The following is a 285034-nucleotide window of genomic DNA, read 5'->3' as shown; positions in this document are numbered from 1 at the left end:
ATTGTTACTGATTATTGTATTACTAGAGGCCTGGTGCATGACATCGCGCACAGGGGGAGGGTGTTCCCAGCCTGGCCTATGCCTTTTCGCAGTCTGAGAGCCCTCAGGGGTTGTCCGACTAACGGCTTAGGCCTGCTCCCCCCCAGGCCTGAGCTGTCAGTATGACATCCTTAGTACTGCCACGGAGGCAGGAGAGGCTCCTGCCACTGCCACTGCGCTCACCAGCCGTGAGTCTGGCTTCTGGCCGAGCGGCACTCCCCATGTTAGTGCAGTGACCACCAGAGGGCAGCGCCTGCATTGAGCGTCTGCTCCCTGATGGTCAATGCATGTCATAGCAGCTGGTCGTTCTGAAGTTTAGTCTATTTGCATTTTAGCCTTTTATTATATAGGATTTTCCATAGGAACAACTGTAAACCAGCGTTTGCCCCAACCTGTATAAGAGGACGTTTTGTGACCACGAACTTGGGTAAGTTGCATCTCTCAAAACCTTAAAGAAAAAGTCATCTTGGATGCAGGTCCAAGAAAATCTCAGCCAGTTCCCCGGGCATGGGCCCTCCACCTGTCCTCAGTGTGCTGGTCAGTTTCTTTCCAGCATCTCAAACACTGATCGTAAGTCCATTCTGGAATAGGATGGACACGTCTCTATTGAGCTCTCTCTACCTAAAACAGCACTCAGGAGCATTATTATTTGTTGAGACTTTGTGATGCAGCAGGGAGTACACTTTACCTAAATTATGGTATTTAATCCTCCCAACAATCCCCGGGAGGAGGTTTTAATAGCCCCTGCTAACAAATGAGACTCTCTTGCCGAAACCGGTTTGGCTCAGTGGTAGAGCATTGGTCTGCGGACTGAAAGGTCCCAGGTTTGATTCCGGTCAAGGGCATGTACATTGGTTGCGGGCACATCCCCGGTAGGGGGTATGCAAGAGGCAGCTGATCGATGATTCTCTCTCATCGGTGTTTCTAACTCTGTATCTCTCTCCCTTCCTCTCTGTAAAAAATCAATAAAATATATTTTAAAAAAACAAACAAACAAGTGAGACTCTGAGAGGTCACGTTGCTTGTCGAAGGTCACACACTGGTTTAGTGACAGGTCTGGGTTTCAGACCTCCGTCTGGCTGTCCTCAAAACCTGTGGGCTCAAAACTTCTGCTACTCAGCCTCCAGATGGTTCGGCCAGGCAAATATAAAATCCCCAGCCTCTTTCACTTCCTGACTTGCAGAGACCACAGCACGAAACTCTCACGAGGGGCAGGTGTGGCAGTCAGCGGAGTGGCAGCTTCCTCTTTGGACGGGATTATTAGGTGGAAACGGTGATGCTGGTACATGTTTCTCAGGGAGGCGCCCTTAACTGCAGCTCTGATTTGTTTCCAATCCCCATGTAAGTCTCCTTGATAGTATTTAATCACCGTTTCCTGTAAATCATTTTTGTGCCTTTAATATCTCTGCTTCCTGGATATAGCCTCAGGGCCTGGCACATAGAAGGTACTCTTTTAAGAGTAACAGCCCTAGCCAGTTAGCTCAGTGGGTAGAGCATTGGTCTGTGGACTGAAGGGTCCCAGGTTCTATTTTGGCCAAGAGCACAAGCCCGGGTTGTACAGGGGGTGTGCAGGAGGCAGCTGATCAATGATTCTCTCTCATCATTGATTTTTCTCCCTCTCTCTCTCTCTCTCTCTCTCTCTCTCCCTTCCTCTCTGAAATCAATAAAAATATACTAAAAAATAAATAAAACCTCTTTAAAAAATAGAGTGAGTAACAGAACTGGGGCTCAGTTGAACACAATTCCAGATGCCCCAAACAGCTCAGCCCCTCGCTAAATGTGTACCAAGCTAATCGTGGCATGTGACTCCTGGTTAAGAGACCTCAGCATCTTCTGAAAGTGTGACTTCATGGTCATGTCTCTCTCTGCAGGTGGGACTTTACGGTCACACGTCTTTCCCGGGCCCTGAAAGTAACATGTGTCAAACCACATCACCACATGAGGAGTCACAGCCTCTTTCTCTCTGCTGGGGGGGGGGGGGGGGGCAAAGAGCAGCAAGGTGGGTGGGTGGACATGGGGAAGGCAGGAGAGGAGGGGAAGCTCATGGTGCGTTTGAAGAAAGGAGCGAGCTTAGGGGCCGCTGCTGTTCGGAATATGCGCTGTCTGAAGAGAGAGGTGGAGAAAAGGGATTTTAAAACTCTTTTTAAATATATTTTTTATTGATTTTGTACAGAAAGGAAGGGAGAGAGATAGAAACATCAATGAGAGAGAGTCATCGATCAGCTGCCTCTTGCACACCCCCTACTGGGGATATGCCCGCAACCAAGGTACATGCCCTTGACCGGAATCGAACCCGGGACCCTTCAGTCCCCAAGCCGACGCTCTATCCATTGAGTCAAACCGGTTTCGGCAGGATTTTAAAACTTTTTTGCTTGATATTAGGACTGGAATCCCTTTTGGCATTTTTCTCTCCAAGAGTCTAAAGATGTTCAGTGGTTTGAAACAAATGTTGCTTTGCATGTTAGTTTTTTTGCTGTTGTTTTAATGCAATGCTGGAGAGAGGCAGGACCGAATCAAGAACTAGAAGGCCCGTTTTGACATGGAACCGGTGTTTAAGACTTTATAGGTAACACGCACGGAAATCCAAACTGCCTTAAGCAAAAAAAAAAAAAAAAAAAAAAAAAAAAAAAAAAGCATTGGGCAGTCTCACCAGATTGGAAAATTCAAGGGAGTGTGTGGCTATGAACCGACTCCAGCAGAAAAAGATTCTGATTGGCTTGCCTTGGGTCACATGCTATCCCTTGAACCAATCAGAGTGGTCAGGGAGATTGGGATACTCTGATTGGTCAGCCTGGGTAGTATGCCCTCCCCAGAGGTTGCAGGTGTGAACAGAGCACCCTGATTGACAGCCCCTCCAAACACAGGAGCAGAAAAAGGGTGGCTCCACAGAGGTTGGGTGCCATTGAGACAAAGAGCACACACCCACGATGAGGTTCCCCCTGAGGACCCTCAGGTCATCCTCAGCGACTCCCCATTCTGAAGGCCTCCCTCTCCCGCATCCTGGGAAGAGGGGCCCCCAGATGCTGCTGGTCTTCCAGGGATGAGCTCTCACTGTCCTGTGGGGCTACGGTTCTGTTTCTGCACAATTCCAGGTGGAAATACTCCCCTTAAATGAACATACCTTCCCCCAACTTCCCTCAGGCACTTAGCTCTTCCTTTCGGGCCTCGGAACAAAACAAGGCCTTCCTCTCCACGGGAACCTTTCCAATGTCAAGGTTTCTGGGGGCCTCTTTTCGGAAGGAGTAGGGTGACAACCAGCTTCGTGGGGATAAACGCCCCGGTCTGGAAGTTGAGAGGCCCGAGCTCCAGCCTTCACCCTGCTTTGCATGCACAACAGAGACCACCCTGGGGATAGGTGTGCCCTGTTCCCGTTGAACAGATGAGGATGCACTGACCCCCCCATGTTTGTAGGTTGAAATCCTCACTCCCAAAGGGATGGTGAGAAGGCTAAAAGGTTCATTCCAATGTAACCCTGATATTTTTTTTGGGGGGTGGGGGGGGGCAGGTGGCACTAGCAATCTGAATCGGTGCCAGCAATCTAATGTACATTCTTGATAGCCTGTAATTGAGTCATTGCCCCTTTCTCCACAAACTGATCTTGCAAGACCTGTTACCTAAAGGCTCACATTTGACAGAGGCCATAAGCCCTGACACAGCCCCCGAAGAGAGTGGGAGGGGGAGGGGAGTATCAGTATTGGCGCCAGGCCAGGCCCTGAGGTATGTTCTCAAGACCCCCAACACCTGGGGCTTTTTGCAAAGCCTCCGAAAGGTGCGGAAGTATAGTCCACATTTGGGGGACAAACACACCAAAAGGGGATGAAAGAGGGGCTTCCACCATATTGGTTTGCTCAGAGTTTGGAGGTGACGCCTCTGAGACCGCCGGTGTAATAAAGCTGTGTGACTCCATTTCTCTAGGCGTCACTCGGGTTTATTCAGTCTTCTACACAAAAGGTATTTTGAGGTGGGCCTTTGAGGGTAATGAGGTCATGAGGGTGGACTCTCGTGAATGGGATCAGTGCCCCTAAACATGAGAGATCATTTTTCTTTCGGGTCTGTGGGGAAACAAGAGGACGCCTGTAGTTTGCAAACCAGGAAGAGGGCTTTCAGCAGGAAAGAGTCAGCTGACACCTAGATCTTAGCCTTTCCAACCTCCAGACATAAGTGACCTTAAGACACAAATGAGTCACCCAGTCTATGATATTCCAGCCTGCACCAATATAGATCCAGACGCCAAGGGACATGCCCAAGGCCACGCAATTGGAAATGGGAGACCTGGAGTTTGCATGCAGGACCACGTAGTTACAGAGTTCATTCTTCGCCAGCTGTGGCCTGCCTCTGGGCCTCAGTTTCCTCACCTGTAATCTGGGAACTTTAGTTTGCATTAGTCACCTGGAGGGGTCTCAAACACACATGCTGGGGCTCGTCAGAGTCCCGACGTCAGTGTGTCAGGGGTGAGGTCTGAGGATTTACATTTTAACAAGTTCCCTCATGCTGGCAGTCTGGTGGCCACACTTTGAGAACCAGGTAGTAGTCGGTTGTAGCTCTAACATTATCTTTCCATGTCGCTTGGCCTCAGGCCTCTAGTGTGTGTCCCGGGCCAGTGTGTCAGTGGTTGGAGTGTTGTCCCACCAAACGTTGGTGGTTTGATTCCTGGTCAGAGTACATACCCAGGTTTTGGGTTTCATCCCCAGTTGGGGAAAGTGGGGGAGGCAACCAACCAATGTTTCTCTTTCTCTCTCTCTCCTTCCCTCTCTCTAAAATCAATTTAAAAAAAATTAAAAGATCTACATACTAAAAAATAACAAATGGTGTGTGTGTTTGTGTGTGCGTGTGTGTGTGCGCGCGCATATGTGTGTGTGTGTGTGTGTGTGTGTGTGAGAGAGAGAGAGAGAGAGAGAGAGAGAGAGAGAGAGAGTGTAGTTTGCTCCACAGTAAAGTTAATGCAAGGGAAATTCAGAATGCAGGGAGACAGTGGGGATAATGAGGAGTAATGGATGTCCAGTCAGATTTGAAGGGAACCGAAGGGAACAGGCTGAGAATTAACCGTTTCCTAATTGTAAACCATCTACTATCGAGCACCTGCTATGTGCTAACCGCTTTCGCTATTTTATCTAATTGTTACAGCCGTTCTCTAAGGTAAGTATCGACACTAATGCTTTGCCAATGGGAAGAGAGGTTAAGAAATGGAGCTACTGTGGTGCACCTGCTTTAGAAAACTGGCAGTTCCTAAAATAAAATATAAAATAAAATAAAATAAAATAAAATAAACATCAAGTTACCACATGACCCAGCAAGTCCACTCCTAGGAATGTACCCAAGAGAACAGAAAACATGTCCACTCGAAAACTGTACTTGAATGCTCCTTGCAGCGTTCTTCATAACAGTTACAAAGAGCAGAAGCAGCTCAATTTTTATCCGCCGTTGAACGGATAAACAAAATGTGGCACGCCCACAGCAGTGAAAGGAGCGAAGTACTGCACCTGCTACAACATGGGTGGACTTTGAGAACATCATGTCAAGGGAGAGAAGCCAGCCACAGAAGACCACACATTGCATGCGCATCCATGGACATGAAGTGCGTGTGGCTGCCGGGGGCTGGGGCAGGGAAGAGAACGGAGCCTGCCTGTGCCTGGGCAGGGGTTCTTGTCCAGGTGACGAAAACGGTCTGGAAGTGGAGCGTGATGGTGGCTGCATGACTTTGTGAATACATTAAACATTGTTCACTTCCGAAGACCGATGGTAAGTAGTTATATCTCCAGGAAGGAGCTTATTAGGAAATCCCTAAGGGCACAAAGGGAGAGGGGAGAGGGGAGCTGGGATTTGAACCTGGGGCAGAGCATCTCTTTCTGGTGATGATGATGATGACCTCCTTCCCTCCAGGCTTCAGCCTCCCTGGGCCCAGACATGTGGGGAGGGTTCCCAGGGTGGCGCTGCCCTCAGGATAGGGGTCGGGGAGCCTGGGAGAGCAGACAGTGGGAGGAGGGGCGGGGCACCTGCCCTCCGGGTAAGAACAGCCCGGCTCTTCCAAACCTGCCTTTGTCTGCTCCTTTCAGGCCTGGGAAGGCCCCCAGGCACCTGACAGCGGTTCCCAGGTGTGTGCTGGCGCAGGACAGACGCCTCTGCCGAGGCCCAGAGCCTGGGCCCGGGCCAGGAGGCCCACAGGCTACTTTGGGGAAAGGGCGAACCTGAGACCTGAGTCTCTGCGAGGGTCTCCGGTCCTGTCTGCCTGTCCTTGACCTTGTGGGCCTGTGTGCTACTTCCTCCTGGGGGCACCTCCTTCCCTGCCTCCCGCCCACCCCTCTTTCCCTTTCTTTAAAAAAAATATTTAAATATCAATTTATTGGTTTCAGAGAAGAAGGGAGGAGAGAGAGATAGAAACATCAATGATGAGAGGGAATCATTGATTGGCTGCCTCTTGCATGCCCCAGACTGGGGAATCGAGCCTGCAACCCAGGCATGTGCCCTTGGTGGGAATCGAACCTGGGACCCTTCAGTCCGCATGCCGATGCTCTATCCACTCAGCCAAACCGGCTAGGCCACCCTCTTTCTTTTTATTATTTTCCTTTGTAATAATTAGCACAGACTCACCATCCTTCCCCTCCCCCCCATTCTTTCTCCCGCCCACCCCACTGGTAGCGGTTATCTGTTTTGGGGCGCCCCCTGCCGGGACTCTGAAATGCCTGGGTAAGGCGTGGTGTCCAGACTCCCCCCTAGGATGCACACAGGTTCCCTCCAGTGGACAAATCCTCAACTCACAAGTTCCTCTCTGAACTGTTCCAAGAGGAGGCTCTGGCAGCTCACAGTAGGCGGAGGGCGAGCACCAAATGGAGGGGACTTTGTTATTTTTCCTTTATGAATAAACCTGTAGAGAAGTAAAATGTGCTCGGTATAGGAAGTGTAGAAAATTATTAAAAAATAAAAGTAAAACATAATTCTACTCCCCAAAGACTGGCTGCCATTTGTGTCTATGTTTGATAGAGGTGTACATAGACAGTATTTTTAAAAAGATATTTTATTTTATTGTTAATCTTCATCCAAGGACATTTTCCCACGGATTTTTAGAGAGAGTGGAAGGGCAGGGGAAAGACACACCAATTGGCTGCCTCCTGCACAGCTGGGGATAGAGCTGCAACCGAGGTACGTGCCCTTGATCAGAATCGAACCCGGGACCCTTCAGTCAGAGGGCTGACACTCTATCCACTAAGCCAAACGGGCTAGGGCATAGGGAATATTTTCATATGCATTTTTGTACTAAATTTTCACTTCGCATTGTATCATGAACATGTCATTTAAAGCCTTTTTTTTGAAATCTCTATTTAAAAAAATAACTTTATTGTTGCAAGTACTGTATATGTCCCCCTTTTTCTCCCACTGACCCCCTCCAGCACGTCCCCCGCCCCCTCGCCCCAGGCCCTGGCCTCCCTGTTGTCTGTCCAAGGGCCCTGCGTATATACGCATGCAGGATCCTCCGTTGATTAACTCCCACCCACCCACCCTCCCCCTCAATTTTCTGAAAGGATCAGCATGGCCCTCACCCACCGGGACACACTCAGGGGTCTCAGGCATGGAAGGCCCGGCTGGGAGGGACTCCTCTGGGCTGTGTGTGTGTGTGTGTGTGTGTGTGTGTGTGTGTGTGTGTGTGTGTGTGTGTCAGGGTCCCCAGGCACCACCTAAAGCCCACACCCTCCCTCCAAGGTCCTTAGACCGTCAGCTGCATTTCATAAGAGTGAACACCAGAGGGCACCACACACCAAAGGAAAGAGCCCATGACTGAGACCTGGCATCGGAGCCAGACCTGTATTTCCCGCCACTGGCCACTCGCAGGCAGAGAGAAGAGCTCTCTCTTGGCTCCCCTCAGTCTTCCTTCCCGGACCTCCTGCAGCCTCCTGGCTCTATCAGAGCAGGAAAGGGACGGAGGTGGGTTTTACTAACCCCGCTGTGCAGAGGGGACACAAGGAAGGCCCACGCCCAGGCTCTGGTCACCGGGGCCCCGTCTCCGCAGCCTCAGGCCCGGGTGAGTCACCTGCCCGCAGACCTCATTCACCCTCAGAATCGGGCACTTCATTTGGCGTCTGCTGAGCACCTGTGAGCTCCCAGGCACCCTGCCCAGCGCTGGGCTAGAGGGAGACGGAGGAGGACCCCACACTGAGCTTCAAGGCCCCCCCCCCCACCGGGCGAGACAGCCAGTGCTGGTCAGGAGGCTAATGTCCAGGTGCCTGTCTGAACCCTCGGAGCCACAGCTTCACTGAGATCCTTGCCCTTATTAGAAGGTCCATCTGGGATCCATCTACCTTCCCCCACAGCCAATGTCTAACATGGGCCACTCCTCAGGCTCCATAGCCCTTTCCTGGCCAAATATCACCTCTTTCCTGTCTCCCCCAGGACTCCCCCCCAAACATATAAACACAGACACACACAGTCACTGCTGCTCAGAATAGGGCAACCTCGTGGGAAGGCCCCGGAAGCACTTTCTTTCTTCCTTCCTCCCTCCCTCCCTCCCTCCCTCCCTCTCTCTCTCTCTCTCTCTCTCTCTTTCTTTCTTTCTTTTCTTTTTTTTTTTTTTTTAAATATTTTATTGATTTTTTTTACAGAGAGGAAAGGAGAGAGATAGAAAGCTAGAAACATCCATGAGAGAAACATCGATCAACTACCTCTTGCACGCCCCCTACTGGGGATGTGCCAGCAACCAAGTTACATGCCCTTGACGGGAATCGAACCTGGGACCTTTCAGCCTGCAGGCCGAGGCTCTTCTATCCATTGAGCCAAATCAGTTTTGGCAGCACTTCCTTTCTTCCCCCCCCCCTCCTGGGCCACTGCCCACCACCCCATCCACGGACCCCTCCCTTAATCCCCCTCTTGGCCTGGCATCCAAGGCCTGAGAATATCTGTCCCCAACCATTAGCACCCTTCCACTCTCCAGGTGCTGCCCCGGGTTTGCGCCCAGGAGGTGCCGGGACTTATTGCCCCACAAACCACAGCGTGCCTTTATCTACCCCCCCCCCCCCCACTCCGAACATGAAATCAGCCATCTCTGGCATGCGTGTGCTACGCAGAATGCCCGCAGGAGGACCTCAGCTGTCACCGTGAGCAAACAGGAAAAAGAAAACGAAAAGCAGGCTGCTCCTCAGGGCCCCGGTGCCCCAGCCACAGTGCCACCCCTGGCGGCACGGGGTCAGCCGCGCACGGGCTCAGGAATGCCACATGAGTCAGTGAGGTGGGTAGTGGTTGCTATTGAGGTTGATGGAAATAATCTCTTTTTTTTCCTTCTTCACAGCAAAAGCAGTACACATTAGCCGGGGAGAAACGAGGCGCTGGGACTTTTTAGACATAACCAACGGCAAGGTGTGCCTGCCGCCGACCCCCAGACACCACGGGGAAGCCTGGGAGGGTGCACAGGCCACGCACCTGTCTTTCCTCTTGTACAGAATGAGCTCGGGCTGTACCTGCGGCTCAGAACCTGCCTTATGTATTTATTTATTTATTTATTTTTAATCCTCATCCAAGGATAGGTGCCCCCTCTCTCCCCGATTGATTCTAGAGACAGAGGAAGGAGAAGGAGAGAGAGAAACACGGATGTAAGAGGAAAGCATTCATTGGTCGCCTCAGGCATGTGACCTGACCAGGAACCTAACCCACAACCCTTCAGTGCATGGGATGGCGTTCTAACCACTGAACACCCCTGGCCAGGGTGCCTTTTTTTTTTTTATTTCCCCCTGTATTTTTATTGACTAATAGACAAATAACATTATTTTCATACTAAAGAACATACATAGTTAATGCCCTTCAATTTTTTTAAACGAACAGTAGACTGTAGTTTTGAACTTTGACTCCCATATTTCATTAATTATTTTAAGTCATATATTTATTTTCAAGATTTAGGGGATATCAGTGCATTAAAAATTCCATTTTATACAGGTAAATAATTTAATATTTGGTACTGACACTTATAAGAAAATTTCACTGAGTTTATTTTATATAGAATTGTGGTTTAAAAATAACTGAAGAACTAACATTACTATATAGACATATCTTGAAAAATCTCATCTTTGATAAAAGAACACAGTTGATTAAATTTATTTAAGTCGTTGGTCAAGGGTGCCTTTTTTTATTGGACAATATGTTGGGAGCAAAAGTATCTCATGCTTATGGAGACTTGCTCCGTGCCAGGCACTGTACTGAGCAGGTTGCATGCAGGAGCTCATGTAATCAACCGCCTGGGGTTGGCTATTTACTGTCCCCGTTTTACAGACGAGAAAACCAAAGGCCGAGGGCTCTGGTGATCCTCAGAGGCGGTCAGAGACAGGCAGCGCTCTGGCCCGGAATGCAGGGGGCTGGGCTCCAGCTCTCCTCCCCCACCCGGGGACTCAGTCTTCCCTGTCTGTGAAATGGGAGCGTGGGGGGCTGGGCCAGAGGACCTTTTCCATCGAAGAGGCCCTCGCCCCGCTCACAGAGGCTGCCTCCTCCGAGGCCTCCCTTCACCCCCGTTCTCAGGCTGACTCTTATAACTAACGCTCAGCCAGGCTGCTCTAAGCTCTTCATTCAACCCTCCCCAAACCCTGACAAGGTGCGGGTATTTCTATCCCTCCTTACAAGTAAGGAAACTGAGGCACAGGCAGCTAAAGTAACCTACCCGATGTCACTTCAGCAGTAAGAGGCAGAGTCAAGATCCAAGCCCAGACCCATCCAGTCCCACGGCCTGTGCTATGACCAGCGGCTTTCCAATGCTCCCTACCCACAGCAAGAGATGCACTCCACTCAGCAAGCACGCATCCTACATAATAAATCCCCCAAATGCACATCAATCAAACAGCGGAACCACTGGTCGCTATGGCATGCTCTGACCACCAGGGGGCAGACGCTCAGTGCAGGAGCTGCCCCTTGTGGCCAGTGTGCTCCCACAGGGGCCTCACCGCTCAGCCAGAAGCCAGGCTCATGGCTGAGTGCAATGGCGGGCGGTGGTCTCTGCAGGAGGGCGGTAAGGAGCGAGGGGTAGAGGGGACCTGGACTGTGAGAGGGCACAGGCCAGGCTGAGGGACCCTTTCCTCACCGCCCACCCCCACCGGTGCATGAAATTGCATGCCCTGGGCCTCTAGCATGTCAATAATGAACTGGAATAAAGACTGTCGTGAGCTAAAAACCTACCCACACTACCTGGGAAGCTCTGTGCTATAGCTTCCTCTAGTCCATTGTGTACGATTCCTGCTTTCAAGCCTCTGGACGGACGGGGACCTGCAGTTGGAATTTCCTTGCTCATGCTGTTCCCTCCCTCTCTGCCCCAGGGAATCCCTTCTAAGTGGACTCAGTTTTTCTCCTTTGAGCTCAGAAGCAGCCAGCACAGCCCTGGGACCCCCACTTCCGAGGGGAGGGAACTGAGGACCAGCGCGGGACAGGCCAGGTCCCGCTGGGTCACCCAGAGGGCACTGGGGGCAAGGTCTGGAGATGGGCTGAGGGCAGACCCTGCATGGCTGGCCTTCGGCACTGAGGGGATTTCAGCCTCCCAGCACCTCCATCGAGCACCTGCTCTTTGCAGGGCGTCTTACAGCACCAGGTTTGGGCCAGTTCATCTCCGCAGCAACCCAGGCATTGGGGTGGGGGCGCCCCTCGTTACCGCGGAGGCAGCCGGACTCAGAGGCCTGTCGCTTGGCCAAGGCCACAGGGCCTGTCACACCGGGTCTGGTTTGGGTCCCGGATGTGTTCGCAGAGGCCTGACATAACAGATGCTCAGTGCACACGCGGTCCGGCGACCCAGAGGCCCCCCTCGGCCCTGGCTCCGGGCTCCTCACCAGCCCCCTGGCAGGGCAGCAGAAACTGAACTCCGGGACAGTTCCGGGCTTGCTGGGGTTGTGCCCCAGGCCAGGGTCCCCGGGGGTGAGCACTCCCTGCTGAGTTTCGGTTCCAGGTCCGTGCACGCTCACCAGGCCCTGCCCTGTCAGCTGAGAGAGAGAGAGGGAGGGAGGGAGGGATCCAGGCCGGTCCCCTGGGCTGGGTGGAGGAGCCTGGCCGGCGCCTGTGCTCAGCGGCCTCTCCCACCCCTGCCGCTCCCCGCTCCCCGCTCCCCATCCCCCGCTCCCCGTCCCCGCTCCCCGTCCCCGCTCCGCTCTCTGGGTGCTGGGCCTCCTGTGGGGCCAGAGAACTCAGGGCCTCCCTCCAGCCTGAACCCAATTCCCACTCTTGGGTCTTCCTTCCTCAGCTCCGGCCTTTCCCCTGAGCGAGTGTTTGGCTGAGAGGCTGAGCCTCAGTCTGACCCCGGCTGAGGTCACGCTGCCCCTGGTGGGGAGGAGAGAGAGCCTAGCAGTCCGTTCCTCTCAGGCTGTGTGTTAAGGCCGAGGGGACCCTGCGGTCCTAAGCGAGGGCCCCTTCCTTGAACAGAAAGGGATCCTGCACCCCCAGAAGGAAGAAAAGAGCTGACTCAGGAGACGGTTCTGGAGCTGGGAGGGGAGGAGGGGCAGAGGGAGGGTTGCACGCCAGGGCAGAGAGCCAACAGCTGGCTTTGACAGGGTGATGCATGGCTTGGCAGGTGCCAAATGTTCCAGGGGTGTGGCGTTTTCACCTCCACCCTCTTCCCTGCCCACCGGGGCCCCACCCCTCCTAAAGAGGTGGCTCAACACTCCCTTCCTCCAGGAAGCCTTCCTGGGTTTGACCCGCCCTCCACTGTCCGGCATCACTTTTCATTCTCTGTGAGGAAAGGGGGTGAGACCAAGTCCAAGCCTGGTGCACGCTCAGCTGCGAGCTCACACGGGAGAGAAGTGAGGGTACACATCGCAAGAGGCTTGGTCCTCCCCCCAACCCACAGTGAAATGCTGGGTCCCCCTGGCCTGGCCCTCAGAACCAGATTCCAGGTGAAGCACACACACACACACACACACACACACACATACACACACACACACACACACACACACACACACACACACCATCACTCGATCACCCAATCTTGTTCGGGGTCAGGAACAGTAGATGTTTCCAAAGTGAATTCTGAATGCCGCCCATCAACATGCACCACGTGGCTCTCCCACCAGATCCAGAGAGGCCTGTTGTCAAACAGATTGGGGCCATGGAGTTTCGGAGTTAAACATTGCTAATGCAATGTCTGCATTGCAGGGCTTCTCAGATCCTTGACTAGTGAGTACACATTATGAATCTCCGAGCATCTGCATGTTCCCAAATTTACGTGACCTCACAATTTTTATTTATTTATTTTTTTTATAGTGAAGCATCTCATGAGCCTAGCGTGTCTCTGAGCACCTTTGGACGATGCTGGGATGCAGAATATACTAGAAAAGGACAGGCCCATCTGCGCAATGACTTCCGACAGCACAACATATGGGCAGGGGCTGCCATGGAGGAACAGCTCATTGCAATGACTTAGAACAAGACAATACGCGTTCAGCCAATCAGAACTTAACAAGAGACTGTTCCTTCAGAGGCAGGGGCATGGACGGACAGGGGCATGGACGGATGGGGGTTCAGCCAGAGAGCCGGGGGCGGCCCCGCTGTGCCACCACGCTCTCTGGACAAGTCACTTTCCCGCTCTGGCCATTCCCACCTGTCCGATGAGGGGGCTGGAGGATGTGATTGAGGAGGCCGGGAGGGATGTCCCACAGCTTTTAGCCCCCCCCCATTGTTTGGCTCTTCCCAATTCCTTCCTCTTAATCAAGCCCCTCAACCAATACCCTCTCTCTTAATCAGCCCAGACCCTGCTCCGCTCCCTTCTTCACCACTTTCCTTCTGTGCAAACACTTCCTGAGCTGCAAGATCTGGCTTCTCCTCCGTGAAGGCTAAAGCCCCCTTTTAGGCTGCCCCCGCCCCTCAGCATCCCCCTCTCTCAGGTGGCCCCCACATGCACAGCCACAGCCTCTGAACTTCTGTCAGATTTCTGGAAAGATAATCTGTCTATGTGACAGGCATTGGGGTAAACATGTACGCATGCCAATTTATTTGATTCCCTCAACAACTCTGCTCTTTTCCCAACTAACAGATGGGGAAAGTGAGTCCAGAATGGTTAGGTAACCTGCCTACAGACACACAGCCGATGTATTGGAGCTGGGATTCGAAGCCAGGCAGTGTGGCTGTAAGCTGTGCTGTCCAATAGAGTAGCCTCCAGCCACATGCACACTGGAAATATGGTTTGTCTGAACCGATGTGTGCTGTGAGTATTTAATGCACACCAGCTTTTGAAGACTTGGAATGACAAAAAGAATGTAAAACATCACAATGCAAAATATTCTTTGCATTGTTTACATGGTGAAATGACATTTTAGATGTATTTTGAGTTAAATAAATAAAATACATTATTAAAGTTATTTCACGTTTTCCTTTTACTTGTTGATGTGGCTACTACCTGAGTTGTGTATGTCTCACGTTATATTATATCTCAATTGGACACTGCTGCTCCAAAACCTGTGCTCACACTATGGAATGGCATGCCTTTTGGGGTCAGGAAAGTGGTGGTGGGGTGACAAGAGTAGTGGTGGTTGTGGAAGTGGTGAAGGGATGAGGATTGTGGTGGTGGTGATGATGATGATGATGGTGGTGCTGCCTGTGGTGGTGGAAGTGGTGAAGATGGTGCTGATGGTGGTGGTGGAAGTAGTGAAGATGGTGGTGATGGTGGTGGTGCTGAAAGTGGTGAAGATGATGGTGATGGTAGTGGTGGTGGGGTTAAGGGTGGTGGTGGAAGTGGTGAAGATGGTGTGAGGTGGTAGTGATGGTAGTGGTGAAGATGGTGGTGGTGGTGCTGGTAGCAGTGAAGGTGGTGGTGGTGGTGGTGATACTGGTGAAGATGGTGGTGAAGGTGGTGGTGAAGATGGTTATGGTGTTGAGGGTGGTGGTAGAAGTGGTGAAGATGGTGGTGAAGAGGGGATGGTGGTGGTGATGCTGGTGAAGGTGGTGGTGAAGGTGGTGGTGATGAGGGTGGTGGTGGAAGTGGTGAAAATGGTGATGAAGGTGGTGGTGAAGGTGGTGGTGGTGGTGATACTGGTGAAGATGGTGGTGAAGGTGGTGGTGATGAGGGTGGTGGTGGAAGTGGTGAAGATGGTGGTGAAGGTGGTGGTGAAGAGGGGATGGTGGTGGTGATGCTGGTGAAAATGGTGGTACTGATATTGATGGCAGTGGGGGAGGTAATGACAGTGGGAGGGTGGTGATAGTGGGAGGTGATAGACAAAGTCTTATCATTTATAGTATCTAATATTTTAAAAGAAACATCTGTTTTTCTCAAAAAATACACATTCATTGTAAAATATTTAAATAGTACAGAGAAAGTGGAAACTCTCTCTTTATTCTTTTGCTTCAGAGATGGCTATAGTTTGGTGATGTGCGATCGCTCTCTGAATTGCAGCTCTCCCACTCGTACTCCACACACCGCACTCTCTCGGGCTTCCAATCCTTCTGCACTGTCTGCAGAAAATCTCCTTTACCGTGTTTTCCTTCTGCACCTATTGCTAAGCCTTCCACCGGCCTCTGTGATTCTTAGCAAGAAGGGAGTCCCAGACAATAGCAGAGTGTAAGGCCCTAGATCTCACATGGCCGACATTCTACAAGGAATGACAATGAATCCACCCAACATGTTCAGAATATATGTTTGATAACATAATTGTTTTAAAATAAAGGAAAAAAGGGGCAGAGTGGATTGAGCATGGTGGTCAGAGAGGGACTCTGAAGGGATGGCACCTGAGCTGAGACATGAATGGCAGGAGACAGGGAGCCCTGGGAAGTTAGGGGGAGAACATCCCGGGGAGAGGAGATAGTAATGCAGGAGGCACAAGGTGGCAGGCCCCGAGGCCTGCGGCACAGGAGCAGGGGTAGTGGTGGAGGCCGATGGAGAAGGAGAGGTGGGCAGAGACCAGACGGGACTGGATCTTGAGGTCATGGTGAGAGAAGCGTGGCTTTTATTCCTAACGTGATAGGAAGTCAGCGAGAAGCTCCGTGCAGGGAGGCCTACAATCTGATTTACATTCTTAAAATACCTCCCTGGCACCATGTGGAGGAGCACTGTGGAAGGGCTGGGCGGACAGAATAGCAGGTTAGAAGTGACTGGGGACTTGGACCAGGTTGACCAGGGTGGCGAGAAGCAGTCAGATGTGGAACACATACACTGAGTGGCCAGACACTTATGACCACCTGAAATTAGCCGTACACCGCATCGTATGGGACACGGAAGCCGAAGGCCTGTTCGAACACCTTTGCTGTCTGCAGTTACCAAGATAAAACGTCTCCAATTCGCAGGAACACAAGGATTGGACTGTCGAGCGTTGGACACAAGTCATATGGTCCGATGAATCACGGTTCCAGGTGCATCATGCAGATGGCAGAGTGAGAATTTCGAGGAAACAGCCTGAAAGCATGCACCCCACATGCATGACTACAACCCTTCAAGCTGGTGTGGGCAGTGTTATGGTTTGGGGCATGTTTTCCTGGTATGATTTGGGGCATGTTTTCCTGGTATGACTTGGGGCATGTTTTCCTGGTATGATTTCCTTTAATTCATGTGGAACAACGTCTGAATAGCATGACATACCTAAGTATCGTTGCTGATCAAGTTCATCCTGTCATGTTGATGGCGTATCCCAATGGAGATGGCTTCTTCCAACTAGACAATGCGCCATGCCACGGTGCTCGTATTGTGCAGGAGTGGTTTCAGGAACATGAGGGAGACTTTACCTTGCTTAGGTGGCCCCCACCATCACCAGATCTCAACCCAATGGATCATTTGTGGGAGGAAGTTAAAAGAGCCATCAGGCAGCTGGTTCCACAACCATCCAATCTCACAGAACAGGACAGGGCTATTCACCAGGCATGGTGTCAGATTCCCCCATCACCTTCCAACATCTCGTGAAGTCATATATAATATATATATATATATATATATATATATATATATATATATATATATATATATTATATATGACTGATTTCAAGGAAGGAAGGAAAGGGAGAGAGATAGAAACATCAATGATGAAAGAGAATCATTGTTGATCAGTTGCCTCCTGAACACCCCCTACTTGGGGATTGAGCCCTCAACTTGGGCATGTGCCCTGACTGGGAACTGAACCATCACCTCATAGTTCATAGGCCGTGCTCAATCACTGAGCCACACCGGCTGAGCAGATGTGGGATCTATTTTGACAGTAGACTCACAGGTGCTGGTGGATAGGAGGTGGGGCCTGACGGAAGAAGGGGAATCCAAGAGGACTCCTGGGTTTCAGACTTGAGATCTTTCACTGGGCTGGGAGCTCGGGGAATAAGCAGGGAGAGGGGTGATGGTCAGAGTCTGGCTTGGGGACATGTTAACCTGGAGATTTCACAAGACATCCCGGTGGCCTGGCAGAGGGGTCAGGGGGCATGTGAATCCAGCCCGGGGCGGGGGACTGGGACGCACCCCGTTGGAAACCGTCAGCATAGAGATGGGACTGGGCAGTCATCCGCCTTCTCCGCCCAGCCCAGCGCTCTCCCAGGGAAGGGGGGCCTCTGGGGGGTGATGCAGAGCCCTGCCCTCCTCTTCCCCCCCTGCCTGGGCCCTCGTTCCCTGGGCAAACAGCCCCGGGCCTGCCAGGCCGCTGTTTCAGAAGAGCGTTCCAGTTTGGCAAAGCAAATACAGCCACGCAGAAAGGCAACACCTTGCAGAACAGCACCAGGCCCCCCAAAGGGGACGTTTCTTGGTCTTTTCTTTAACTTTCTCAACTGGCCTCGGGCCAAGAATGTGTCCCGTGTTTTCCCCTGAGGGCCTCCGCCCCACCGCCCTCCCAGTCCCTGGTGTCTGGGATTCCCAGAGCGTTAAGCTCCCACTGCAGGAGGGAAACCTCAGACTGGGCCCAGAGGCGCACAGCCGTCCCCGGCCCTCCTCCACCCGCCCACGGAGCCCGGGCTCCCAGGGTGACGGTGGGAACGAGTGAGAGCGCTGGAGCGGGGCTGCCTGCATGGGCAGGTCCCTTCCCTCTCTGGGCCTCAGTCTCCCAATCTGCAAAATGGGGGGATAGCACTGCTGTGTCATGAAGAGGGAGTTCACCTACGTGAAGCTTAGGCTGGTGCCTGGTGAGTAGTTAGTGCTCCCTCCACAAGTGGTAGCAGTTATTATGGTTTCCCTGGGCTCGGTCCAGACAGAGAACGTCACCCCTGGGGGCCTCGGCCTCTCGTCGGTAGCAGAAGCTGCCTACCAGGCTGTGGGGCGCACGGGGGCGATCCAGGTGAAGCAGAGTCCCCCCTGAGTGCTGCGTGGAGGGGGTGGCAAGCAGGGGGGCTCCTAGCCCGGGCCTCTGGAGCCGGCGGGCCTCTGACCCCGCAGCCCAGGCAGAGACCCGCTCCCTGGCACACTTCCCTGCCCAGATGCCTCCTGAGGAAGCCTGGAGCCCCACCATCATCGCTTCACTTCCTTGGCGTAGCACCAGCCTTTGTTAAAACACAGATGGCCCAGGGAAGAGTCACCATCCCGTCTCCTATCGTGCACCCCGCGGTGTGAGGGCGGTTATGACTGTTTGAGGAATCCGGGAAGGGAAAGCCTGCTCTCCCACACGCCCCTGCCCCGGGCTGGCCTGCCCCTCACCTGCCCGCAGGCACCATCCTCCCCGGCCTCTTCCCAGTCCCACACAGGACTGTGACCGCCCCCTCCCAGCAGCCTGCACGCCGACAGAAGCCCCACCAGGCTCGCCGGGGACTCAGTGCTCCTCTGGCTGGGGCCTCTGCACTGGCCACGTTGCCCTCCCGAGCAGGGGTGGGTGAGAGGGGGGGGACTCGCCTGACTCCCCACCTAACACTCCCCCCCAACCCCCCAGTTTCCCTTTATCCCACTTCATGTTCTCCACAGCCGTTATCGTGATCAGAAACTATGCTCTTTATTTATCCACAAGGTGCCTATTAATAGTCTTCCCCAACCAGAATGGCTAGCTTCCTGGGAGAGGGACCGGCCTGCCCTCAGCCCCTCGTCAGGCCAAAGGCACCGGCGCCCTGATGCCCAGTGAGCACGGGAAGCAGGCCGGAAAGTGTTGTCTGTCTTTAACACGCAGCATGCCCTCACCTTCGCCCACACAGAAGCCAGGGTCCTTGCCCCTGAGCCTCCAGAGTCTGCGTCTCTTCCTCTCTTCCGTGGCCAGTGACTTCCTTCTTTGAGGACCATGGTCCGTCTTCCAGGACCTGCTGTGAGCTCCTGGGGTGGGGGTGTGGGGCAGGGACCAGGGCTCGCTGATGTCTGTATCCTCCCCAGAGCAGGGTACAAAGGAGGTTCTTAAAAAACCCAGATGGGGCCCTGACCGGTTTGGCTCAGCAGATAGAGTGTCGGCCTGTGGACTGAAGGGTCCCAGGTTCGATTCCAGGCAAGGGCATGTACCTTGGTTGCAGGCACATCCCCAGTGGGGGGTGTGCAGGAGGAGGCTGGTTGATGATTCTCTCTTTGATGTTTCTAACTCTCTATCCTTTTCCCTTCCTCTCTGTAAAAAAATCAATAATATATATATATATTTAAAAAATATATTTTATTGATTTTTCACAGAGAGGAAGAGAGAGGGATAGAGAGTTAGAAACATCGATGAGAGAGAATCATCGATCAGCTGCCTCTGCACACCCCCCACTGGGGATGTGCCCGCAACCAAGGTACATGCCCTTGACCGGAATCGAACCTGGGACCTTTCAGTCTGCGGGCCGACGCTCAATCCACTGAGACAAACCGGTCCTGGCTAAAATATATTTTTAAAAAGACATAAAAAAAACACCCAGATGGGGACAGTGGGGAGGGATAAGAAGGGCCCTGTGACTTACTGGTTGTCTTAGGGGCTGAGGGACAAATCCATCTCCCTACGCAGCAGGTCAGAGATGGCTGCCAACCCTTTGGTTGCCCCTGGCCTTGAACCCTGGTGGGCCTGTGACTGCTTTGACCGACAGAACAGAGCAGAAGCGGTGCCCTTCCGGGTCCCAGCTCGGTTTGTACCCACGGGCACGCTAATCCCTGAGCTGCACGTGGGCAGGTCTCACCTCCTTGGCTGGTGACGTCACAGAGAGGCCCCAAGACCCCATTGAGAGGGAGAGCGGCCGGCTGCACCCGGCTCACAGTAGCCCTGGCCCAGCCGCCAGGACTGCGGGGGAAGCCGATGGACCCTTCACACCAGCCCGGCTGCCATGGGCACCAAGCAGCCTCAGCAACGCCACGCGGAGCCAGTGGCTGCCCGCCGACCCCTGCCTGAATTCCTGACCCATGAGCCCAGCAGGTGGAACTGAGTGCTTGTGGGAAACCACCAACTCTGCAATAGGTCATTGGGACACATGTCAGCTCTACGTGTTGCAAGTGGCTGCCTAGGACTCGGCCTTGAGCAGGAGGCCAGCGCTGTGGCTGGGCCTGGAGTGGGGGGTTCTGTGATCTGCTAGTGATGTCTGCCACGGGTGCAGGGAGGGAGGCTGGCAGTTCCCTGTGCTGTGCTTCTCATGTTCCCGGGAATTATATGCTGCATACGGGACAACTAGATTTCCTTTAGTCCTTGCAGGGAGGGCTTGTCATCCCATTTTATAGGAGAGAAGACTGAGGAACGGAGTTATATATACAATTTGCCCAAGGTCACTCAGCCAACAGGGGGCAGAGTAGGTTCTGTGGCTCCAAAGTGCACTTTCCCCCACGCACCCAGGTGAGAGCCCGGCCATTTCCCCAGAGGCAGGTGCCCTCAGCACGGCCTCCAAAAGCGCCCTCCGTTCTGACGGATGGGTCACCCCTCATCCTGCCTTCTGCTTGCCAGCCCTCGGGCCTCACAGCTCGGCCCGGCTCTCCTCCGGGGCTGGGGACAGCTGGCCCCGGGCCAGCGTCGCCAGGGCCCCAGCACTGCCGGGTTTCCCCTCCTGTCATGGGAGGCTGGCGCTTAGGTATCTCTCAAGGGTGGAACCACGTACCTTTGTGAAGAGCTTAGTGCAATTACCCCTTTCATGGCTCCCACAGGCAGGCAACGTCAAGTGCTCGGTGCAAGGTCCTCAGAGAGCAGCGGCCCAGCGTTCTTAGGGGAGTGGGAAGCCCTGGGGGGGGGGGGGGGATGGAGGGGGAGGGAGGAGTGGGGCAGGGAGGGGGTAGCAGGTGGGAGGGGGGCAGTTAGAACTCGGGCCCTGCTCCACCCCATCCTGGAGGTGTGATCTTGAACTAGTGACTTCTTCATTCTGACTCAGTGTTTCCACCTGTCAAGTGCGGATTATTAGACTTGCCTTGCATGGTAATGCTGAAGTTAAAAGGACTGAATGTAACTGAATTTAGAACAATGCCTGGCACACATTGGTGCTTATTAAATATTTCTTGATGGATGGATGGATGAATGAATGAATGAATGGCTGGATAAAGACCTTACCACGTGAGGTGTGTACTCAGGTCTGGACCCCATGCTGGCGGGCTGACTGCACCCACGGTGCCTGGCCCAGAGCAGGCACCTAGTACACATTTGACAAACTCATTCTTCTCAGTCCAACCCATGGAAGTCGTTTCCAGTCGCAATAAAAAAATCGCACGACACATTCCAGAGCAGACAGGGTTTGTTCAGGTGATGGCGTTACCTGTGCCCGTCAGACCCCGTATCAGGCAGCCGCATCTGGGAACCAGGAAGTGAGGAGAGAAGACTCTGAATGCACGAAACCAGCGGAATAAAGGTCGTGCACTGGTCCCTGTGGCTTTTCTCCCATGAGCACCCTCTGGCCTCATTGTTAGCCTGGTCACCCGTGGTTTGCAAGCGAATCCAAAGAGGAGGATCTGATGGTTTGTAGCCCACCTCAGACGAGAAGGAGCGATCTGGGGGTGGAGAGGAAGGGGGCGCCAGGCCGTCTCCATCCTGTTCCAGGATGGCCTCCATCCCTGTCTCAGGGTCTGAGGGAGCTGTTCTCCGGGAAGAGGGGTCACCGGCCCGAGTGGCTTCCTAGGCCGGTCGGGGATCGGGAAGACAGGACTTCAGAAGGCAGGCCTCCCACAGGCCCCGGGCCTCTGCTTCCCTCTGGGCCTCGCGCTCTGTGATCTGGACCTGGTGGGGCCTGGTGCTCTAGCTGGCGGGGGGCGGAGAGGGGACTGTGCACACGGAGTGGACAGAAGCTGGGCATTTGCTGAGGTTGCTGAGCCCAAAGCTGGGGGCGGGGATGGCATGTGACACCGAGAGCTTAGCCGTGTGTCGTCCTTCCCTCATACCCCCTCTGGCTTTAAAGCATCTTGGTCAAAGGGTCCCAGCGGTGCTTGGCGAGGGAAGAAGAGAACTCCAAGGCCACGCGGGACCCAGATCATTGGAGGGACGGGCGTCCCTCCCCCAGACAGCGGGGTCAGCCGGAGGGTGACTGACACGGAAGGACACGGAGCCTTGGAGCAGGAGGTTGGGCCAGCGGATTCCTTATAAAGCCGCGCCCCCCCCCCCCCCCCCCCCCCCGAGGTTAGAAGCTGATTCAGATCTGGAGCTGGGGGATCTGGGGAGACTCCGAGACCATTTTTCCGGCTTCCATTAGGATGGCTCCACACGCTGGTCACAGCCTGGGTGACCACGCTGAACCGCTCACTGGGTACGGGGGGCACAGACCCTGCCCCTGCAGGGCAGCTGCTCTCCCACAGTCAGGGCTTCTACCCGAACTGTTCAATGAGGAAAGTAGAAACGTTGGTAAGCACGGACCTTTTGTTGATGTGAATGAACTCACTCGCTATACAGGGTGTCCCAAAAAGTGTATACACGTTTGGGATAATTATTGATCCCAATGGAAAGAAACATCCATTGGGCTCTCAAAAACGTCCGTGTACACATTTTGGGGGGACACCCTGTATGTGCTGGGCACATATGTGTGATCGCTGCAGTAACAGACACAGCAGTGACCAGAGCAGAGGAGACCCCTGGCCTCACGCAGATGACACCCTAGTGAGAGAAACAGACAACAATGGGAAGAAAGTAAGTCGGAGAGCGTGCTCACATGGCAGTGTGAAGGAGGAACGTGCAGGGGACAAGAATAACCTATCATTCCTTTTTGATCTTGTGTGCATGTCTGCCTGTTAATACACTGAACAAATAAAAAAGCTAAATATATGCTTAGTTTTAAAAATGTATATTTTTTACATCTGTAATACTGTCAACAATAAAAAATATATATCATATATATTTTTTGCTGAGTTTTGCATTTTCCTCTTATATTTAAAGGCAATTCTTAAACACATCACAAAATCCCATTTGTATTTTGAAAAGATGTTTCATGTAAGTTAGGGGTGTCGAACTCAATCAGAGAAGGGGCCAAAATCTAAAATCCAGCCTAAATCGCGGGCCGAATGGTTTACTGAACAGTCATAAACTGACAATGTCATAAACTGACAGTGGAGTGCAGTGATGACAGCGCGGTGCGGGCCACATTGCAAGGCCTGGCGGGCTGGATTTGGCCCGCGGGCCTTGTGTTTGACACATGTGATGTAAGTAAAAACCACCTAAGTTCTTTTATGGAATGCAATAGGTAAAAGATAATTGTATTATAAATACAAAGTAGAATCTACACTAATAAAAGAGAGAGATGCAAATTGACTGTACCTTTGCAACACCCACCAGCCAATCAGGAGTGAGTATGCAAATTAACCCAACAAAGCTGGTGGGTTAATTTGCATATGCAGGAGCTGCGAAAGCAGGGGTGGGGCAGGATGCTTGCACCACCTCAGCTGCTCCAGGCCTCTGGGCAGAGTGGGAAGGCAGAAAAGTGACTCTGGGTCAGAGTGAAGGCAGAAAGGTGGCTCTGGCCAGAGCGAATGTGATGCTGGCAGCCAGGGGAAGGAAGGCCCATTGTTGCATGAATCTTTGTGCATCAGGCCTCTAGCACATTGATAAAGTGGCATACCTGCTTTCCTGCAACATGATTCTTGAGGGCGTTCCCAGAGTGTAAGGGATGCTGAACAGGGTGCAGGTGCTCGCAAGTAGCTAGGGACACTGCTCTGCACCCTGACTGCCAGCTACTGCCCATTCCCACTGTCACCACGGGCAGGTGTCTTCCCCGGAGGCTCCGTTTTCTCATCTATAATTATGCCAATGTTAGTGCAGGAAACAGAAGCCAGTCAGGTATTCAAACAGGAGGATTCAACACAGGGAACTCGGGGCTTACCCAGTCATTGGAAAGGCTGAGTGAGAACGGTCTAGGAGGGGCTTCTGGGGTGTGTCCAGAACTGACCCACCAGGGTCACTGTCAACCACGGGGTGGGAAGGCAGGTTTTGAAGCCATTGTCACTGCCTCTGGGAACCTAAGAGGCACTGGACTCTTCGGCAGAAAAACCTCATATTTCCCCAAACGCTGCTGACTGGCAGAAGCAGCTAAAAGGAGAGGAAAGGGGCCTTGCCTCTCTGCCACCTACTAACATTCCAGGATTTAATCGGCAGACTCTAATTCATAGCCTGAGCCCTATATGCAAGACAGTCTGGGAAATGTAGCTTTAGCTTCCCAACCTTCTCACAAAAGGTGAGAGAGTCTGGGTCCTCTGAGAAGGAGATGCTAAGCAACAATTCAGCAGGCCAGGGGAATGCCTGAAAAAGAGAAAATGGGGAGGGAGCCGGCTGAGGCCGGGAGAGCTGTCAGATTACAAAGCGAGTTGACTCCACATGAAGGAGAGACAGAGAGAAGCCTGGGCAGCACATCTAAGAAAGTTTCAGCAAGGCCATCGGAGAATCCCAGACCCTAAACTGGCCAACCTGGGCATGCGCTCTTGACCAGAATCGAACCCGGGACCCTTTAGTCCACAGGCTGACGCTCTATCCACTGAGCCAAACTGGCGAGGGCCCACTCTTAAAAACTATTCAGGGGTTTGATGGGTTGTATCTATGGCTGATGCTCATTTTTGAAATTGAACCTGAGAAATGTCAGTAATCTACACCTATTCATTCATTCATTCATTCAGAGCAGTGCTTCTCCAATGGGGGTGACTTGGCATTCCAGGGGACGCTCAGCAGTGTCTGGGACACTTTTGTTTGGCATAGCTGGGGCTTGGGAGGAGCTACTGGCATCTGGTGGGCAGAGGCCAGCAATGCTGCCACTTCCTACACAGCCCAGGGCAGCCCCCATGGCAGAGAATTACCTGGCCTGGAATGCCAGGAGTGCCACAGTTGAGAAACCCTGACTTAAAGTAAGGATAATAAACTCATCACATGCTGACATTAAAAGAAAAAAAATCTATATATATAAAAGGCTAATAGACAAAGTGTCCCCTTGGGAGTTCCACCAGGAGACTGGGAGTTCGACACCAGGGGGCAGTGTGGAATGAAGGAAGGCCCCGGCAGGGCTGGTCATCAGCCAGGCCTAGGATCCCTACCTGTGCATGAATTTCATGCACCGGGCCTCTGGTGTTATATATATATATATATATATATATATATATATATATATATATATATATAAATAGCAATATTTCCGAAATAAAACAAACAAAACAAAACACTGAGAAGAGCGGCATCATTTTCGATTTTTGCAGACTCTTCAATGCCTGGTTTCACAGGGGACAGCGAGAGCTTGTGTCCACCACTTCACCCGGTCTTGGCAATATCATCCTGTGTCATGTCGCTCCCGGAACACTCCAGAGAAAGAGGGTGAACACGCCAGCAGCATCTCCATACGATGATGAAAACAGTTTTGACCCGACGGAGCCCCTCCAGGGGTCTCTGGGACCCCAAGCTCCCCACAGGCCGCCTTGGGGGAACTGCTGCTGGAGGAAGACACTCCCAGACTATTTCTAGAAACAACCACTGTGTTTTGGGTGTGGACACACCTGGCCCCGCTGTCCCAGGGGGAGGGCCGCGTGGGAAGAAATTGGTGAAAAGCCCAATGCGCCTGCAGGATGCCCGCAGCCCAGCCCCCCAGCCCCCCTCGGGCGGAATGTCCGTCAGCTGCTAGACAATGGAGGTGATTTCTGATGACAGATCTCACGTTTCACCGGAGTGAGACAACAACAGGCCAGAGGAGTGGGAATGAAAGGAAAGAGGAGAAGGGGGTGGGGGAGTGTCCCTGGCGGCTCTGGGAGGGGGCAGGGTGCTCTGGGGTCCCGGCGGGTGTGGGTGTGTGGAGGGCCCACGCCTGGCCTTGCCCATGGCCCTGCCCTGGGAGCAGCAGCCCTCGGGAGGCCCGCCTGCCTCTGAGTCACCCACCCGAGTTTCGCAGGACGTGATAGGCTAATTTCTGGCAGGGAGCGAGGGAGCCCCAGCCGCAGAGGCCCTGAGGGGGGAGCCGGGCGGGCGGGTGTCTCCCCTTCTCTCAGAAGGAGCCCGGGAATCCAGGTCAGGAAGCCTGCACCGGGGAGGCCTGGCTCCCTCGGCCCCCTCTGGGCCGCACCCTTTCTGGTCCCCACGCCCCTGAGGGGGTGGAGGGTTCCAGCTGCCATCCTCCGGGGGCTGAGGAACCAGGAGCATTTATGGAGCGCCTGCTGTGTGCAGCGGGCTCTGAGCTGACTGGTCCCAGTGTGTGGGGCATTGGACCCGCCAGGCGGCCCGCCCTGCGGGAATGGTTATTCCCCCTTTTACCCACGAGCCCAAGGGCCGAGGAAATCACCTGTCCACAGCCTAGCCTGGAGCCTGGAGCTGGGACTAGATCCGTGACCCCTCCCCTAAAGGTTGGGCTAAGAGTCAGGCATTTACCAACATAGCAGACTCCGGAGGGGCCACTCTGAACCCTGTGCTAGATGCCCGAGATGCAGGCGGATAAAACATGCTCCCTCTGCCCTAGCCGGTGTGGCTGAGTGGATAGAGCGTCAGCCTGTGAACTGCAAGGTCCCAGGTTTGATTCCTGGTCAGGGCACACGCCTGGGTTGTGGGTACGATCCCCAGTGCAGGGTGTGCAGGAGGCAGCCGATCCATGATTCTTTCTCATCATGGATGTTTCTCACCCCTTCTCCCTTCCTCCCTGAAATAAATAATAATAATAATAATAATAATAATAATAATAATAAAAACATGCTCCCTCCCCTTCTCCCAGTTCTGGGTCTACTTGGTGGTGAGCTGTGGGGTGGGGTGGGGGGAGTATAGAGTTGAGCAAGCAAATGGGCAATGACAACTGACGGTGCCAGGTGCTTTGATGGGGTGAGCAGGGTTCGGGAAAAGCCAGAGAGGGGTTCTCTGACTCAGACTCGGGAGAAGGTAGGCAAGGAGTGCTTCCTGGAGGAGGTGATGTAAGCCAGAATCAAGTCAGGGTGCCCCAAGCAAGGAGGAGGCTGAGCATCCCAGCTGGAGAAATAGCAACTTAGGGGGACACACCCAATGCCCTCCTCTCCCTTTTGACTGCTTCCAGGTCGGGAGGAGTTCCAGGATTTCTATGAAAGCCCACCTTCCCCCCCACTCCCCACGCACACTCTGTTTCTGGGGTTAGAATCAGGTAGGATGCCAGCTGGGCCAATGACAGCAGCCCTTTCCCTCTATGGAAGCAGGGGCAGTGGTGGCAGAATGGGTCTCGGGTGGCCTTCAGGCGCCCGTGGGCGGGAAGAAGTGGCTTTTAGGAACAGATATTTGCACGCTGAGCCGTCTGTGTATGCCGGCGCTGACCCCGGCCCTGGACGTAAAGTGTCTCACTGGAATTCTGTGATCCTGTGAGATTCGGGATGCAATTGTTTCATGTGAGAATCCTCTCGCTGAAGACCATCCATGGTTCCGAGCCCACGTGGTACAAGGCGCAGCCTGACAGAGGGTTACGATCGCGTGGCTGTGGCTGAAGACGGCGCCATTCGCTTGCCTGGCCTGCGGGGAGTTAGTGGGTTTGATAAGTTTCTCGCTTGGCGAGGGGGACCGTGTACTCTCTCATGTTCCGTGTGACGTTTCGTTAGCATGTCTCTGTTACCACGTGGCCTCCTTCTGGTGTCATCACTGTGCCATTTTGCAGACGAGGAGACTGAGGCCTGGCGAGGCTAAGGAGGCAGCCTGGGGCACACAGGGGGTCTGGAACTGGAGCTCGGCAGCCTGGGCAGCCTGGTGTCAGAGCCGCCCTTCCCTCTGTGCTGGCTTGTCCCCGAGCCTGTGCACCCCCTCCCTCCAGGCCATCCCCTCCCTCCGGCCGCCTGAGCCACTCTCCCCGGAGCGTGCACCACGGGAGGAAGTGCGGCGTCCAGAGCGTGTGTGTAAGGTTCCCCCAGTGACTCAGCGGCTGGGCCCCAAAGGAAAGTCAGCCTAGCATGCCCGGGCAAGCCCCCCCCCCATCTCCATTCCCCCTCCCCCCCAAACCAGGCGATGGGTGTGGGGCCACTTGGGGAGAGCGGGGCTGTGGGGTGGGGGTCAGTGGGGGTAGAATAAAAAGATCTTGAAACTGATCCACAGGGGGGAGTGATTTCTTAGTGCTCTACCATACTGTCTCTCTTTTCCAAAAGGAGTAAAGACAATGTAGGAACCCCTGATAAACCCACTGGGCAACCCCACAACCCCATCACTCCGGCATAAACTGCTCGCTTTTCGGGTGTGGTTCCTTCCGGTCTGCGTATCTCCCCATGCACATTTACACGTATCATAATAAATGTTCTCCTAATAACATTGTATTATTGCCAGACGAACACAGTTCACCGGAGAGCAGAAATGAACAGAAGAAGGTAGGGAGACATGGTCATCTCAGGCGCTGTGACTGTGCAGGTTTTACCCATTTTTCTTGTGAATTGTGTCCCGGTGAAAAGACGCCCAGTGTTCCTATAATCCCCCGAGGAATGCCGATCAAACCTGCAAGCTGCCCCTCACCCCTGTAGGATGGCTGTTGTCAAGAAGACAGAAGAAAAAAGTTTTGGCAAGGATGTGCTAGCCGTGGATACTGCTGATGGGAATGTAAGTTGGTATGGACATGATGAAAAAGTATGGGAATTGCCTTAAAAATTAAAAATAGATGCCCAGCTGGTGTTGCTCAGTGGTGGAGTGTTGACCTATGAACCAGGAGGATTCCAGGTCAGAGAACATGCCAGGGTTGAGGGCTCGATCCCCAGTGTGGGGCATACAGCAGGCAGCCGATCAATGATTCCCTCTCATCATTGATGCTTCTATCTCTTTTCCCTCTCCTTTCCTCTCTGAAACCAATAAAGATATATTTTTTAAAATTAAAAATAGAACCACCCTATGATCCAGCAATCCCTCTTCTGGGTATATGCCCACGGGAAATGACAGCAGCACCTTGAAGAGAAATCTGTATTCCCAAGTTCATTGCAGCATTTTTCACAACAGCCACAATAGGGAAACACCTTAAGTATGGGTCAGCAGGTAACAGATGGAGAAATTGCGAGAAATTGTTCATATATATATATAATGGAATGACGTATATAAATGGAATATCAATTCCATTGTAAGTAACTTTTATATAATGGAATAATAATTGGCCTTAAAAAAAAGAAAACATCCTGCCATTTATCACCTTACGGATAAATCTGGAGGACATTACGCTAAGTGAAACAAGGCAGGTACGTAAAGAAAATTACTGTATAACCTCACTTATATGTAAATTTAAAGAAGTCAAACGCATAGAAGCAGAGAGTGGAAAGGTGGCTTCCAGGGGCGGGAGATGGGGGAACGGGGCAAGGCTGGTCAAAGGCACAACCCTGCAGCCAGGGAGGATGGTGAGGACTGGAAACCAGGGTGCAGTGCCGTGTCTGTGGGTGACAGCACACGGCTGTGTCCTGGCATTGCTGAGGGAGATCTCAGGTGCTCTTGCCACACGCACAGACATGGCAACTATGTGAGGAGACGTATATATGTTAATGAGCTGGACTAGCAGTATTTCACTATGTACATTTAAAAAATCATGTTGTACACCTTAAATATACACAAGTCTTATTTAAAAAAAAAAAAAAAAAGACCCCCCTCCCAAAAAAAAAGTCAGACCGAGTTTTAAGTCTGGGCTCTGTAATTTACTAACTATAGGACTATGTCTGGTTTCAGTTTCTTCCACCGTATATAATAATTATCATCAACCTGACAGGTAAACACATTAGTCTCCAAATTGTTTGTTTGTTAATACTGGGGAAATTGATCCACCCAAAAGGGAGACTCATTCCTAGGACTTCTGACTCTAGATCCAACCCTTTTTCTCTAAATTACTCAATATCTCCCTTGTTCAATCACACCCCCCCCGCCCCCACGCTTCTCTCTCCCTCCCCCCCCTCACACACACACATACAAACACACACACACACACACACACACACACTCTTTTTTTTTTTTTTTTTTTTTTTAATAAGCTAAATTGTAGTTCTGTAACTGGGTTTTTTGTTTGTTTGTTTGTTTTGCCTGGTCCATTAGAGTCGCCCAAGGAGGAAGAGGCAGCACCGGGTCCTGACCCGGGTCTGCTGAGTTCTGGAGCCCTCATGGAGACCAGGGAGCTAGGGCCTCACTGAGAAGCTGTTCGGTAACCATGACGACGGATGGGGATGGCTTGTGCAGTTGAGACAGTCGGCAGCCAGTGTGGTGTGGGATAAGTCACCAGGCTTCCTCAACCCCACCGGCGCCCGAAAGGGGTCTTTTCCTAGTCAAACCCTTTCGTGGGGCCAGCCCATCTCTGCCAGCCTACCACGGCCCCCGAGGGGGCGGGGGGCACGGTGCTGTGCTGAGCCCACATAGAGGCACCTTGTCTGCTGACTAGATGATGCCAAGAACCCACGGGCCACAGCCCTGGTTGTGAAACCGCTCCTGGTTCCAGCGGGGAAAATTCCTTCCTGCCCACCTTGGGAGGGTCGGGCTGGGCTGCCCGAGGGCCAGGCACCTTCCTGGGACTGAGGGGTTACAGGAACAGAGGCAGGCGTGGTGGGTGGTCCTGGCATTTTCCAGCTCCTCCCCCTTCCTGGTCTTGGGACTGTCTCCACAGCCATGCTCTGCGTAGGAGTTCATAAACATGCGTTCACATACATGAGCCCATTCGCGAGCCTTTGCAGGTAGGCGTGGGCGGGGGCAGCTTGGCCTGGGGACAGAAGCCAGGTCGTCAGATGTTACTCAGGTCCCGGCTCCACCGCTTCCTAGTTTTGTGACTTCGGGAAATTTCCTAAACCTCTCTGAACCCGACTTCCTCTGCAGTCCCTGCGCCAGAGGCAGTGGTGGGAATTCGATGGTGTGGGTCACAGGTGGAAGCACTAAAAAAACTGAGCATTAAACAAATTAGGGCCGAAACCGGTTTGGCTCAGTGGATAGAGCATCGGCCTGCAGACTGAAAGGTCCCAGGTTTGATTCCCGTCAAGGGCATGTACCTTGGTTGCAGGCAGCTGATCGATGATTCTCTCTCATCGATGTTTCTAACTCTCTATCCCTCTCTCTTCCTCTCTGTAAAAAAATCAATTATATATATATATAAAATTAGGTATGGCCTTACCAAATGATGATCTAGTCTGTTGCCCATTGGACGTGTGACTTACCCAAGGTCACTCAGTTCTCCTGGCCCTGGTCCAGGGACGGTACTCATAGGTGCTTATTCTATAGTTCAGCCAGCCTGACTGGGATTGGAGGAGGGATTCGAGCTTTCCTTAGCCTCCCTGGGTTCTCCCGGTGCTTCTCAGGGATTAGAACGAGCATCCAGCTGGGGAGGAGGCCAGGGCTCGGAGCAGCGTTGTGGGAGCCAAGTGGGATGGGAGGAATTGGCAGCCCTGGGGACCAGCCCTGCATCCTTCCAGCCCCCCTGCCCACGGTCCCCTCCCTGCCAGGGTTCTGCCTGTTGCTGTAACTTTCCAGTCTCCTGGTGATTTCTCAAGATGAAGGTACCACACCTCAGACTGTTTGCTTCCATGGTAGGATGCTCTTGGTCCATCCAACGACTGAATATTTATGACTCTGCACGGCAGGCAGCCCTGTAATCAGGGCTGGAGGCGGAGGTGCCGGACGGAAGGTCTGGGCCCGCAGGGAGCTTCTGACGTGGCAGTGGGCCCGGGAGTAGCCCTGGGTGGATGCATTTCTGTCCCCTCCCCCTACTGCACACGCACGGAGGCTCTTTTTAAATCCGTGTCAGTCCCTCCGTTGAGCTCTGCACACAGTGGGTGGAGCTCGGCTCCTGTTAGTCCCCACGGCTGTCTGGCCGGTGGGTTCAGAGAGAGCCAAGGGCAGACAGCTACTTCACCTTCCCCGGAAGAGGCAGGAGTGAATCACAGATTATTGGGAAAGGAGCGCCCAGTGGCCCCGTCTCTAATCAACACCCAGCAATGGCCTCTTTTTGCTGTTGTTAATCCTCACCCAAGGATATTTTCCCACTGATCTTTAGGGAGAGTGGAAGAGAGGGAAAGGTAGAAAAAAATACCGATGTGAGAGAAACACAGGGACTGGTTGCCTCCTGCATGAGCCCCAGCCGGGGCCCAGAGCTGGGGAGGAGCCTGCAACTGAGGTACGTGCCTTTGACCGGAATCCTTTGGTCCACAGGCTGACGCGCTATCCACTGAGCCAAACCAGTTCTCTTCTTGGAGAAGAGAACAGGGCAGCCTCCACACCCCTGGCTCTCGGGCCCTACCAGAGGGGCCTGCCGTCTGGGGGCCAAGACATCCAGTACAAGGTGGGATGCTCAGCCTCCTACTGAAGTCTTTTCCGTAAGCCCGAGTCTCCTCCGTCCCCCGCTATCACCTCAATAGGATGTGACGTTGAGAAGATGTTCATTTCCAGGCCTCTTGAGCACACTTTTTTTCTTCTTTCTTTTCCCCTTAAAAAGAAACAAGACTTATTTTATTATTCAAAAGCTAATAGATACCTAACCCATTTGGGAAAGGGGAAATGTAGAAAGAATTTTTGAAACCATATTTAGACCTCCCCCTCAAATTCAGCAACATGCTTTGGCGTACTTTATCTGATTCCTTTCTACAGTGTAAACAATACTGCGACATTATGCCGAGGGAAATAAGCCGAGGACAAAATGACAGGCGTTGCATGATTGCACTCACACGAGGTATCTCAGGTAATCAAGCTGGTGGAAACAGAAAGTAGACCGTGGCTGCCAGGGGCTGGCAGGAGGGAGAAATGGGGAGTTGTCCAATGAGTTATAGAGTTTCAGTTGTGCAAGAGGAGAAGGTTCCGGAGACCTGTGGTACAGTAATGCTCACAGAGTTAACCATTCTGTACTGTACCCTCCACAGAGGGCACATCTATGCTATGTGTTTTTTAGCCACAATAAAAAATACTTGTTTTCTGTGTTTGATTTTTTTATAAGACTGCTCAACCATAAATGTAATTTTGTATACGGCCTATTCACTTACCAATGTAAAATATTAAAGCTAATCCAAATTCTTTATTACCATCATCATCATTATTATTTTAAAAATATATTTTATTAATTTTTTACAGAGAGGAAGGGAGAAGGATAGAGAGCTAGAAATATCAATGAGAGAGAAACATCGATCAGCTGCCTCCTGCACACTCCCTACTGGGAATGTGCCTGAAACCAAGGTACATGCCCTTGACTGGAATTGAACCTGGGACTCTTCAGTCCATAGACCGATGCTCCTATCCACTGAGCCAAACTGGCTAGGGCCAACATCATTATTATTATTAATGCTTTGGATTTACAGTGAGGAGTCAAGTCAAGAGAACCTGGTCCTTTTGTCAATTTTCTCACCCAAAAACATGCTCAGATAGAGGAAAGGAGAGAGAGAGAGAGAAAGGGAAAGAGAGAGAGAGGGAGGGAGAGAGAGAGGAGAGACAAACCTCAGTTGTCTGCCTTCTATCTGCTCCCTAACTTGTGATCAAATCGGAAACTCAGACGTATGCCCTGATCGGGAATCGAACCCACAACCTTTCTGTGCATGGGACGACACTCAACCAACTGAGCCACTCTTGCCGGGCTACCATTATTTTTAATGCTCCCTAATGTTTACTAGGTGGAGATACCGTAAGTTACTTAACATCCCCCCTTTGCATGTTTAGGTTGTTACTTTATTGAATAAACAAAGATGCAGTTGAGCATCTTATACATAAAAATGGTCTCTATGGAGATTCCCCGGGGCCCAGGCCTGGGCTAAGGAGAAGACGGGGATCAAAGGATGGAAACACAGCGAGGCTTTTGATGTACATTGCCAATGGTTTCCAAAGGGCTGCACCACTTCCACTCCCACCAGCGATGAATGAGAGCGCCTGTTCACCACACCCTCGGCCCTGGGTGTTGTCATTTTCTCAAATCTGGGCTGATTTGGTAGGCAAGCATTTGCATCTTATTTTCATGTTCATTCCTTGGATATCTAATGAGAAAGAACGTCTTTCCATGTGTTCGTGACGTGTTCGTTCCTGTCTTCTCACCATTCCTTTCCTTCATCCCTTTAGCTCTTAGAGTCTTTGCAGTTTTTCTTATGGAGTTGCACCAATCTCCCAGCCATATATATATATATATATATATATATATATATATATATATATATATGTGTGTGTGTGTGTGTGTGTGTGTGTGTGTGTGTGTGTGTGTGTGTATGTGTGTATATGTATATATGTATATATATGTGTATATATGTATATATGTACATATATAGTTTTATTGATTTTTAGAGAGAGAGGAAGGGAGAGGGACAGAGAGAAACATCGACGTGAGAACGGACATTGATCAGCTGCCTCCTGCACAAGATTAGAACCTGCAACTCTTGTGGCTGGAGCTGGAATCGAACCAGCAACCCCCTGGTGCATAGGACGACGCCCAGGGCAGGACCGAGCTTTTTTTTTTTTTAATATATATTTTATTGATTTTTTTACAGAGAGGAAGAGTGAGGGATAGAGTTAGAAACATCAATGAGAGAGAATCATCGATCAGCCGCCTCTTGCATACTCCCTACTGGGGATATGTCTGCAACCAAGGTACATGCCCTTGACCGGAATCGAACCTGGGGCCTTTCAGTCCGCAGGCTGACACTCTATCCACTGAGCCAAACCAGTTTCAGCAAGGACCGAGCTTTTGATACATCACATAACTCCATCCCCAGCCCTTTGCCGCCTCAGAGTGGCCTCTCTCGATTGCACACCCTTCAAGACCCAGTTAAGGCTCTGCTCCCTCTCCATGGCCCACCCTCCTAGCCCTGGTTTCTTTCCCCTCTTCCTTTCCACTTCATTCAGCACAGCCAGGCAGCTCATAATTTGGTTATGTTCTCAGAACCATCTGGGTGCATTTCTAATGTTCTGCTGTGTCTCACCTCCCCAGGGAGCGTGGGTCTCCCCTGTATAGTGCAGTAATACGAGGCTCGTTGAAACTGTGCACAGGAATGCTCATGGAATGGACGTGGCAGAGACCCGCCAGCTCCAGAACTCCCAGACTTCCTCAGGCCTCGCCTGGGCCACAGCAGGCCCGGCTTTCCTCTGGGACAGCATCGTGGTGTGGTGACGAGTGGGCGTGGGTTCCAATCCCAGCTCCTCCACTGGCTTCACGTGACTAAATTACGTTCACTTGCTGGGTCTCTGGTCTCTCAGCCGGTCAATGGGACGGTGGTTTTCACCTCCCTCGGGGATACGAGGGTTGAACGAGATCATTTGAAACAAGGGTTTTGAACACGACTTCGTACCAAACAAACACTTTTTATTTATTTATTTAATTTTATTTTAAAAAATATATTTTATTGATTTTTTTACAGAGAGGAAAGAAGAGGGATAGAGAGTTAGAAACATTGATGAGAGAGAGAATCATCGATCAACTGCCTCTTGCAGACCCCCTACTGGGGATGTGCCCGCAACCCAGGTACATGCCCTTGACCAGAATCGAACCCGGGACCTTTTAGTCCCCAGGCTGACGCTCTACCCACTGAGCCAAACCAGTTTCGGCCAAAAAACACTTTTTAAGAAAAGCTAGTTATTGTGTCTTCACCACTAATTCATGCCGCTTTCCTCGTCCAGCACAGAGCCTTGTTTTGAGGTCTCCTTGTCTCCCAAGTGCATCCTTCCAGCCTCTACCTCCCTCCCGGGCCCACAAGACCATCTTCCATCTCAAGGCCCTTGATGTAATCACACCCGCCACGTCCTTTTTGCCAGGGAAGGTAACACCTTCACAAGTTCTGGACACTTTGGCGGCCATTGTCCAGCCCTTCATACCAGGTGTGCCTCCTGGATTGCCCCCCCCCCCCCACCTCCACCCCGTGCCCTTGGCCATGTTTCATTCCTCCAGGAGGAGATTAGGAAGGAAAATGAGTGGTTAGGGAGCGGGCCCTGTGGCAGGTGCCCTGATTCACCGGGGGACAGAGCCCCTTACACTTGCCCAAGGAAACCAAGGCTCAGAGAGGCTTAGTGCTGGCCACCCAGCGAGCACCGGGCAGAGCCAGCGTGCGGGTCCTCCAGGGCTGCCTGACTCCAGGGCCCAGGCCCAACGTGGCCTCTGGTTTGAGGTTGCTCTCAATTAACTTAGAATCCGTTCAACAAGCAAGTCTGGAGTGCGTGTCTTAGCCAGATACCCCCGTTTCCTGTAATTTTATGTAAAAGTCACTGGACTTTCCCAACCTTTGCTTCCTCGTGTGGGAAAGGAGGCGGGACCCACGGGAAACAGGGAGCGAGGAGCAAGCTTTGGTGGAGGAGGAAACCCAAGTGGCAGGAAGTGCATGGGAAGAGCCTTACCCTCATTACCCATCCGGGAAACCAAGTGTCAGCCGTGAGCCCTCCACAGCGCTCTCTGCCTCACCCAGGAGAGCTCCCCCTTGAGACGGTGTGGGCTCTGGGCTGCCCGTTCCTGATGGAATCTGTATCCTGAACCCGAAGTGTGTTCCCAACTCTGTTCTCTCAAAATCCCTGAGAGTCGATAATGCAAATTCATTTATACCAATACCTTCGACATGGATCGAGGGGGTAGAAGGATGAAGTGTTGATAAGGAAATGAAGCCATCCCTGGCGAATTCCCCCTCTGTCCTCAGGAAACCTTGTTCTGAAGATAGGGACCCTGTCCCTAACAGAACTGCTTTAAAATAAATAAATATATATATACAATATATACTATATATATATATATATATATATATATATATATATATATTCAGAATGAAGCATGCATTCGTTCAATTCGACAGATATCTCTTGATGAGGTACCTGGCAATATGGTGACTATGGCAAACAAGGTCACGGAGGTCCCTGGGCTCAGAAATTGTAAATGGATAAGTGATAAATGCGTGAACAGGTAAATAAAGAAGGCAGTTCTGCCCTAGCTGGTTTGGCTCAGTGGATAGAGTGTCGGCCTGCAGACTGAAGGGTCCCAGGTTCGATTCCAGTCAAGGGCATGTACCTTGGTTGCAGGCACATCCCCAGTAGGGGGCATGCAGGAGGAAGCTGATTGATGCTTCTCTCTCAAAAAAAAAAAAAAAAATCAATAATATATATATATATTTGTCCTGCATTCCCCGGCATTTTAAAAAATTCCTGATTTTTGGAAAACATTGGGACTTTTTTAAAACACCGCAGGACAAATTGTTAAAAATCAGGACTGTCCCCCCAAAAGCGGGACGTCTGGTCACCTTATGCCACCCACGTTCCCTTCCCCATGGGGCTGCACGCACCCCTCCAGCTCCACCAGCGTAGGCCCAGACTCGCCCCCACTCCAATGCCTTCCACAGCTCACGCCTTCCACCAGAAGGCCTTCCGCCACCCGACCACAGCCCTTCTCCACAGCCTTCTCGGGCCCACACTGCGGCCCAGCGGGGCGAGGCTGGCCATGGGTTGCACTCTGCCCTGTGTGGCCCGCACTGGACGCTGCTCCTCTCGTGGCCTCGGTGTTGTTACCTGTGAGATGATGGGTTTGGAGTAAAATAAGCCTCACGTTTCAGAAATGGTGTGATTCTCAGATTGCTCTCCACGCATACTGTTCTCTTTCCCACTTCATGCTTTCACCCACACTGTGCTGTCTGTCCGGGGAGGCTGTCTGTCCGGGGAGTCCCTGGTGACCACCTGTAGTCACGTGTGAAGACATTCCATTTACATTTGCTTCCTTCAAGGTGGAGCTCAAATATCACTCTGTCCAAGAAAGCTGAAGAGGTCCATTCTCTCAGTTCCCAGAATAATATGCTTGGACCTTCATAAGGGTATCGATTACCTCCTTTTATTTATTTATTTTTTAAAATATATTTTATTGATTTTTCACAGAGAGGAAAGGAGAGGAATAGAGAGCTAGAAACATCGATGAGAGAGATACATTGACCAGCTGCCTCTTGCCCACCCCCCACCAGGGATGTGCCTGCAACCAACGTACATGCCCTTGACCGGAATCGAACCTGCGACCTCTCAGTCCACAGACCGGCACTCTACCACTGAGCCAAACCGGTTTAGGCCAATTACCTTCTTTGATGCAAAGCTACAGAGAGACACTCCAGCCTAGAGTTTGAGTGTGAGCTCCGAAGTAAAACAAACCAGGGCTCAAACCCCAGCGTTGCTGTCAAACCTTCACAAGTCACTTAACTCTCTGAGCCTCGGTTTTCTCATCTGTGAAATGGGGATCATACACCGTCCCTCACCATGTTGTACAAACTAAGTGTGAAAGTAAACAGAAAGCATTTCGCAGTGTCTGCTAAACAGTGAGGGCTAAAGACATGTCCATCTCCACTGCTGGGCTCTAAGTCCCTTTATGACAGGAAGAGACACCTGTACCATCACCCCCAAGGACTCAAAGAAGGAAAGGGAAATGAAATAACCTATGATTACACATCTACTATGTGCCAGCATCGGACTATAGACACACATTTCCTTTAATCCTCACAACGACTGGATAAAGCAGGCATTACAATGATCTCCGTCTTACAGAGGAGGGGACCGAGGCTCCGAGGAGTACAGGGACTTACCCAAGGCCACGAAGAGAACCCGTGGCAGCGTGGGGTCTGAGCCCAGGCTGTGCCGTTAGAGGCCAAACTGGTTCTGACCAATCCGAGCAGAGTTGTTTAGCTCAGCGTAGGAGCTCCCCTGGAAGCGCTCTCAAAGTGGGTGGCCATTGTCAGTCTACTTCTGCGCCCTGGTTAGACGGTAGATCTTTGAGAGCAGGGTCTGTGCCTTAATTTCCCTCCTATCTCTAATACTCCCAAATGTCTACAGGTGTGCCTTGAATGAGCAGGTAGGTGGATAGACGGATGAATAAATGGGTGAATGGATGGATGAATAAATGGGTGAATGGATGGATGAATAAATGGGTGAATGGATGGATGAATAAGTGGGTGAATGGATGGATGGATGGATGGATGGATGGATGGACAGATGGATGGATGGACAGATGGATGGATGGACGGATAGGCAGATGAACCAGAGTGGATGAATATAAAAGTCCCCAGATGAAGTTCTTGCATGCCCACAATTCCTCTTTAAGAGCTCTCCTTCCTCCCCTTCCCCATGGACAGCCTAGGACAGTGGTCGGCAAATTGCGGCTCTCGAGCCACATGCAGCTCTTTAGCCCCTTGAATGTGGCTCTTCCACAAAATACCACGGCCTGGGCGAGTCTGTTTTGAAGAAGTGGCGTTAGAAGAAGTTTAAGTTCAAAACATTTGGCTCTCCAGCCGAAGCCGGTTTGGCTCAGTGGTAGAGCATCGGCCTGCGGACTGGAAGGTCCCGGGTTCGATTCCGGCCAAGGGCATGTACGTTGGTTGCGGGCACACCCCCGGTAGGGGGTGTGCAAGAGGCAGCTGGTTGATGTTTCTCTCTCATTGACGTTTCTAGCTCTCTATCTCTCCCCTTCCTCTCTGTAAAAAATCAATAAAATATATAAAAAAAAAAACCAAAAAAAAAAAACATTTGGCTCTCCAAAGAAATGTCAATCGTTGTCCTGTTGAGATTTGGCTCTGTGGACGAATGAGTTTGCCGACCACTGGCCTAGGACTAGGCTCAGAGTGGAATGGACTATGGGAGACAAGAGGGGGAGAAACACACCCCGCGTGACCACCAAGCCTCCCTCAAAGCGCCATTGTGGCGGGTGCCACAGCGGCCAGATTCCAGCCACAACAGTCATGCCAGCCTCCTGGATGCCACCACCGTGGGGCCCATCTCCCGGGCGCTCGTTAAGCATGGGGCCAGGGCCTGATTCTCTCCACCTTCTCTCCCTCCAGCAGCACACCCCACCCCACCCCGACTCTTGACCACAAGGGTAGAGGCCACGGGTCCGATTTTGCCACCAGAAGCACCAAACCCCCAGAGAGGGCGAGGTCCGAGGCTGGCGTTGGCCCAGGAAGTGGGTCAAAAGAGACCGCCTCATTATTGAAATAGTAGCGAAGGCCCGAGATGCTTAATCACCGGGCCGAGCTGATAGCATCTCTGCCTCCCCAGATAGATAACCCGGGAGGAAGGGAGGGGACCGGGGCGATGTGACTGTCTCCAGCCCACACTCACTGGGGAGGGATACAGGACATGGTGCCCTCAAAGCGCCTGGCACAGGGCCAGGCCCACGGTAGGCGCTCGACACAGGAGTGACGCAATCATGTGCGTTATCAGTTCTCACGGAAGATATTAACTGCTACTGCGGGGCCCTGCACTCCGGCTGCATCTGGAGAGGATGTGGAGCATGTGGTTTCGAACCTGAGTCCATGTCACACCCCAGGTGGTGAAAACAAAGATTTAAAAAAAAAAAAGGGGGGGGGAGACCAGGTTTGGTGCCAAGCAATCCACAAAGCAGAGTCCCAGGCAGCGAGGAAAACCACGCGTGGCGCCGTATGTGTCGCCCGTGTTTTGGCTGCAGCCCTTCAGCGTCAGGTGTGCAGTCGGGGGACCTGGGAGCCTTTGTGAGTCGCTGACATGTCAGAGCCTCATTTCCCCACTCTGTGAAGCAGCGGTACCCAGTCCCACCCGCGGACTGGGGAGTGATGACCGTGTGCTGGTGTCCCCAGTCCGGACACGGGAATGACTCCCGGGAATAAAGATGCAAATACAAATTCCGGCATGCCCAGCAAGCCCCTCCCACAGCTCACACGCAGTCCGCCGCAGACCTGCTCCGGGGAGCCGTGCGGTTACCGTGTGCCGAGGAGCTCGGCCCTGTTCTTGGCATGAGGGAGTGCTCAGCGGAGACCTGCTGCTGAAGCCACAGCCTCTGGGCTATCCGTGAACTCCCGATTCCTCACCTCCGCTGCTTTACTTCAACACGAAGTCTAAGTCCATCCAGGGCTCTCCGTGTCCACTGCTCCCACACCTGTGTGTGCCACCTGGAGTTCTGCATGGGTGTCTGGAACCCACCAAGCAGCCACAGTGATCTGATTTTCCAAATGGCTAAGTCAGCTCATGACACTCACAACAAAACCCAAACCTTCCCCGTGATTTGCAAGACCCAGCTCCTGCCTGTCTCTCCAGCTGTGGTTTGATCTCTCACTCAACTCCAGTCACCCTCGCCTTACTGCCTTACTGCCGCTCCTAAAATAGACCAAGCTTGTTCTCACCGCAGGCCCTTTGCACTTGCTGTGTCCGCTGCCTGGATCTGGTCCAAGACTGACCTCAGCTCCAATGTCACCTCCTCAACGAAGGCTTTTATGATCACCCCTTTCAAATGTTGCCTTCAACATAGTGCATTTCTTTCTTTCTCTCTTTTTTTTCTCTCTTTCTTTCTTTTAATCCTCACCAGAGGATATTTTTCCATTGATTTTTAGAGAAAGTGGAAGAGAGAGGGAAAGACAGAGAGAAATATCGATGTGAGAGAAACACATCAATTGGTTGCCGCCTGCATGTGCCCTGACCAGGATCAGGGCTGAGGAGGAGCCTGCAACTGAGGTACATGCTCTTGTTCAGCATCCAACCCGGGACCCTTTGGTCCACAGGCCGGCGCTCTATCCACTGAGCAAACCGGCCAGGGCAGTGCATTGCTTTCTTCACAAACCAGCTGAAATGAACATTTTAATTTATTTTATTTTTAGTGGTTTATGGCCTGATAACTCTAGTGAGGGGGAGACCTTTTCTATTTTGTTCATTTCTATATTCTCAATGCCTAGAAAATATTTATGGGTATCATATTTTGCTGAATGAATGAAGTTATTAAAACTATTGTTATTGTTAATGTCTACAGTAGAGTATGTTTCTACAGAGCATGTCACATTTGTTCTTCCTTTTCTAAAATTTTGTTTCCAAAAACATAAACACACACACATACACTCACACACTACATACCCAAATGTACCAGGTATATATCAAAGTCTACAAGGGGATACAACAACAAGTTGAATTCTTTGTTTGTGGTCAAGAAACACTTATTTTAAATTCAGAAATAATTTATAAAACAATTTCTATTTTGAAAACAACCTTGTTATAAACCCGTTTTTAATCTTCCTGAGGTTATGTTTGATTTTAAAGAGAGCGAAAGACAGAAAGAGAGAGAGAGAGAAAGAGAGAGAGAGAGAGAGGAGAGAGAGAGAGAGAGAGAGAAACATCAATTGGTTGCCTCCCACACACACTCCCCTATAGGATCAGACCTATAACCTAGGTATGTGCTCTGACTGTGACTCGAACCTGCAGCCTTTTGATGTACAAGACAACACTCCAACCAACTGAGCGGCTGGCCAGGAGCAACCCTTTTCTTCAACAAAGGAAACAACACAAAGAGGAAGAGGCTTGTTATCCCTACAACCTGGGCTTAGGCCAACGAACGTCACATTTCATTTCATTTCAAATCTATGACACCCAGGGGGTGCTGACCACCCCCAGGACAGCGTGCGTGCTGGTCCCGTGAGACACATTCTCTCCCATGTTCAGCTCTGAGTGGGACGGGACCTAGGAACCCGGAGATAAGGCCATTGTGCAACCGGGTGAGTGACATCCTCGGCGTTGCCAATTCAGTGATGCATTCTTCAGCGGCTGTTTGTCACACCCACCCTGCATAAAAGCCGAGGCACAACCTCAACTCATAGCCCAGCAAAGACATGTTTGCATGTGGCAAAATTAAAGTCCCTTGGGTGCATTACCCAACTTACAGCACCTCAGGCACTCTGACAATGCCGCGGTGTGGCGGGCTGTGTTCACGTACCTGAACTGCTGTCACCCTGCTGGTTCCCTGTGAGAGAGACACTGTTATACTGCTGCCATCACCCCATTTTACTGAAAAGCTCAGCAACGTACTTGTTTGTAGAGATGGTAAATGGTAAGCTCAAGGTCGTATAGCTGGTAAGTGGTAAGCTCAAGGTCATACAGCTGGTAAGACAAGTAAACTCAAGGTCATATGGCTGGTAAGTGGTAAGCTGAAATTGGAACACTCACAACAGTTGGATCTGGTGCCCTGTGCTCTTTACCCCTAAACAATACTGTCCCCAAAGAACTAAAGGCCTGTGGGGGCAGTTATACAACTTTATATATATATACATATATATTTATATAATTGATTTTTTTACAGAGAGGAAGGGAGAAGGATAGAGTTAGAAACATCGATGAGAGAGAAACATCAATCAGCTGCCTCCTGCACACCTCCTACTGGGGATGTGCCCTTGACTGGAATTGAACCTGAGACCCTTCAGTCCCCAGGTCGATGCTCTATCCACTGAGCCAAACCGGTTAGGGCTACACAACTTTTTGACTCGTTTTTTTTCTCTTCCTGCCCGCTCAGATCCTCTCCTGCTCGGCTGCTGTAATCAGTCCACCCAGGTATAAGCCATACGGTACTGCTCTTTACCTGAGCATGGCTGCAGGTGGCGGGCACAGTGGGGTGAGTGATCGGAGTGTGGGTTTGGGGGACAGGCTGCCTCAGGCTTGAACCCCAGCTCTAGCACTTTCAGCTGCAGAACAGGTTACCTGACTGCTCTGAGCCTCAGTTTCCTCCTTTAGGAAATGGGAGAACTCTTACTGGAGATTAAATGAGATCATCACTGTCCCAATCCTCGGCTCCATGGAGAAGGCACTTGGTGAAAATTAGTTCTTCTCTGGAATCCCAGGCCAGCAGCCATTTATTCATTCATTCATTCATTCAGCTTCCTCTGCTGTAAAATGGAAAACAATCATAATGCCTACTCCGTAGGGTCATTCTAGTAATCTGATATAATAATGTAAACATGTACAATGCTTCGTATGGTACCTGGCACACCGTCGGTACTTAATAAATGTTAGGTGCTGGCGTAACAAGGCAGGCGATAGCAGGGACTTTCCAGAGTCACCCCACCCTGACATCTGGGGCATGTTACTTCACCTCTCTGGCCTCGGTTTCTTCATCTGAGAAACGGGATAATAATAGCGCCCAGTGTAACAGCGTGAGCAATGCTCTGACACACCGCCTCGCAACGCAGCCCTCGGCTACTGTCCTCTCTAATGTGTGTTTACCGAGCACCCACTTGGTCCTGAGCACCCGCCCCTCTGGGGCAAGGGTTGGGTTGGTTCTCCATCGGAGGGTCCTTGGCTTGGAGACCCCCTGGCCCGTGGCGGCTACCCACTCACAATAGAACGGCCGCTGCCCCCAGGACGCCGGCCGGGGCCTGGCCGAGGGGCGGGTGGCAGAGGAGCTGGCTTCCGCTCGGGGATGAGCACATCGCGGTGAGCGGTGCTTGGCAGACGCCTCTGGAGAGCGGAGGCCCACCTCCAGGGCTGGTCCTGGCCCGAGGCCCGGAGGAAGCCCTTGGTCTTGCCGGTGCCCTGGGTACACGCCGGCTTTGAGCCTGGACAGAGCTTCCTTTGTGTGGTGACGGGGAAGGCAATGCTCCTGGGTGGCGAGTCACTCACCAAAGGGCAGTCATCGATGTGGTAACCGGCGGGCTGCTGGGCTGAGCCGCTGGGCCGCGGGGCTGTGTCTGTCTCGGGGCGCAGGAACCACGGTGGCGGCTGGAGTGGTTGGGGAGGGGACAGAGGACCCGAGAAGAGGGTAACATAAAGGGCAGAGGAAGCAGGATAAATGATGAGTTATTATCGTCCGGTCATTGAAGCACATTGGAAACAATGCACATCTTTTAAAAATCCATTTTACTAAATTATAAATTGAATTAAAATTCTTATTTACCTTAATTAAATGTGATTGCTTTAATGTATTCAGTTAAAGGTATTGACTTAAATCGAATTTTAATTCAATTTCATTCTTTATAATTAAATTGAAAATGAAATAGAAACTTTTTATGTAGGCTTACAGTGATCAAGAAATTGGTGACAAATAAAGAACTGTGTGCCAAAGTGCCCTTGAGGCTAGCAAGGAGACTACAAGGATCCTATCCTATATAACAGGGGTCCTCAAACTTTTTAAAGTGGGGGCCAGATCACGGTCCCTCAGAGAGCTGGAGGGCCGGACTATATGAACTACTAATTCCTACTGTAACACCTCGGCTGCGCTCACTGCCCAAAAAACCTGGCGGGCTGGATCAGACTCCTCTGCGGGCCGCATGTGGCCCGCGGGCCATAGTTTGAAGACCCCTGCTATATAATAAAAGCCTATTCTGCAAATTGGCCAAACAGCCGAATGACCGGTCAGAGGGGGCAGGGCCAGCCAAGGCAGGTGCCAGCAGGCAAGGGAGGGAACAGCAATGGATGATGGTGCAGGGGCATTTGGGGAGTGGGGTGATGGGGGGCGGGGCTGGCCACTCGCCAGCTGGCACTATCCCCCGATTGGCCTGCAGGTCACCTGCAGAGGGAGGCCAGACTGTGGCTAAACCGTCCCGAGGGCTCCTGGTCTGCGAGAGGGTGCAGGCTGGGCTGAGGGACCCTCCCCTCACCCCCCCATCCCCCCGCCTCCAGTGCACGAATATTCGTGTACCGGGCCTCTAGTGTGTACTTACGAGGGCTGGCAATTTGAGTCCTTACGAGATTGTACCTAAGTGCACTGTGCCACTGTGACATTCTGGGGAGGTAATAAAGCTATTCCATTGTAATAGTCATAATCTGTATGTCTTTTCAAAATTTTCAAAATGCACAACTGGAAACCTCCTTTTGCCCAACCCCCTGTACAACACAGAAAAGAGCAATAAGCGTTACAGAAAAGCGTGCCAATCACGAATCTTTCCCGGCTGGGCAATCCCATCAGCACCAGGTGAAGGCGAGAAACTTCCCGGGGACTCAGACCCCGACCTGCCCCACGTCCTGACCCCGTGCCGATGGCTGATCTCATCGCGTGAACGTGGTGCTTTTGTTCTTTAGCTACGTGAAAGCACACGCCGGGAGTTCTGTCCGGCACAGTATCCTTTCATGCCACATTATGTTTGTGTCCAGCAAGTGTGTTCTTCAACATTTATTTGAAAATTTTTCAACGTGCAGCCAAGTTGGAAGAATTTTGCAGCGTGCTCCCACAAACCCGCCACCTCGATCCCACCCTGAACGTGTCATGGCACCTGCTTTTCTTTCCTGTAAGCCATTCCTCCAGCCATTAATATGTCTATTTTACTGGGTGTTTGAATTGTAGACATCGGTGTACTTCCCCTAAATATTTCAGCGTGCCTGTCATTGAAGAGTTTAATATGTGTTCACAGTTTTTGTCCTCTTTTTAAAAACACGTCTTTATTGATTTTAGAGAGAGTGAAAGGGAGAGGGAGGGAGAAAGAGAGAAACATTGATGTGAGAGAGAAACATCGACCGGTTGCCTCCCATACCCGCCCAACTAGGGATCGAACCTGAAGCCTGGGCATGTGCCTTGACTGGGAATTGAACCGGAAGCCTTTTGGGGCACAAAACAACACGCCTCCAGCGTAGTGACCCCGGCCAGGGCAATGGCTGTCCTCCTGATGTAAAATGGCTGTGTGACGAAATGCACAGATCGAAGCACACGGGTGAGCGTTGGTGAGTAACCGAGGCCTAGCGAGGTGCAGAACCCTCCCAGCACCCTGGGAAGTTCCTTCATGCCCCTTGCAAGTCAACACTTGTGCTCACCTTTTTCCACCCTCTCACCTCACCCCTGAGCAGCCGCTGCGTCCATGTGTGTCTATGACAGACGGCGCTCCCACTCCAGACGTTCGTAGAAGTGAGATCGTCCAGCGAGTACTCTTTGGTGTAATGATTTTCAGAACAGCTCCAGGGCCCTTTGCCGCCTCAGCTCTGGGCAGAGACGGGAGCGTGGATGAGATCGCGCTCCTGCAGCCGGACTGGCCCTGCGGAGCCTCTCCCCAGAGGTCCCTGCGCCACGGGCGAGGCAGACATGGATCCACTGGCCATGGACTCACTGGGTGAAAGGGGAATGGCAGCGATGGCCTCTGCAGCGCACGCCTAGCTCTCCGGTGCTCAGCGGGTAGGGTGTTACTGGGGACGGGCGAGTGCCTTGGCCTGGCTACCATGGAGGCCCCAGTCAGAGTCCTCCTGCCTCTGTGTGTGTGTGAGGGGGTGGGTGGGGCATGGAGAACGCCATGTCGGGGTTCCTCAAAAAACATCGCCTTCTCCGCCCAGGAGGTCAAGCTGTGGTTGACACCGGGACGGGGGACAGCTTCCTGGGCTTTCCATAAACGTGGAGCCAGCCGAAACCGGTTTGGCTCAGTGGATAGAGCGTCAGCCTGCAGACTGAGGGGCCCCGGGTTCGATTCCGGTCAAGGGCATGTACCTTGGTTGCCGGCACATCCCCAGTAGGGGATGGTCAATGTTTCTCTCTCATCGATGTATCTAGCTTTCTATCCCTCTCTCTTCTTCTCTGTAAAAACTCAATAAAATATATATATATTTTTTAAAAAAAAACATGGAGCCAGTCCCAGGGAGCAGCCTCCCTCACACGGGCCTCCATCAGGAGGCCGCCCGCCGTCTGCCTGCCTGCTCCCCGCGCACCCGGGCACACCGGTGTTTTCCGGACCCGCTGGAGCTCAGCGTTCAGCAGGGCACATCCCCGGATCCGCCGAACCCAGATGGCAGGAGCCTGCGTTGGCTGGGGCGGCCGCGTCGCTGCTTCCTCCCGGGGGAGGGCCTTGGTGCTCCTTCGCTCACAGACACATCTGGCCGCTTGGCGCTGTGACTCACTGCGGCCGAGGCGATCAGATGGGACGGCGTCCAGGGAGGAGCCGGCCGGGGACCGGGGTGTGTGTGTGTGTGTGTGTGTGTGTGTGTGTGAGTGTATGTGTGTGTGTGTGTGTGTGTGTGTGAGTGTGTGTGTGTGTGTGTGTGTGTGTGTGTGTGTGTGTGTGTGAGTGTGTGTGTGTGTGTGTGTGTGTGTGTGAGCCCCGGAGTCACCTCTCCGGGAACCTCGGCAGCAGGACTCTCCTCCCGCTTCCCATCCATCCGCACGCTCTCTCCTGGGTGACGGCTGTCCTCCCGGAAGCCTCCTGAGCCCGGGGCACCGTGAACGCTTTCCGAAGGGGATGGGACTGGTCTCCTGGAGGGGAGGCGACTCAGGAGGAGCCTCGGGAAAACCCACGTGCTCAGGACGCATCGGTGGGACCCTGGGCTCCTTACATAAGCCCCTCGAGCCTCGGTTTCCTCGTCTGCAAAGTTCGGAGCTCCCTCTGGGGGTGCTGCGAGGCTCAGGGAGGTGGCCTGGGGCATGGGGGTGCTGCCAGGCCTCTGCACCTGCTGTGCCCGCCCCCTGAGCCACCGTCCTCCTCCCCCCACCGCTGCCCACCCCCTCCACCGGCTCCACCCCAACCATCCTTCTGGCTGTTGCTTACACGTTATTCGTTCAGAGAACCCTTCAGCCTACTCCAGGCGCCCAGTAAGGAGCACCCCGGTTCTGGTTCCTCATACTCTGCCTCCTCACACTCCTCACAGCTGTGATTCAGCGGCTCTTTGTTGTCTCACCCCCACCCCCTCGGCCCCAGGGAGCCGGGAGCTGAGCTGCAGGGGAGGGCCCGGCCCACGCCCAGCTCCCCGCGCACCCTGACCCCTCGTTGGCACTCACGGAGCCCCAGCGTCCCTCACGGAACCGTGGCCCGTGGATCTGAAACCTCCAGCACCCACGGCGCTGGGATCCCGTGGGATAGAGTCTGGGCCAGGGCCAGGGAGACGGTGGCAGAAGCCTCGGGGTTCAGGCTGGGGTGCCTTGTGGCTCGGGGCCCCAGGATGAGCTCCCTAAGACTTGGGGTTCAGTGGGTTCCCTGATGCTGTGGTCAGATTAGGGATGGGCAGGCCCAGGCAGGCCACTGGGGCAGGCAAACCCTGAGCCTCACCCACGCCGCCTTGTACCCGGCACGCACTCAGGCTGCTACACGCCCAGCGAAACCCTGGGGCAGCTCCCCCCCCCCCCCACACACACACAGGGACACCCCGTCTCCATTTTGGGAGAAAGGGAAGCCCCGATGCAGAGGGTGGTTCCCTCAGGCTCCTGCGCTGAAGGGGAAACACACAGACACACACGTTCATCAACTCACATATGGCCTCTCACACACTCCCCTCTGAGACAAGTTCTAGGCAAAAGCCCCGTCAGCCAGCCCTTTGCCGTGGTTTCGCGGGGGCCCAAGGAGTCCTGGCTCTTGAGTATGAGCTGACCCAGCGCCCCAGGGACCTGGTTGTCAGTGTGCCCGGGGAGCTCCTGAGAATGAGATCCATGCCAACAGCACCCATGTGGCGGAAGCTGCCTTTTAGCAGACTCACTCTGCTCCAGGACACGGCGTGAGCAAGCGGCCAGGGGCCAGCTCTGGAGCAGCGACGGCTGGGGAAGCCAGATGATAAGTGAGATGAAATGAGCAGCTCACAGAGCAGGGTAGATGGTGACCAGTGCCTCGGAGGGAAATAAAAATGAGAAGATCATGATTCCAAGCGGCGTATCAGGAAAAGCCTCCCCAAAGCCCGGCATTGTCCCGTGCACCTGCCGGACAAGCTCCTTTTTAAAAAAATATATTTTATTGACTTTTTACAGAGAGGGAGAGAGAGTTAGAAACATCAATGAGAGAGAAACATCGATCAGCTGCCTCCTGCACACCCTGCACTGGGGATGTGCTTGCAACCAAGGTACATGCCCTTGACCAGAATGGAGCCTGGGACCCTTGAGTCTGCAGGCCAACGCTCTATCCACTGAGCCAAACCAGCCAGGGCATGGACAAGCTCTTAAAGTTATTGCGAGGACGGTCCCATTTGATGGATGAGGGAACTGAGGCTCACGGGAGAATGAACTTGCTCAAGGACTCTCGGCCTGTGAGGGCACCCAGTGGGACTGGAACCCAGGCCTCCCTGATGCCAACGCGCTGACCTGCCCAGCGATGCTGCCTCCTGGCCCCTGGGCCCCGGCCTGCAGGACCGGAGCTGTGTTCGGAAATCCACCCGCCGGTGACCTGAGCGGGCAGCTCCCCAGGGCCTGGCATTCCTGCTGGGCATGTGGCTCCACGTCAGACCTGTTTGGGCCGGACAGCCTGGCCCCTGCAAAAGCTCTTTTGTGCTTTCTCAAAGGGCCTCACCGGAGGGTTAAACGCCCTCACATTAGCGCTAATTTCGGGCTGACTTTCCCATTCAGCCCGGGACAAAGCCGGGTGTTTGCACAAGGGCCTGAGGAATGGGACCACACGCGCTGCCCGGGAGCCAGGCTCCGAGCGCGGCCTGCCCGCCCAGGCACCTGTTCCCTCACACGGAAGTGGAGCTCCCGGGAGGGCCCTGTCCCGGTCCTCCCTCCGCCCCACGTCTGAGCGAAGCTTCGTCCCGGGCTCTCCCGGCGACGGCCCTTCGGAAGGAAGGAGCCTTGATACAGTTAGGAAGCCCCGCGGAGTGGAAACCTTAGGGACTCGGAGGGAACTGAGCTTCTCACACCAAACCTCCCCCAGCACCAAGGAGAAGGCAATGAGCGTGGGAAGAGGAGACACACTGTTGTGCCTGTCACCAGTGCTCGCTTAATAAACACGTGGGATCTCGTATTACTAATATTTTTCAGTTCCACCGGGTGCGTCTAAACTTCCTAAATGGCACAAATACATCTTTTTTTTTTTTCTCATCCTAATAAAACTATGAATAAATAGGCTGAGAGAATAATTGCATTAACTTTTCAATTGTGGAACCTCTGACATAAAGAAGGCAGGCGTGACTAGTTAGTACTCAACCCGTCTTTGTGGAAAGAGGCAGGAAAAGGAAAGAAGGAAGTGGATGCTGGACCAAGCGACCAAGTGAGCCAGCCCGTGAATGGACCCCTCGTGGTCCCCGCCTCCGCCCCCCGCCCGCCCGGAGGGGAGGCTGAAAGGCGTGGGCGGGTGTGTAACAGGCACTAGCCTAACAGGCATTATTGCTACGTGACTGGCTCTGTGATGTGCCCTGTGAGTGTGTTAACGAATTTAATCCTCACGCCAAGCCTAGGAGCTGAGTGTCACTGCCCCCACCTTACAGGTGAGCAAACTGAGGCCCCGGAGAAGCAAAGGAACTCGTCCAAGGTCAGAGGGTGCGTTAGCAGAGCAGCTGGACCCGGATCCACACAACTGGCTCCAGAAGCTGCCCTCCCTGCCATGCCGAGATGCCGCTCCTCTGGGCTATGACGCCTCTGAGGGGCACTCCAGGAGGCGGGCACCCCACTGGGGGGTGGGAATACCAGGGTGGGCTTATGCCTTGCAGAGGACATTTTTTTGCCCAAATCACTAGGCCCGGATGCCTTTGCTTGCCTCTTTCCCATTTCTCCTCAGTCTGTTCCAGCTGAACTTTCCAGTCTCATCTCCTTCCTCTTCCTTTTCGGCACCCACTGCTACGCCCCAGCCCGGCCCAGTTGTTCCTGTTTCCTGGTTACCCCGTGCGTTCCTCTCGGCCTTTCCCGAGGCTCTTCCTTCCTCGGCCCAGAATGTGTTCTCCAACCCTCTCACCCTCCCCACCAATCGTCGATGCCACCATGCCCCAGAAGCCCGCCCTGGTTGTCCGATAGAGCGCGTCACACCTGGTCCGCCGTGGGCTTCAATGGCTGACTCTGGATTGCCCCTGACTCCGACCTCCCACCCCCACATCCCACCCGAGAAATTCTCACTGAGCAGCAGCCAGGGCTCCTTTGCCTCTTTGAGCTGCAGTTCTCACGCTGTAAAAAGGGGGTAATGGTAGTTCTCACCTCATAGGCCTGGAAAAGTGAATGCACACAGCAACTTTTCCACCCCACACGGCGGTTGGGAGGATTAAATCAGATCATAATAAACATGTGCCCAGCCCAGAGCCTGGCATATGGTAAGAGTGCAATTGACAGGAGCTGTTATTTAATACTAGAGGCCCGGTGCATGAAACTCGTGCATGACCGAATTCGTGCCCTGGCCAGCCATCAGGGCAGATTAGGTTCCCCACCTTCTCACCTCTTCCTTTCCCTCAGCACCCCCGCGGACTCCCCTGGTTGCCCGCCATGTTCCGCACCGCCCCCTGGTGGTCTGCACACATCATAGCAAACAATGGAACTCCCAGTCTCATGGTGGAACTCCTGAGGAGACACTTTGCATATTAGCCTTTTATCATACAGACTAGAGGCCTGGTGCACGAAATTCGTGCACAGGGCTAGTGTCCCTCAGCCCAGCCTGATCCTCTCCAATCTGGGAACCCCTTGAAGGATGTCCGAATGCCCATTTGGATAGGATGACTTAGTGCAAATTCAGCAGATTACACATGAGCCCTTGGAGAGAAAAACACACAAAACAGAACCCGGCAGAAACTCCAGGGCTTTCAATCTCACTTCGTAATCTCCTGGGAAAGGGGCAGCGGCGGTGGGGGCCCCACGGTGAGGTCCTGGGCGTGCCCTGTTGCCTGACTCAGAGAGCAGTGCCCGCCCGCCTGCTCCCCACCCATCTCCTGTGCCACCTTGTGTCTGCCTGTCCATTCCATTATCAGCCCTGACCCTGGAGAACCGTGAAGATCCCATCACTGCCCCCGGGCGTCTCATCGAAATTGTGAGGATTAAATTCGTTAACACACTTACAGGGCACATCACAGAGCCAGTCACGTAGCCAGTCACGATGTGAGGAGCATCGCTTTCTGGTGTTCCTCTGGAGGCTCTGCCTGGGCTCCCCAGCCCCACCCGCCTGAGAGCCCCCAGAGGCTGGCACTCCTGGCCCAGGGACTGGCGACTGACACGTGTGCCAAGTGCTTCATGTGAAGCATCTCCTTGAATCCTCACAAGGGCTTTATTTCCCCCATTTTACAGCTGAGGAAACTGAGACTCGGGGAGGCCAAGTGACTCACCCCAGAGTCAGAGACACAGAAGGCTCCAACGACTTTCTGGCTCCATAGCCCTGGATCTTCACCTCCATCCCAGTTTACATCCCAAATGATACCAACATCTGAACTGTGGTCCCACAGTCAGGAACCGAGACTCTGGAGCTCAGCAGCCCTGGGTGTGAGTCCTGTCTCTGATGCCGTGAGGTCCTGGACAAGCACAGGCCCTCTCCGAGCCTGGGTGTCTCCCCCGGTTTTCGGGGAAGACCAGGTGAGAAAACACATGTGTCCACATGTGCCTGGGGCGGGGGAGGGCTCGGTAAGGGCCAGGTGTCCATCGGGGACCGTTGTTGCCATGGGTGGGCTTTAGTCCGGAAATCACATCCCCGCAGACGCGATCATCAGGGCATTGGCCGTGCCACCTGGGACATCTCCAGCTTCGTCCCGATCCCGAGTCATGAACACGTGGGCTGAGTCATGGGGTTTCCATGTTGCTTGTAGGAAGCCGTCCAACTGTGGGAGCGATAGTAGACAGCAGGTCTCTCAGGGGAAGCGAAGGAAGCTGGTCCCCGGGTTGCTGTGTGAGTGGAATTCAGTCAACGATAAGGTGACCAGGCGTCCCGCCAAAAGCGGGACGCCTGTTCCCGGGACTGTCCCGATTTTAATCGGGACTGTCCCGCCAAAAGCGGGACGCCTGTTCCCGGGACTGTCCCGCCAAAATCGGGACTGTCCCGCCAAAAGCGGGACGCCTGGTCACCTATCAATGAAGCTTCTGTTCCCGGGTCTCAGTTGAACGCGTTGACCTTTTGCCGGCGCGCAGAGCCCAGAGCTCCGGAGGGAAAGGGCGTTAGGAGCCAGGGAGCCCGTCTGTGTTCCCCGCCTGTCCCCCATTTCCTGTGATAAAGGACCAGGAGGGGACGATGTGCCACTGGGAGCGGGGAAAGCAGGGGGGTGTTATTTACTGATCTGGGAGCACCCCCCCAAGCACGAGTCCTCATCATCTCGGTGACCCACTTCTCTCTGCGGCCCAGAGCAAGTATCACCCTGGTTCGGGGTGACTCGGCCATGACCATCTCTCTCACACTTACTCACCGTCCCGGGGAGGCAGGCAGGCAGGAAGGAAGCGCCGTGCTCGGCGTTGTGCAACCCCGAGGACCAGGCGGGTTCCGTGAACCCCAGGAAGGAGCCTGGGCTCCGTCCGCCGGGCCCCACCCTCCCCCATGCCCGCGCTTCGTGGGTAATTTATGAGCTTCTCCACGTTGCCTGTTATTATGCTCCCTCCCGTTAATGAGCACGCTCAGGAGGTTCAGGACTTCCCTAATTAGCGTTTCCTTCTTCCTGAGCCTTCTGTCTCGGGGGTTTTATAGGCCATTTACGACCTTGCAAAGTGTGACGTTGTACCAGGCCACTTGGTTCCTTCCCTGGAGAGGACCAGGGGGAGCGGGGGCGAAGGACAGCAATGCCGGCTCATGCCAGTGGACAGAGGAGCCAACGCAGCTCAGAGCAAGGGAGGGGAGGCTCTTTCTCACCAAGGGCCACGGGGCCCCCCATTTCCTGGCCCCGGAGGCAAACACAACACCCATCCCTCTGATGGAATGAGGAGATTTTGAATGTGCATTTCTCTGTCTGTTTGGAGGCCGAGATCCTGGTCTCCACACACAGCAGAGTCCAACCTACCTGCTGGTTCAGGGGCAGGTCTGTGCTTCCCCCAAGGGCTCACCCTGCAGCCCCCAGCTGTTGGGCTGAGGTGGGCGGGGAGGGGTGAGAGGGGAGGGGCACAGTCCTGGTCCACAAGAAAGCTCTCCTTTCATTCCGAGGTGTGGACGCACCGCACGCTTAATAAAACAGGTGGCGGGCAGGGCTCGCGAAGTGCTGACTCAGCCAGGCCCCTCTCCTTTCATCTGGGCCTTGGCGGTTTAACAGCCGGGCTTTGGGCTTTGCAAGGAGGGACGGAGGAGTTTCTCTCCTTAACGAGCCACCCGGAGGTGGCTGTGCTTCACCGTGCTCCCCTCCCAGGAGGCGGGGGACCACTCTGGTTATGTAAATGATTTACCTGGGGTGCCTCACAACTATCGATGTGGCCATTTCAAAAAAAAAAAAAAAACAACAAAGGAAAACCATCGAGACGGTTTTATTATTTTTGAAATTTTTGTGGGAAAAGCCATTTATGGACAGAAAAAATGGTTTGGAAGGTTTAACATAGCAGTAACGAAGACTTACTGTGATGATCACATCACATCACATCACATCACAGGGAATGATAAACGTGGAATCACTATGCTGTACCCCTGACACCTATAACATTGTATGCCAACTATACATCAATAAAACGTTGTGGAATTAGCATTGAACTGTGGAATAAAGCAGTTTTAAATTTTGTCGTTATTTAGACGCCTTTGACAATTTTGAAAAACTTTCTCCACAGATACACATTACACTTGAGACTTTAAAAACAGTAAACCCATAAACCCTAGGATACTCCTGGTAAATCAAACCCAAACTTAGCGGAAGCTGTCTCTTAGGTTCAGGCCAAAGCAAAAGTCTGTTTGTTTATTTTTGGTCAGTTCAGGCCCACCTCCCCCCAAACGCAGGGAGCTGAAGCTGAAGAGAGCGATCGCCATCATTTGTGTTTGACTCCGCAGCACTTTATTTGTATTTTATTTTTTTTGCGGTCCTGGCTTCCTCCCATCAGGAGAGCTGTCACAGAAGTAAGTACAGGAGCGGGAGCGGTGCCTCTCCACAGCCCTCAGATGTGTGTCCCCCCATCCTTTGCTTTATCCTGAAAGGCGGGGGATTCGAATTGCTGTTCAGTTCTCAGACCGGGTTGGATTATAAAAACGTGTTGGCTGAACTTGGGCTGAGGCGACCAGAACCTGAGGGTGGACCCAGCCTTCTCTCTCTGGGGCTGCGTCCTCAGCAGGACCCGGGGACAAGCGAGGCCGGAGAGAATCTTCTGCTCCGAAATCTCTTCAGCTGCCTCCGAATGGCCTGACCCCTCCTCACCTGAAGTTAAAACGGCAAAGTCTTGGTATAATTCCACTTTTAAGAAAATTTATGGATTGCAGAGAGGAAGGGGGAAAGAGAGAGAGAAACATCAATGTTGAGAATCACACTGATCAGCTGCCTCCTGCACGCCCCCTACCTGGGGATCAAGCCTGCATGAACAACGCTCAAGTCAACGCTCAATCACTGAGCCACATCGGCAGGGCATTCCACTGTTGGAAGGAGAGAGGTTTGTAAGAAAGATCTAGAAGATCTGGAAGATGACAATGGGTCGCTTGGGAGTAAAACAGCATTTTTGGCTGATGAAGCTTAAAAACTGGTTTTGAAAGCCCAGATGGTAGTTTCCCAGGGGATGGGGAAAAGACCCAGCTTCCCAGCAGGAGTCAGCTGACGGCTGGCCATCGCTCTCCGGAGTTTGTGAGGCCTCCAGGAGGGCTGCTGACTGCCCAGTGCCGAATGCGTCTTAGAAGCGGTAAAGATGTGGGTCTGGACTCACATCCCCGAGCTGCCACAAGAGCTGTGGCCTGGAGCAGAGACCAGAAGGCCCGCTGCAGAGGGCTGTGCAGGGGTCTGAGTCAGAAAGCCCATGTGGGGTGCAGAACAGGGGCCTGGGGAAAAGCTTAAAACATTGTGGGCAGCAGGAGGGCATCTAGGGAGTGACAGGCTCTTCTGCACCTTGTCTGTGGTACAGGACACACCACACCATCATCTGTCAAAACCTACGGCACTATACTCCACACAGAAACTGTACTTTATGGGAATTTTTGAAAATTGCTTGTCAGTGCCTTCAGACTTTGACAATCTCTGGTTTTCCTCACCTGTAGAGTGGATGGGAAGGGTTGATAAAATTGATGTGATTTTGCATCATGGTGGGGAGAAAAGGGGTGTGTATACTCTTGTAGCTTCCTTCACTCACCCCCATGTCCGAGTCCCAATCTGCCTCCTGTCCTTCAGGATTTGCCCGGGGAGAGGCCAAGGGTGGCCAGTCAGGACCTCCTTTGGTCGCCTGGAGCAGCGATACCTCAGAGCTGCAGTGTCTGATACAGTAGTCACTGGTCACGGGTGCTCCTGAGATTTGAACTGGGGTTGGCGTGACTGAGAACTGAATTTTTTTAAAAATATATATTTTATTGATTTTTTACAGAGAGGAAGGGAGAGAGATAGAGAGCTAGAAACATCGATGGGAGAAACATTGACCAGCTGCCTCTTGCACACCCCCTATTGGGGATGTGCCCGCAACCAATGTACATGCCCTTGACTGGAATCGAACCTGGGACCTTTCAGTCCTCAGACCGACGCTCTACCACTGAGCCAAACCGGCTTCGGCAAAACTGAATTTTTAAAAAAATTATTGTAAATTTTATTGGGGTGACATTAGTCAAAATGAACATATAGATTACACGTGTGGATTACTAACTTACAAAATCTGTATGTGGGACCATGTCCCCACCACCCAGTCAAATCTTCCCCTGTCACCTCATTTTAGGACCCCTTTCTCCCCCACCCACTTCACCCCCCGCAATCACCACACTGCTGTTTGTGTACATAAGTTTCAGTTTTATATTCCACATAAGTTAAATCATATAGTTCTTAGCTTTCTTTATTTCACTTTACATAATGTTGAGAACTGAATTTTAAGTTTTCTTAATCTTAGCTAATGTAGGAATACATTTTATTTTTAATATATTTTATCATTAATTTTATTGATATAATTCATATATCATTAAATTTACCACTTTAACGTATACAATTCGGTGGCTGTTAGTATATTCACAATGTTATGCAGCCACCGCCACTAATTCCAGGACATTTCGTCACTCCAAAAAGAAACCCCATGCCTGTTCGCAGTCACTCCATTCCACCACCCCCACCCCAGTCCCTGGCTACCATAACCTACTCCCTGTCTCTATGCATTTGCTTATCTAGACATTTTCCCATAAATGGATACATTCAATGTATGGTCTTGTGTGTTTTGGCTTCTTTCACTCGGCATGTTTTCAGGGTTTCCTACATGCTGCCCGTTATCTTCCTGCAGCGGGAGAATATTCCATTGCACGGACATACCACTCTGGTTTAGCTATTCATCCGCTGATGGGCGTGTGGGTTGCTCCCACTCTTTGGCTGGAGCCCCTGAAAACGTAGCATTCTAATGAGATGTGTTGCAGGTGTAAAATACACACCAGATTTCAAAGACTTGTACAAAAAAATAACATAAAATAGCTCATGAATAGTTTATATTGATTACATGTTGAAATAGCTTTTATAAATTGGGTTAAAGATATATATATATATATATATATATATATATATATATATATATTTTTTTTAAAAAAGGTTAGCATTAGCTGAAACCAGTTTGTCTCAGTGGTAGAGCCTCGGTCTGCGGACTGGGAAGTCCCAGGTTCGATTCCGGTCAGGGGCATGTACGTTGGTTGCGGGCACATCCCCAGTAGGGGGTGTGCAGGAGGCAGCTGGTCGATGTTTCTCTCTCATCGACGTTTCTAGCTCCCTATCTCCCTCCCTTCCTCTCTGTGAAAAATCAATAAAACATATTTTAAAAAAATAAAATAAAAAGGTTAGCATTAAAGCAAGGCAAGGAGAAGGGGACTGGGGCGAGGGGAGGGAGAGGGACCTCTGCTCCCAGGAGCCTACCCTTCTGCTCGCCCCGCCCAGTGGGGTGAGGAGCAGGGTCAGGTCCAGCCAGGGGAGCGGCCACTTCTGGAGCCACCCTGCCTTGGCACCGAGGGAGCCGTGGAGAGGGCAGGTCCAGGCCTGAGTTGGTACAAGGCATCCTCCTGGGAGGAGACCGGGGCCTGGGGTTATTGGACAAGAGGAGCCGCCAGAGCGGCCAATGACAAAAATGGCTTCCCGGGGCGGCCGGCCTGTGCTGGGCCGTGGGGTTGCTCAAGTCCCCGTGTGTCCCCGGGCTCCTCTCCCGGCCCCGGAGCCAGGGCAGCGACCTGAGCGGCTTCCTTACCTCTGGGCACAGGCGGCTGCCGCAGTGAATCCTCAATAAATGTTACAAGGGGAGGAAGGCAGAACCCCGGATTGTTAAAATGCCTCTGGTGGGAACACCATAAAGCTCCCCTAATAAAAGATGGGGACACCGAGCCCAAAAGGATGGAATGACGTGTCCTGAGCCACTGCCAAAATGGTGACTGCGCGAAACCCGAGCTCAGGCAGATCTCCCGGCAGATAAGTGGCCCCAACCCAGGCTGATCTCAGAGCCTATCACTGGGCTGATTAATATGTGAGCATCATCCAGGCAGTGCTCTGGCAATGCCTCTGCCTTGCTCCGCGCTGGGCCTTGAACTTCACCCGGCTCCAGTCTTAGCTGTGAGGTGTGCACTGGAGGAGAACTGGCTGTCCAGGTTCTTGTTAGTAAAAGTCCCTTTGGCTTCTGAGACTCGGTTGGGATATTTCTTGAGTGTTTTCCACGGGCAGAGCATGCACCAGGCATGGGAGCTACACAGACATGGAGGAGCTGCATCCGTGTCCTGCCCTCTGGGAGGTCCCGGTTGAATCAGACAGACGGAAGACATTCCCTTGCTCAAGAATAATTGCTTAAAGATGGACACGGTGATAAGAGCCCGTGCTGGTGAGGCGCAGGGAAGAGTCACTCTCCTGCCTGGCTGGTGGGAAAGGCACCCGGCAGGACCTTCCGGAGGGCAGTCTGGTAACAGGATCAAGTCATAAAATTGCACATACCCTGAAAACCCTGCAATCTGTCCCCTGAAACTGGCCCTAAGGAAATAATTATGGCTGGGCACAAACATTCAGCCTGAGTCAGGTCCATGCAAGCTTTGCTTATAACAATGAGACGCTGGGGATAGGCTCAGTGCCCGTCAACGGGGACTGGTCACTGAGCCAGGTCACTATAGGGTAGGGGTGTCGAACTCAATCAGAGAAGGGGCCAAAATCTAAAATCCAGCCTAAATCGCGGGCCGAATGGTTTACTGAACAGTCATAAACTGACAATGTCATAAACTGACAGCGGAGTGCAGTGATGACAGCGCGGTGCGGGCCACATTGCAAGGCCTGGCGGGCTGGATTTGGCCCGCGGGCCTTGTGTTTGACACACGTGCTATAGGGTATTTAATGCCGGCGAGAGATCACATTGTTGTCTCATATTAGGGGGAAAGGCGGATTACAAACAGTGTCTATGGTGTGATGGCATTTTCTTGGGGTAAGAATGTATATTTGCCATAGTAAGAACTAATATTTGTTAAGTCACTTTTAGGCATTATTTCAACCCAACCTCATAGGTACTCTTTTTTGTTCTCATTGTACAAGTGAGAAAATCAGGCTCCAATCATTTATGAATCTGGCCCAAGAGGTGTAGCTAGGACGAGAGTCCTGCTGGAAGAGCCTGTGCTTTTAATCTCCTGGTGATGGCCTTCCTCTAATCCAGTGGTTCTCCACCTTTCTAATGTCTCCACCCTTTCATACAGCTCCTCCTGTGTGCTAACGCCCAACCATAAAATTATTTCTGTTGCTACTTCATAGCTGTAATGTTGCTGCTGTTATGAATCGTAATGTAAATATCTGTGTTTTCCGATGGTCTTAGGTGACCCTGCTGGTGGTTCTCAACTTGTGGGCATGGGTTGCTCCTGTACTAATAAGAAAATCATTATTTTATTTCAAACAACACTTGCCTACTGAACTCTCCAACTTCAAAGAACAAAGCTTCGCCTGTGGAGAGGGCTCCCTGGCAAGGCCTCCACCGACAGGCTGTTCCAGGCAGGAAACGCTCGGCTCTGGTCCTCAGGACTACAATGGGGGCCTCATCCGCAGCCAGCCCCTCAGGCAGAATCCCGAAGGGCCGGTTCCGGCTAGCACGTTCCCATCCTCCCATCACCCCCTGAATTCCCAGGCCTGACTTCACCTGCAGATCAAAGGAGCCACAGTGGCCCCATTCATCACGCTGTAAGGCTTCCAACCGCCTCACTGCAGAATCAGTTAGACAGGGAGAACCCCAAACAGGTGGCAAAGATTCTTTAAAGAGCAAGGAAAGACGCCACCCCCCAAATCATCTAGGGATCCCCTAGAGCAGGGGTCTTCAAACTACGGCCCGCGGGCCACATGCGGCCCACAGAGGAGTCTGATCCGGCCCGCCAGGTTTTTTGGGCAGTGAGCGCAGCCGAGGTGTTACAGTAGGAATTAGTAGTTCATATAGTCCGGCCCTCCAGCTCTCTGAGGGACCGTGATCTGGCCCCCACTTTAAAAAGTTTGAGGACCCCTGCTAGAGCTGTGGTCGCCAGACCTCAGGGACCACAGGGGTCCACAGACCACCGGTTGGTAACTGCTGCCCTAGAGTGAGCATGTCAAACTCAAAGACTAACAAGAGCCAAATAAACAAGGTTTAAGGTATGTGGGCCGCAAAAAAAACAAAAGCTTCCATTTTAATAGAAACGAAGGTTTATTTCGATAGATATGCTGAACACAAAGGGCTGAGATAAATGAGTCATCGTTCATTAGTATTCGTGGTTGGCCGCCTGCGACCCGTGGGCTGCAAGCTGGACATGCTTGCCCTGGAGTCACCGCCCACCAGGGAGTCAGCCGACTCCTTCTCCCACTCCCCGGGCTGACTGGGTGCTGGGGTCAGTGTTCCAGATGAAATTATTTGTCACAACTGCTCTGGAGGACCAGGTCTCGGGTTTCTACCCTCTGAGGAAAGGGAGGATTGGGAGCAGGCCCAAGAACGGCTGGGAGCGGGGAGGGCGGGAAGGAGGACACTGGCAGGGAGCTGTAATCATGGTAAAAACAGTGAGGTAATAATAACAAACTCAGCATTGACTGAGAACCGGCATGCGCTGCGAGGTTCACCTGCGTGATCTCACAGAATCCTCCCTTAAAAAGCCACGAGGCAGGCACTGTTGTTACACCCATCTTGAAGGTGGGAGAACCCAGGCTGGGTGATGTTGAATAACTTGCCCAAGGTCATACCTGGCAGCTGATACACAGTACAGTTGGGATTATAAACCCCGTCCTCCTCTTCCTGGAGCCGGGGAAGCCCTACCCAGCCTTTACTCTTTACTCTTCTCAGAGAATGCACACACACACACACACACACACACACACACACACACAATTTTTTGTTCCCAGGGGAACTGCTGTTTTTGAGTCTCTTGGCCAGAAAGGTCTCACATTGCTTCTGGATTTATGGGATGCCACTGTGGAGGCATCCAGTTTCTGACTCTGAGGCCAGCAGTCCTGGGTTTGCATCCTATTTCCAGCACCACGTGTATCTGTGACATGGGCTTCAGTATTCTCAATGTAAAACGGAGATTAAGAATAATACATATATACACACGCGTACACAATCACACAGTGACCATAAAGTTTGGAAACAGAGACACTATTATTTTACCTGTATCATAATGTAATAGCTAAACCATTCACATTTATTATGCATATTTGCCCATTTTCACACTTAATGTCTATTTTGTGTTTATCTTATGGGAGATACACACACACACAGAGTGGCCAGATTATTATGATCTCTGAATGCATAATAATCTGTCCACTCAATGTATATCCTATATAATAAAAGGCTAATATGCAAATTGTCCCCTTGACCAGCAGTTCGACCAACAAGCAGGCCAGCCAACCACCCACGTCCCCTCCCCTGGGCCAGGCTGGCCGGACCTCACCCATGCACGAATTCATGCACTGGGCCTCTAACATATATATATATATACACACACACACACACACACACACACACACTGACTGGCAGATTATTATGCATTCAGAGATAATAATAATCTGACCACTCAGTGTATGTGTGTATATACATATCTATATATGTACAGGGTATCCACAAAATGTACAGAGTGTCCCAAAAATGTTTACACACTTGGAATAACTATTAATTCCAATGGCTTAAATCTGAAAAAAACATATCAATTGAGCTCTCAGCTGTTAAAGTGTGTATATATTTTGGGGACACCAGTATATATTTGTATTTATAAACACATGCATTTATGTAATTAAATATTTGTGTAAGGAACTTAGCATACAGCCTGCCACACCATGGTTACTTAAGACATGATAGCTTCTGTTCTTCACTTTATGAATCTGGCCGCACTCAGTCTCACATTGTTACGTGCTTGCTATGTGAGGGCTGGAGGGGCGCTCGTGTGGGGTGGGGGGATCGATGTGACATGACGATCACCACAGAAGGCGCCTGTGGTGAGTGGTGAGCTGCCAGTGCAGACCGAGTGTTTCCAAGAGGAACGGACACAGGAGTGAATTCTTGCCAGGGAGATCTACATGTTAAGATTTTGACTTTTAGATTCAATTTACAATACAGAGAAATGCACAGGTCTTAAATGTACAATTCAATGAATTTTTTAAAAATAAATCCTAATTTGAGGTATGTTTATTCATTTTAGAGAGAGGGGAAGGGAGAGAGAGAGAGAAAGAGAGAAACATCGCTCGGTTGCCTCTCAGAGGCGCCCCGACCAAGGATCGAACCTGTAACCCAGGTATGTGCCCTGGAACCTGCAAACTTTTTGGTGTACATGACGACACTCAACCAACTGAGCCATTTCGCCAGGACCCATTCAAGGAATTCTGACAAATGTATGCATGCGTAGCCACCCCTGGAATCAAGATAAAGAGTGTTTCCCCCAAAGCCCCTTTGTGCCTCTTCCAGGCAATGCCTCCTCCCCAAAGGCAACCACAGCTCTGATTGTTTTTTCTGTAATAGATTAGTTTTGCCTGTTCTTCACCCTCACAATGTCTTTTTTGTGTCTGACTTCTTTCATTTAACATGGGTGGTAGATTCTGAGCTGAGACTCAAAGCATTGCTAGGAATGAATAAATAACAGTCGGAGCAGGAGAGGGGCATGAGGTCAAGAGAATCGCTGGAGAAAGGCATAATGGGAGAAAGACAAACGAAGCGCATTTGGGAATGGGGATGTGTGACTACAATAGGGGTGCCCAACAAAGAACAGCGAGAAAGGAAGGAAGGAAAGGAAGACTAGAGTTTTGTTTTGCAAGGTTCTAAATGCCAGGTCAAGGCATGTGAATGCTATCGAGAAGGCAGTGGGCAGCCACCTAGGATTCCTGAGCAGAAGAGTAGCTGATGAACTCTGGGTGTGCAGAAGATATTCCTATGCCCCCACAGCAGGTGGCATGAAATGGAAGAATCTGGAGGTCAGGGGACCCGTTGATCATTCATTCATTCAATCAGTCAGTCTCCCAGCATGCTTTTTTTAAATAACTTTTTTTTTATTTAATCCTCACCAGAGGACATTTTTCCCATTGATTTTTAGAAAGAGTGGAAGGGAGAGGAAGAGAGAAATACTGATGTGAGAGAGACAATCGATTGGTTGTCTTCTGCATGCCCCTGACCAGGGTGCAACCGAGGTACCTGCCCCTGATCTGGGAATCACACCTGGGACCCTTCAATCCATAGACCGATGTTCTATCCACAGAGTCAAACCGGCTAGGGCTCCCAACTTTTGACCAAATAGTCTGCTCATTAATTCATTCACACAGAAAGTATTTCCCTCATACTGGGTTTCAATTTCTACTCCCCCTTCCCAAGTTCTTTTCTAATAGCACCCTCATTAAATCTTGTTAAAATCATTATCCCCATTGAGTGTGTCTTTTTTTCCCCCCTCTTTTTAAAAAAAAATATATTTTATTGATTTTTTACAGAGAGGAAGAGAGAGGGATAGAGGGTTAGAAACATCAATGAGAGAGAAACATCGGTCAGCTACCTTTTGCACACCCCCTACTGAGGATATGCCCGCAACCAGAGTACATTCCCTTGATTGAACCTGGGACCTTTCAGTCCGCAGGCTGACGCTCTATCCACTGAGCCAAACCGATTTCGGCAAGTATGTCTTTCTTAAAGACCCTAATGAGCAGACTTCACCTTAGCTTATTCGTATGGGAGATTAGCCCAGGGAAACAGGAAGGGTTTAAATCAACGAAGGTCAACACCGTACTCTGGAAGAGGGCTGGGGCCAGCGTTTCCCAAAGCGTGTTCCGTAGTGTACCCCTGACCCTGTGGGTTGCTGTGGTATTTGGTGAGGATGTGGGAAATGATTTCCTGGTCATCTCAGTATGGGAAACTCTGTGTTAACAACACAAACAAAACAGGTTTCCTGACTGCAGGATCTTCCATAGACTGGACTTGATGGCTTTGCATCGTTAACTTCTAAGAAGAGGGCCTGGTTTGAAGCTTTTCCCAAATGTTTTGATCCCAGAACCTTTTCCATTGGGAACATTCTTGGGCATTCTCCGGTCACCCAGAATGCATTTGTGGGATTCCCTGAGGTTTGGAAATGGTTTGGATCCAGGAGAATTATGGAGCAGACTGCCCAGGAGGGTTGAACCAAAGCAAGGAGAGCATGAAGCTGTGAAGAAGGAGCTACTTCCTCAGGAAGAAACAGGGGAAGGAGGAAGGAATGGGCTTCAGTTGAGCCCAGCAGTTGCAAGAAAGTAGGAAAAGGAAAGAAATTCCAAGCTGAGAATGGAACTGGCTCAGGGATGGACTGGGACCTAAAAGGATATCCATATTGCAGAATTCCTACAGAAACTGTCTTCAACACTGGCTGCAGCTAGACCCTGCCATTGCTGGACAGAAGGAAGAGGAGGGAAAGCTCATGTTACTGGCCATCGGGCACACAATGATTGCGAATCAGGATCCCCCACCACAATTCTGCCCCTAAGCTGGCTTCTTTCCTAAGCCAGAGGCATGAAGACCATTGGGCTCTGCCCTTCTTGTGACTCAGACAAGTCACCTGCCCTCACTGCGCTTCAGTTCCCCAGATGTCAAAGGGCTGGAGGGTGATCAGTTGGGGCTTCCAGAAAGCAGAGGCTAAGCTCTCATGAAAGGTGGGCAGATCTGTGTCACTTCCCAGTCTGGGCAGAGCTTCACCAACAAGGCTTCAGTCAAGTCTGTACATGAAGCCCTGGCTGGTTGTGCTCAGTGGTTAGAGTGCTGGCCTGTGTACCAGTCACGGGTTCAGTTCCTGGTCAAGGCCATGTACCTGGGTTGTGGGTTCTATCCCTGGTCCCAGTCGGTGAGGGAAGGTAGGCGCCAGCCAGTTGATGTGTCTCTCTCACATCCGTGTTTCTCTCTCTCTCTCTTCCCCCCTCCCTTCTACTCTTACTAAAAATCAATGGAAAAATATCCTCAGTGAGGATTAACAACAACGACAAAAGTTTATACATGAAGTCATGGCTGCAGCGATGTCCCGGAATAAAATGGGTTCTAGATTCAAATCCTCCCACTTTGAACAAATCACTGTAATTCTCTGGGCCTGTTTCCCACCTTAAAAAAAAAAAAAAAAAAAAATCTCATTTTCCCCCCATGGTGAAACCAATACTTTTTTAAAATAGTAAGTTAATGGGTATAAACTATTTGGTATAGTTTGGACACTAAGGGCTTCATAAAAGATGCCCGTGTTTATTGGTTACCACCAATAAATTCCTCCAAAGACCACTATCTCTGTAAAGGGAAATGCATTGCGTTAAAATGGTTAAGTGGTGTTTTATTGTAGGGGGGTAAAAACTGGTAAAACTAGTTGAAACCAATTCCTTATTTTCTCTAAGTTCCACCTATGTTATCCCCCTCTGAGTTGAAAGTGGCACTCTGCCCAAACGGAGACTCTTATGGGGAAGGGTTACGGGAGGACACCTCCTCCATTCCCGGCACTGGCGTCCTGCTGGGGGTCACTCAGACTGTGTGGTGGGCTGTGAAAGGGGTGGTCAGAGGTCACTAGGTTAAAAAAGAAGAAAATGTCCTATTTACCTGGCGGGCCTGTTTACAACAGATCAGAACATCCTCAGGCTCCAGGAGAAACATCCCTCGCCCGCCATAAACTAATCCATTCTGGGAAGTGAAAGGTGACGCTTGCCCAAGGCACTGCGGGGCGGGTTGGGATTGGCCGGGTCAGGGTTCATTGTGATGCAGGCTTGCTTTCCAGCCTCACGCCTTCCCTGGGGCCTCACCGTGGCTCCAGAAAGCCTCCGGGGGTCTCGCAAACAGTCTGTGTGGTTGAGAAGGGTCTGCCTAGAAGCCCCGGGATGGTGGCCTCAGGCCCTGGGATTTGTGAAACATGATCGTGGCAGACAAAAGCATCCAGTACTAATTCTTTTTTCCTTCTGTTTTCTTTCCTTCAAAGTCATAGATCTTAGATAGCGGGAAAGAGCCTGAGTAACCTTCAAACCCAAACCTTTCATTTCACAGAAGAAACACTAGCTCAGAGAAGGGAGTTAACCTGCCTAAGGTCAGCACAGCCAATGAGAGGCAGAGCTGACATGAACCCTGATCTCTTGACTCTGGGTCCAGTGCCCTCTCTCCCATTGCATCACAATAGTACTGATTACAGCTACGTGCTAGGCACTGTATTAAGTGCTTCACCTGCATTAAATCCCCACAGCCTAGGAAGGAAATACTATTATCCCCATTTTACAGATGGGAAACAGAAAAACAAATGATCAAGTTCAGGGTCTTAGCAAACAAGCTGAGTCAGGTGTCAAACCTAGGTCTGTCTAGAAACCTGAAACTTGTAACACTGAATTGTCTATGGTACATTAAGCTTTTGAGGGCCTTAACTTTCAACTCCCCCAGATCTCCTCAGAGGCTTTAAGGAGCCCCCAGGGACTGGAGAGTGAGAGGGAAACAAAAGACTCCCAGACCAGATGGGGCTGGGGCTGTCACTCAGTCCACGGGCAGCCACATGAAATACTGTGACCCACTATCGGGTCATCCGTCAATCCAGAGGCCTCTCATTGTCTTTGAAATATGGCCAAAGAGCCAAAGCCACCTGCTAGAGAGCCAAGTCCCTGTCAGCTGCCTATCAAGACTCAAGGTTCTTGGAGGTTTCCTCCAGGCCCTTCCATGGGGAATACTAGGTGCCTGCATGTGACCTCAATATGCAAGAACCGATGACTGAGCTTATTGTGAAAGGGGAGAGGGCTGAGGCTCACGGAAGCACCTCTTTAGGGAGAGCTGTGGAGGCATGACTCAGCCTTCGAAGGAGCCTGGGCAGAGAGGAACACTCACGCTCACCTCCCCTCTGAAGCCGAGGGACCTGGTGACTAACCTCCAGCCTGGCACACCTGCCCTGGGCTGAGTGCCCTGGGCAGCACGGGAAGAGACCGGAACTCGCTGTTTCACTGGGGAGGCAAGGCATGCCCATCCCTGATGATAACAACAAGAGCTGACACTATCTGGACTTCCAGAGCAAGAGAAGTGCTAGATGCTCAGCATGTGTTACCTCATTTAATCTTTGCAAAAACCCTGCAAGGTAAGAGTTAAAGATGAATAAACTGAGGTTCAAAAAGATCAAAAGGCTTGTCCAAGGTCATACAAGAAGAGCCAAGATTTGAACTCAAGTAGTTGGGTCCAGAATCCAAACTCTCAACTACAAGCATGTGTGTGTGTGTGTGTGTGTGTGTGTGTGTGTGTGTGTGTTGGGGCAGGTGCTTTGCAGTACAAATTCTTGCATCACCTGGAAGGTGAGACTGGAGAACTCTCATGGAGTCTTCCAAAACGAGAATCTGTGAAATTCGATAATGAAACGAATTTTGCAGAAATCCAGTTGTAGCTAGAGGAGGAAAGGTTTTCCAGAACGAAGGGGTTTTTAAGGTTCCCACCAGGCTGCCTTGTGGAAAGAAACATACCTTACTCACTTCTCTGCGCAGCCTGTGCTAGAGGCTTGGCCAGAGCAGGCCCTGTTTACTGAGCAGGTGCCTGTGAGGAAGCAGAAAGCGGCGGTTCTGGACAAATCCCAGCTTGACCTGATCAAGTTCTCAAAGTCTAGCCTCTCTAAGTCTCAGTTTCTATTTTCTTTCTTTCTTTTCTTTTCTTTTTTTTTTTTTTTTAAATATATTTTATTGATTTTTTACAGAGAGGAAGAGAGATAGAGAAACATTGATGTGAGAGAGACATAAATCAACTGCTTCCTACACACCCCTTACTGGGGATGAGCCCGCAACCAAGGTACATACATGCCCTTGACCGGAATCGAACCAGGGACCTTTCAGTCCGCAGGCCAATGCTCTATCCACTGAGCCAAACCGGTCTCAGCATCAGTTTCTATTTTCTATCAGTAAAACAGAGGTGGTGACTGTCTCTAAATCCTTGGGTAATTTTAAGGATTGAGGGAAACAGGGTAGGTCAAGTGCTTGGCACAGAGTCTGGCACACAGTTAAATGCTCAAAAAATGAGAGCTACCATTATAATTTTTTAAAATATATTTTATTGATTTTTTTTTACAGAGAGGAAGGGAGAGAGATAGGGAGCTAGAAACGTCGATGAGAGAGAAACATCGACCAGCTGCCTCTTGCACATCCCCTACCAGGGAAGTGCCCACAACCAATGCACATGCCCTTGACCAGAATCGAACCCAGGACCTTTCAGTCCACAGACTGACACTCTACCACTGAGCCAAACTGGTTTTGGCCCATTATAATTTTTAATGCTTAAACAAATCTATATTTGTTGAATAAGTGAATAATGCACATATAGATAGCTGGGCCTTGAGGTGGAGGAAATCCCAGAACAACTGGAGAATGAAACATGGGGGTGATACAGATAAATGAACCCCATCTGGGAGGGAAAGCTGACCACGGCATAGAGCACAGTCTGAAAGGGTGAGCAGGCGCAAGGAAGGGGAGGCAGGGGGTGGGGGTTAAATTGATGGGGATTTTTGAGTGGCTGCCTTCTTGAGGGACAGCCAAAGGGGCCCCCTCTTGATTCTTCCAGGCCAGTTTCTAAGTCCCTCCCCTTCTGTTCAACCACCTGCTCCCAACCTTATGGCCTTAAAAATCTTTCTGGCAGGCCAGCCTCGGATTTAGCGAAACCCACCCCTGAATGTCCAAGGTCCAAGGTTGAGCACTTAACCTCTTCACAGGGCCTCTGCCTTCCTAAGGTGTGGGGTCCAGAGGCCCTAGCAAATCTCTCCCTCTCCTCGCCCTCCAGTGGGACCTAAACTAACACCAGGGGCAGCCTTTAGGGTACAGGAAGGGGCCTAATTGAACCTCTCTGAGCCCAGGAGCAGACCCTGCCCAGTCCTGCCCTACCCACTCCACCCTCCCCATCGCACTCTCACCAAGGCAGCTCTGACCCCAGACATGCCTCCCTCCTTCTGTTCAGCACTGGGCCCAGGGCCCCAGAACCCTCTGTCCAAGCCAGGCATCGGGCATTTTCCCTCTATAGTTCCTCAAGGAAACCCTCATTCGAACCCCCAAGTCCCCAGTTTGACCCCTAGAGATAGACGGAAGAAGGGAGAAATACGTTTTTAGTGTTATCTGCCATTGTGGTGGTGGGGGTAGCAGGTTTTTCTCAGCGAAGCCCTCTTATATTTGGAAGTGAACAGTATCTTATCTACTGGCCCTTTTAAAATGCAGAGTGGTGATGGCTTGCAACAGTGAGTGAGCTGCTAGGTCCCAGGCCAGGGCCTGGGAAGAGTGAGCCTGTGGGGCTGAGCCAGCTGGATTCTGTTCTTTCCAGCGAGCCCCAATTTTTATGATATTGGTATATTTTTTTCCTGTGCCTTCCCTACTCACATAAATGGGTTTTAAAAATAAGAATGGACCAATTTACTAACAGTTAGTGAAATACTTAAAGGGCCCTCACTGGTTTGACTCCATGGATAGAGTGTTGACCCTAACCAGGCTGAAGGGTCCTGGGTTCAATTCTGGTCAAGGGCTCATACCTTGGTTGCAGGTTCGAATGGGGCACATGCAGGAGGCAACCACTCAATGTATCTCTCTTACAATGATGTCTCTCTCTCTTTCTGTGTCTTTTCCTCTCCCTTTAATGGAAAAATATCTTCGGGCGAGACCCAGCTCAGAAACTTCCTGGAAATAACCTTGGGTCCACTGTTTCATTTCTGGATCTCATCTTTTTCATTTGTGAGTTAGGATAATAGTACTTCCTTACAGAGTCATTGTGAGTATTGAATGAGATTTAAATACTGAGCCCAGTGCCTCACACATAGTAAGGACTCATAAGTGCTACCAATTGTGCTGTGAGCTCAGGAAGTAACTTCCATGGTGCTAAGGGGCCTTCTGTAGCATCCTTTTACCCTGTGGCTCAGTGTGCAACTATATTCAAGCTTCATAACTTATCTCACTGATCCTCTGCTGAAGGGCATTTATATTAATTCCAATTCTTCAGGATTATAAACAGGGCTCTGATGCATATCCTTGCAGATAACTCTTTGCACACAGAGGCTATTTGCTTAGACTGAATTCCTGCGAGTGAAATTGCTAGAACAAAGGGTGATCTAAGCTCTGGCTGGTTTGACTCAGTGGATAGATAATTAGCCTATGTACTGAAGGTTCCCAGGTTCAATTCCCATCAAAGGCACATACCTGAGTTGCTGGCTTGACCCCCCATGGTGGGGGGGAGGTCGCTGGAGGCAGCCAATGGATGATTCTCTCTCATCATTGATGTTTCTAACCCTTTTTCCCTCTCCCTTCCTCTCTGAAATCAATAAATATATATATATATATATATATATATATATATATATATATATATATATATATTTATATTTTAAAAGTTGAGCTAAAATCTGAGGCTAAAGTTTGGGCTGATTCACACTCACTCCAGCAAGGAGAGAGAGAGAGGTTTCCCCTGTGCCAGAACTGGGGTTTAGCATTTTCTTCCATCCTTATCATCTTTTTTTTTTTTTTTTTTAAGCTGCTTGTTTGTTTCCAGGTTATTGGGAGACTCTTTTTTTTTTATTTTTTTATTTTTTTTAAGGGAGCTTTTAGGACAACTTTAGACCCCATAACAATTCCTCACGTCCAGGGATCCTCTGGGAGGAATGTAGGTGATGCTATTGGCAGACTGTGATAAAAACCTACAGTACAGAACGTAAAAGGGCCTAGAGGCTGCCCACTCCTCGTCCTGACCCTCCACAAGCACAACTTCCTGGCTTCCTTAGGGCCATATTCTCCATGTAGGGTGTGTGGCCTCTCCCTCCCCTTAAGTCCAGAGACAGAGTAGAGAGTACGATGAAATACTGACAGAGCTTTAGGTGTGCAGCTAGCACAGTACTGCTGGGACCTATCAGGATCTATAATGATATCTAGGGTGATACTTCATCCAAAATCTGAGGTCCCGGTCCAAACTCCTTTGCTTAAATAGGGGTGCTTTCTCTAACCCTGCTTATCTATCAAATGGGGCCAATAATATCTGCTCTCAGAGGAGATAGAGCATGGAAAACACTTTGTAAACCGAAAAGAGCTTTGCACAGGGAAGGGGCTGTGTTTTAGGGGAGAGCCGGTGATGAGTGCTGGGTATTGAGGCTGGAAACAGGTGATGGCTGAGGACCCCTAGGCGTGGCGCTCACCTATAACCCCAGCTATGTTCTATTGGGTTCCTACTACTTGCCACTGGCTTTCCATTGAGATGTTATTTAATTTAGTCCTCAGGCCAACCCACTGAGGGATGACGGGAAGCATATGGAAACTTACAGAACTGTGCCACTGGGCCAAACGTAGATACTAATTAGAGGGAGCGTAGGAATTCAAACTACTAGTAGGAGGTCTTCTCTGGGGCGTGGGGTTAGAACAGCTGATTTGCCTAGAATGTCAATTATCTTGTGTAAATTATATGCATTCCTCCATTTTTTCATTTATTCAACATACACTTATTGAGCATTTATTACATTGAGACCTGGGACAAGTGCCACGTGACATTTATTTTTCCTTGTGCAGTGTCTGCAGTCCAGAGCTTACAAATCCTTCCTACCTTATAAAACCTACCAACAACCTATCTACTTTCCTTCTTTCCATTCTTCCTTCTCTCTTTCCTCCTACCCACCCATCCATCCTAGGCTTTGTTCCAAAAAGGAATTCAGGAGACTTAAAGCACTATTGTCATGGTTTGTGGTAAGGCACACCTCAGTTTGATTCTATCTCTGTCACTAAGCACATAGCCAAGGGACCAGTTACCTCGCCTCTCTGAGTCTGTTCCTCTTCTATAGATTGAAGATAATGACAACTTCTTCATAAGATGCAAGAGAATTCCATGATCTATACATAAAGCCCCTATAACTGTGCTTACCACATACTAAGGACATTGTGTTATCTCCTGTAATCCTCATAACAATCATTTCACAAAGGAGGATCTCAGGTACCAAGGAAGTGAAGTTGCTTGTCCACGGTCTTAGACAGTCAACTCCAGAGTTTACCCCCTTTAGTAACTTGGCCAATACTCCAGGAGTCAAGTCTGTCTCCCAGGTGGATAATGCGACCCTATTTTACAGGGGAGAATGAGATGAAGTGTCTGAAGCAAGTACCATAGAGTAAGTGCTCAATAAATGGTAATTTTAATTAAGTCAAGATCAGGTCTGATTCCTGCACTCCCTGCTTAGAGCCTGTAGGGTGGGCGGCCTCCATTCTCCAGTTATGTGCTTCCCAGGGAAGCTCTGAGCCAGGTTTCTGGATTTTTACTATCTCATCCACACTTCTCTTCCAGGAAAAATAGGAACACACTGACCATTTAGTCAATGAACATTTGTTTTGGTTTAATGACATTTAAACTGGGGTTTTGCATAGAATTTAATGATAAAAGCAATGCAAGGTTAATGTAGACAACTTGGTGGAGGAGGGGGATAGGAAAACATTTACATTCTGTTACTTTGGTGCCCACAGAGAAGCACCATTGACATTTGGGCATTTTTCCTTTTATTTATTTATTTTATTTTTATTTATTTTTTAAAGATGTTTTTATTGGTTTCAAAGAGAGGAAGAGAGAGAGAGAAAGAGGGAGAGACAGAAATATCAATGATGAGAGCGAATCATTGATCAGCTGCCTCCTGCATGCCAGCCCAGTCATGTGCCCTGACCTGGATGGAACTGTGATCTCCTGGTTCATAGGTCAATGCTCAACCACTGAGCCAGCCGGGCCATTTCTCTTTTAAGTCATTTCATATAGGTGAATGGCTTCTCATCACATCTTAGATAACTATAAAGTCTTAAAGTGTTAGAAAAGGAAGGGCTATTAGCACGGCCATCACAATAATGCAAGTCCCGTCTTATAAATGGCCTGTGACTGCGGTGTACAGCCTTCGCAGACTGTAAACTCTTACCACTTACCTTAGTGGTCCTGACCTTTACTCCTCCCCATATGGCAGGAGGATCACACGCTTCTCAAACAGTGGCGCATGGGCAGTCATAGTCCTGGAATGGACAGGGAGGGAGGAAGGGCTGTGCCATCCTTTAGGGGAGCAGATCATAAAGCCTGGAGGAAGAACGTTTCTTTGCCATAAGTGATCTAGAAAAGAAACCTAGGCGATTTAATATGCACTCTGCCCTGATGGCGCATCACTAATCTTGTCTTGTGTTATGTAGAGGGAACTGAGGCTCAGAGAGAAGACATTTACCCAGTCACACAGCTATAAGGGGCCAGTGGTCAGGCGGAACTTGACCACAGGACAATCCCTAACATAGGCTAGTCCTAAAGAATGGAGGCAGAAAGATGTGGGTTCAAGTCTCAACTCTTTCACTTATTATTTTTACTTTTAACAAACAACTTAATCCCTCCGGGTACCCGTTTCTTCATCTGTAAAAGAGGTAACAGCTTCCTTATTAGGTTTAAATGAGAAGAAAAAACTTTCCTAAAAATTATTAAGTGCTCTGTGTCAGGTACTGCACAAGGCAACTCATATACATTATCTCATTTAATCTCCACAATAATCCTATGAGGGGGATACTAGTTTTATATCCATTTTTACAGGTGAGAAAACTGAGGCTCAAAAAGATGTATCTGCCTAGGATCACACAGCAGTTGAGCTGGGATTTAAACCCAGGTCTGTCAGTTTTGGAGCAATACAATCAGGTAACATGGTAACTTTTCAGCACAGTGCTTATAACATGCAAACACAAACCAACGAGAGCCATCACTGTTTACTGTTATTACTGTGAATGTAATTATTATGTCACATGCGATTGGCTCGCCTCTGCTTTCAATCTCTTTAGCCACGAATCCAGGAACTGGGCCGACCCACGAAGTAGAAGAGATGCCAGCCCAGCCCAGCCCTATCCCAGACCACTAGTCCCTCCATCCTGTCGGGGGGCCTTCTGGAGCATTCCCGCATGTGGAGACACAGAAACCCTCTGCTCCGTGATCTGGGCCTCTGCTGATCTCTGCAGATGGGAGCAGGCGATTAAAGGGGCGAGATTCAGAAGGAGAGGGAGAGGACCCATTTAAAAAGCCCAGCGAGCACAGACACGCCACCTGAATCCCAGTCTCCACCTGAGCCCAGCCAGTATGAGTCACCCCCAGAGCCCTTTACTTGTGAATTGCAACACGCTGACAGAAACTCCGCAGCCTCCCAGGTGGGCAGACAGGTAAACAGACAAGTGTGCCATCCCCTGAGCTGCAGTGAGCGCTGCACTTACTGTTAGGGCCAAAGATCACCTCTACGAAGCAGGTGGACACCCAGGCTTTGCTCTCAGATCACTAGCTCTACCATCTCCAGGCTCATCTCGAGTAACTTATAATCACTTGGTGCTTCATTTTCCTCATTTCTAAAACAAGGACAATAAAAGTGCCTATCTCAAAAGGGTGTTGTAAGGATGAAATGAGACAACAGAGGAGGCTCAGCACAATAGGGTATATTGAGCACCTACTGTATACCAGACAGTGCTGTAGGCCCTGGAGATTCAACAGTGGACAAGACAGACAAGGTGCTTGCTCGTGTGGAGGGCAATTCCAGAAGAGAAAAGACAATAAACACTCAGAAAACTATCAAAACGTCCTGTGGGCTTTGCAGAGAGCCAGAGTAAAGTGAAGAGATACGGTGACTAAATGTCTACGTTAATCAGGGTGGGTGGAGAGGCCTGCTCTGAGGAGGTGGCTTTATTAGCAATGGTAATTACTATTTACTATATTTGTCAGTTCCCTAAGGCTGCCCCCAGCACAGCCTCCAGTGAGGAACCCACCTCGGACAGTTTTCAAATCTGGGACCCCCTCTCCAGAGACCCGACCCCACCCCATGAGGGCTCCTTTGGACTCTGACTTTACCCTGAGCACCTCCATCAAATTGGCAGGAGTGACTGAAACCTCGCCTTTCCCCGAGAGAAAGGAGTGGGCCAAGGTAAAGCTCTCAGGAAGGCCAAGCAAAGAAATGATTTGCCAACAGGGAAGGGGGGTGGGGGAGCCAGAAGGAGAGAAAAGGGGGGAAAAGATGCCAAGATCTTTGGCTTACATTTAATTTCCAATTAATCCCGGTGTAAGCTCTGAAAAAAGCTCTAGCATTCTCCTGTGTGTGTTTGTGGATCTTCCGGGTTTACCAACCTTGTTCTTTACGGAGACAGCTCACGGTGATTATCCCCCAGCTACTCAGTCTAACAGGAGTCTGATTTCTCCTGTTTCCCGTGCGGAAAGCAGCGCTTATTAGAATTTGTGACATGACCAGCTTGCTAAGGCTTTGGAGGTGGCTGACTTCAACTTTTCCATCCCTTCTGTGCCCGCCAGAGGTATGTGGTTTGCTTACATCTCATTCAGATCTGTATCACAGCAAATAAAAGGTTGCTACCCACCCTACTCCCCCACCCCATGCCACCCACACATATACACACCCCAGATTGTAAACTCAGAGCACTCATCCTGTCTTTTTAGCTTGTCTCTCCCCGGACCCAGAGTAGGGCATGGTACACAGCAGGTACTCAGTGAATGTCTGTTAAATGGAGGCCCCTGGGTGAAGCTCAAAGGCACAGCCAGACTTGGAGTAAGGTGCCTGATTCAGATCTGGGCTCTGACAACTCACTAGCCCAGTGGTCGGCAAACTGTGGCTCTCGAGCCACATGTGGCCGAGCCAAGCCACAGTTTGCCGCTCTGTTGACTAATGAGTTTGCTGACCACTGCCTTAGGGAAAAACACTTAAAAAAAAACAAAACATTTTAATAACGTACTAATGTCTTTAACCTAAAATCAAAACTTCTCGTTAAGGGTAATGCCTTACCAAGTGGTCAGCAAACTCGTTAGTCAACAAAGAGGCAAACCGCGGCTCCAGAGGCACGGGTGGCTCGAGAGCCGCAGTTTGCCGACCACTGCACTAGCCCGTGCCCTTGAGCAAACCACTTCACCTCTCTGGCCTCCATTTCCTCACTTATAAAGGTGACAATAATGGGGGCGGGGGGGGGGGGGATTTACACAGAGACCCACCAGGTAGAAGATCTCTCTCCTTTGAGAATTCCCCTCGGGTTGTGAAGTATGAAGCTGGGGAAGAGGAGGGGGCAAGAGAATTTGGGGGAGATGTTCCTGTCCTGGGTATCTAGAATACAAACTGAGAAACAGGAACTGAAATTTCCTTCAGCCAAGTATCTGTTTGTCACTGTACTTTTCCTCTAGCTATCTTCTTTCCAACATTTTTCCCCTCCCTCTCTCCTCCCCCATCTCCACTCCCACCCCCTCACCAAGGAAGGAATTGGCCGGCTCCACCCGGCCGGCCCCCAGGCTCCGCCCCCAGCTCGGCAGGCCAAGAGTTAACAGCTGCACCTGTTGAGGTATACCTGCTGTCCCGGCACCTGTGCCTGTAGCCAATCAGCACCGGCGCTGCCAGGAACCTACCTGTCAGCAAAATCCCGACACTCCAACCTCAACATAAATCAAACACTTCCCTCGACAGGGAATGTCTGTGTCAGGCCAGGAATAGAGTCAAGAGCAGCCAGCGGAGTCTCGGGTGCCGGTGCCTGTCGTTGGAGCCTGGGAGCAGGAAGATGTCGAATGAACTTGAGTGAGTAAACACCGGGGGATGCCTGGCGCTCTCCGAGCGTGGAGGCTGGATGGGATTTCCAGAAGGGGAGCGGGCAGGGAGGCCGCCGGCGCCAGGATTCACAGAGCAATTTGTAAGCGTAAATGAATGGGCTGAGGATCTCACGTTGGCGTGTAGAGGCAAGCACCGTCTCGAGTGAGAGCTGAGTGTTTCCCTGGGAAAATAGTTTTGTGTTGTTCTCTCTCTCTCTCTCCCTCCCTCTCTCTCTCTCTCTCTCTCTCTCTCTCTCTCTCTCTCTCTCTCTCTCTCTCTCTCTCTCTCTCCTGAGCAGTTTCGAACCAGGTAGGGAAACACACGACTGAAACCGACGGCTTTCAGCACCACTTTCTGATACTCTGAAGGGGCCCTGGAAATCAGAGCTAGCCCCGGTTCCTCCTCCGCTTTCTATCTTCTTGCCAAAAGAAACTTCTCTGAGGAGGTTCTCCGAGCTGTCTTAGGCAGAGCTGGGTTTCTCCAAAGGGACTTGTTTGTTGGGTTGGAACAGTCTCAAGTGGGAAGGTTACAGTGTGATGGTTCAGCATACCCACTCTGTAGTCTGCTTGACCCATGTTCGAATCCACGGTCTGCTCCTCATGGGTTGTGTGATCTTGGACAAGTCATTTAACTTATCCGAGCTTCATTTTCCTCATCTGAAAAAATGGGTACAATAATGCTTCGTTGGGTTCTTAAGAGAGTTAAGTGGGCTAGAGGCTGTAAAATGCTTAGTAAAGAACCGAGGTCTGAAGATGCACTTGATAAAATGCGGTTGATTTTATTCGGAGGCAGTTCTAAGGCTGAGGGAGCTGCGATGTGGTTTTCGGTGAAGTCATCTCTATTAACCGGCGGGATTCTGGTGCCTTCCTGCCCACATCTGGGATTTAAAGCCCCACTGGCTGATGCTGACCGTCAGATACCCTGCTTGGTGTCTGGACCTCAGAGAAGGTGGGATGAGGCTGGGATTCTGGGCTGCTTTTTAGCTTGGCTTAAGGGAGCTTCCAGAAGCCAGGCTTCTAGAACACACCTCTTCCTGCCACCCTCAGAGGTGAGTGGGCAGAGACAAGGTCTGAACAATCTTTTTTTCTAGCTACTCCTCAATAGATTGTTTTTAAAGCGTGAAGACCTGAGGGCAGGCAGAGCAGTTTGTGGGCCCCGACTGTAGAGTGTTCTGCGATACCGGCTAGCTCTTAGGTTAGCCAACCACGTTCGTACTACAATCGCTTGGCATCAGATTTCTCTTGAATGAGTACCCTGGAGTTGACAATGTGTTGACAACTGGGATTAGAGCAGGGGCACTGGAACCAGTATCTGGGTTCAAGTCCCAGCTCTGCCACTACTTAGCTGTGGGGCAAATCACTTCTCACTCTCGGTTCTCTCAACTGTCAATTTTGGCCACAGGGGTAACCACCTCAGGGAATTGTTGGGAGAATCCAACAACTTTTAAAAAGTGCTCTTTAGAACCTGGTAAAGAGCAAGCTAATAATACGCTTGATACCTCATATACAAATACCCTATCAACGAACACTTCTGAACCTCTTGCTTCCTGTTTAAAAAAGAAAAAGGAAAAAAAAAAAAAGTGCTGTGTCTCTAGTGCACTTAGATCCGGGGCTTAAAACTGCAGAGGTGCCTTCCTGCCCACATCTGGGGTTTAGATTCTACAGAATCTATTCACTGATGCTCCTTAGGGGGTAAGTGTCCTGAAGCTGGGTTGCTCCAACAGAAAGGTTTCCTGTTTTTCTCCTCCTTAATCGTTTGAGTTTGAAGTCAGATCCGCTGACAGCTGAGGCTTCTCCACTTGGGGTGGGGTGAGGGGACCTGTGCCTGTGGAGTAATTGCAGACCGACTCTGAAGCCACTATTTAAGATTACAATGACAGAGCCTCAGTGCCTGGGGGCTCAGCTGTCCTTACGGTGTGTGTGTAGGGGGAGGGGGGGGAGCAGGGGGAGGGGTTCAGGGCATCAAGTGCTTGGTTTGCAGGTTTTGAGTGGCTGCTGCTGGTGCTGATTTGGCCATATTCTTGCTGCCTCTTTCCCCTAAAAAGTGCCCAGTGAAAGATTCTGGGCCTGGAGTCCATCCTGAGCCCCGATGGAAAGCAGGATTTGCATATGACTCTAAATTCTGTCACTTACCAACTGCAGGATCCTGGTGAATGTCTTTCTCCTTACTGACCCTCCGTTTCCACCTCGGTCCAGTAGGGACTATACACACCTACCTGGCAGGGGGACAATGGGCTCCGTGCGTGGGCCACTCAGTCCAGAGCAGGAGCGCCATAAACGCGAGCCTGATTACTAGGCCTCAGGTGGAAGGCCCACTGCCAAGGCCCGGTCTTGAGGAGCACGGAGGCCAGGGCGGTGCAGTGAGAACTCCGCTGCAGGCGGCAGGCAGGTGGAGCGCAGGGGCCGGCCCGCTGGGGAGCGTGGGCCAGCCTCCAGCCCTCCGCCAGCGCAGGCACTGCCTCCAGCCCGTGGCCTTGGGCAGCCCGGGGGCTAGAGCGGGTCGCAAGGGATCTTGGGGCGGCGGGGCACCGGAAGTCGCTGCCTGAAGTCTTCCCCTTGCAGCGGGCGCCTGCGCACTGGCCGCTGTCGGGGCTACCCGGGGGCTACGGGCCTGGTAGCCATCGCCTGGGCCTGAGCCAGGGCGCCGCGGGGCCCGACCGGATCCTCCGAGTTCCGTGTGTAGTGGTGCCGAGGGCATACTGTGTGCCAGGCACACTTGTGCTATTTTCCTCTTGCCCCTCGAGGAAATGAGAGTTCTGAGAGGAAGGGACGAGCACATAGTAGGTCCACCGAATGGAGAGGGAAGTGAGCGAGGCCCAGCCGAATTCCCCTCTGCCACCTCGCCGCCACAGTCCGAGCCCCCACAGGGACCGGAATCTTCTCTTTCCCCAAAGCAGCGACCCGGGGCAGGGAGGGGACCAGAGCCTCCCGCCAGCGGCCCGGGCCTCCCGGGCGTGGCGGGGCGGGAAGACTCCATCTGATTTCCAGGAGCGCCGGCTCCAGACGGCCCCGAGCGCTGAAAGAGTTAACCAGGAACGCCTCCCCGCTGTGGTTTTGTGGTCGAAACCATGATTGCCAGGAGCAAATTTTTGTCGTGCACAAGGTGTGTTATTAAAAGTCGGAGTTACGCTGGTGGTGAATGAAAAGTTAAAAGCCCTCATTAAGCCCGGGCTGTAAAACAGGCGGACTGGGCGGAGAGAAAGGCCGAGACAACCCTAACGGCGCTGGCGACCCTGGGCACGGGCCGGGGACACACGCCCGAGGCTTCTGCCACTCTCATTGAGGGGCCCTGTGGGGAGCCTGGAGCCAAAAGGGTCTCGGGAGCCACACGGAGGAAGGAGGGGGAGGAAGGGCCGCAGGGCTGAAGCACAATTAGCATAGTCGGAGCTCTTCCTTGGTGAAAACAAAAAATAACAGTCCCCGTTTATTGAGCGGGGAATCCACCGCAGACAGTGTCCAGGGCTTGATAAATAACATCCTTTCCTTTAACTCTCAATAACCCAATGGGAGGTGGGGAGTATAAGCGCACTTTTGCAAAGAAGGGGGTTTAGGCTTGCCTCAAGCTTGCCCAGGATTTCACGGAACAGCTGGGATCTTAATCCAGGGGGCTTCAGGATGCTGCCACCCTGCTTGTAACAGATGAATTGGAAAAAGGAGATGTGCCACACTGTTAACTGTGATTATCTCCGAGTGGAGGAAAACAGGTGAATTCTATCTGCTTCCAATTCTTTTTATACGTTGTGTTTTACAAACCTATGTTACTTTTGAAATGGGAAGGGGAGAAGAGGAAGTAATTTTTAAAAGAGAAAATTCTTGGTGTACCTGAAAACAGTTTTCTTAAAGTGTGGTTCCTGGACCATGGTCGCCGTCGTCGTCGTCGTCATCATCATCATCATCATCATTTCCCTGGGAACTTGTTAGAAATGCAAATTATCAGCCCCACCCTAGACCAACTGAATCAGAACCTGGGGAGGGGGGGCAGCGGGGGTAGGACTCAGCAATGTGTGTTTTAACAGGCCCTCCAGGTGATTCTGATGGGTGTTAAGTGTAAGAACCATTGGCCTAGCCCTACATGAAGACCTGGCAGAGAATTGGGAGGCAGGATATTCCCAGGTCCTCCGCTGACCTGCAGTGTAGTTGCTGAGTCAGCAGGCTGAGAACTTGGCTAGTGTTTGAGCTCGGCTCTGCCACGTAGAGACTGGGTGGCATTTGGATGAGCGCCTTAACCTCTACAAGTGTCAGTTTCTGTGTTTATAAAATGACGGTAACAACACCCACCTCCCATGGGCATGTATGAGAATGAAAGGCGCAGGGCCTGACCCTATTAAATAACTTTGTTCCTTTCCCTCCCCTTCTCTTCCCTCTCCTTTCTGGAAGCCAGCTTTCGGATTTGTAAAATGGAACAAATAATCTTGGCTGGCTGCCTCCCTCTCTCTATTCCTTTTGCCTCCTAAAAGGGTCAGGGCAAATGATCTAGTGAAGGTTCTGAAGGAAAATTATCTCACCAATAGTTGGTGTCTTCTCACTGGACCTTGCTAGGAGGTCAGCAAGAACTGGGAACTTTTGAGGGCAGAGACTGGTATATAACTTTGTGTCCCAGTACCCAGCACAGGGCCTGTTACAGTGAATGTTTGTGGAATGAATCAGTGAGTGAATGAATGAAAAGATGTGGCACCCTGGGTTTAGAAGTAGATTAATTTCTTTCACAACTTTATTGGACAATAGCAAAAAATAAAAATAAAAAAATAGAGAAATTAGACAGGAAACCAAAAGGAGAATAGTACACAAAAGAAAAATTCCCACAGAAGAATTTTTTTCAAAGGGAAAGTGAGTTTCTGATATAATTAGAAAATGGCATATAATTAATCTGCGTGCAGCTCAAAGCGTTGTCTGGAGCCTGACAGCCCTCAGCTTGCCCACCTTGATCCAAATGATGAAGCTGGCAGTGTTTGTCCCTCTTATCAGGGAATCTCCAAGCATCAGGTCTTCTTCTATCACTAGGGAGAGATGATCCCATTCGCAGGAAGAGATGATCCCATTCACAGGTGGGAGAAAGCGAGGCTAGGGGTTGCAGTGCAATATGCTGGGGGCTACCCCACCAAGTATTAGTAATAATAATAATAATAATAATAATAATAATAATAATAGTTCACATTACTGTGTGCTGGCACTATGCTGATTACTTTACCTGCATTATCTCATTGCATTTTCCAACAGTGACATCTCAGAGAGTTGTTGTCAAGATTAAATAAAACAATGTCTAGAAATTGTTGTGTCAGCACCTGGCCCTTGGTAAGCCCTCAGTGAACAGTAGCTATCCTCGTAATTCTGTGCGTTTAGTACTCTCCCCTCCCCCCATTTTACAGATTCAAAAAAACCCCAAGGCACAGAGAGGTCAAGTTGCACAAAGTCACACAGCTAGTAAGTAGCAGAGCTGGAACCCAGGTCTGTGTAGCTCTGGGGCCCATCCCAAAACATGAACTGATACTGTCTCCATTGAAACTAGAATCACTGCAGAGCCATGCCTTATGCCTGGAGCACTGCTGTCACGCTCAGGGAACACCTTGCATGGGGTTAACTGAAAAATGATTCTTCCGTGAGCAGCTGTGCCAGGGCCTCCCTCTGGGTAATTAGTGAGTGTGATTGATCACCGCTGATGAGACTGGGTGGCTCACAACAAGGTTTGGCAAGCCATTGTGTGTATCTGGGTGTCAACACCCAGCTCAGGCGGCTCATGGGACTCTTCCTCCTCAGGTTGGAGGGCGGAGGGGTCCAACGTGCTGGAATTGTCCTGTGCCAGGACCTCCTTGGGTGGGGCTTGAGGCCACCCCCTTGGTAATGACTTTTCTTCCCCCTTCTGAAAAAATTGAGTAAGAGTCCTTATTTTCCCATCTCTGAATCACTGAGATGCCTCTGAGATAGGGCAGTGACTGAGCTAAGGACTGGATGGGAAGCTAGGAGACTTGAGTCCCAGTCCTGTTATATCCTCAGGCAAGTCACACTTTCTCTCTGGAATGAGTTTTCTAAGGTCTCTTTGCACCTTACATTGCTAGGATTCTAACAAAGGGGGGGGGGGGGGGGAGCCAAAAGTCTTCAACTAGTGGCTGAGATACATTCATTTAGCCCAACTGGGAGTTTTAAGTGGCTCAGCCAGAGAGCCCTGGGACTTTAGAATCATTCCAACAAGTCCCACCTTACCCCCGAGGCTCCCTCTGGTTCCTAGAATGATGCATTTTGGAGTTGAAGGCTCAGAATCTGTCTGGGCATGGCGTAGCCATTACCTCACCCCTCCCCTGCTGTGGGTCCAGAGAGAACTTCTGGGGAGGGGTCCCATCCCCATCAGAGCCCCTGCTTGTGCAGTTTGCACCTTCTCACAAGCGAGGGTCAGGAGGATATATGTCCAAGCTCCACTCTCTTTTTATTTTATACCCAACACTTTCTCAGAAGAGAAGCCAGACCAGAGGCACTCTGAGGAAACAGCCTTGTGAAGGTTCTTGATGCTGGAAGCCAGAGACCTCTGCTCTGTGCTTGATGCCATGAGGTACCAGCCCGTGGCCTTAGACAAGCCAGTGGCCTCTGTGTGGCTCAGTTTTTCCTGCTATCAAGTGGGGATCGTCCTACCTTCCCTCCTTATCTCCTAGGGGTGTTGCAGGATCAGAGGTGATGACAAATGTATGAGAAGCATGTGGAAAAATATAACACACTATGCAAATGTGAGGGATTATCAAATCTCAGACCTGAGTTTCCTCCTCCGTGGGCTGGCCTTCCTTGTAACAAGGAAACGTATGCAAAGGACCTGGCTCACACCTGACACATAATAGGGGAAGACGCTCTGGGAGCTGTCCCAGGCGTGTGCCTTTGATCTTGCCTTTCCTCTCCTCTGGGAGGTCTAAAGTCTTCCCCATCACCTCCACGCTCACTCTTCCCCTCGAGCCTTTTTCTCAACCCACATCCAGTCACTCCCCAGAGTTCAAGGAGCCAGACATGCCCCCGCTTCTTTTCCTTCGTCACTCTCTTCACCTATCTGACTTTAGCTGTCTGTGTTTGTGGTCATGTCTGTCTTGCTGCCACTAAAATGCAACCTCTTCAAAAGCGGGGATGACCTTATTGTCTTGCTTAGGGCAAGACCTGGAACATAGTAGTCACTTGATGAATTTTTGTTAGTTAAACTGAGGGGTGGATGGTTAGATAGATGCCTCACAGGATTTTGTATTTTCCCCCCCCCCCTCTCTCTACATCCCTTCTTGGAAACTAGTGGTTTGATGGAAAGGTGTCTAGTGTTGAGTCAGTTCCCAGGCCAGATCTCAGGAGGCTCGGCTTTGTAACTCCTTGGCCAGTCCCCTGGAACAGGTCACCTGCTATCTGTATTTCCTGGTCTGTAAAATAGAGATAATAACACATCAAGCATGCTGAGAGGCTCCACGAAATAATGAATGTGAAAGTCAAGGCAAGGGGTTATTACATGTCTCTTTTGTTTTTCACACAGAAGCTGGTTCACAGGAGGCTTGAGGAAGATGTTAATTTAAGAACCTCAGGCGGAGTCTCCCCTTTACTCTCATTTGGGGGTTCTGAAATGATGATGGTCATGATGATGATGATGATGATGGCGGTGACATAGCTATTATTTACGGAGCGATTACTCTCTGGCAGGCTCTAGGCTGAGCACATTTCTTATGTTAATGCATTTAATTCTCCTAACAACCCCGGAGATTAGCCCCACTCTGAAGTAGCCAGCCCTGGTGACTCCATCACTGACTGTGTTCTCATTTTCTTCACAGCACTTATCACTGGCTAAAATTAACTTATTTACCTACTTGTCATGGACTGTCTTCCCAATTAGACTGTCAGTTTCGTGGGAGCAGAGCCTTATCTGTCTTGTTCTTGGCTGATCCCCAGGGCCTAGAAGAATCCCTGACTGGCCCACAGAAGGCATTCAATAGGCCCATTTAACAGATGGGTCTGTCAGGCTGTGGCTCTAGTGTCACTTCCTTCCATGGTGCTACGGGTTCTTCTGTGCTGTGCCCTGGCGGAGATCTGATGCCAAGAAGGTTGCCCAGAGCCAAGTCCTCGCCCTATCCCCTCCACCCCACCTCCAGTTTACCTTCTGATAGTTGAGGAGTTCTGCCTTGGACAAGGACACCAACAGAGAGTTTGTGGAGGCTCTGAGGAAGGTGACCCCATAGGATGAGAGTCACCTGGTTTCCCCTCTTAGTTCTGGCTCTGTCACCCATGAGTAGGGCTCATAACTTCTTGGAACCCTTTTATGGCTCTTACCCACTGGGCCCACAAGCTTTAATTCCAACCTTCAAGAGGATAGGATATTGGATTTCAGGATTTGGCACATAAGGAATGTTAACCTTATCCATAGTCAGAACTTTTCTAGAAGCCAGTGATCAGTCTTGGAACATAAAGTTGATTGGTAGCTTGAGCAGGTATTGGGACCCGGACACTACAGCTCCTGGCTCCTGGCCAGACACTCTTCCAGTCACCTCACTTTCTCACTTAGTCCCTCCAGCTTCCTATGGGTGGGAAATCCCTTTTTGTCTTGCAGCGGAGCATTGTTTCGGTATATTCCAGAGGAGGGGAATTTCCACGATGGGAAAGGCATCTGGAAGGGAGACTAGTGTGGGATTGAGAGCTTCATCTTGAAGTCCAAGAGATTCAGGTTCAAGTTAGCTTCCACCACTTACTAGCTGAGTGACCTTGAGCAAGTAACATCACCTGATTGGATCTCTGTTTCCCGAATAGCTATCTCTCAGGGCTATTGTGCAGAGTAGAAGAGATGCACAGAAAAACAGTTGGCACACTGTCTGTATATGGTAAATGCTTAAGGCAGGGCAGCTGCTGTGTATCAAGGAATCTACTGGGTGGATTGGTGACCCTTATAGGCCAAAAAAGCCTCCCAGGTGACCAACCAACATTGTCAGTTCTTTTGTTTCTGATGTGACTTCTAAAATTTAATTTTTAAATGGGATAAGATAACTGAATGCTCATCAAAGCTATCATATCATTCCACTGGAGTCAACAAATTGGGGCTCTTGGCCCAGCTCTGCCACTGACTTACAGAGTGCCCAGGTCTTATGTCGCTTTGCAGCACCTTTATGTCTGCCTCCAAGCTGAGCCCAGAGCAGGGGTCCTCAAACTTTTTAAAGTGGGGGCCAGATCACGGTCCCTCAGAGAGCTGGAGGGCCGGACTATATGAACTACTAATTCCTACTGTAACACCTCGGTTGCGCTCACTGCCCAAAAAACCTGGCGGGCCGGATCAGACTCCTCTGCGGGCCGCATGTGGCCTGCGGGCCATAGTTTGAAGACCCCTGGCCCAGAGCATGATAATGGCTCAAATGTAGTAAGCACTTGTTAAGTGCCAGAAAATGTTCTGAGCATTTTTCACATGGAAGTACACTCAATCCTCATAATTCTACACAGTAGGTGCTTTTATTAGACTCATTTTACACACAAGGAACAGCACTGGGGGTCCCAGTTGACCATGAGTGTGGGCTCTACAAGGCCTTTCCCAGTTCTCCCATGGCCCTTTGATTTGGGAGTTCCCTTCAGCCTGGGGCCGGGAGAGGAGGTGGCAGCCATCCTGGGCTTGCTCTAGAAGTTCCTCTAACCCCAGGCCCAGGAGGCAGCTAGGAGGGGCCTCTTCTCAACTCCCCCTCTTGAGGCCCTTGATTTATAGCAGCAGAAACTCGGGGTGTGCCTCCCTCTCCGCACCCCTGGAGCAGGAAGGTTTCTGTCATTTCTCTTTTTTGTGTGACAGCTCCCTCTCCCTCCCTGCCTCTCAAAGCCCAGGGCCCCACACCCTGGGGCCCCGTGGGATGGGAGACACTGCCCTGGATGAAACCTGTGAGAGAGCTGCTGCCCACGGCCTGCCTGGGTGTGGCCTGCCTGCTGCTCCCACTCTGTGTCTAAGAATGTAGGCCTGAGCTTCAGGGCAGCAGGAAGGCACTTCCTGTGGCAGGATTTGCCCACCTACCCTCCACCACAGCGCCTGAAATTCCACCACTACAGTGGTTTCCTGGTGTGGTGAGATTGCCCTCTTGCATTACGGTAAAGCAGTGTGGCTTAGTGGACAGTACGTGGCTTTGGTGGACAGTATATGGCTTTGGTGCTAGACAAGCCTAGGATTAAATCCAGGTCGTGTCATGGACTAGCAGAGTGAACTTGGGCAATTCCTTATCCTTTCCAAGTCTCTGGCTTCTTCATCTATAAAATGAAGCGAATGGTGCTTACCTTGTAGTGTTCTTATAAGGAACAGCGTTAGTGAGTGGAGCGTGTTTGTTCATTTATATTCAGTAAATAGCAGCTGATATAGTTCCCATGAGTAAGTCTATCAGGCTCACCCAGAAAGGGGGCACTGAGGACTACTTCATTTTGGGGGCTCTTTTTCCTGGCCTGGCTGTCCCCATCTTTCCGCCACTGTCCTGTACATACTCTTCGCTCTAAAACAAACACATAGAGAACTGGCCCATCTCTATGCCTTGGCTCACAAATAAGAGCATGTTCCTTATCAGTGATTCTCGGGAAGTATGGCTCCCAGCTCCCAGCATCAGCTTTCAGGGACTTTGTTAGAAAAGCAAATTCTCAGACACCCCAGACATACTGAATCAGAAGCTCCTGTGTGGGACCCAGAAATCTGTGGGTGGTTTTTTTTTGTTGTTAGTCTTCACCCAAGGATATTTTTCCATTGACTGTTTTTTTAGAGGGAGTGGATGGGACAGGGAGATACAGAGAGAAACACTGATGAGAGACACATTGATTGATTGCCTCCCACACATGCCTTGACCAGGGCCAGGGATCGAGCCTGCAACTGAGGTACATGAACGTGCCCTTGACTGGAAATGAACCAGAGACCCTTCTGCTGACCTAGCCACTGAGCAAAACCAGCTAGGGTGTAGAAATCTGTGTTTTAACAAGCCTTCTAGGTCATTATGATGCAGCTCAAGTTCAAGATCAGTATTCTGTATTAGAGCATCAGAATGCTTAAGCTGACTTCCCTCTGGGCTTGGGGAACTCCCTTAACTTCTCTGAGCTTCCGTTTCCTCGCCTATAAAATAAGAATCATCATAGTACCTGCTTTACAGGGTTGTTGTGGGAACTAAATGAGAGGATCCATGGAGAGAGTTTAGCTCAGTGCCTAAAACATGGCCAATGCTCAAAAAAGGTTATGTATAATTTTTATCATCATCATTATGATTCTGTCTATCCCTATTTCCCTCCCCCTACATTTCTGAGTGGCATAATCCCCAGTGCTGGGTGTCCCAACTAAAATGTCTGCCTGCTTTAAAGAGCCTTTTCTCATCTATTTCCTTCCAGCCCATGTGACTTGACTCCTGGGCCACATGCCTTGAATTTGTCCAAGTTCTTAGCACAGTGGCCCGGCTCTGCTTGCCTTGGTGTACCACACAGTATTCCTGGCATCTGAGCATCTGCTTGGACAATCTACAATACATGTTGGTCTGAAATGCCATTTCCCAAGGCCAGACTCCTTCTATGGGCCTCCTCGCTCTGATTGTCTGTCTCTCTCCATGACGAGGAATGATCTTCTGCCTTCTGGACCTACGGTTTTGAAGAGAATTTCTTTAGAAGAGCTCTTGCTGAGTAATCTGGAAATGTTATTTTTTGCAGCTTGACATTGTCAGTTCCCATCTTTGTTACACTGATTCTCCTTGAATAAATATCTACTAAGGAAGCATTTATTGAATCCTCTCTGAAGGCTTGCAAGGTTGGAATTATGGTCTTCAAGTTGTAGATGAGGGAACTGAGGCCCCAGGTCTACAGCTTCTGCATGGAAACAGTTGTTATTGACCCCAAGCATCTAGCTCTAGAGTTCATCCTCCTGCCGCCAAACTGCCTAAGGTGGTAGAGAAAGGAGTTTCACATTCTCAAGGCTGATTGCTGTTCTTTGAATGCCTGAGGCTGACCCTTCATGGACCATCTTCTGGGGCAGCCTTCATTTGACCCTCCTGACTTGCCTTCCAGTTTCAGGTCTGTGCGGCTGCTAAAGAACGACCCAGTCAACTTCCAGAAGTTCCCCTACACTAACGAAGACGAGGCCTGGAAGACCTACCTGGAAAACCCCTTAACGGCCGCCACCAAGGCCATGATGAGAGTCAATGGGGATGATGACAGCGTTGCAGCCCTGAGCTTCCTCTATGATTACTACATGGTACGTTAGCCACCTGGGAATGCCTTGCTCTGATTGAATGTGCAGCTCCACTCTCAGGCCTCATGGCTCAACAGCCTGTGACCACTCACAGCGCGTCACCATGTTCTCTCTCACCTGTCAGCCTTTGTACATGCTAGTCTCTCTTTCTGGCACCCTCCCTTTCCCTCTGGCTAAACCCTCTTCTCTGCTTTGGGTCTCAGCTTCAATGTCTCCTCATTCATTCATTAAAATGGGGGAGTCTTTCTTGGGTCTCCCATTCTGAACCTTCCTCTGGGCACCTTTAGCAACTACTGTCATCATCCTTGACTCTGGTTTTGAAACTTGCTATTTGTGCATTTATTTCTTCATCTCCCCCATCAGACTGAGCTCTTGGAGGTCAGGAACTATGTTGTGATCATTATTGAATCTTCAGTGCTCCATACTGCCTGCCACACAGTATTCAATACATATTGATTGAATGGTTCAAGGCCTCAGCCATACTCCAACATCCCCAACCTGCCTCTTCTTTCTGCCCCTGTCCCCTTAGGTCATCCCAGTTGCCCTGTCAGTCTCACCTGCCTGTTTGAACCCCACCACCTAGAGCATGCTTTGTGCTCTTGAACCCATTCTCTTGTTTCAGGGCCCTTCCCCAGACCCCCCTTCTCTTGGAAGCCAACCTGCTATATCACCTCCCTCTCCTGTCTTACTGTCCTTCATACCCTTGCCATTGTATGTGTTGCCATGCCTTCTGACAGACTGTCTTTTCTTATTCTCTAACAGTTTCCAGGGCCTTGGCCCGGACTCTGGGAAACTGTCAGTTACTGAGAACAGGAATTAGACCCTCCCAATTCTGATAAGTGAGCTCGAACCAGTTAGCCATCACAAATATATAAAACATATGACATCACCCCCACCCCCAGTCCACCGCCTGTTCCAGACATTGCTGGAGGATTACAGGCTGCATTCTCACTGAAGGTACATGAGGCCACAGAATCTTTTTAAACTCAGGCAGCCCCTACACAGTTATCTGAATTGTCACATGACAGCGAACTTGCTGGCTATTCGATTGCTCCACGAGACTTGCCCAAATTTGAGGATGGGAGTCACAAAAAGCTAGTTGTTGAGATAACTAGCTCTGAGTTAGAAGATTGAAAGCCATCTTGTAAATAAGTCCTCCAGGTCACTGGCCAAGCAGTATTTTATCTACCCTGCCACAAGAAGGAAGGCCAATTAAAAAGTTAGATGTCAAGGGGAGAAATGGCCCCAGATATGAGAAGGCTCCAAATGATCTCTCTGGCTTTGGTTCTCATCCTGGAGGGGAGTGGTTACCCTACCTTACCTTCTCCCCAGCATTTATCCCAGGCTGAAGGAAAAGAAATTGGACTTGGCTGCCTCAGCTTAGGGACGTGATAGGAGCCAAAATTCTAGGTCTGGGTTTACCCTCCAGCATAGTATTTACAGCTTAAGGTTAAACCATAAAATAAAATCCAGCCCCACTTCCCCTGGTTAATAGGCCATTCCCAGGGCCAGAATGGTGGGGACAGGCTGTGAAGGGACACGTGGAGTGGTACATTGAAATAGAGTGTCCTGTGAGACATTGCCTTCCCCCGTCACAGAGCACGCTGGATTCGGAGCAGCCCTGCGGACAGTCTGATAGTGTGGGAAGAGCACCAAGTTGGGGATTTGAGATCTAGTTCTGCCACAAACTGGCAACGAGGCTTTGAGCCGTGTGGTCCACTTACCGTTTCTTACTGGCTGCCAGGCACTGTGCCAGGCGCCTTCCCTCCTACTCTCCATGGGCTGTGATTAAGAGTCCAGGTGTCGAGTAACTAGCCTGGGTTGGAGACCTGGCTGCTTTGTTAGCCTTAGGGAGAAGTGACCTGGATGCTCTAAGATACAACAATATTATAATTATAATCGTGAAAGGTAATATTTATGTAGTACTCTCCATGTGCTAGGTGCTGTTCTAAGCACTCACATCAATCTCTGAGGTTGGTATTACGGTTATTATCCCTGTTTTTCTAAGGACAGTGCATTACAGAGAGGTTAAGGGCCTTTCCCAAGGTCATACGGCCAGTATGGGGCAGATCTGGGAATCGAACCCAAGAAATCTGGATTGGGAGTCCATGTAGGTGATATCATTCCCCATCTGACAAATGAAGAAACTGAGTCTCAGAAAGTGCCATCATTTATCCAAAGCGCTTTAAAGTGGTAAAGCTAGGACTTGAGCCAAACCTACCTGACTCCATCATTCCGAGATTTCCAAGTGCTAATCTTGCGGTCTTTCTCCCACTCTCTAACTTGGGCTCAGACTAAACAATGGTTAGAGCTCCTGCCAACTCGAAGTCCTGGCAGTGTTCTACCAGTGACCAAGGTTGCTCCCCTGCCTGGCCTAGTGCGCAGGAGCGGGTTGAGGCTCTTAATAGCTGGATCTTACCCAGCAGTCAGGCATAAATCCTTCCTCTCCTCTCCTCTCAGGGTCCCAAGGAGAAGCGGATACTGTCCTCCACCAACGGGGGCCGGAACGACCAAGGAAAGAGGTGAGCTCACCCACCACCAGCTCTGCCTGTCCACCCTTCCCGCCTCCACCTCCATCTCTGGCGCTGGCAGCACCCTGCATGCCTCTCTCCAGGTTTTCTCTCCTGCCAGCATATAGGCCCTCTGCTGGGAAACGTGGGTTCCTCTCTGTCTTGGCTGGCACAGGGTTCCTCCCCTGCTAGGAACAGTGGGTTTTGGTGCATGGGACTTTTCTCAAAATGAGCTTTAAAAAAATGTTGTTAGCTTTTCTGATTATAAAAGTAATACTTACTTGTTGTAAAAGATTTAACCTCTATAGAAATGTGAAAAGTACAAAGTAAAAGATTCCTGTAGTCCCGCTCCTCTGCCTCCCTTAAGGTTTGTGGTCTGTCCTTCCACACCTTTTTTATCAACATCAATGAACTGCACTCATAGATGCTCACTCCCACACACTCCCGTGGGATGACAGGAGCAGTTGTTTTAAAGTGGGGACATTTAACTCTGGCTGAGAAATAAATGAACGCTCAGCTTTTAAGTTACCAAACACTGTAATGGACAAAGCAGCCCTGAGCCTGCGCTTGGTCCCAGTGTTGAGCCCCTTCTCCCTGCTCCTCCCTGTGACACATTGGCCTGCTCCATGTCTTGTTTCATGCGAGGGCCTGACCATCAAGTGGATTAAAGAAGGCCAGTGTGCCAGTGTGAGGATCCCTCTCCAACCCCACTCCTCGGAGAGAAGAGGCACACTCAGCCCTCCTCTCTCTCCCCAGGTACTACCATGGCATGGACTATGAGATGGACCTCACCCCCCTAGAAAGTCCCACGCACCTCATGAAGTTCCTGACAGAGAACGTGTCGGGAACGCCAGAGTACCCAGACGTGCTCAAGAAGAATAACCTGATGAGCTTGGAGGTGGCCATGCCCTCCCCGGGCAAGGCAGCTGCCCTCCCCGCAGGCCCCAGCAAGCTGGAAGCTGGCGCTGTGGACAGCTACCTGCTGCCCACCAGTGATGTGTACGATAATGGCTCCCTCAACTCCTTGTTCGACAGCATCCATGGGGTGCCACCCGCACAGCGCTGGCAGCCAGACAGTACCTTCAAGGATGACCCGCAGGAGGTGAGGGTATCCCCGTGCCCCTCACAGTGTCTCCGGAAGTATGCACGCAGGTGCAGAAGGAGAGGACACAGTGAGGAGGCCAGAGCTCTAGACACGGGTTTGCCGTGACCTGCACCCCTGCACAGCTACGCGCAGCAGCCTAGGCTGAGGCCCAGCAGCCCAAACCTACTAACTTATTCCCTTTCATTGTGTTCCTCTGCAGTCGCTGCTCTTCCCAGATATCCTGAAAACGTCCCCGGAGCCTCCATGTCCAGAGGACTACCCTAGCCCCAAGAGGTAATTCAGTCCCTGTGAACCCTTGGCCACCTGCTCAGGGGCAAGGTGCTGCAGACAGAGTCTCACACTGCCCTCTGAGCGGTGGATGAAAATTGGGGAGTGAAGCTAAATGAAAGAAAAGACATAAAGAGAATGATTTCTGCATCCCCCCCCCGGGCTCAGGGCTCAGCGCCCTGTCAGAAAACCAGGGCTCTGCTGCTCCTCGTGTCCCCCGTGGCTTTGTCACTCCTCAGCGGTCTCTCTGGTTTCCACTGCTCACTATTCAGCAGGGCTGGGGCTCAGCGAAGCCATTACACAGGGTTCCAAACATTGAGGAGACTGCGGCCCAGGGAAGTAGAGTGACCCACCAAGTCTGCGGCAAAGCTCAGGCTTCCCCCTCTGCCCTCGGGAGCACCCCTGCCCCAGAGCCCAGTCTCACCGTCGTCCCCCCCCCTCCTCCTCACAGTGACTTCGAGTACACCCTGGGCTCCCCCAAAGCCATCCACATCAAGTCAGGCGAGTCGCCCATGGCCTACCTCAACAAGGGCCAGTTCTACCCCATCACCCTGCGGACCCCCGCCGGCGGCAAGGGCCTCGCCTTGTCCTCCAACAAAGTCAAGGTGCGTTGGCCCTGAAGCATTGTGGGAAGGGGTGGGATGGTCAGGTCACCCCTGCCTGCCTGGGGCCCAGGGAAAGGGTGCTGCTGGGTAACTGCCCATTGCCATGGAGTGGGGGAAGCGAAGGCCAAAGGTCAGGACCACTGGAGCCAGGCTCAGGGAACAGAGCCACTCAGTGGGGGCCTTTCCCACGGCGGGGATCACAGTGACCACTGTGCTTGCAGAGCGTGGTGATGGTTGTCTTTGACAACGAGAAGGTCCCGGTAGAGCAGCTGCGGTTCTGGAAGCACTGGCATTCCCGGCAGCCCACAGCCAAGCAGCGGGTCATCGACGTGGGTGAGAGCCGTCCCAAGCCCCCTCCCAGTCTGTCTCTTACTGTCTCTCACACACATACACACACACACCTAATCAGGCCTTTCTTGCTGTGTCTCGTTCCCCCAGTCCCCTCTGACCTCTAAAGGACTTAGTTGCAACCCCAGCTGCCTGCCTGCCCCCACACCCTCTCCCAGGTCAAAATCTGTGGAGTTTGCAGGGATTTGCATCTGTTGTCTGGAAGCAGTGGCCTCTTTTCTGAGTTGCTTTGGGATAAACAGGCCTTGGGATTCCAGCTGTGTCAGATAAATGGCCCCCTGGGATGCGGGCGGCTTGTCTCCATCAGGGGCCTTAGAGGACTGAGACTCCAATGATTAGATAACAGTCTAGGCTGCTGGTGATTTGGGAGGCTCCATGCCCAGCTGGCCAGTTCTGCTTTGGGTGCTGGGATCAGGCTTTGCCAGAGGGTAGGGGGCAGGAGGCAGGCCCCGTGTCCATGCCACCTTGTCCCTGTCCCGGGCCCCAGGATGGTGGGAGACACAGGCCATGCTCAGATCTCCAGGTTCTGGCTCGATCACTCTCTTCCTGGTGTGTGGCCTGTGTTACAGCTCCTTCTGGGCTTCATTTCTTCAACTGTCAGCTGGAACAAGGCTGGCTGCCCCGCCGGCCACAGGGCTGTTCCTGCCTGGGACACAGCATGCTGAGACAACAGGGACGATTCAGTGACTTCCTGAGAGGCTAGAGAGCAGAGAGGTTGGGAGCCTGGGTTCAGGAGCCAGACAAAGCTGAGCTCTGCTCCTTGCTCTGCCTTTTATTACCGTGTGACCCTGGGCAAGTGACTAAACTTCTCTGAGCTTCATTTTCCTCATGTGAAAGCTGAATATTCATAGTGCCGCTGTTTGTGAGGATTAACTAAGGCCTTGCCATATTGTACGTGTTCTTAAGTGATACTACCATTTATTCACTATTAGTTCAATAGTTCAGTATTAGTAGTACTGATACCACTGCGATTACAACCACTATTACTATTACGGTTATTAGTGCTTTATCTGAGAGATCTCCTGAATCATAATCTCAAAGAAAGTATAATCTTTACCCCAAAAAAACAAAAGCTTTGGCCTTGTTGGCAAAGATAAGGATTCCCTTCAGGGTTTGGGCAAATCTGCTCTCCAGGCTGGACCTCAGTTTCCCCATCTGTAACCAGTTTCCTCACTGCACTGAAACATGGTTCTTGGGAGAGAGGATACAAGTCCTTGCCAAGAATGGGGCCCAGCTCCTCAATGCCTCCCTCCCATGGTGTCCCCAAACCCCTTCCCTCCTGACTCTTCTTCCGGTTTCCTGTGGTTTCAGCGGACTGCAAAGAGAACTTCAACACTGTGCAGCACATTGAGGAGGTGGCCTACAATGCACTGTCCTTCGTGTGGAATGTCAACGAGGAGGCCAAGGTCAGTGCCGGAGCATGGCCAGGTCAGGGCCGGGCCGCCCACAGTCCCCATTCTGGGGACAGGGCTTGCCTGCACCTAGGACTGTGGCAGCCACTCCTATGAGGGCATCAGTGGAGGAGGCAGGATAGAGAGCGGTGGAGAAGCACAGGCTCTCAAGCCAGAAAGGCTGGGCCTGCATCCCAGCCCTGTGGGCTCAGGCCAGTGTTATAGCTTTAAAATTGGAAGGCAATCATAGCACCAGCCGTTTGGCTGACGTGAGGATCACGTGAGATAAGTAAAAGGTAGAGCACAGTCTGGCACATAAGTGGTGGCTGTTGGTATTAATCCAGTCCTCCCATTCACCAGATAGGAAAGCTGAGGCTCGTGCAAGGTCACAAGCTGCTGCTGGGCCAGGTTTCCTGACTGGCAGGCCAGTGCAGTGTTGCAGGGAGATGCTCTGGAGTCCGGTGGATGAGGCCTGGAATCCCAGGTGCCTCCTTTCTTGAGCCATAGGAAGGAAACGGTAATCCGCCTCTGGGGCGAAGATTCCACCAGATCATGCACGTCTGGGACGGGCACAAAGCCAAACCCACCAGGGAGGCCGGAGAAATGGAGCCTCTGGTGATTTTTTTGTACCGGCAATTAAGCTACTGAATGCTTACGGCCAGCCTTGAGTGCTGCTGGGCCCCTGTGTCTTGGTTTTCTGTTGGGAGAGGCCACCAGTGGAAAGGCCACCAGTCTGAGAGCCAGGGGCTGGGTGACCTTGCCTCTGTCCCTTCCCCTCCCTGGCAGGATTGGGTTCAGTTCAAGGCAGGGACATTTCTGGCCTTGGCCAGGCTGGGAGCTAATCCCTGTCTCCCCGCCTGACCAGGGGGCCTGAGAAAACAGAGTGAGGGGCTCTGAAAACACAAAGGGAGGCCCAAAGGCAGGGATTATTATTATTCAAACAGGTGCCAGGAACAGGAGGGGGAGCGGGGCCTGGTGCAGAGAGGTGGGGACAGTTTCGTGGGAAGGGAGCGGAGGGTTTCGGTTGGGGTTTTCTCACAGCTTCTTAAGCCCCCAGGCGCGGGTCTTTCTCGGGCGTGAGCTGGGTGGGGGCTCCATTAGGGCTGAGCTGGCGGAGGGGGAGGTATGTCTGGCATGTGCCCAGGACCCGCCTCCCCCACGGCGTGGGAAGGAAGGGGGTCTGCTCAGCACCACCCCCACCCCTGCTGTTCGGGTCAGGGTCATTTCCAAGGGCGTGGGGTCTGGCCCTGGCACCCCACGGAAGAGTGAGCTTGCCAGGGACTGCCCTGCTGAGACTGCCCCAGGCCACCCTCAGTCAGGCCTAAGCTTTGGGTGAGACTCCAGCTAACCCACTAACAACAGCTACACATGTCCGACAGCCACTACATGCCAAGGCCACTAGTGACCCACAGCCCAGCAGCTGAGGAAACCGCTCCATGTGGTTAAAGCACTGTCCACAGGGGAGTGAGTGGCAGAGCCCAGCTTCCCACCCCATTGTGGGGGCCCCATGTCCAGGCTCATCCCACTCTGCCACCCTGCCTGACTCCCTGCTCAGAGGCTCACTTCCTCAGCTGTGAATGGGGGTGACCGGTCTGGTGTGGCTGGAGCTGGTGTTTGGGGTGCAGAGGGGCAGTGTTTCACTCTCTGTGGCCCAGGCCCCGGAGGACGGTGGTCTGAAGCTGGGGGCCTGGGTGGAATCTGGCCCTTCTCCACCTCCTCGCTCCGAGTTGTAGAAAAACGAGGCTCTTGATTTTAAGCCCCTAAGGGACCATTAACCTCCCTCTCAGGGCCTTGATCCTTTGGGCTGCCATGTCACTGTCTACTAGTAACTACTTGGGCTCAAACCCCGGCTCCCCCACACCCTCCCTGTGTCACCCTGGGGCAGCTGTCCCGCTCTCTGAGCATCAGCCCCCCTTTTTGTGACAGAAAGGTGGTGTTTGCTTCCAGAGCGTGTGGAATCGGGGCTCAGCAGGCACGCAGTGGGCTCCATAACGGGGATTGGTGGGACCGCAGAGCTGGGGACCCGGGCAGGCTGTTTGGTCAGCTCCCCCGTCTGTCTCCAGGTGTTCATCGGCGTCAACTGCCTCAGCACAGACTTCTCGTCGCAGAAGGGGGTAAAGGGTGTCCCCCTGAACCTGCAGATTGACACCTATGACTGTGGCTCCGCCACCGAGCGCTTGGTGCACCGCGCCGTCTGCCAGATCAAGATCTTCTGTGACAAGGTAACCAGAGCGACAGGCGCTCTGCTGGGCCCAGGGAGGGAGACTGGCTGCCCCTCCTGCATCTTACCAGCCGCCCTGGGCGTGTCTGTCTCTCTCTGCACCTGCTCTCTGAATTTCTCTCTGTGTCTCTGTGCTTGTCAATGTCTGTCCTGGCCCCTCTAGTATATTTTCCCCTGTCTGCATTCCTATCTCATCTATCTTATTTTATTTATTTTTATTGACATCAGAGAGGAAGGGAGAGGGAGAGAGAGATAGAAACATCAATGATGAGAGAGAATCACTGATCAGCTGCCTTCTGTACACCGCACACTGGGGATGGATCCCGCAATCCGGGCATGTGCCCTGACTGGGAATTAAACGGTGACCTCCTGGTTCATAGGTCGACGCTCAACCACTGAGCAACACTGGCCAGGCCCTTTCTCATCTCTTTCGGGAGATGTCTTTCCAGAGCTCTAGAAATGTCTTTCTTTTTCACATTTCTCTCCTCATTTTTCTCTCTCTCATCCTCAACCCCTCCCTCCCTCCCTCTATACTTTCCTACTTCCTGGTCTCACACTGGGAAGCAAGCAGCATCAGAAGGCTGGCCATGTTCAAGATGCAAAGCAGCCAGCCCCTCCCAAGACACTTAATGACCCCCTTTCTGTTCCCCCCTCACAGGGGGCCGAGAGGAAGATGCGGGATGATGAGCGGAAGCAGTTCCGGAGGAAAGTCAAGTGTCCGGACTCCAGCAACAACGGTCAGTGGAGATGAGTCAGAGACTGGTCTGAGCTGGGTTGGGGTGAAGGGGTCAAGGAGACTAGAGGGCAGAGGTTGGGGGCATGGATGGAGGGACCTCAGGTCACCATGCCTCCCTTTTCCCACCAGGCATCAAGGGCTGTCTGCTGTCCGGCTTCCGGGGCAATGAGATCACCTACCTGCGGCCCGAAGCTGACCTGGAGACCCCGCCAGTGCTGTTCATCCCCAACGTGCACTTCTCCGGCCTGCAGCGTCCCGGAGCGGTGAGCGCCATGGGCTGGGAGAGGGTCTTAGCACCTTAGCACAGACCCGTGGGGAGCAACCTGCCACTCAGCCAACCCAGGTCCATTTAGATGTTTATGTGTCCTAATATTTTTTACATCAAAATGAAAGTACCTTCATTGAATCCCAGGAAATTTGTAAAAAAATATATATATATTCGATCACATAGGTTGTGACCTTTTCTACTCCAGAGAAGAATGCTAATGAGGAAACGGACGTTATAGCCATCAGAGTGTGTATGCTTGGAGCACACCCAGAGGAGCTTTCCAATATCTGAGCCCCAGACCTGATGGTGGCCTCCTCAAAGCTCGCGGGTGTGCTCATCTCAGAGACGCCATGAGCAGGCTCAGTGCTTCCCCCGTCACCTCCTCTGACCTCCACGGCATCCCTGTGAAGTGGATTGTACCATTCTCCCCTGATCTGTGGGGTGGAAACTGAGGCACAGAGTCCTCCCAGGATTACACAGGAGTGGCCGAGCCCGAGCCAGGCTGCCTGCCTTCAGAAACGGTGCCCTGCTCCACTGGCTTCACCCCCTCTCGAGGCAGAGGCAGCCACGGAGCACCTTGGGCATCTGTCTCGTCTCCCCTCTCGGCTGTCCTGTGAGGCAGAGACTGGTCATTCCATTTGCAGACAAGGACCACAAGTCAGCAGCAGAGCCAAGGTCCCACAGCCTGTCGGCTAGATAGACATTTGGACAGTTTTCTTCCTTTGAGGTCAGAGCTCCCCGCTGCTGAGGAGGGGATGTGTGCAGAAACAGGCTTTGGTGTACCAGATGGATTATGGAGCTGGAAGCGCAGCCAGTCCTGGTGCCGTCCGTGGCCTCGTTTAAATCCTTTTCTATGTCCGCCCTCTTCCCTTCACTGCCCCAGAATCGGAGCTATGGCCTCCAGCAAGAACTCACTCTCTCCCCAACCAGAGGCCAAGTGGGAAGATGACTGACCACTGGCGATTAAGGCCCCTGTGGCCAGGTTACAGCCGATCTGTGGGGAAAGACAGAGGGACGAGTCTTTGCACAGGGGGCCTGAGACGGGGCACCCAGGAAGCAGAAAGAGTGGAGAACTGGACTGCCTGCTGCTGGGCATTACCCCAGGGCTCCCTGCCCTCTCTGGGCCACAGTGTTTCCTGCTGGGACTGGCGATGACTGCACCAGGCAGCAGTGCCAGGCCCACAGGAGGGGCAAAGGGCGTGCTCCCTCCTCCCGCCTCTGCCTCAGCTCCCACACTAGTCACCTGCTGCGGGACAGTGTGGGCGTGCTGGGCTCAGGTGGGACTCCATGACCCTGCCAACACTCCAGCGCCTCCTGTGTCAGAGGCCCTGACTCATCCCACGTGGGGGAGAGGCTTCCTCTCAGTTCCAGATCTCAGCTCATGAAAGGGCTGTGATCCGAGCAGAATGGGCTGGAGAGGCACCAAGACTGCATCTTCTTCTCCCCCAGCCAAAGACTGTCCCCCCAGAAAGCCTGCAGCAGCTGGGGGCTCCACTCAGCATGTGAACGAAATGTCTTTTCTCTCTATTGCAGGCAGTGCCCTCGGCAGGACAGGGCGGCTCCAACAGGTACGGAGACCAGCAGCGCAGGGCCTCACCGCCCTCTACCTGTGCCCCTTCACTGCTCTCCCTGCCCCCACCCGCCTCCCAAGCTGAGGGCTGGGCCCGGAGGAAGCAGCCACGGGTCTGCCCCAACCTCCAAGCTCCTAGACTCCTGCTCCTTTCTCGCTGAAACTGCCTGGGTTTTTATGGGTTCGTTTTATGTGAAAAGCTGGCGAATCTCTGGCGAGACATCTGCTTGTAAAAAGGGAAAGAAAAAGCCTCAGATACGGGGGTCAGATGTGGAGGGTGGGGAGGGGAAGCTGTGGTGGAGGACTCGGGGGCTCAGAGCCCTCCTCCCCTGGGCCCTTCAGTCTAGGAAGGGCCTCCACCTTCTGTCTGTCAGCCACAGTCCCTTCACTCCGCTCAGCCTCAGCCTGGGAATCTGTCAGATGAGAAACTGACCTCCTGGGGACTCACATCCATCCAACCTGATCTTTCAAAAAATAATGTGGGTAATAAAACAGCAGCACACGCTTTTTGAGGCCCTCCTGGGGGTCACACACTGAGACAGCAGTGTGCATCATCTCCTCCAGCCTCACAACCTTCTGGGACAGTGCTGGTTTGTTGTCACCCCATTTCACAGATGGGAGCCCTGGGAGGCTGACTTACCCCTCGCCACCAGCCAGTGAGCAGCAGGGCTGGGAGTTGAACCCAGGCAGTCCAGCTCCAGAACATGCTCCCCTAACCGCTGCTCCCCTGCTTTGCCTGCCTTCATGGGGTCTCCTTCACCTCCGAGGCCCCGCGGGATCAGCGGGGTCCTTTGGCCTCGGGCCCTGCTAAATTTCTGATGAGCCCCTCTCTGCCGCCCCACAGGCTGCCTCTGAAGCGTGCCGGCTTGCCCTTCGCTGAGGAGCTGGAGCCGCTGCCCTCCAAACAGGCCAAGGAAGACGACCTGCAGAGAGGTAGCCTCACTCCCACCCCCTTTGCTGGTGGAGCCCAGCTCCCCGCAGCTCCCTGTGAGGCCTTCCCCGAAGCCTCAGTCTCTGATCCTGGCCCAGGCAGAAAGGGTGCGAGGGGCTGCTCCACGCCTCAGAGCTGGGGCTGGGCCAAGGCTTGAAGAAGGGGGAGGAATAAGGGGGCACCCACGGTGCTTAGAGAGACAGTCATGGAGCTGGAGGGCCCCGCCGCCTCTGACGTGTTGGACACGGGCGTCCTGGGGCGCTGGTCAAGGTGGCAGGCTGGTTATGTTGGACAAATCGCCCTCCCTGTAGGGGACGTGGGAGCAGGGTGGATTCCTGTAGCTGGCTCTCTGGCTTGGACACTCTGTGACTTCCTGGGAGAGAGGCCATGCCTGGGCCTCTGGGGCTGTAGCTGACCAGCAGGAAGACACCAGCCAGCAGCCAAGAGCCAAAGCTTCCCCCAACCTTGACTTGGGCCTTGCCCTGCACTGGGTGTTTCCGAGAAGTATTAATCCCCACAGCAGCTCTGTGAGAGAGGGCCAGTTCCACCCCATTTCCATTGGGTAAAATGAGACTCGGTGACGTTAAAATAACCTCCGGGTCACATGGCTGGCAGGTGGAAGCGTGGGGATTCACACTCGCCAAGATCAGTAGGGTCTGAACAAGTGCCTGGGACCCGCAGAGCCCGGGGGTCCCAGCTGGGTACAGACCCTCAGCAAGGGCTGGCTTTTTCTGCCGAAATACATCTTACCGTTAGGAAAGGAAGTGCTGTTTTTTAAGATTTCCCCACCCCCCGAGGTATCCCGGGCTCATTCATCCTCCTCACAGCACTAAAAGCCTCCCCTTTGCTTCTCAGTCCTGTTGTACGTGCGGAGGGAGACCGAGGAGGTGTTTGACGCCCTCATGCTGAAGACCCCGGACCTGAAGGGGCTGAGGAACGCGGTAAGAGGCCTGACCCCCTCTCGTGCTCCCATGAACATACTTCTTCCCTCTGACACACAGTCTGGCCTCCCAAGGCGGGCTCCGGAAGGAGTGCACTGGGGCCTCGGTGCTGTGGTGGCCCACCTGTCCCACCCACTTGGGAGGGCCCGCTCGCCCCGCTGTGTGTGTGTGTGTGTGTGTGTGTGTGTGGCGGGGGTGGGTGAGGGGAGTTTAAGCCTCAGTGATGTTATCTTGCAGCCAGAACCCTGGCTCCACCCTGGGAGTCGCACACACCATAAATCCTCCTTAATCTGATGGCTGCTGTTTGACAAGCCAGAGCTTTTTGTTGGCTTTGCAAACTTGTTTCTATTTTAATGGGAATGAAACCCCAAAAGGCCAGACCCCAGAGACACTTCTTTCCTTCCCAGGGGGTCTCATTCCCGCAGCCTGTGGTTGGCTGAGAGGCTCGGGGGGAGGCTGGAGTGCTGGCCAGGGAAGCTGAAGGTGTGTCTGGGCAAGACCTTCCTCTACCCCTACCCCCAAACCACCAGCGAGCAGGTGACACAGCCCCAGACAAAGCCCACAGCAGCTCTGTGGCTCAGCTGACAACTGCGCAAGCAGCCTCCCCAGGGCCAGCTGTGCTTGAAGGTGGCCCACTCAGAAAAGCCACGTGGTTCCAAGATCTTGGGCTGTGGAGGGAAGAATGAATTAAACCATGACATTGTCACCCTTTTGAAGACCCACTGTGTGCCAGGCACCCTGCATTTGCCAGCTCACCGTCTTCTTTTAACAACCCTCAAAAGTGGGTGCTATTCTTATCGCCTCATTTCCCGTGAGGAAACAGCCCCCCAGCAGGAGGCCAGGTAACTTGCCCAGGTTGCTTGCAGTGACAGAGCTGGGTTCGCCCAGGCTCTCCTGTTCTCCTCACATAGCACCAGCCCTGCTTGCACCGGCCCCAGGAGGTTGGGCTCCCAAAAGGCCAGCAAACGCCATTTGAACGGAGGCTCAATCTTTGGGTTGGACAGAACCTTAAAGGGTCAGCTCCCCATCTAGTGCTTGAGCTCTCCCGCCAGTAACTGCCAAGTGGGTGCCCAGTCTTGACTGGTGTACTTAAGGGCTGGAGAGCTTATTCCCTAAGGAGCAGCCTGTGTCGTCTTTGTACAACTTACGGTAGAAAAATCCCTAAGTTCTCGCTTGCATTACTCGAGGCACTGCGGGAGCTTCCAGTCACGCCGCCATTAGGATAAATAGTCTAGGACTTTTTCTGGCTGGAGGGATCCCTGACACAGCAGAGAATAATGAGGAGCCGAACCGATCCTCATCCTAAAAGGCCCAGGGAGGACAACCTCCGCCCGAAGCCCTGGGCCTGAGGCTCCCTGTGCGCCAAGGCCGTCAGTAACACTAACCTGAGGGCTGACCGAGACCACACAGGCCCCTTTACAGCATCGTCTCAGCTCACGTGCAGAACAACCGCTGTGTACCCCCCTTGTCCCACCCATTTCACAAACAGGGAAACGGGGGCTCAGAGTTCTGTAGCTCCGGTGGTGGAGCTGGGACCAGTGCATCTGCCCAGAGTTCTGAGAGAAATGGCTGAATGCTGGCTGAGTGCAGACTTGTGCTCACCAGCCTCTGAGCTGCAGTCTCCTCATCTGTAGAACAAGCTTCAGTGCTCTGGGGTGTGATGGGGAGGAAACATGGGTTCCAGGCTAGGCCTTGGGCACAGGCCTTAACTTCTTCCAGCTCAGCATCCACACCCATCAAATGGGATTCGTAATTCTGCTTGAAGGGGGCCATGTCTGGGTTACCCTCCCCACACAACAGGGTAAGAGCATCCCTATTGGTCCGCTTCTAAAAGAATGGCAGTGGCCAGTTACTGGCATTGGCCATTTATTGGGCACACACCAGGAGCTGTCCTGTGTGTTGTATGTGGGCCAGTTCATTTAGTTCTTCCCGCCGTCTTATGAGCTGGGCTCTGTGATGAGGAGTTTGCACACTGGTGGCGGGGAGCCCTCAGCATCGGGACCATCTGTATCGGGACGTCCGGCAGGGGTTGGGGGGAGTGGTGATGCCCTTTGGGATATTTTGCAGCCACTCACCATGCTGTCTGTCAGGAGTTTGTGGTGATTTGGGAAGGCTTATCCTATGCAAGGATAAGCAAAACTACCTATGTGGGATATAAAAATATCTATCTTCATGGCCTGATGGGAAGGAGTATACCCAGATGTTAATGGTGTTTATCTCTGGGAAATAGGATTATGGGTAATTGTAATTTTCTTCTTTGTATCTTTCCACAATCTGGATATATATTACTTTTTAAAAAAATTCTCACCTAAGGATGTATGTGTTGTGTTTTTTTATTGATTGACTTGAGAGAGAGAGGAGCATCCATCGGTTGCCTGCTGCTTATGCCACAGCCAGAGATCAACCTAGACATGTGCCCTGACTGGAACTTGAATCCTCAGCCTTTCAGTGTATGGGACTGAGCCACACCAGCCAGGGCTGGACGTACAACTTTTATAATTAGGAAATTAAAAGTCTTGGTATAAAACAATGGGATACATCCACTTTGGGCAGCAGACAATGAATCCCCTGCTGCTCTCTTCCAGATCTCTGAGAAGTATGGGCTTCCTGAAGAGAACATTTACAAAGTCTACAAGAAGTGCAAGCGGGGGTAAGTGCCCAGGCCAGCTCTCCCTCCCGTCTCCGCACCGCCCCTTTCCTTCCAACATGGCAACTCCCGGAGCTCTCAACAGGTCCACTGTGACCAGCTACTCCGTGCTGCGTGGTGTTTGTGCTTGGCTTTGTGGAGAGGACTAGGGGATATGGACTTGGGTAGAAAGCCCCCACTCAGGCCAAGGCCACCACAGAGACCAGACGGTGAGGGCTATTGGGAAGGACAGGAGTGGGAGATTGTGGGAAGTGCAGGGCCATGTGTCAGAAAACTCAAGTTCAAGTCCCAAGTCACTTGATTGCAGTGATGATAATAGTGACTGCCATTCACTTGATTACCTACTTTGTGTCAGATAGTGTGCTAAGCCTATCTCATTTAACCCTCACAGTCACCCTGGGAGGTAGATGTCATTACTCACACTTCACAGATAGGGAAACTGAGGCTCAGAAGTGATACGCAGTGTCTGGGGCAGGAGCAGCGGAGTAAAGTTTCCGAGGAAGAAGGGCCCAGCAGCGGTGCCACCTGCTGAGTCAGTGCCCAGAGGGAGGGGCTGGCCCTGCGTTAGGAAAGGGAACCGTGTTGGGCGTGGTTTGAGGGAGCCCCACCAGGGATGGTGCTCAGGCCTCCTCCACCTTCAGGTCAGCAGGAAGCATCGGGGAGTAGCGATTTACCCTCCAGGGGTCAGCGCCTGCCCCCTCCCCTGGGCTCCTGGGATTCGTGCTGGGGACCACAGCCCCCTTTGTTCTCTTCCCGGGAGATCCTCGGTGTGGGATCCACGTGGTCACTGCTCCCAGGCTTCAGTCCCCTGGGCAGAGTCCGTGAGCTGGGCTGCAGCCTTTGTTAATGGGTCGCTTCACCAGCCCAGCCGAGCCCCCGCCCCCGGCAGAGAAAATCGCCACTGCCGTTCCCGCCCAGAGGACCCAGGACCAGGCTCTGGGAAACACTCCCTGCCCCACTGCCCACACCTCCCACCAGACCCTCCCGCCCTGCGCAGTCCCACTCCGGCCCCTGGAGGTGTGCAGGCATCGTCTCCTGTACAGTCTGTGGCCTGTCCCTTCCAGAAAGCTGCCGAGTGAGGCAGGCTTGGGTCTCAGGCTGAGGCCCCATCCAGTCAGGCCCAGGGTGGCCTCCTCCTCACAGGCCCAGCCCTGCCTCCCCTCCCTCCTCCGTTCCCACCCAGCTTCCCAGAGCAGGGCGGGGTGGGGGAAGGTGTGCGGCTCGAGGCCGCTGGGAAAGGATCCGTTTGGTTTTGGTTGTATGAGTGTCTAGGGTTTTTTTTTTTCTGTCAAGTTTCGGTTTCAAATTGGGGCTCACGGCAGAGGGCAGGCTCTGCTTTGCCCGGACAAGCCCAGCCCCACTTCCCCTTTCAGTGCCAGTGCCCACACCCCCTGGCTGCAGCCCCACCTGCGGCCAGCTCCCTCCCGACCCCCCCAGAGCAGGGCTGCGCGGCCGGGAGTGCCCTGGTGTGTGATTTGGGGTGTGGGGTGATACATGTAAGGTTGCCCCAACCCCAGCCCCACTGGCTGAGCTGCAGGTCTTTCCCTCAAGCCCGGGCAGCCAGTTAAGCCGTAATTGTAACAACTCCCATTCGTGGCACACGTTGCACATGCCAGGTGCTGGGCTAGATCACTCCGAGGGGTCCTCTCATTGGCCTTTGAGCTTGGGTGATCATTTCTGTTTCCACAGAGGAGGAGCCTGAGGTTCTGAGTGGTCCCAGGATCACGGTTAATAAAGGGCAGAAGGAATCCTGGCCTGTCTAAAGGCTGTGCACACACCCCTCCTTGATCTCGCCTCCTGCTTTTTCCTCTAACCGCTAAGCAATGAGCAAAGATAGGCTGTGGCCAGGCCAGCCCCATAGCCCAGGGCACTCAGCAGCCCTTCAGAGGCACCCCACACCCATACACACCGCCCACCATGGACACCTCAGGCCTAGGGTTGCCTCTGATGCCCAGTGAGAAGAGCCCCCCAAAAAGCCTCTTGGGAGAGGCCAGGCTCGTTCGTCACCTCCCTAAGAGCCGGGCGCTTCTCATCCGAGGAGCAGGAAATTCTAATCGGCGGCCTAGTTTATTCTCACAGAACCCTCCCTAAAGTCCTCTGGACAAAGGAGATGCAATCAGCCTTACAAGCACCGCTGAGTGCTTGAAAGACGAACACATTGTTGTTGCTGGCAGCTGGCCAGGGGTTTCATGCAAACCAGGACAAAAGACAGCTAGCACTCGCAGTGACAAGAGGCCCAGCTCTGGGACACGGTCCCTGACACCCCGCCTCTAGGGCCCAGGGGTCACTGACCTCCGAGGGGAAGGGCCCTTGGGGCTGTCTGGGCTCCTCGTGCACAGGTGTGCGCCGGCCCCCGGAGGCCCTGCCTGGGCGCGGGAGGGAGGCATCTCAGTGTGTGCGCCCAGGCACTTAGCACCTGGCACCCGACACACACTGTAAGTGCCACTGTGTGACACAGCCCCGCACTGACAGAGTGCCACCCCTCTGCCCTCCCCCCATCCCCGCTGCCCCCAGAGACCCCTCTGTGAAGCGAAGGAGCTACAGCTGACCTGAGCAAGCGGGAGCCTGTGGTTAGACACTGGCCCCAGCCTGAGCCCAGACCGCCTTCCCCAAAGCAGCAGCTGCTTGATGGCTAAACACGGCCTCCGCTCACCGCAGTCTCCATGGTCCCTCCGCCCTGGGGAGTGGGGACAAGGAACTGCCTCCCCGGGGTCCTCCCGGGTGACCATGCCAGGAGCATGGTCACCGCCCTCATCTGAACTCTCATTTGATCTCTCCCCAGTCCTGAATTTTGCCTGCTTTCTATATGCCACTTTCTAATTTGTATTTACGGGTGTGTGTGTGTGTGTGTGTGTGTGTGTGTGTCTTTCTAAAAAAAAAAAAAAAAAGATGCAGTGAAGAGAGACAAAAGTCTGGATTCAAGTCCCAGCTGGGCAATCTATTGTCTGTGTGGCCTGAGGCAAATGACTTCACTCCTCTGAGCCTCAGTTTCCCCATCATGAGCTAGAGTCATAGGGTACCAAGATATTGTTCTCCGGGGCCATGCTAGATCCTAAACCCCCGGAGAACAGGCTCTAGGGTCTCTGTGTGACCCTTGTTTTTGTCCGGAGCAAGGCCCTGCATGGTGGGATGGGCTGACCGATGGATGAGTGGACGGGCAAAAATTCACTTCCGTTCCTGACAGGATCAGGTTGGGTCACCTCTTCCTGGGTCCTTCCCCAGGGAAGCAGCTCCGAGCGGGCGCCCTCTGCCCTATGCTCTGGCTTTGACCCCTGCAGAGGCCCCGCCACGGGGCGTTCTCCTCCTCAGGTCGGCCCAGGTCCTTGCCTGAAGCCTGTGGGGAGAGAAGGCCAAGCGCCCCGAGTCTGTTGTGCGGCCCTGAGACGCCAGCTTCCCGGGGACGGGCCTCAGACTGGGCTCGTGTGGCCCTCGCCTCGGGCTCAGGCACATCCGAATGACAGGTCGCTGTCTCCACTGTCCACCCACCACACCTCCTGCACTTGGACTCACACTGAGCTGGAGTCCTCAGCCCGGCTGGTGACTGAGGGGCACTGAGTCTTCCCCAAGTCTACCTTTAGCTGCTCAAAAGTGCCCACGCTCATATGTACTGAGAGAGGCACCCTGGCACAGTCGGGGGCATGGTAACTGGCAGGCCTGGTTTGAGTTGTGGCTCGGCCACGTGGGCATTGTGCCCTCCACTGAAAGTCGTTATGAGGGTCAGAGAGAAAGTGTGAGACGCTTGAAATCTTGGGGGTCCCTGTTGTGTAGTGACCATCCCTGTCCTCCTTGTCACCAGAGGCCTTGAAAGCAAGGGGCCTCCCCCAGTCTAGCCACCTCTCTTCTCTTCCAGAATCTTGGTCAACATGGACAACAACATCATCCAGCACTACAGCAACCACGTCGCCTTCCTGCTGGACATGGGGGAGCACGATGGCAAGATCCAGATCACCCTGAAGGAGCTGTGAGGGCGGGCGCGCTCCAGGCCAGGAGCCGCCGCCAGGGCCCACGCCGCACACAACCTCTCCGCACGCCTCAGCGCCGTTACTTGAACACCTTCCCAGAGGGAAGGGGCCCGAGCCACCGCCGCCAGGGCCAGGATGGGACCGGGAGGAGTCCTGACCCCGAGCCCCACTCATGCTTGAATCCACTCTGAGCGCCTGCCTCAGCCGGACAGCGCCGTCCTGGTTAACGCCCGGCAGACGGTGTCCTCCTCCGGGCCGCTCTGCGGGCCGCCGGCCCATCCCAGTGCAGGCCTCTCCCCAAGCCGACCTGGCCGCTGTCCGCTCCCATCCCTGGCCGTCCCATCGACCTCAGACCACGGATCTCTCACCCTGGGGCCACGTCACTTGGACACTCTTGATTTTCAGTGCAAAGGACTTTGAAAAGACACTGTGGTGGACACGCCCTCTCTCTCATGGACTTCCTCCGTGCCCGATGTAAATAACAGAGCCGATCGGCCAGAACAAGTGGCTGCTCCATACACGACCGACCACCCTGCTCGCTGTTGTACACATTTCTCACTTACCGTTCACATTTATGTTATAAATATATTAAGTATATATTGTGTATATATGCAACATTTTATATTTTCACGGATACATTTTTATCATTTCAAAAAATGTGTATTGCACATTTCTTGGACTTATTTTTTTAGCTGTTATTCAATTATGCATTTTGTATACTCATATAGTATTTAGTAATAAAAGTCTGCCTATGTATTACTTCAAACGCCACACTTGTTCCTCTTGTGAAAGTCTGCCAGGAGGAGAGGGGGAGCGTAAACACGGCCTGGCAGCTCCTGGCTGGGGCATTTGCCCCAACTCGAAGGGCAGCACTGAGCTGGGCACTAGGGAAGCCGGAGTCCCGCCCGGAGGCGTCCGGCCCAGCTCTCTGTCCTGCGTGGTCCCACAGCTGAATGCTATGGCCTGGGGATCACGGACTGGACGTGGAGAAGTCCTGGAAGGGTCAGGATGACCTTGCTGAGGACCTCGTAGCTGGGGTCAGTGGGCAGAGCCCAAGGCTAGGAGTTCTCGTGCCAACTCTGCCCTGCACTCTAGGCTGTCATGTTCCCTGGAGCCTGCTCCTGCCAGCCCAATGGCCCTCTCAGCTCCCACAGGTCAGAGGGGCCTGAGAACCAAGGCCTTGGGGTCTGGCCTCATTGTAAAAAGTACAGCTCTAAGCCTCACTTTGAAAGCATCTTCCAGAACCCCAACTTCCAACGGACAACGGATGGTTTGCAGAAGAGTGTCCTTTGGCCTAAACAAAAAACTTGACATTGAAACACGGTTGCAAACACCTCAAATCAAGACATTGCACATTTTAACTATTTCCCAGGTTCTGTTGAGAGGCCTGCAGATCTGGCAACAGTTTCCTGGACCCGAGTTGGATGCCCCTTTAGGTAGGCAGCAGTCTCTGCTCCCAGACCCCTGGCCCCATCCCTGTATCACCTGTTGTGCTCCATGCATTGCCCACCCAGCCCTGGAAGTGCTTGATCAGAGGCCTGCAAATTCTGATCCAACTCTTCAAGGAGAAGGGCCTGCGGGGATGGGAGCACCAGGCTGCCTCAGATCCAGACTCCGTGCTCCCACACCGAGCTCCCGCCACCTCCAACGTGTCCCAAAGCAATGGGCGCTTGCAGGAATCAGAGGTCACACAGAGGCCAGCTTTGGTGAGATGCAAGATTTCAATTTAATTGGTGTTATTCCATCCTTCCGAGCCCTCCCTAAGTGGAGAGCCAATCAGCAGCCAGTTTTGACATGGAGGCCCAGGATGTAGCATTTCCAGAGCAAAGTCAAAGGAGGGGGGAAAGGGAAGTGAGAGCCTTTGTCCTCACGGTGGGGAGGGCAGGCTGCCTGGGAGAGTTCCACTTAACGAAACTAAAAGAGAATGCCGGCATTTGGGGAGGGAGGCGTGTGTGGCTACTTCTGCCTTCTCCTGGTTCTTTGGGAACCTTCTCCTCTTGCCGAGGGGAAATGACAGGCCAGAAGAGATGCATTAAGGATGTGTCCAACCTGAGTGGGGGGTTGGGAGCCCAGCCCAGGACGAGGAAAGGCCGGGTGAGAGTGAGAACCTGCTCAGGGAGTTGGTGGCTCCCGTGCCCCCCGGAACCCGGGCTCTGGCTCCAGCAGGGCCCCGCCCCCGTGCTGTTGAACGGAGAACCGGGGAAGCACGCACGGCCTCTCCTGGGGGTGGGTGCTGAGCACGGGGCACCAGGTGACTGGCTGCCACGCTCTTCCTGAAGGTGAGATCCAAGGGCTTAGGGTGGGGACAAGGAGCCCAGGCAACCCCTGCGTGTCTGTTACAAGCGCCTCTGAGCCTTCAGCTCTGGGACACCGGGAGGGTCTGGAAGCCGAGGCCGAGGCTGTGCTGTCTCCCTGCACATGCACGAGGGCCCCAGAGCCCTGGTCAGCGCCAGGCTGCTCGGCAGGGCAGCTGCCCTCCTCTATCTTCTCCCTGGAGCCTGAGCGTCAGGAGCCCCTTGCGTCTGAGGGCAGGGGGCAGACAGCAGCCTGACAGGTGCCTGGCGAAGGAACCGGGGGCTCTGTCCTCTCCTCTTCTTCTCAGGAAGCCATGGGGTCAGAGGGGTGGGGCCCAATCTCCAGGAGGCAGCTCGAGACCAGGACAAATGCCACAACAACAGAGCCAGGCGGCAGAGCGGCCCCCGCCAGCCCTGTCTGCTCCTTGTCTGCGTGGGGCGGCTGGGGGCGGGCTCTCCCGCGCCCGGTGAGGTCGCTACAGCACCGGGATCCACCTGTTGCCCTCGTTGTAGAGGAAGGACTGCTTCCCGAGGAGCTCCGGCTTGTAGGTGGCTGTGAGGAGAGAGAAGCAGCGTGAAGACGGAGGAGGCCAGTTGTGGGAGTCTCTTTCGTTCTGCGTCAGAGCTGGCCAGGCCAGGGGAGCCCTGTCCCAGCCCCTGCACCATCCATGCGGGGAGGCGGACAGAGGAGGGGACAGCTCGAGGTTATCTGGTTCCTAACTGGCGGAGGCGGGACTCGAACTCTGGTTTCCCACCTTCTTTAGCCCCCTTTCACTTCTTTGACAAAGCAAAACTTACAGCTAGTCTTTCTATGAAATTTGGGAGGGAAAAGACCGAGTAAAGCGATACTCTCAAAGAAACAAGGTGTCAGCTTGGTAGGGTTTTGTTTTGATTGATTTCAGAAATTTCCAGAAAAGCGAAAGCCATGACCCTGCAGGTTCTTCAGGAAACCAGCAGCCAGAACCACAGGGCTTGGGAACGAGCCCGGGGGGATGGGAAACTCCCACGGACACTGATGGGGCTAACTAGGGGCCTCTGTCGGTTGCCTGGGAAGCTGCCGATGGGGGCACATGGCAGTCCAGGCGCATCTGCACTCCTGGGGCCATGGAGGCAGATGTCTGCATGTGCTCACGCCCAGGAGGTACCGTCCGGCCCGTGTGCCAGGTGTCTCCCACCATGCACGGCGAAGAGAAGACACGGACACACAGCTCTTAGGGGTCCGGGCCCAGCAGGGTCAGACAGGTGTCTCCCCTGGCCCCCGGGCCTCCTGAGACCGCCCAGGGGAGCTCAGCACTTACAGAAGCACCAGCACAACCAGAGTGACCTCTGCCTGGACTGACGACCTGAAGGTCAAACCTCTGCCATCTTGTTGGCTTGATTGCATCTCCAAGGCCAAGGCTATGCGAATGCCTTCCTCCCTGTCCTGTCTGCCTTCCATTCTACTCACGCCTGAGTTTGGAGGGGGAAGGTGTCTCCCCACCAGACCCTTTGCTGCCCCAGGGTGGGAGCAGCATCCGTGCCCCTTGAAAGACTGGATTTAACCGGCCTGGCAGCCGCGTCAGCCCCGCCCTCCTCCGCCACCCTACCTGCACACCAGCACACCTGTCCGTGCACACCTGTCCGTGCACACCTGACCCGTGCAAAGGTTTGTCAACGTCAGGGGGAGGTAAACAGCTAAGGGGCTCTATGAACAGCTCCAAATAGGTTCCAGGTAGATACCCGAGGTCACAGGGTATCACTGATTGGCTCACCAGCGAAGGGAATGGAACTAGATGGCTTAACAGAGCCGCCCAGTGAACAGTCCCCGGTCCGTGCCTGACAAACCAGGCAGCGGGGATGCACCTGGAGCGGGGGTGCTCCGGCTGCCCCTCTCTCCCGAGACCTGCGGGCACCTCACTCACCCAGCTCCCCGTCCATGAAGTGACTCCACCAAGCGAGGCCAGTGCTTAAAACATTTGTGAGAACGTGAACTTGTTGGCCACCTGACAGAAGCTATGGCCCCTTCGCCGGGAAGAGAATGTTCTGCAGACAAGGTCAGAGTCCCAGACCCCTGGAGCCTGTCTCTGAGCCTCTCGGTGGTCATGGTCCTTGGTTATGAATCCGTGGCCTGGATCAGCTCTGAGAGCCCTTTTACTTACACACACACACACACACACACACACACACACACACACACTCGCTCTCGCACACGCACACACACACTCTCTCTCTCACACACACATATACATACACACACCCCCACACACACATACACACACACACACACACACACACACACAACCCCCACAACTTTCATACTCAGAAAGTGTGAGCTAAAAAGTCTTATAAGTCCACTCTAACCCCTATAACCTGTTTGGCAAACAACCTACAAATCAGTGGCATTTGATGGCCCAGGGGTGACAGACGATTCCGGGTTTGGTTTGCACAGTCATTCCAAACAGGCCTCTCACCTGGGCCAGGCAGGGCTGGTTGAGTCGCCACTGTCCACCGCTTGGTGTTGGACACGAACGATGCGCTGGAGATTAAGTTCTTGGGGGGCCCCGCGTAGTCCACAATCTCATACTGCCCGGGGCCCGGGAGCGTCGGCTTCAGGGGCAGAGACAGAGGCTGGGTGGAGAAGTTCAGGACGGGGTGTTTCCTTCAGAAAAGACCAAATGGGAAGATGTCACCAGCACAGTCTATGGGGGAAATGGTCGTTTTTAGACATGGCCAAGACCTGCCCAGCACCACGCCGTCTGCAGAGGGACCGGGCATGGCACCAGGAGACCTATTGCTTCTTGTGGACCCACTGCTGTGAGCTGGGGGCCCGAGGCCTCGGTTTCCCCATCTGCACGACGGCGATCATAATAGTTCCCACAGCGCAGGCCTGTTGTCAGGGCTCAGTGAGATGGTACAGGAAACACAGCCCAGCACCACGGGAGCGCTCCGTACACACTGCTGTTGTAATGGTGTCACTGAGCTCATCAGGAGTGGCAGACAGCATTGACCTCATCGTCAGCCCTGCTCGATTGGCAATGCCTGGCTGGAGCTCAGTGTAAAGCACAGGCTTTGCATTGGCTCTATGAAGAAAGAGCATTGTGATCTGCTTGTGATGTCTGCCAGGGCCAGGGAAAGAAAACAGGCATCCCGGTTTCCAGGGATTTGCCATCCCAAGACTAGTAGGCTCCCCAGAGCCCTACCACGTATCTTCCTATTGAGGCAGGACAAGGGAGTAGAAAAATGCTGGCCTGAGAATTAAGGGACCCCTTCCGTTGCCTTGGTCTGTTTTCAGGTCTATCTCCCCCTCCTTCGGAGAGGGGAGCCTTCCGTCTTTCACGCCTGGTGCTGAGAGAATGAATGAAAGAGACGTGGAGCCTGTACATATGCTCTCGCTCTGACACAAATTCACTCTGTGCCTCTGTCTCCCCATCTGCAAAACGAGGGAGGTGGGAGATGATGACCTCTGAGGTCCCTTCCAGCTGTGACATTCCATCAACCCTTGATTCAAAGAGGGTCCGCTGGGCTGCCCAGGGAATTCTGGGATTGTTATAGGAATCCCACTCCTCTCCCAGCCATTCAGTAGAAGGGCTGCCACTCCCACCTCACACCGGAGGCTTCTCCCCGGTCTCTCACCGACAGGGAAGAGGAGTCCTCCGAGCACTGAGCAGCCGCAGGGCTCACCCAGCCTGAAGCCAGGCCAGCGGGACAGAGGAGGGCCCTGGGATCCCGGCCACGGAGACGCTGCCGCCCTGTGGCCAGCACCTTCTGGATAGAACAGGGGCGTTCTTAAACTCAGAGCGCAGGTGGGGACCTGGAGCGGCTTAGCCAACCTCCTCACTTTGCTAAAGAAATCGGTGCCCAGAGAAAACTAATCCCCCAGAGAGCAAAGCACGTCAGGGATAATGCGGGCCCAGGACCCAAGCCCCCGGGGCCCAATAATCGGGGAAGGCATCGGGAATTTTTGAGTGGAGAGTCACACAGACCTGAGTGTCTCCCTGGCAGAGAGATTCAGACGAGTCCCCTCGCCTGTCCCCCTGTGGCCAGGTGCAGCAGCACCCACTCTTTCTGCGGGATGCGGTGAGTGGAGAAAAGGCATGTAAGGCACCTGACGCGGTGCCAGCACACAGTAAGTGCTCAGTGAAACGAGTCGTTGCTATTGCTGTGCCTCCTCCCGCCCTCTGCCCAGCCGCTTGGTCTCAGAGGAGCAGCCGGGCCTCCGGGAAGGGGGGCCTCCCTCCCAGAGTCACCAGAGGGCGGACGCTCCCACTGCAGGGGGAGGGGGTGGTCATGAAAAACCACAGCCAATCGTCCTGAGGCTCCCACAGCTGGCTTTCATGCTTATGTTTAGAACAAAGGTGCCATAGGAAAGCGGAGAATTGGGTATAGTGTGCGGTCAGCCACCTCTCCCCTTATACACAGAAGCTGGCTGCTCCGGGTTCCGGTTTGGGTCACCTCTTCAAAGAACTCCCAGAAACTAGACGAGTGTGTGATTGGCACAGCTGAGAAGCAGGCTGATTCTCTCCTCCTGCAGGGGGATTGGCAGGCCGCAGCCTCTCTCCTCCGGGCCACGCTTCTCCCACCACCGAGGGGGATGGGCCGGGGGGGGAGGGCGGGGGGGGGGGGTGAACCTAGATTCTCACCCTGCTCCAGCACCTCGGTGAGCCTGCACTTGGCCTGTTGGAAGCATGGCCCCAGATAACATCAGTGTAGCCGGCCCCTCCACACATTCTAGCCATTCCTTTCTCTGCACACATCTCGCTGTTCCTATGCCCCTCGCTGGACTACCTCTTAAGGGAGAAGGTTGTGTCTGACTCATCTTTGGGGCCCTGTCCCTATTTCTGAGCAGCAGAGAAAAGCAGAGGGGTTGGAGCGAGTGGGGGAGCCAGGACATCAGGACCCCACCTCACTCTCCCCTCCCCCCGATAAGTTCATCGGCCAGGGCTGCTCCCTCGGTGTGGCTGCCGGGCTGGGCCCATCACAAGGGTCAGGCTGGATCAGACCCGGGGCAGCCCGCAGAGCTTAGGGACGGGCTTTTATGAGCCTCATGGCTCAGTTATAAAAGCCTCCCTGGCCCTGCCCCGTGGAAAGAAAACATCTATCAAAGCTCTGGGTTGGCCACAGCGGGATTAAGTGTGTTTGCAGCTTCCAGGGTGAGCTGTTTGCAAGTCGCTGAGAAGAATGAGTGTGTCAGCGGGCTCAGCAGGTCACCGGGGGCCGGGGCGGCGGCAGGGAGACCCCGGGGACACTCCCAGCACAGACTCTGCCTCGGGGGTTCCCAGGGTCTGGAGGGATAAAGGGGCAATTTCTCTCCTCATTACAGGGCAGCCGTGGCCCCGGGCTGGAATGCAGTGTCTGCTTGGCAGGCAGCAGGTGACAGATTACAGCGTTTGGGAAGAAGCAGCCCCATATCTAATTGAAAACCCCAGGGGAACTGTAGGTGGGTCCCTCCTGATCGCCCACATTGAAGGGGAGCTGGGGGCTTGATTCTCAGGACCCAGCTGTGACAGGGCAGCATGTCTCTGCAAAACCAGTGGCTTGGGGCTCCCAGAGGTAGACCCAGAGTCAGAGAGATATCAGAGGAAGTTCCACCTCCCGGCGGGCGAGCAGGCGTTGAAAAGATTTGTCTCCCACTTTGAAGGCTGAGCTGGGAGAAACGGTTTGTCTCACACGCTGAGTCACACGGTGACCAGAGCTCAGGACCTGGAGGTGGGGAGCGGGCAGGCCCTTCGCTCTGCAGCGCTCGGGAGCGGGTGAGGCCGCGGAGCTGCGGAGTCAGCACAGCGGCCAGAGCAGAGGCCCCCCGCGGCCTTTCCTCAACAAGGAGCCCCAAACTGGCCGCAAACAACCCACCGGCCCTTGCACAGCATCCGCCCTACAGGCGCCACTCAGGACACGGAGTCCAGCCCGGCCGGTGCGGCTCAGTGGCTGAGTGGCAGCCTATGACCCAGGAGGACTCAGTTCGATTCCCGGTCAGGGCACACCTTAGGGTTTCTGACTGGATGACCGGTGAGCCTGAGTTTAAGAGACATTGGGCTTAATGGGTGCCTTTGTGCAAGCCTTCTCAGAGCCCTTAATAAGCCCCGCTCCCTGCAGAGGGTTTGTAAGCAGTGTGTCCGAGGCTTATTAACCAGGGATCCATTGTTCACAAAGCATCACGGAGAGCCAGTGCACCCCAGACACCCCGGGACGAGCCAGCACCACTGCACTGCCCCGCTGGCGAGGCCGGCTGTGGCCACCGACCCGACAGTCATTCGGCCGCCTGCGCCCCTGCCTGGCCCTGCGTTGCCCCAGGTGAGCCTGGCGGGGGGTGTACGGTGCTCTGTTCATCTGCGCAGCTCCACAGCCTCCAGGGAGGACCAGAAGCCTCCAGGGCCTGTGGACTGGCAGATGCAAAGGCCATTTCGTGAGATTATTTCAAACTGCGCATCTCGATTTTAGCCCAGCCAAGGGACACTTCACCGATCAGCACAACGCTACACGGGCTCCCCTGCTTCGCGTGCCTGCCGCCCGGCGGAGGTGTCTCCTGTGGAACAGGATAGTCAGTTCCGGAGGGCACAGCGTCGTGGGGAACACGGAAAGAGCCGGGCAGTCCGGGCCTGGTTCCCAGCAGCACCTGGCGCGCCTGTGGACTTGGGCAAATCTCTGTCTCCCTGAAGCCCAGCTCCTCCTCCAGGAAGAGTCATTACAACAGGATTGCTATGATAATCGGGCACGATGTGAAGTTCCTGGTACCGAGTGGTTGCTCAATACGTAGTAGGCACGCAACACACACTTATTGAGCACCTACTATGAGTCAGCAAGGACCGCGACCTGCCACAGCGTCCTGACAAGCAGTGGCACCCCTCCCTTTTCTACTCATGTTTGGGTCCTTCCCAGAACCGCCTTTCAAAAGAAAGTTCAGGCCCTAACTGGTCTGGCTCAGTGGGTAGAGCGTTGGCCTGCGAACTGAAGGGTCCCAGGTTCGATTCTGGTCAAGGGCATGTATCTTGGTTGTGGACACATCCCCAATAGGGGATGGGATGTGCAGGAGGCAGCTGATCGATGTTTCTCTCTCATCTATGTTTCTAACTATCTATCCCTCTCTCTTCCTCTCTATAAAAAAGCAATTATATATATATATATATATATATATATATATATATATATTTTTTTTAAAGAAAGTTCAGGATCAGCAGGACTCACGTGATAAGTGCCTTTTTCGGAATTTTGATGTGATCATGTGGGTTGTAATAACCGGGCCCCGGGACGGTTGATGTCAGTTTTAATCCACGTTCAGTTTTTGACTTAAAACAGGACGCTAGAGTCGTCGGCGACTGCTTCACAAGGGCATCGTTGATATCATAATGCCCTAAACAGAAAGACATTTTTAAACAGAATAAGAAACACTTCTCAAATAAAGAGCCATCCCTCCCGCCTGAGAATACATTAGTGACTGTGAGGCGATATCCCTCCGAGACGGCCCAATGCAAGCAGGGCTGCCTGAAGGGGCTGAAAACACTGCTCACCTCTCAGCGAGCACGGGCCACATACTTAGCTCAGGTCATCCTCCCGCGGCCCTCCACGCTGAACACGAAGACCCTGAGGCTCAGAGATAGTAAGCCACTTGCCCGAAGACATCCATCCCACCAGGGACTGACTAAGCCTGGCTGCCCCCTCCTCGATAAAGTGAGGAGAATTCTTCCGACAATGGAGTGGTTGTAGGAGTGGAATAACATATTGGGTTCCTGGCACAGAGTAGTTGTTTTGTAACGACTCTGCAGTTAACAAATACGCATTGAACACCTACTATGTGGGCCCAGGCCAGCTGTTTCCAAAGCCCCTGCTTTCCCACCATGCCCTGTCTCAAGAAACGGTGACAGAACAAAGTCACGTGACTGTGCACAAAGCTGCGAGGAAGAGCAGGATGCTCCGAGCTGGGGGAGCAGGAAGCAGTCTCACCCCTGGCTTGCGGGGGCCCTGGCGGTGGGTGCAGGCGTGGGGAGTGCCAGCGGCAGTGCTAGGCAAAAGCGCTGAGGATGTCTGCACACCCGGGCTCCCCTGTACTCCGAACTTAAGAAAATGATTCAACAGATGGAAAAGCCCTGAGCATACGATGTACATCCCAACAGTCACCTGGCCATGTTTCCCAAAATGAAGGTGAGAGAATAAGAGCGAAGCCTGGAAGTCTGTGCCCTGTGATGGCATCCAGGTACAAATGGATAAGTCTGAATACAAAGAGGCGGGGCCTCAGACAATACAAATATATGAGGGGTGGCATTCCGGGTGGGAAAAATAGTCCACATTTCCGAAACATTGCAGAGTTGGCTTTGTTTCGAGAAAATGTACTTTTCCGTTGCAAAAGTACTGAAAACATTATTACTCGATTGGCAAGGTTTTCCTTAAACAGTCGTGCCCGGTGACAGCCAGGGCAAGGTGCCTCGTGACCCCTGAGCTGAAGGGCAATTCGATCACAAGTGGCGAAAACCTTAACTATTTACATGCCTCTGGCTTGGCGAGTTCCCTTTCAGCAATTTACACGAGGGAACAATCTTGAATGCACACAAGTTGCGAACTACAAGTGTGCTGGCCTCACTGTGTTTACATTAGCGATCAGCTCAAAACCACCTCCATTTCCAGGAGGAGGGCATCTGTCCCTTCACGCCTGGTACCACCACACCATGGCCTACTCTCCGAGATCTGCTTAAAAACGAGGCTCTGGGAGGGATTTTAATAACCTGAAGAGTGTTCCCAGCACAGGGTTACATTTTTTCTTTAAGGGCAATGTCCAGCTGGCAGCCTGTGCCATATCGGTCTATATCTCTCGTTGTCTTTCTGTTTCCTTCTCTCTCTCATTTACTGCTACCAGAGAGGGCTGGAGCGATGCCTGGTGATCAGATGCTGAGAAGCAGAAGTAAAGAGAAAGGCATGCGGGTTCCCGTGGCCCCGGAGCCCGGGAGCACTGGTTCCCGGGCGCAGCCGGCTCTGCTGTGCCAGGCGGGACGCCCGGGCAGACCCGATCTGTGACCCATGTTTGCAAGTGGCACTTTGACACCGGCCTTTCCCCGTCTCTAAAAGACAAGGGAGAATAGAGGTGGACGTGGTGATGTGGTTGGTACATCTAAGCTGCAGGAAATCCAACCAGCAAACAGGTCACGGCGAGCATTTTGCCTGGCGCTGGCAGAGGGGCACGCACAGCAGCAGACGCCAATCACGGATCCGCATCTGGTGTTCTCCCACAGAGGTGGAAGTGAAACTTCCTCCTCCGAGAGGTGAGAGGTCAAAGCAGAGGGCCCAGGCCCCTGGCAAGTGGAGGGGGGAGGTGTCTGAGGCACCAGCCAGGCATCCAACCCAGTAGGCCTGGGTTAAAACCCAAGGGGACCCTGGGCTAGTCACCTGCTTTCTAAAGTATCATTCCCCTCTGCAAAACGGGCGAGATAATAATATTAGCTGACACCTCTTTGTGGAAAGCCAGGGGCACGCAGTAGGAGTTGAACCGACTCTGGTGCCCCTCCCCATCCTGTTCTCCGCGATAAGACCTTCCTGAGGGAGTGGCCCATGTGGCTGCAGGGTGCCCGCATCCCAGGCTCGCTGGCGGGGCCTCTGGCCAAACCCCAGGGATGCCAGCTTTGTTCTCTGAATAAACAAACAAGGCGAATGATGCAAGGCCGGGAGCTTTCGCCGCGGCTTAGCCTCCTCATTAGGGCTGATTTTGTTATTCAGTTTCAAATTAATCTCAACTTTAATCTGCATTTGCTGAAATCTGACAGCGCACTGCAATTTTACCCACACCCCCTCCCGGAGGCAAACCTTGCTCCTCCTCCGGCGGCCGCGCTCCCTGGGGTCTTCAGATCCCGGAGGGAAGGTCTGATGGAGGGAGAGCTCCCTGCAAACGGTTAGGGGGCAGGAGGTCCGGCCCAGAGTGTCCAGCCCTGCGGGGAGAACACTCACAGGCCAGCCCTATGTGTTCCTGACTCCCGGCCAGTTCAGAAGTCACGAAGGATGACCCGGCAACAGTCTCCTGTCAGGCACCTCGGCCCTGGGCTTGCCCGCCCTGTGACACCGGGGAGGTCACTCCCACTGCGAGCCTCTGTGCGGACAGATGTGTGAGGGCTGCCTGCGATCCCTCTGTGTGCTGTGTGCCCCGCGGCCTGGGGGGCACACGGGGTGGGAACGAACGCCCTTCTGGTGAGAAGCCACTTCCCCACCAGCGGGGCTGCTGTGGGGGCTTTTCCAGAACCAGCCGTTCTTCCGGAAAGGAGGACAGCCCGTCCGTCTGTTCCTCACGCTTCTCCCCTTTGTTCCACGCCGGCCCCCACCCCCGACTCCCCAAAGCCTCGCTCCTTCCAGAGACGCCGGCGGAGGCCTGGGCGCCCTCAGACCCGATCCGGACACCACCCCTCAGGCCGAGGCCAGGCAAGGCGGCTGCCTACCTGGTGCAGGTCCTGTTCTAGGGATGGTGAACACTCCTCTCTCGGTTTTGGACTGAAACTCGGCTCGGGCACAGACGTTGTTACTCTGCTTGCAGAAAGAGACGGAGGTCTGGGGGGAGAGAGAGAGTGCGCTGTGCCCAGGGCCTGCCTTCTCTGTCTTTGTCATTGTGCCTGGATGAGGGTCACCCTGTCCTCCTCAGAAAATGAATGGTGTGAGTGAACAAGATCACATCACCCAGCTGGACAGGCTGTGAGCTGGGGGTCACCAGCAAGTGTCTGCACAGGGCAGGTGATCCACACAGGGCAAGTGATCCCACACAAGGCAGGTGATCCTACACAAGGAAGGTGATCCACTCAGGGCAGGTGATCCACACAGGGCAAGTGATCCCACTCAGGGCAGGTGATCCCACACAGGACAGGTGATCCCATATGGGACAGGTGATCCCACACAGGGAAGGTGATCCCACACAGGACAGGTGATCCCATATGGGACAGGTGATCCCACACAGGACAGGTGATCCCACACAGGACAGGTGATCCCACACAGGACAGGTGATCCCACCCAGGGCAGGCGATCCCACACAGGGCAGGCGATCCCACACAGGGCAGGCGATCCCACATGGGGCAGGTGACCCCATACGGGGCAGGTGATCTGCACATGTGGCTTCATTTCTCTGAACTTGAGTTTTCTCATCAGCAAGGCGGCTCAGATTACCCTGCTCCCCTGGCCCAGTGCTGTTGGGTGGGGCCAATGGAAATCATCTATACAAAGTGTCTTTTAAAAACCACGTCACTCTACACATGCAGATCATTTCCATTCTTCCCAGGGTTTTATTCTCTTCAGAACACCCAGTCCTATACCTCCCACCTGATTCATCACTGCGCGGATAGTCCCGCTGTGAACGCAGGGCTTGGGCCATGCTAGGAGATCGGGCACTTTAAGGTTATAATCAGGTGTGTAAGCGCTCTCTCACCTGGATTTTTCTGGACTGACCAGAAGTCAATGATTTTGGTTGACACACACAGAGTACACGTCTGAGAGTGCCCCGTGTGCCTCTCAGAGTCACAGAGAAGGAAGCAGGGCCCTGAGATCACGCTCATGCGACACGGGCATCGTACATACTTTAAATGCCAGGTGCAGCCCGGCTCCTGTATTCCCTCGATAAAAGATGCCATAAAAACTGTCCGTGCGAAGGCCGGGAATATTTACCGAGTGACTGAAAATGTTTGCCGGGGCCAGGACCGTTTGATTTTCTGTGATACTCCTTTGTGGGAGAAATGTTTCTCAAGAAACACAGATGGCATTTTGATTTTGTGTTGACAAAGGCGGGGGAATTCAGCTTTTCCCAGGGTCCTCACGGCTAGGCTGCCTGCTGAGACGGCAAACAGAGAGATCAGATGGAGCGGGCTAATTGCTGGCCCAGGGCGAGGAGCCAGACTGCCGGAGAGGGAGCACACAGGGCATCGAGGGAAAGGCTCCGGGTGAGGAGCGGGCCCTGGTGAGCCGAGGCGAGGCGAGGAACGGCCTGCGCAGACCCCGGCGCGCAGTGTGACTAACGGGATTATCGCATTCTCTCCTCGCCAGTTGGCTCGGCCATTGTTCTCCGGGTCTGGAAAAAGCCACCTGCAGACAAAACACCACCGCGGCTCCATTCCTCGCCCAGACAGAAAGGCGGCTGAGAAGAGGGCCTTTCCGTGCCCGATGAATGTGTGCCCCCGGAAGAGTTCACTGTTACACGAGGAGGATAGCAGCTCCACGGGCGGGTCAAAGAGAATGGAGCTGATTTATCCTATGGCACAGGGTGGGCAGGGTGGGGGGTAGGAACCTAAGATGTAGTCAAGGAGAAAATGCACGTGTACTGTGCACAGCGCAATCCTAGCACCAGAGGGGAGGGGCTCCGGGAGGCAGAGAACGGGAGAGAAACCGCAGCTGGTTTCTGACGGCGGTCTGCTTAGGGCAGCCGAATTTTCAGGGATTTCCACTTTCTAGCTCCTGGGTCGGTATAATGCCTTGTGTATCCACATTCGCTGCCTTGTTGGCGTCTTAGAATAACCCTCTAGGGCAAGTGTAATTAATTTCATTTTACAACTGAGGCTCAAGAGGTTGTGTGTCTCCCTACAGACTGTGGAGTCCTCTGCCAGGGGCTGTGCTAAGATTACCTCGTTTAATATTTGCATTAACACTATGAACTAGGTTAGATGTGTACCCCCGTTTTACAGATGAATAAACTGCGTCCTGGGAGGTGGAGATACAAGGCCCCATATTTGACTCCATTTCTTAACCATGAATTCTGCCTCTTTGAAGTGATCTGTGAAGTGATCAGAATTGGCAAAGCACTACTCTTAAAAAACAAAAACAAAAACAAAAAAAAACACACCATTTTCTGATATGAAAAGACAGAAGTGTATTTTCCTTATAAGAACCTAAAAATTAAATTAGTAGTACCTGCAGATTAAATGGCAAATAATATACACTGAGTGGCCAGATTATTATGATCTCTGAACGCATAATAATCTGGCCACTTGGTATATATCCTATATAATAAAAGGCTAATATGCAAATTGTCCCCTCAACCAGGAGTTTGAACAGCAGGCAGGCCTGCCAACTGCCCATGTCCCCTCCCCCTGGCTAGGCTACCCATGCACCAGGCCTCTAATACACACACACACACACACACACACACACACTCCAGAGGCTTGGTGCACAAAATTCATGCACGGGGAGGAAGGGTGTCCCTTAGCCCAGCCTGCACTCTCTCCAATCTGGGACTCCTCAAGGGATGTCCGACTGCCCGTTTAGGCCCGATCCCACTAAACAGGCAGTCAGACATCCCTCTCACAATCCAGGACTGCTGACTCCCAACTGCTCGCCTGTCTGCCTTCCTGATTGCCCCTAACCTCTCTGTCTGCCAGCCTGATCATCCCCTAATCACTCCTCTGCCAGACTGATTTATGCTTAACTGCTCCCCTACCAGCCTGATTGCCCCTAACTGCCCTCCCCTGCAGGCCTGGTCACCCCTAAATGCCCTCCCCTGAAGGCCTGGGTCCCCCCTAACTGCCCTTCCCTGAAAGCTTGATCGCCCCCAACTTTCCTCCTCTGCCAGCCTGGTCACCCCTAATTGCCCTCCCCTGCTGGCCATCTTGTGGCAGCCATCTTGTGTCCACATGGGGGCAGCCATCTTGTGTGTTGGAGTGATGGTCAATTTGCATATTGTTCTTTTATTAGATAGGATACACACACACACACACAAACACACACACACACACACACTGAGTGGCCAGATTATTATGCGTTCAGAAATCAGAATAATCTGGCCATTCAGTGTGCACTCATTGTTAGAGATGAGAACACCGTCCCGGAAAGCTTACATGATAGGAGTGGCTACGGTTAAGCATTTTCCAGGGCGATGGTATTCCCACTGCTCGCGCTGGCCTCCGTGTAGCCCCCATTTTCCTCTGTTTCCTGCGAATTCCCTGTAAGAGTCTTGCACAGCCTCCTGTACCCATGGGGTACCCAACAAATGCTAACTGGCTTACCAGCTGCATTAGAGTCCTATTTCCCACAGTGCCCCCTTCCTTCCTCTTATTTTTGTAAACCATCCACTCAGTATGTATTTAGTAAGCACGTGCAGTGTTCTTACATTGTATTGGTTTGGTGCAGGAGTTTCCAGTTTGAGGCCTTTTCCAAAGCTGGGTATCTGGAACATGCTGGAGCAGGTGTGACTGAAGTCTTTCTTCGAAAGGAAGCATGACGGCAGAGTGTACGCATTGGCTGCGGGATACTTAGAGATGATGGGGCTCATTCGGTCGCGCTGTGAGGAGAAAGCCAAAGGAATCAGCATTGTCACGTGATCTGTGGCTCCCCGGGATGATGTCAGAGAGATGGCGCCCCAAGTGGGTCTAAACGCATCTTATAAAAGGTGCCGCTCTGGCAGGAAACAATAATAAACTGACCGTGGGCTTTGAGGATTCGCTCTTTGAAAGCACAAGTCCCGACCCGTGTTCACTTCTGTAAACTCAAATTACTCATCTGCTGTTTGGGACTTGGCATCAATAATTCTGCCAGAAATGCATTTTCACCCAATCCTGTGTCAAGCCACCTGACTCACCCTCAGCTGTTGGGTTGTTTATATGATGGAAGCTTTAGGCTTTTTTCCTCCAACCCAGGCTTGCCTTCTACTTACACATCTTATTTCTAAGGTTAAATAATCTGAATTGCCTACATAACAAGTTTGCTTCCAACGTCTTCTACATATATCTCCTACCCCCCCACCAACCCACTCATTACTGATTTCATAAAACCCTACAATATTTTTGTGTTTCAACAGAACTAATTCTGCTTCTTTCAGGAAGCCATGATAAACTATTTTTAGTGTGTGTGTGTGTGTGTGTGTGTGTGTGTGTGTGTGTGTTTTAAAAGAAAACAAACAGAATCAGTGTTTGCCAAATGAAAAGGGTCAAAAGCCACAGAAACTAAGTGATAACATCGCTTTACCCCAGGAGAGTATGGCAAGTATTGGACTCCGATAAAACCACATATTTCTCAGTGTTTTGCGGTTAAATGCCTGGGAACATTGCCCTAGGTTTCCTCAGCGTGATAGGGATCAATAACTACAGAAGGTGGGGGGAGCGGTGGGACGGCATCAGCGCCTCCCCCATCTCCTCTGTCTACGCTGGGTGGCCAATGGCTCTCAACCCCTGGCTTATGGGCCACCGTGGTCCGAGGTGGATGTGCCACCAGGAGCAGAGCCCCAGCTGTTCAGAGTCTAAGCCGGGTCAGAGCCCCACCTCTGCCTTCCCCATCCTGTGCTCACTTTGCCTTTGCGTTTGGGGCAATGGTTAACCGAGCATGTCTCGTGGGTTTTTGCATTTAATCCTCCCGGCAACCCTGGGTAGTGGGTCCTGCGATGATCCTCCCTTACACATGAGGAAACTGAGCTTCCTCCGCCGGTCCCGTAGGGGAGCCAGCATTCGCACCCAGGCTGTGTGCCTCCGCTGCATGAGAGAGACCGGACACCCGGTTCTGAAGAGGAGCGGGTCCAGAGGAGGAACGGCAGTAACAAGAGGAGCAGCGGCCGAGCGGCCGTGGGAGGTTTTAGTTCAGGAAGGATCACGACCTCTGTCTCCTCTGCCTGGTGGGTCGGCACTCCTTTGCTCTCTCTTCTTAACCTCCACGGAAGGAGGGTGGCGAGGTCAAGCCTTCCTCGGTGGTGCCAATCGAGCCACCTGTCCGAGTGGGCAGGCATGTTTTTCTGAAGCCGTTTCCCAATGTGTGTTCCTTGGCACACCAGTTCTCTAAGATAAGGCCGCGCTGGTGGTGACAGCAGCTGGGAGAGAGCCTCGGAGTCAAATGCATTTGAGAAGTCTCCTACCATGTCCCCATTTCGAAGAGTCATAATACCCTTCGGCAGAGGAAATGCTCTGAGACTAAGATAACGAAACCTGCCCAGACTTTCTTAAATTCACTGGGTCATAGAGCCTTTTTGGCCAAGAAAGCCTATTTGTGTACATTTTGGGGGGAAACTGTCTAAAAGTTTCCAATTTGAGGCAGTGTTTCATAACAGAAGCATCCTAATGGGATTGATCTCAGAGGATAGCCGAAGTGACACTGACTCACCCAGCCTCCCTACCCCTCGGCCGCCTTTTAATTGCCAGGCCTGTGGTCTCCCATCTGGCCGCACGCTGGCAGTTACGAACCTCTCTCCAGCACACACTAACTCTTCCCGAACCCCTGCTGACACGGGGCGGATGGGGAAAGGCCGTCCGCGCCTCCTCCCGCCTGCCTCATCCGCTGTGAATAATGCCGGAACAAAGACTTGGACGGCTCTGATGAAGCTCTTATATAATTTGGACTTAGAGAGATGACAGGTCCTCTCAAAAGGCTGGGTGTAGCCGTGCCCATAGTCATCAGGAAGTTTCTCAAACGTGCACACCCACGGAGCCTGCTGGCCGGCCTCACCCACAGCCACCTCCTCCTGGCCACCCCTCTGAAGAGGGCCACCTTGACCTCCCTCGGCACCTTCAGCCCGGAAATGGAGGGGTGCTAACGGTGGAAGCTGAGGTGAAGGGGTAGGATTCGCATCCAGTTCCGAAGGAAACCAAGGAAGATGTGGGCAATTTGGATATGTGGACACACATCCATCAACTACTGAAGACCCCTCCCCAATAACATAGGAATTGACTGTTTATAAATGTAAATATAAATCCTCACATCCATCAAGGAGAGGAGAGGGAGCCTGAACAACATCGTCTGCCTAGCTTTGGGTTTGGCCTGAATTTTTTAAAAGATTTGAGAGGCCTGACTCGCTTCCGTAACCCTCAGATCTTCGCTCGGCCCCTTCTCCTCCAGACAGCACAGCCTGGTCCTCGGGGAAGTGACTGCACGTAGATCCTCGCACGGAACCCACCGACCGATCTCGAGTGGCATGCCCTGTTCCAGCCCCTTCCCTCCGTGGCACCGAGTAAGGATGGGCAGTACCACGATCTGGCGAGGAAGCCGGCGGCCGAGAGAAAACCGAGGTGCTGCAGGAAGTCTGTGTGTGACTCAGGTGGTAGCAACCATAACATTTCACCTGTTGACTGGGCTCCGCAGTTTCAAAGGGTTTCTCGCTGGTTGCCACGGCCCCGTGCCCAGCGCCCCGGGCAGTCTCCGCCTTATGAGCAGCCGGAGCCCGGGAGGGTGACGTGCTCCAGGTCACATCGGGAACCGAGGCTGAGTCAGGATTAGGTTTGAAGTCTCGCTGCCTGTGCCAGGGCATTGTGAGGCAAGGCAAGGCGCTTCTTCTGCCCATTGGGTCTCTCGCACTCGCAGGGCTTGGGGCGGAAAGAGAGGCAGAGGCGTGGCTGCTCCCTGAACTCACTGGAGGCCCGGCCGCCGCCCCTCTTTGCTGCCGGGTCGCCCCTGGAGGACCTGAATTTGGTTGCTCTGCCAAACTTGAATTCCATTAGTCGGCCGTGCTCAGGCTGTCTTAAATGGCCTCTTTGTGTGATTCGTTTGAAAATCAGTTCCAACAGCAGGCATCGTAATACGTTTTTGCAAGGGATCATTATAACTTTTAAAGGGACAGGCGGCATATGTGTTTTGTTGATACCAGAGTTTGGGTTTGCTCTCTTTTTTACTCTCTTACCTCAGCCTTACCCTAGCTTGGCCCTTTGCTCTTGCTACATCTACTTTTTTTTTTTTTTCTGGCCGATTTATAAATATTCAAATAAAAATGATCTTCACCCAAGCCCGGTCAGGGACATTTGCACTTCATATACAGGGTGTCCCAATATATATATATATATATATATATATATATATATATATATATATATATACACTTTGAATAATTATTAATTCCAATAGGTTAAATCTGAAAAGAAAGAAACATCCACTGAGCTATGGAAAAAATGTCTGGGTAGACATTGTGGGAGACACCCTATATATCTGACTGTCAAAGATCAAGATCCACAAAGATCAAGAGCCACGTCTTACAAGGGCGGGGGTGGGAGGGGGAGGGGTTGCTAAATTCCAGGCCTGCTCTCACTTTGGCCCCATCAGCTTTCTCAATAATGGCCACAGCGTGAGATGCAGGATAATTTTTTCCTGGTGTGCCTAAAAATCTCACTCAGGAAGACATTTGCTTAGTCTACTCCATGATGACAAAATTGGTCCTGGGTGGCCGAAACCGGTTTGGCTCAGTGGTAGAGCGTCGTTCTGCGGACTGAAAGGTCCCAGGTTCGATTCCGGTCAAGGGCATGAACCTTGCTTGTGGGCACATCCCCAGTAGGGGGTGTGCAAGAGGCAGCTGGTCGATGTTTCTCTCTCATCGACGTTTCTAGCTCTCTATCTCTCTTCCTTCCTCTCTGTAAAAAATCAATAAAATATATATATTTTTAAAATTGGTCCTGGGTGATGAGGCTCTGACTATGAATCCTCTGGCTTCTCTCTCCATTCTGGAAATGTGTAGCCATGGGGGAGGGGAGGGGGGTGTTTTAAAGACACAGACTCCAATTCACCTGCATGAACTTCGAGGAGGCAGCTCGTCTCCTAATTAGTACCACGGGCCTTTGGAGAGAAGGGACCGGACGTCCGATACGTGATTGTGCACCGGGTGGAGGAACCGATGGATCAGTGAGTGCTCACACCCAAGGGAAGGGGCTCTTACCCGCGAGGGAAAGGCGCACGTCCCTCGCGTGGACAGCGAGGCGCTGTGGAACACCGGAGACTGGTGCGTGACGTTGTAGGACCCGGGCCCCGGGCTGCTGTCCTGAAAGGGAAGAGCGTGTGGCGTCACCGGGACGGACCCCGTTCCACCGGGCTTTTCCAGGCGCCTCACACCCGCGAACACGGAGCCTCACCGTGACCCGCCGGGACAGGCCCCGCCGCCACTTCACGGACGGCAGCCCGGCTGTGCCACCTCCTGCCCTGCCCAGTCACCACCTCAGTGACCCAGGGCTGGGGCTGGGACCCCCACAGCCCTTGCTCTCCCTGCTCGCTCCTGCGGAAGAGCGAGCGCTGCTGTTTTCCACGCTATTAGAGAAAAGGGCATAACAGGGGACAGTGAGCGTGGCTGATGGGCAAACCGGGGTCCATGAGCTGGGTAAGCCCGGCCCACGGGGAGGGAAGGGCGACCGATGGCATGCTAGCCACACCCCGCCTGACTCAGCTTCCTCCTCGGCCTCTCAGAAGAGAAACCAGGGAGTGTTTCTGTGTACAGAGCAAAATGAAACAAAAACAGCCTTCGCCCCAAACAAGCGAGACCGTTTCTGCCTGCCTGTCAGGTGCACGGGGCACAGGTGCTCAGGGATGCAGGCATGTGAGAGAGGAGCGAGCACGAGTTTGACTTCTGAGTTTCTTTCTGCTGGAGCTGCTCACTGGGCGTTCTTCTCACGTCCCATGCTGGTTACCCGGGCACGTGCGTGTGGACAGGAGCTGGCCAAGCATGTGGCATGAGATGCCTTACTGGATGCCCACTCGGGGCCAGGAGCTTTCCAGAGCCTGTAGCTTTAGTCCACCGCTGTGAGTGGCAGTCCCCGAATTTGGGGCTAAGCACGTGGTGCACACCAGTCCTTGGCAATGGGGTATTGTCAGGTCCCTTTAAGGAAAGGGAGGCCCAGAGACAGTGAGCCCACAGATACTCAACGATGGCTCCAGAGCGGGCTCTCTCCGCCTCTGCCCCAGGCTCATCGGTCTCCACCGTCCCCACCACCTTCCTCGGGGGAGGGAGAAAGCTGGCGGCACCATCGGGCCTTGAAGGACTTTCCACTTGGGCCGGAGCAGTGTGTGATTTTTAAAAAATATATATTTTGATTTTTTTACAGAGAGGAAGGGAGAGGGATAGAGAGAAACATCGATGAGAGAGAAACACCGATCAGCTGGGGATGTGCCCGCAACCAAGGTACATGCCCTTGACCGGAATCGAACCTGGGACCCTTCAGTCTGCAGGCTGACGCTCTATCCACTGAGCCACACTGGTCAGGGCACAGTGTGCGATTGTGGTTTAATGTAAAGGCTGGGTCTCCAGTGCTATTAACAGGTTCTTCTGTGCAGATTTCAGGTGCAGTGGTGGGTGGGGGGGGTCGGGGGGGGGAGGAGCTAATTCCTGCTTCGGGGTGGTGATGGCTGGTGGACGAGGAGGCGCTGACAGCTGAGGAGCGTGAGGCTGGCCGTGCAGGTGCATGAGCACCAGGCCACGGTCAGGAGAACACTGGCGTGTGGGCGCAGGTTCCAGGGGCTGCAGGGAAATAAGGAAGAGCTTTTTCTTCCTGTTAATTCCCACCCGAGGCTATTTTTTCCATTGATTTTTTTTTCCCTTTTTCTTTTTTAGAGAGTGGAAGGGGGAGAGAGAGAGAGAGGAAACATTGATTGGTTGCCTCCCACAAGTGCCCTGATTGGCCTGGGGATCAAGCCTGCAACTGAAATGCGTGCCCTGGACCAGGAATCAAATCTGCTTACCCTTTGGGGGTGCAGCCTGAGGCGCTAACCATCGAGCAACACCGCCAGGGCAGAAGAGCTTTTTCTAGGGGCTGTGAGGGGTCGCTGTTTGCCGGCCACTGTTCTGAGTTTTTTACATACACTCAGTCACTTACTCCCCGTTTGGAAGATGAGAAGACAGGGCCAAGGTCACAGAGCCAGAACTGGAACCCTAGAGTCTACTTTTCACCACTAAGTATGTAGGATAAAATAATAATAATAATAATGCCCCTGGGTTGTGAATCAGGAATTCTTGTTCCCATTGCTCCTACTAGGAGCAGCCACCTCCCTGGACCTAAATTTCCTCATTTGTAAAGCAAAGATGTTGGACGAAATGTCTTCCAGGGCCTTTTGGCTTTCAAAGTCCCTAAACCGAGGGGAAGCTGAGGCAGGAAATTACCTGTGCCTCTCCTAGCTTTAAGAGTGCGCAGTGAAGCCGGGACCGGTTTGGCTCAATGGATAGAGCGTCGGCTTGGGGACTGAAGGGTCCTGGGTTCGATTCCGGTCAAGGGCATGTACCTTGGTTGCGGGCATATCCCCAGTAGGGGGTGTGCAAGAGGCAGCTGATCGATGACTCTCTCTCATCGATGTTTCTGACTCTCTATCTCTCTCCCTTCCTCTCTGTACAAAATCAATAAAATATATTTTTTTAAAAAAAGAGTGCGCAGTGAAGACATGCTTCTACGTCCCAGCATACCCCACGCTCTCCACACAGCCACCAGCTCACGAGAATTTCCTGGGCACAGTATGTGTCTGAGGAGCTGGCTGCCAGAGAAAGCACCAGCCCTGCAAGGCTGCCAGTTAAAGAATGTCAGGGAGCGCTAGCTGGCTTGGCTCAGTGGATAGAGCGTTGGACCGCAGACTGGAAGGTCTCAGGTTCGATTCCGGTCAAGGGCACAGGCTCGGGTTGTGGGATCAATCCCCAGTAGGGGGCGTGCAAGAGGCAACTGATCAATGATTCTCTCTCATCATTGATGTTTCTATCTCTCTCTCCCTCTTTCTTCCTCTCTGAAATCAATAAGTACATATTTTTTTTTAAATGTCAGGTAAACAGCAAAAGCTATGTTAGTAGGAGTATGTCCCCATGCCCTGTTTGAGGCATACTTACATTAAAATAGTTGCCTGTTATTTATTTGAAGTTCTATGTTAACTAGGAAGCTTATACGTTTATTTGCTAGATCTGGCAACCCTCCTGGACCTTAATCATGCCTGGATCCAGGTCGGTTGGAACAGGAGTGTCCCCTTTAGCCTGGAGGGGAACGTGTGGCCTGTTGGCCCTCAATCACTGTCCAAGAGGAGCCCTCCAGGCGGCGGCATGCTGGGAGGGCGACTGCTAACAATTCAGAAATGGGAGTATTTACACCACAGGAAGTGGCGAGCGCTACACACCAGAGCTTTTCTAGGTGGAGGGGAGAGCGGTTGGCCAGCCCACGGAGCTCCCTGAAGGGCAACGTCCAGCTGCGGAGAGTTCGCGCCTTCTCCTGCAGCTGCTGGAGGTGGTGGGCGGCTGGCCGGGAGGGCAGCAGAAATCCGGACCTTTCACCCCTGGGACGCCAGCTCGTGTGACTAACGTCGCGTGACTCTGGTGAGTTGAGGCCTCTCCGAGCACAACACAGAGAACAAGAATTCAACTCGCCACTGGTGCGAACTTAGCCACCCCGAGTTTGCTGGCCAAGATCAGCCCAGAGGTTAAAACCAAATGAGCAAACGAAACAAGGATGGGTGTGGGGAGGGAGCCGGGAGGACTGTTCCTCTGAGCAATGCTGAGTGTCCCGCGGGAAGCACAGTGCCAGGAGCCGTTCCTGTTGTCTCCGGTGCCGGCCTCCCGGTGTGACAATCCGTGAGTCAACGCGTGTGGGGAGGTGACAGCCCTGCCGGCCTGAGCAGCCATTGTCATCCTCTTCACTGCCCTCCGCACTGCCCGGCAGGGTCAAGGGCCATACGACCTGCTATGGGAGCCCAGAGGAGGGTGTGCTTGCTTGCGCCCAGGGGAGAGGCTGGGATATGGTGCCTGGGAACCAGGGGCTGCTGCCTGGGTTCGTCCTCACAGGGCCTGACCCTGGCTGCTCAGGTTACTTACCCCTCTTTGTGTCTCAGGGTCATTGCCTGAAAAGTGGGACTAATGATGGGACTTAGTTCCCAGGCTATTGTGGGGGTTACGTGGGTTAATGAATGCACGGTCTCCGAGGGGCGCCTGGCACCCTGTCAGTGCCAGCCGGTGCCAGTGCTGCTATCCAGGCCTAGGTCCTGCAGACCCGCCGGGAGGGGCGCTGGTGACCGATGCAGAGAAGCCCGGCCTCCAGAGCAGGGGGGGAGGGGCAGAGGGTTCAAACATGCAGTTGACTGCACCCTTTGGGGCAATTATGCCCTTGAACGTGGGGGTCTATGCACACTGAGCTTCTTTTCATTGAGGCATCCCTGCGTGGAAAATACCCCTGGCCCAGTGCCTTCTCGGGTTAATAAGTGAACAGCGTCAACTTCGCCACAAATTAAACACTGGCCTGCTACCCCTGAGAGGTCAGGTCTGCTGTCAGGCCATGTCTGAAGGGGCATCGTGTTGTTAAATTGTGCCCAATGGAGCCTGTGGTGCCCGCATCCTGCCACTCTTCATTTATTTGCGCCTGGAGGGATCAGTCAGGTTAAAACCATAGAGCAGCCCTGGCCGGTTTGGCTCAGTGGATAGAACGTTGGTCTGTGGACAGAAGTGTCCCAGGTTCGATTCCAGTCAAGGGCATATACTTGGGTTGTGTGCACATCCCAGTAGGAGGTGTGCAGGAGGCAGCTGATAGGTGTTTCTTTTTTTTTTTTTTTTTTAATATTTTATTGATTTTGTACAGAGAGAAAGGGATAGAGATAGTTAGAAACATCGATGAGAGAGAGTCATCTATCAGCTGCCTCTTGCACACCCCCTACCGGGGATATGCCCACAACCAAGGTACATGCCCTTGACCGGAATTGAACCCGGGACCTTTCAGTCCCCAAGCCGACGCTCTATCCATTGAGCCAAACCGGTTTCGGCTGATCGGTGTTTCTTTCTCATCGATGTTTCTAACTCTCTATCCCTCTCCCTTCCTCTCTGTAAAAAAATCAATAAAATATATATATTTTAAAAAACAAACCATAGAGCAGAAAAAGTGATTGTAAAAGATCCCATTAAAAAATAGAAATAAAACTATTAAATATTTAAGGATCAACTGTCAAGAGATGAGCAAGACCAATATGGGAAAAAATTATACAACTGTATTGATGAAACACATTAAAGAAGACCTAAGTACATGGAGAGGTTTTCTTTATTTTGGGACAAAAAGAAATGTTATAAATGTGTCAGTTCTTTTCAAGTTAACCTGTAAATTTAATGTATGTTCAATTAATATTTCAATACGATGTGCTAAGTGGGTCAGAGAATTCATCTGAGGCCACAACCACGTTGTGAGATCAGGCACAGGGCGTGTGCGAGGAATGTTTGCAGAAGGGCGGTGAGACACTGGGGTTCTAAATCTGGTTTTAATTCGTATTGCCTCACTAAATTATTGGGTGATGCTACATGAGATCCTTAACTTCTCAATGCCCACTTCCCTCAGGACAAATGAGAACAATGAGCACGGAACCAGACCTCCTTTCTGCTTTTAGAGCTTGAAGAACCATATGCAATTATGTAATCCAAATTTTATGTTTCAGATTAAAAAAAACTGAAGCCCAGGAAAGTCAAGGAACTCAAGGCACACAGTAGTCACAGAGCAGAACTTGGGGGACCTACTGACGGATTCCTCGCCCTTTCCACAAAGGTCCATACTCATTCCCCAAATGCTTTCAAATATTAGGTGAAAGTTTTCACATTGTCTAGCCCAGTGGTCGGCAAACGCATTAGTCAACAGAGCCAACGATCAACAGTACAACGATTGAAATCTCTTTTGAGAGCCAATTTTTTTAACTTAAACTTCTTCTAACGCCACTTCTTCAAAATAAGACTGGCCCAGGCCGTGGTATTTTGTGGAAGAGCCACACTCCAGGGGACAAAGAGCCGCATGTGGCTCGTGAGCCACGGTTTGCCGACCACGGGTCTAACCAATGCGACCACAGAGTCAAATTTCTGAGCAATTTCTCTCTCTGGCGCTGCCTATAGCTCTGGCTGCATCTTGGTTCCTTCAGCAGAGAATTTTCTGACAGCCGACAGTAACTTAAGATCCATTTCTGTATATGCACTGCCATCGGCTCCAGGTCACGGAGAGCGGAGCCTTGCACACAACACTTGGCGTCGTCCCCGTGGCCGGAGCTTGGTCCGTTCGGCTAAGCCCTTTCAGAAACACGCTCTCTGACTTTCGGAGATCAAACGGGTGGCTTTGCGGGCCACAAAGGGAGGCGTGGTGCGGTGTGGGGAAAGAGCGTGAGGCTTTGGAGTGAGCGAGACGCGGGCTTGAGGTCTAATTCTTTCAACATTGATTCAGCAAATATTTGTGCAGGGCCCCATGTGCCAAACCCTGCGCGCTGTGACCCTGGGCGGGTCACCGAACGTCCCTGAGCCTCGGCTTCCTCTCCGCTTAAAATAATAAACCCTTCCCTTCAGCATTGTCCTGGGGATTAGAGATATGTTCTAAAAGTGATTTCACCCGTAGTGGAGATCAGTGAATGGTGGCTGCTCTTATTTTTATTGGAGGCTGGACTGCAAATGTCTTACTAATATATTCTTGCTAAAGTGACAAATGGAAAACCAGACCAAAAAAAAAGAGAGAGAGAGATGGACAGCTAAAACATAGACAGGGAAACTAGAAAGAGAAGAGAGAAAACTCCCAAGCAAATACCTTATTTATCATCTTTGGGGGACGGGGACGGGGCGGGGGGGGGGGGGGGGCAAGTAATTAAAAATGTGTGTGTGTCTAAGTGTGTGCGTACTATGTTCTCTATTATTTGCTTTCTTAGAATCCTAAAATACCAGAAGTGAAAGGAACTTAAATGTTCTCTAGCTGGGCATTCTTGTTTACAAAGAAGGAACAGGCAAGGGCCACAGGGCCTGGCCAAGCCCCTCACCTCCCGCCTGGCTCACCTGCAGTCATTCAGAAGCCAGATCTCATCTCCTCCCCGCCACCCTGGCAAGGGGGTGAGAGGAGAAACGTTTTCAGAATGCAGCAAAGGGTAACTGAGATGGTGATTACCCCCCAAGAATGTTATTCTGAAAGTCTTGGTTAGAGGAATGCAGGGGTGAAGGTTTTAAAGAAAACTGAAAACGTTTGCGAGTTGTCTGAGCCCCCTGCTGGCGAGAGAGGAGCCGGTCAGATCCCTGAGCCTCTAGACAGGGGTCCTCAAACTTTTTAAAGTGGGGGCCAGATCACGGTCCCTCAGAGAGCTGGAGGGCCGGACTATATGAACTACTAATTCCTACTGTAACACCTCGGCTGCGCTCACTGCCCAAAAAACCTGGCGGGCCGGATCAGACTCCTCTGTGGGCCGCATGTGGCCCACGGGCCGTAGTTTGAAGACCCCTGCGTGGAATCGCTGGTTAGGTGCCGAGCAGAACGTCCCAGATCAAAGAGGAAAAGAGACACAGATACTTGGGGGAGAGAGTGAGAATGGAGGGAATACAGGAGCAGCAGTAACACGTTGTCAAAAGAAGTATCAAAACTGAGGGGGCCCTCATCACGAAGGTCATTTTAAATGTTTTAGACTCATTTTTCCTTTTTGTTATTCAAAGAAAGTCTTGTTATTCCCTTCCATGTTTTAAGGAGTGAGGCTGGGGGAGAAATAGGAAAAGATTTTTTACCTTTTACTCATATCCCTGGAATTTTAAAGTGTTCTATTTCTATAATAATTTTTGAAATACATTTCTTATTAAAACTTTTGGGTCCAGTGGAGCACCATCTGGACATGTTGTTTTGCCCTGGATTTAATATCTTTCCAGCTCATTCTTTTATTTTTATTTTTTAAGGTCTTAATTTTTTTTTTTTTTACCTACAGTATTATTTTGTATTGGTTTCAGGTGTACAGCATGTGATTAGACAGTTATATGCTTTGCAAAGTGCCCTCTGCCAATTTGTACTTCTTAGGCCCTTCGTCACCTCTTTCACTCACCCAGCCCCCCAACTCCCCCTGTCCTCTGGTGACCACCAACCGGTAGGCCCCCCCCTGTTTGGTGCTTGTTTCAGCTGATTCTTCCCATCGAGAGCACAGCTGAAGAGGCTGCTGTGGCTCCTGGGATAGCACCGCCCTCTACTGGTCACAGGGAGAGACGCACCAGCCAGGCTCGCCGGCCTGTCCCTTGAGGCTAAAATCCAGACTAAAAGTAAAGGATCTCTAAGACAATGCCATTACCTTTTTTTGATCAAATCTCTTGGATTGACTATTAAATCCTTTCTTTTCTGATTCTGAAATATCTGCAGACGGAGATTTGTAAGGAATGGAGGATTGTGTTGGATATGCAGCGGTATAACCTACAAACAAAAATAAAAATTAGCACAAGGCAAAGAATTGGCAAATGCAGAAAACACAGAGCTGTATATTAATGTTTTATCTGAAATGGAATTGAAGAGAAACTTGCCTTTGGACACGAGATAAACATGAAGGTAGATTTTTTTTTTTTTTTTTTTTTTTTTAAGTATTCCTCACTTGCCAGGCCAGAGTGGCTCAGTGGTTGACCATTGACCTATGAACCAGGAGGTCACAGTTCGATTCTGGGTCAGGACACATCCCCTGGTTGCGGCCTCAATCCCCAGTAGGGGGTGTGCAGGAGGCAGCTGATTAATGTTTCTGTCTCATCATTGATGTTTTTCTCTCTCCCTCATCCTTCCCTTTTGAAATCAATTTAAAAAAATATTTTTAAAAAGTATTCCCACTTTGCTTTCTTTCCCTCTTGGTAACTTATTGGGGCTTCCCCTCCAGCTCTTAACCTAGAGAGACGTGGTGACATGGTGGGAATGAATTGTCCCAGGGAAGAGGGGAGACCTGGCAGGGAGGGAGGACAGGAACCATCACGCGTGCCCAGCCCGGTCACACATCAGCAAAGCGCCACGAGGATCCAGAGAGGCAGGGAGGCCCCAGGGCCGGACTCTCTCACTTTCCAGGGCACAGGGCAAAACGGTATGAATTTAGCTCTCGGAGTTGAGCAGACACGGGTTAGACAGTGGAAGGGCGTCACTTAAAGGAAATCAAGTTAAAATTTTATTCATCTGAGTCATGGTGTATAAATGATATATGAAATCCCTCCTCTCCCTCCTCCCTCGCCGCACACATGGGAGAATGGCCACAATATGGATCCCACGGGCAGCATCTGTCTGCACACCCACTGATTACAAACTGTTCAGTGAGTAGAATAGATATGCACTTTAGTGTTTGACTGCTGACAGCTTTGAGGCCTCACCCTTACCTTCTTTCCTCCCTCCTTTCCTCCCTCCTTTACTCCCTCCCTCCCTCCCTCCCTCTCTCTTCCTTCCAGCCCCTGGTCCCAGCAAACTGACGGGAAGGCCAGGTGCTCCCTCCATGGCACCGGCTAGAATGCAGCCAGGCAAACCCCTGCCCTCACTCCAGCCCCACCTCTTCCCACATAAAACCCAGGCCAGTCTGCTTTCCCTGCTCTCTCCAGCCTCTGTGCGGCCAGGTTAGGAGGCCTGCCCTGCTCTCCCCCAGAGAACCTCCTCATGTGAGAACTAAACCTTTCCAAGCCCCTTGATATGTGTGTGTGGCATCATCGGTCTTGACACCCAAGCCGAATTCGGGGGGCGGGAGGAGTGTCCACCTGACTGTTACCTGTCCACACAGTGAGCCCAAGTATCTCAGCATCTGAGCCCTCAGCCTCCGAGGGAAACGGAAAGAGGAACGCCAAGAGGAAGAAAGAAGGGTAGGGGCGAGATGGCCAAAAACTGTCTGGAAGGCCCATTTCCTCACCTCCAACCTTTTGAAAACTGAAACTATTTTTCAGAGAGGAAAGCCAATGCCAACAGGGCCCCCAGGAAGTGCTATTACTAACAAGCTTTACACAAGAGGAAACTGAGGCTCGGAGAGACCACGTGACTCACGCAAAGCACAGCACCCCTTAGTGCAACACCTGAGGTGCGAGCAGTTTGTCTGATGAGCTCAGGCTCTTCCCCTCTACGCTCTGCTCCCTCTGCCTGGGCCTGGCTCAGGGTTCAGACTCAGAAACAGTGAATGAAATGATGGAGAGGGGGCAATGCAGCCCAATTTGTCTGGGTTGAGGATGAAGCAAGTGAAAGAAGCAGAATGCTGCGTATGTTGGGCTAGAAAACATCTGGCAATACCCACCTATGGTAGATTTAGTCTTCTCCTCCCTTCTCCCTCCCTCCCCATTCAAGCAGGTGGATGGTTACGTATCATTTCTTTAAGGGAGCTAGAGAGCAAATCAGAAAGTAGCAGACCCAAGGCTTCCTAGCATTTGTTTCTAAAAGCCTAAGTCATTAGAATAACTGAGTTTGCAGAGGAGGCGGTAAAGGAAGGCGGGGGGGGGGGGGGGGGGCGGGGGGGGCGGTATTAAAAATAGAAAATAAAAAAAAATAAAGGAAAAGTGAAGACATTCCCTGGAGGAAGGAACGGTTTCTCCTTGACTAAAAAGGAGATCAAACACGTTGGCTTCGGCTGTGGTGAACGGTGTGTATCAAAGCAACCCTCCATGTGAACACACACACACACACACACACACACACACACACACGATGAGATTAACAGTAATCTAGGCACTGTGGGACTCGGGGGGTTGGGGGAAAGACTAGGAAACTTGAAGGCATAGAAACAGAAACTATCCAAAATAAAACACAAAGAGAAAAAGGGTGAAAAATACAGAGTATCAGTGAGGTATGTGATAACTTCCAGGAAGTTCATATAGATGCCATTGGACTCTCCAAAGGAGAGGTGTGGGGAGAGAGAAAAAAGACAATCAGCCGAAACCGGTTTGGCTCAATGGATAGAGTGTCGGCTTGGGGACTGAAAGGTCCCGGGTTCGATTCCCGTCAAGGGCATGTACCTTGGTTGCAGGCATATCCCCAGTAGGGGGTGTGCAAGAGGCAGCTGATCGATGACTCTCTCTCATCGATGTTTCTAACTCTCTATCTCTCTCCCTTCCTCTCTGTACAAAATCAATAAAATATATTTTAAAAAAAAGAAAAGAAAAAAGACAATCATTTCAAAAAAAAAAGATGAAAAATGATACCAGTTGGAAATCTGTATCTACACAGAGGAAGGAAGAGCTCTGGAAATAGCAAACATGCGGGTGGATATACAGTACGGAATTATGAGTATGCATGGGTGCATTTAGACATAAATAAGTAAAACGGAACGCCCCGCTCCCAGACATCTATGACGAAGCTCGCCAGACCTTTCTGTATCTTCGTGTGTCTCCCGGCACGCTGCAGGTTCTCTGCCGAGGTGGCCATCTCAGCGCCGTTCTGTGACGTGTTTCATTTGTTTGATGAAAGACTCTACTACGGTTCTTCCAAGCACCTGAAACAGCAAAATATAGCGTTTGTAGGGATCGTTTCACGTTTTTGTTAATTACGTGGATTGAGTTCTGTTCTCGGGGCAGGACGGGCCAGGAAACGAGAGGTTTACCAGCATCTATGACCTCAAGTGGCAAGCACACTGCACTCATGGCCTGTCGCAGGAACCCTGTAAGAATTCACAGTTGATGCTGCTTCCAGAACTAACGAAGGCTTGAGTTTTATAAATTTATCATGGGGTCATTTACATACACAATAATTTAGGAGTTACTACTACATTATCACTATGTATACAATTCTAAATTTTGACACGTTTACAATTGTGTGACCTACCACTGCAATCCTAATATATAAAAACCCTGGGTCCGTCACATCCACAACCACCAGAGGCTCAACTAACTGGAATTCAGTCCTGCAGTCAGTGCATGGCAAACCAGCACGGACAACTATGGCTGCAGGCACAGTGACACAGCACTGACTGCTGCGGGGTCTGCGAATCAGGCCCAGAGAGAGGCCTGAAGAGAGAAGCAGGGTCTGATCCGTAGCCTGTGTTGCAGCTGTTCATCAGCACTTGCCTCTCTCTTTACCTTCGGACCTGACCAGCAGCCGGACCTCCGTTTCTTTCCAGGCTTCCACCCAAGCTGCTGATCAGCTCTGACTTTCTGATCAGGCCCCGTTGATAGGCCCAGAGACGCTGACTGGCATAGAAACCAATCAGAACCAAATCTGGATCAATTGTGAGGAGCCAATAGCTGTCTAGGAGGCGGAGCTTTTGATGCTGACTAGCATAGAAACTGATCAATCAAAACCAAATCTGGGTCAACTGTGAGAGCCAATGGCTGCCTAGGAAACAGAGCTTTTGACACTGACTGACATAGAAGCCTACCAATCAGAACTAAATTGGCTAGTAGAGGAGGACAGTTGGGGATGAGATCAGGCCTGTAGGGGAGGGCAGTTGTGGGCAACTAGGACTGCAGGGGAGGGCAGTTGGCGGTGACCGGCCAGCAGGGGAGGGCAGTTGGGGGCAAGATCAGGCTGGCAATTGGGGGTGAGATCAGGCCAGTAGGGGAGGCAGTTGGGGGTGATTGGGCCAGAAGGGGAGCAGCTAGAGGGTGATCAGGCTGGAAGGCAGAAGTGGTTAGGGGCAATCAGACAGGCAGGCAGGCAGGTGATCAGTTAGGAGCCAGCAGTCCCGGATTGTGAGAGGGATGTCCAACTGCCAGTTTAGGCCTGATCCTACAGTCAGACATCCCCCGAGGGGTCCCAGATGGGTTGAGGGATGAATTTTGTGCACTGGGCCTCTAGTTAAGATATAAACATATCCATGAGCCTAAAAAGTTTTCTGTGTTTCTTTGCCCTCCTAAGCCTGGTTTCTGGCAGCCACTGCTCTGCTTTCTGTCACAATGGTTGCCTTTTCTAGAATGCCATATATATGTTATCATACAATCTGTACTGTTTTGGGCCTGCCTTTTTTCACTTATCACAATGCCTTTGAGATTCTCCGATGATGTTGCATGTATCAGTAGTTTGTTCCATTTGTTACACATCCTCACCAACACTTGTCTGGTAAATCTTATTAATTTTAGTCATTCTAGTGGCCCAACAGTGGTATCTCATTGTCACTTTAATTTGTATATTTTCATGTGCTTATTTGTCATTTCTTTACCTTCTTTGGTAAAGTGCCTGTTCACATCTTCTGCCCTTTTAAACAACTTAGTTATCATGTTATTGAACTGTAAATGCTCTTAGTATATTTTGGAATCCAGTCCCTTATCATACATAAGTTTTAGAAATACTTGCTCTCAGTCTGAGGTTTACCTTTTCATTTTCTCAATATTTGAGGCTACCTCAAGTTTTCATAGAATACTGGGGTTCCAGAGAGGTCAGTTTGAAAATTCTTAAGGCAGCTCACTGTTGGGTAGTTCTGCTAGAAAGTCCCTATCTGTATCAAGCTGACCTCTCTCTCTTTCTCTCTCTCTCTCTCTCTCTCTCTCTCTCTCTCTCTCTCTCTCTGTCTCTCTCCAGTCATCCTAATTCCAGCCCTCAAAATTGACTCAGAATAAGTCCATTTCTCTTCCACATTGGTGATAGTGATTTTCAAAATGCAGGCCATAGCCTGTAGTCTTTTGTTAAGTTTGCTGTGTTCCTGTGTGTGCTGCATGTCTGACCATGGGTCACAGTCAAAAAGTTTGAAAGCCACTGTTCTATGTGACCGTTCTTCACATGACTGAAGATGGCCACCTGGGCACAAAAAGACCTACAGTCTGAAAAAAAAAAACATTGGAAATTACAGGAAGGTCTAGTGAACCTAATAATAGATGTCTTTGGGGGGTGGGGAGTTACATTTTACATTTATGTCTAAAGGTACTCATTTGTCATATCCCACGGCCCAGACACAAACCCTCTTCTCCACAAGGGACTTCCTGGGCTCCTGCAGCACCTCCTTGTTGCCTGGGATTGCTCCCTCACTACAGTGGGCATCATCTCCTGGTCCTGTCACCAGGTTCATCCGAGTCCCTGCTCAACCCTTGGGGATGACCTCCTGGACCACTCTCAAGAAGCACCACCCACCTATTGTGAGCCCAGGAACCTGCCTTATTTTTCTCATAGCACGTTTCTCTACCCGACGTCATATTTTATGTGTATTTCCTTATGATCTTCCCCAATAGAATATTCATCATGGAATCCCCAGCCTGTTTCCTGGCATATAGTAGTTACTCAATAAATATTTATGGAATGAATGAGTGAACATGTTTATTAGGAGTAAACACATTTTAGCAATAATGTATATAGATGCACTCATAATACAACTCTTTCCTTCAAGAGCTGCATTGTATGAAGATTTCTCTCACATGATTACGATGATAGGCATGTTTTCATTGTACCATCTCTATGTTTTAAAAAACCCTTTATCATTTGTGTTATAGTATTATCACACATCTTATTATAATATACGTGTATGTTATTTTATAGGGTATGTCAATATATGCTACACCATGTATATTGCTTACAGGATTTGCATGAACAGTTACGACTGTATGAGATTTTATCCGTTCAGTTATAATGCTATGGTGTGTCTTATTTTTTTTTTTTACATTTTTCAAAGCACTCGCGGGTAAATAACCCGCTCGACATTTTTTCATCAGCTGGGAAAACGTCACAGCCGGCTATGACCACTGGATTCCAATCTCACCCTTCCTTTTTACCGGTGGCCTGAGGCTCCCAGCAGGAGGGACGCCGAAGGGGCTCTCTGTCGCCCACCAGCGGCCAGCCACCGCAGCCTCCAAACGCCTGCACACTCGGGGGCTGGGGCGGGGAGGCAGCTGCCCAAGAAGCTCCGTGGGGAAGGGATGCCCGGTTTATAATCACCGTTTTCCAGGTGGGGGCTCTGCGGCACCATCCAGCGAGGGGTACCGCCAACGATGGCTTCTTCCCGCGCTCAGGGCATCACCTAGGACCCAGCAGGGCGGGGTCTCGGTGGGTGTCCCATGGGTGAGCCAGGTCCACCTCCCAGTGCCCAACAGGAACCGCCTCCTACCTCACCGGTTCCTCCTGGGCAGGGTCTGGCCTAGCCCAACCTTCTCCGTCTCTATGGCAACCACAGCCTAACAGTGTGAAGGCCACGTGAGCCGCTCTAGCCAATGGCGTCCTCTGTTTCTTTAGAGTGACAAGTTACTGGCCAATCATTGGAGGCGCTTTACAAACTGCAGGGAAGCTGCCAGAATTTCAGGCTTCAGCCGCCCTACCTACCTCAGAGCCCGCGGGGACACCCAATAGAGGCGACCCCTCCAAACTGGTGATAGAACAGAAGTCTCCATTTTGCCCACCCAGAAATCCTACTTCCAGGAATAAACCTGAGAGAACTGACACTCCCCCAAGCCCTGTTTGCAATAACCAGAGAGACTGATATGGGCAACTCGTGTTCCCCAGCCCCTCTCTCCTTGTCAGTCCCCTGCTGAGGGCCCGCCCCAGGCCTCCCTTAAACCTCCGGTGAAATCCAAGCATCTTAGCACACGTGGTCCCGGCCCTTCCCTCGGAAGGCAGCTCCGGCCGCCCGCGCTCCGGGAGATCCCCACGCCCGCCACGCTGTCCTCGGGCAGTTCCTCCCTGGCAAGCCCGTTTCCGGGGTGCTCTCAGGGGTTCCCCCCGGTCGATCTCCGCCGTCACCGGCCCTTCTGTCATCGCCAAGGTCTCTGCCCCGATGTCACTGCTGCATCGGTAAATCAATGGGCTGCGCTCCATGTCTCACTCAGGGGGCTGCTGTGAGGATCCGGAATGAGACGCGTGCGAGGGAAAGGGTGTCGGTTCCATGCTCGTGCTAATTACACGAGCTCGTGTTAATGAGCACAGTGTGCATTCGGGAAACTTTGGTTCTAGGCTCATCCGAGGGCCTTACGCGTGGCTGAGCTGCGGACGTGCTGGGAGAGTTGGCATATGATGCAGCCAACAGGTGTCAGGGGGCGCAGGCAGAGATGAATCTATGGCTCTGCAACTTTGGGGGAGAACCGGGTCTTAAAGGATGTGCAGGCTTTGGATCGCGGTGAGAGCAGCGTGGGGTTTGGGGGAATGGCAGGAGCAAAGTCCGGGAGAGCCCACCTGTCTCGCAGGTGGAGGTGTGTGGTCACCTGAGCCCCCCAAGACGGCGGGAGCTGGCGGGGGACGGGGTGTGTTCCGAGGTCCGCCCTGTGGCCGCTAGAGGGACCGGCTCAAGGTGAGAGCAACGCTCCTTCCTGCAGGCGGTCCCTCCCCTGGCTCTCCCCCTGAGCTTCAACCAAGCCTGGCAGCGCAGCCAACCCACAAAGTCCCGCCCACCCTCTCTCACCAGCCAATCGTCTGAGCAAAGCGCCCTCCAGCTTCTGACTGGCAGGATGCCGAGCAAATCAAATCGCGGCCTTTGAAAGCAAAACACCGCAGGACCCAGGCAGCCCGGAGCCGGGGAAGGGATTCCGGAGGCTGTGCCTCCGCGTTGCGCCGAGCCAGCGTCTCAGTCATTTCTCAGGAACCTCTGATAGGTGGGCCCGGGAGGAAACGTCTCCGGTGAGTAGTGACTAAGACCGAGGGAGTGGGGACTGGAATGCAGCCGTCGTTTCTGGACACCCGAATGCATTTGCAACAATCTGAGGTCCCCCGGTGTCAATACCCTCCCTTCTGACTGTCACCAGCCTTGTCAGTGTCTCAGAGTGTTTGTTTTTTGTTTGTTTGTTTGTTTGTTTGTTTGTTTTTTGCATCCAAGGTGAGAGGACAGGGGCACGGGTATGTCCTAATAAAGGTGCCGGCAGGCTTTACCAAATCAGGAAGTGAAATGCAGTACCTGCCAACATGACTCCCCGGGCTTCCTGGCCATAGCCGGTGGAGTTAGCAGGTGGAATAGGGGAAAGCATTCTTGATCGGTGCTGCCTGCTGCAAGTTGTAGTTCCAGCTCCATGGGAGGGGACTGGGGGAGTGTAACCCTTTAGGGAGTCAAAGCCCAGGAAAGGGAAAGGACTTGGTGTCTAACTGGCGCTCATCAGTAAGAAGCTGAATGGTCAGGTTGGAAAGGCCTGTTTTGTTTTATTTTATTTTATTTTATTTTATTTTATTTTATTTTATTTTATTTTATTTTATTTTATTTATTTTCAGACAGAGCCAAATGATAACACAGACCCTCCTCTGAGCAGCCACGAGCTCTAGTTCTCTTATCTATAAAACCCGTTCTGTGGGTTGGTGAAATAATTAATGGAGATAAGGCAGAGGGGGTGGAGCGGAAGCCAGCATCTAGTGAATTATCTTTCCTTTCTTGAGCCGGAGAGCCCTGTGCTCAGCAGCGACTGTGAGGGCCTCAACGTTAGGAGCTGGCTGGCCCCACAGAACTGGTCACTTGCCTCTTGGGCGTACGTTGGTGTACGTTAGCCCTGGCGAAGTGCCCTGAAGTCAGGAGAAGAGAGGCGTTAGGCAAATGATGTATGTCCTGGAAGGAAGGACAACTGGCAAAGCGTTCTTCCAGGGCTTTTAGTCCAAACTCCTACCAATGGAGAGAGGGCCTGTTTTGGTAGGCAGTGCCTCTGAGGCCTTGGGGTTCCTGGAGCAGATGGGAAGCTGCTTTTTAGAAGCAGATTAAACGACAGCAAACAAGAGCAGAATCAAACCCACCTGGGCACACCAGCTGGTCTAGAGGAGGTTAACAGGCCTGGATTCCCATCACCCCGTTGGCGGGTGCCCAGGGCCCCGTTTGCTTTCTCGGATATCCTGTGGGCGGGGCGGGTGTATCTGTGGGATCTCTGAGTGGCGGTGGAGTACCACCCTTTGAAGGGGAAGCAGGTGCTGCACAGGCCTGGCTGTTGAGCCAGTCAGTAGGTGTGTCTGGAGGTCACTGTGCCAGGCTCTGGCCAGCCGCTGGGAAGGGAGCAACTGAAAGGGGATTCAGTAAACATCTTCCCTGAGCGTGAGCTCCAGGGCCCCTTCCGCTCCAGGGTGAAGGCCTCGAAGGGTCTTGCAGAGGTCGAGAGAGCCCTGGGCCAGTCTTGCTTCCTAAGGCTGTTGTGCTAAAAATGAAAGCAGGGATACATCAACTTAATACAATAATGCTTTTCACACACACACATTAAAGCAAAATGTTGAATAATTGTGAATTCACAAGATTACAGACACTCATAGGGCTTTATAGTCTGGGAGGACTGGTTTTGGGATGTCAGTTATGAAGTTGTGTGATGATATATGGATATAGAGGTAATATATGTATATAGAGGTATAACCTCATCTGAAGGCCACTTGATAAAGTGACCCGTGGGCCAAATGGTCTTTGAGGCTGCCCCTGTGGTAAGTCCTGCATCTGGTGTCTCCTTGATGCTCCCGCGTTAGCCCTATGACATGACTGTGCATACCTGGGTCTGGGGCTAGATAACAGAGGAAAGTGGGAGCTACAGGAAAGATAGGAGGCAGCCTTCTGAAGCCTGGAGTCATGGCAGAGGCTGAGTCTGTTTGGCACATAGTAGGCCCTCAATAACTATCTGTTGCATGAATGCATGGACTGAAGAAAGGACTATTCATGGGTAAATTAAACCATCAATACGAATATAATGAAGGGGGTGGGAGTGGCCAGGGAGAGGTCAATGGGGGGAAACAGAGACCTATGTAATGCTTCAAACAATAATTTCAATTAAAAAATATATGTAACATAATTTAATCATTTCCATTAAAGATTTTTCATACCAATCCTGTTGGTTCCCCCTTCCCAAAAAAAATCACTATTTTGTTTTCTGACGAACTTATACTTTGAAATAATTAAAAGAAAATTTTAAAGTTAAAACAAAAAAGAATAGAATGAATACTAATAACTGCTGACATTCATTGACCATTCACTCTGCATCCATATTACATGCATGATTTCAGCAAATTCTAACCACAGCCCTGTGGTAGGGATGTTATTATCCGAATTTTACAGCAGAGGAAACTGGCTGAAAAGTTAAACTACTTGCCCAAGTAGCACATGGCAGATCAAAAGCGATTTAAAAATATTTTTATATTAAAATAAACATAGACTTTATAGTAGAATCCAAATCTGTATTATTTTTTTAAATATAAGAGAAATCTCAAAGAACCCCTTAACATTGAGGGGTGAGGGGGGTGTCAGGCCATGACTCCCTGAGGGCAAGCACGAGGTTTTTCTTCTCCATTTGGTAGAAAAGTTCAAGACCCACTGGAAATATCAGTCCAGTGATGTCAACAGGAATTACCATCATTGTTGGTTTTACTTGAAGTCTCATCATTACCCCCATTTTATAGATGAGACAACTGAGTCTCCCAGAGGTAACGTGATCTGGCTGCACAGATCTTCCGCCTCCAGTCCTGTGTTACCTCTCTGACCCTAGGTAGCGGCCCAGTTCTTCCCTTTTCCATGGAGATAACTTTTCTCATTCTTTCTCTCCTAAGTCAGAACCCTGATGGTGCCTTTTGTGACAGTGGGATATTTTATTTTATTTTATTATTATTTTTTTAGGCCTGGAGAAGTAGATGCAGGCAGTATTCTAGGATTCTATACAGAAAGTAGGACTTAAATTAGGATGGGAGGAAGGAAGCAGAGGGGGAGAGGAAAGGGGATGGCTATGGGCCAAGGAAAATGATTTTGAGATAGATGAGCCTTATCTTTATTAAGGGGACCAAAGGCATGATATAGTTTTTTAATGACCTCACTTCTCATGGCAGGTTGTTCTTTATCCTAGTGGTGTGCTCAGGTAACAGAGCTGGGCTCAGGGTTTCATTGTACATGCATTTCTAACGTTCCTCCCCCCACACCCCCATTCCCAGCCCCCAGAGCTCCGCAGGAATCAGGAAACACATCCCTGGCTGTCCGCTGGCAGGAATTGGCACTTCTCCGAGTGAAGATGAGGCAAAGGCTATAGATCAGCCCAAAGGGCCTCGGAGTGCGGCTACGGTGTGAGACAGAGATGGCTGGTGGAAGGGGGTGAGCACCACCAGGGAAGATGGCTCACCGCTTCGGTGCCACCTAGTGCCGAGCAGCTCCCGAGCCGGCCCGCGGGATGTGCGCCTAGACACCATGGACCGAGCCCACAGCGCCGCCCTGCAGCTGCAGCAGCTCCCGCCCACCAGCAGCGCCGACCCCGGGAGCCAGGCCTCCTTCTCCTACAAGGCAAGAGCTTTCGTTTTTTGTTTTTTGTTTTGGAATTGTGTGTTTCTCTAACAAAGTAACACAGCTAACGGAGATGTATGTCTAGCGTCTGCATGCCTGTGGCTGGCAGATACAGGCAGGCCCTCCACACACGTGGAAGAATGTATAATCCACAGAAAAGAAATGCTCATTCAATTAAAAACAGTACGGAGGTAAAGGAATATTGTTAAAGGAATGCAGTCACACTTAGAAGATTTACTTCTGTAAAAAATCACCTATCCCACTACTCATAGGCACCCTTGGTTCATATGTCAGCATTACTTGCTTCCTTTCTTTTTCCCGAATTACAAATCTGGGATCCGATTGTGCAGGAAGTTGTGTCTCTTGGTTGTTTCAGTTAACCTTGCTTGTGGAGTGTTTCCCCATGCAACGATCGGTGATGGAAAGCATGCTGGGGAATGATTGCCCCATCATCTGTTGAGCTTCTGTATCAAAACTCGCTCGACAGCCCAGCTGGCATGGTTCAGTGGTTGAGCATCGACCTATAAACCAGGAGGTCACCATTCGATTTCCTGGTCAGGGTACAAGCCTGGGTTGTGGGCTCGATCCCCAGTATGGGGTGTGCAGGAGGCAGCTGATCAATGATTCTCTCTTATTGATGTTTCTTTTTTTATAGTTCTTGATTGATTTCAGAGAGGAAGGGAGAGGGAGAGATAGAAACATCAATGATAAGAGAGAATCATTGACTGGCTGCCTCTTGCACGTCCCCTCCCTCCTACCCCCCACTGGGCGTCGAACCTGCAACCCTGGCATATGCCCTTGGCTGGAATTGAACTTGGGACCCTTCAGACCACAGGCAAACGCTCTATCCACTGATCCAAACCAGTTAGGGCTCTCTTATTGATGTCTCTCTCTCTCCCTCCCTCCCTCCCTCCCTCCCTCCCTCCCTCCCTCTTTCTCTCTGAAATCAAGTTAAGAACAAGCAGTTTGCCTTGAGTTGCAGCCCTGCCCTCTGCCCTGCCCAACAGAGAAAGGCTTCTGGTTGTTGGTGGACCAACAGGCTGGCAGCCAGTCCTCAACATTGGAGGCTGTGCCTCAGCCCAGAGGAGCTGGGCCTCAGTTTCTTCCATTTAGCAAATAGGGGTTTCAACTGAGCTTATATAGGGCATCCCAAAGAAATGTATGCACACTTTGTCTGTAGATTCTATTACATTTTGAGAATAAAATGTGTTTTAATAAACACTGCCTTTGTAATTATTCAAAGTGTGTGTACGTTATGGGACAGCCTGTATTTCCAGGGCTGCACTGGGCGGAGTGGGAGCTGTTCGTTACTGAGCTGTCGCTTCCCTGAAAGTAGAGGAAGCTGTTTCCATGGGTACGTACCCTTCAGGACAGAATTCTGTGCAAAATTAGAGATATAACAGGGTGTTTTGAGTGTGGTCTTTAGAACCAGAGATACCGGGTTTTAAATCTCAGGTCTATCACTTTCTAACATTATAACCCAGGGAAAGCCATTTAACTCCGCTGCAGGTGAGTTTTAGGTCCATCCTATAGGGCGGGTGTGAGGATGGTCTGACCTTTCAGAGGAAACGGAATCTACCCGCAGCATCCCATTTCTGATTTTGGAAATCCTGCCCATGCTCCCAGCTCCAGCTCGGGTATCACCGTCTCCATGAAGCCTTTGTCAGTCCTCCTGGCAAGAAACTATCGGTCCTTTATCCACACTCCCATGGCTAATTCACTGTCACTGTAGTCATCATCACCATCATCATCACCGTCATCATCATCATCATCATCATCATCACAGCAGCTAGCATCTGTTGAGTGTTTACTATTGATATATGACAGGGACTGTGCAAATCTTCACAAAATCCCCATCAGGAAAAAAAGGGGACATGTAATACTTTCAACAATAAAGAATTCTTAAAAAAAAAAAAAAAAGAAAGAAAGAAAGAAAGAAAGAAAGAGAAATATCCTTGGGTGAGGATTTAAAAAACAAACAAACTGCTTGTTCTTAAATCCTCACCCAAGGATATAGTGGCTGCTACTATAATCCCATTTTACATTTGAGGAAACTGGTCCAGAGAGGTTCATTAACTTGCCCACGGCCACACCGTCAGTGGGTATAGTAAAGCTGGGATTCGGACGGAGTCTGCGCACTGCCAAGGCCCTTGGTTCTATGTACCACTCCCTGCTGCCTGCAGCATGCCAGCACTCCGGGAAGTGCCTCTGTCCCTGGTTATTGTCACAATGGCAATGCCTTGCCTGCTGGAGGTGAGCGACAGGAGCCGGCCTGAAACCAGGTTGCACATGTAGCAGAGCCTGGTTAGCCGGGCTGCTACCGTAGCTCTTGTGTTTGACTGTGAGTGACCCGCAGAGCAAACAAGAATGCTCCTACTTAACTGTTAGCAGTGTAAGCCCAAGGGGTTGTGGGAATTCAGGCTAAACAAGTGGTGAGTGGCCTTGTCCCTTCGGGATCTATGTAAAGGCTGTTGTCTGCGGATGGAAAGCAGTCCTTGGAGCAGGAGACGGGAGCTGAGGTTTCACCTGGATACTAAAAGCCAAGCTGTCTCCTGCCTCGGTGACCTCTGGCTGCTTTTCTGGAACAGTTTGTTTCCTTTCAGAGTCATAGCTGGAAAAGGTCAATTCTTGGATCATCGAATATCAGAGCCAGAAGGATCCTTACTTTGCTAATAGGAATGACAATAATGAAAATGAACATTGTAAAATTAATACCGTAGTAACACCTAGAATTGTTTTCGTATTTATTATGTGTTATGTAGCATTTCAACATGTGCCTTATCCTATATAATAAAGGGCTAATATGCAAATCAACTGAATGCAGTGCGGTATGGCACGCACTGACCACCAGGGTGCAGACGCTCAACTCAGGATCTGCCCCCTAGAGGTCAGTGCACTCCACAGAGGGAGTGACGCTCAGCCACAAGCCTGGCTGACAGCTGGCTAGCACAGTGGCAGCAGGAGCCTCTCTTGCCTCCTTGACAGCCCTAAGGATGTCCAACTGCAACTTAGGCCCACTTGGCCTAAGCCATCACTCGGACATCCCCCAAAGGGCTCCCAGACTGCTAAAGGGCGCAGGCCAGGTTGAGGGGGACCCCCCACCCCTCGCCCAGTGCACAAATGTTGAGCACCGGGCCTCTAGTTTCATATAACATGACAACCCTATGGCGTGCTATGCTCAGCTCCCTTTTTCAGAGGGGAAGCCGAGGCTCCGAGAGTCCAGGTAACCCCCCTGAAGACACACAGCGTCAGTGGCAGAGGCAGGACCCCAGCCCAGGCGGGTAGTATTCAAAGTTCCAAGTCCACACTAGGAAGCGGAAGCAAAGGGAGAAGTGGCTTTGGTTTGCTGCCTCCCCACCCCCTTGGTATCTGGGTCTGTTGAAGCCATGGCTCGAAGCAGCTGTGGCTGAAATCCAGCTGCCTGCCCGTCGTTTTGCCTGCACCCCACTTCTCCTCTCTCGCCAATAAGACGGCGATTTCAGAGGCCGCTCTAGGAATACCGTGGCCGAAAGTCTTGGTTTGTGCGCCTCATGTCCATGTGGATTAATACAGCCCCTGACATTCTCAAAATATCCCGTTTGGACAAATATGTCCCAATAGGAGGTTCCTGATAGCTGGGAGGCCTCACTACCACCTCCGCTGTAACCTATTGGGGACCAAGGTGTTAGGAGACCCGTGTTCAGGCTGGTCCTGCCACGTGCTCTCTCTGTGACTCTGGCTGAGCCCTGGGCCTTCTTAGGTAACTGAGATCTCCCCCCACCCACCCAAGTATTTGCCTTTAAAATGAGGGCGCCCCTCTCCTCCACCCCTCCCTTCCACTTCAGAGGAAACCCAGCTAGGCGCAGCCTCAGAGGAATCCGCTCCATCGGGTATTGTGGCTGAAGGACTCCGGGTGTCCCAGGTGAAGGCGGTGACCTGAGGCCGCCACCAGGCCTGCCCGTGTAGATAGTGGGAGTGCCACTGTTTCAGCCGCATCTTTTCTTAAGGGGCAGAGCCAGACTCCAGGGTCAGACCCCTGTGTCTCCCTATGAGCACGGTTCTGTTGTTGTGAATCCTCACCCGGGGACATTTTCCCCTTGATTTTTAGAGAGCTCAGAAGAAACACATCAATCTGTTGCCTCCTATACGCACCCCGACCAGGGCCAGGGATCAAGCCTGCAACCTAGGTACGTGCCTTTGACCAGAATCGAACCCAGGACCGCTCTATCCACTGAGGCAAACCAGGGAGGGCTACTTTTGAACACTTTAAAGGACTTCCATAGCCGAAACCAGTTTGGCTCAATGGATAGAGCGTCGGCCTGCGGACTCAAGGGTCCCAGGTTCAATTCCGGTCCTTGGTTGCGGGCACATCCCCAATAGGGGGTGTGCAAGAGGCAGCTGATCAATGATTCTCTCTCATCGAAGTTTCTAACTCTCTCTTCCTCTCTGTAAAAAGTCAATAAGATGTATTTTAATAAAATAAAATAAATAAATAAAGGACTTTCCTAGAAACACACCTGGAGTGTCCCTCAGCAAAGAGAGGAGCCGTGTACACTGGAACGTTCCCATGGTGCCCGCCAGCAGACCTGGGCACCCCCACGTCCCCGTGTTCAAGCTCTGAGACTTGTGGGGGCGGACCTTCATGTCCAGAGTCCTGCTGGCTGTTGCCTCCCCTCTGAATTGCCCTTGGCCAGACCCTGGAGGGCGGCCAATCCGGTGTGTGTTCAACCTGTTCACCCCTGGGCCCCAGGCCACTTCTTTGCTTGACTTTGCATTCTCATGAAATGGCACCAGTCACCACTTCACAAGGGTTTGGGGCATAATTAGTGTGGATGGAACCCTTTGAACCGCTTGGATGACAGGGCATTGGGTACGTGGAGCTGTTACTAACATGCCTGTAACCAGTTATTATTCGTGGAGATTAATATGCTCACAGACATGGCTTTTTAAAGAAACCTCAGCGGCCGTGTCATTAGCGGGAAGGTAGCACTTAGAAGGCGGGGTTATTTTTTTTCCAAATTTAGGCTGAAGCCTCGGTCTGGAGGGGTCATTGTCCCCAGGAAACGGGAGGTCAGATCTTCAGCCTCAAACCCTTTGTCCTCACCTGGAGCACATTAGCTTATGTCTCTGAGCCTTACTGGGCTCGTCGGTAACCTCCTTTCAACTTGCTGTGCTAAACACAGGACTCGTGTAGAATAAGGTGACTAGACATCCCGATTTTTTTTTTAAATATATATTTTATTGATTTTTTTACAGAGAGGAAGAGAGAGGGATAGAGAGTTAGAAACATTGATAAGAGAGAATCATCAATCAGCTGCCTCTTGCACGTCCCCCACTGGGGATGTGCCTACAACCAAGGTACATGCCCTTGACCAGAATTGAACCCGGGACCCTTCAGTCCACAGACCAATGCTCTATCCACTGAGCCAAACTGGTCTCAGAAGAGGTCCCAATTTTTAACAATTTGTCCCGCGTCCTGAGGCATTTTTAAAAAGTCCCAATTTTTGCAAAAAATCGGGACTTTTTTAAAACGCCTCGCGACGCGGGACAAATTGTTGAAAATCGGGATGTCTGGTCACCTTAGGGTAGAACCCACTACAGAGGGCTGTTTGTGGCCCAGAGGAGGGGATGCCTAGAAAGGCCTAGCGCCATGCCCAGATGTGGAAATGCTCCGTAGACCTCCACCTTGATTATCACGGTCACCCTTTAGCCGTGTTTTTGCTGCTTAGATTGGTTTACCCTTGGGAGGTTCACAGTTCGCATTTCTAGGTTTCACCCCGTCCGGCCTCCCTGCCATGGCTTTGGCTTGTCCGTGTGGCCACACAGCAGCCCACTTTATCTTTTCCCTTCCACTGGGCGAGTTGTCAGCAGCACGTGCTCAGGCAGCCCGGCGCTCCGAGGCATCAGCGGGACAGCGTGGTCTCTCGGGGCAGTCATAGAGCAGCTATCGTTGAATGAACCCTATGGAACTGCCGCTTTGGCAGGTCAAGGGCAGTTGGATATTGGCAGTTACATATGGTTCGCCCTAATGCTAAGTGCTTTCTTCAGTTTATCTGAGAAAGTTCATGCACCAACCCCGAGGGGCACCGTTATTCCCCAGGGAGAAGGGCACCCGGGCTGACGGAAGCAGGCCAGTCTCACCCGGCCACCCGACCCCAGCGGCGCCCTCCCAACAGCCCTGCTCGGGTCTCTGGTTTTTGCACAAGTCGCGGAGGCTGTGTCCAGCTCGACTTCGTCCCCCATAAAGGTGATCGGGCAGCTCGGAGGTGCTGGAGCCGGAACCAGAGTCCTTTTGTCTCCTATCTGATGACCCAGGCAGTTCCTGAAGAATCTGCTGGTTAGCGCTTTCTAACAGTTCCTCCTCCTCGTTAGCACAGGCAAACCACATTACTGGGCGGAGCGCATGCTTGGCCACCAGGTGTTTATTTGACTCCAGGAGGTTGAGGTCTTTGCTTTGTATCTTTAAGAGCCACACTTGCCGAAACCGGTTTGGCTCAGTGGATAGAGCTCATATGTCAAACACAAGGCCCGCGGGCCAAATCCAGCCCGCCAGGCCTTGCAATGTGGCCCGCACCACGCTGTCATCACTGCACTCCGCTGTCAGTTTATGACATTGTCAGTTTATGACTGTTCAGTAAACCATTCGGCCCGCGATTTAGGCTGGATTTTAGATTTTGGCCCCTTCTCTGATTGAGTTCGACACCCCTAGGATAGAGCATCGACTTGCGGACTGAAAGGTCCCAGGTTTGATTCCGGTCAAAGGCATGTACCTTGGTTGCTGGCACATCCCCAGTAGGGGGTGTGGAGGAGGCAGCTGATAGATGATTCTCTCTCATCGATGTTTCTGACTCTCTATCCCTCTCCCTTCCTCTCTGTAAAACAATCAATAATATAGCCAAACCCAGTTTGGCTCAGTGGATAGAGCGTCAGACTGTGGACTGAAAGGTCCCAGGTTTGATTCCGGTCAAGGGCATGTACCTTGGTTGTGGGCACATCCCCAGTAGGGGGTGTGCAAGAGGCAGCTGATCGATGATTCTCTCTCATTGATGTTTCTAACTCTCTCTCCCTCTCTCTTCCTCTCTGTAAAAAATCAATAAAATATATTTTAATAAAATAAATTTTTTTAAAGTCAAATATATATATTCTTTTTTTTTTTTTTTTTTTTAAAGAGCCACACTTTAATAAAGAGCTTTCTTCCTCAAACTGGACCTTCCAAAGAAGCGCTGTGTATTTCCTCAGAGAGGAAAAGAGAGAGAAACATCAATGATGAGAGGATCATTGATCGGCTGCCTCCTGCACGCCCCACACTGGGGATGGAGCTCGCAACCCAGGCATGTGCCCTTGGCCAGCATCGAACCCGGGACCCTTTGGTCCACAAGCCGATGCTCTACCCACTGAGCCAAACTGGCTAGGGCTCCTCACACATTCTTTTAGTTGGTTACTGGCATCAGGGTTCTTGGGTTCCCCAAGATAGAAATCCAGAGGAGACCCCAGAGAAATTCCAGACAGATTTTATTAAACATCTTCCTGAGCACAAGGCAGGCAGCACAGAGGGAAGGCAGGCCCTCCCAGCTGGCTGGGGCTGGCTCTGCTTGGCTTTTTATAAGCTGGGGACAAGGCAGGCTTGTATGAAGACATGGGCTTTTAGAAAAAAGGGGGCTTGTGGGATATTCCACGGCAGGGTAGGAGAAGCAAGCGGTTAGAAGGGAGATAAAATTTTGCATGTTTTAAAAGCAGGGAGTAGAAGTGGTGACATTCTTGTGACCATCATACCCGATGTTCCTTCTGGCCACCTGGCCTTAACTTGGCTTTCTGGCCACCGGGTATATTTTTAACTCCTGAGCGCAAGTCCCTATACTGTCTCAAGTTCACATCTAAAACTTAAAACCTTCACCCTGGCTGGCTCGGCTCAGTGGATAGAGCGTCAAGCCTACAGACTGCAGGGTCCCAGGTTCAATTCTGGTCAAGGGCTCAATCCCCAGTAGGGGGCATGCAGGAGGCAATTGATCAATGATTCTCTCTCATCACTGATACCTCCCTCCCTCCCTCCCTCTCTCTCTCTCTCTCTCTCTCTCTCTCTCTCTCTCTCTCCTTTCCTCTCTGAAATCAATAAAAATATATATTTAAAATAAAAATAAAAATAAAAACAAGCCTGGCTGGTGTGGCTCAATGGTTGAGCATCAACCCATGCATGAACTGGGACTTCAGAGTTCACTTCCTGGTCAGGGCACTTGCCTGGGTTGCAGGCTCGACCCCCAGAATGGGGGGTGCAGGAGGTGGCCAATGGATGATTCACATCATTGATGTTTATATCTCTCTCTCCTTCCCCCTTCCTCTCTCTGAAGTCAATAAAAACATACCTTTAAAAAAAAAAACACCTCTTGTGCACTTAACTGAAGCCTAGGGAGTATTAAGACCACTTCACACTGACCGACGGCCTTCTGAAGGCTCTTCTTTAACTGCTGGAAATTTTATAACATTCCTTTTTCTCCTTGAGCGTGTATTTTTCTTCCGTTTTCCCCACAGAATTTTGTCACAAATTTGTGTCTATCTTTTAACACTTGAAGGTTTTATGAACACCTATCATACTTCTATACAAGAAAGAATGTAGAGGGTGTAATCAAATTTCATTTTTAAAAAGTCCCTTTGGTATAAAGTACTTTGGTATAAAAATCTGGAAGTGTTTTTTTTTTTTTTAATTGATACAATTGATTAATGCAACATAATGTTTTATAGCAACTATTAAGTAAAAAATAACATTGCTCTAGGGACGAATATCTGAGTGAGAAGAATGGGACTGTTCTTTTAATACTCAAGTCAAATATTACTGATTGCTAGAGTGGGAATTCACTATCAGTTCTGCTCTAACTTTTGGCTTTTATATAAAAGTGTGGAGAACCTGTTCAAACAGGTGGGAAATGGGGCCTGAGGCCCCTTAGGTTCGCCCCAACTTATACCTGTGTCTGTGAACTTCCCTTACAGGAAAACTTGATCGGCGCCCTTTTGGCAATTTTCGGGCACCTAGTGATCAGCATTGCACTTAACCTCCAGGTAAGTTTTAGTCGCCAGCACCGCCTGGGGCAGAGATACAGCCAATAAGCCAGGGTGTTCCCACTCCGTCCCTGGGATGGGCCTGGGACGATACCCTGTGGGTCTTTCCAGAATCTCTTTCCCGAGTTCCTGCCTCAGTTTCCGTGCCCCAAGTTCACATTTCCAGGACAAAGGATACTGGCCTTCCTTGGCCCAAGTACCCGCCCGAGGGAAGGCAGGGTCCGCTGGTACCCACAGGGCTGCCCACCCTCCTAGAAGAGAGTGCAGCTGAGCAGGCGCCCGGACATGGGGACCCTCAGGCATTGCCACCCGAGGGAAAAGGTCGGCCTGAGGCCAGGCTAATGTGGGGTGCCTACACCGCGGCTCCCGCCCCAGACTGGACACGCTGTGGTGTGTTAGAAACGCACATTCCCAGGCTTCACCCACACTTCCTCTGAGGATGAGGCTCATGCATTGAATCGTTCAGGCTCCCCAGGCAGTTTGGAAGCTACTGCCTTTGAATAACAGTTTAGCCCTTGGATCGCTACCCGCTGTGCTTACTGTTCCAGAAGTACTGCCACATCCGGCTGGCAGGCACCAAGGACCCCCGGGCCTATTTCAAGACCAAGACATGGTGGCTGGGCCTGTTCCTGATGCTGCTGGGCGAGCTGGGCGTGTTCGCCTCCTACGCCTTCGCTCCTCTCTCCCTGATCGTGCCCCTCAGCGCCGTCTCCGTGATAGGTAAGAGCAGCCTCCCTCATCCCTCCCTGGGACCGATTGCTTGTGGGACCACCAGGATCAATGATACCCGTTAAGTGTACCAGCTTTTGCTAGGGTAATAACAGCCAGCACTCGGTACACACCTGGCCCTGCCCTCCTGTATGGATATTAATTCTTCTAACCCTCTTGGCAGCCTTTGGAGGGAGATGCTGTTATTATCCCCATTTTACAGATGAGGAAACCGAGGCACACAATGGTGAGGTTACTTCCCCCAAATCATACAGCTAGAGAGGAACAGGGCTGGTATATGTACTAGACTGTCTGGCTCCAGAATCTGTTAAGATTTAGTGCCGGGGTTCTTGTCACAGCATTAACGAGGGGTGTTGCAATCTGGAGAAAGGAGCTGATGCGTAGATTCAATAAGGAGTCCAAGGATGAAAGATAATTTTGAAAGGCATTGGGGGGGTCAGAGGAGCTTCAGCTAAAGGAGCTAAAAAACTACCCCTGGACTCACGATCCCGTGCTATTTATTAACACAATTTGTCCTAAGGCAAGGTGGAGATAATACACTTCAAAGGGTAGGGTTTACAGAAGCATTGTCAGTTTTGGGAATAGTCTACAGCTGTTCAGGTGTTTGGCCAACAGGAGGCAATAATATGCAGATTTAAGATGCCCTGAGCTGTCTGGCAGCAAAAAATAATCCTATTCAGGTTTGGGGGAGATGCATTTTAGCCATCCCTGATGATTCAGCCCTGCTGACATGCTGGAATTGGCTTCCGATAATTTATAAAGTTTATCAGAATTCCTTTTCTTTTCTTTTTTAAGTTGTTTACAGTATTATAGATGGCCCCCCCCCCGCCCCTAGAACTGCTTTTTATTTCCACTACAGAGGCAGATACACCTTAAGCTATTCATCCTAACACTGCCCTTATGGGGTACAGACATCATGCATCAGTCATGGCATTCCTTCCTGGTGAGCCTCGAGGGGCCCTCGGAATTCTCAGATCCAGGCAGCCACTGCCAATTCGCAGGAGCTGGCAAAGGAGTAGAAACCTGTTTGCTCTCGCTGATCCTCTGATAAGACCTTTGTTTTCTTGACCAGGGATGGTACACTGGCCACCCACAAGATGCATGAGGTCCTCAAAGGTCCACACAGTATCTTTAAAAAATAGAGTTTGAATGCTTTTAGTTGAGACAGGTCGTGGGCCATAGTCCAAACCTTTTCTTATTGTCTTACGGCTGACCCACTTCCTATATCTGTGTGGCCGCCCAGCCCCTGCCGTTATTTAGATTTGTCCTCTGTCCATAGCTGATCTTGCCAAAGGACTTTCAGAATATCATTCACGGTGAGGAGTGTATGGCTGAGGGATCAAATCCATTAAATATTAGTCTTTGAATTTTAATAAAGATGAAATAATCAAATTCTTCAGAACAAGGGGCTGAATTATAATGATGGGCCTTCAGGTATCAGCCACTGGAAACGAAGAGGTTCTTACAGCTTCTCAAGTCACCCAGTGAGAAATGATTTTAAAAATAACAAAAACCACCATTTACAGATACTCAGTACTTATGAGTCACTGTCCCAAGTACTTTAATGATAATTATAGTCTAGCTTTTGAGCACTTACTGTGTGACAGATGATTTACACATATTATCTCATTGATTTGCCCCCATTACTGGGAGCAGGGGATATTTTCAGTGGTGTGCTGATACACCAACTGAGAGGGAGAGTGAACGAAGAGGAGGAAGAGGTAGAAGGAGGGAGGGAAGAATGGAAGGAATAAAACAGTGGGAGGGAGCAAAGGAAGATCTGAATCGTAGTGTTCCTTATGTATATGGTATAAGCATGCCCACTGTGGCTGTTTCCAAGCTACCCGTGGTTCCCTGAACATTTAGCGACCGCAGCAGGTACAAGCCGGATCCAGCACCCTCTTTCCTTCCCTGCGTCCTAAGACAGTGGGAAATAAACACGGAAGTCATGCGGATCAGAAGTTATGCTTTATTGCGAATAAAAGCTCAATGAGAGCATGCAGCTTAGGTGTGCGGCCAAATGAACTTCTCATCTCCCCACTAGACCTTGGGCCAGTCTCCCAGGAGACGTTTGGGTTTACAGAACAGAGCACCTCCCCAGGCTTACAGCCTCACATCATCTGGAGCAGGAAAGGAAGGAAAAAGAACAAAGCCTCAGCCTGTAAATTCTTTTGATCGATTGGCTCCACTCAGTTGAGAAATGCAGACAGTGGGGCAAGAGACAGAGGGCCTGTCCGTGGGAGGTCCCCCCCCCCACCCCACCCCCTCCCACCCCCGACGTGGAAAAACATCATAGACTAGGGACCTGAGACCCACCCTTTAGGGCAGTCACAGAAGTTGGGGTGCATCTGCAGGGCGGCAGGTCAGGGAAAAACAAGATCCAGGTAGAAACATCAGGAGTAGACATTGCAGTGTGAGGAGCCGGAGCCCTGGCTTTCCGTGGTCCTGGGTTCGAGGCCAGCCTACGCCTACCAGCTGCGTGATCTTGAGTGGGTCGTCACCTCTCTTAACCTCAGTGTCCTCGATCTTCAAATGGGAATAACAGCAGCACCCACCTCAAAGGGTGGACATACCAGAAATAACTTAACTCGTCACCCAGTGAGTACTCAGCCCACAGTGCTCCTGGGCGGGTAGGAAATCCTCAGGAAGGCCGAGAGGAGCCTCCCTTCCCCAGAGGGGATAACGGGAAACCAGAGGGGCTGAGCTCTTGGGAGCATGAGCGGGAGGACAGGAAGTGCCGGGCTCCAACGCGGATGAGCCAACCCCATGGGCATGGGTGAAGGGACTCCCTGTGGTTGACTGTGGCACCTCAATTCTCTTTCCCCTGTGTTTTCTCTGTGTGTGTTTGTCCTAGCGAGCGCCATCATAGGAATCATATTCATCAAAGAAAAGTGGAAACCTAAAGACTTCCTGAGTAAGTGCTCTGAGCCCCTGTTCTTCATTTTGTGCTTGTGCATTTCCTCATGGTAAAGCCAGCTCTCGGTTTTACTGGCTGTGTTCCCTGCTCCCCGGTATGGGTCTATATTCTATTCTCCAGTGGAGGTCTCCCTAAGATGTGGTCGCCTAAGATACCTACTAAGTGCCACACTCTGTTTCAGGGGCCAGGGATACAGCAGTAGGACAGACAGGGTTCCTGTGGTAAATGGAGAGTACAGTCGTGTGTGTGTGTGTGTGTGTGTGTGTGTGTGTGTGTGTGTTGGTGGGGAGGGCATACAATAAACAAGTGAACAACTAAATAAACAAAATAATCCCAAATCTCAGTGAGTGCTTCAGAGAAAATAGAATGTTTCTCGGTAGGCCTGGGAACATGGGAATACGTTACCTAGGCTGGTCAGGGTTAGATGCTCTGAAGAGGAGAATTTTCACCCCAAACCTAAGTGACAGTAAGGAGACGAGTAGGCCAAGTTTGTGAGCAGAGTTTCCGTGTAGAGGGAACAGCAGGTGCAAAGGCCCTGAAGTAGGAGAAAGCTTGGAGTGTCCAGTATCGCTGAGGCCAGTGATGGAGAGTGACGAGTAAGTGGGAAGGAGGACAGGAGAGCTAGGGGGCATGGAGGACTGGATGATGCCCGGCCTTAGAAGCTGTGCTTAGGGTTTCAGGAATGACATGATGGTGGCACCTTAAATGCCCATCCACAGTAGAATGGATACACTGTGTCCTGTTCACACAGGGGGCCGGAGATAGAAGGAAGTGCCGCTACACATACAGCACAGATGAAACACACATCTTGTGTGAGCACAGACACAAGAGAATATACCATGTGAGCCATTTATGTAGAGAATAAACCAGACACTCTCTGTGCTGGTAGAAGTCAAAGTGTTACCCTGGGGGTGAGGGCCAGGTGAAGATTTGGGGGTCCTGGGAATGCTCCCTTTTGGGTCTGGGTGCTGGTTATATGGGTGTGCTCACGTTGTAAGAATTCATTGAGCATTTTGGGGGGTTCATCCTCACAGAGGATATTTTTTCCATTGATAGAGAGAGTGGGGGGAAGTGAGGGGTGAGGGAGAGAGAGAGAGAGAGAAACATCAATGTGAGAGAGATACATTAATTGGTTGTCTCCCGCACAAGCCCTGACCTGGGGTCAGGGATCAAACCTGCAACCCTTCTGTACACAGGCTGATGCTCTATCTACAGAGCCACAGCAACCAGCCCCATCAATCACTTTTTTTGTATGCATGCTATACCTCATTAAAAAAAAACAACATAAGATAATCTATTTTTTAAATGAAGAAAACCCAACAATATGAACTGTACCAGGTCAGTGGTGCTGCCCCAGAGGCACACCCTGTCCGGGGCCTGTGCCTGCTGTGAGCCCTTGACAGCCTCCCCTCCCCTGCAGGGCGCTACGTCTTGTCCTTTGTCGGCTGCGGTTTGGCCATTGTGGGCACCTACCTGCTGGTGACATTTGCACCCAACAGCCACGAGAAGATGACGGGCGAGAACATCACCAGGCACCTCGTGAGCTGGCCTTTTCTCCTGTACATGGTAAGAGAAGCCTGGTCCTTCCACCGGAGACATTGGGAGGGGGGATCGCGCCTTAGAAACCAGAAGCCCAGGTACCCGGCAATAGGATATTCGTGTGAATCGTGACATATTTCACAGCAGTAAGGAGGGAACACAGTTCACGGGGATATGGTCTCTTTGCTGAGGTCCTGGGGAATGTCTAACACTGTGTATAGCGTGTGGTTAACTATTTTTCAGAGGCATTTGTGGGTATGCACACCTAATCTATGTATATAAAAGCCTCAGTGACTGACCTATCAACCGTCCGACCAGTAGCTATGACATGCACTGACCACCAGGGGGCAGACACTCAACGCAGTTGCTGCCAAGCTGTGGTGACTGGCAGCTGTGGTTCTTGGGGGACATCCAGAACTAGAAAGGAAGGAGCCCGATTCTGGGGTACATTACCCGAGAACCACCCTCTTGCAATCTGGGCCCCTCGGGGGATGTGGGAGAGCCGGTTTCAGCCCGATCCCCTGCAGGCCAGGCCTAGGGACCCTACTGGTGCGCCAATTGGTGCACTGGGCCTCTAGTTTATCTATAAAAGACTAGATGCAAAAACAAGTTCCATCAGTACTTGTCTTGAGGAGATAGAATTATGACTGAGTTTCATTTTGTCTTCATCTTTATGTAGCATCCAACATTTCTACAGGGAACATTTTACACTTCTATGGTAAAAAGAAAAGTTAAAATTTTAACAACTATAACATGTTATTTACTTATTTTTGCCCCGTATCACGCAGCTGGTAGAAGCTGATAGAAACACGGTAGACACTGAAAACTTTGTCCCCTGAACACCCAGCCAGAGCTCAGTCCTCTCTCGGCCCAGTTACATCCCAAATAAACTAATCAAGGAGGGCATTCAAGGTGTTTGCCAAAGCTGCTGGTGTGTCCCTGCCCCAGGCCTGGCACTGTGTATCACCTCAGGTTCTCTCCACAGCCCTATAAAGTACGCGTTTTTCTCTCCATTTTCTGGGGGAGAAAACCGGAGCTCAGGGAGGGTAGCTGACTTTCCCTGAGTCCCGTGAGAGTGGAGCCGGACTCAAAGCCAGGCCTGCCTGGCCCTCAGGTGCCACCGTTCTTCACCATGGCTGCCAACACCAGTGTTTACTGTGCCCCCCCCCCCCTGACGTGGGCAGCCTGGGACCACCCCAGAGGCCTCAGAGCATCCCTTTTCCTCAGCTTTCCCACAGGGCAGGAGAAAGGTTTCCCCAAGATGGGGGCTGTGTCCTCCTACCTGCAGGACAGAGCCAAAGACCCACCTGTTTAGGAAAAGGTTTACTACCCTCAACACAGGCTGGAATCCATTGTGCGCTGTGTGACCTTGGCCAAGTCCCTTAACCGGAATCCCTGTCTCCTTTTCTGAGCTGGCAGCGTCCCTGGCCCTGGGCTGGTTATTGGCCAACACTCAGGGACGGTTCAGCTGGTCTTCCTTCATTGTGACTGAGACAGCGCTGCCAGCTAGAGAGACGCGGCCAAATCAAATCAACAAATATTTCTGGGAGTCTGTGAGGTGCCAGACACTGTGGATTAGAAAACAGTAAATGAGACCTGCCCACAGAGCTCCTGGTCTGTGCAGAGGCACCCACTCATGCACAGCCATCTCACGAGGGGACGTTACGTGCTCGTCCCAGCTCGCCTTTAGGCTTCGGGAAAGAATGGCCGAAAAACTGGCCCCCCTGCGTGCGCACACAATGGCTGGGAATGCTGAATCACTGTCCATCTGCTGGATGGGCCGTTCTGCAGCCATTACAGCTAATTATGACAACTTCATAAAACATGGGAATTGTTGACGGTAACCAAAAGCAGCCCGATACAAAATTGTGCGCTGACAATGATGACAAGTAGGTAAAATATGTATTCACTGGGCCAAAAACAGGAAGAAACAGGAAAATGAAAGCAGCTGTGTTTTGCCGTCTCTCATTATGAGGAATTTTCTAAAATTTTCTCTTCAAAATGCCCATTAATGTTTCTGCATCGGTTTTTATAATAAATAAACTCGGAAAGGAGGTTGGGGTAGGCAAATGGAGCTGAGCCGTTGTCGGATTTTTCTGCTTTGGTTTTGCTGGGTGCCGGGGCTGGCTTTGCTTCTTGGGGAAGTACTGCCCAATGTCTGAGTCTTTGACGAGGAGAAAGGACGAGTTGTTGACCCAAGATGGGGGACTTGTCAAGCTTTAGATTTGCCTTTGTCTAAGAGTAAGAGTCTACTAAAGGCCAGACATGGTGGCCTCCTGGCCTAAGGCAGTATAGCCTAGCGGTATATAGCACATGGGCCCTGGAGCCAGACTGTGAGCTAGACTGTCCAGGTTCAAATCCTGGTCCTGCCGTTTACAAACTTGGGGTTGGGACCGTACCATAATTCTTTGAGTTTAATGACTTGAGTATAAATAAAATGGTTAGCGTGGTATCTGGCTTACTGATGTGTGCATTAAGTGAACCTGTGATAATACCGTGTGAGATAAGAATTAGTATCCCTGTTTCCCCGAGGAGGTAACTGAGGTTTAGAGAAGTTAAGGGACTTGCCCAAGGCCACACCACTAGTTTAGAAGCAGATCCCAGTTTAAACATGGGCGTCCCTGACTCGTGTCCTTTCTTTTCTTTTCTTTTAAAATTTGTTTTTATTGATTTCAGAGAGGTAGGGAGAGGGAGATAGAAGCATCAATGATGAGAGAGAATCACTGATGGGCTGCCTCCTGCACGCTCCCTACTGGGGATCTAGCCCGCAATCTTGGCATGTGCCCTGACCTCCTGGTTCATAGGTCGATGTTCAGGCACTGAGCCACGCTGGCTGGGCTAGTGTCCTCTTCTTTCTATTCTACTGAGCCGCACATTCAAGGTTTGTCCAGGGGACCAGGGGCAAATATATTTGTCTGCTGCACCGAGAGCTCTTCTCCTTAAACAAGCATCTCCTTTGACCGACCCCCAGTTTTAGTGGGGTTACCCGTGTAGCAGCAAAGTGGGCAGAGACCACCTCAGCCTAACGCCTCTTGCCCATCCAAGACAGGGAGGCTGTGGGGCCAGCCCCTCCCGCTCCAAGCTCAGCCATGAGGCAAACTCCTCAGTGTTGTCCAGGGATTCGAGAGATCCAGTCAGTGCTCCCGCCTTCCCCACAGGAGCCTGTCAGGAGTTCGGGGAATGCTGGGTATTCCAATGCCCTGTGACTCCTGAAGTCAGCAGCATAACCCCCAGCCCCGCCCCCCAGGGCCTCCTGGCCTCGCCTGTGCCCGCGGCCCCCGCTGACCCCCTCTTGCCGCTCTCCGTAGCTGGTAGAGATCATCCTGTTCTGCCTGCTGCTGTACTTCTACAAGGAGAAGAACGTCACCAACATCGTCGTGATCCTCCTCCTGGTGGCGTTGCTCGGTAAGTGGGGGGCCGGGCATCGAGTTTTGCCCTCCCCGAGGAGTACCAGGGGGTCCCTGCTGGCCGGAGGCAGCTCCCAGGCGTGCGTTCCATCACATTGCTGGCCGCGTTCCACGTTCTTGTTCGGATGCGGGGGCACCTAAGCACCCGGGATGGTGCTGGACACTGGCTACCGTGCTGCCCAGGACAGACCAGCCCTGGTCCCTCCACCCTGAGGAGGAAATGGCAGTCAACAAGGGGACAGATCCTCTGGGGGTGACAGCTGCTCGTTGTAGGAGAAATGCGGGGATGGTCTTTCTCCGCTGCCAGTGGGAGTGGGGTTCTTGGGGTTCCGCTGGAGTGAACATTTCTGGAGGCCCCTCCACGCCCTGCCCCCTTCCCTCTCCCCCCCGCCCCCCCGGAAGGATGAGATGTGGTAGAAAGCTTTGTTTGCGTGGAATTGCATCCTTCGGTTTCTCAAGTCCCATTTCCCTACATCCGGTCCTGGACGATGTGCAGCTGGGGTTCAGAGCTGGATGCAAAGCCAGGGTCCAGAGCTTCCCTTCTGAGCTGCGTCCAGTTCAGCATCAGGCTGGCTGCTAAATCAGTCCACACAGCTGTGACCTTTTGGGGACACGGGACAAATTGTTAAAAATCGGGACATCTGGTCACCTTACTTTTGGGGTTACGCACCGGCTGTCAGGGTCTGACCCCCTCCGTGTTCCTGAGGCCCCAATATGCCTGTGCACCCCCCGCAGGCTCCATGACGGTGGTGACGGTGAAGGCCGTGGCTGGGATGCTGGTCCTGTCCATCCAGGGGAACCTGCAGCTCGACTACCCCATCTTCTACGTGATGCTCGTGTGCATGGTGGCCACCGCCATCTACCAAGCCACGTGAGTCCAAGTTCCTTTCTTCGGGGCCTCGACCAGCGGCCCTTCCATTCTCTGAGGCCACGTTACATTGTTTTTGAAGCCACAGGGAAGGCAGGGCATCCGGGTGCAGCCTCCGCCCGGGCTTGGCACCCGCCGTGGGGAAGCGAGGCTGCTAATTTGCTGAGCTGCCTGCGGACTGGGCGCTGTTGCTTAAAAGACAAAGCCTGGAGTGGACGTGCTGGACCCTCTGCCTCACCCCTTGAGGGATGCGTGGTCAGAGGCAGCCTCACTCCCGTCGGCTCCTGGACAGCTATCCAAGTCAGGGACTCGGCTGTGCCCGGCCCAGGAGGCACCCATTGGTCCGCCAGGTGGACAACACAAGGTTGTCATTTCCTGTCCTCAAGGAATCGCCCCCAGGTCTTCCCAAGTGGGAGGGCGAGGGGGTCGCTCCTCTCTCTGAGCCCAGGAATTACGTCCAAAGCATCCGGGCGGAGGGCAGCCTGGGGCCTGGTTCACATCTGAGCCTGGGGCCCAGCCCTGGGCCCGAAGGAGCTGACCGTGCCCCGTGGGCAGGCGGGTGGGCTGCGCGGGTCTCCATGTGACGCGTGAGGCTGCTTCACCCCGGCAGGCCTGGCTCCCTGTCCACGGGCATGGCCTCGAGGGATTGTGGGAGTGACTAATGTCCACGGCTGCTACCCCAGCTTTCACCCCCGTTCCGACTCCCCCGCAGCCCGCTGACCAGAGTGCTCTTGCGCTGCAGGTTTTTAAGTCAAGCCTCACAGATGTACGACTCCTCTCTGATTGCCAGCGTGGGCTACATCCTGTCCACAACCATCGCCATCACAGCAGGTGAGTGGTGCCGGTTGCTAGGTTTCTGTCTCCTACTTAGCAGCAGGGATAGTACCCAGTGTGGAGGGAGGAGAGGGGGCGCCACCTTGGTCCAAAGACCAATTCCATTGACTCGTTCTGCCCGTGGAAGAAGTGTAGGATTTAGCCCTGGCTGGGGAGGTAGGGGGTTGGAGCATCAGCTGGTTGGAGCATTGTCCCACACACAAAATGTTGCAGGTTCAATTCCCAATGAGGGCACATTCCTGGATTGTGGGGTTCAGTCCCCCATTAGAGTGAGTAGGGGAGGCAACCAATCCATTCTCTCTCTCTCTTTCTCTCTCTTCCTCTCTCTCTAAAATCAATAAAAGCATATCCTCTGGTGAGGTTGAAGAAGAAAATATAGGATTTAGAGCTGGAAAGACCTGGGTTTGCATCCCAGCATAGACACAGAACTGTGTGGCTCTGAGAAAAATCACTTACCCTCTCTGTGCCTGAGTTCTGCATCCATAATATACAAGTACTAACACTTACCTCCGGAACTTGAAATACGTACAATCCACATGCCCGCTACTTTGTAGAATTTACAAAAGGCCATCATCTGCTAGCGCCACCGCCTCCATTGGACAAGAAACCACAAATTTCTTCTGTGTAAATTTTGGAGATTATGAGTATGTGGAGCATCTGCAACATAATAGGAACTCATTCAGTGATGATGTTGAGATGATGATGATTATATACTTCTTTTTTTCTACTCCTAATGTTTTTGTTTTGTTTTCTTTCTAAGGTGGCTTTACAGGCTGCAAGCATGTTAGAGTTTCGATTTTTTGTTGTCGTTTTTTTAATCCTCACCCAAGGAAATGTTTTTATTAATTTTAGAGAGAGAGGATGAGGGAGAGAAATATCGATTGGTTGCCTCCTTTGTGCACCCCAACCTGGATCTAACCTGCAACCTACGTATATGCCCTGACCAGTGGTTGAATCTGCAGTCTTCTGGTATATGAGACAATGCTCCAACCTACTGCGTCACCCTGGCCAGGGCAGTTTGTTTGTTTTTAATTGGCATTAGCAACTAAAATCTTCAGAGTTAAAAAAAGCCAGTAAGAACCCATGTGGTCCAGCTGGTGTGGCTCAGTGATTGAGCATTGACCCGTGAACCAAGAGTTCATTGGTTTGAGTCCCAATTAGGGCACATGTCCGGATTGTAGGCTCCATCCTCAGTAGGGGGCATGCAGGAGGCGGCTGATCAATGATCCTCTCTCATCGTCAATGTTTCTATTTCTCCTTCTCCCTTCCTGTCTGGAATCAATAACAAAAATATGTTTAAGTCAAAAAAAGGAAGGTGGGGAGGAGGGGCCTGTGAAAACTGGTAAATACGGTCTGTGGCTTAGCTCCTGGTATTGTTTCGTTGCGGGGACCTGGGGGAAGGGTACGTGGAAAACTTGTACTATTTTTGTGGGTCTAGTAGTGTCTCAAAATAAAAAGGTAAAAAATGGTGGCGATAAGAGGGGCATAGAAAGGGGACAAAGAGGACAGCCTGTCCGCTGAGGTGGCTCTGCTTCTGTTCTCCTAATACCTCACTGGGCGCAGTCATAGTCTTTTATGATCGCTTGGGTTTCCTACAGGAGAGAGAGCTTAGCCAGATCCCAGACAGACTGGCAAGCAGGTGATCTGAAATCAGCTCACCCGAGTTTTGCGTTCTTTGCTGCAGGCGCCGTGTTTTACCTGGACTTCATCGGGGAGGACACGCTGCACATCTGCATGTTTGCGCTGGGGTGAGTCCGCCCTCCTCTCTGGCCCGGGGCCTCGCGTGTACAGCTCCAGGCAGGTGCCTCCCTTGACTTATTGCCTCTCGGGCGGTCACTGAGGGCAGGGAGCCGCTGGGAGCACATTCCTCCCTAAGGGCTCCATTTCCTTCCCCCATTTCCTTCTCCTTCCTTCCCTGTTGGGCCTTCCTCTCCCTGTCACTTCTAAAAATCACATTTTAGCACATGAAAGGCCTGGCAGCCTGACCTCAGATCAAAGAGATACATTTTGAAGCTGCACGAGATGCCATCATTTTGCAAAAACTAATGGGATTGGTAATATTTCACGTTGGCAAGAGGATGAGGAGACCGTGAGGAGCTCTTTAATGTGGGAAAGGACAGTTTGGCCATATCAATAAAAATTTTTAATGTGCACATTATTGATGTAACATTTCATTTCTAATTTATTTTGGGGAAATCATTGAAATGGGACACAAAAACACATTAATTTTAAAGCCAGTGGTATAAGCAAATAATTGAAAGCAACTTAAATGCCCAGCAGTAGAAACAGATTAAATTATAATATATTCATGTAATAAATTACCTTGGTGCCATTTTGAAAAATTGAGGCCAGTCGATAGGTACTGACATAGAACCATGTCTAGGATACATTAGATGGAAAAAGTTATTTATTTATTTTTAAAATATATTTTATTGACTTTTTACAGAGAGGAAGGGAGAGAGATAGAGAGCTAGAAACGTCAATGAGAGAGAAACATCGACCGGCTGCCTCCTGCACACCCCCCACCGGGGGGTGCCCGCAAGCAAGGTACATGCCCTTGACCGGAATCGAACCTGGGACCTTTCAGTCCACAGACCGACGCTCTATCCACTGAGCCAAACTGGTTTCGGCTACTTTTTTTTTTTTTTTTTTTTTAACGTATAGTCTGGTCTAAGATCCCACAGTTCCACCTCTAGATATATTCCCCACAAAAATTAGTACATATATTGACAAAAAATGACTTATACATGAATATTTACAGAAGCTTTATTCATAATATGCTCAAATTGGATATAATCCAAATGTCTGTCAATAGGAGAGGGGAAATTATTGTATATTCAGATAATGGGTTCCATACAACAATTAAAAATAATGAACTGAGACACAATAAAGTGGGTGAATCTTAAGGACATTTATTGGCCAAAAGAAGCTAGCCATGGAAAGAGTCCTACACACTCTGAGGTAGCTTCCCAGAACCTCATAAACAGGCAGATGGAATGGTGGTGAGAGAAGTCACAGTGGTGGTTTCCTCTGGGAGGGTTGCATGACTTGGGAAGAGGCTCAGGGACACTTTCTGGAGGGGGGTGGAGGGATGGAAATGCCTTCTCTGCTGACCTGGTGGTGACCACACGTGTGTGTACACAGATTAAGTGATGGACCTCTGTACTTAGGGTTTGTGCGCTTTACTGCATGACAATCATACCTCCATTTTTATTTTATTTTTTTTTTTAGTAAATATGTTTTTATTGACTTCAAAGAGAGAGGAAGGGAGAGGGAAAGAGCCATAGAAACATCAGTGATGAGAGAGAATTGTTGATCAGTTGCCTCCTGCACGCCCCCTATTGAGAATCGAGCCCACAGCCCAGGCATGTCCCTTGACTGGGATCGAACCATGACCTCCTGGTTCATGAGTCCATGCTCAACCACTGAGCCATACCAGCCAGGCCATAACTCTGTTTTTATAAAGTGGCTTGTTTATCCAGGCTCCAGGGAAAAGGATAAAAAACAAAACAAAAAATTACTCTGGAAGGGTATACACCTGCCTGAGGGAGTGGGACTGGGAGAGGACACGGACTTTCCAATTTTTACTTTCTCTACTTCTGTATTGATTACACTCAGGCTTTAGAGAACATTTTAAATTAAAACAGATATGTTTAAATGTAAGGTTCCGAGATCCAGGCTAAGGGAAGTGAAGGACGGTGAGAGTTTTGCCTGGGTGAGTCCAATGTATCCTGACGAAGGCTTGTGCAGAGAGCGTAGGGCGCGTGGGGCCCTCAGTAATCTCACGTCCGCTCCCCGCCGACCGCAGACCCTCAGCCTCCCCGGGCTGCTCTGCGTGAGCGCCCCCGCATGCTGGCCTTCTTTCTCCTCCTCCCCTTCTCTCTCTCTGTCCCTCAGGTGCCTCATCGCATTCCTGGGCGTCTTCTTAATCACGCGGAACAGGAAGAAGGCCATTCCGTTTGAGCCCTATATCTCCATGGACGCCATGCCAGGTAACGTAGACACCCGTGTCTGCCGCTGGCCTGCTCATCCCCATAGACCACTGCTGCTTCCTGTGTAAAGAGAGACACTGCGGCTGCGTTTGGTACAGGGGCCGCGTGCTGTGCCATTATGGTGTGATTGTTGGTCTTCCTTTTCTTTCTTTCTTTCTTTCTTTCTTTCTTTCTTTTTCTTTCTTTCTTTCTTTCTTTCTTTATTTATTTTTCTAGTCTCAGTGTGCAAAAGAGGAGGCCGTGGCTGAGGAGCCTCAGTCGGTTTTGAGCACATCTTGCCAATTCCCCTGTCTATTTTGGGATCTTTTAAAGACAGTCCTGATTCATGCTGGATATAATTAATTGCGATCTACAGCACCAGGCTTCATGCCTGCAAAAGGGAAAACCCATGGACCTGGTTGGAATGGAGTGATCAGAGAGGGGAAGGAAAGTAGAATGAATGGGAAAGGAAATGAAAAAAGTAGAGTGAATGCAATTCAAATACTATAAAACCTCACTCCTTCAATGGTCGGCAAACTCATTAGTCAACAGAGCCAAATATCAACAGGATGATTGAAATTTCTTTTGAGAGCCACATTTTTTTAACTTAAACTTCTTCTAACGCCACTTCTTCAAAATAGACTTGCTCAGGCCAAGGTATTTTGTGGAAGAGCCGCACTCCAGGGGCCAAAGAGCCACATGTGACTGAGAGCCGAGGTTTGCCGACCACTGCCTTAGACTACAAAGGAGTGGGTTGCTCTGGAAGACCTGGTTTCCCAGGGAGCTAAGGGTTCACCTGGAGAAGCACACGCTTGAATGTCCTGAAGGCCTGATGTAACACAAAGGTGTGAAGCAGCAAATTATTGCACAAAAGGGAGCGGTGTGGCCTGTGGAGAAGGGGAAGGTCCCGCCTACGGGAACCTAGGCTAGAAAAGTTAGGACGCTGGGCCAGCCCCATCCGCGTTTGCTGACCTAAATTCTGAGTTGTCAGTGACCACTAGTTTTCACTCTTTAACTCACAATTTTTATCTTCAATCGATTAGATAGACCTCTCCCCCACGCTTCATTAAGACAGTCTAATGAACAAATTTAGCCACATCGATGGCATAGAGAGCTGCTTAGTGTAGAGCTCTGGAGGTAGGTGTGTGCTCAGGGCTGACTGAGGTGCCCTCCCCCAATGACTCCAGGGTTAGTGTGTGTGTCTACTGGTTCCATTATTTCCCCATCTCTTGCCATGAAGCCGTTGTCTGTCATGCTTGCCGGTACCAGCCCGCAATTTCTGCCGTTACCGGCATAGCAACACCGTGTAGGTCTTCTCATGTGACCCAATGTGTTTGAATCGTGTGTAAAATTAAAATGAGCTCTGAGTGGGGCCTTCAGGCTTCTCCGAGGCGTTACGTGCATGAGCCTTAGTGCATGGACTTTTTAAACATCTAACCTGGCTGCTCAGATGCCTTTTTTGCTTACTTCCTTGTTCTCGGCTGTGTTCCGGATAGATGAGGGCGCTGGATAGCTGAATTCCAGATAGGTGAGGTGTCAAACCCTGTGTGTGTGCAAGTGTGTGTCCCTGTCTGTGTGTTGGTGTGTTGACAAACTGTGTATGTGTATATACCTGTATGCGTATCCGTATATGCTCATATACGGATGTGTTTTCTGGTGGAACATACTAGGAGAAGGTGACCGGAGGCAATCTAAAGATCAGCACTCTGTGTGGCCTGTCTGTGGATGTGGCTCTTGCTCCCTCGTGGTACCCTGTGACCAGCAGGGAGTAGGTGTTGAGGGAAGGAGGCCCCGCCCCATGGCTGTGGCCTGCCACACACTTCCGAGTAGACGTGTGTTTTGCACTGTGAAGAGCTTGGGCTTAGAGTTCAGATGATCTGGATTCAAATTCCAGCTCTACCCCTTACCCACTCTGCGACCTTGGCCTCTGACCCTCCCTGGACACGGGGACTCCTTCCGGGGTGGCAGGATAACATGGTAAAGGCCCCCTGGCACGGCGTCTGGGACATGGTAGATGCCTGGTTACATTTGGTTCCACTTCGCTTTTGCTTAAAAAAAAAAATTTTTTTTGAGCACGTGTTTGACCTAAATCCAGGTGGAACTAGAAGAATAAAACTGCTTACCCAGAGTGGCTTTTCAGGCCATTTGGTTTCCCTGGTCAGCATTTAGACCTTGCTTTCGGTCTGCTTAGACTGGTGTGTGCACGACAGACTAGCTACTGTGAGGAGGCATTAAAATCCCAAAGAATCACTACATGCCACCATTTGGAGAAGCTTTAGGAAGTTCTGGCTCCAGAAAGATATAGAGAGAGAGGGAGGGAGGGAGGGAGGGAGAGAGAGAGAGAGAGAGAGAGAGAGAGAGAGAGAGAGAGAGAGAGAAACAGCCCCTGCTATGTGGGAGCTGGGTCTCGGGGTTCCAGGCTGAACACAGAGGGCTTCACGGAACACCCCCACCAGACAGCCTCCTGTGACCCTGATGGGTCAGGGCACAAACAGGGCCACCCCAGAACATGCCCAAACGCTGACGACACGGGAACATTGTCTAACCACAAAAAGGAGCAAACACCCCCTCACATGAGTGACTGCTGCTCTCTACCACTCACAGTGTTAGCCTCAGTCTGGTCTTCTCTCTTTCTGGATAAGAATTATTCAGATCCTCAATTATAGAATTACTAGAGGCCTAGTGCACAAAATTTGTGCACAAGGGGGTGGGGGTGTCCCTCAGCTTAGCCTGCACCCTCTCCTATCTGGGACCCCTCAAGGGATGTCCAACTGCTCGTTTAGGCCCAATCCCACGATCCACTGGCCTAAACGGGCAGTCGGACATCCTTCCCACAATCCAGGACTGCTGGGCCCCAACTGCTCGCCTACCTGCCTGCCTGATTGCCCCTAACTGCTTCTGCCAGCTAGCCTGATCACCCCCTAATCACTCCCTTGCCAACCTGATTGATGCCTAACTGTTCCCCTACCAGCCTGATTGCCCCTAACTTCCCTCCCTTCCTGGCCTGGTCACCCCCCAACTGCCCTCTCCCCTTTGCCAGCCTGGTCTCGTCCCCTGCCCCTCCCCCACTGCTCTCCCCTGCAGACTTGGTCCCCCCTAACTGCCCTCCCCTGCTGGCCTGGTTGCCTACAACTGCCTCCCCTGCCAGCCATCTGTGTCCACATGGGGGCGGCCATCTTATGTGTTGGAGTGATGGTCAATTTGCATATTACCCTTTTATTAGATAGGATCCCCACTTCCTGACAGCATCTAATCCAAAGCAAAGTCCTGCTTCCTTAAACTCCCCCCCAACCACCTAACACAAACCCAAATAATAAGTTCTTTCTGATGTGATACCTTTTTACTTAAACACCCCGAGTTCTGGAACACCCCCAGTTCCTCATGGTGTCCACCTCCCTCAATGGGCCGGTAAAGCCAGGTTTGTTAGACTCCGGGTGTGCTCCTGCTGGTTTGTGGCCAGAGAGCATTGACAGAATCCAAAAGCTAACCCACGCCTGGTGAGGCAGCTCTCTTCCCCCAGGGTTAGGCATCCCTTCATCTTCCCCCACCCCCCAAATTCAGACCACAGACCCTTCAACTGTATCCTTCCAGTGACCATCAGCTAAGGCTCAGGCAATGTGGGAACAAGGGTCCTTCCACAAACTGGGTCTTCCCAGCCCCTCTGTAGAGTGAGTAAGAGCACGGGCTTTGGTGTCAGAGCCCAGCCGTGTCTCTTACTCGCTGTGTGACCTTGAGCAAGTTGCTTCACCTCTCTGAATCTGTCTGGTCCCGAGAACGAGGAGGGCAGCCTCTCTTTGTCCTGGGGTCTTTGGAGATTCCGTGCAGGTAACCTATAGAGCGGCCCACACAGCATTCCACGTCAGAGTCTGGGCTTCGGAGTCCGAACCACCTGAGTGTGAGCCCTGGGGGCCCGGCCACTTACGGCTCTGTGGTCTCCAGCGGCCTCCTTTTCCTTGTTGGCAGTTGTAAGGACCAAATGGCATAAAACTTTATAACCGTTGGAAAACAGTGGCTGCCCCCGGCTAAACATTCAGTACGTGTAACTGTTATCGTTATGGCTGTCGTTACTATCACTATCGAAAGCACTTAGCCCAGTGCCTAAGGCCTATTGAGCAGTCCGGTGTCAGCTGTTTTATCATCATTGCGCTTTTATAGAAATCACTTTGCATTCAATGTCTCATGACTCAGTGTGGGAGCGAGAGAATTGGAAGGGTCTTAACTCCCTACAAGGTAAAAGAGTTGCTTCAGAAAAGACCAGATCCCACCTGACTAGTGGCAGGGGTAAGGTAGGAAGTGGTTGTAGAATAAGGTAAAGGAATTCATGACTCAAGTCTTTGCCGGGTCTCGTCTCTTATCTCCCCCCCCCCACTGCTCTTCAAACGTAAGTAGAAATCCAACATCATTGTGCCCGGAGGTGATAGGAGAAACCACACCCTCCCCTCTAGTGGATCTGGGATGTTAATGTTCAGGTCAACACTCTCCCTCTGAGCATCATGATGCACCTGTCACTAGGACGTGTGTCTGTGACACAGGATTTACCCTCTTCTGTCAACAGTGTCATGAGGTTTCCTGGGTCCTAGTGTCCCCCGGCAGGAAAGCAATGGCATCTACCATGTCCAGAGCCCAGCTGTGGTTCCACGCCCCTCGCGGCCCAAACAGATGTCCCCCCTCATTCTAGGCCGGCCAAGGGTTTCTCTCGACAGTAGCTGGTCTGTGTGCATAGTTCCTGAAGAGGCACCCCTTCTTGCTTAGCAGCCGTTAATATTTCTAGTATATATTTATGGGTGTTCTTTTTTTTAAAATGTATTTTATTGATTTTTTTACAGAGAGGAAGGGAGAGGAATAGAGAGCTAGAAACATCAATGAGAGAGAAACATCCATCAGCTGCCTCCTGCACACCCTCCACTGGGAATGTGCCCACAACCAAGGTACATGCCCTCAACCGGAATTGAACCTGGGACCCCCGAGTCTGCAGGCCGACTCTCTATTCACTGAGCCAAGCTGCTCAGGGCGCTACGGGTGTTCTTTTTTTGATCCAGAGCATTCGGGAAATTGACCATGTCCGAGATTAGCTCTCGAGCGCCCTAGTTGGCCTGCAGTGGAACAGCCTCCTTCGGCCCCTCACCCCATAATGACCGGGGGGACACGGGTTTCATTGCAGGGATGCAGAACATGCATGACAAGGGGATGGTGGTCCAGCCCGACCTCAAAACTTCCTTCTCCTACGGGGCCCTGGAAAGCAACGACAGCATTTCTGAGATCTATGCTCCGGCCACGCTGCCCGTCATGCAGGAAGAGCACGGCTCCAGGGGCGCCCCCGGGGCCCCCTACCGAGTCCTGGAGCACACCAAGAAGGAGTGAGCACCCCGCAGGAGACCCCCTCCCCGCCGCTCGCCGCTGCGCAAGCTGTGCCCACCGTGGTTCGGCTCTTCGTTCCAGAACTCGCCTCTCAAGCTGTATTTTTTAAAAGCCGGGAGCTGTGCGGAGGGGGATCTAGAAAAGGCTTTGTCTCTGGCAGAGGTTGTGTGGACCCTGGTCTCGGGCATTTCCGATGTCGGGGTGAGGGGAGAGGACGGAAGCAGTATTCCTAGGGGGCAGGCGGGCGGGAAGCAGCCTCTGCCCGGCGAGTCCAGCGGGTTTGGAAAGCCTTCCCGGCCTTGACCTTGGCAACTGGGCTTCCGCAGCCAATGACCAAAGCTTGCCACATTCCTCAGAGCTCAGGCCAGCCTGAGATTCTGCTTGTTCTCACCAAACCCCATGGAGGCTGGAGACCTCTCAGTCTCGCCCTCCCCGACCTCACGTGCAGGCCCGCTCCGCTGGCTACCCTCTCGTGCGTGATTCCGTGTTTGCGGTAACGTTTGTGTGGACATCCCGTGGCTAGTGGGTCAGCCTGTCGTCGCCTGTAGGAAATGCACTCTGCCCTCGTTGTCTGTGCCTCCCAGGGGAGTGTGCTGGGCTGGTTAGAGTGGATCTCCTGGGAAAACCCATTTGGTTTTGGTTCTGTGAACTACTTGATAGCTCCCCACCCTCTTGCGAGGAACTGGGAGGTTAAGAGAAGATGGGGGGGGAGGGGGGCAGGGGGGAGAGAGAGGAATAAGGACAGGGGCAGAGTGATGCACATCAGCCCTACACGGAGGAAGAATCCCTTTCCATCTTACAGAAGGCGATTGCCTCGCGTATAAAAGGATAGACAGGAAACCTGGCTGTTGTAGAGTTTTCTCCCGCACACCAACGCCCTCTGATAAGATTGGGGGCCGTGGGGGGGAGGGGTGCTCATGTCAGAGACAGCATGGATCTCCCCCTCACCCCCCCTTATTCTCATTAGACATCGGCACACCTAGCTGAGATAATGGCTCATTTTCCCAGCGTCAGCAGCGACTGCTGGGTCCTCATCCCCAGGCACTTGTCTGGAGGCGCACACATCCTCAGAGATGGAGCCACCCCCACCCCCTCTTTTTGGGGCGTCCGTACCTTCTTCCTCTGGACTGGGTATTTTCAAGAATGGCAGGAAAAGGTTCGCCAATCTTAAAGACCCCCTGGCCTCAGGGAGTTTATTGAAAATGCAAATTCCTACACCCCAACCACAGGCACTCTGACCAAGTGGGACAGGGGTAGGGCCCAAGCATCTGCATTCTTAACTCTCAGCCCAGGGGCTTCTGATGCAGGTGACCCGAGGATCGCACACCTCGAAAGCCTGGTCTCTGAGAGAGCCGGTCCAGGGGCAGACTCGCTCCTGCCGGGAGGCTGGCACTGCCAGTCTGTGTCTCTGCCCTGGGGTCCCCCGGGCAGGTCACAGAATCCCCTCAGGATCAGGGGCCCCTCCACTCATTGATGGCTGCTTAGAGCTCCACTTCCTGCTTCCCCCAGCGGCCTCTCACTCCCGGGCAAGATAACAGTGTTAACAGACCAGCCCTGGTGGATCATTAACCTTTATGGATTGTGCTTAATGCCGACTTGGTTCCTTGGCTTCAAAAAACTGTCTCTGTTGCCTGTGGTAACCGTTTCCGTATTGTATCTTAACCGCGTCTGTATTGTGTCTTACCTGCCTACGAGGGCAGCGCATGCCCTTTTCCCCTTTAGAGACTATATTTACGAGGCAACTTACTATTTTTTAAGCGTTTGGACAGGGAGGACAAAAAGGTACAGAGTGGCTCCTGCCCTCCAGGCCGGCAGGGGGAGACACAAACACTCAGACACGGCAGGGAAACTGGCAGGGCAGGCAGAAGCAACATAGGACCACAGAAAAGGTCAGTTTTGGGGGGTCCTGCTACAGGTCAGGTCCTGAGCCTAGAATGAGGTATCCAAAACGGAGGTGATGTGGGCCCCACTCACTGATGATTGGCAAATCTAAGTTTTGGACAAACATGGGAAGTCCAATGATCATCCCCACCCCTGCCCCTCCCAGGCAGAGGAGCCAGTGTTTGCAGAGGCACAGAAGTCGGGAGGGAGGGGTCACAGGGAGACATGGGGGGGGGGGTGGTGATGGGAGATGAGCCTGGAGCAATAAGCAGTGGGAGCCAATCACAGAGGGCCTTGAGCTCCCGGAGGCAGAGCTTGAAGTCATCGTCGGAGGCCTGGCAGTCCTGCATGGCTCAGGAGGAAGAGAATGGCGGGTGGGCACTGGGTGGAAAGGAGGCCTTCCTTATGCCTAGGGAGGAGCTGCGGTCCTGCAAGAACAGAACACAAAAGGGGGGGGGGGGTGAAAATCCAGTCCCGCTGCTCTTCAGGGGAGGGGACATCACCTTTCCACTCGTATCCTGAATCGCCATTTGTCCTCATGGCTCTGTTACCCCAAAGCCCTCCCCAGTGCTCCAAGCACATTGAATATCACGCGCCTCTCTCTCCTTTCCTCTCCCGCCCTGGGGTCCCCTCCTCTAGAGGCTGGGATTCTGGTTTTCCCTGATCGGTTTTGACCAAAGTTCAGCGCCCCCTTCCCGTGACCCCTCCCATGAAGCTCCAGGTCTGACGATACCACCCCATGGGGGTTTGCAGCATGAAACTGGACGCCGGGTAGGGAACAAAGGACTGGCATCTCCATTGAATTTCCAGTGGAGACCAGCCAGCTTGATGGTGCTGTGTGGATCCAAGTCATCCGTCAGGGTGGTGGTGTGAATGCTAAACCTGGTCCGACACTGGCTGATGAGCAAAAAGAACTGTGTGTGTCTCTGAGAAGCTGTGTAAATGAAGTCACCTTAGAATATATTCTATGTGGATGCTTCTATTTTGTTAACTTCTTGACTAATATGGCATGTCTTATTTTTCAAAAAAAATGTGTGTGTTAGGTGCAAAGAAAAATATAACGTATTTAATTTTAAAACAACCCGTGTGATGTCTGTTGAGTTTACGTCTTATATTTGGCTAATTTTTTCTCTAGAGCACATGTGTCAAACACAAGGCCCGCGGGCCAAATCCAGCCCGCCAGGCCTTGCAATGTGGCCCGCACCGCGCTGTCATCACTGCACTCCGCTGTCAGTTTATGACATTGTCAGTTTATGACTGTTCAGTAAACCCTTCGGCCCGCGATTTAGGCTGGATTTTAGATTTTGGCCCCTTCTCTGATTGAGTTCAACACCCCTACTCTAGAGCAATTGAACTTTTATGTACATTTTACCACGTCTTTTTTAAAAAGAAACCCAGTGCCCTTTAGCTATCCTTCCCTGTACCCCCACCCCACCCTCCCAGCTTCTGGTAACCACTCATCTACTTTCTGTCTCTCTAGATCTCCCTACTTTGGATTTTCACATGAATGGAATCCGATAGACTCTCGATTCCAATAATTACAGGCTGTTGTTGTTCCTTATGACTTAAGCCCCAACCCAGTGGTTGGCAAGCTCATTAGTCAACAGAGTGGCAAACCTCAGCTTGCGAGCCGCAGTTACCAACCACGAGATATGTGGACCTGTGTGCCTGGCTTCTTTCCCCTCACATGTTTTCACAGTTCATCTGAGCTGTAGCACGTGCCCATACTTTGTTCATGTTTATGGATGAATACCCTCTTACCTTTTATTTTATTTTATTTTATTAATATATTTTTTATTTTTTACAGAGAGGAAGAGAGAGGGATAGCGAGCTAGAAACATCAATGAGAGAGAATCATCGATCGGCTGCCTCTTGCACACCTCCTACTGGGGATGTGCCCGCAACCAAGGTACATGCCCTTGACCGGAATCGAACCTGGGACCTTTCAGTCTGCAGACCTACACTCTACCACTGAGCCTAACCGGTTTCAGCACCTTTTAAATGTTAATAATGGCAACTTCTTTCCTTGGTTCCTTTCCTTCTGGGAATGGTAGCCTCTTTCTGCAATTGCTACTCCATATCCCCAAGAGTTCTTTTTACCTATTCATTACTAGTCAATATCTTTGTACATATCTGGGTAACAATCCTTTATATTAAGTTCGTTTTTAAATTATTTTTATTGATTTCAGAGAGGAAGGGAGAAGGAGAGAGTTAGAAACATCGATGAGAGAGAATCATTGACCGGCTGCCTCCTGCATGCCCCACACTGGGGACCAAGCCCACCCCCTAGGCATGTGCCCTGGCAAGGAATTGAACCATAACCTCCTGGCTCATAGGTCCATGCTCAACCACTGAGCCATGCCAGTTGGGCTTAAATTCTTTTTTCTTTTTTTTAAATTTTTTTTTTTAAATTATTTCAGAGAGGGGGAGGGAGAGAGAGATAGAAACATCCATGATGAGAATAACTGATCGACTGCCTCTTGCACGCCCCCTACTGGGGATCGAACCTGCAACCCAGGCATGTGCCCTGAATGGGTTGAACTGGGACCTTCTGGTTCATGGGTCAATGCTCAATCACTGAGCCACACCAGCTGGGCTTTTATTAAATTCCTCCCGTTCAAATCGCCAGTCTCCAAATAGCTGTCAGTTTGACTCCCGTCTCCTGACTGAGAGTCAAGAAAAATCAAAATAATTTTAGTCCCTGGGCTATTCATGCAGCTGTCCATTTTTAGCGTTCCATTTTCTCCTGGGCTCTCTCTGCGCCCCTTCCTTTCTGATTGGTCATTTGGATCTTATTCTCAATCTGCCTGCCACTCAAAGCAATCAGGAAGTAATGACTCCTAACAAATTCAAGGATTGCATTGTTTAAAGACCAGCTCCTTCAGGCTGGGTAGGAGACCATTGCTTGAAGATGCCACAGTTTGTTTATCCATTCTTCTTTTTCTTTCAACAGTTTATTGATTTTTAGAGGGGAGGAAGGAAGAGGGAGAAGGAGAAACATCCATGGGAGAGTGTAACATCCATCAGTTGCCTCCTGCACGCCCCCTACTCAGGGATCGAGCCTGAAACCCGGGCATGTGCCCTGACCAGGAATCAGACTGGCAGCCTTTCAGTGCTCAGGACGATGCCCAACCAACTGAGCCACACTGGCCAGGGCTACCCATTCTTCTTTTGATGGACACTTGGGATATTTCCAGTTTGGGGAGAGTATGAATAAAAAGTATTCTTTTTGGGGGGGAGGGATGGACATTTGCTTACAATAGAATTTCTGGGTCATAGGCGAGGTGTCCATTTAGCTTGATACCCGGGCAAACAGTTTCCAAAAAAAAATAGTCATCTCCACTTACATTCCATCAGCAATGCATGAAGGTGAGATGGAGATCTTTCATCCCTTCTCCTACTTCCCTAGCACAAATCTAATTTAGAGATTTTAAAGAACTGACTTTTAAATCTACCCAAGAGTGACAAAATCTGAAGTGAAATCGCCTCTCTGGAAATCCTCCTGAGAGGCACGAGACAGTCCCTGAACATCTGCAGCAGCATCTGACGGGCCCCATCGGGTTCCCAGGACAGAAAACACCTGTCAGCCTCAGCACGGCTGTCAAGTGGGTCCAGCCACAGGGGTCAACTTCTCTCTCTCTCTCTTTCTCTCTGCCTGAAACTCAAAACTCACAGTGATGGGAAGGAGGGTTAGAAATGTGAAACTGTGTCAAGTTCATTCGTCACAAGCATCTACTCCACACTGTGTACCCAGCACCTTGGACACACTGTGTGCCCAGCACCTTGGACACGATGGGAAGAGGAAAGATGTGGAAGATTTCGTGCTTACTCTCGAGTTTCTCATAACCTAGTGGGTAAGGTTCAACATGGAAACTCTCCCTCTGCCCGCCACATAAAGGTGGGTGCTGTTTTGGATCCTGCCCTTTGCCCTTTTGTGTTCTGTTCCACATGCTCGTCCTGGGTCATCTTGTCTGAGCCCATGATTTCAACCAGCCATCACCCCGCCTCCCAAACCACCACGCCTGGCCCGAGTTCACCCTGGGCTCCAGACCTATGTTTTCCAACTACCTCCTCAACGCTCCGCTCACACTCACCACGTACATGTAACTCACCAGTACATTCTGTTACCTTTGTCCTTATAATACAGCCAGGATCACACTCTTTTTCACCACTTCCTCCCCTATGACTGTTGGCCAGGCCACTGCCATCTCTGGTCTGCGTTATTGCAGTAACGCTACTCTGATAACGGATGGCTATTTGATTGCATAAGCCATCTCTTTGTCCTTTCCCTTCCTTTCGGTAATAGAGACTTGAATTACATTTTTTTAAAATATATTTTTATTGATTTCAAAAAAGGAGAGGGCAAGAGAGGTAGAAACATCAATGATGAGAGAGAATCGTCAATCGGCTGCCTCTTGCACGCGCCCCCCCCCTCCCCCCGCCTTCCAGGGACTGAGCCTGCAACCCAGACATGTGCCCAGACTGGGAATGGAACCATGACCTCCTGGTCCATGGATTGATGCTCAACCACTGAGCCACACCAGCTGGGCAGAAACTTGAATTGCTTTTGATGAATGTAACCACCAGGGTTCCAGCAGGAGGAGGATTTGAGGGGAGATTGGTAAAGGCTACTTATACATGTGTGGGCAAGGCTGAGGGAAACGAGAAGTAATGATGGTATGAGACCCTGAGCTTCCGACAGAGAAGAGCCATTTCCACCTCTAGGCCAAGGGAAGGGAGACTATCAGAACCGGGAGAGAGACCTGTAGGAAAAGAATCACTTGACAGAAGCTTCGGTGGATGTATGTGGCTTACCTGCAGTGACCTAGAAGGGAAGGGGCCTATGAAATAACACCCTCCCTCATCCTCCTCCAGCCCTCTCATCTCCTCCCAGCACCTTCTACTGGAATGAATGTGACACTAAGCCAGAGGCACCCATCCAAGCCAGCCATGTGGGTTGGCTTCCTGAGGCACCAATCAGAAAAGAGAATGGCAGAAGGTAGATCGGAGGGGAAGAAAGCACCTCGCACAGGAAGCCACTTCTCCCCAGTGCTCAGTCCATGAGGTTGAAGAGCTGCTGATCTCAACCCGAGGCAAGTACATGAGCCAGGCCTGGGTTGCGAGAATATCCCTTCTCCCTTCTCAAGAGAGTGGTTTAGTGATGTAAAGGAACCAAGATAGACCAACACGAGCAGTCCTGGGACTTGTGTTGACAGCATGGAGGAAAAGAAACTTTCTCTGCTGGTAGGGATGCGGCTGGAAGTTGTAAGCAGCTATTCTGCCCGTTCATTGGGAAAGGCAGCTTGAGAATGAAAAGTCAACGAGAAAACAAAGTCAGGAAATGGAGAACAAAGACTACATCCTGATGTCACAGTTTAAGCACCTGGATCTAGCCATGCCTGAAGTCCATGACTTTTCTGTTATATGAGTCCATGAATCCCATCATTGCTTAACCCAGTTTGAATGGTATATTGCATGCAAAAAATAAATAAATAAATAAATAAATAAACAATAAAACAAAAAAACTTGAACAATATTTAATACCAAAAACCAACACAAAGGTTTACTTATATGTCCAACTAAGCTGTTATTTCTCTGGAATGCCTTTTCCATATACTCCACCTAGAAAACTCCTACTCAAATAGCCTCTCTTTTTTTTTTGGTTGGTTTTTTTTTGTCAATTCTCACCCTAGGATATTTCTTCCATTGATTTTTATTTTTGTAGGGAGAGTGGAAGAGAGAGGGAAAGACAGAGAAACATTGATGTGACCGATTGGCTGCCTCCTGCATGAGCCCCGACCAGAGCCCAAGCTGGCAACTGAGGTACATGCCCTTGACCGGAATTGAACCCGGGACCCTTCAGTCCGCAGGCTGACGCTTTATCCACTGAGCCAAATCAGGTAGGGCTCACATAGCCTCTTCCCTGCAGAACCTTCCCTTGTTTTCTAGGTAGAATTAATTGCTCACTTCTTCCTCCGCTGTGTTAGCACTTTACAAATGCCTTTGAGTGCCTGTATACAACTGTTTCCCAATGGTCTCCGTCTCTCCTCGCTGTGAGCCCCCGAGGGACAGATTTGTGTAGGCTTCCCCGTGGGCCTTTCCCTGAGGGCCTAATACCTCAGGGAAGCTCCCAGTTAAGGCGCTGTTTATATTGTGGGATTTCTCAGAGCCATTTCTCTGTTAATGTGCATCATGGATCTTCAGTCAGGGATACGGAATGCTGCAGTTGCCAAACTCACTTGACCGAAAAACTCCGTTTTCGCCAAAGTTGCTGTGTTAGAGGAATTGAGAGAAGAAAAATGACTGCGGTTCTTAGGGTGACCTTAACAAAAGAAGTGACTTTCAGTAAATATTTGTTAAGTAAATGGAAGAGAAGAGCTTGGCTAGGTCAAGGTGGGGAACAGCAGAGACAACAGAATGAGCGGGGCGGCGGACTTGAGGGCAGTCTTTGGACGTAAGTCTCCGATGGTACAGGATCATGACCCAGGTGCTGAGTGCCCACAACACTGCCTCCTTGCTGTTGAGCTTCAAGTTGCTTCACTCTGACTTTGAGAGGGTTATCGGGAGAGGTGAGGGCAGTGATCAGACTGATTTCCCTGCAACTGCAATCCTTAGGACAGATTCCTGTCCTGGTCTGTGCCTGTTTCCCTCTCTGTGGTCTAAGGGAAGAGACACAGACTTTCTCCCAAACTTGGTCCAAATGTCCAATAAAAATAAATAAATAAATAAAATCAACACACAAGCCCAGCTGGTGTTGCTCAGTGGTTAAGCCTTGACCTATGAAACAGGACGGCATGATTCAGAGCACATGCCTGGGTTTGCAGGCTGAACTCCCAGTGGAGGGCGTGCAGGAGGCAGCCAATCCATGATTCTCTCTCATCATTGATGTTTCTATCACTCTCTCCCTCTCCCTTCCTCTCTGAGATCAATAAAAATATGTTTAAAAAATAAGATAATAATAATGATATCTATCAAAGGAAGCCCCAGTCCTACCCCTGTAACTGTGGACAACTCACTGAACAGCTAAGGCCCTTGCTCTGTTTGTCCAAGAAGCCTTAATTATGCTCCACTGTCTCCCAGAGCTTCGGGGAGAATCAAGCAAGACTGCATGGAAAGTGTTTTATAAAGAAGGGCGGGGGCGGGAAGATCTAAAAACCTAAGCGTTATTAATATTGTTCACAGGGTGCAGAGCAGAGGGTGGAGGGCAGGAGGGGGCGGCAGTACCCCACGTGGTTAAGAGCCAGGGATCAGCAGCTGCACACCCAGGCACTTACCTATAGCTCAGCCAACTCCTGGCAGCCTCTCTCGCCTGGCAATCAAGCACCAGGGAGCCCTCCGCTGCTATGAAATGAGGATCCTATGCGGTTCGCTGCTCGCCGCCGGGAGGGTAAGCGAAGCAAAGCGCGCAAAGCAGGCGCGCATGGCACACAGTAATAGGCCCTCAGCAAATGCTCATAATATTCCTAATATTAACATGAGCAGGAGGAATATTCCTAATATTAATACGAGCATTAGGAATATTCCTAATATTAATATAATTAATGTTCCTAATTAAATTTTATTAATATTCCTAATATTAATATAAGCATTAGGAATAATAGTCCTAATATTAATATGTTAATTAATATTAACATATTCCTAATATTAACATGGTGCCCCAATCCCTAGAGATACCAACTGCTTCTGGCCTCGGGGGGAGGTCTCCCCGGGTCCTGGGGTTAGGGGTCCCTCGCGCTCCCGCCCCAGCGAGCCAGCCCAAACCCCCACCACCGCCCGGAACCAGCAGCGCCGGCCCAGCGCGCGCGCCCGGACCCCGCCCCGCCCCGCGGCCGCGCGCTCGGGGCGGGGCCGCTTCCTGCCGGCGCCGGGCCCCGCGCACCCTCGGGCCGCCGACCTCGGGCGCCTGCGCCGGGCGGCTCCGCCGGGGGAGGGGGCGGGCGCGGCGGGAGCGCGCGGGGCTGGGCTCGGGCGACGCTTGCAGCTCGCTTGGGCCTTCACGACGCGGGTTCCCGGGCCGAGGCGGTCTCTCCCGCCGGGCGACGACGAGGGTGTGGCGGCGAGGCTGCCCGCACCGACTCCGCCTCGGCTCCCGCCGGCACGTCTCACCGGGCCGGCTGCTTCCTGGCGTCCGGCTCCCACGCAGCGCCGCCGGCCTCCCCGGCTGCCCGCCCGCCTGCAGCGGGGCTGGAGCTGCCGAGGGCGCAGGTGAGTCCCCTGGGCGGGGTGCGGCGGGCCACGCAGCTCCGACAGGTACTCCGCCCGCGCCGGGTCCGCAAAGTTAAACCAAAACAACAGAAATGGTGAAAGAGAACGCACTGTGCGCCGGTGCCCGGGAGGGTGGGCGCTCGGTGCCCCAGACCCTGGAGACACCGCGGCGTCCTTGCCCCCTGGGCCAGCCCCTCTCGTGCCCAGCGTCTCCCCTGCAGCTCGGGGGCGAGGGGTGGCGGGGGTGTTTTGGGAAACAAAACTAATAAGAAAATTGCCCCCTCCCCTCCACCCACAGTGCTCTCCAGGCGGCTGTTTGACTTTGGAAAAGCTGGCAGGCCCAGCCTGCTCCTGAGGGCAGGGCAGGTGCTGTAGGGAGACCCACCGAGAGCCCAGAAGCAGGGACCCCTGTTTCTCTCTCGCCCCTCCTCCCCCGCGATGCACTGCGCGTTCCCTAACTTCTTGAAACTTGGCTGTCGGCTGTTTCCATCTGCTGCCTTGGACCCATGAGCGGCGGTACACTGCTTGCAGGTTGTTGCTTCACGCCGGCTTCCGTGCAAAGCCTGACCCTCCCCTTCGGGGATTAGGAAGTCTGTGTTCAGATCCAGGTTTCTGAGACAGGCTGGGATTAAGGCGATGCTTCGGGGTGCGCACTATGCGCCCCCTCTTACAGAAAAACCACCTGTCCTAGGCACCCTACATCCATTCTGACTTTCCCCAGAAATCTGTATTTGGTAAGAGAAGCCACTGACATCTTGGTAGCTGTGGTTATATATGATTTTTGATGATATCACTTTAAGGTTATTTCACTAGCCCTGGTCCTGTGTATTAGATGATAAAGACACGATATTGAGGCTGAGGATGAAGATGTTTGTGCATCATGCCACTCTGCCCTTTTTGGTGGGGGTTTTCTCATGGTATAACTTGGGGAGCAGGAAGACAATGGAAGACCTGAAAACTAATAGTCCCCCCCCCTTTTTCTTTTTTTTTTTTTTTACATTTTACTAGGTTGGCAAACCTTTTCTGTCTTAGCTTGGGGAGAGATTTCAGTGCTTTTAGTGGAAAGAGTTTTTCCACTATCTCTAATAATAAAAGGGCAATATGCTAATTAGACTGGTCATCCTTCCAGACGTCCTTCCTGACAAGTCTGGGCTAGAGGGAAGCCGGCCGGAGGAGGGGAGCACGGTTCCCGGGTGCAGAGGGAAGCGGGTGCCGGCAGCTGGGGGAAGGAAGGCTTACTCTTGCATGAATTTTCGTGCAGAGGGCGTCTAGTTGAATGATAATATTTGTAAAGCTTTTAGACTTTGTGGGTGTTAAGGGTTACAAATGAGAACAAATTTTGCACGGTGCTGGAGGATTTTTTTGGTTGAAATAAGCCAAACGTCATGAAAAATAGTATGATTTGGAAGCCCATGAAGCCTGTGAAAAAATGGAAGCTCTGAAGTTCATTATCGCTTATTATTTAACCCCCCCCCCCAAAAAAAAAAAACACGCACACAGAAATTGGTGGTCAGATAATGGATCTCCATTTTTCTCTTAGAATGTAGAAGTTATAGTGAGGGAAAACGAATTATATATACAGCAGAACAAATAGTGTAAGTCTTTTATATTTCTACTTCAATTCTTTAAAATCTGTTACTTCCATATGTTCTGACAGTTGATTTGTGTTGTTTCTGTTTTCTCTCTCAAACTAACAAATACTGTTCCTCATGAGGCACTGAATCTCAATGATTATAATAGTTCCAATTCTAGATTATCTGAAAAGAGGGCATAGGTTATTGAAATATACAAAATACCAAAAATTGACTTTTCACCTATTTTACTTTACAGTTACACCAATTTTCTTTTCACTACAGCTATAAAAATGTAATAAATTTAATAGCCATAGCTGGTTTTGCTCAGTGGTTAGAGCATTGGCCTGTGGACTGAAGGGTCCCAGGTTCAATTCCTATCAAGGGCACATGCCCGGGTTGCTGGCTTGATCCCCAATAGGGGTCATGCAGGAGGCAGCCAATCAATGATTCTCACCATTGATGTTCCTATCCCTCTCCCTTCCTATCTGCAATCAATAAAAATTTATTTAAAAATAAAATAAATACAATGAATTTTAAAAGAATAAAGTTCTTCCTGTAAATGGTGAATGAGGACGGAATAGAAAATACAGGCTTGAATGATAGCCATTCAGAACCCCCACAGTGACAATCCTGAAGGCATTTCTTTAAAAGAAATTTAGTCTAAATTTATATGTCAGACATTTTAAAAAGGAATTTGGTAGTTCCACAGCCCCTGTGAGTATTTTCCTTACGTTATAGGTGAGAGGACAAACAGACAGCAAAAGGCCACATGACTGCCAAAGGTTCCTTAGCAGGGCACTGGAGAGCTGAAATGGAGTGCTAGCTGGCTTCCAGAATTGATCATAGCGTTCTGAACGCATCAGAAATAATAAGTGCACCTCGCCTGATGGAAGCAGTTTAAAGTTCACTCAGTTGAGAAGCGTATTTCTTTCAGAAGGAAATTTAGTGCTCCCTTTGGCAGCCCGTATCCTAAAATTGGAACAATACAGAGAAGATTAGCATGGCCCCTGTGCAGAAATGACACACAAATTCGTGAAGCGTTCCATATATATATTTTTTTTTTAAAAGAGAAATGTGTTTTTTAATCCTGGAGGAGGAGGAGGAATTTATCTTATCTGGTCAGAACTTAAAATGCAAAGCCAAACCCATGAGCTTGACATTTTGCCTTGATGGATTGCTTTTGTCACAAGGCTCGTTGTAGCGGAGCAGATGGTCATGCTACTTGGGAGTTTTCCACTCATTTGATGTTTCCATGAAGGAACAGTTTGCCGGAAGCCAGCCTCACTACAGTTGCACTGGGGATGATGCTGAACTTTGCTTGCACAAGCTCCTCCCCTCCTGTTGAACCAGTTAGTAAACCGAGGGACAGCTGAGTCTTGTCAGAGTTGGCAACAACTCCAGTAATAACAGCGTAGAACCGGTATCCCTTTGTGATTCTTTTTCTTTGCCTTAATAAAACCAAGCTACTTTCAAAGTGCCAGCTGAGTTACCTTATAAAATGATTTTATTCCCCCCATGTGTGCTAGGATTGTCAGGTCTCTTGGCTGGCTTTGACCATATCTCTTTCTATTACAATCTAACAGCCGGGCCAGGGTGTCTCAGTGGTTGAGCATTGACCCATGAACCAGGAGGTTGCTGTTGGATTGACGGTCAGGCACATGCCCAGGTTACAGGCTCCATCCCCAGTAAGGGGTGTATGGGAGGCAGCTGATCGATGTGTCTCTCTCATCCATGTTTCTCCGTCCCTCTCTCTCAAATAAAAACTTATTTTTAAAATAAATAAGTGAAATCTGACTGCATTTATAATGTCAAAAATTATGAAATGGTTGACAATGCGGACTTAGCTGCAGTTAAAAAAATCCCATGGTTTGCCTTTAGCAAGGGAACCATCGTCTGAATGGTAATGTTTCTGATACTGTATGTGCTGAATCACAATTTAAGATTTTGGGAGGCCTTTTTCAGCCAGTTCTCGGATTTTAAATCTTTAAACTTTTTCACACTGGAGCCTTATTAGTACTACTGCCAGTGGTTGCTCCAGAACTGGTTTTATTGATAGCTCTGTGCTTGATCGGTTTTCTTAAAATTATACAAAGTGTTAGTTTTACTTTTGTAGCCATTTTGTTGCTTGGAATTAGGTCATTTGGGTATGTATTTTTCTCATTTTATTCTTTTTTTTTATTAATATATTTTATTGATATTTTACAGAGAGGAAGGGAGAGAGATAGAGAGCCAGAAACATTGATGAGAGAGAAACATCGACCAGCCACCTCTTGCACACCCCCTACCGGGGATGTGCCCGCAACCAAGGTACATGCCCTTGACCGGAATCGAACCCGGGACCCTTCAGTCTGCAGACCGACGCTCCACCACTGAGCCAAACCGGTTTCGGCTCATTTTATTCTTTTAATATCAAGGACACCTGTGTTCCTCTTGGGTCCTTTCCACCCAACAATGCATTGGCATAGATTGTGCCTATATAAAAATCATTATTTAGCATCAACTGTAGATGCAAAGCATTATTCTGAGCATGTATTCTTTCATTTAAGTCTTTTAATAGCCAAGGACTATTATTATTCCCACTAGCCACCTGGTGCAGGAAATTCGTGCAGCCCAGCCTGTACCCTCTCCAATCTGGGACCCCTTGAGGGATTGGCCCTAAACAGGCAGTCGGCCATCACTCTCACAATTCAGGACTGCTGGCTCCCAACTGCCCTCCCCTGCTGGCCTGGTCCCCCCCAACTGCCCTCCCCTGCAAACCATCTTGTGGCGGCCATCTTGTGTCCACATGGGGGCAGCCATCTTTGACCACATGGGGGCAGCCAACTGGTATCTTGGTGTGATGGTCATTTTGCATATTACTCTTTTATTAGGTAGGTCTAGAGGCCCAGTGCACAAAATTCGTGCACTAGTAGGGTCCCTAGTGGCTTCTGGCTGCCGATCTCATACTCCCTTCCCCAGCCGGCCCTGTCTCCTGGTCGAACTCCTGGTCGAGGGGACAATTTGCATACTATGCTTTTATCATATAGGATAGGATTTTATAGTTGAGGAAACCAAAAGGGAAGCAAAGCAAACATAGGGGAGCCAGAGTTTAAATCTAGAAAAGTCTGATTATGGAACCTGATCTAGTCTGATGGGATAGACTTAAAGACTTCAAACTTGTTTACAGCTACTGTCATATTTCATCAATCCATCCTTTTAAAAACTGTATCAAATATGCATTAATGTGTAAGTGAAAAAAATATGACAAAACTATAAAGATTATTGAGCTATCTCGGAACAAAAGTCAAATAATTTAACAATCTAAAAATATTAAAGAGAAAATAGCTATAAAGGACATTGGGATAGCTGAGATTTGAATATAGACTCTGATTTAGATAATATTACATCAGTGTTAAATTTCCTAGTTTTGACCATTGTAGTGTGGGTTAAGTTAGAAAATATATTCTTGCTGAAACCAGTTTGGCTCAGCAGTAGAGCGTCGATCTGTGGACTGAAAGATCCCAGGTTCGATTCTGGTCAAGGGCATGTACGTTGGTTGCGGGCACATCCCCAGTAGGGGGTGTGCAAGAGGCAGCTGGTCGATGTTTCTGTCTCATCGACATTTCGACGATAACTCTCTCTCTCTCCCTTCCTCTCTGTAAAAAATCAATAAAATATATTTAAAAAGAAAATATATTCTTACACATTGAAGTAATGGGAAATAAGGGGGCCCACATCTTACTCTCAATGATTCAGGGGGGAAGTATATATATAAAAATAGTTATTTTTAAAATAGGCAGAAATATAAGTAATGGTAACTCTGGGTAAAGAGTATACAGGAATTCCTTGTACAATTATTTTTTTAAATATATTTTTATTGATTTCAGAGAGGAAGGGAGCGAGAGATAAAAACATCAGTGATGAGAGAGAGTCATTGATGGGTTGCTTGTTGCACACCGCACACTGGGGATGGAGCCCGCAACCTGAGCATGTGCCCTAGACCGGAATCAAACCCGGGACCCTTCAGTCTGCAGGCTGTCACTCTATCCACTGAGCCAGACCTGCTAGGGCCCTTGTATTGTTCCTAAAATTTTTCTGTTTGAAATTATAATCCCTCCAAAAAAGTTACCAAAAACACAGGTAGAAAACAGGAAATGGAGGTGTAACATTCTAAGAAATTTTTTTTCATCAGATGAAGCTTTGTTTCCTATGCTCTGATTTTTTTTTTTAAGGGGTTATAGGAAGGACTTTGAAACAAACAAAAAATCTTATCAGAAATAACTTGACTTTCTCCGATGTCAAAATCTAGCCATTCAGAGCTCCCTGACTCTCAAACCTCTAAAAAAAACAAAAACAAAAAAACAACAACAAGAACAACAACAACAAAAAACGGGCACAGTATTTTCCTCTCCTCTTTTTAATATGTTGGAGGTAGAGGAGATTCAAAACATCCGTCATCCGTGCCTCTAAGGTACAAAGACGGTCCGCCTTTAGTGATACTGACAGTTGAATTGGGTTGATTGTAACATCTCCCAGCCCAAACACCTCAGTGGCATGCTGATATCGATGGGATCTTAATGTGCAAACTCTCTGGCCTTGTTTTCCTGGGTTCCTGGCTCCTACCCACCGTTCTACCATTGCCTCACGCCATCTCCGCCAAACAGGCCCATTCCGGCCACACAAGATTATGGATGTCTGCGCACCCTGACCTCCGTTTGCCCTTGAGCGGCCTTGCTCGGGAAGCACTCCCAGGCCTTTCCTGCCGGAATGGCGCTCATCCTTTCAGTCTCCCCAGAACCGCCTGTGGGAAGCTGGCTCTGGTCTCACGCAGAACTGTTTTCCTTTGTCTGTGGTGCCCTGTCTGTGGTGCAGACACAGTGCTATCTGCTTGCATCCAGCAGCCCTGATTCAGCATCTACTGGAAGCTGGAAGCTGGGCCAGGGACTGGGGGCTCAAAGGCAGCCAGGGTCTGGTAGCTAGGGGTGAGTTGTAAACAAATAGCCACACGGTGAGTCCACAACAGAAAAATAGACAAAGCGCTGTGAGAGCCAGGAGCTCCACCTGACAACGCAGACTTGAAGAAAAGATTGCAGCGGAAAGCCACAGTTAGATACTGCTTCCCCCTCCTCTGGTTCCTCTCCAGATTGGAGATTTCCAGCACAGTAATCTAATTAAACGAATACATTTAAAACGGGTGTAGTACCTGTAGGCTTACCCAAGTAGACTTATTCAATAGAAAGCTAAAAATAGAAGTCTCTAGAACTCAGGGAGGGAGGTTGAGTCTGGGTGTGTAAGTCACACAGCGGTGTGCTCGGGCAGCTCACGGGGTTGTGTCCTTTTTCCAACCCCCGCTCCCCCTCATTGCCCAAGGTTCTGCCCTCGCTTCCCCCTCAGCTTTGGTGACATCCTTCCTGGCTTAAGAATGAAACAAAGGAGGCAAGAAGCTCTGGTGGCGAGGTGGTTAGATGCTTGGGGATGGCTCACACAGCGCTGGTGGAGGAGGAAGAGGAGGAAAACAGGGGGAACCTCAGAGAGACGTTGTAGGGTGAGTGGAGAAAGAGGAGCTGTGATGAAGGCAGCTGGGAGGAAGGAGGGGCAGGGAGGACGGGGACCAGAGGGCAGGGCCACAGGAGGTTCAGAGTGCAGGGTGGCGGCAGGGGCTCGGGCTGCAGAGTGGGCTGAGGCCTGATGTTAGGCTCCAGCTCGGAGGAAAAGGTCTGTCCGCGGCGGGGCCGGTTTCAGCCAAAAGGTCCGACAGAAACCCAGCCACTCTGGATTCAGGAGCGGCTGGCGTTGAGGAAGTGAACCCAGCAAAGACTTACTCTTTCCGGGAAGTTGTTAGGAAATCCGGAAAGATAGGTAAATGACGGATGGGAAGGTGAACTCTGAAGGGTCTTCTTTAATGCAGGCTGGGTGGGCCGGGAATCTGGAGCAGGTGTGTTTGCTGGAGGGAAAGGGGCAGAAGGAGGAAGAGAAATGGACAGTATGGGAACCAGTTAAAGGAGCACGATCCTTCCGGAGTGGTCAGTGTCGTTGAGAAGACAGTCTTGCTTTGCGGAGAGCCCCTGGAAGATAGGAACCAGGTCTTATTTACCTGCTGTCCCTAGTAATCCCTGCACACAGTAGGCATTCAGAAAATGTTTATTCAAGAGAGCAAAGATGTTATTGCTTTTTTAAAATTAGTTTTTTCTGATTGATGTAGTAGCATAACAACAAAACCTCTGTTTTAATCCTATAACTAAAGGCCCCGTGCAGGAAATTCATGTGTGTGGGGGGCGAGGTTGTCACCTCAGCCCAGCCTGCACCCTCTCCAATCCAGGACCCCTCAGGGGATGTTCAACTAAACCGGCAGTCGGACATCCCTCTCACAATCCAGGACCACTGGCTCCTAACTGCTTACCTGCCTGCTTGCTTGGTTATCCCCAACTGACACCCCCCTCCACCACCACCCTCCACCCGCTGGCCTGGTCGACCCTTACTGCCCCCCTCTGCTGGCCTGGTTGTCCCTTACTGCCCCCCTCCCTCGCCAGCCTGATTGCCCCTTATTGCCCCCCCACCCCGATGGCCTGGTCTCCCCTTACTGCCCCCCGCCAGCCTGGTCGCCCCCAAATGTCCCCCCCTTCCAGCATGGTTGCCCCCAACTGCCCCCCCCCCCCTCAGCCTGGGTGCCCCCCGCAGCCTGCTGTTCAGTCGTTTGGTCATCCTCATCCCTTACTAACCCCCCTGCCAGCCTCATTGCCCCACAGTCTGTGTTTAGTCATCTGTCGGTTGTTTCGGTCATGATGGCCCCGGCTTTTTATGTATTCGGATTAACATCCTGTAGTGTGCTCTATGTAAGCCATAAATTTGCTGCCTTATGTTCTTTGAAATAAGAAGGAAAATAAATTGAGTATTATTGAGGTAATAGTAATGATCACTTAACTTTTCCGTGCTTGGTATTTCTTGAGTTCTGTTTCGGCATCTTCACGTGTGTTAAGGTTGAGGCTCTCTGCTCGGCGGGTGTGGGTGCAGTCATGGGAGCGGAGGGGCACGCACATAACAGCAGGCTCTCTTCCAGGCTCAGCACAGGGACTCGGGAGCTCCATGCTTTGGGTTTAAAATTCTTTATTTTTTAAGTGTTCGGAAAAGAACATCGTTTTGATTGTTGTCTATGATACATGTTACCTGCGGTAAATACTTCTGATATTAACAAGGACTGACTTTGTATGGAGCTTTCAGTTCTGTAACTTAATTCTTTGAGAGTATATCCAAAAAAACCGAATTGGTTACCAGAGGTAACATCAGCTCCTTGCTGACCACATTTCAGCTGCAGATGGTGAGTGAATCAGTGTGGGTTTTATTCTGCTGTGCAGTTTCCATGTTGTAGACTAAAACCCACAACAAATATGTGAAGGCAGTTCTGGTTCACATTTTCCTTCCTGCGGCTTGCAAACTAGCATACATATTGATGCTATCTCATTTTCTGTTACCTTTTCCCCCTCGATTTCACTAGAAAACTTTGCTGTTTTCCCCTTTTTTTGGGGGGGGGGGTGTATTATATCATTGCCAGTGAACTATATTATACAAAATATGCTAAGCAAATAAAGTTAGTGCATATAGAATTCAGTTGTGAAGACTGTAATGAGCTGATTGAAATGCTGATTTATCTTTAGTGAATAAAATTGTTTCCCTTGATGAATTGCTGTCTTGAGACTTGATTGGAACATTGTTTGCTCAAAATCTTACCTCTTTTTTCTTTTCTTGACAGTAGATGCCCGGTAAACATCTTAGAACTTTAATAACAGAGAAGACCTGCTTTTAAGGGAAAATGCTGAGGGACACTATGAAATCGTGGAATGATGGCCAGTCGGGTCTCTGTACCAGTGACCAAGAAGAGGAAGAAGAGATGGTTTTTGGTGAAAATGACGATGACTTGGAAGAGATGATGGATCTAAGTGACCTGCCCACCTCCCTGTTTGCCTGCAGTGTCCACGAAGCAGTGTTTGAGGTGCAAGAGCAGAAGGTAGGCACACGTGCTGCCTTTCCCGGCACTGGTGGTGTGTTGAATGTATGTGGGTTGGTGGGAACAGAGCAGATGGCTGCCTGTTTGCAGAGTCTGTGATTGGTCCATGACACATACAGGAAAGATGCATCAGCCTTTGCACATTTGCAGCAGCATTTTTATAGTATTTTTTTTTTCATTTTATTTATAATGATTTTATAAGTGTTGGTCTGCAACAGAGAGGAAATATTTTCTTCCCCACAGATATTTGGGAACCACTGGTTTATAGTGAATTAGGTCTTATTAAGTGCATTTATTCATTCACTCACTTTTGAAGCCTGTAGTTAAGAAAAAGTTACTGATCTTTAGTGTGGCTTCCTATTGGGAGTAAATTCATAAAAGTCCTTTTCTGGAGCTAATTAAATAATTAGGACTATTTGTAATTTCATTATATTATAGTAGAATTGCTAATACTTCTTGTTTTACTTTCTACAGTTTGACTTGTGCAAAATGGTAACTTTTTAAAGGCTGCTCTCCATTAGTTCATTATTATTTACCTGGAAAAAGAGAGGTTTTGTGTGTTTATTTTTCTGACATGACCTCATCGAAGCCTATAGATCTTAGTCCTGCCAGAGTAAAATATTCCTCCCATTGCTACAGTTTTGCCTGTTTTGAGACTCGCTCTCACAGTGCTATCAGCAGACCTCTCAGCTTGTGCCTGTGACTCGGAGTATTTTCCTCCCAGGGACTTTCTTGAAGCTGAGCTCCGTACAGTTGGGCTCAGTACACACTTGAGTGCCTCACCTCCACGGGGCAAAGCCCCATGCCAGCCGCTTCAGGGCACAGAGCGGGCGCTTCACCGCTCCTGCTGAGACAGGTTACGGTCCCAGCGGAGAGGAGTCGTGTGATGTCAGATGGAATACCGGTGCCTTTAGAGATGCTTGGAAGTATAATACTTGGTGAGAGGATTACAAGCAGTTGGAGTAAAAGTTCTGGGGAGAACACGTTGGGGCAGAGCTGTGAGAGTTGGGTAGGAAGTTAGCGAGGAAAGGAATTCTGACCAGAGGGAAGAAAAAGAGCGAAAGAGTGGATTCACAAAGAGTATGGACCAGCCACATCGGCGAGTAGCAAGCAGTTCCGTGTGGCTAGCGCACAGGTGAGATGTGGCCAAAGGCAAGAGAAATCTGGCCAGAGACCTGGCTGGGGAGCTCAGTTGGTTAGAGCATGGTCCCGATTCGCCAAGGTTGCAGGTTTGATCCATGTTCAGAGCACATACAAGAATCAACCAGTGAATGCATAAATAAGTGGAACAACAAGTCAACTTTTCTCTCTCTCTGAAATGAATAAAAGTTTTTTAAAAGAAATTTATTTATTTTAAATATATATTTTTTTTATTTCGGAGAGGAAGAGAGAAGGGAGAGAGAGAGAAGCATCAGTGATGAGAGCTAATCATTGGTCGGCTATCTCCTGCATATCCCATATTGGGGATTGAGCCCACATGTTCCCTGACGGGAACCGAACCGTGACCTCCTGAGCCACACTGGCCAGGTGAAAATTTGTTTTCTTTAAAAAAAGAGAAATCGGGCAGGAAAGTGAGTGTGGGGCATCCTGCAAAGCTCAGGAGCTGGCCCCTCTGTGTTAAATAACCTCCGAGCAAAGCAGTGATGATCAGAGTCACACTGCGGGAAGGTCCCCTGACAGCACGTGAGGCAGCGTGGAGGGCGGAGCGCCGGCAGCAGGGAGCCAGGGAGCAGAGGATGCAGGAGCGTAAACCTGCCTGCAGGTGCTCAGGACCCAAAAGTGGAACAAGGGAGCGGGAATACAGCCACCAGTTTTTTACCTTTTGGGTTTGTTTTCATTTACAAATGCTCTTTTCTTTGCCATATTCAGTCATAAAATAGAAATTTAGAAATAATCTGATCCTAATTTTCTTGTACTTCCTAAGAGCTCTAAATTTTCATATAATTACATTAACCTTATTTATTTGTTGTGAGAAGCACAAATGCTACTCGTTTATCTTAAAAATATATTCGTCTGGAGCACTTTCGATTTTGCTACTTGGGCAATTTTGAATTTGAGGTCAAATAAACTCTTTGTAAATTTTATATACATATATATGTGTGTGTGTGTGTATGTATGTGTGTGTATGAATTAATTCCAGAAACTTTAATATATTATCAGTTCCAATTTTTTTTTAACTGTAGTCTAGAAAATTTTTAACTTGCCAAAGCAGTGAATCAGTGAATTCTTATTGGTTTTTCATTTAAAAAAAAAAAAAAAAAACTATACAGGGGTGGGCAAATATAGGTTTACAATTGTAATACAAATAAATAATACAATAATTAATAAATAATAACACAAGAATAAACTCTTGTGTTTTGTGTACTCAAAACTATAAACCTATTTTGCCCTTCCCTGAATCTAACCTAAATGTTTATTCGGAATCGTATCAGCAGAAATTCTAGTAGCAGTTCAGTGGATTTCAGGTAATATACACTTCTTAGTCATAGTAAATCCTATATAATCCTATATAATAAAAGCCTACTATGCTTAGTGCCTGGTTGTCCAGTCAGCTGTTCAATCAAAGTATAATACGCTAATGATATGCTAAGCCCCCTCAACCACTCACTATGACATGCACTGACCACCAGGGAGTAGACGCTTCGACCAGTAGGTTAGCTTGCTGCTGGGGTCCAGCCGATCGGGACTGAGTGAGATGGGCCAGACATGCCCTGGAGCCCTCCCGCGGTCCCTCCCAGGCTGGCCAACCTCCCTCGATCCTCCCCGACTCCGATTGTACACCAGTGTGGTCCCTCGGCCTGGCCTGTGCCCTCTCACAGTCCAGGACCCCTCAGGGGTCCTTAGCACTGCTGCTGCACTCGCCAGCCATGAGCCCAGCTTCTGGCTGAGTGGTGCTCTCCCTGTGGGAGCTCACTGACCACCAAGGGGCAGCTCCAGCGTTGAGTGTTTGCCCCCTGGTGATCAGTGCATGTCATAGCGACTGGTCTCTTAATCGTTCGGTCAATTTACATATTGGCCTTTTATTATATAGGATATATATCTCTCCTGTAACTTACTTTTATTTTATTTTTAATATTTCAAGAAAGACTATTTTAAATAATAATGTTACATGTAGTACACCCTTTAATATCTCAAGAAGACCAATTTTAAATGTTACATGCAATAAACATCAATATTTCAAGAAAAAAAGGATTTTAAGTATAATAACACTAGAGGCCTGATGCACGAAGTTCATGCAAAAGTAGGCTTTCACGGCCCTGGTGGCTGCCTCAGCCCTTGCAGTCACAGCATCATCCGGACGGTCATCCCACTGTTTGGCCGTTTGGTCAATTTGCGTATTGAGTTTTAATTATTACAGATTACTAAAATTGTACTTATATAGTATGATATTACAAAAGTTGTAGGAAATATTAAAAATCTGCAAATAACAGAAGTACTTCTATTATATTCTAAAATATTTTTTTCTCTGGCTATATTTCTGAGTTGTTTTCTAATGATGATGGTTGTGGTATATGTACAATATAAATCTTTCTATCAAGCATTTGGTTCTTCACCTTCCATTTAAAGGAGAGTGTGATTTAAGAAAAATAAATGGTCTTTGGAAGTTAACTGAATACACTGATTCTCTGGTTTTTAGACTAAATCAATTGCGTGTTCTCTGACACAACCTTCAATCCAGAAGAAGTAAATCCTTCTTTAAGAAAGTAATGTGTTTTAAATTTGGGAATTGAAAAGGGGATTTAGAGGAAGAATGTTTCTGTTTAGTGAACTGTATTTTTAATAGTGCCTTGAATGTAATAAGATTTCAGTAAATACTTGTTTAATTGAATTTGTAGTGCTATTCTGGCTATAAATAAACCATACTATGTCCATGAGCTGGAAGATTTAATATTGTTCAGATATCAGTACCACCAAAAGCAATCTACAAATTCAATGTAATTCTTATCAAAATCCCAATGACATTTCTTACAGAAATAGAATAACTCATCCTAAAATTCATATGGAATCTCAAGAGACCCTCAACTAGTCAAAACAATCTTGAGCCGAAACCAGTTTGGCTCAGTGGATAGAGCGTTGGCCTGCGGACTGAAGGGTCCTGGGTTCGATTCCGGTCAAGGGCATGTACCTTGGTTGCAGGCACATCCCCAGTGGGGGGTGTGGAGGAGGCAGCTGATTGATGATTCTCTCTTATCGATGTTTCTAACTCTCTATTCCTCTCCCTTCCTCTCTGTAAAAAATCAATAAAATAGATTTTAAAAAATAGATTAAAAAAAAAATCTTGAAAAAGAACAAAGTTGGAGGGCTCATACTTCCTGATTTCAGAACTTAGTGCAAAGCTACAGAGATCAAAACAGTATGGTACTTATATGTCAATTATATCTTAACAAAAAATAAAAAATAAAAAATAAACCAGTAAGGTACTGGCGTTAATATAGACACATTGCCCTGGATTGCATTGCCCACCAAAGGGTTTTGGGTTACATGCTGGTCAAGGGCACGTCCCTGGGTTGCAAGTTAGATCCCAGGCCCTGGTTGGGGTGCATGTAGGAGGCAACCAATTATATCGATGTTTCTCTCTCTCTTTTCCCCTCGCCCCTTTTTTCCTCTCTGAAAATCAATGAAAAAAATATTCTCGGGTGAGGATAAAAAAAAAAGAAAAAAAGACAGATAATTTGACCAATAGAATAGAATAGAGTCCCAGTAAATGAACCCTTGCCTTACATGGTCAAATGCTTTTTTAATGATATTGCCAAGACCATGCAATAGGAAAAGAGCAATCTTTTCACCAAGTGGTACATGCAAGAGTAAAGTTGGACCCTTACCTTGTACTGTATACAAAAATTCAAAACGGACTAAAGACCTAAATGTAAGAGGTAAAATTCTCAGAAGAAGCATAGGGGAAGAGCTTTTTGACATTGAATTTGGCATAATTTCTTGGATATGACACCAAAAGCTCAGGCAACAATAGAAAAAGTAAATAGGACTTCATCACGATAAGAAACGTGTGCATCATCATCTGTAATACTTTCAACAATAAAGGTAAATTTTTTAAAAATGTGTGCATCACACCTGGCTGGTGTGGCTCAGGGGTTGTGTGTTGATCCATAAACCAAGAGGTCACTGGTTTAATTCCCAGTCAGGGGACATGCCCAGGTTTCAGGCTCAGACCCCACTGGGGTGCATGTAGGAATCAGCTGGCTGATGATGTTTTTCTCTAATGTTTCTATCTCTCTATCCCTCTACTTCTCTAAAAATCCTACATTATAAAACCCTAATATGCAAATCGACTGAACAGTGGAACCACTGTGATGATGTTCACTGACCACCAGAGGGCAGATGCTCACGGCAGGAGCTGCCCCCTGGTGGTCAGTGTGCTCCCACAGGGGAGTGCCATTCAGCCAGAAGCCAGGCTCAAGGCAGGCAGCGGTGGCAGGAGCCTCTCCCGCCTCCGAGGCAGTGCTTAGGACCTCTCGGGGCCCAGACTGCGAAAGGGTACAGTCTGGGCTGAGGGACACGCTCCCACACCCCCAAGTGCATGCATGCACTAGGCCTCTAGTATAAAAACAAAAATGTGTGCATCAGAGGTAACTATTAACAGTGAAAAGGCAACCTACAAAATAAGAGAAAATACTTTCTTTTTTTTTTTAAATATATTTTATTGATTTTTTTACAGAGAGGAAGAGAGAGGCATAGAGAGCCAGAAACATCAATGAGAGAGAATCATCGATCAGCTGCCTCCTGCACTCCCCTCACTGGGGATGTGCCCGCAACCAATGTCCATGCCCTTGACCAGAATCGAACCTGGGACCTTTCAGTCCTATCCACTCTATCCACTGAGCCAAACCGGTTTCGGCGAGAGAAAATACTTTCAAATCATATGTCTGATAAGGGGTTAATATCTAGAGTAAATGAAAAAGCTCCTAAAACTCAAGAACAACAAAATAATCCAACTGAATAATGGGCAAAGGACTTAAATAGACATTTCTCCCAAGAAGATACATAAATAACCAATAAGTACATGAAAATATGTTCAACATCACTAATAATTAAGGAAATACAAGTCAGAATCAATGAGATGCCACTTCACACCCATTAGGATGGCTATGATAAAAACAGGAAAGTGTTGACAAGGATGCGGAGAAATTGGAACCCTTGTACGTTGCTGATGGGAATGTGAAATGGTGCAGCTGCTGTGGAAAGCAGTGTGGCAGTTTCTTAAAAAATTTAAGCATTACCCTGGCTGGTTGGCTGAATTGGTTAAGTATCATCCTGTGCTCCAAAAGGTTGCTGGTTCAATTCCCGGTCAGGGCACGTACCCAGATTGGGGGTTTGATCCCCGGCCAGGTTGAGTACAAGAGGCAGCCGATCGATGATTCTCTCATTGATGTTTCTCTCTCTATCCCTCCCTTCCTACCTTCCTCCACCCACCCCCTCCTCTAAAATCAATAAAAACATGTTTAAAATATTTTTTATAAAGAATTTAAGCAAAGAACTACGGTATGATCTAGCATGTGGACACCCTCCTTACCCCGCCTGTGCTCCAGCACCCCCTGCCAGATGACCCCTTCCTTACCCAGCATGGACTGCTCCGGGCCACTGCAGCTCTCCACTTCCTATCGGCATGGACACTTCCCTTACTTGGCCTCACCTACCAGTAGAGACTGTGGACTGAACGTTCAGGAAGAGGAAGTATGCCTTATTCTTCTTAAGAGAAGAAATAGTACATTTAGCCCTAACCGGTTTGGCTCAGTGGATAGAGAGTCATCCCGCGAACTGAAGGGTCCCGGGTTCAATTCCAGCCATTGGCACATACCTCAGTTGCACACTCGATCCAGGTCCTGGTCAGGGCATGTGCAGGAGACAACCAATCCATGGATCTCCCTCACATCGATGTTTCTCTGTCTCCCCATTCCTTCCACTCTCTCTAAAGTCAATGGAAAAATATACTCAGGTGAGGGTTAACCAAAAACATAAAAGCACACAATGATTTAAAAATAATAATAATAATAATAATAATAATAATAATAATAATACATTTAAGTTCCTTACCAGGGTTGTTTCTGGCATTCACTCAAATCTACATGTCTTTGGAAAGGTGGGTCCCTAACTTAAAAAATCACCTTCATTCTCTAACGTTCATAAAGGAGCCACTACCAGAAAGAAGACACACTTCTACCCTGGAATGCATCACACAATCTGCTTTGTTTCTTGGCACCTGGGATAGTGCCGGGCCTGCATGAATGAGTGAATGGATGGACAGTGAGAAAGAAGCCAACAAGCGGACAGATCTGCATGGAGACCAAGGAAATGGAATCTTCAGGTTACTGCCAGTCACTGAGCACGTGGGCAAGACCAAGAAGCAAGAGTGTTTTGATCTTTGTGCAGGACTGACCGCAGTGGAGAATTCTGTCTTGCTGCTCCACATTTTCCTGTGTGCTTTAATTAAAAACTTCGTACCAGCCATTTCCATTTGCCTTAGGTGGCTTATCATTCTCCTTTGTCAGCTTGGCACCATGGATGCATGAAGAGCAAAGCATTTTCAATGCCTTCATCAAACAATTGATTTTATTTATTTTTTAATTATATTTTTACTTCAGAGAGGAAGGGAGAGGGAGAGAGAGATAGGAATATCTCTCTGCACACCCCACACTGGGGATCGAGCCCACAACCCAGGCATGAGCCCTGACTGGGAATCAAACCATGACCTCCTGGTTATAGGTTGGCACTCAACCAGCAAACAGTTGATTTTAATAAATAGCAAACAAGCCAAAACCGGTTTGGCTCAATGGATGGAGCATCAGCCTGCGGACTGAAAGGTCCTGGGTTCGATTCTGGTCAAGGGCATGTACCTTGGTTGCGGGCACATCCCCAGTGGGGGGTGTGCAAGAGGCAGCTGATTGATGTATCTCTCTCATCGATGTTTCTAACTCTCTATCCCTCTCTCTTCCTCTCTGTAAAAAAGTCAATAAAATATACTTAAAAGTAAATAAAATAAGATAAATAAATAGCAAACAAGCCCTGGGGAGGCCACACCGTGCACAGGAGCGCCTATTTTTGTTATCTCAAATAGCAGGTGGACGATTGCAGCAGCTCTACCTTCTATCTGCTCGTAATAGTGTAAGCCCTCCCAACTTACTCTTCTAAGAGCTTTAAGCATTCACTCTTTCCGCCCTCAAAAGTGACCCCATGAACTGGGTACCTTCACTACCCGCATCAGCAGGTCAGGAAACTGTAGGTACAGCTTGCCCAAGGTCACACCGCTCTGTAATAGAGTCAGACTCGCACGGCCCAGCTCCAGAGTTCCGTGACTCGAGAAGGTAAGTGGCTGGTAGAAGCCCTAGACCTTCCTGACGTTACCTGGCCAGCTTGTGGTTTGCACCTGAGGTCTTTCCTCTGTGGTTTCAGAACGAAGACGTGAGCGTTCTGTCGCTGGATGCCGGAAGGAGTGTTTCGTCCGTGCGAACAGCCAAAGGGCAGAGAGCTTCCCGTTCTCGAGAGCGGGCAGTGTCCTCTCACACCCTCTCTCGGGGGTGGAGGAGGGTTTAGCGTGTTGGTCAGTGTGCGTGCTGTGTCTCCAGCGTCACGGAAAGACCACACATCGACCACATTGGGCCATGGAGCACCCACAGGCGGCACGCACCCTCCTGAGGCTGGACCCGAAGGTCAAGATTAGGGAGGAGGGACTTGCCTACTCTTTCCTGCTCGTGGACAAGGAGAACGGGAAGGAGAGAGTGAAGATTCAGGCAGTTATCCTGGAGCGGGGACTCGGACCTCTGGGCAGCCGGCATGGATAGATGGCACTGAGTGCTGGGAACCGAAACTCTCCCTTCCCTGTACATGGCTTTCAGAGGAAGAGACCACGTGTGTGTTTTCTCACCTTAGATCAAAACTGTATGTTTGAGCCCCAGCCAGCTTGGTTCAGTGGATAGTGTCAGCCTGTGGACTCAAGAGCCCCAGGTTCCATTCTGGTCAAGGTTGCAGGCTCAATCCCCAGTAGGGTGCGTGCAGGAGGCAGCCAATCCAAGATTCTTTCTCATCATTGATGTTTCTATCTCTCTCTCCCTGCCCCTTTCTCTTTGAAACCAATAAAAATACATGTTTTTTAGAAGCTGTATGTTTGAGTCCCGGTGCCTGGATGAGTTTGCAGGCCTGTGTGTGGTGGGCCATCTTGAGTCTGGGTGAGGGGATTTTGCCCACCTGGAATCTGGCTGCCTCTTCGAGATGCCCACCAACCAGCCCGGCGAGAGGGCACATTGGGCAAGAAGCACAATTCTCCTGTTTGCTCTCTCCCCAGCTCTGTTCCACCTGCACTCCTCCGGGGGCTTTGTCATCATCTTCCCTGCTCTTTTCAGTAAACAACCACAACCTTTAAGCTACAACGGAGGGGGGAGCCTTGCTTCTGGTGGGGACTGTCCGGATCTGGCGCCTCATTAGTTCTCACAGTCATGGCGTGAAGATTGTGCTCTCCCAGCGATAGCCCCAGAGTGCCAAAAGCAGGTGTTCCTGCTGACCCGTGGGCTGCCGGTGGGCTGCAGGGCTTGAGTGTCATCCACTGAGTGGAGTTCCTTTGTATCTGAGAGAGAGAGGGAGGGAGGGAGGGGAGAGACAGAGATGGGGACAGAGAGACTGGCCCTGTGGGGACTCTGCCGGTAGACACGCTGTCTGCTGCCTGATCAGCTTAGCCGCTAATGTAATTGGGTGGTAGCTGCGGTCACAGAGCTCACTCCCCTCCTTGAGTGGCAGGCAGGGCTGGCGAGGTGTTTTGAGGCCGGCAGTTGGCCACCAAACTGCTTGAAAATGACTTCTGCATAGTGCACACATCTGCTCTGCCAGCAGTCAGAGGGGACCGGGGAGACAGTTTTGTAACCAGAATCGCTACCAGCAATTGTTACCCTATAGCAGTTACTGCTAGCAGTGTTTGTCCTGACTGAAGATGGACAATAGTACCTGATCAGAGCCACCTTCCGAGCTCCCAGCCGGATCCTTGGTTGCCACGTGTGTGGCTCTGGCCGCCCTCCACAGGCTGCACAGCAGTGCTGAGGCCCTGTGCTCCCTCTGTCTTTGCAGCCAGGGTGGCCCCCTCACCCCATACCTTCTCTTGTTTTCCCTTACACTTTTTTAAAAAGTAATTTGGCAAAACTCACAATGAAATGTATGCATCTTATGTATGCAATTTGGTGCATTTTGACAGTATCTGCTCATGTAACGAATACTTCAATTAGGAGTATTTTCATCCCCTCCCTCATACCAATCTGTAGTTTGTTCCCATCAAAAATGATTTATTGCCCTCACTGGTTTGGCTTGGTGGATAGAGCGTCGGCCTGTGGACTGAAGGGTCCCAGGTTTGATTCCGGTCAAGGGCATGTACCTTGATTGCGGGCACATCCCCAGTGGGTGTGTGCAGGAGGCAGCTGATCGGTGTTTCTCTCTCGTTGATGTTTCTAACTCTCTATCCCTCTCCTCTCCTCTCTGTAAAAATCAATAAAATATATATTTTTTTTAAAAGAAAAGGAAAAAAAAACACCTCTCGCCTGAGGAAGCCAGAGGTCAGGAAGCCAGAGGTAATTTCACTGCTCCATGCTGCTTCTCCACAGTGAAATTGTGCCTCTCAACGCGCAGGAGTCGGTGGGGGGCCCAGGCTTTTTTAGACCAAGGCAAAGAAGTACAGCAAAATGGTTTCCGTAATTTGTTCCTCGGTGAAATGATTAAACCACCTTCTCTGCCTCGAGGTGGGAACAGAGAGTAGTTCCAGAAAGGCCCCTTCGCTGCCATCCTCGTCCATTACCGCTCGCAGCCGACCGTCCTGTGAGCCCTTCCACTCCTCCGTCCGCGAGTGCCTGAGCCTCCTGCCCAGCGGCAGGGCGCTGCTCTTGGCCCCCAAGAAAGCTGTGGGTTACATGTTGTACCTGCCTATGTTAGCTGCAACTTATTTGGAGTCATTTTTACTGCTGATTTATTGTACAGGTGACTTCTGTTTATGGGGGCCGGCAGCTTCTGGTCTGTATTTTGCGGAAAACTTACTTTATGTAACAGGAAAAGCCTCAGAGGTTGGTTTCTAGGCCGAATTATACTGAGTGACCCCTGAGAAAGCAGAGTGGCCAGTGGTTCAGATTTTATGGGATGTCCATTATCTTATCAGAGGTAAATGTGCAACCATCACCCTTTTCCAGGACGGTATTAATTTTTCATCATTAGAGAATTCAGAAACTTATAAATGTGAATTACCGGTATTTATTTCTAAAATAATTCTGGAGAGAAAGATCATTGGTTTCTGCACTGAATTATGTCCCGACTCCTCTGTCACAGTAATCTTCGTCCCCGCCTATGGGTTATGTCCCTCTGCCTCTGCCAGGCGGTCAGGGACAGCCTGGGAAGGGCAGAGCTGCCAGCTACGGGCTCGTATCTTCTTCCTCAAATAGCTTTGCCTTCACATTAATTGTTCGTGTTTTATGCGGCACCTCACACTAGAAGTCACACATTTTCATAAACCATATTTATGCTGTACCACGGGAAACATGGATGTGAAGAAGGGGAAAGAACGAAGAAAACTTAAAAAGCTGACTTATCAACTCTATTACATGGCTTCATTTTTTAATAAATCTTAGTCAGTTCACAGGCATTGGAATTTAGAAGAGAGAGGCCCCTATAGCCCATTGCTGTCATCTGCTTCTTACATTCCGTCACAGTGTATTTCTGGAATGGTAAAAAATAAAAAATAAATAAATAATATGTTTTGAAAGGAAAAGGGAAGAAGCATGTGATTATCAAGTAGCTGTTGAGTTTGCAAGAGAGCTTGTATTATTGTTTCTATGAAAAATTCATTGCTGTGGGGAATCAGGACTAATTACAGGGCCTTTTACCCTGGGAAAGGGAGATTGTGTTATGTGCAGAATTACAAAATACTGATCTTTCATAAACCATGCTCCATTAATTCTTCCTTAGTTTCTGCTTTCATTGTGTTTCATGACCGTGTTTCTTAACTGGCTCATGCCAGAATTTTAATATTTACTTAGTATTCAAAATATGTTGAGCCAAAACCGGTTTGGCTCAGTGGATAGAGCGTCGGCCTATGGACTGAAAGGTCCCAGGTTCGATTCCAGTCAAGGGCATGTATCTTGTTTGCAGGCACATCCCCAGTAGTGGGGTGTGCAAGAGGCAGCTGATTGATGATTCTCTCTCATCGATGTTTCTAACTCTCTATCCCTCTCTCTTCCTTTCTGTAAAAAATCAATAAAATGTTTTTTTAAAAATATGTTTAAAGTAAGCATCTACCAAGCACCTATCAAAAAATTAAATGGGCTTTCACAAAATCTCAATTATAATTTTTCTAAAAAGTGATAAAGCCAGCCATCTTTGAAATAGATACAGAGGAAACTATGAAAAGTGCCGGGAAATATTACTAATTATTAGTTTTTAATATATTTGCATGTTTATATTTAAGAACTGGCATGCTATTTTTAAATCCTTACTATCTCTATAGAGCTATTTATTTGTCCACATTTCATTAATATGTAGAAGTAGTATAGAAAATAAGACTAGAGTTGATTGGTACAGCTCCCCTCCCCTTGGAACACATTGGGAATCCAGCCTTAGCACAAGGTCTGTCATGCAGTTGGTTGCCTAATCCCAACAGCCTTAGACAAATCATGGTATGGCTTCATAGTGGAATACCATGCAGCAGTGAAAAGGGATGGCTTACACACAGCAACAAGGAAGAACTTAGAAACAAAATGCAAAGAAAAACAAGCTATTGAAGAACGCATACAACATTACCATATCTTAGGCAACAAGTAAATGTAAAACCATAAATTAAAGCAAGGAAGCAGTGAGCACAAAACTCCGGAAACGGGTGCTTGGGAGGAGGAAAGGACCCAGAGGGGGAAGAAGCAGCTGGCTCACCGGGGACTTCAAGGCAGTAGGCACGTGCTTGTTCTAAAATGAGACACGCTGGTCATTTCTTTATATCTTACATGTATTTTGTAATACTTTACACTTATTTTATCATTTGAATCTATACAATATATAATAAAGTTAATTATTTTTCCAATAAGTGCAATTGCAGAATTTAGCATATGGATAACAGGACACCTGTTCTTGTATACCTGCAAGGAAAGTATACTTTTCTGAGAGGGGGAGGAGTCCAATTATAGTGAGTTCTATTCCATTGCTTATGTTTAATGACTTAAATTTTCTTTTGTTAAAGGGTTTTCTTCTTTATTTTCCCTTCCTTTCTCTCTTCCATCGGTAGGAGAGATTCGAAGCGCTTTTCACCATCTACGATGAGCAGGTGACGTTTCAGCTATTTAAAAGCTTTAGAAGAGTCAGAATAAACTTCAGCAAGCCGGAAGCCGCAGCCAGAGCGCGCATCGAGCTCCACGAGTCAGACTTCCACGGGCAGAAGCTGAAGCTGTACTTTGCGCAGGTACCTCTCAGAGCCACGGCTCTGCTCTCGCGCCTGTCCTCCATCCGGAAACATTACAGTGCTCCGCTTCCCATGTCCCTTCAGAGGTCTTGGAAACAGACAGTCCCAGTCAGCAAATAATGTAAAAACAGTGCCTCCTTTATTATACAGATGCGTTAATGTATGTATTAAGCATATTTACCCTCCTAGCTTTGTTTCGCTTAGATCAGCAGTTATAAAGGAATTCATTTTTCTGTAAGCTTTTCTCAGCGGGCATTTCATGAGGGAAATTGGAGAGAATGTCTGAAATAATTTCTGGGTTCTGTAACTTATATGAGATACCCCACTGAACATGACTGGGCTGCTGGCCTGTGGGGTGACCGGGAAGGTGCTGTAGGCGGTACCACAGGCGGTCTTAGACTTTGAAATGGCAGAGCATCGTGGAGGTTACCGAGAATTGGCTGTCCTCATTCTGTTTAGTGATGTGACTGAGAAACCAATGTCTTCTTAGAAGAATTGGTGAAATGAAGGCTGATGTACTATGTGCACTGACTTATTTTCAACAAAGTATTTTTTTTTTTTCTTGGTCTTAGCTTTCAAATTAAGAAAAAAGAGAGAGAGGTTTGTTATCTCACACTCCAAAGGCAATTCTAAATGAAAGCTTTCTGGTCATTTCTCGGTGGAGCTGATTGAAATGGAGACAAAGAACCTAATCTCTTCCAAAATTGGAATTTGGTGCTTATTACCATTCATTATTCATTCGTCTAGTCACCTATTTATTTTTTATTCAGCTGTTCGTTTATTGAGCACCTGATTGGTGCAGGCTCTGTTCTGTGCACCGGGTCTTCGGTGGTGAATCAGGGAGACCGAGACCCCTCACTGGGAGATGCAGGCTGTTAGAGAGAGATTGTTCACTTTCTCCGAAGAGATGCAGTGATTAATATAAAGATGAAAATGAGAAAATAGGCCAGTCCCAGACATGGAGTCTCTCCTTCCCTGCAGGTGCAGGTGGCCCGGGAAACACGAGACAAGTCGTACCTGCAGCCGCCCCAGCCGGTGAAGCAGTTCCTCATCTCGCCGCCCGCGTCGCCTCCGGTGGGCTGGAAGCAGGGGGACGACGCGATGCCGCTCTTGAACTACGACTTACTCTGCGCCGTGTCCAAGCTGGGGCCAGGTAGCCAACCCGTCTTCCCTGGTTCTTCCCCAAGACGCTCTGTACTAAAGACCACAGTCAGTAATTTGCATTCTCGCCAACTAGTGGCAACCTGACCAGAGTGAGGGATAAAGTCACACAAGCCCGGGTGCACTCGCATTTGCTAACTCTGTGATCTTGAGCAATTTGCTGAGCTTCCAATCCCCTCAGCCTCTGTTCTTCTCATCTATAAAATAGGGACCATATCCGCTCCCTCTCAGGGTGGTAACAGGGTTAAATGATACATGCATGATACTCAATAAATCGAACTGCGATTTTTACTGCTACAAATTCTACTGGTACCTCACAGGCAGTTAGTGAATATCAGTTGCTCTCTCCCCCGCTCTGTCAGAATGTCAGGCAGACAGCTTCTCCAATGGCTAGTATTTGAAGGAGTTAATCGTGATACCATGTCATCCCTTCCAAATTATTCTTCTTTATTTTCCTTCTCTTCTCTTTTTTTTTTTTTCTTCTTCTTCTCATCCCTTTAAAATAATATAAGAAATCAATGCCATCCTAGCTGGTTTGGCTTAGTGGGTAGAGCGTTGGCTTGCAGACTGAAGGGTCCCAGGTTCAATTCTGGTCAGGACACATACCTGGGTTATGGGGGCCATGCAGGAGGCAGCCAGTCAGTGATTCTCTCTCATTATTGATGTTTCTATCTCTCTCCCTCTCCCTTCCTCTCTGAAATCAATAAAAATGTATTTTTAAAAAGAAAATAAAATAAATGCCATTCATTGCTGGTTCAGACTAGATGTCCGCCTAAGACAATGTTGTGTCTGTCGTAAGGGATACAAGGGTCATTTTGAGGGGAAATGGCTTTGTTTTGTTTAGACATTAGAGCCGGATCATGTCTGAGGCCCCATAATAAAGAGATTGCCCATTCTGGCCGGAAATTACAAATTTCTCCCAAGGGAAAACCGAAACCATTCTGAAGTTAAGAGATTCACTTGTTATGTTCATACCACAGTAATTAGCATTTTAACTCCCAGACCTCAGTGTTCCTTACTCCTCTTTTCTTCTTTTTTTTTTTTTTTAAATCCTCATCCGAGGATATTTTTCCATTGATTTTTAGAGAGAGTCATGGGAGAGGGAAAGACAGAGAGAAATATTAATGTGAGAGAAACACATCGATTAATTGCCTCTTGCACGAGCCCTGACCAGGGCCCAGGCCAGGGAGGAGCCTGCAATCAAAGCATGTGCCCTTGAACAGAACTGAACTCAGGGACCCTTCCTTCCACAGGCTGTCACTCTATCCACTGAGCAAAATTGGCTAAGGCTTTTTTTTAAAGTATTTTAAAAATTTAATTTTAGAGAGAGTGGTAGGGAGAGGGAGAGAGAAAGAGAAAAACATTGATGTTAGAGCAAAACATTGATCAGCTGCCTCCTGCATGCCCCTTACCAAGAACTGAGCCTGAAAACCAGGCATGCGCCCTGACCAGGAATTGAACAGGCAGCCTTTCAGTGCACCAGGCAACGCCCACCCAACTGAGCCACACTGGCCGGGGCGTTGAAACAGCAAAACTTCATAAGAACCTTAAAGTAACAAAGCTCTAATGCCAAAACAAGATAAAGTACACTGACATAGGATGTATTTTTTAAAATACATTTTTTATTAATTTCAAAGAGGAAGGGAGGGGTGAGAAAGTAATAGAAATATCCTATCTAATAAAGAGGAAATATGCTAATTGACCCTGACACCGTGGCCAAGATGGCAGCGCCCACAGCCAATAAGGGGGGGAATATGCTAATTGACTGTCCCGGCCTCAAAGATGGTGGTGCCCACAGCCAGAAGATGGCAGCGCCCAGTCCCCTCAGCCTGGCCAGGGCGGCAGGCGGACCCGGCTGCTCCGCATGCCTGCCCCCGGGTCCCCCAGTGCCCTCAGTACCCCAGCCACCCAGGGCCCGCCCGAGGCGCAGGCAAGTCTCAGATGACGGCTGCCCAGCCACTCAGGGCCTCCTGAGGCTCAGGTAACCAGGGCCAGCTGAGGCTTGCGCTGCCGGCAGTGGCAGCAGCAGAGGTGTGATGGGCGTCGCCTTCCCCTGATCTCCAGGTCACCTCCCCCCTGAGGGCTCCCAGACTGTGAGAGGGGGCAGGCTGGGCTGAGGGACCCTCCCCCACTCCAGTGCATGAATTTTCATGCACCAGGCCTCTAGTTAGTGATAAGAGAGAATCATTGATTGGCTACCTCCTGCACACCCCACACTGGGGATTGAGTCTCTGACTGGTAATTGAACCATGACCTCCTGGTTCATATGTCAATGCTCAACCACTGAGCCATGGTGACTAGGCTGACATTAGGATTTAGAGATTTAAAAACCAATAATCAACTAAAATGTGAGTAGAGCAAGAAATTTCAAGAGACAAAGCCCTTCCTTTTTTCTGTTTCCCTCCACAGGAGAGAAATACGAACTTCACGCAGGAACCGAGTCCACGCCCAGCGTGGTGGTTCACGTCTGTGAAAGTGAAACTGAAGAGGTAGAGGAAACAAAAAACCCCAAACAGAAAATCACCCAGACCAGGCGCCCCGAGCCTCCGGCCGCAGCACGGAGCGAGCCCCCGACCTTCGACTGTGCCCCGTGAGGCCTGACTGTGGCAGAGGCCGCTGCCATCGTGGGTGCTGGTCATGGACACGGTGCCCCCTGCTGGGGCACTGCTGCTCGTGGTGTAGGTGAGGTGAGCAGGGCATGAGACGCAGAGTGTTCACCAAGCCTGCGCCGCCGTGGACTTGGCAGTCTAGAGTAGAGGCTGATATTCTGAGAAGCGCTGTAAGGATTAGCCCCAACTGCAGCATCTCCTGACCACTTTGAACAGTAGCAACTTAGGAACACGGCCCCTCCAGGAATGTTCCTCTCCCTGATTCTGTGTAGCATGGAGTACCCCAAAACTAAAACTATAGCCAGCGAGTGCAGTCCCATTTTTACGAATTTAAAAGTAGTCTTACAGTTTTAATAATCTAGTGTGGGTATTTTTGTACTGGTATAACAGCTTCTAACTAAACCTCTTGATCAAAGCTTAATTACTGTTCAGCATACCTGAAATTTTTTGCACGTAAAGAAACCTGAAGTAGAGAATAATTCGTAGAAAATCATTTTTCTCTAGTACTTTGTTTTCTTTAACTTTGGGGAAGAAATGCCAAGTTCACTTTGACTCTCAGAGTCGAATGGCACAAATCCATGTGCCTGCTGTCCTCTGACTTGGAAAGCGGCGCCCACACCCCCGTCCTCGTGTGTGGTCCCTCCCAGAGGAAGAGCTGCTGCTTTGGATGGGGGTGTCGCCAGGGAGCTGGCCTGGTTAGGACTCAGGTGGCTGCTGCAGTCTGCCGCTTGTGACCGTGCTCTAGCCTGTAGCATCCCAAACTGCTCCCAGCCACCTGCTAAGCTTTCCTGCACTATACATATTTGTGTGTCATTCGTAGACTTTAAGTGAGAAAAGAAAATGGTGAGATCCTATCTAATAAAATAGTAGTATGCAAGTTGACCATTCTTCCATCACACCCACAAGCCATGCCCACCAACCAATCAAGAGCGAGTATTCAAATTAACCCAACCACGATGGCTACAGCCATGGAGCCAACAGGAGGCTTGGGTTTCCCTGGTAATAAAGGAAGCAAGCTTCCTGCACACCCTGGCCAGCCCAGGCCGCCGCTCAAGGCTACAAAGTTTCAATTATAGAAGATAAATAAATCTCAACAAAAATGGCTGCAGCCACAGAGCAAGAAGGAGGCTTGGGTTTACCCAGCAATGAAGGAAGCCAAGCTTCCTGCACACCCTGGCCGGCCCAGGCCTCCGCTCAATTATAGAACATAACATAAATAAATCCCAGATACCAGGGCCTCCTCTTGGGTCGCTGGGGGGGGAGGGAAGGGGAGGGGGCATGGCTGGCCTGCAAACCACCATAGGCCCCTCATCCAGCCCACCCCCCCCCACACCCCAAGGGAACCCCCATCCTGATCCAGGACACCCTTCAGGGCAAACCAACTGGTCGCCACCCATTCAGCAGGCCTCTATCCTATCTAATAAAAGAGTAATATACAAATTGAGTGTCACTCCAACACACAAGATGGCTGCCCCCATATGGACACAAGATGGCCAACAGGGGAGGTCAGTTAGGAGGGATCAGGACAGCAGGGGAGGGCAGTTGTGGATGATCAGGCCAACAGGGGAGGGCAGTTGGGAGGGACCAGGCCTGCAAGGGAGGACAGTTGGGGGCAATCAAGCCTGCAGTGTAGGGCAGTAAGGTGACCAGGCCAGCAGAGGAGGGAAGTTGGGAGTGACTGGGCCTTCAGGGAAGGGCAGTTGGGGGAGACCCAGGCCTGCAGGGGAGAACAGTTAGGGAGAACCAGGCCTTCAAGGGAGGACAGTTAGGAGTGACCAGGCCTGCAGGGGAGGGCAGTTAGTTATCAATCAGGCTGGCAGGGAGTGGTTAGGAGGTGATCAGGCTGGCAGACAGAAGTGGTTAGGGGCAATCTGGAAGGCAGGCAGGTAAGCAGTTGGGAGCCAGCAGTCCTGAATTGTGAGAGGGATGTCTGGGCTTAAACAGTTAGTTGGACATCCCTCAGGGAAGAGTCGCAGATTAGAGAGGGTGCAGGCTGAGCTGAGGGACAAACACCCCCTGCATGAATTGCATGCACCGGGCCTTTAGTTTTCTTATAAACCATTTTAAAAGTGTCCATTTAAGCATTTTTCATCTTGAAAGAAAAGTCACACTTATTCTTTCCCATGAATTAGGGAAAGATAGGGGAGATCATTTTGCTAGTCAGACTTTTCTTTTTTGGTGAGATTTCTTACAGTATGCATTTTTCCCTAAAATAAAATTGTTTCTCACTTCCGTTTCAGAGTGAATAGTTGAACCTCCTAAAGTAGAAACAAGAATCTTGTTAATTTTGGGGGTCTGTTCAGACTTTCAAGTCCTTTTTATAGAAAAGTATAACAAAGTGCTTTGCTCTGCCGATTCTCTGCTCACACGGCTGTTTTATTTATATGGCAAATGTCTGGAGGGCCTGGTCTGTATGTGAAGGGGTTGCGCATCTGAGTTTGGACTAATACAATGTGGCTACCACTATAAAAGAGAGGAAAATGCAGAAATGCAGGCCATGATATCTGTAAATTTTTGGTAACATGCTTTTGTGGTTTAGATGTTCTATGTACACTCTATTTCTGAGGACTTAAACTGTATTGCAAAAAAGTTTTGTATGTTTTCCTTGCCCTGAAATGCTCTGAGGTGATAAACTCTTCTATTTGTATATATCTACCACTGCCGAGCCTCCGTGTAAATTCAGTTCAGATTTGTGATTCCATAAGTAATTTAGTAAATTCAGATCACCATTTGGCAGTCCGTCATTGCAGCATGGACCCTGCAAGCCAAGGAATGTATGCATTTTCAACAGTTGGGGATTTTTAAATTTCCTTTTAGTTATATTTATTCACTGTAATTTTCTAAGTGACCAAAATCCATGTTTTATTGTTTTGCGTGTTCTCATTCTCTATCTTCCAGTTAAGAGTATTGTGTCCTAACATAGAAAACTGTTTACACAGTCAAGCAGTGTTGCCCTGGCCAGTGTTGCTCATTGGTTAGATTATCAGTCTGTGCACCATAGTGTCTAGAGTTTGATTCCCAGTCAAGGGTGCATACCTGTGTTGCAGGTTCAATCCCCAGCCCAGTCAGGCTTCTCGATTGCAGGAAGCAACCAATCGATATGTTTCTCTCACATCAGTGTTTCTCTCCTCTCTTCCCCTCTTCCTTCCATTCTCTCTAAAAATCAGTGGGAAAAAATATAGAAGCAGTGTTAGTCTGGCTCAGTTGGTTAGAGCATCATCCCAGTATGCCAAGGTTGTAAATTCAATCCCTGGTCAGGGCACACACAAGAATTAGCCAATGAATGCATACATAAGTGGAATAACAAGTCGAAAGTCAAGTAGTGCAAATTACCCCAAATTTTTGTTCTCCATTTTTTTTTTGTTTTTTTAAGAGAGCATTAAATAAATTGAAGAAAATCTTAAACTAAAATTAAATATATATATATATATGTATGTGTATATATATATGTATGTATGTATGTGTATATAATTATTTAATACTAGAAGCCTGTTGCAGGAAGATTCCTACAAAAACAAGGCTTCCTCAGGCCTATTCCTGCAAGAACAGGGCTTCCTGCTCCAGAGCAAAGCAGAGAAGGGAGCGAAGCCCGCCTTGGCTTTGCTCCTGTCTCTGCTGCCTCACTTCCTTCTCTGCTGCTTTGCTCCCTTCTGCAGCACTCGGCTTCCTTCTACGCTGTCTTCAGTCTTGGCTCTGTACCTGCATATGCAAATTAACTATCATCTTTGTTGGGTTATTTGCATACTCCCTCCTGATTGGCTGGTGGGCGTAGCAGGGAGATGGTCAATTTGCATGTTTCTCTTTAATTAGTATAGATTTCTCAATGGGGAAATTAATACTTTCATTCTAATATAGTACTGCCATTAGATGAACTCTAAAAGAAAAACTACTAAATGCTCATTAACTTTTTAACACAATGAAATTAACCAAGATCTCCATGGAAAAAAAATAGCCAAGGTGTTCTGCTCTCCATTCTTTTGACTATTTTTTATCCAGTTCATGTAACCATTTTGTAAGCACTGAGTCTCTATCTTTTTTTTTTTAATTCCTTAAATAACTTTATCTACACCTTTTCTAATTTGAAATTGTTATTATATTTAACTATGGTAGTATAGTATCCATGTTTTCTTCAGAAGTCATAACCTCTTCTTGGGAATCCATCGTTTAGATGACTGTGAGGTTAGCACATGAGGCTTTCGTCAGGAAGAAGCATGCGTGAGGGGTAAGGAGACTGTAACTGTGAGGACAGCCAGGAGGGCCTATGGGCCCTTGGCTCTTACGTTCCAGGTCCTCTCAGCATACCCACCTGATGAAATCGGAAATATGATAAGTCTTTTAAAGAGCATACTAGGTGCCCAGCTGGTGTGGCTCAGTGTTTGAGCACCAACCTATGAACTAGGAGGTCATTGTTGATTACCAGTCAGGCATGTGCCCAGGTTGTGGGCTCAATCCCCAGTAGGGGGCGTGCAGGAGGCAGCCAGTCAGTGTTTCACTACCATCAATGTTTCTGTCTTCTCTTCCTCTTCCTTCCTCGCTCTCTAAAAAAATCAGTAAAAACATTTTTTAAAACATAAACATAAAGTAACATCTCTAATTAAGAAGGAAAATGGAGATCCCCTTGTAGGACTGTTTGAGGATCAAATCAGATGCCTGTTAGTGAGTTGCACACGTAAGAATGTCTGGTACACAGCAGAAACAGCCTGTGAGCACTGAGCGCGTTAGATAAAATTTTCAGAGGTCAGACGGAAGGATTTAGGTAGAACGGTTAGCACGAGAAGGCCCTGCCCCTGGGCCATGCCCACATGGCTGGGGCTGTGGCGTGACGCAGGCTCACTCACGTGTCCCAGCCCTTTGTGGCCTCCCCCTCCTCCCGCACACCAGCCAGCCTTCTCTTTGGCCTGTGTCTTGCCTCTATCTTCCATAAGTCTTGTGATTGGAAAGTTCCAGCTGAAGGTCATTGAGCCAGTGACTGTTCACCTGGTGTGGTGATTACAGGGAACTAGAGGGAGGAGGGTCAGGATGTACAGACCAACACTGGACAGTCGGGTGAGGAACCAGCAGCCACTAAATGTCATTCCCAGAGCTGGGTTGGAAGTCCGTCGTTGAGCTTCCACAGAGACCAGCATTTCTCGGAGGGAGTGTGTGTTGTGAGGGTCAAGATTCTCACCAACACTTCAGAGTTCTCTTAAGCATAAAGTACAAAACACTAACATTCAAAATGAAATGTATTGGTATAATATTTGGCTGAAACCAAATTGCAGTTTGCCTTATGAATAGAGGACTGACTGCCCTGAGTAGCCACTTTTCGTGTCTGTTGGGTCTGGATGTAATTATCACTGAGAAATGTAGGTAGGTACATTCTAGTGGTTAAGAATGTGGGCTCAGAAGCCAGACTGCCTGAGTCTTCCTTAACCAGCTGTTTGACCTTGGAGAAGTTACTCAGTCTTCCTGATGTTGAAGTCCTCATCTGTGCAATGGCGATAAGAATGTTTCCAAAGGAATGCTGGGAAGATTAAACGAGATAGGGCAGTGCCTAGAGCATTGCCTGACGCACAAGGCGAGTGTCTGATTGCTGGTGTTACTGTCATTTCCTGCTGAGAACCAATGACGTCAGTCCGTTCTCATCTGTAAACTGCCAGTGGCCGGTGTCACATTTGTCGGGTGTCACCTGAGGCCTCCCCGTGGGGGAAATCATTCTTCGCTTTACGCAGCCCACGTCAGCGCATTTATCGGTGGCCCTGACTGCCGTGCACCACCCGTAGGAAAGGCCCCGTGTTCAGAAACCACTGGGCAGGGGTCTGTATTAGGTGACCACCCAGATCCTCCAGCCATGCTTTCTTCTTGTTTCACTCCTACACGCACAGGTACGTGTGCATTCAATTCACATACTTTTTCAGATTGTTTCCTAAAGTGAAAGCACCAAGTTTCAGACTTTTTCATAGACACGGACAGCAGTGTGGGGACGAGGTGGACAGGAGTGGGGGAGAGTAGAGGGGAGACACATGGTGATGGAAGGAGGCTGACTTGGGGTGCTGAGACCTGTATGATTCTGTTAACCACTATCACCCTCTCCCGCCCCCGCCTCCTCCCCCCCCCCCCCCCCCGATAAATCCAATTTAAAAAGCTTTGACAAAGGAAACAGATTTTTTTTCACAGAACCATTGCCCAGAGTCAGAAAGACTATAGCAGGTTCACTGTTTCATTTCTATTTTCTTCAAAACTTCTCAGTTTCCTTTCTTTTGCCTTGCCTTCAACATCTCATCGCTAGCACTTTTTCCAGCTGATGTGCCTGTCTCTCTTACTCTCATTGGGTCCCGAAGACCAGAACTGGTTCTGGTGAAGCTCCGTGAACTTGATTTCACCTTGGCCTTTGTTTTGCTTTTGTGGAAGCTCGAATTTATCGCACAAGCTTCTTGCTTTTTAGTGACAGTTCTTTTTGCATTAATTTGCTCACTTTTTCTAATATCCAATCTACTGTGTCATTAAAATCTTTGTTATGGATTAGAATTCATTTATAACTGAGAACCATTGGTAATGCTAGTATTTCCATAATTCTCCTTTTCGTACATTTTTATATTTGTGTACGTGGAGGCTAAGCAGTATTATCAGTGATAATAAAACAGCTACAATAACAGCTATTTAACTTCGTGATATAAAGTCAAAAGATGTGGTTCAGCTGGCTTGGCTCAGTAGTTGAGCATCTACCGATGAACCAGGTGGTTATGGTTCGATTCCTGGTCAGGGCACATGCCAGGGTTGTGGGCTTTATCCCCAGTGTGGGGCGTGCAGGAGGCAGCCCATGGGTGATTCTCTTCATTGATGTCTCTCTCTCTCTCTCTCTCTCTCTCTCTCTCTCTCTCTCTCTCTCTCTCTCTCCTTCTCTGAAATTGATTTTTAAAATATTTTTAAAGGTAAAAATACTTGATTTCTCAGAATCTCAATCACAGAGCTGAAGGTGATTGGGAATCAGTCCAGTCCTCATGGCACACAGATTAGAAAACAGAGGTGATGTGACTTGTTTGAAACCCACAGAAAGGCAGCTCAGGGACTAGATTGGCATTCCCAACTCCCAGAGAATTGTCAGTGAGATGATTCTCTCTCATTGATGTTTCTATTTATCTCTGTTTCTACTTTTTCTTTCATTAGCTCCTTAAACTCAGAGGCAGTGAATCATGTCATACCAAAAAAAAAAAAAAAAAGCAAAAGGGGGAGGGACTAGGGGGGGATTTCCCCCTAATGGAAACAGTGAATAAAGCAATGAAAAATCATAGGTAATGAAGTCAGTAACTTATTAATTTTAATTAATAAATTGGATGTTCCGTATTTTGTTTTTGCTGTTATTGTACCACTAGTATTGGAATGTACTCTTCAATAGTGTGACCTTGGTGGCCAGCAATTGCATTGACCTGTATGTGGGCTTTCCCAGATTGTGGTCGTGATACGATTAAAATACGATCACACTTGAGATGTGACTCCAGTGAAGCCCAATGAGATCAGCCTGATTAGGAACGAGTCTTCGGGGGAATGACACTCTGGGTGCTGGTAAACGGAGTCCTGTGGAAGACTGACAACTGACTGCGCCCATGCTTTCACACAGACTTTTACGGACCACGGCTTTACTTTTAAAGGGGAAACCAAGCACAATGAAGCAATGGGAAATGTGTGAAGTTCGTTGTGCGTCAGGTTCCCCGTCTGCCAGACACGATCTTTTCCTCCCGAGCTGTGGACTGCGTAGCTCTTGGTCAGCCCTCCCTTTCCCACTCCTGGGCTCCCTTTCACACAGCTGCACTGGCATCTTCCTGTGCGGAAGGAAGCATTACCTGTAGTTAGTGCGCCCGTATCAGTGTATATTAAAGGCTAATATGGAAGCGTCCCTCAGCAGTTCGACCAGAACAGGAGTTCAGTCGCTCGCTATGACGTGCGCTGACTGCCAGGGGGGCGGGGCGGCACACGGTGGGTGACCATCGTCAGTGGGGTGCTGAGGGAGTGAGGGAAGGAGGAGGCGGGGAGGTTGGGAGGTTGGGGGGAGCAGGGCAGAGACCCTGGGTGGCAAGAGATGCAGAAGGCTGGGAGGCAGGGAGCCTGATGGCCCTGATCGCAGGCCAGGCCTGGACCCTAGTAAAGGCCTCCAGTAAAGGGAGAAAAGACTTGGGGAAATAGTTGCCTCCTAGCTGGGGAGCTGAGTCCATGTTGTAGACCACATGTGTCAAACACACGGCCCGCGGGCCAAATCCAGCCCGCCAGGCCTTGCAATGTGGCCCGCACCGCGCTGTCATCATTGCACTCCGCTGTCAGTTTATGACATTGTCAGTTTATGACTGTTCAGTAAACCATTTGGCCCGCGATTTAGGCTGGATTTTAGATTTTGGCCCCTTCTCTGATTGAGTTCGACACCCCTATTGTAGACGCTCACTGTTAGAAAGCTAAATAGGTTTAAAGAATAAGACGTAGGAACCTTGTCCCACAGTTCGGTACATGCTCGATTGTTTTCTGAACTCCCCTTGGAGTGTGGGTCAGCCTGATCATCTCTAGCTGCCCTTGTTCTTTCTAATCGTGAATCGGGAAGTGTTAGCAATGTGAAGAGTGTTGTTGTTATTACCAAATATACAAACAACAAAACAACCGAAAATTGCAACAACTGCTAGTTTCGCTGACCGAAAAGATGATAAAAACGGTCAAGTTCAAAATAGAAGTATCCCGCCAAGATTAAGAATCATCATCTTGGGTTGAGTCAGAGTATCTCTGCGCATTTAAACAAGGTCTATTGGCCCGGCTGGTGTGGCTCAGTGGTTGAGCGTCCCTATGAACCAGGAGGTCACAGTTCGATTCCTGGTCGGGGCATGTGCCCAGGTTGTGGGCTCGATCCCCATTGGCGGATGTGCAGGAGGCAGCCAATCGATGATTCTCTCTCGCTGATGTTTCTATCTCCCTCTCCCTTCCTCTCCGAAATCAATAAAAATATATTTTGAAAAAATAAAGAAGCAGGGTCTGGTGTAAACGTATATTTCCCTTTGAAACAAAATCCCGCCTGTAAACACACAGCTTTGGCCGAATGTTCATTCTTGTCCCAGGGCAGGTTTCTGTCATTGCAGACGGTGTGTGTTTCGGTGTTGTTTTCTGTGTGGCCCCAAGCTCCCTAACGCACAGTGGGCGCAGGGAGAGACCAGGTGGCTAATCCTGTTCCTGTGCCCTACGTTCTTCCCGCGGCTGTTCGGCCCGAAGCGGGTCCCGGGGTGGGATTTACATTTCCGCGGGTTTGTGAAAATCCTGCAAATTAAAGAAAAGCCCCTCATCCTTCTGTCCTAATGGAACCCGGGAGCTGAACGCACCGTTTCGTCTGAGCGTGTCTGTGATCTTGTGTTCTGTTTCTGGGCATGTTACCTTGCTGGTATAAACTCTAGTAAATATTCATTGAATTTCAAAAAACTGGTCAGTAATTTGCACACAAGTACTCCATGTTTTTGTGCCCTCCAAGTGGCCGTCCGTTGTTTGTGGTAGTCTGTGTCTTGCCAGCTTGGGCTGTCCTATACTTTGAGGACATTTAAATATTCCTTGTCCTGTCAAGGTGACAAAAGCAGACTATCCTTTTTTTTGGAGTCTATGATTAATTGTAACAAGTTTTGTTTTTAAAGCTAATAAAAATAAAGTTAGTGGTTTTTTTTTTTTTTAAATCAAGCCGTTGAATTGAGTTCTTTGTGTGTAGAATTATTCATCCGTATCACTTACATTTAGGTAATAACACAAAAAAGACAGAAAGCGAAATTGCATTTGTTTAACCAGATTGCAGTTGAACTTGAATGTTGTGTCCCGAGGAGTTAAAGGTATAGACTCACTGCCAGCCCTGGAAATAGCCACCATGGTTTGTCCTTCACCAAGAGAAGTTTTTAATCCTGGTCTGCTACTCAGTTAAAAATGATTTATCCCTACTAAAGCCTTATCTCCTGTCTTGGTTTAAAAAAAAAAATCTCTAGCCGAGACCGGTTTGGCTCAATGGATAGAGCGTTGGCTTGGGGACTGAAGGGACCCGGGTTCGATTCCGGTCAAGGGCATGTACCTTGGTTGCGGGCATATCCCCAGTAGGGGGTGTGCAAGAGGCAGCTGATCGATGACTCTCTCTCATCGATGTTTCTAGCTTTCTATCTCTCTCCCTTCCTCTCTGTACAAAATCAATAAAATATATTAAAAAAAACAAATAAAATTATATAAAAAAAATCTCCAAATCAAAATATTGAAACTAGAAATGACTACCGTAGAGGTTTATCTAGTGCACTGGGGTTTCTGCACCTGTTTTTAAGCCGTTCTGTGAAACCTTATAGATAAGCCCAATGTGAAACTGATTGCAAGACAAAATGGAGGTTTGGGGAGTGGGGACTGAGACCCAGCCCCTGTGAGATCTCAGCAGAACAGTTCCAAACACTCTCCTCTCCAAACCACACTCACACCTTCAAGTGGCTCAGGAGGCATGGCCACATTCACATACACATCTGGACGGTAGGGCCCCCCACCCCCACCCCTCTGACACCCGGACTAGAATCCAGAGCTTCCAGGTTACTGGCTGTGCTCCCCTGCGCCTCTTTATTTTTATTTGTTATGCATATGGTCTTAGAATAAGATTTCACCCAAGCTAAGGATTTCTTGGCTAAAACAGCAAATTGGAAAATCACGGCAAATATTCCAAAGATAAAACAATTTTTTAAATGCAGAAAATACAAGAATAAAGGTTTAAGTAATTTGCTGCCTAAAGAAAACTGACTTAAAAGTTAAACTCAGCAATGTATGTATCTCCAAGAAACAAGTTAAAATGTGGCTCTAACCTGGAAGGAGAAAAAGTTTGAATTCTGCAGCCACAGGGAAGAGCTCCAATCTCGCCAGACTCCCCCGGTCTTCTGAGACACAGGAGGTGTGACAGGAGGTGCGAATGTAAGTCACGTGTAGGTTAGGTATTGAGAGCGTCTCAAAGCATGTTATTTGGGGAAAGTTTGTGGTCCAAGATGTTTGGAAAAATTAAACTGTTTCTACACTGCAGTGCTTAGAAGGGACCAACGTTTTTGGGGGGATAGTGATTTTTAAAGTGGTATTTAAGACTCAGAAAAGCCCGGCCAGCCAGGTAGCTCTGTTGCTTAGAGCATTGTCCCAATATGCTAAGGTTGCTGGGTCAGTCCCTGGCCTGGGCACATACAAGAATCAACCAATGAATGCATAAAATAAGTGGAACAATAGATCAATGTCTCTTTCTTTTTTTTTTTAAATATATTTTATTGATTTTGTACAGAGAGGAAGGGAGAGAGATAGAGAGTTAGAAACATCGATGAGAGAGTCATCGATCAGCTGCCTCTTGCACACCCCCTACTGGGGATATGCCCGCAACCAAGGTACATGCCCTTGACCGGAATCGAACCCGGGTCCCTTCAGTCTCCAAGCCAACGCTCTATCCATTGAGCCAAACCATTGAGACATTTCGGCAATGTCTCTTTCTTTCTCTCTCCCTCTCCCTCTCTCTCTTCTCTCCCCCCCCCCCCGCCCCCTCCTAAAATCAGTCAGTATTTCTTTTTCAGTGACAGAAAAATGAGGAAGTTGCCAGGTAATTGCCTGGACTGGCTGTTAAGAGGGAAGTTACTATGTCAACCAGACTTCCCAGGGAGATGGAAGAGGCCAAACAGTCCAGCCTGCCTCTCTGCAGACGAGCAAACAGAAGCCTGGCTGTCTGCATTACAGACCCCGGGCTCAGCCTCCCGCTCCCGTCGTCCCGAGCCTCCATCGGGCATGTGCTCCTGAGGCAGAATGGAAATTCACTCCAAAGCGGGACCACGGCCCGCTGAGGGTGCCCGCCTCCCCTGGAGCTCGGCTCCGGGGGCCCCGTGCTCATCTGGGGAACGGCCACGTGGAAAGCCACACTGTGTGCTGTAGACACTTCAGGCCTCTGACTTCTTTCTGCCTTTGCTCTTCTCTCCACCCCCTTGGCTGAGAGGCAAGGGATTTATTTCAAAATCAATTGGCCTAGAAATGTTTGTTTCCTCTGTTTTTTTTTTGGGGGGGGGGGGACCAGATTATTCAATGGATTTCTCTGGATTCATGAGTCTCTCTGCCTCATCTCCAACCTGAAATTGCATTCTAGTCCTACATGACATTTGTCTGGTATCCCTAGCAACCATCTCCAAAGCCATAAACAGCAGGTTAGGGTTTTGAGGGCAGAAGGGAGAGGCGGCACAGTGCTGGCGGGAGACAAAAACCCAGGTGCTCAGAGGCTGGTGTGCAGCAGCAGCCCCTGCTAACAGGAAAGAGAAACCCCTCTGTGTTTTCTGCGGAAAAAGCTGCGTCTGTGCCTCTGTGATTTTTAAATCTCCCAGCATCTCAGACTCCATATGGTATATGTGAGGCAGGCGTGGTTTGTTGGGCAATCTCATAAGCTATTTTCATTGCCTTGTGAAACTGTTTTATGTAAACATGATCATCTTTACAAAAAAAATAGCATGGAAAGCCACCGCACGTTATGCATATTTCACCAATTTCTCTTCAATACATCTTATATAGTTGTCAGAGTGTGCACATGCCATTTCCACGTTCTGTTTACAGCCGTGGGGGAAAGCACGCTCTCGTGTCTTCTCTACTCACACGCCCTGCTTTACTTCTGGCACTTTGGTCGCCAAATGTGCGGGGAGGTAGAGAACTCCAGTGTCACTCAGTTCCAACACCACCCGGAGAGGGTGTCTGATCCCACCGGTGAAGGGCTCAGTCCCGCAAGACTAAGCCCTAACCGTTGGTTTGTTTATTTATTTTTTAACTGTTCATATGACATACTTTATTTCCAATCTGCAACCATTAAAAACCCTTTGTAGGTTTACACTGTACAGTTATTCTCATGTCTGAAATAAGACACAGGGGCAGGAAGAGCTGGTGGATTGGAGACCACAGTCATCCTAGCACCCAATCCATCCTGGAAAGGAGCCTTAAGAGATAGGAGGGAGCAGAAGAGAACAGTGGAGAGGAGAGGCCAAGATTCCTTCCCTCCTGAAGGCCTTTCCCTGGACCCTCGACTGCAGGCCCCTCACCAGGAAACCAGGCTGGGCAGGAAGGGGGCTTCACAGTACTGGCAGGAGTTGGGAGGGACAGGATGGAAAGGAAGGACAGCTTCTGGCTCTCTTCCCCAGTCTAAGCCCTAACCGGTTTGGCTCAGTGGATAGAGCATTGGCCTGCAAACTCAAGGGTCCCAGGTTCAATTCCAGTCAAGGGCATCTACCTTGGTTACGGGCACATCCCCAATAGGAGGCAGTTGTTCTGTTTCTCTCTCATTGATGTTTCTAACTCTCTATCCCACTCCCTCTCTGTAAAAAAAAAAAACAATAAATAAAATTAAAAAAAAAAAAAAAAAAAATATATATATATATATATATATATATATATATATATATATGTTGTTGTTGTTGTTGTTGTTGTTGTTGTTGTTGTTAAACTGACCCCCTTGGAGATAGAGAAGCAGTGATCAGATTGTCAAACCGCAGAGGGAAGATAGGGGAGGGTGGGGGCAAGGGGGAGAGATCAACCAAAGGACTTGTGTGCATGCATATAAGCCTAACCAGTGGTCATGGACAACGGGGAGGGGGGGCGCTTACGTGGGGAGGGGTTTGGGATGGGAATGGGGGGATGAGGACAGTTATGTGATACCATAATCAATAAAGAAATTTAAAAAAAAAACAAAACTGACCCCTGCACACACCTTTAGACGCCAATCAGAAGCCAGGGCCCAAGTTGTTACCTGTGGTTCTGATATAAGCCCAAGGTTCCCTCTCCTTGGTGTGACTGAGTTAGAGTCGCTGACAGAACTCAGGAGAACTGTTTACTTGCCAGGTTGCCAGTTTAGCCCTGGCCGGCGTGGCTCAGAGTGGGCATCATCCCATGCCGGTTCCATTCCTGGAAGGGGCCCATGCCAGGGGTTCGGGCTCAAACCCTCTCGCTTCCTCTCTCTCTTAAAATCAAGAAAAAAGCTTTTTAAAAAATAGATTGCCAGTTTATTACAAAGGATATGAAAAGATACAAATAAACAGCCAGATAAAAAGACACATGGGTGGGGGGTAGACCTGAGCACTGACACTTCTGTCCGGGGGGGGGGGGCGGGGAGGAGGGTGCCCCCTCCTGTCATGCGGCCGTGTTCTTAGCCACCACACAGGGTGCTCTCCACACCCTGTCCTTCAGTTTTGTGGACGGCGTTAGGTAGGTACGAGAGGCCCAGTGCACAAAACTTGTGCCCCCGGGGGTTGGAGGGGGGGCGGTCCTTCAGCCCAGCCTTCGCCCTCTCACAGCCCTGGAGCCCTTGGGGGGTGTCCACTGGGAGTGGGCCTAAGCCAACCGTCAGACATTCTCGGCACTGCTGTGGAGGCAGGAGAAGCTCCCGCCACTGCCGCTGTGCTTGCCAGCTGTGAGCCCGGCTTCTGGCTGCGCTCCCCTTGTGGGAGCTCACTGACCACCAGGGGGCAGCTCCTGTCTTGAGCATCTGCCCCCCTGGTGGTCAGTGCACGTCATAGCAACTGGTTGTTCCGCAGTTCAGTCGATTTGCATATTAGCCTTTTATTATATAGGATGATCAGTCACATCATCGCCCATTCTCAACTGAGTCAACCTCCAGCTCCTCTCCATTCCGCAGATGAGGTGTGGGGGGCACTTCAAGTTCCAGCCTCCCAATCGCTTCCCAGGTTCTGGCAACCAGCTTCCATCCAGACCTCGCCTCATGAACACAAACTGGGCTGCGAGGAGGTTGCTGTGAAGAAGAGAAGACCTCACTTCCCTGGGAAGATCCTTCAGGGATGAGGGGTGCCTGGCCTGCAGGGAGCACTCAGGAGGACTTGGAGAATAACCAGAGAGGAAGGTCAGCCTGAGCCTTTTTCCCTTCTGCTTCCCTGGGCCCGGCTCGGGGACCTGACCCCTTCAGCTCTTTAGGAGGAAGTTGGTAAGAGAGTTTCCTTCCCGCCCTCTCCCAGCAGGTGTGTGCAAACCTATTCTGCCATGGCAGGTGTCCCTTGGCTTGGCTGGCCGGGGTGAAGGGAGAAAGCAGAAGGTGCAGAGCAGCCATGGTGACAGGGCTGAAGACAACCGGATCCTGCACAGGGGGCCTTGCCCCGAGATGCCAAGGTCCTTCCGTGTCAGGGTGTCCTCCTCCCCAGCCCCGACCACTTGGCACAATAATTCGGTGGATCCACCATTTTGCGAGCATTATCACGTAGTGAACCCCTTTCATGACCCACATAGATCAGGGTCCAGGTTCAGGATTCAGGCTCTGGAGGAGGCTGCACGAAAATGAAAGAGACTAGCCGAAACCGGTTTGGCTCAGTGGATAGAGCGTCGGCCTGCAGACTGAAAGGTCCTGGGTTCGATTCCAGTCAAAGACATGTACCTTGGTTGCGGGCACATCCCCAGTGGGGGGTATGCAGGAGGCAGCTGGTTGATGATTCTCTCATTGACGTTTCTAACTTTCTATCCCTCTTTCTTTCTCTCTGTAAAAAAAAACAAAAAAACAAAAAACAATAAAATATATTTTCTTTAAAGAAAATGAAAGAGACTAGAAAATATGAATTTGGAAATATTGGGAGCCAGGCGGGAGCCCAACTCAAGGGGCAGGACCCCACCCCACTCTGGCCGTGCTATCCCTTTTATTAAGACAATGGGATCCACCCATTTAGGCCGGCAATTCCAATAATAGCCAATCAGCAAGAATTTATATAAAACTAGGAGAATCCAAGATGGCTGCTCGGGTAGGCAACTAGCCGCAGCCGCACACAACAATTTCAATAAGATACAACTAAAATATAAAATGGACATTACCCAGAACTACAGGAAAGTCGACTGACTGGAAATCCTACAACAAGAAGCAAGGAGAAAACCAGAAGGAAGCACGGAGGAGCTGTAAAAGCCCAAGGTACGGAGACACGCGGCGCGCGGAGAGGACGGAGCTGGAGAGGAGGGAGGCCGAGTGCCTGGCGGGCGTTCCCTAGCGGAAAGGAGATAAAACTCCGACTGTGCTGGGCCCCTGACTGCTCTGAACCCCCGTTCTGGGCCAGACCCCGGGGACTCAGGCTCAGCCATAGGGAGCTGGGCTGTAAGTCGGAACCCCGGGGTAGCGGAGAAAGGAGGTCCCGGAGGCGCGCACACTGCCCCCAGAGAAGGGACGGTCGGCTGTGCCGCGGGATTGCCCTGTCGGGAAGGAGACTGGGGCTCCAGACTGCTGTGAACGCCACCTCCAACTCCACTTCCAACTGAACTGAACCCCAATACCGGGCTCATTGGGGGAGAGCATAGACTGTTTGGCAGCAGGCGAAAATCGAGGGCACCTTTCTCTCAGAGGCGCCGGCAGCGAGCACTGAAGGACCCGCATAGGGCGGGGCTGACGGAAGCCAAAGCTGCAGGCTCCACCCTGAAACCCCGTCCCATCTGTAACTGCGAAATGCGACAACAAAATAGATCACAAACGAAAGAAATGGAGGACAAAAAGCGTCTGGATATAGAGTTCAAATCTACGCTTATTAGGTTTTTCAAGAATTTCCTAGAAAAGATGGATAAGGCCTATGAGGATATGAAAAGAGACCATCAAGAAATGATAAGGGAACAACAAGAAATAAAGAATACATTGTCTGAAATAAAAAATATTCTACAGAGTCCTAAAAACAGAAGGGAAGATCGCAAGAATCAAGTCAAAGATTTGGAACATAAAGAGCCAGAAGACACTCCTCCACAGAAGCTAGAAGGCAAGAGAATCCAGAAAATTGAAGATAATGTAAGAAACCTCTGGGACAACTTCAAGCGAACCAACATCAGAATTATGGGGGTTCCAGAAGATGAGAGAGAGCAAGATATCGAAAACATACTGAAAGAAATAGTGACAGAAAACTTCCCCCACCTGGTGAAAGAATTTGACTTACAAGTCCAGGAAGTGCACAGAACTCCAAACAAAAGGAATCCAAAGAGGACCACACCGAGACACATCATTATTAAAATTCCAAGAGCAAAAGATAAAGAGAGAATATTAAAAGAAGCAAGAGCAAAGAAGGTAGTAACTTATAAAGGAGCACCTATACGATTGTCAGCTGACTTCTCAACAGAAACCATGCAGGCCAGAAGGGAATGGCAAGAAACATTCAAGGTGATGAATAGCAAGAACCTACAGCCAAAAATAAGCTACCCAGCGAAGCTATCACTCAGAATCGAAGGCCAGATAAAGAGCTTCACTAATAAAAAAAAGCTAAAGGAGTTCATCACCACCAAACCAGAATTATATGAATTGCTGAAGGGGGTTCTTTCAGAAGAGAAAGTAAACAAAGATAAAAATTATGAACAACAAATACGTAATTATCAACAAGTGAATCTAAAAACCAAGGAAATTAAAAAAATCTGATGAACAATATTAACTGTTGAATATAATAGAATCAGAGGTATGGAAGGGGAGTGAACTGACGATTCTTGGGGAAAAGGGGAGAGGGGGGCGTGGGAAGAGACTGAACATAAACTGTGCACCTATGGATGAGGACAATGGGGAGAGGGGAAAGGGCAGAGGGTGGGGTGGGAACCTGGTGGAGGAGAGCAATGGTGGGGGAGGGGGGAAGGAACATTTGTAATAATATGAAAAATAAAAACTTATTAAAAAAAAAAAAAAAAAAAAGAATTTATATAAAACTAGAAGGTGGGAGTTGTTTTAGCTACCATTGTCTCAACTAGACAGTGGGTGGTTGGCTCTGACCTTTCAGAGCTTCAAGGTTGACCAGCTTTCCGGGTTCCTAGTCCACACCTCTGCTGGACAATGGGCGGCTCCCAACATTATCACCCTTAGAATCCTCACCACAACCACACTGAGGGAAGTGTGTTGTTTTCGTCCAAGGGAGACACACTCGGTCTCAGAGAGGTTAAAGAAACTGCTCGGTGAGCCTTAGAGTCAGGCTCGGAGCCTGAGACCACCTGAGGGCCATCCAGCAGGAGTTCTGGAGACCGGAGATGGCTTCGAGTGGCCCCTGGGCCAAAGCGCTCTCCCCGGCTCTCCTCTTCCTCCTGCACCCGCGCTGTGGGCAGGCCTGCCTCTCCCGCAGAGGCAGGGAAGCTCTGTGAAGCCAAGCAGCCACCTCCCGTCTTCGGTGAAATAAATCACAGGATCGTGCTTCCTAAGCAGCCCTGTTCCTAACGATCCCCTGGAGGTCCGTCCCTGTGCAGCACAGAGGCCTCTCAGTTCTCTGCAGAGGAAGCGACCAGGGCGCTGCCGGCCTCTCACGGGCTCCGGGCGCCAGCAATGGGCCCGTAACCACACGCTTTCTGGAAACGGCTGAAGACAGACTGAGGAAGCCTGGCCGCACGCCTGGTTCTGACGCTCACCTGCGGCGTGACTTTGGACAGCTCGCCTCGGCTCTGAGCCTCAGTTTCCCTGTGTGTGAAAGGAAAGGGATTGGGATTCTCCTCTGTAAACTGGCTTCCCTCTTCCTGTCAATATTGACTGAAGGCTTTATTGGGGAGAGACCGGGAGGGTCCATCAGAGATCCTTGATCGTATAGGGCAGTTTTTGACACTTGCCAGCTGTCCAACCTCCTGGGGTAACACTGTGATTGTCTGCCAGTGTATCCCAAAGTGTGGTACGTGTACCCCCAGGGGGACGGGAGGAGTTTGGTGTGGGTACGCGTTGCACCGGAGTTTGGTGGGGATATGCACTGCACCGTGAGTACTCAGCGTTACGGAAATTATAGAAGGGGTACACATATGTCAAAAGTTTGGGAAACACTGGAACACACCCCCAAACCTTTCAATCAGATCAGCACAATCCCACTATAGACACCTGTACACCCGCTACCCCCAATCCCCACCTCACCCCGAGCTCAGATCCGCCTGGTGTGTTTTTAAGGTCCCTTCCTCCCCCTGTGAGCCCCCTCCCGCCCGCCCCACCCCCCCCCCCCCAGTACTCTGACTTGGAAGACCTGTCTGGTGGCCTAAGCGCCTGGGGGTGTCACACCGGAATCCCCAAAGGACCCAGGCCCAGGAGAGGCACGGAGACACCACGGGGGGGCGCTGCCACTCCAGTGCCCGAGCCCAGCGCCCCCGAGGCGGCCCCGGGGCCGGCGCCCGGATCACCTGCGCGGGGCGGGGCGGGGCGGGGCGGGGCGGGGCGGGCGGGGCGGGGCGGGGCGGGCCCGGCGGGGCGGGCCCGGCGGGAGGACCCGGGTGGCGCGGGCTGGGGAGGCTGAGCGGGCGGCGGCGGCTCCGGGACGCGCCGAGCAGGTAAGAGGCTCCGGCGCCCGGCCCAGCGCAGCGGCTCGCGGTCCACCTGCCGCCGCGCCCGGAGGGGAGAGCCGCGGGGTCCCCGCTCCTTCGGGGGAGGACGCGCCCGGGGTCCGCGGGGGGCGGGAGGGAGGCCGATCCTCGGCTGGGGAGGTCTCCCCGGTACCGGCTGAATGGATGAGCGGTGAGTGATGTGCAGGCTCCGGTTCTAACGGGAGGGAATGGACACAGGAGACAGGCGATGGGGTGGCGATGGGGATGGGGATGGGGATGGGGATGGGGATGGGGATGGGGATGGCGATGGGGATGGGATGGGGATGGGGATGGGGATGGGGATGGGGATGGGGATGGGGATGGGGTGGCGATGGGGATGGGGATGGGGATGGGGATGGGATGGGGATGGGGATGGGGATGGGGATGGGGATGGCGATGGGGATGGGGATGGGGATGGGGATGGCGATGGGGATGGGGATGGGGTGGCGATGGGGTGGCGATGGGGTGGCGATGGGGATGGGGTGGCGATGGGATGGGGATGGGGATGGGGATGGGGATGGGGAATGGGATGGGGATGGGGATGGGGATGGGGGATGGGGATGGGGATGGGGATGGGGATGGGGGATGGGGATGGGGATGGGGATGGGGATGGGGATGGGGATGGGGGATGGGGATGGGGATGGGGATGGGGATGGCGATGGGGATGGGGATGGGGATGGGGATGGGGATGGGGATGGGGATGGGGATGGGGATGGGGATGGGGATGGGGATGGGGATGGGGATGGGGTGGCGATGGCGATGGGGATGGGGATGGGGATGGGGATGGGGATGGGGATGGGGATGGGGATGGGGATGGGGATGGGGATGGGGATGGGGATGGGATGGGGATGGGGATGGGGATGGGGATGGGGATGGGGATGGGGATGGGGATGGGGATGGGGATGGGGATGGGGATGGCGATGGGGATGGGGATGGGGATGGGGATGGGGATGGGGTGGCGATGGGGATGGGGATGGGGATGGGGATGGGGATGGGGATGGGGGATGGGGATGGGGATGGGGAGGGGGATGGGGATGGGGATGGGGTGGCGATGGGGATGGGGATGGGGTGGCGATGGGGATGGGGATGGGGATGGGGATGGGGATGGCGATGGGGATGGCGATGGGGATGGGGATGGGGATGGGGATGGCGATGGGGTGGCGATGGGGATGGGGATGGGGATGGGGATGGCGATGGGGATGGGGATGGGGATGGGGTGGCGATGGGGATGGGGATGGGGATGGGGATGGCGATGGGGATGGGGATGGGGATGGGGATGGGGATGGGGATGGGGATGGCGATGGGGATGGCGATGGGGATGGGGATGGGGATGGGGATGGGGATGGGGATGGGGATGGGGATGGCGATGGGGATGGCGATGGGGATGGGGATGGGGATGGGGTGGCGATGGGGATGGGGATGGGGATGGCGATGGGGATGGCGATGGGGATGGGGATGGGGATGGGGATGGGGATGGCGATGGGGATGGCGATGGGGATGGGGATGGGGTGGCGATGGGGATGGGGATGGGGATGGGGATGGGGATGGGGATGGCGATGGGGATGGGGATGGGGATGGGGATGGGGATGGGGATGGGGATGGGGTGGCGATGGCGATGGGGATGGGGATGGGGATGGGGATGGGGATGGGGATGGCGATGGGGATGGGGATGGGGATGGGGATGGGGATGGGGATGGGGATGGGGATGGGGATGGGGATGGGGTGGCGATGGCGATGGGGATGGGGATGGGGATGGGGATGGGGATGGGGATGGGGATGGGGATGGGGATGGGGATGGGATGGGGTGGCGATGGCGATGGGGATGGCGATGGGGATGGGGATGGGGATGGGGATGGGGATGGGGTGGCGATGGCGATGGGGATGGGGATGGGGATGGGGATGGGGATGGGGATGGGGATGGGGATGGGGATGGGGATGGGGATGGGGTGGCGATGGGGATGGGGATGGGGATGGGGTGGCGATGGGGATGGGGATGGGGATGGGGATGGGGTGGCGATGGGGATGGGGATGGGGATGGGGATGGGGATGGGGATGGGGATGGGGATGGGGATGGGGATGGGGATGGGGATGGGGATGGGGATGGCGATGGGGATGGGGATGGGGATGGGGATGGCGATGGGGATGGGGATGGGGATGGGGATGGGGATGGGGATGGGGATGGGGATGGGGATGGGGATGGGGATGGGGTGGCGATGGCGATGGGGATGGGGATGGGGATGGGGATGGGGATGGGGATGGGGATGGGGATGGGGATGGGGATGGGGATGGGGATGGCGATGGGGATGGCGATGGGGATGGGGATGGGGGATGGCGATGGGGATGAGGATGGGGATGGGGATGGGGATGGCGATGGGGATGGGGATGGGGATGGGGATGGGGATGGGGATGGGGATGGGGATGGGGATGGGGATGGGGATGGGGATGGGGATGGGGATGGGGAGGGGATGGGGATGGGGATGGGGATGGGGATGGGGTGGCGATGGGGATGAGGATGGCGATGGGGATGGGGATGGGGATGGGGATGGGGATGGGGATGGGGATGGGGATGGGGATGGGGATGGGGATGGGGATGGGGATGGGGATGGGGATGGGGATGGGGATGGCGATGGGGATGGGGATGGGGATGGGGATGGGGATGAGGGGGCGATGGGGTGGCGATGGGGATGGGGATGGGGATGGGGTGGCGATGGGGATGGGGATGGGGATGGGGATGGGGATGGGGATGGGGATGGGGATGGGGATGGGGATGGGGATGGGGATGGGGATGGGGATGGGGATGGGGTGGCGATGGGGATGGGGATGGGGATGGGGATGGGGGGCGATGGGGATGGGGATGGGGATGGGGATGGGGATGGGGATGGGGATGGGGATGGGGATGGGGATGGGGATGGGGATGGGGATGGGGATGGGGATGGGGATGGGGATGGGGATGGGGATGGGGTGGCGATGGCGATGGGGATGGGGATGGGGATGGGGATGGGGATGGGGATGGGGATGGGGATGGGGATGGGGATGGGGATGGGGATGGCGATGGGGATGGCGATGGGGATGGGGATGGGGATGGCGATGGGGATGAGGATGGGGATGGGGATGGGGATGGCGATGGGGATGGGGATGGGGATGGGGATGGGGATGGGGATGGGGATGGGGATGGGGATGGGGATGGGGATGGGGATGGGGATGGGGATGGGGATGGGGATGGGGATGGGGATGGGGATGGGGATGGGGATGGGGTGGCGATGGGGATGAGGATGGCGATGGGGATGGGGATGGGGATGGGGATGGGGATGGGGATGGGGATGGGGATGGGGATGGGGATGGGGATGGGGATGGGGATGGGGATGGGGATGGGGATGGGGTGGCGATGGGGATGGGGATGGGGATGGGGATGGGGTGGCGATGGGGATGGGGTGGCGATGGGGATGGGGATGGGGATGGGGATGGGGATGGGGATGGGGATGGGGATGGGGATGGGGATGGGGATGGGGATGGGGTGGCGATGGGGATGAGGATGGCGATGGGGATGGGGATGGGGATGGGGATGGGGATGGGGATGGGGATGGGGATGGGGATGGGGATGGGGATGGGGATGGGGATGGGGATGGGGATGGGGATGGGGATGGGGATGGGGATGGGGATGGCGATGGGGATGGGGATGGGGATGGGGATGGGGATGAGGTGGCGATGGGGTGGCGATGGGGATGGGGATGGGGATGGGGTGGCGATGGGGATGGGGATGGGGATGGGGATGGGGATGGGGATGGGGATGGGGATGGGGATGGGGTGGCGATGGGGATGGGGATGGGGATGGGGATGGGGTGGCGATGGGGATGGGGATGGGGTGGCGATGGGGATGGGGATGGGGATGGGGATGGGGATGGGGATGGGGATGGGGATGGGGTGGCGATGGGGATGGGGATGGGGATGGGGATGGGGATGGGGATGGGGTGGCGATGGGGATGGGGATGGGGTGGCGATGGGGATGGGGATGGGGATGGGGATGGGGATGGGGATGGGGATGGGGATGGGGATGGGGATGGGGATGAGGTGGCGATGGGGTGGCGATGGGGATGGGGATGGGGATGGGGTGGCGATGGGGATGGGGATGGGGATGGGGATGGGGATGGGGATGGGGATGGGGTGGCGATGGGGATGGGGATGGGGATGGGGATGGGGATGGGGATGGGGATGGGGTGGCGATGGGGATGGGGATGGGGATGGGGATGGGGATGGGGATGGGGATGGGGTGGCGATGGGGATGGGGATGGGGATGGGGATGGGGATGGGGATGGGGATGGGGATGGGGATGGGGATGGGGATGGGGATGGGGATGGGGATGGGGTGGCGATGGGGTGGCGATGGGGATGGGGATGGGGATGGGGATGGGGATGGGGATGGGGATGGGGATGGGGATGGGGATGGGGATGAGGATGGCGATGGGGTGGCGATGGGGATGGGTTGGCGATGGGGATGGGGATGGGGTGGCGATGGGGATGGGGATGAGGATGGCGATGGGGATGGGGTGGCGATGGGGATGGGGATGGGGATGGGGACGGGGACGAGGCGAGCGCGAGAGTCTCCCCCCGGCGCGGAGAGCCGCCCGGGAACCGGCCTGGTTCGGCTGGTACCCGGACCTCAGACCGCAGTCAGGGTCCTCGTCCCCCGCCCTCCCCGGGGAAACGGGGCTGAGCCGGGACTTCGATCCGCTCAGGACTGTGTTTGTCTCCAAACGGGCGTCGGGATGGGTGGCCTTGGGCAGCGGCCACCGGAGGGAGGTTGGGGTTCAGTGAGAGGAGCACCCACGGGGAGAGGGGGGCCCAGTGCGGAGCGGCCGGTTCCGCAGACACGTGGGGAGCAGCTGGGAGGCGGGGTCGGGGCGGCTCGCTGGGGGCGACACGGTGGGGCTCCCGGTCTGGCTCCCGGTCTGGGGTCCGGGCCCCGGGGAGAGGAGGGGGTGGGGTGTCCCATAAAGGCCGCTTAAAGGGCCGGGAAGCCCTCCAGGCGGGGGATCCCCACTTGGCCACTGGCCCGCGGGGTCTGACTGGGTCTTGGGCAGGACCTTTCATTCCTTTAGCATTCTGTTTGATGCGCTCCTCAAATAAATAAATTTAAGCCATTTCTCAGCTTAGATCAGACAATCCGCACCAACTGCTGAGGACAGGGCCGGTGCAGAGCAGGCAGGCGCTCCATCCATATCAGGGGCAGTGTCCTCTGGACCATGTCTGTTTGGCTCACCGTGCCAGGGTCTCACCACATCCTGCCGAATGGATGAGCGGTGAGTGTGCAGGCCCTGATTCTAACGGAGGGGAATAGATACAGAAGACTGTCCAGGTGGACGGGCAGGTGTGACGTGAGCCCACAGATCCAGGGCACCCTGTGGGGGAGGAAGTACCTGACCCCTCCCTCAGGCTCTTCCGGCTGCTCTGAGAATCCAATAGACGTGAGACCTATTAGCCAGAGAAAATTACCACGTGGAATACAAGCGAGTACACGGGAGAGTCAGAGACGAGAAGTGCACAAACGGGTCCGAGGCAGAAAGAGGAAGCATAAGCGAGGGGTGAGGTAAGACGCCTGAGGGCATCACAGAGTCGTTGCAGGACGAGAAGAGCAGCTGTTTCCTGAGTCCGTGTGTGGGTCCTGCCCTATAGAAGGTCAAAAGGTCATCGCTGATAATCTCTTATTCTGGGCGAGGCTCCTAGTTCTTCTAGGCCGCTGGGGCGGGGGCAGATGTTTCTCTGGAGCCCACAGCTAGTTTCCTTCAGCTCCAGGCAATCTGCATACCACAGCGGCCATCCTGGAGTGACTCCTCCTGAATCCCTAGTTGCCCCTCTATGGGGGGAGAGGAATGGGGTGGAGCGGGCTAAAAGGGTAGCCAGCCAGAGCTCAGAGGCAGGGAGAGCACAGGAAATCCTGGAATCCTGAACCCTACGCAGCAGCCCCACGAGAGTAGAGGAAAGAGCTGGAACTATAGGCAGATCAGGTACCTTCTGTCCTCTAAGAGACCTTACCAAGGTTACTCGTGAGCCTGGCGGTGAGGAGGTAAAGCTGAGGGGCGGGGGGCGGGGGGGGGGGGGCGCGGAGTGCGGCCGTGCGGCCGTGGGGCTGGAACCTGTCCTGCGGTTTGAATCTCCCGGGGGGCGGCTGCAGTTTGGCCTGAGGAAGAGGGTGTGTCCGCCTCTGAGACAGAAGCCGTTCTTCAGCCCGCGTCCAGGCCTGCTCCGAGGGCCTCCTGCGGGTGGGACGCCCCTGAGCTGGCGGGGCCCTCCGTGGGGCTGTGGGGCCCTCTGATGCCTGCTGGGGGCCCCACGGGGTCGAGGGTGGTGGCAGAAGCCCTTCTCATGGATTGGTGCAGACCCTGGAGGGGCAGCAAGCCCTGCTCCGGGCAGCTTTGGGCAGAGGTGCCAGCGGTGAGGATGGGCAAAGAGCAGGGGCTTAGGCCTCTGCTTTGGAGCTGTGGGATCTTGTTCAAGCCACACCGCCCCTCTGAGCCTCAGCTTCCCAATGTGTGAGCGAAGGTACTCCCCACGCAATCCTTCGTCAACACTGGTTTCCCTTCTCCTTTGGAGAGACTTGTGTCTGGGACCTGTTGAGCCAACTTTGAGGACCAACAGCCTCAGGATTTAAAAAAATATATATATATGCTATCAAGTTTAGAGAGGAAGGGAGAGGAGAAAGAGATAGAAACATCCATGATGAGAGAGAATCATTGATTGGCCGCCTCCTGCACGCCCCCCACCGGGGATCGAGCCTGCAACCCAGGCATGTGCCCTTGGCCAGAATCGAACCTGGGACCCCCTCAGTCCACAGGCTGACGCTCCATCCATTGAGCCAAACTAGCCAGGGCAGCCTCAGGATTTTTAAATCCCTCCACAATTCGCTCCTTGTTCACTCATTCATTCGCTCATTCATTCCCTCATCCATTCACTCATCCCACGTCTTCAGGGCTGACACCTGCCTCGCTGTCTGTGCTGGGAATCCACAGGCAGCTCTTTTTTGCCGCCGTCTGGCTTCTTGCAGTGCCCCGTCCCCGCACCCCCCACCCCCCACCCCCAGCACAGTACGGCTGTGCTTTGAAACTTCCATCCATTCCTCCACCCGAGGTTATCTCTTTAACCATTTGTGCAATAAAAATCAGTTATGTAGCCAAAACCGGTGTGGCTCAGTGGATAGAGCATTGGCCTGCAGACTGAAAGGTCCCAGGTTCGATTCCGGTCAAGGGCATGTACCTTGGTTGCGGGCACGTCCCCAGTAGGGGGTGTGCAAGAGGCAACTAGTCCATGTTTCTCTCTCATCGATGTTTCTAACTCTCTATCCCTCTCTCTTCCTCTCTGTAAAAAATCAATAAATATATATATATTTTTTAAAAAGTCAGTTATGTAGCTCGTTCCCCCACCGCTCTGCGCTCTCCCAGGCCTCCCGCGGTCTCAGCCTGCAGGTCACTGAGGGAAGTGAGCGGTTAAGTCCTGTTTGAGAGCCTGCTGGTGCCCACACAGGGCCAAATGCTGCGCGTGCCGCAGCCCGGCCCACACCCGCAGCGTCCCGGAGTCACGGGTGTTATCCCTGCGCTCAGAGGCACGACCGGGCATGCATCCTGACGTCCCCGGGCCCTCGGCAATCCTGCCTTCCCAGGCCCCCTCCTCCTTAAGAGATATTTCCAACTATACTGACTGCAGTGGTATACAAAAACATCTTCTTCAACCTAAAAGTTCCTATTTTCTTCGGGTTTTGAAAGAAATGAGACCATTTTTGTGAGCCCTGGGCACGTTGCCCCCGGAGCTCAGGAGAGATGGCTGGGATTCCAGCCCGAGCCTGCCGCTGGGGGAGTTCTGACCTCCTCGCTGCACTGCCCTTTGCAATTGGGAAGGAAAAAAAAAAAAAGACAAGCAGAGAGCTGGGGGAAAGGGACCGGGGGTTTGAATAGTTCCCTCAGGAAGTGCAACTTGATTTGTTTGTCTTCTGTGTCTCCCCACCCCTTCACTCCAGCCACAGACCTTAGGGTACCAGGCAGGTCCCAAGGACAAAAGGGATTCGTTTATTTTTGTAAAAGCAACTCCCAGGCCCTGGCTGGTGTGCCTCCGTTGGTGAGTTGTCCCATGTACCAGGAGGTCACCGGTTCAATTCCCACAGCGGCTCCATCCCCAGGGGGAGGCACGCAGGAGGCAGCGGATCAGTGATGTTTCTCTCTCATCCGTGTTTCTCTCCCTCCCTATCTCTCTCTTGCTAGGATCAGTAAAAAACATATTTTAAAAAATAAAATAAATAAAAGCAGTTCCTGCTTTCTACCTAATCTCCAATAAACAATATCATTGGTAATAATAATAATAATAATAATAAGTATCTTTGAGGGCTCCCGGTGTGCAGGCGTTATGCAAGTCACTTGGCCTGCATTGTCTCCTGGAAGCCTCAGGAACCCTGTGGATAGATACTGTATTTTCCGGCGTATAAGACAACTTTTGAAACGAAAAAAAGTCAACCGAAAATCGGGGGCAAAAGACCAAAATTGCACAAAAATTACCTGCAGATCTTGACGGCAAAGTAAGTCTTTTCTTTGAAGTGGGGGGTCGTCTTATACACCGGAAAATGCGATACTATGATTGTCCCCATTTTGCAGATGATGAAACTGAGGCTTAGGAAAACTAAGGGAGTTGGATGAGCGACAGTGCCAGGACTGGGACCTGCGTTTGTTAGTTTGTTGTTCGAATATAACCTCCAGGAGGGCCAGAATTATTTCCTGCCGTCTCCCCATCACCCAGCACAGCACCTCGGGACTGCAAGCTCTCAGTGTGGAATGAGTGCATGTGTGCCCTAAGTCCGAGCCTGTCCTGTTCTTTAGGGAAGCTTTCCTGGTTCAGGTGCTGCCCCTACAGTGCAGGAGTGGGCAGCCACCGCCCAGGGGTTGCCCTGACGAAGTGAGGAATTGATCAAGAGACAAAGGCTCAGGCATTCACTCTCCATCAAGGCCCCCGCCCCCACCCCAGCCTGTGGAATCTCACTGAGGGATCCGCCTCCTGCCAGGCTGCTTCTCCCTGGGAGCTCAAGGTGCAGCCTGACGTCATTCGTCATTCGGGCAGAGCACCAGCCAGAGGTGGCCAAGGTGGCCGCAGCTCTCTGGCCTGGGGCTCCTCTTTTCCCTCTCCTACGCCTTTGGCCCTTCCCCAGGGGAACCTGAATTCACCCACCAAAATAATTAGAGAGAGTACAACTACTATAAAAGAAAGGCAATAAATCAGATAGCTATGCCATCTGACACAGAATTATGGGACCAGATGGATCGAGATTGTAAAGCAAAGCATGATAATTATGTATAAGGAAGTAAGAGAAGAAATGCATAAAATAATTCAAAAACCAGAAGTCATGGGAAAAATGAAAATAAACATAAAATCCTACCCCCCAAAAAAAGGCATTTCCCTGGCTGGGTAGCTCAGTGATTGGAGCTTTTTTTTTTTTTTTTTTAATATATTTTATTGATTTTGTGCAGAGAGGAAGGGAGAGAGATAAAGAGTTAGAAACATTGATGAGAGAGAGTCATCCATCAGCTGCCTCTTGCACACCCCCTACTGGGGATATGCCCGCAACCAAGGTACATGCCCTTGACCGGAATTGAACCTGGGACCTTTCAGTCCCCAAGCTGACGCTCTATCCATTGAGCCAAACTGGTCTCGGCTAGTGGTTGGAGCTTTATCCTGTACACCAAACAGTTGCTGTTTCAATTCCTGGTGAGGGCACATATCTAAGTTTCAGGTTTTATTCCCTGTCAGGATGAACAGGAGAGACAGCAGATGAATGTTTTGCTCTCTAAAAAAAATCAATTAAAAACCACACATATCCTCAGGTGAGGATTTTTAAAAAAGCTAGAAAACCAAGCATTATCCTCAAAACTAGCAAGTAAAGGAAATGAGTTAAGTATTAAAAAAGAGAAGAAAGAAAAAAAGCATATCAAAAGAAGTCATAGAAGAGAACCAAGTGAAGACATTAGCTGTGAAAACATAATATTTAAGATCAGAGACAATAGATGGCATAAATAGGGTGAATACAGGTGAAGAATTATCTAGTAAAGAGGCAGATCAGGTTGAACACTCCCACAGGAAACAGGAAAAGACAAAGAGATAACAAATAAACAAAGCTGAGAAATATGGAGAGTATCGGTAGGTATTCAAAAAGAAAAACAAAAAGGGAGAAGAGGAAATAATTGAAGAAATAATGGAGGTTTAATGTTCCAGAATGAAAGAAAAATGAATGCACTCAGATCAAGAGGATTCGTGGTGTAGCCGATACTAGAAATAAGGAAAAACCCACAGGCAGTTGTTGGGTGAAATTGAGCCTAGGAGAGGTAGAGGGAGAGAGCAGGGCCCAGTGGCATCCCTTACAAAGGAGTGAGCGTCAAGCTGACTTGTCAATAATGGCACTTGACGAAGGAAAGTCAAAAAGTAGTGTATTAATTCTTTCAATCCAGAATTTCAGAGCCAGCCAAATTGTTATTCAAACATGAGGTCGTAATAAAAACATTCTTAGTCAAATAAAGCTGCAGAAGGTGGAATACAAAGACCCACATTGAGCCCTAGCCAGTTTGGCTCCGTGGATAAAGCGTCGGTCTGCGGACCAAAGGGTCCCAGGTTCAATTCCGGTCAAGGGCACCTACCTCGGTTTCAGGCTCCTCCCCGGCTTGGGCCCTGGTCGGGCCAAATGTGAGAGGCAACCAATTGTTGTTTTTCTCTTACATCGATGTTTCTCTCTGTCTTTCCCTCTCCCTTCTACTCTTCTCTAAAATCTATGGAAAAATATCCTCGGGTGAGTATTTAAAAAACAAAACAGAACACAAAGGCCCACACTGACAATACTCGTGGGGAAAATAAATAATGAAATAAACAAATCCAGGAGGTCATGCAAGTCAGAGTATTTAAGTCAGGGGTCAGAGCAAGAAACAGAAGCAAAACTTTAGGTTGGAAAGGATTTTATGTACCCAATTCTTTAAAAATATTGGAAAGGTACTGGCTGGTTTGGCTAAGTGGATAGAGCGTCAGCCTGTGGACTGAAGGGGCCCAGGTACGACTCCAGGCAAGGGCACATGACTGGGTTGCAGGCTCAATCTGAAGTGGAGGGTGTGCAGGAGGCAGCCGATCAGTAATTCTCTCTCATCACTGATGTTTCTATCTCTCTCTCCCTCTTCCTTCCTCTGAAATCAATCAATAAATAAAAACTAAAAGTAAAATAATGGAAAGGCTAGAGAAACCCAAACACTGCAGATCTGGCCCGCTTGGGGACCTCTGGCACCTGCCAGAATCAGGAAAGTGGCAGAATCACAAGGCTGCAGAGCTGCTGAATTTAACTCACAATCTTGGCTTTGTGACCCACGGGTCCGGAGGCTGATATGCTGTAACTGCCCAGAGTCTGGAACTCGGTCTGGCTACCAGTGTCATGGCAACACTTGCAACAAAGGGAGGACCAGTTGGGGGATGAGAAGAGACAACCCAAAAAACATAAATACTTACTAGAGGCCCAGTGCATGAAATTCATGTAGGGGGAGGGGTATGTGTCCCTCAGCCCAGCCTGCACCCTCTCCAATCTGGGACTGCTGTCTCCCAACTGCTCTCTGCCTGCCTGCCTGCCTGCCTGCCTGATTGCCCCTAACTGCTTCTGCCTGCCTTCCTGATCACCCCCTAACCACTCCCCTGCTGGCCCAGTTGCCCCTAACTGCCCTCCCTTGCAGGCCTGGTCACCCTATCTGCCCTCCCCTGCTGACCCGGTCACCCCTAACTGCCCTCCCTTGCCAGCCTTGTCGCCCCCAACTGACCTCCCCTGCCAGCCATCTTGTGGCAGTCATCTTGTGTCCTCATGGGGTTGGCCATCTCTGACCATATGAGGGCAACCATCTTGTGTGTTGGAGTGATGGTCAATTTGCATATTATTCTTATTTTTTTATTATATAGAACTAGAGGCCCAGTGCAGGTGCCAGCTTGGGGGGGTGAGAGAGGGGGGTGGCTGCAGGCAGTTGGCTGGCCAGCCCCGCTCTCTGGTCAAACACCCGGTTGAGGGGGCATTTTGCATATTGGGCTTTTGTTATATAGGATATGCACAGCAGTGAAGACCTGGGGGTGGAGGGTGAGTAGGGGGTAGAGGAAGGTTTTGGTGGTGCAGAGTTGGGAAGAGAGCACTGGACTGAAGGCCAGAGTGCTGACGATCTGCTGCTGTGTGACCCACCGCTCCAAAACTTAGTGGCTTAAAACAAGTTTGTTCTTGTTTTCTCTCGTGGGTTGACTGGGCTCAGCTGGGAGGTTCTCACATGGGGTCTCTCATGTGGTTTCAGTTGGCTGTGCAGTCACCTGAAGGCTCTCACGTGGCTGACCACCGAGTCTGGCTGTCGGTCAGGAGCACAGCTGGGACCTCTCCATGGGCCTTGGGCGTCTGGCCGCATAGCAGCTGGGCTCCGAGAGGCAGGTTCCAGGAGCAAGATTATTCTGCAAGGCGGAAGCAGAAGCGGCCACTCTGGGGCCATACCCGTGTCACTTCCAGTGTGACTGCCGCTCACTTCCGTATCCTAGCGGTACTGAGCAGCCATCGGGCCTACATTCCGGGGATTGGAGAAAAGAGACTCTGCATCTCGATTGGGAGTCGGGGAGGGGTGTGGTGGGCAATGGCCAGGCCACGCTGCAGAGCAGCGTGTGGAGTAGGAGATACTGTGCGGCCAGCTTTCCGGTGCTGGGAAGCACGGGTGAGTTTAGGAGACGAGGAATCGCTCATTCTGCCTCGAGTCGGGGAGAAAAGGCGGCAGGTGCTGGAGGATGAGACCAAGAAGTCCATGGAAGATCTTGGTTGCCAACGCAAAGAATCAGGGTGACAGGGGACACTGTGCAAGAAGCTAAGGTCTTAGCCGCTCTGTCATTCTAATTCCTTTTCCCACACGTGGGTCCCCAAGGAAGAAGGCCGGTGGCTTCTGTTCCTTCTCAGACGCATATTCCAGCCTCAGGATGGAGTAAAAAGTACACCACCCCAGGCCACTGAGCATGTGCCAGACAACTGTCCATGGGGTGCATGGCCAGCCCAGGCACTGGAGAAGTCAGTCTGCGATCCCTAAGCTGCTGGCCTCCCCTGGAAATTCCAGCATTTCTACATTCACGCCATAGTTCCTGGGTCCCTCGCATTCCTCAGGAGCCAAAAATCCTTTGCTCGGACTGCTATCCTGGTTACTGACTGGAAAGTCCAAGCAACCTAAGGGCCCAAGGGAGGGTGTGACTTGCCCCCAGGGGTGGCGCGGGACTGAGTGAGGGACTCTGTCGGCCATCACCAGAGCTCAGGGGATCCTGCACCCCGAAAGTTAAGTGTGTGTTCAAAGCCAGCCCACCCTGGGGCATCCCCTTCAGCACATTCCCTCCATGCAGCCCCTGTGTGTGCGTGCATGTGGGCATTTATTCACTCAAGTGCCTTCTGAGGGGCAGATCCCATGCCGAACGTGCCAATGTGGCCGTGACTAAGGCAGCTTTTACCCCCACACACCCCCCAGAGCCCCAGGATAGAAGACAGACCTATTTTTTTTTTTTAAGAGACTATAAGAAGGCAGAACAGAATCTTTTTTAAATTTTCTTTCTTTTTTTAATATATTTTATTGATTTTCCACAGAGAGGAAGGGAGAGGGATAGAGAGTGAGAAACATCGCTGAGAGAGAAACATCGACCAGCTGCCTACTGCACACCCCCTACTGGGGATGTGCCCGCAACCAATGTACATGCCCTTGACCGGAATCGAACCTGGGACCCTTCAGTCCGCAGGCCGACGCTCTATCCACTGAGCCAAACTGGTTTCGGTTTTTTTTGTGTGTGTGTTTTTGTTTTTTGTTTTTTGTTTTTTTTAATATATTTTTATTCATTTCGGAGAGGAAGGGAGAGTGAGAGATAGAAACATCAATGATGAGAGAGAATCATTGATGGGCTGCCTCCTGCACGCCCCACACAGGGTATGGAGCCCACAACCCAGGCATGTGCCCTTGGCTGGAATCGAACCTGGGACCCTTGAGTCCGCAGGCCGACGCTCTATCCACTGAGCCAAACCAGCCAGGGCGAGACCTATCTTCCGATGAGAACACTTTCACGCGATGAGGACTGTGTCGAGGAGCCTGTGAGGTTCTGGGAGGAGTCTCGGAGCACGCTGACCACGGGAGGCAGCGGCGGGAGGCTCTGGCAGGTCCTGGGGGAGACAGAAGCCAGCTTGTTCCGTGCTCCTGTGCCAGGGCCTGGCGTGCACCGAGTGCTCCTGCTGCCGGCCCTGACACGTGCCCGCCTGTGCAGGAGGCTCAGGCCTTGGTGTTTGTGAGCACTTATTATCTCACGCGATTGTGCAACCAGGAACAAGACGGCCATCACAAAGCCCAGTTTCCAGATGAGGAAATGGGCACCGAGGGGCTGAGTCCCGAGCCCAAGGTGACTTCACTGAGCCTGAGCTCCAGCCCAGGCGCAGCTCTGAAACCCACGTCTCTGTTTCCCCTGTCCCCACCGTGCGCGGGGCAGGGAGGACCCGTGGGGAGAGGGGACGCTGCCCGAGGGAGCTCAACAGTTCCAAGGGGCACCGAGGCCGGTGTGGCACAGTGGATAGAGCATCGGCCTGCGGACTGAAAGGTCCCAGGTTCGATTCCGGTCAAGGGCATGTACCTTGGTTGTGGGCACATCCCCAGTGGGGGGTATGCAGGAGGCGATTGATCAATGTTCTCTCATCGATGTTTCTGGCTCTCTCTCTCTCTCCCTTCCTCTCTGTATAAAAATCAATAAAATATATAATTTTTTAAAAAATAGTTCCGAGGGGGGAAGGGCCCCGGATGCCAGGCCGAGGTGGGGAGCACACTTTGTTCTCTCTAAGAGGACTGACCGAGGTTCCCACGATGCACGCCCCACACTGGCATCTCGCCCCCAGGTCACTTTACCCTGAAAGCTTGTCACCCAGTGTCCCTCCCTCCAGGCCGGTCTCTCCCTGCCTTCCAGCCAGTGCTCACTCCTCACCCCGCTTCCTCCTGGCCCGGCCTCCCTCGCAGACGGCGGTGTTTGCTCAGAACCTGGGCAGCGCGCACAGGAACAGTTATGTCCCTGCCAGCCCGGCCTGTGCGGCCCCCAGGGTTACCTCGGAGAAGTTCAGTTACATAAGCCGAGTTGACACAGCGGGAGGGAGAAGGAAATGGGTTACAATCACTCTCTTTTTCTCCGTCGCGAACACGTCTTTGAAACTGGACAGCGTGACAGTTCCCTCTCCTGTTTCCTCCCTTGTCTGTGAAGCTCGGGTCTCCAGGAATGTTGGCGGCTCCAGATCAATCACTGGTGAGACTGGGGGTGGGGGAGGGGAGAGAAAGGAAGCATGTCAAAGGGCTGCTTGGCACCAAACACTCTGCCAGGGGCTTTATACTCAGTGTCTCCTCTTACCTCAGCTCAGAGAGCTCAGAGCCAGGGAAGGAGGTCATTTTCTCTTTTACCTCCATCTTACAGGCAAGGAGTGGGGGCACAGAGAGGTTAAGTAACTTTCCAAGGGGCACCCAGCAGAGCCAGGGCAGTCTGGCTCTGACATTCTTAAGTTTTTCAAGCATCAGATACGGAGTCCATAACAGGAGAGCCAGGCGTGCTAGCGCCTCCCCATGGAGGAAGGTCCCAATTGGTCCCAGTACATCCCTGGTATCTACTCTCCATCTGACCTTCCCCGCCCCATCCCCCTCACCACATTTCATACTTCCCTCCCTGAGGTGCTCATCTCTACCTCCTGCCCCTCATCTTCACTCCTGAGGGTTCTACCATCTAGAATGTCGCTCCTCCCTTCCTCACGTGACAAAATCCCAGTAAAATAATAATAAAAACGCTCCTTCATTGAGCACCTGTGAAGTGGAGAGGTTAAAAACATGAACTCGAGTGTTCTGCCTGGGTTCCACCCAGTTCTACCCCTTTTGCTGGCTGTGTGATCTCAGGCACGTGACTTAATCTCTCTGGACCTCAGTGTCGTTTGTGGGGTTTTTTGCCTGTAAGACAGAGATAGTGCCGAAACCAGTTTGACTCAGCGGCTAGAGCGTCGGTCTGCGGACTGAAGGGTCCCAGGTTCGATTCCGGTCAAGGGCTTGTACCTTGGTTGCCGGCACAACCCCAGTGGGGGGTGTGCAAGAGGCAGCTGATCAAAGATTCTCTCTCATCGATGTTTCTAACTCTCTATCCCTCTCTCTTCCTCTCTGTAAAAAAAACCAATAAAATATATATTTTTTAAAAAGATAGAGATAGTAATACTCTCCTCATAGGGTTGTCCTGGGGTAAAATGTTATAAAAAATGAAGTAAGAACTATACAAATAAAAATTTCATTGCAAAGCCTTCAGACATGTGCTGGGCACTCGGTGCTTTTTAAATGTTTGTTCTTAGTGCCATGCCTTCAAAATGTGGAGCAGACACCAAGTCAGATTTCCTGGGTTCACAGCCCCCCTTAATTGGTGACCTTAGACAAGTCGCTTAACCTCTCTGGGCCTCCGTTTCCTCGCATAAATATTTTTAATTGTAGTGTGCGTCTGTTTCACTGAGGGTGGATGAGACAAAAAACACAAATACCTAGTGGAGGGCTTGGTACGGAGAACCACGTGAATATGACCTATTAATATGTTACTGGGATTCTGACCCTGGTCACCCTGACCCCACAGCCTTCATCCCCGCCCCCTGCTCAGCACCGCGCCCTCTCTGAGCTCCCTGGCACTCCATGGCCTTGTGTCTCAGTGTCACATCTTCATCCCTGTGGTGGGAAGGCATGAGCCAGGCGACCTGCGCTTGGTGCTTGGTCCACACTGCCGTTCAGCCAGCTAGTATTGAACACCCACTGCTTAGCCAGTCACTTATTTCAATCAGCGACTATGTGTTCCTACTTACAATGTGCCAGGCAGAGGTCCAGGCTCTGGGGATCCACAAGGTGCATAAAAATTGGCACAGCCCCTTCACTCACAGAGCTCAGAGTCTGGTGGGGGACATAGCCACTCATCCAACAGAGGCGATGAGAGGGACATGGTGCTGCCAGAGTGCACAGCATAGACATCTTTTTAATATTTTTTTATTAAGGTATTATATGTGTACATATCTTTCCATTGCCCCCCCACACACACACACACACACATGCCCATACAAAGCAGCATAGACATCTTAAGTAACACTTGGGTTCAAACATCATGTGTCAGTCGGTGAGGAAAGTGCTTGGCACATGCCAAGGCCCTGTGGCAGGGATAGGAGGGACTGGCAGGGCTGAGCTCAGACAGGGATGAGACTGGCGGTGTCTGCAGGATCTAAAACCTGGGGGGACTTTTGTACCATCTTAGGTTCTCGTGTGAGATAGACTTGGGTCCCACCCCCCCTAAATTTTTTTTTTAAATTTATTGATTTGAGAGAGAGGGAACATGGATTTGTTGTTCCACTTACGCATTCATTGGTTGCTTCTTGTATGTGCTCTGCCTGGGGGTCAAACCCACAACCGTGGCAGATTGGGAAGATGCTCTAACCGACTGGCCAGGTTCCCTCCTCCAAATCTCTTCATTTATTTTAAAATCAAGGGGAACAACTGTTAGGGTGGGAGAAAAATATTTCAACTTCTTCTCACATCAGAAAAAATACATGTTTAGAGGCCATGAACATTCATTCCGGAGGGAGGGACCTACAAAAGCCGCGAGGAGGCCCTGACCGAGGCAAACCTGTTGATTAAGCAGAGATCTTCTATCCGTTCTCATTGGATCCTTACGCTCTTAATCCTCGCCTGAGCTATTTTCCCGCCGATTTTTAGGGAGAGTAGGAGAGAGAGGGAAAGACAGAAACATGAATTCTCTGCCTCCTGCAGGAACCCTGACCAGGACCCGGGCCGGGGAGGAGCCTGTAACCAAGGTATATAAATTTTGACCGGAATCGAACCCGGAAACCTCTAGTCCACAGGCAGACGCTTTATATTAGGGGTGTCGAACTCAATCAGAGAAGGGGCCAAAATCTAAAATCCAGCCTAAATCGCGGGCCGAATGGTTTACTGAACAGTCATAAACTGACAATGTCATAAACTGACAGCGGAGTGCAGTGATGACAGCGCGGTGCGGGCCACATTGCAAGGCCTGGCGGGCTGGATTTGGCCCGCGGGCCTTGTGTTTGACACATGTGCTTTATATACTGAGCCAAACCAGCTAGGGCTAATCCTTACACTCTTATTTAGCTGCACACATACCTCAGGTGAGGACAATGAGGCTCATGAGCTAGCCACAACAGTGAGTTTAGAGGTAAATAGGTGTGGGATTTGAACCCAGGTTCATCTAACTAACTGCAAACCCTTTCTCCACGACATCACACTGTAAGTTCAGCATTTTACTTTAGTCCTCACAGCATAAGGGTAGGTCAGGCCCATTTTTTTTTAAAATTTTTTATTTTTAAGCTAACACAAAATTCATTTAATCCTTTTCCACTTTGTTAAAATAAAAATAAAAATAAATAAATCCCCTGTACTTTCTTGGGAAGCAAAAGTTCTATAAATTATTGAAATAGATACGCATTGTTTTATTTTAATCGGGTACTTATTTTTAAAAAGTGGTCCTAACTGTGGAAACAGGTTTTTCTAGCCTATGTTTGTGTTTAATGCCTTTTCACGCTTTGAATGGATCGTCTACAGGTGTGTGAGTGCAGGCCCGGGCGGGTCAGTCCCACTTTAAAACTGAGGCCTGGGGGAGAGAAGGGAGCACCTAGCTCACAGTCCTTGGCTAGCCAACGAGAGAGTCTGGCACTAGCCCCTTCCTCCTGCCCCTGGGCTGCCCCACTGCAGGGTCCAAAGCCTTTCCTGCTCCCCCCCCCCCCCCCCACTGTCTCCACCCTCCACCCTCACTGTGGCCACCCTCACCGGTCTCCCTACCCACTTCTGTGCAGTTTCCCAGCCCATCGAGGGGCTGCTCAGCTCTGTGCAGCACCCACGGCCCCTTCACAACACAGCGGCGCTGGTGCTGCGCCCGGCGGGAGGGAGGAGAGAGGCAGCCGCCAACGCGAGCGCCAAGTTTACATGAGACCTGGTCCCCCAGACAAGTGCCCTCTGTAGCTGCGGGCCTGTTGTGACTGGCCCCGGGCCAGCTCTCACCACGGAGCCTTGAACTGCTGGGCCGGTTCCCCACCTCCCGTCCCCTTGGCAGCCCGGCGCTTGCCAGGCCGAGCTTGGGCAGGAAAGGGGAAGGGTGTTTCTCCTGGAATGGAGGGTGTGGGAGGCAGGCGAGCCTCGGGAGGGTGAGGGGCCACGTCCTGAACTAAACTGGGAGGCTGGAGTCGCTCGGTGGAAGGAGCATGAGGAGGAGTCCCAGGGCCCCAGCCGCGCGTTTTGCAGGCGAGCAAGCTGAAGTCCAGAAGTGGCTTGCCCACGGTCACACAGCGAGTAAGCAGCACAGGTAAGACTCGAACCCGGGGCTCCTAACTTCCAGCCCAGGTCCTTGCCTCTCTGTTGGGCTTTTGGTGGTGACCCTGTTCAATAGGTAAGGACATGGGCCGAAACTGGTTTGGCTCAGTGGATAGAGCGTCTGCCTGCGGACTGGAAGGTCCCAGGTTTGATTCTGGTCAAGGGGGTGTGCAAGAGGCAGCTAATTGATGTTTCTCTCTCATCGATATTTCTAACTATCCCTCTCTCTTCCTCTCTGTAAAAAAAATCAATAAAATATATATATTTTTAAATAGGTAAGGAGATGAGCTTCATAGATCAGGCGTTGAGACGCAGCGAGATGTCACGGGTTACAGAGCCGTAGGTTTCTTGGAATTTCATAGTCAAGTTCAGATACTCCAGCGTTCACATCCTTCACTCTTTAACTGCAAACACGCTGAGGTTAGCCAGGCCCCTGGAAAACGTGGTCAGAGAGGCAGAGAATCAAAAGTGAGACCCCTGAAACGTCGGCATTGGGGACCACGTCTGATTATTGGGGTTTGCAGGAGGACATTGGCCTTGATTCTTAATAAGAATAATAAGGATCTCCCCGAGGGCAGTGGGGGTCAGGGCACCTGTTCCAAGGAGAGGGTGGGTTCTCATTTATGTGGTTCCCCCTGCCCCACCCCCAACTCCCACCCCAGCTTTTCCCCTGAGGCTTACAGCGGCTGGTCCATGGTGTACAGAACTCAGTTACAGCTACGCATTCTTGCTTCCAGAGGTGGTCATGGGACGTAACTCAGGAACTTATAAGTAGCTACATCTGTTCTTTTCAGGAATTCCCTGCAGGTACAATCCCCCCAGATCGAAAGCACTGCCAGCTAAGGCGGATAGCACAGGCCAGGTGGGGCCTCGCTCACCAGCCAGGGCTCCTCCAGGTTCGGTTTAGTTCTTACTATAGTGACTGCTCTTGTCTTAAATGAATCAGAGGAGTTTCCCCAAAACCCAAGTGAACTCACTCTCTCTGTGTGCCCCTGGGGGGCCTTGCTGGCCCTCAGTTTCCCCAATTGTAAGGAGAGGGCATTGGGCTTAGTAGTTCTCAGACAGGGCTCCACAGAACCCTGTGGTCACAGGGGGTGCCTCCGAGGACCATCGCAGGGTTGGGGGTGGTGGTGGAGAGATGGTGTGTGGGGAGGGGGGGAGCTAGGTTCCTTCAGTCTTTTAGAAGAGTTTAGTTTTCTATCATCAATTCACCCCCAAACCCTCCACCAGAAACGGAGATCTCCTTTCCGTCTGAAAATCTCCCGGTTTCATTTCTTCGTGGCTGGTGAGTCACCTGCGCCTCCCTCCTCCCCGCCGGGGATTGGTCACCCCCAGGTTGCTGCAGAGTGATGGCCCGAGCACCCCCTGGTCCCCACCCCGTGCGCTGCTCCCCACTGGCTTACTCTTCCACGTTAGGGGGGGCCTGTCCTGTGGGAGCTCCCTGGGCAAAGGGGCACGGGGCGCAGTGGATTTTTTAAAAAGCCTTGCATGCCCCAAAATATCGTTCGTGTGCCCTTTCAGTCAGTATTTAGCTTGGCTGGCTAGCCACGTCTCGGCTGGAAATTCTTTTCCCTCAGCGTGTTGGAGGGCTGTCTTAGAGCTTCTGGTGCTGCTGCTGTCAAAGCCGGTGCCATTCCGGCTTTACCTGATGGCTGGTCCTTTGTATTTGACCTTAAGAATAAAACTGCCCTCGCCAAGGAGCTCATTTGGTTAGAGCATCATCCTGATGCCCCAAGGGTACCGCAAGGTTGTGAGTTTGATCCCCAGGCGGGCCACATACAAGAAGCAACCAACGAATACATAAAGAAATGGAACAACAACTCAACGTTTCTCTCTCAAATCAATTTTTTAAAAGAAGTTTTTTTAAAAAAAATCTATGGACATGTGTGGAGTATTCTTTTTATGCCCTGTGCTCTAAAAGGTCATGTGATGAGCCCTAGTGTGGGTCTTTTTCATTCATTATTCTGGGGACTCAGGGGGTCCTCCCAGTCTGAAAATTCATATCCTTTGCTCTGGGAAATGTTGAGATATTAGTTTTCATTTGATAATTTCCTTCCCTCAATTTTCTCTGCTTAATCACTTCTGGAAATATTAGGTTGTTGGAACACCCGGAGTAATCTGTTTTGCCCTACTTAATGGACATTATGTCAGTCTTCCAAGCTTTTTTTGAACTTTTTACTTCTTTTGTCAATTTTTAATTCCTTGTCAACCTTTCTTTAAAATATATATATATATATATATATATATATATATATATATATATATATATATATATATATATATTTTATTGACTTCAGAGAGGAAAGGAGAGGGAGAAAGAGAGATAGAAACATCAATGATGAGAAAGAATCTTTTATCCACTGCCTCCTGCATGCCCCCTACTGGGGACTGAGCCTGCAACCCAGGATGCTCTACTCACTGAGCCAAACCAGCTAGGGAAACGCTGAGCTTTTAATTTTATTTAATTTTAGTTAATTTTAATTTAAATGTAAATGGCTACAAGGGACTGTCATCGGGCTGTGCAGGTCCACCCCCTGGTTCACCCGCAGAGGGTGAACTTACCGCCTCCCTCGGGCAGAGGAAGCCAATGCCAGGGACCCAAGGAGGAGGGAATGGAGCTGAGCTGCCACTTCCTCTTTGCAGCCCCATCTGCCGCCGCCCATTCCTGAGTCTCCCTCAGCGACATCAGCTTTTGTGGGTTTCCCGTCAGCCGGTGTGGGCCTTGGCCTTGGCCTTCTCCACTCAGCCATCAGCTCTTCCTGCTTTCCAGCCTGGCCGGCCTCTCTCCGATGGTTGTCTTCCCTCCTTCCCCTTCGCCTGTGGATCTACACGTCTTGATTGCTTTACTATCATGTGTGCGGCATCTCAGGAGGGAAGCAGAGATGAATGCTTGTGTTCCATCGGCAATGTTTAACCAGAAAAAATGTGATTTTTTTAAAAAGAAAAATATTATATAGGTCCTAAGCATTATTTCTCCCAGAATGAGGCAAAACCGAATTTATTCTTTTTACCTCAGTTTTCGTACGGGTCAGGAGAGTCATCCCTAAGTCACTGCGGGGCCGAGGACTGCTGGGGGAGGTGTGAGGCCCAGGCTGCTGGCCGGCTGGGGCGGGACAGGCTGGCTAACCCAGGCAGTGTGGAGTCTCATTTCTGTAAAGGGATGATGGATCGATGGGGTCCTGGAGGGGCCCTGCAGCTGAAGGGCATCCTTGCACCAGAATGGGACAGGGAGTGGCCTTACAAGATTAAAGACCTTCTGAGCCCTCTGTCTTCCAGACGAAACCGGGCCCAATTACTCAGTAGCTGCACTGGCAACCAGTGCATAGCAAGCACCTGATACATGGTGGCTGTGTTTGTGGTTGTCTCATCGTTGTTATTACTGGTTGTCTATCTATGGATGGATATTCCCCTTCCGGTCAGGACTTTCTCATGTGGAAAGGACAGGGCGCTGTCAAGAGACAGGTGTGTTGTTCTGTTCTGTTCTCCCCCAGAGGCCATCTGCCTCCCAGACTGAGAAACATCTGGAGACATCTTAGCCTCAACGAGGGGTGCTGCTGGCATCGCGTGGCTGGAGGCCAGGGATGCTGTAAACATCCTGCCACACAGGTCAGGCCCCAAAATGAGAATTACCTGGCCCCGTGGCAGCAGTGCCGGGTGTGAGGGGCCCTGCCATCTCTGGGCGCTGACCCTGGCAGGGCCTCAGGACAATGGCTTTCCTCCGAGAGGCTTGGCAGCCACGGACAGTTTGGAGGTAGAAGATGTGAGTTTGAGTCTCGGCTCCTCCACTCACTATAAGACTTGGAGCAAGTCACTCAACCTCTCCGAGCCTCGGTTTTCTATCAGCAAAACGGAGATGAAGAGGCTCGCCTTGTTGAAGTGATTACATGAGAAAACACGCGGGAGCCTCGTGCCTAGCACTGTGTTCGTGTCTCCTTAAGGGTTGGCTCCCTCCCCTTCCTGACTAGGACGTCAAGGTGGAATTCTTTTCTTCTGGCGCATTCACTGAAGGGCACTCATTCTTTAACCTCGGGCCTGTTTGTCCTCCTCGGGGACGGTGGGACACCTGGAGATTTGTGCGAGGAGCCTTGGGAGCCGGGCCCTTGGCTTGGGCCCCAAGACTGCCGGCCAGACGGAAGCCACAGGTCACATTCCAGCTCTGTCAGACTCCACCACGAAGCCCAGGTCTCATCCTCCCCCTGACTCCTGGCACTGTTTGTGCCACCCTGTTGGCACCAGGCAAACATCGGTCCCGTGACCACTTTCATCTGGGATTGCTGTTTATAAACCTTAGCGTGTGGAACTCAGATCTGCGCGTCTGGGGCTGGGAGCTCCTTGAGGCGGCTCTCTTTCCAATGTGGGCCATGAAAATCAAAAACAGAGAATGTCCAAGGCAGGATGTGACAGAGTAGGTAAATAAGACTTCATGGAAGTGGTGGGCCTAGAACCCAGATCTGCAAGCCACTGCTTTTTCCATAGGTCTTCAATAGGATATTGATCAGACATCGCTGAGATCAAGGCTGGGCTAGACGTGAGGGAGATGATTCCCAATAATTATTGATTGAAGGATTCTTAAAGGAAACAGTTCCACTTCTTATACTCACTGTCGCAGCTCTAAGACACCCCTTCTTTGCATCCTCTCTGTGCTATGTACGTGGTAGACGCTGGTTGAGTGAATGACAAGAAAAATGGACAGAAGAACAGATGGAAGGCAAATTGTGTGCAGTGGAGGGGTGGGTAGGTACGTGAGTGGATGGGAGGGTGAAAGAATAGGTGGATAACTGAAACCAGAAATGTGCTTCCTAATTTCTGAAAACCAACCACAAGGAACAAGTACCGGTATTTTGTTTGTAATTGGGAATGGCCCCAAGTGCAAGGGAGCATTAAGCCAAGTTGGATCCCATCTTTGGGAGCTGTAATACACAAGGGGACAGAGCTACGCACAGGCAGGCAGATGGAGCATGGGAGATGATGGGGGAATCCAACGGGAATGGAGAGTGTAGGAGGTGGCCCTTTAGGATTCAGGCAGAAGTGGGTGACTATGTGCCCAACTGAGTGTTCAGAGGTCCATCCCATAAGGACCGCTGCTGCCACTTCCAACCCCTGTGTGAGTTCTCCTCAGTTTGGTCCAGTCTCAGATGCCTTCCAGGAAGCATTCCTGCCTTCCAGTGTGAATTGCATGTGCTGACTTCCCTCTCCTAACACTCCGAGTCAGTATCTACAAAGAAAAATGAAAATACTAGTTCCTAAGTTAAGCTATGGATAGCTGTTGCATACAATAGAACTATGGACTGGAAAGGTTCTTAGAGATCATCTTCAAATGGGACCATTTTACAGATAGAAAAACTAAGGTCCAGAGAGAAGAGGGCTTTCCAAAGTCACATGCAAAACGTGTGGGAAAGGCAACTCTGTTCTCCTGATTCTCACCCCAAGAATCTGTTCCTTGTTCTTCCTTGGCCCACCCAGCTGCCCCCACGCCCTACCAGTCGCATTAGAACTTTCACCTTCCTGGGAGAGGTGTCATCATCTCCTCTATCTCTGCCCTCCATGGAAATGGAGGAGAACATTGGAACCCTCGGGCAGTTCTTGGGAATCCCTCCTCAGTTCCCTCCTTGGGGCATCATACTTCATGGCGCTGGAGTTTCTTTCTTTCTTTGTTTCTTTGTTTCTTTCTTTCTTTTTAATATATTTTATTGATTTTTCACAGAGAGGAAGAGAGAGGGATAGAGAATTAGAAACATCGATGAGAGAGAATCATTGACCAGCTGCCTCCTGCACACCCCCCACTGGGGATGTGCCCCCAACCAAGGTACATGCCCTTGACCGGAATCGAACCTGGGACCCTTCAGTCCACAGGCTGAAGCTCTATCCACTGAGCCAAACCGGTTTTGGCATAGAGTTTCTTTCCCCAAATCAACAAAGTCAAGGCTAAGAGGAATCAATGCAAAATCCTGCACTTACGTTCAAAAAGACATTTGCACAAGAGCATAATGGAGACCTAGTTATTGGACAGAAGCTCATCTTAACATCGTTACCATTAATAATGCAACTGCTATTGCCTTTTATTTCCACAGCATCTTGCAGTTTAGAAAGCCCTTTTACCTACCAGTCTTAGGGCTCTGATTGACCTGAAAAAGTTTTAGGGGTGCATCAACAGTGTGTGTATGAGCAGTCTACTGTGGCCCCTGTAAAGTTAATGAGCTATTTGTTTGCATTAATCAGTGTAATACCAATAAGTTTTGTGCACAGCCACTGTTCTAAATATGTTACATGACTTATTTCATTGAATTCTCACAACAACCCTCTGGAGTTTATAAACTGCTGTATTACAGATCAGAAAACCCAAGAGGTAAAGACCAAGGTCACATAGAATTCTGATAAGTTTCAAGAAAAATGTCATTCCGGATATTTCGGGACCCCTCTGGAGTCATGTGTTCAGTTTTCGGTACTGAATCTAATGGAGACGTTGACACAGAAAAATGGGGAACCCCAAGTTTACTTAAAGGATCTGGGACTACTTATCCCTGAGAAGCAATGAATCAGAGAACATACAGTTGCTGTTTTCAAGGGCAGAAAACTCCTTTACTTAGAAACAGGTTGAGGTCACAGGATATTTATCAGTCATTTGTAGGTTAAGTACAAAGGGGCATATGCTAACCAACTGCTATTGCCACCTATCGGTGGGAGGTAAAATTGAAGTGTTGATATCAGCTGCCTTAACTGCTCCATCCAATGGAAGATTGAATTTAACCTTTCATGCATAGAAGTGTGTGTGTGTTTTCAATCCTCACCTAAGGATATTTTTCCCCATTAATTTTTAGAGAGAGTGGAAGGGAGGGGGAGAGACACAGAGAGAAACATCAGTGTGAGAGAGACGCATCAATTGGTTGCCTCCCGCACACCCCCTGACTAGGGATGGAGCCTACAACCCAGGTATAAGGTGCAAGCCCTTGATGGAATCAAACCTGCAACCCTGAATTCAGTTCTCGGGCTGACATGAAGACCTCACCACTAAGCCAAACAGGCTAGGGCCACAGAAGTGCTTTTAACCTGACAGTTGTCACGTGTAAGAGGTAGCAGATTACCTTTGTGGGCTGAGAAGTAGGATGAATGGATGAAAATCACAACAAGAGAAATTTTAGTTCCGACATGAAGGTTAATTTTCTGATCATTAAAACTTCCCGACAGCTCCCGGGGCTGCTTGGGATCAGTGGGGTTTTGTCTGTGGAAAAGACCAAGTCACGCTGAACCTCCCATCTCTGAGGGGATTGGGGAAATCAATCCCGATGTTTTGGTGGGTCAAGGTCATTCATGGGTTATTTACTCCGAGTTACAGTTGGCCTTTTGAGCAGGGGTCACCTAGGACTGGTACTGTCTTTGTTTTCTTTTTTCTTTTTTTATATATTTTATTGATTTTACACAGAGAGGAATTGAGAGAGATAGAGAGTTAGAAACGTCGATGAGAGAGAAACATCGACCAGTTGCCTCTTGCACACCCCTCCCCCCACTGGGGACGTGCCCGAAACCAAGGTACGTGCCCTTGACCGGAATCGAACCCGGGACCTTTCAGTCCGCAGGCCGACGCTCTATCCACTGAGCCAAACCGGTTTCGGCTGTCTTTGTATTCTTATCCACCAGGGAACTTTAGGCCACGCCAGGAGGAAGGAGGGTACCCCTGGGCAGAGCAGTAGGGGAGATATTTTGGACAGACAGGCCTGGCAACATTTATCTTCCAGATTTGGCTCTGCCACTTGACCAAGGAACAGGGAGGAGTGGCTCAGGAGTAAATGGTCATGACCCTCTATCACTTCCCAAACTGACCTCCCACACTGGCCATTTGTAAACAGCCCGAGGGACAGCGATCCCTTGTTGATTTTGGAAGCGAAATTCAGGCTCTGCTGAAGAGGTCCAGAGTGTTGCCGGCACAGGGACCAGGATGGTAGGACCAGTCAGGGTCAGGGGCCTGGGGCTAGGGCTCTGCCTCTCTCTGCTGCGCCCCCGCCCATGTAGGTTTTCCGTAGGAGCCTGATGTTGATTTGAGATCTGGATGCTGGGCCATTTGTATCTTGTGGATTCACTGGGAGGATTCACTGCGGGGGAGGGGTTATGAAATCCAACAGACCCAGCTTGAATGCTAGCACAGCTACAATATTAGCTTGGTGAGCTTTTATTGATTCCACTCTGCTCTGAGCCTCAGTTTTCTCATCTGTAGAATGGGCACGGTGACTGCACCTTCCTTGCCAGACAGATATGAGGATTCAGTAAGACCTTCCACACAAAGCACTGAGTGCAGTGCCTAGCACATAGTTGTATTATTATTATTATTATTATTATTATTATTATTACAAGAGGCCTGATACACGAAATTTGTGCAAGGGGCTTGGCCCTCACAGCCCCAGCTTCATCTGAAAGGTTGTCCTGAAGGTCGTTTGGCTGTCTGGTCTAATGAGCATATTATGCTTTTTCTTTTTTAATGTATTTTATTGATATTTTACAGAGAGGAAGGGAAAAAGATAGAGAGATAGGCCGAAACCGGTTTGGCTCAGTGGTAGAGTGTCGGTCTGTGGACTGAAAGGTCCCGGGTTCGATTCCGGTCAAGGACATGTACGTTGGTTGCGGGCACATCCCCGGTAGGGGGCGTGCAAGAGGCAGCTGGTCGATGTTTCTCTCTCATCGACGTTTCTAGCTCTCTATCTCTCTCCCTTCCTCTCTGTAAAAAATCAATAAAATATATTTTAAAAAAAATAGAGAGCTAGAAACATCGATGAGAGAGAAACATCGACCAGCTGTCCCCTGCACACCCTCTACCAGGAATGTGCCCACAACCAATGTACATGCCCTTGACTGAAATCGAACCTGGGTCCTTTCAGTTCGCAGACCGACGCTCTATCCACTGAGCCAAACTGGTTTCGGCTATGCTTTTATTATTATAGATTATTATTATTATTAAATTAACCTCAGTCAGTGGAAACCAGCATCACCCACCCCGTACACTTTTCCATAGCCATAGACCCTGGGCACAGGCATATTTGATTCAATAGTCCCCCTACTGGACCTCACTTGGTTAACGGGACTGGCTGGGGCTCCCCACATGAAAACACCCACAGCCTTGGCCATCGCTGTGCACCACCCTCCTCCCGCCTTCTCTGGTGTGGCAGGAACAGAGATGTAATTGAGAGCCCTGGCCCGAGATGAGGCCGGAGACGCTCTGAGGCTGCTCACTGCTCTCAGAGAGAAGAGCAGCCGGGCCACCAGGAAGGAGCTGAACCTGGAGCTGGGAGGCTGCCCAGAGGTCATCCCGGGAGGAGCCGTGTCCTGGTGCCTTAGAGACTGCATCCCTGGTCAGTGTGTGTGTGTGTGCAGGAGCCGTGTCCTGGTGCCTTTGAGGCTGCATCCCTGGTCAGAGTGTGTGTGTGTGTGTGTGTGTGTGCAGGAGCCGTGTCCTGGTGCCTTCGAGGCTGCATCCCTGGTCAGTGTGTGCGTGCGTGTGTGTGTGTGTGTGTGTGTGTGTGTGTGTGTGTGTGTTGTGCAGGAGCCGTGTCCTGGTGCCTTCGAGGCTGCATCCCTGGTCAGTGTGTGTGAGTGTGTGCGTGTGCGTGCGTGTGTGTGTGTGTGTGTGTGTGTGTGCGCAGGAGCTGTGTCCTGGTGCCTTCGAGGCTGCATCCTGGTCAGAGTGTGTGTGTCCCCATAGCATGTTTCTGTGGCGACTTGTCCTGGACCCTCCAGTGGGTCCCGGGGCCGGGTGGTGCAGTGGGAAGGATGCACACTTTGAAGCGGCAGGGCCAGCTTCCAGGCTGTGTGAGCGTGGACAGTTCACTTTATCCCCAGGTCTTGGCGGCCTCACCTGAAACAAGGGGAGAGGAAACCCTGTTTTACATAAGTTAGCAAATTGAACCAAAGCATGGGTCTTTAAAAACACCTGCCACCAGGTTTTGCCATGTGGCAGGCCCTTGGGTGGTGGCTTCTGTCGTTCCTGTGCTCGCTGGTTTAACGGCGGACGTGTGCACGGGCGGGCAGGCTTTAGCGGATCCAGTGACTATTCCGCGCCTCCCTCACTAAGTGACCCCTGATCAGCGGCCTCTCTCTTCTGTTTTTAAAAGGAATTTTGAGAAAGCATTACTGGTGAATCTTCTCGGCTCAGTGTTGGTGGGGATAGTAGCAGAGGGTGATTGGGCAGCTGCATATTAAAACTATGTGCTGGGATGGAGAACAGCGGGGGGGGGGGGGGGGGGGCAGCGCAGGTATCTCTCCTTAGGAGTAGGGGGGAGAATTCTGGGATGAGGGGAGACTTTCATATTCTTATATTGGTCCACACTTATATTTATAGAAAGAAGATTTTGTTGTTTTGAGCTCCAGATCCACCTGCCTGTAATTTAGTTCAACAAATATCCCCTAATATCCACTAGAATAGGGGTGTCGAACTCAATCAGAGAAGGGGCCAAAATCTAAAATCCAGCCTAAATCGCGGGCCGAATGGTTTACTGAACAGTCATAAACTGACAATGTCATAAACTGACAGCGGAGTGCAGTGATGACAGCGCAGTGCGGGCCACATTGCAAGGCCTGGCGGGCTGGATTTGGCCAGCGGGCCTTGTGTTTGACATATGTGCACTAGAACATGAAAAAGCACTTTTCACGCTTAACCTCCACCTCTCAGCTCCCTGGGGAAAAGCTACCTCATTTCACAGAGGAGCAAACCAATCCGGGAGAGGGCCAAGTGCTCCCCCAAGGACTTCCAGTGGCCAAGGTGAGCGGCTCCGGACACGTTACCTGGGGCAGGTAGAAGGTTTGAGAAAGAACCGGAAACAGGCTCTACCCTCAGTGCACCTGGGAGCCGAACAGCCAGCCACAGCGAGTGAGACGCCCGCTGCGGTGTGTCCTCTGGGGGCTGTGAGGGAGGGAGCGGACAGGAAGGACAATTCTGTCGGGTAGGCCTCCTCCTGGGGTGGCTGGGCTGAGTCTTGAAGGCTGTGATCCTTTTGGCTTAGGAGCAGGCAGTGGAGCACGGCCGGCCTGGGCCTGTTTGGGATGGTTAGGATTCAGAAAGTCCGGTCGGGAGGAAACGTTGGCCAAGGAGGGAAGGTCAGGGGCAGAGCCACAGGGGAGTCCTCGCGGGGCGTCCTGAGGATCTGGTCTTCGGGAGGAGGCGCAGACAAGAGCCGGGAGGCTTTCCAGGGGTCCTCAAACTTTTTAAAGTGGGGGCCAGATCACGGTCCCTCAGAGAGCTGGAGGGCCGGACTATATGAACTACTAATTCCTACTGTAACACCTTGGCTGCGCTCACTGCCCAAAAAACCTGGCGGGCAGGATCAGACTCCCCTGGGGGCTGCATGTGGCCCGCGGGCCGTAGTTTGAGGACCCCTGCTTTAGGCGGAGACCTGGAGAGAGCTGAGGAAGTGAAGGCAGAGTCCGTCCTGTGGATCCACAGAGCCTGGCTACAGAGGGTCCTTCTGAGCGGGAGCCTCAGCCTGACCCCCATGGAGGAGTGTTTCCATCAGGAGTTGGGAGGGTCTAGCAGAGAAGCAGCCAGAGGTGGGGCGCTCGGGAGATGCCCGCGGTGGGGGCCTGGGGAGGGCAAGGCCCAGGGCAGCCAGCCCAGAGACGGCAAAGCCCAGAAATGACGGGGGACGATGGAGAGCCCATTGTCACAGCTCTGGCAGAGGTTGGTGTGAGCAGCTGAGAGCGTGAAGCTGAGGGTGAAAACGGCCCATGCAGGGCTTTTGCTGCCAGATGTACAAGTGTGGGCTCTGGGGAGAGGATTGTTTTTGAGCCCAAGAATGCCGTGGTCACACCTACAGTCTTTTCTCTACTAAACTGCGAGCTTCTCTTTCCTCCCAAAATAAAATAAAATGGAATGTGAGCTTCTGGAGGCAGGAGTTTGTCTTTTATTTCATAATGTATTCCCAGCTCCTAGCATAGGATCAACCACTTCGTAGGTGCTCCATTCATGTTGGTTTACTAAGTATGTTGACTCACAGCATATACCAGGGTTATGGCTCTGTACTCTGTGCATGGGTATACGCTATGTGTATGGACATATACATACGTAGTAAACATTTTTTAAACTTTGATGAAAAGAATAAACACTATTAGCCAAGGTGCGGGGGGGTGGGGAGGGGAGATTGAGATAGAATAGAAAAGGGATTTCGACTGAGTCTATTGTTTTTTAAGTAAAGAACAGAAGGAAATATGATTGTAAACATTTGTTTAATCCGAGCTGATTTCAGAGAGGAAGGGGCAGGGAGAGAGAGAGAGAGAGAGAGAGAGAGAGAGAGAGAGGGAGAGAAACATCAGTGATGAAAGAGAATCATTGATCAGCCGCCTCCTGCATTCCCCCTACTGGGGATCAAGCCTACAACCTAGGCATATGCTCTTGACCAGAATTGAACCAGTGCCCTTTAGTCCACAGGCCCACACTCTATCCACTGAGCCAAACCAGCCAGGGCTTTATTATTCTTAAATGTTTTTTTTTTTTTAGAAAAAGAGTAAGCAAGAGGGAGAGAGAAACATTGATCTGCTGCCTCCCACATGTCCCCTACTGGGGCTGGAGTCCACAACATGCAACCTGGGCATGTGCCCTGACTGTATTTGAACCAGCAACCTCTTGGTGCAAAGAATGACACTCAACCAACTGAGCCACATCAGCCAGGGCAGAAATATTTTTTAATTATAAATAATAATATAGCCCTAGCAGGCTTGGCTCAGTGGATAGAGCATCAGCCTGCAAACTGAAAGGTCCCAGGTTCTATTCCAGTGGGAGGCTTGCAGGAGGCAACCAATCAATGATTCTCTCTCATCATGGATGTTTCTATCTCTCTCCCTCTTCCTTCCTCTCTGAGATCAATAAAAATGTGTTTTAAAAGAAGAATAACATATACCCTGGCCAGTGTTGCTCAGTGGGTTGAGCATCGACCTCTGAACCAGGAGGTCACAGTTCGATTTCCAGCCCAGGCTCCACATCTTCTTAGCTGTGTGACTTTGGTCCATTCATTCCACTCAGCCTGTTTGCTCAGCTGCAAAATGAGAGGATTACGTGAGCTTATGTAGTACGTGCAGGCACCTGGGACAGAGCCTGGTGCATGATAAGTAAACGCTCAGCATGCATTCTCTTCCCATGGAGGGCTTTGTGAAGCCTGACCTTTGTTCTTCCTCTCACCCACCAGCCCATTTGAACCGATCTCCTCCCATGGCTTATGTCACTGACTACTTCATAATCATCATTAATTTCCCCCCATTGCCTCCTTAGATTGTAAAACACTTCAAAGCAGGAATATCATTCCAGACACTGTTGCAGGCGGTGAGAAGCCCACTAGTGTGGGAGGCACATGTCCCGGGTTAACTTCTGCTGGGTAAACTTGGGGCTCCACGTAGTTGGGGGGCTTCAGTTCCATCAGTCAAATGGCAATACTCATAGCCACCCTCACAGTTTCCTGAAGAGCCATTCAGACATTCTGGGTGAACCTGGTCAGGAGGAGTTTAATAGATGTTGTTGAATGGATTTAAACTGCTTTGAAAAATGAAGCTCTTTACAAATATCAGACATTATTTTTAATTCCCTAAAGTATAATATATATGGAGTGACCAGATTATTATGATCTCTGAACGCATAATCATCTGGCCACTCAGTGTATTTGTATCTCAAATGGGTACCTGCTGGAGATCAACCGCCTGTTTGCCCTGAGCTTTCTGTCAGCCAGTGCCGTGGTCGGCAAACTGCGGCTCGTGAGCCACATGCGGCTCTTTGGTCCCTGAAGTGTGGCTCTTCCACAAAATACCACGTGCACGTAGAGTGCGACTGAAACTTTGTGGCCCATGCGCAGAAGTCAGTTTTCGGCTCTCAAAAGAAATTTCAGTCATACTGTTGATATTTGGCTCTGTTGACTAATGAGTTTGCCAACCACTGAGCTTTTGCAAAGGGAAAAACTGAGCAGGTGCACAATTTATAGTATCTTTGATATCAAATAAATGAGGTACTCAAGAAAAGTACACTGAGTGGCCAGATTATTATGCATTCAGAGATCATCATAATCTGGCCACTCAGCGTATAGTAAAGAGCCTGTATTGACTTGCGAAAGGCTTGAATATTCTCCAGTCATCCAGGTAAAGGCCAAAGGAAGCATCACACCGGGTTTATAAAGCTTACCCTGATCTGAAACAAAATTTCGTCTTCATTCTCACCAGGATCAAGATGACCACACCCACCCCTTTGGGGGGCACCACCTTCTTCTCATTGAACGTGACCACCAGAGAGGATGACTTTCTGTACAAGAGTAAGATCAACTTGGCGTGGCAGGTGGGGAGGGATGGCGGGGCAAGTGTCAAGGTCAGCTCCTGGGCTAGAGGTCAAGAGCGTGGGCTCTGGAGACAGGCTGCCTGGGTCTCGGTCTCAGTTCCACTGCTTGCCAACTAGGTGGCCTGGAGCATGTGCTTTCACTGCTCTGTGCCTGTTTCTTCACCTATGAATGGGATATTAATGAAGTTACCGCATAAGGCAGGTGCGGATTAAGAGAGATAATCCAAGAGCATTGGCCTGCGAACTGAAGGGTCCCAGGTTCGATTCTGGTCAAGGGCATGTACCTTGATTTCGGGTACATCCCCAGTAGGTGGTGTGCAGAGGCAGCTGATCAATGATTCCCATCGATGTTTCTTTCTTTTTTTTTTTTTTAATATATTTTATTGATTTTATGCAGAGAGGAAGGGAGAGAGATAGAGAGTTAGAAACATCGATGAGAGAGTCATCGATCAGCTGCCTCTTGCACACCCCCTACTGGGGATATGCCCGCAACCAAGGTACATGCCCTTGACCGGAATCGAACCCGGGACCCTTCAGTCCCCAAGCCGACGCTCTATCCATTGAGCCAAACCGGTCCCAGCTCCCATTGATGTTTCTAACTCTCTATCCCTCTCTCTTCCTCTCTGAAAGAAAAAAAAAAAAATCAGTAAAATATAAAAAATTTTAAAAAAAGAGAGAGAAAATCCATGACAAATGCTTAGAACAGCTAGGTGTGCACTACTGGGTAGTATTATTTCTGCTATTATTCTCATTAGGGAGTTTTGGGGTCTAGAGGGCATTTGAATCGTTTGTAAGATGTCCTTAAATGGGTCGCCTTGAAGTGTAGCTACCTTCATACGAATTTTGTGAGGCAGACACGTCAGTTCCCAAAGGAATCCATAAATGTAGGTGGGAGGATTAGCCCAGGGGAGACACCTGCAGGAACAAGGGGTCCCCAGGAGGAAACCTCTGAGGGCCACTCTTCAGAACACCAGCTGATTGTATTGGGGAAGGCTGGGACCATTCCAGTCATTCCAGGTGACTTGGTATTCACTTCCGCAAAGGAAGCAGGCCTCCCGGCACGTGGCGTGTCCCTCAGTAATGAACAGGTCCAGGCTCTGGTGCTGGCAGGCACTGGGCCAAGGTGAATGTGTATACATGTGTAGAAAATCAGTGATTTCGGGGGCAAGGAGGTTTTTATCCCCTCTCTCCCTTTTTTGGTTTGTATTTTCAAAATTTTCTACAAAAATTACATATTACTTTCATATTATCAAAAAGATGACAGGCCCTGGCCAGCATGGCTCAATGGTTAGAGTGTCAGCCCATGCACCGTTGGGTCTTGGGTTTGATTCCTGGTCAAAGGCATGTACCTGGGTTGCAGGTTCGATCCTCAGCCCTATTTTGGGATACAGGCTGGAGGCAACCGATCTCTCTCTTTTCCCCCCCTCCCTCCCTCCCTCCCTTTCACTCTCTAAAAATCAATGGGAAAAATACCCTCCGGTGAAGGATAGTTTTAAAAAAGAAAAAAGAGGGGAGGGTATTTTGCTTGCCTGTTTACAGAAGAGGTTTGAAGCTGTGTCACGCCGGACTTGACCCAAGGCAGAATTCTGGCAGGCGGTGTGCTGAGGACATAGCCCCCACGCCCTCTTGTGAGCAGGGGTGCGCGGCTGCTCAGCGTGACTCTGTCCCGGGGCCAGCAGGGAGGTGCAGCATCCTCTGTCTTCCCATGGCCCAGGGGCCCCCTCCCAGGCTCTGAATGCTCCTCCGCCTTTCAGTTCCCACATTTGTCCTCTCCCCTCTCCTCCTCGTAGGTTCTGGAGCCATCGTTGCTGCCATCGTGGTGGTGGTCATCATCATCTTCACTGTGGTTCTGGTCTTGCTGAAGGTGTACAACAGGTACGGGTCCCCTCGGTAACACCAGAATGAATGGGGACTAACATGTGTGGGTGCCCGTCACGTACCCAGCAACATCCATGAGTCCATCCTCATCCTCTAGCCTTTGGGGGGTCCCTTTTGTTTTTAATTATATTTTATTGATTTTTTACAGGGAGGAAGGAGAGGGATAGAGAGCTAGAAACATCGATGAGAGAGAAACATCAATCAGCTGCCTCCTGCACACCCCCCCACTGGGGATGTGCCCGCAACCAAGGTACATGCCCTTGACCGGAATTGAACCTGGGACCTTTCAGTCTGCAGACTGACACTCCATCCACTGAGCCAAACTGGATTCGGCTGTGGGTCCCTTTTTGATATCTGCTCTCCTATAGAAACTTCAGAGTGACCAAATATTTTGTACTTGGAGATATATATATATATATTTTTAAATATATATTTTATTGGTTTTTTACAGAGAGGAAGGGAGAGAGATAGAGTTAGAAACATCGATGAGAGAGAAACATCGATCAGCTGCCTCTGGTGCACCTCTTACTGGGGATGTGCCACAAGCAAGGTACATGCCCTTGACTGGAATCGAACCTGGGAACTTTCAGTCAACAGGCTGATGCTCTATCCACTGAGCCAAACCAGTTAGGACTGGAGATATATTTTAAAAATACAACAGTGATCATGACAATGGCATAGACCTTGAGCACGGTGGCAAACACCTGTGTGTGTGTGTGTGTGTGTGTGTGTGTGTGTGTGTGTATATATATATATATATATACACACACACACACACACACATACAGGTAATAGAGGGAGGTTTCAATCCTCTTCTCTTGGGTAGTCCTCTGCTGGGTGAACCACATGAATATTTGGGGTGACAAATACATGTACACATGACTCCACTTTCTGGGACCAGATAAGATAAAATAAAATAATAGAACTTGATTGCATGAAGAATAAAATTTGTGTTCATCACCTCTAATCACAACTTTGCTAGAAGGTCATTCAAGGAAGAAATCAATTGTCAAAGTTTAAAAAACAGTATGTACAGGATGATAAGACATCTGGATTACACACATTCAAGGAGGGCTCAGCTGAGACACAAGGTGTTAACAAGCAGGGGCTGTAGTTAGTTGGTTGTTGGTTTTTGTTGGTTTTAAGGGTCATTGCATCCTTGTTTTTGAGGAGTAGTAAACATGCATTGTTTTCATCATAAAATTAATATTTATATTGGTAGATAGACATATATTCATCGCTTACTACGTGCCATGCATGGTCCTAAGCTTCTTACATTATTAAGTCATTTACACTTCACAACAACCCCACAAGGTTTGTACTACTGTTATCCCCAAATGTTTAGACATGAAAAAACAGGCACAGGAAGATTAAGTAACATGCCCAAGGTCACGCAACCCTAATCGCCAGAGTTGGGACTCAGCCCAGTCCCTCTCGTTTCAAAGACAATACTACACCACTGCAAGTAATGATAATTACAATATGTAATAAGTTATTTTTAAAAACCTTTGGGGTGTTACAATTTGAGTCTATCCCAAACCAGGAAGTGGCATCAAACCCCTGTGTCTACCCTTTATTTTTCTCCGTCGTTGATGGGACTCTAAGCCCCTTTCTAGCGGGTAAGGTGGATGAAGACTCCACTCACCCCTGTGTACAGTGGTGTTTGGTCTGTCAAAACCAGGCAAGTCATTTAACCTCTCAGCGCCAATTTTATCATCTTTCATATGGAAGAGTCTCCGAGTGTGATAATTATGTTGTTGGTTACATTGGGGAATGCCCTTGTTCTTAGTACCACCGAGGGATAAAGTGGCATGGTGTCTGCAATTAACTCACAAATGGCTCATGATTTTAAGAAATCACACACAATTCTGTGTATATGTTTGTGCTTGTATGTATGTAAGTGGAGGAGGGGGAGGGAGGGAGGGAGAGAGAGAGAGAGAGAGAGAAAACAAATTTGGCAAATTGTTAACAGCCAGTGCACTGTTTGGTGAAGGGTATTGGAATATTAATTGTGCTATTTGTACAACTTTTCTGAGGATTTGAAATTTTTAAAAAAGAATTATGACAGGCCAACAAGATGAAATACATAGACATTAGAATGAATGATTGTCGTTAATTATTGAATTTTATGGCATATGAGATGAAAGGATATGCATTTTAAGTATATTCTCTTCTCGATTATGTTCAAAGTTACTAAATATTTCCAGCAATAAAATTAGCAAGCATAATGAGGCTGCAAAATTTAACTCATGCTACCAAAAGTGGAACATCTTTGTCTTGTCTTTAATACAGCCACCTATCTGACAGTTGACTCATTCATTAATAAGAAAAATTTAAATAAAGTATCTAATTTAGATTAAACAAAAAATCAAAGAGTCAGACTAGCTAATGCCTAAGGTCCTGTCCATCTGTGAAATTAAGATGGCTAGCAATTAAGCAACATCATTTAATGATGATCTACATTAATCTCTTCGCCAAAGCCATAGTCACAGCACCTACTCCCTGGGCACAGGAGCGGAGAGACTCAACCAAGTGTGCGTATCTCATTGCAGGAAAATGAGGGCGAGGCGGGAGCTGGAGCCCAAGGGCCCCAAGCCAGTCTCCCCTTATGCCCAAGGCCCAACCAGCAGCAGCAGCAGCCAACACCCTGCATCTGTTACCTTCTGCCCTCCTGACGTCCACGTGGAGACACGGTGACCCCCACCCTGGTGCTATCTCGGCTACCGTCTGAAGAGCCTTCTCCAGTCAAGACCAACAAGCACGTTTCTCCTTTGGCAGCTTCAATATGAGTTCCTTCCAGTCAGATCAACAGGGGCATCTCATCCAATCCCTGAAGCTTCAGACAACCCCCAACCCCATCCTGCCCTGCCCTCCCCACCCCGACTGTGTCCTGTGTCCATATCTCCACTGCCACCTTACCAAAAAGCTGTGGACTACCCTTTTGTCATCTGGGGAGGTAGAGCTATGAAGGGAATCCAGTGATGTGGGTTTGGCTCTCTCCCCTCAAAAATGATAGCTAGACAGACAGACAGACAGACCAAGAGTTTTCTGGTCAGGGGTCAGGGGTCAGGGCATGCTCCCGAGAGTGTCGCATCTGAGTCATGTCAGAGTAAGGGCCATATCCACAGCTTTGCAGGGCAAACTATCCAATCCCATAATCAGGGGGACTAACTGGACTAACTCACCAGGAAACCAGCTCATTAATTTGTAATTTATTCCAGTACTAGGTGACTGCTAACTAGCTCGGGACGATTGATTGGTCAGCACACCTTTCCCTCTTTAAGAAAGGTGGAAGAGAACACGGAATTCTTCTCTGAAGGGTTCTAATCATTAGTAAGAGTCGGATTGGAAAGCATAGGGTGACCTTGAGGATTAATCAAGGACTCTAGGATTCACCTACCGATTGCTGCTGTTTCTATGGGCCTGGAACAGACTGGTGGCTGCTCAGAGCCCCTCCTTCCGCTCTCGGCAGATTAACCCACGTTCAGTCTCGTTTCTTGGCTCCCCTCGATTTGCATTCTGAGCAACCCTCGCTCTCCGGTTAACACGTCCACTGGAGAACCAGTGTTTGGACAGATTAGATTACAGCTCTGTTTGTGTTACCTGTGCCCTTCCTGGTCACCTTGCAGAATTCTATTCAGGACACTTTCAAAGTACCTTGTTCACAACTTATTTCTCTGTAGAGAGCTGGCCTCTTTGACTTCTTATCCTCGACTACAATCTGCCAAAAGGGGGAAGCATTTTGGAGTTAAGAAGACCCTGCCTTCCGAGCCCTACTTCCTGGTGTGTGACCTTGGGAAAGGGACTTGACCTCTCCTTGTCTGGTTTCTTGACCTTGAAGTGAGAATGATAACATCTGCCTCACAGGGTTACAATAGCAAGTTCTGGTCTCAGTAAAGCAGCTCTGATCGTGCCTGGCACCAGCAAATGCTTAATGAATGGGAGCCGGCACTGCTGTTATGATATTTCTTCAATTGCAGAGCATTTTTTTTTTTTTTAACATTTTAATGATTATGAACTCAGCATGTGTCTTAAAATTGATGGGTCCCTTAATGTAGTTGTTCTGTCTCTCTCTCTCAGCTGTTTTTAAAATCAATTGTGCATCTTAGAATGGAAGGCATCTTGAAAACAAGGTAGTCAATCTTTATTCTGTAACCGAAAGTGACACACTCTGACACTTAACTTCAATTCTCGGAATCTCTCCCTCATGGGATTAGAATCCCTTTGGAGGAGAAATTGAGGATCAGGGAAGTAAGAGGACTGACACCTGGGTCACACTGCTCATGTCATCCCACCACAAAAGTGCTCACTTAACTGTGTCTGGAGAAATACTGGCAAATTCTTCCTCCCCAGACACCTTTTATCTGTACTGTGTTTGAACATCCACCACATACCAGGCACGTTGCAAGGTGCTTTCCTATGAGTTATGTTATAGGGTTTATTTTCCCCCATAACCTCAGGCGTATTCTTTTTCCATTCGAAGATAAGAATCTCAGACTCAGAGAGAAAAAATACTTGTCCAAAGTCACACAGCCAGTAAGTCTCAAAGACTCAAACCCAGGTCTCTTGGACTCCAAAGTCCACCTTTCTGTTGTATCACACTCTTCTCCACCACCCTGGCTCAAAGAACATGATTCCTTTGTGGACTGAACAAGGGGACAGGCTTGTCCATGTGTCTGAGTGGAGGCCAGGGGTCTGGCTTCCAAACCCGAAAGCCGGGGCAGAGCCAGTTGGTGACTCTTCTGAGAGGAGACCTTTCTAAACTCACCAGAGCTCTAATGATTCCTGCTTCTTCCCCCTTCCCCCTCTCCCCCCCTTTTCCCCATCCCCCCACTTAGACCAGGGAGCAGGTGTGGAACCAGGGCAAAGCCATTTCTCTAGGACTCAGGCTCCAAATATGTTACCTAAATGTATTCTGCTTTAAAAACTTTTTTTTTTTTAATGTTCCAGCTCTAAAACCAGACTCTTCCGCCCATGGTAGCTGGTCCTGGAGTTACTCAAGGAGTTACCTTCTAGTATATGTTTCCTTTGCTAAACGAAAGCTTGGAAATGGAGGGAAGAAGGGAAGTAGAGAAGTGGGGAGGAGGAAATAAAGGGTTTGAGTGTTTTAACTGATACAAGTCCTGAAAGGTTGAGGTGCTACTATACACATGAAATCACAGTCCCTGCTCTCCAGGTGGTCTCTGGTGACAGGGACCTTGCAGTATGTTTGTGCATTTTGTTTCTGACAGGTGCCTTTCCTAACTGAGCAGATGCTGCCACTGAATCAATAAAAGATATTAAATGCTTAAAGGACAATGTCTAAAAATAAAAATTTTTTAAATGTTTGCTGAGTTGATTTCAATTAATTTTAGAGCTGACCAAGACCTTTTCTAAAAACTTCCTTTTCCTGACAATGTAAATCGTGTCCTGAGTGAAAGCCCAAGCCTTTTCAAACGCCTCGTCCTCACTGTGAAAGGAGGATGGCAAAGGCGGGTGGCCATAAGCAGGCCGTTCTGGCAGTTTGGGAACAAGTTAACTTGGTTAAATGTTACAAAAGCAATACCATTTGAAGGCCTGCTGTTAACCACCAGAGGTACCGAGATGCCAAAGTTTGGGGGTCCAGGGAAGTATAAGACATTAGAATGGAGCCAAAATAACCAATAATGATGTTTGTCATTAAGCGCCTACACTGCCAGGCATATGTGTAAATTCAGTCTTAGTCAATAGTGCTAAATTGAATTGAATTGTCTTGGTATCCTTATCAAAGAAGCCCTTGCAGAAATATAAGGACTTATTTCTGGACTCTGAATTCTATTTCAATCATCTGTAATTCTGTTCTTATGCTAATACCACACTGTCTTGATATGTAGTAAGTTCTGAAATCTGGAAGCGTAAGTCCTCCAACTTTATTCAGTCCTCCATCTTTTTTATTTTTCTTTTGCAAAATATTTTAGCTATTCCGGATCCCTTACATCTCCACATGAATTTTAGAATTAGCTTGTCAATTTTCACCAAAATAAAGAGCTGAGCCGAAACCGGTTTGGCTCAGTGGATAGAGCGTCGGCCTCCAGACTGATAGGTCCTGGGTTCGATTCCGGTCAAGGGCATGTGCCTTGGTTGCGGGCACATCCCCAGTAGGGGGTGTGCAAGAGGCAGCTGATCGATGTATCTCTCTCATCAATGTTTCTAACTCTCTATCCCTCTCTCTTCCTCTCTGTAAAAAAATAAAAAATTTAAAAAATCAATAAAATATATTTAAATATATATATAAATAAATAAAAGGAGCTGAGATTTTCATAGGGATTGCATCGAACCTGTAGATCATTTTGAGAGTTGCCATCATAATAGTATGAAGTCTTCTGATCATTCTTCTTTAATTTTTTTCAATGAAATTCTATAGTTTTCATTGTACAAGTCTTGTGTTTTTTTGTTAAATTTATTCCTAATACTTTATTCATTTTGAAACTATTAGAAATATAATTGTTTTTTAATTTATTTTTTAAGTTGTTCATTGCTAGTGATTTTTGTTGTGGTTTTACTTTTTTGTTTTATTTTTTTTCTATTCATTTCTTGTTAGTGATTTTTACCTATTGATTCTGCAACCTACAACTTTGCTGAATTGTTTATTAGCTCTAAGTGTTTTTTTCTGAAAAGTCTTTTTTATTTTATCCATTGACTTTAGAGCGAGAGAGAAGCATTAACGTATTGCTCCAGCAATTCATGCATTCATTGATTGCTTCTTGCGTGCCATCTATAAATAGAGAACATTTTAGTTTTTCCTTTAACTTTGCCTAATGCCTCTGGTTAGAACTTCCGGTACGATTTTGAATAGAAGTGGTAGGAACAGACATCTTTGTCTTCCTGATCTCACAAAATTTGTTGTGTAGCAGGAAAGAGAAACAATTAAACAACCATTATTTTTGAAATAGGAAAATCGTGTAATAGGAGGGTATCATGTAAGCCTCTTGGGGCACCGAGCACAGCCCAGATGTTGGTGGGTAGGAAAGAAGGCCCCCAAAAGGAACAACATCTAACTTAAGAGTGACAAAAATCGAGTAGACATGATTCAGGGACGAGTGGGAGCAGAGGAAGAGATAAAGAAGAGAGCCCTGCTGAAACCGGTTTGACTCAGTGGATAGAGTGTCGGCTTGGGGACTGAAAGATCCCGGGTTCGATTCCGGTCAAGGGCATGTACCTTGGTTGTGGGCACATCCCCAGTAAGGGGTGTGCAAGAAGCAACTGATCGATGACTCTCTCATCGATGTTTCTAATTCTCTATCTCTCTCCCTTCCTCTCTGTAAAAATCAATAAAATATATTTTTTAAAAAAAAGAAGAAGAAGAGAGCCCTGCAGGAGAGAGGTTCAGTGCAGCAGATGTCCCAGGGAGCAGAGGGGGATGGGTGGGAAGAGAAGAGAAGCTCTCCTATGAAGGATCTGCAATGCTTGGCTATTATTTTTTAATATATTTTTTAATTGATGTCAGAGAGGAAGGGAGAGGAAAGACAGAAACATCAATAGTGAGAGAGAATCGGCTGCCTTTTGCATGCCCCACACTGGGGATCAAGCCTGCACCCGGACATGTGCCCTGACTGGGAACCAAACCCTGACCTTCTCGTTTATAAGTCAGGGCTCAACTCCTGAGCCACGCCGGCTGGGCTGCTTGGCTATTTTAAAGGCAACAGGAAGCCACTGAAGGCACTTGAGCATTGAAACAAGATGGAACCTGTGCTTTAAGGAGAGCTGTCCCGCTACAGCGTGCAGAATGGATTGGTGCGGGCAAGACTGGAGGCTAGGAGGACAATTTGGAGTCTATCACCAGAGGGAGCAGGCGCATCTGTGTATCTGTTAGTTTTTAAATGCCTTTTCTAAATAACCCTCCAGTTGTCAAGTTTTGTTCTTTTCCCTTTTAAGCAGCTATTTGTGGGTGTGCAGTAACCCAACAAAAATGTCTCCAGGAATCGTCTCGGGCCCACTGGCTGGGGCCACACAGCAGGGTCATTGTCTCAGCTCTGTAGCCCTTTGTCCCAGGACACCCATGCCCTGCACAGAAACTTTCCTGGCAAAGAAGCAGACTGCTGCGGTTCAGCAGATACTACTGTCCCAGACTCTGTCTGTCTGCCCACATTTCGGAGAAGCAGGTAGTAAACAGACTGACCTTCAAGTCTCTACTGACTTGAAACCCTCTGTCCAAAGGCAGCCAGGTATTAGCAGAGAGGGTCCCTTCCCGGCTCACACTCAATCTCCTGAGTAAATTGTACGTGGGCCCCCTGGTGCTCTTAAAGAAGGCTGCGATGCCTCATTGATCTGAGAAATAAAACAACCAACTTATTCATTATGTCCAGCTTCCTGGTTCTTGCCTTGGGAGGCACTTGGGAGTAAAGGAGAGAAAAAAACACTAAGGTTTGAGTATCCACAGCCTGGAATGGAAGAACCTGTGAACCGGGCAGTTTGCTCTGCATAATAAGGAGCAGAAGGGGAGGAGAGGGTGCTGGGGGCTGCCCTCTCTTCAATTCATGGCACACCTCATCTCTGACCATATGGACCCCTTCTTGCTCAGTGATTTTTCCCACCTCACCCTGCATTCCCCACCCCTAATTTTCTTCTTCTCCACTAGAGACACTCCGTTTAATGTATGTAATTTGTCTCATATGAAAAACAAACAAGCAAGCACAATCTTTTATGGACCACACAGCCCCCTTCAAGCACTGCCTACCTCACTGCTTTGCTTCACAGTGAAATTCTTTAGAAGTGCTGTCTGGAAAGCTTGGGAACAATGTGGGTGGAGACAGAATGGAATGTGGGAAGGGCTCATAGAAATGGATGGAGGGCACAAGAAGAATAAAACTCAACATTCTTCAGAGGGAGAGAGCAGGATCCAGTTTCTATGACATATCATATACAATATCCAAGGTATAATAGAATTATTAGATCTCAAAAAACAAACAAACAAACAAAAAACAAACAAGAAACTGTGATCTGTAATGAAGAGAAAGATCAGTCAATAGAAAGAGACCTGCAAATGACCGGGACATTGGGATTAGCAAATTTAAAAAGATAACATTGATAAATATGTTAAAGACCACATTATGATCTACAGGAGAAGAAGTACATAGTGGCTGAAGACACAGAAAATTTTAAGAGCCCTGGCTGGGTAGAGCATCGTCCCAATATGCCAAGGTTTTGGGTTTGATACCTGGTCAGGGCACATACAAGAATCAGCAAATGAATGCATAAATAAGTGGAACAACAAATTTATGTTTCTCTTTCCCTCCTTTCCTCTCTCTCTAAAATCAATTTTAAAAAATCACCCCAACCCTAGCCACTTTGGTTCAGTGAATAGAACATCGGCCTGAGGACTGAAGGGTCCCGGGTTCTATTCCAGTCAAGGGCACATGCCCAGGTTGAGGGTTCGATCCCCAGTAGGGGGTGTACAGGAGGAAGCTGATCAATGATTCTCTCTCATCATTGATTTTTCCATCTCTCTTTCCCTCTCCCTTCCTCTCTGAAATTAATTTTAAAAATATTTTTTTTGAAAATAATTCCAGAGATATCTTTAAAAAAAAGAAAGAAAGAAAGAAAGCCCTGACCTGTGTAGTTCAGTTGGTTGGGCATCATCCCATGCACCAAGAGGTGCTGGTTGATTTCTAATCAGGGTACATGACTAGGTTGAGGGCTCAAGGGCAAAGCCCTCAGTGTATGTGTGTGTATATATATATATATATATATATATATATATATATATATAATTGATTTCAGAGAGGGAGAGGGAGAGGGAGAGGGAGTGAGAGAAACATTAATGATGACAGAGAATCATTGATCAGCTGCCTTCTGCACTCCCCCGACTGAGGATCAAGCCCATAACCCAGGCATGTGCCCTTGGCTGGAATCGAATCCAAGACCCTTCCAGTCCTCAGGTCGACTCTCTATCCACTGAGCCAAACCGGATAGGGCAAAGCCCCCATCCTTAACTCTAAGATTTGAGAGGGGTCTCTGATGGCTCAGCTTGGCAGTCAACGCTTAGAAGAGGAAGCGGCGGGGCAGAGGGAGGGGGTGTCAGTGAGGGGAGGACTATATGGAGAAGGAGCCTCTGGAGGACAGGATAAACGTTGGCCTTTCATTGCGGAGGTCTGCAAAGGTTCACCAGGGAAACCAGTAAAGGAACACAACCTCAGGTGGTTGGTCCCTGATAATGTGTTTCTGTTGATTCAGTGATTCGTAGATACTTTAGATAACTAACTTGCTCAGTTTCACTTCTGTAAAATCCAGAAACAGGTTCCTCATTCCAGACCCGAAGATGTAATCAATGCTTTTGTGATATTCTGCCAATGTAAGTCAGGCGTGGCAACCTGTTTGGTGCTGCAAGGTCCCTCATATGCTGCTGGTCTTTAATAAATGACTCCATAATTCGAAGAAAAAGAAAAAAAAAGAACACAAACTATCTTCAGAACCTAAAGCAGAAGATTCTGGCCTTAGGAATCATTTTTCACGGTCTTAGTGAAAAATCAAAACAGTGTTTCCAAAGGTGAAGTTCCCTATTAGAATTTCCTGAGACTTCTAATTAAAATTGCAGATTCCTGCATTCTACAGAGATCAGAATTCTGGAAAGGTGGGGAGGGGGAATTGAGGGGGGGGGGGGGTTAGAATCTGCATTTAAAAAAATCTGGATTGCACACTCCCCTTCCTGAGGAACTTAGGGTGAAGCAGGAAGAACCTCCCAGGTGTATGTGTGAGATTGTGGGCGAGGGCGTGACATAAGTAAGTTCTACATTTGAAAGTATCTTAAATATTCAGGGGAAATGAAAAGCCAGCCTTTAGGGAAAACTGACAATTTCTGGGCATCAAAGCTACAGAGTGTCTAAGATATACATGTCAACTTGATGGCTTCAACGTAAGAAATGGAACAGACTGGAGGTAGCCTTTAAAAAAACATTTATAGCCGAAACCGATTTGGCTCAGTGGATAGAGCGTCAGCCTGCGGACTGAAAGGTCCCGGGTTCGATTCCGGTCAAGGGCATGTACTTTGGTTGTGGGCACATCCCCAGTAGGAGGTGTGCAAGGGGCAGCTGATCGATGATTCTCTCTCATCGATGTTTCTAACTCTCTATTCCTCTCTCTTCCTCTCTGTAAAAAAATCAATAAAATATATTTAACAAAATAAAAAAAAACATTTATATTTTTAATTTGCTTTTTTTGTTTTCTTTTATATATTTTTTGTTTTTGTTTTATTTCATTTATCAGTTTTAGTGTTTTTCATTTTTAAATATATATTTAAACATTTATATTTTTAATTATAGGATTATTTAACCCAATAAAAGACTATCTGATAGGTCCTCTCTTCCTCCAGCTGATGGACAGGCGTAAACTCCACCTGCAGCCGGACATTCCTGAGCATTGAACCACTAATCAGACTGCCAAATACCCTAAGCCCCCAATTCCCAAGTCCCTAGGTCCCTAAATCATAGGCCTTACATGAAACCACCAGTCAGATTGTGCTGAGTGCCCTAAGCCCCATCCCCTATCCTCCCCTTAAAAGTACATGGACCCCTGGCCCCTTCTCTATTTCATCTGTCACTATCCACTATAAAATACCTAATCTACCTATTCTAGACTAACATTCTGTTAATGTATACTACCTTTACACATACTACAATATTTTTGGGATGGGGTTAAAGGCCACAGTATCTGAACCTCTAAGTGGATGCCTGTGATGGTCCATTAGTTGCCTTGTAGGTATGGAAGCTCTTCACTCTTTCTCCAGATGCTGCCTGGGTTTTCGGAGAGTGGAGGAATGACAGGCACTCTGCTGAGGAGCTGGTGTCATGGAGCTATGAAAGCTCAGCCTTCTGTCCAGCCAGCGTGGCTCAGTGCTTGAGCGTTGACCTATGAACCAGAAGGTCACAGTTTGATTTCCAGTCAGGGCACATACCCAGGTTGCAGGCTCAATCCCCAATTGAGCAGAAGACAGCCAATCAATGATTCTCTCATCATTAATGTTTCTATCTCTCTCTTCCTCTCCCTTCCTCTCTGAAATTTATATATATATAGATGAAAGCTCAGCCTTCTTATACTCTGTAGTATTAAAAAAGGGGAGGCTCTCATTTTGTCGATGGTTTCCCCAGAGGTGGTGTGACACTTTTGCTATATATGATTGCCTATAAGCAATTAGTGATGGGTTACTTATTTCTAGTACAATAATAAGTCCTGGCCAAAGAGGTATGCAGAGGGTAGAGCGCCATCTAGTGATGTATTATTAGAATAGGAAAGTCTGAGATCCAGAAAATCCCAGATTGCCACTTGTCTAATATATTTGATATTTATAAATACAAAACAACTAGAAATCTTCTTATATTTTAACAGACTGATATATTAATGATACATTCAACTAAGCTCTTATATTCCTTTAATGCCAAGAGATTTCTGGCCTTTATATAGTTAATTTCATAGTGACTCTGATTCCTAATAGAATAGGAAGATAGTAAATAAAAGTGTCCTGAAATTATAATCAACAATGGAATAAGTATAGAAAAAGTTGTGAGGAATTTAGGAATCATAAAGCATTTATTTATTATTAAAAATGTGTAAAAAAAATGGTGACTGTGGAAACCCTCAGAGGTTCACCAGGGGAAACCAGTAAAGGAACACAAACTATCTTCAGAATCTAAAGCAGAAGATCTGGCTTTTGGAATCTTCCTTAATACAGAGAAACGATTATTCCTGTACTATAATGCCAGGCTTAAATTGACTACTAAAACTTTTTAAAAAATATTTTTATTGATTTTAGAAAGGGAGAGGGAGAGAGAGGTAGAAACATCAATGATGACAATCATTGATCAGCTACCTCTTGCACGCCCCTACTGGATATTGAGCCCACAACCTGGGCATGTGCCCTTGACCAGAATTAAACCTGGGACCCGTCAGTCCACAGGCCAATGCTCTATCCACTAAGCCAAACCTGCTAGGGCGACTACTAAAACTTTTAATAATGTAATTGTAGTTATATGCATGCCAGTTATTGAAATTTCATATGTTCTCGATTAGAGCTTATTCTTGTGTCCCAAAAGTTTATTCTATGATGAAAAATCTTCAGCTTTGGTAAAATATTGTTTTTAACACTGAAGTTTTGTGAGTTTGACCAAAATGTGCATTTTCTGCACGTCCACTTGGAACCTATTTGCCAAACTCTGGTTTGGATACTGAGTATAAAAAGAGGAGAAATACATAATTCCTATCTTCGAAGATTTTTTCTTGTGGGGGACAGGATAATAATTATATCTGCTTACAATATAGTGGGAAAATACACTATAAAAGTAAAAGTGGAATATGGGGCTCCTGTTTTGGGAGGTCAGGACCTCAGGTTTTGGGGACTCAGTGACTGCCTAAAAGATAATCAGATGGCCAATACTGAGTCCCACTAACCAGAAATGTTTCCTGGGAGAGGTCACATCTAAATTCAGTCCTAAAGGAAGAATCAGCACTGGCCAGTTTGATTTGGGTTGTTATTTTTCTTTTTGAAGAGATCTTAATAGTCTCTCTGCAGATAAGGCAATTTTCTTGAAAACTGTTCTATTAAGGGGAATGGTATACGCAATGGAATACTACTAAGCCATCAGAAAGGATCAAATAGCGCCATTTGCAACAACTTGGATGGATCTTGAGAACATCATGTTAAGTGAAATAAGTCAATCAGAAAAAGCTAAGAGCTGTTTGATTTCACTCATGTGTGGGATATAAAACTGAAACTCGAGAACACAGACAGCAGTGTGGTGATTGGCAGAGGGAAGGGGCTATGGGAAAAAGGGGGTCCTAATATGAGGTGACAAGGAGAAGATTTGACTTTGGGTGGTGAGCACGTGGTGCAATATACAGATGTTGTAACATAGAAACCCACACCTGAAATCTCGATGTTCATGTTGACCAACGTCACCCCAACCAATTTAACTAATAAATATTTAAAAAAGTAGGGGATGGTGCTGCTAGGAGTCCCCAAATCCTATATAATAAGAGAGAAATATACTAATTATCTGGTATGCCCTGAGGGTTAACGACTTATCTTGAAACGACCAGATCAAGGATCTGGAGCAGGGTGGAGCAGCGGACTTTAAGTGGGCGGGAGGAGAGCTACAGGAGGGGGCAGCAACCCACTGGCGTACAGATGCGTGCGCAGGGCTACTCGTCTATACATAACGGCTCTCTGGAAGTTAAACTCTTACTCTGCGAAACAGGGACTCCAAAGCCTCTGGCTTTGGGCAAAGGTAGCTGGAAGATGAATGGATGTCCTTGAGGCTCACCTAAAGTGATTACTAATTTATTCACTTATCCAGCAAATGGTTCTGCCTTCCTTTATAGCAGCCACTGTTCTAGTCTCTGAGAATATAACGGTGAACCAAACGGACAAAAATTCCTCTCCTCTTTGAGGTTACGTCCTAGTGAGGGGAGATCGATATTAAATAAGAAACTTCGAGTACAGTATGTTAGCTGGTGGCAAGCTTCAGGAAGAAAGTAAAGCCAGGAATACAAGTTGGGCAAATAGGGCTTACAATTTTAGGTCGGGTGGCCAGAAAAGTCATCACAGAGACGATGACATTTGCATAAAGAACTGAAGGAAGGGCCCTAGCTGGTTTGGTCAGTGGATAAAGTGTGGACCACAGACGAAAGGGTCCTGGGTTTGATTCCGGTCAGAGGGCACATGCCTGGGTTGCCAGCTTGATTTCCAGGGGTGTGCAAGCAAGAGGCAGCTGATCAATGATTGATCTCTCATCATTGATACTTCTATCTCCCTCTCCCTTTCTCTCTGAAATTAATAAAAATATATTAAGAAGAAGAAGAAGAAGAAGAAGAAGAAGAAGAAGAAGAAGAAGAAGAAGA

General features: G+C 50.5%; 5 protein-coding genes across 7 annotated transcripts; 4 read left to right on the top strand and 1 right to left on the bottom strand.

The window, feature by feature from the left end:
* Positions 1–77333: 77333 nt before the first annotated feature.
* Positions 77334–109909, top strand: GRHL3 (grainyhead like transcription factor 3). Its single transcript, XM_084874960.1, has 16 exons — positions 77334–77461; positions 89461–89647; positions 92105–92166; positions 92911–93256; positions 93459–93532; positions 93978–94131; positions 94353–94464; positions 95791–95885; positions 97934–98092; positions 98750–98828; positions 98957–99090; positions 100629–100663; positions 101510–101598; positions 102452–102537; positions 105123–105187; positions 109035–109909. The coding sequence occupies exons 1-16, from the start codon at positions 77445–77447 to the stop codon at positions 109147–109149; spliced, it is 1809 nt and encodes a 602-aa protein (XP_084731086.1). The 5' UTR covers positions 77334–77444; the 3' UTR covers positions 109150–109909.
* Positions 109910–110851: 942 nt separating this feature from the next.
* STPG1 (sperm tail PG-rich repeat containing 1) lies at positions 110852–145115 on the bottom strand. Its single transcript, XM_084875079.1, has 9 exons — positions 144590–145115; positions 141100–141224; positions 138090–138208; positions 129979–130080; positions 125470–125640; positions 121829–121937; positions 118602–118767; positions 113891–114078; positions 110852–111993 (listed from the first exon to the last, which is right to left on the bottom strand). Exons 2-9 carry the CDS (start codon positions 141155–141157, stop codon positions 111917–111919), a joined length of 990 nt encoding a protein of 329 aa, XP_084731205.1. The 5' UTR covers positions 141158–141224; positions 144590–145115; the 3' UTR covers positions 110852–111916.
* Positions 145116–145201: 86 nt separating this feature from the next.
* NIPAL3 (NIPA like domain containing 3) lies at positions 145202–181461 on the top strand. Of its 3 annotated transcripts, none has more exons than XM_084875022.1 (12): positions 145202–145438; positions 149504–149846; positions 158808–158876; positions 159425–159596; positions 162460–162519; positions 163943–164088; positions 167370–167466; positions 168204–168339; positions 169079–169167; positions 170855–170918; positions 173068–173162; positions 178303–181461. In XM_084875022.1, the coding sequence occupies exons 2-12, from the start codon at positions 149754–149756 to the stop codon at positions 178500–178502; spliced, it is 1221 nt and encodes a 406-aa protein (XP_084731148.1). In that variant the 5' UTR covers positions 145202–145438; positions 149504–149753; the 3' UTR covers positions 178503–181461. The 3 variants fall into 3 exon arrangements, with proteins under 3 accessions (XP_084731148.1, XP_084731149.1, XP_084731147.1); XM_084875023.1 differs by lacking the exon at positions 145202–145438 and adding an exon at positions 146101–146257 and having other exon boundaries at positions 159428–159596; XM_084875021.1 differs by lacking the exon at positions 145202–145438 and adding an exon at positions 146102–146257.
* A 6797-nt stretch (positions 181462–188258) lies between these two features.
* On the top strand, positions 188259–224997 carry RCAN3 (RCAN family member 3). Its single transcript, XM_084875147.1, has 6 exons — positions 188259–188585; positions 197886–198140; positions 211390–211563; positions 212545–212716; positions 215134–223536; positions 223739–224997. The coding sequence occupies exons 2-5, from the start codon at positions 197946–197948 to the stop codon at positions 215316–215318; spliced, it is 726 nt and encodes a 241-aa protein (XP_084731273.1). The 5' UTR covers positions 188259–188585; positions 197886–197945; the 3' UTR covers positions 215319–223536; positions 223739–224997.
* A 9550-nt stretch (positions 224998–234547) lies between these two features.
* NCMAP (non-compact myelin associated protein) lies at positions 234548–275474 on the top strand. The gene is made up of 4 exons (XM_084875190.1): positions 234548–234572; positions 268198–268286; positions 270100–270184; positions 272740–275474. The coding sequence occupies exons 2-4, from the start codon at positions 268205–268207 to the stop codon at positions 272882–272884; spliced, it is 312 nt and encodes a 103-aa protein (XP_084731316.1). The 5' UTR covers positions 234548–234572; positions 268198–268204; the 3' UTR covers positions 272885–275474.
* The last annotated feature ends 9560 nt before the right edge of the window (positions 275475–285034 follow it).

This window comes from Pipistrellus hanaki, assembly GCF_964339955.1.
Source record: "Pipistrellus hanaki genome assembly, chromosome: 2".
NCBI lineage: Eukaryota > Metazoa > Chordata > Mammalia > Chiroptera > Vespertilionidae > Pipistrellus > Pipistrellus hanaki.
This window is presented reverse-complemented; position numbering and strand designations above follow the sequence as displayed.

Bases quoted from the DNA above. Each gene is read 5' to 3' on its own strand.
- GRHL3 (XM_084874960.1), top strand. The intron at 99,091-100,628 runs GTGAGCGCCATG...TCTCTATTGCAG, and splicing joins GCCTGCAGCGTCCCGGAGCG to GCAGTGCCCTCGGCAGGACA. The intron at 105,188-109,034 runs GTAAGTGCCCAG...CTTCTCTTCCAG, and splicing joins TACAAGAAGTGCAAGCGGGG to AATCTTGGTCAACATGGACA.
- STPG1 (XM_084875079.1), bottom strand. From the start codon at position 141,157: ATGGCCACCTCGGCAGAGAACCTGCAGCGTGCCGGGAGACACACGAAG. The intron at 121,938-125,469 runs GTAAGAACACTG...CTCTCCCCCCAG, and splicing joins CTGCACCAAACCAATACAAT to ACCTCCGTCTCTTTCTGCAA. The intron at 111,994-113,890 runs GTGAGAGGCCTG...CTCTCCTCACAG, and splicing joins ACCAGCCCTGCCTGGCCCAG to CCACCTACAAGCCGGAGCTC.
- NIPAL3 (XM_084875022.1), top strand. From the start codon at position 149,754: ATGGACCGAGCCCACAGCGCCGCCCTGCAGCTGCAGCAGCTCCCGCCC. The intron at 149,847-158,807 runs GCAAGAGCTTTC...CTTCCCTTACAG, and splicing joins AGGCCTCCTTCTCCTACAAG to GAAAACTTGATCGGCGCCCT. The intron at 168,340-169,078 runs GTGAGTCCAAGT...CTTGCGCTGCAG, and splicing joins ACCGCCATCTACCAAGCCAC to GTTTTTAAGTCAAGCCTCAC.
- RCAN3 (XM_084875147.1), top strand. From the start codon at position 197,946: ATGCTGAGGGACACTATGAAATCGTGGAATGATGGCCAGTCGGGTCTC. The intron at 198,141-211,389 runs GTAGGCACACGT...TTCCATCGGTAG, and splicing joins TTGAGGTGCAAGAGCAGAAG to GAGAGATTCGAAGCGCTTTT. The intron at 212,717-215,133 runs GTAGCCAACCCG...TTCCCTCCACAG, and splicing joins CGTGTCCAAGCTGGGGCCAG to GAGAGAAATACGAACTTCAC.
- NCMAP (XM_084875190.1), top strand. From the start codon at position 268,205: ATGACCACACCCACCCCTTTGGGGGGCACCACCTTCTTCTCATTGAAC. The intron at 268,287-270,099 runs GTAAGATCAACT...TCCTCCTCGTAG, and splicing joins GGATGACTTTCTGTACAAGA to GTTCTGGAGCCATCGTTGCT. The intron at 270,185-272,739 runs GTACGGGTCCCC...ATCTCATTGCAG, and splicing joins TTGCTGAAGGTGTACAACAG to GAAAATGAGGGCGAGGCGGG.